General features: G+C 41.2%; 14 protein-coding genes across 23 annotated transcripts in view; 6 read left to right on the forward strand and 8 right to left on the reverse strand.

Moving 5' to 3' along the window:
- trpm4a (transient receptor potential cation channel, subfamily M, member 4a) overlaps positions 1–7,075 on the reverse strand; it is a 46,797-nt gene extending 39,722 nt beyond the window's left edge. For both annotated transcript variants that reach the window (XR_003928621.1, XM_030058284.1), the window contains exons 1-3: positions 6,942–7,075; positions 3,204–3,265; positions 2,745–2,922 (exon numbers count right to left, since the gene is read on the reverse strand). Coding sequence is in view for 1 of the 2 variants with exons in the window: in XM_030058284.1 (XP_029914144.1) it covers positions 2,745–2,922; positions 3,204–3,265; positions 6,942–7,037 (336 nt within the window). In the remaining variant the exon portion in view is untranslated. The remainder of the gene's footprint in view (positions 1–2,744; positions 2,923–3,203; positions 3,266–6,941) is intronic.
- A 13,171-nt stretch (positions 7,076–20,246) lies between these two features.
- scaf1 (SR-related CTD-associated factor 1) lies at positions 20,247–32,618 on the reverse strand. The gene is made up of 9 exons (XM_030058282.1): positions 32,450–32,618; positions 31,808–31,916; positions 31,111–31,171; positions 30,925–31,012; positions 24,196–27,879; positions 23,293–23,375; positions 21,897–22,199; positions 21,561–21,689; positions 20,247–20,834 (listed from the first exon to the last, which is right to left on the reverse strand). The coding sequence occupies exons 5-9, from the start codon at positions 27,788–27,790 to the stop codon at positions 20,676–20,678; spliced, it is 4,269 nt and encodes a 1,422-aa protein (XP_029914142.1). The 5' UTR covers positions 27,791–27,879; positions 30,925–31,012; positions 31,111–31,171; positions 31,808–31,916; positions 32,450–32,618; the 3' UTR covers positions 20,247–20,675.
- Positions 32,619–36,418: 3,800 nt separating this feature from the next.
- prrg2 (proline rich Gla (G-carboxyglutamic acid) 2) lies at positions 36,419–41,378 on the reverse strand. Of its 3 annotated transcripts, none has more exons than XM_030058326.1 (7): positions 41,204–41,378; positions 40,720–40,819; positions 40,045–40,217; positions 39,737–39,770; positions 38,484–38,616; positions 37,729–37,872; positions 36,419–36,813 (listed from the first exon to the last, which is right to left on the reverse strand). In XM_030058326.1, the coding sequence occupies exons 2-7, from the start codon at positions 40,802–40,804 to the stop codon at positions 36,771–36,773; spliced, it is 612 nt and encodes a 203-aa protein (XP_029914186.1). In that variant the 5' UTR covers positions 40,805–40,819; positions 41,204–41,378; the 3' UTR covers positions 36,419–36,770. The 3 variants fall into 3 exon arrangements, with proteins under 3 accessions (XP_029914186.1, XP_029914188.1, XP_029914189.1); XM_030058328.1 differs by lacking the exon at positions 41,204–41,378 and adding an exon at positions 41,006–41,192; XM_030058329.1 differs by lacking the exon at positions 41,204–41,378 and adding an exon at positions 40,932–40,991.
- A 6,053-nt stretch (positions 41,379–47,431) lies between these two features.
- On the reverse strand, positions 47,432–55,327 carry prmt1 (protein arginine methyltransferase 1). 2 transcript variants are annotated; one of them, XM_030058317.1, is made up of 10 exons: positions 55,199–55,327; positions 53,552–53,647; positions 53,248–53,403; positions 53,051–53,114; positions 52,802–52,944; positions 51,770–51,857; positions 50,371–50,486; positions 49,588–49,738; positions 48,875–48,996; positions 47,432–48,747 (listed from the first exon to the last, which is right to left on the reverse strand). In XM_030058317.1, exons 1-10 carry the CDS (start codon positions 55,223–55,225, stop codon positions 48,664–48,666), a joined length of 1,047 nt encoding a protein of 348 aa, XP_029914177.1. In that variant the 5' UTR covers positions 55,226–55,327; the 3' UTR covers positions 47,432–48,663. The 2 variants fall into 2 exon arrangements, with proteins under 2 accessions (XP_029914177.1, XP_029914178.1); XM_030058318.1 differs by having other exon boundaries at positions 53,552–53,638; positions 55,199–55,269.
- A 6,084-nt stretch (positions 55,328–61,411) lies between these two features.
- On the forward strand, positions 61,412–95,932 carry ap2a1 (adaptor related protein complex 2 subunit alpha 1). 2 transcript variants are annotated; one of them, XM_030058286.1, is made up of 22 exons: positions 61,412–62,288; positions 67,861–68,072; positions 71,803–71,996; positions 73,991–74,120; positions 76,803–76,904; positions 77,200–77,459; positions 78,367–78,535; positions 79,641–79,778; positions 81,364–81,546; positions 81,770–81,867; positions 81,976–82,207; positions 83,403–83,591; positions 83,835–83,989; positions 85,567–85,629; positions 87,115–87,177; positions 88,768–88,850; positions 89,782–89,871; positions 91,221–91,344; positions 91,721–91,837; positions 91,969–92,038; positions 92,824–92,958; positions 94,011–95,932. In XM_030058286.1, the coding sequence occupies exons 1-22, from the start codon at positions 62,222–62,224 to the stop codon at positions 94,086–94,088; spliced, it is 2,952 nt and encodes a 983-aa protein (XP_029914146.1). In that variant the 5' UTR covers positions 61,412–62,221; the 3' UTR covers positions 94,089–95,932. The 2 variants fall into 2 exon arrangements, with proteins under 2 accessions (XP_029914146.1, XP_029914147.1); XM_030058287.1 differs by lacking the exon at positions 85,567–85,629.
- Positions 95,933–97,470: 1,538 nt separating this feature from the next.
- LOC115363943 (dual specificity protein phosphatase 8) lies at positions 97,471–100,893 on the forward strand. The gene is made up of 5 exons (XM_030058311.1): positions 97,471–97,677; positions 97,924–98,022; positions 98,880–99,039; positions 99,315–99,438; positions 99,557–100,893. The coding sequence occupies exons 2-5, from the start codon at positions 97,930–97,932 to the stop codon at positions 100,440–100,442; spliced, it is 1,263 nt and encodes a 420-aa protein (XP_029914171.1). The 5' UTR covers positions 97,471–97,677; positions 97,924–97,929; the 3' UTR covers positions 100,443–100,893.
- A 1,097-nt stretch (positions 100,894–101,990) lies between these two features.
- On the forward strand, positions 101,991–113,810 carry snrnp70 (small nuclear ribonucleoprotein 70 (U1)). The gene is made up of 10 exons (XM_030058306.1): positions 101,991–102,193; positions 102,557–102,710; positions 102,809–102,871; positions 103,027–103,081; positions 104,023–104,087; positions 104,183–104,245; positions 104,356–104,437; positions 110,339–110,440; positions 112,121–112,220; positions 112,383–113,810. Exons 2-10 carry the CDS (start codon positions 102,564–102,566, stop codon positions 113,164–113,166), a joined length of 1,461 nt encoding a protein of 486 aa, XP_029914166.1. The 5' UTR covers positions 101,991–102,193; positions 102,557–102,563; the 3' UTR covers positions 113,167–113,810.
- Positions 113,811–113,905: 95 nt separating this feature from the next.
- On the forward strand, positions 113,906–125,107 carry lin7b (lin-7 homolog B (C. elegans)). 3 transcript variants are annotated; one of them, XR_003928622.1, is made up of 7 exons: positions 113,906–114,218; positions 116,106–116,224; positions 119,511–119,582; positions 120,140–120,349; positions 121,920–122,083; positions 124,011–124,597; positions 124,965–125,107. XR_003928622.1 is itself a non-coding variant. In XM_030058325.1 (6 exons), the coding sequence occupies exons 1-5, from the start codon at positions 114,143–114,145 to the stop codon at positions 122,085–122,087; spliced, it is 645 nt and encodes a 214-aa protein (XP_029914185.1). In that variant the 5' UTR covers positions 113,906–114,142; the 3' UTR covers positions 122,088–122,095; positions 124,011–125,107. The 3 variants fall into 3 exon arrangements, 2 of the variants coding, with proteins under 2 accessions (XP_029914185.1, XP_029914184.1); XM_030058325.1 differs by having other exon boundaries at positions 121,920–122,095; positions 124,011–125,107; XM_030058324.1 differs by having other exon boundaries at positions 124,011–125,107.
- A 742-nt stretch (positions 125,108–125,849) lies between these two features.
- hao1 (hydroxyacid oxidase (glycolate oxidase) 1) lies at positions 125,850–138,668 on the reverse strand. The gene is made up of 8 exons (XM_030058315.1): positions 138,532–138,668; positions 135,211–135,362; positions 133,503–133,773; positions 133,235–133,407; positions 132,597–132,688; positions 128,928–129,086; positions 127,165–127,234; positions 125,850–125,975 (listed from the first exon to the last, which is right to left on the reverse strand). The coding sequence occupies exons 1-8, from the start codon at positions 138,666–138,668 to the stop codon at positions 125,908–125,910; spliced, it is 1,122 nt and encodes a 373-aa protein (XP_029914175.1). The 3' UTR covers positions 125,850–125,907.
- A 3,060-nt stretch (positions 138,669–141,728) lies between these two features.
- On the forward strand, positions 141,729–174,619 carry abcc1 (ATP binding cassette subfamily C member 1 (ABCC1 blood group)). The gene is made up of 32 exons (XM_030058281.1): positions 141,729–141,845; positions 146,693–146,869; positions 147,343–147,471; positions 147,721–147,858; positions 148,419–148,544; positions 149,574–149,635; positions 149,911–150,042; positions 151,923–152,150; positions 153,057–153,234; positions 153,440–153,601; positions 154,244–154,336; positions 154,822–155,025; positions 156,363–156,509; positions 157,104–157,191; positions 157,419–157,488; positions 157,818–157,944; positions 158,359–158,535; positions 160,114–160,281; positions 160,536–160,713; positions 161,266–161,307; positions 163,188–163,239; positions 163,646–163,772; positions 164,009–164,216; positions 166,671–166,981; positions 167,502–167,701; positions 168,569–168,695; positions 169,521–169,622; positions 169,888–170,034; positions 170,920–171,078; positions 171,378–171,544; positions 171,958–172,152; positions 173,153–174,619. The coding sequence occupies exons 1-32, from the start codon at positions 141,798–141,800 to the stop codon at positions 173,259–173,261; spliced, it is 4,578 nt and encodes a 1,525-aa protein (XP_029914141.1). The 5' UTR covers positions 141,729–141,797; the 3' UTR covers positions 173,262–174,619.
- Positions 174,620–184,864: 10,245 nt separating this feature from the next.
- LOC115363932 (multidrug resistance-associated protein 1-like) lies at positions 184,865–220,974 on the forward strand. The gene is made up of 30 exons (XM_030058283.1): positions 184,865–184,906; positions 194,834–195,010; positions 195,903–196,028; positions 196,834–196,971; positions 197,552–197,677; positions 197,996–198,057; positions 198,888–199,019; positions 199,381–199,587; positions 200,674–200,851; positions 201,274–201,435; positions 201,634–201,726; positions 202,875–203,078; positions 204,581–204,727; positions 204,888–204,975; positions 205,568–205,764; positions 206,384–206,560; positions 207,049–207,216; positions 208,142–208,331; positions 209,239–209,311; positions 209,899–210,016; positions 211,306–211,513; positions 212,445–212,755; positions 213,579–213,778; positions 215,701–215,827; positions 216,300–216,401; positions 216,872–217,018; positions 217,670–217,828; positions 218,757–218,923; positions 220,539–220,733; positions 220,866–220,974. Exons 1-30 carry the CDS (start codon positions 184,865–184,867, stop codon positions 220,972–220,974), a joined length of 4,530 nt encoding a protein of 1,509 aa, XP_029914143.1.
- Positions 220,975–223,833: 2,859 nt separating this feature from the next.
- On the reverse strand, positions 223,834–231,450 carry LOC115363941 (gastrula zinc finger protein XlCGF57.1-like). Its single transcript, XM_030058307.1, has 3 exons — positions 231,151–231,450; positions 224,855–225,373; positions 223,834–224,686 (listed from the first exon to the last, which is right to left on the reverse strand). The coding sequence occupies exons 1-3, from the start codon at positions 231,341–231,343 to the stop codon at positions 223,968–223,970; spliced, it is 1,431 nt and encodes a 476-aa protein (XP_029914167.1). The 5' UTR covers positions 231,344–231,450; the 3' UTR covers positions 223,834–223,967.
- A 6,508-nt stretch (positions 231,451–237,958) lies between these two features.
- On the reverse strand, positions 237,959–256,478 carry LOC115363938 (gastrula zinc finger protein XlCGF57.1-like). Its single transcript, XM_030058301.1, has 2 exons — positions 256,158–256,478; positions 237,959–239,869 (listed from the first exon to the last, which is right to left on the reverse strand). Exons 1-2 carry the CDS (start codon positions 256,348–256,350, stop codon positions 238,539–238,541), a joined length of 1,524 nt encoding a protein of 507 aa, XP_029914161.1. The 5' UTR covers positions 256,351–256,478; the 3' UTR covers positions 237,959–238,538.
- Positions 256,479–277,367: 20,889 nt separating this feature from the next.
- LOC115363935 (oocyte zinc finger protein XlCOF6-like) overlaps positions 277,368–288,358 on the reverse strand; it is a 23,018-nt gene continuing 12,027 nt past the window's right edge. The window contains exons 1-2 of one of the 3 annotated variants that reach the window (XM_030058289.1): positions 285,166–285,496; positions 277,368–278,624 (exon numbers count right to left, since the gene is read on the reverse strand). In XM_030058289.1, the coding sequence (XP_029914149.1) occupies positions 277,387–278,624; positions 285,166–285,358 (1,431 nt within the window). In that variant the 5' untranslated portion in view covers positions 285,359–285,496 and the 3' untranslated portion in view covers positions 277,368–277,386. Of the gene's footprint in view, positions 278,625–285,165; positions 285,497–288,358 lie in introns of those variants that run through there. The other 2 variants (XM_030058290.1, XM_030058291.1) reach the window with 2 other exon arrangements.

The following is a 288,358-nucleotide window of genomic DNA, read 5'->3' on the forward strand; positions in this document are numbered from 1 at the left end:
ATGGATCTGGATTCTGTACCCAGAGTTAAGATGCTACAGAAAATCCCACACATGAATCACCCCAAAATTGTATAATAATGTAGAAGTCCTTTCATCGTACTGACTACAGTGCCATGAAAAAGTATTTTCCCCCTTCCTGATTTGCTATATTTTGCATATTTGTCAGACTGAGTGGTTTCAGATCTTTGTACAAAATGATACAAAAATCATCCAAAAATAAGACAAGGAGTACCCGAGTAAACACAAAATGCTATCTCAAATAATCATTAACATTTATTGGAGGGAAAAACCTATCAAACACTTACATCACCCCTGTGAAAAAGTAATTGCCTCCCTGAACTTATTTACCTTGTTGCTCCACTTTAGCAGCAACAACTGCAGCCAAACACTTCCTGTAAGTGGAGATCAGTCGGTCACATTGCTGTTTGGCAAGTCTGGCCCACTCGTCTTTGCAGAGTTGCTGTGATTCAGCGACACTGGAGGGTTTTCAAGAATGAACAGCTCGTTTAAGGTCCTGCCACAGCATCTCAAAGGGGTTCAAGTCAGGACTTGGACTTGGCCACTCCAAAACCTTCATTTTGTTTCTTCTGAGGCATTCTGAGGTGGACCTACTCTTGTGTTTTGGATCATTGTCCTTGTGCATCACCCAATTACGCTTCAGCTTCCGATCAGAGACGGAGGACCAGACATTCTCCTGCAGAATTTTCTGGCAGTGAGCAGAAGTCGTGGTTCCCTCAGTGATGAAGTCTTCCATGATCCGAGGCAGCCAAGCACCCCCACACCATCACACTACCACCTCCATGTTTGACTGTTGGCATGATGTTCTGCTTTACACCAAACATAACGTGACCCTTGTCTTCCAAAAAGTTCCACTTTTGACTCGTCTGTCCACAGAACATTATCCCAAAACACTTGGGGGTCATCGATATGTTTTTTTGTAAATGTGAAGTAAGTACAAGTTCCAATTGTGCTCAGTCTTTATTATTTTTGAATCATGAACACTGACTTCAGCTGAGGCTAGAGAAGCCAGCAGTTCTTCAGATGTTATGCTGGGTGTTTTTGTGACTTCCTGGATGAGGCCTGCCTCTCCTGAAGATTCCTGTTCTCTACTTGAAGATAATGGCTCTCACTGTGGTTCACTGAAGTCCCAAAGCCTTAGAACTGGTTTTATAACCCTTTCCAGACTGATATAGCTCAACAAGTTTTTTTTTTTTCTCATCTCTTCTGGAGTTTCTTTTGATCATGACGTAGTGAGCTGCGTCTTGTAGCCTCCTTCACATCGATGGTAAGGTTCTACCTGTATTTAGGTGTTAAGGTTCAACAGGGCTGGCAGCCATCACACCTGGATGTGTCTGCTCTGTCTGCTCATGGTGAGTCATTACAGGTGCAATAACTTTTTCACATAGGGCCAGGTGTTGGATAACCTTTTTCCATTAAATAAATCAAATTTAATTTTAAATTGCATTAAAATTGCATTATTTTTTTTTTTTAAAATGTGCTTACTCTGGTTGTCGTCATCTTATATTATATTTTGTTTGAATATTTGAAACAGTTAAGTGTGATAAAAATGAAAAAAAAAAAAAAAAAAAAAAAACAGAGGACATCAGAAAAGGGGCAAATACTTTTTCACTGCACTGCAAATGAGGTGCAGCCTGCAGAGGAATCTTAAGCTGAAGTAAATGAGCCACCACTGGTGTTCACTAAGAGGTTATCACACTGTCCACATCAGTAGATGGTGAAGTGATTTACAGTTCATTTAGTTATTAGTGTGGCACTGAGCAAAGAGAATGACCAATTTAATCAAGCGGCAAACACAGAAACACACCCACCCACCCACACACACACACACACACACACACACAAACACACACAGCTATTCCTATGGTCTCCTGTAATAAAGTCCTAGTTGCAAGTTGAGACAGTGTGCATGATTTCTTTTCACTGTAGTCTGATTTTTCCTTGATGCACCTGCTTCCAGATGTTTTTAGGAACACAGGCGAGTATTTTCTTAGATTTTCATTGTGTGTGAAAAATAACTTTTTTTTTTTTTTTTAAAGAGGAGCAGTAGCTACAAACCCAAGCTGCTGCAGAACGTGCAGCATTAATGACAGGCGGTTGTCCTACATTGTGTAATAAGTACATGCTCACTTAATGCCACTGTGGTTTCCTTTTAAGGCAAGAGCAGAAACACTTGGATTTTTCAAACTGTTCCAGCAGGAAACACGACCCCCAGACCATTCCCTATGGGTAATAAAAACAGCACTTGTCTATATTATTCAATTGTGTGTTTCTATTTGTGACTTTCACGACATATATTGCAACATTCCTGTTTAGTTCCACTTTACAGGCCGGCTGAAGGCACTGAAAAAGACAGTTGTAGTGGCCATGATGGGACCAATAATGTAATTTTCCCATAATTAAAGTTGTTGATTCAATAAAGCTGTTCTCACACAAAATCTTGTGAAAAAAGTATATAACCACAAAAGGATCTTGTGACAATCGCACAAATTGGTTACACAATTTTACATGCCTGTCATGTGAATACTTGAGCCAAAGGTTCAGTTTAAAGCTGCCCTGTCATTCTGCCCTTTTAGCCTTTTAGTTAAGTGACTATTAAGACAGAAAATCAGTGTTGCAGAGCAATAAAGCTAACAGCCCTGTCCACTTTAAATTGTTAAATTGTATTACTGGAGTTTTACCAGAGTGTCTACCGCTGCATGTGTGTGTATGCTGATGCCACCTACATGACTGTGCCTGCGTCCCGCACCGGCGAACTCCAGCTCTCCGAAAGCATCGGTGGGATATTCTGAGGAGTGTTGGCTGCTGTCCCACTGGCTGACAATGGCTGCTCCGAAATAGTCCCCTGTAGCCACAGAGCCATGCGTCTCCCGCACACCGCCACACTGGCATAACGCTCCATTACTAACAGAACACAGACCAACACACAAATACACATATGCAGCAATTATGTAACCCAAACTGTATGGTAAAGGCTGTAGAAATAAGGACATTTTTCATGACAGCATGGTGCAGTGACACTATAAATGTTTTCTAAAATGTCTATGCTTACAGTAGTTGATCGCTAATGGCTGCTCTTTTCTCTTTTTCCCTCAGGTTTAATCATAATGACATGTTCAGACCAAACACAAAGCACATTTTCAGGTATGCACAAAACACTCTATTTGTCTAGATGGAGAAATTACCTGAAAGAGTCTTCTACAAAGGTAGTGCACACTCGCTTCTTAATGATCTTGGGGATCCAACTCTGTGAAAAAGGATAATGACTGTTAGGCATCATGAGCAGTGCTCTTAGAAACACTTCTGTGTCCTCTGTATATAGAGAGCTAGAGGGAGGAAAAGTCTTTACTTTGCGTCTGGTGAAGCCTGGGCTCCCAAAACTCTCTGGACAGCTGTCTTTTATCAGTGTGATTCAGAGGAATCTTGATGTAGAATATGCTTGAAGTAGCAGAAGTAGGAGGTAATTCTAGATCAGCTCTATATTTATGCATTCTGTATCATTTACAAAATGCGCAGCCTCAGAGGAGCAGCAGTTTGATTTCATTCTACCATGCAGCCTCACCATCCTAGCACAATGACACTCATCATTATCAGGTCTTGTGGGGCAAAATGAGAAATACAGGGTGTCCATAAAGTCTAATCTGTGGAAATTCTTACAAAATGAGGAGTAGATATTGAAGGTTTTTTTTTTGCCTCATTTAATACTCCTCTATATGGGCACCATTAGTTGCACAAAGCACATCAAGGCGGTACATCATGCAATGTGATTTAAAAACTTTGATAACCACTGAGTACATAGAACAAATCTGATTAACATATCTCATCAATTGCTTTTGTAATAGATTTTTTTAAATTGTAAAGAGACTTTATGGACACCCTGCATAACCATCACAGAAGTCACTTTTATTACTGCCCACTGCTGGTGCTATTCAAAGTTGTTGATTCAGTGATGCTGTTGGCTCACAAAATCTTGTGAAATAATTGCACAACCCACAAGAGGACCTTGTGACAATGGCACAGATCGGTCACACAGTTTTAACATGCTTGTCACATGCTAAGCAAAAGTTTAGTGCCACCACTTTGTTTTTCACGTCCCCGAGAGTGGCACTACTTTACAACGTCTGTTGCAAGGACAATTTACCGGGCCAACCCATCCCACCTCCCTCTACAGAAGCCAAAGACAACTTCCCAACTTCTTCTCACACAGCAGACTTTGACTGTTGGGAGACGTGACCCAGCTAGACGGAACTCAAAACTGCCCACACCAATATGGAGTTTACCTGTGAAACACTGAGTGAGAACTGAGGTTTCTGAAGGTGAAAATGCTCTGTGTGTGTGCACGTCTGTGTGTTTACAGTGGACACTTCGCATTATTGCAAAGGGAGGAATGTGAGATCGCAAGATCACAAGGCAAACAGTGAAAGTGAGCGAGGATGGAGAGCCTCAGACATAGAGCAAGGGGAGATGGGCAGGGGGGGTGTGGAAAGGGATCAGGTGTGTGAGAGAAACCAACAAGGGAGGAGGGCAGACAGAAAGAACAGGAAAGAGAGAACAAGGGAGAAATGTCAGGAATGAAAGAAAACGGATTCAAGTTGAGACATGAGAGGGGTTCCAGTGCTGTTTGAGGAGAGGAAACTCCACCATCAGACAATGTAAAGTCAGCTGGGACAGACTGAGCGTGATCGAGCTGTAACTCAATCTGGAGGATGACAACACTGCGAGGCCTCTGGCTGGTTAAACCTGTCTAGCCATTGATAGCTGTAAAGTTATTTGCATTCAAATGAGAGTCCTGAACATCCTTTCTTGTTGCTGGTCTCCACCCTCTGTATCTATACTCACACACCCATAGCCGCCAGGCCCATTAGGCAAATGTTTTATTGCCTAGTGGGCCTGATTTTTTAAAGCTCAATTAACCCTTCGAATGAACTCAACTGATTTTTTTCAGAACCATGGGAAAAAAACCCTGATATGCAAGTTAAGAAAAAATGGATTACAGTATAAAAAAAACAGAAAATTAGTGAACAATTAGTGAACAAAAATAGAACAACCGAAACTGTATGTATTATTTAAATGATATGTTTAAAGGTCAGCTCGGTGATGCTGGATCAACATCAGATTTGTTGTGGTTACATCAGATGCATTTCCCAAGCATTTAACCCTTTGAAACCTGAGCAAATTCACTTAATTTCTTTCAAAAGCATGGGGAAAAGGGTGATGACCAAATGAGCAAAAAAAATGACCCCAAAATATGCAAAACATTAATTTAAACATACAAGAAAATGACATGAAATTAGCGACAAGAAAAGACCTGAGAATTTTGCACAAAAACGGTAAAAACAATTGCAAGAAAATTACCTGAATTATTTAAAAATATATATATACCTTTATCATGTATCTATATCATGCAAATACTAGATTGATCTCTTCATGGTAAAACTCAAGAGCCTCCCAGATGATGTTATGCCCAGGGCCCCCAAATGTCTAGGAACCGCCTTGTTCACACACCACAGGGAAACTGCCCCTCAGCTTCTCCCACACCACTGAATCTCCTCCATCTGTGTATACCAATTATGTAAGAGATAATCTGTTGGCAAATAGTGATCAAAGCAGAGCCGGGGAGTTCTTCACCTCCGCCTCAGTTAATATTAACCCTGTCGATTTATCCTGAGAGAGGAGACGTCATTTATGCTGGTCTGACTGACAGAAAACTTTCATAGTCACCATGTCAGACTTTTTTAGTGGATGACAGTTCAGTTTTAAGATGTGCTGTTTTATTTTTAATTTTTGGACCACAAAGGAGTGAGACCTGTCTGTGGAATGTCATAAAACCTTGCCGGAGGTATAAACTATAAAGTATAGGAGAGCCGCCATCTTTTTTATCTATATGAGAAGATGCAGCAGCTACCACAAACTAAAAGGCACAGAACACTGTTTTCTGTTCACTAATGCCACACCTCATTCGAAGTCTACTTAATCAACCAGGTAAACAGTTTTCTTTCTAAACACAATTGCGTGATAGTTGTACACATATGAAATATCTCATGAGGAAAGTCAAAATCTGAACTTCATTGCACAAGTGAACAAAACTCAGCCTTGGTAATCTGTTAGCGTGCACATTGGGTTTCATCTCCAAAATTGTTTGAAGCCAATCACATTCTCACAGTTTAACAGGTTAGGCGAGAGATGTCAATCTGAGCATCAGATCCTGGATCATACAGTCCTGCCAACAGAGGCAGCCTGAGGCATTTCACACTTACAAGTCTCAGCTGGCACGGCTCACGCAGTAGCCCAGCTTCTTGCACCAAATACAAATCAGTCTGATGTGAGGCCGGCTTACTTCATACTGTGGCTCAGTGGATGGCACTCAGAGCCTGCTGGATCTGGTCTATCAGCAGAGCCACTCAGCGTCCCAACTCAGCTCACTGTGCACTCCAAACTAAGAAATCCCATTCAAAACTGTTTGTATGTAGTAGCCACAGTTTCACTTAATTTCCACCATTAATTCCTATCACTTGTATATTAACTGATTAACAAAATGAAGCCAAAACTGCAAAAGTGAATTATCATTGCATTTAATAGGATATGAAAAATTATGTACACATAATGAAAAAGCACCATGATATAACCTGTTGCTCTGATACTCTGTGATAACCGTCCAAGCCTCAGTGCGAGTTTTAAGTCACCCTCTGGTAACCATGACTAACTGATAACGACACTGCGGGAGAGCAGCGAAGCAGAGCCATAGTTTCACTTTCAAAACAAAATGCATTACTCAACATAGTGAAGCAGAGAGAAGCAGCGGAGCAGCTGGAAACACATGAGCTTAGTGTCGGAGAGGGATCTCCCAGTCACTTCAGACAACACGGATACAGAAGGCAGCTTTGAGCAGAAGCTGCCGTCCACAGGCAGCACCGCGCACACACCTGATCTTTGTCCGACTTCTTGGATCCAGCTTTCCCAGCCGCTCCATCCTTCTCCTTCTCCTTCTCCTTCTCCTTCTCCTTCTCCACGTCCTTCATCGCTCCTCTATGGCGGAGAGCGGCCGGCTCCGGGCAGCACGTCTGTCACCGCCCCGCCCGCAGCCTGCACCACACCTCCACACACACACACACACACACACACACACACACACACACACACACACACACACACACACACACACACACACACACACACACACACACAAAGAAGTTTGAGCTGTACTTCCTTCTCCGGGGAGCAGCTCGGCTCCCACGATGGACGGGAGTCCTACGAATCCTTCTCTGGAGTGCAACTCCGTCATTCATCATCATCATCATCATCATCATCATCATCATCATCATCTCTTTGTGACATCACAGCGTCTCAAGCCATTGTTACGTCATCAACCAAACATCACATCGTCTGGCAGTTTGTAAATGAAAATTGAAATGAATTATAGTCTACGTTGTTCTCTCTGACGTCACAGGGTGACACATCATGACATTAGCAGAGGTCATAAATAGACCTTGAGTTGTGTAGAATTTTGTTCCACATTGAACCAACAAACCTGCGCGCTTGTTGGGGGCAATGTCCGGGCTCATCCGACGGGCTTCACTGTCCGGGCTGAGCCGACGGGCTCCCGCCCTCGCTGGTGTCGCAGCTTGTTGGATCAGTGCGGGACCAAATTCTCTCTTTGTGCTTTTTCTTTCAGATGGAGGATTCGTGGAGCCCCCGCCCATCGTGGAAGCCGGAGCCAGAGCCGACCCCGGAGAAGGACTCGTGGGACCCCCGCCCGTGGGGTCCGGAGTGTGTGTGTGTGTGTGTGTGTGTGTTTTATTAATTTTGTCTGGGCAACCTGTGACTGAATTAATGAAAGTCTGACAATTGGCAACTTACATCACATTGGTCATGGTATGATTTATCAAATTATTATACGCAATATTATAACAAGCATATTATAATGCAAGAGCTTACACGTCTTTAGCACTTTTATTGGGGAGGGAAAGATGAGAAAAAGAATCATAAAACACAGGACGAGATGTTAAGCAGTTCATTGTGCCAGTAGATGGTATACATGAGATAGAATATCATGAGAGACTGCCAGGCTAGATTTGAATTTTGGGACACATCATCAGTATTTCGGCCTTTAAAACTATCAGAGTAAGGATGATAGTAAGATGATAACAGCAAGAAAATAGTCATATTTAATGGGAAGGTAGAGTCAAGGAGAGGAGTCCTGTCCAGGAGTAAGCTCTCCCCCGCCCTGTCCAGGGCTGTACCCTCTACCTTCCCTCTCCCCTCCAAGGAGGGAAAGAGAGAAAGCAGAATCATGAAACACGGGACGAGATGTCAAACAGTCCATTGTGCCAGTAGATGGTAAACATGAGATAGAGATAGAGTAAACTGCCAGGCTAGATTTGAATTTTGGGACACATCATCAGTAGTATGCCTTTGATTCATAGGGTGTTTCGACCTTTACTACTATACACCCTCCTCAAAGGTGGCCAGCTGCAGGTTGATCAAGCCTGAGCTTGTGTCCCATGCCCAATCATTGTAGTGTTGTTATTATGTTGTAACTTGCTGCTATTTGTTGTCAGTTCTGTGAGCCTAGCATGGATCCTTCCGCTTCATCCATATCCACTGGCTGCTTCTTTCGTCCGCTTCGGAGATGGCTCTAATTGTCTGCCGAAGAGCCTGTCCTTTAATGTCGATGTCTCTGAGCAGCCTGATGATGGAGGACGCCACAAATCCTCGACATCCCACCTCGACAGGATAGACTTTTGAGTTCCATCCTTGTTGTTGAGCGTCCATTGCTAGCTCGGTGTAACGCAATTTCTTGCGCTCATAGGCTTCTTCGACTGCATTCTCCCAGGGAATGGTGAGTTCTATGATGTACACAGACTTCACTGATGGTGACCAAAGTACCAAATCTGGCCTTAGGGCAGTAGCTGCAATCTCAGGAGGGAATATTAGTTGCTGCCCAATGTCAACTAACATTTTCCAGTCTCGGGCCTTTGCTAGCTGTCCAGACTTGAGTGTGGTAGGAAGATGGTTAGACTTTTTCTGACCTTCTCGGATGAATGAAGCTGCCATCGTGGAGTTGGTCACTGTTTGGGGTAAGGAGTTGACTGTCTTTCTCTTGCTCTCTAGTGCTGCTGCCAGACATCTCAAGACCTGATTGTGCCTCCAGGTGTAGCGTCCTTGTGTGAGGCTAGTCTTAGAACCTGTCAGGATGTGCTTGAGAGTCGCATGGGATGGGCAAAGGGAGCAGGTTGGGTCCTCGCCATACCACTGGTGGAGATTTTTTGGCGATGGCAGTACATCATAGGTAGCCCTGATAATGAAACTCAGGTTGTTTGCTTCCATCTCCCAGAGCTCCCTCCAGCTGAGCTTTCTTCTCTGAAGACCTTCCCATTTCATCCATTGCCCCTGTTTGGCGAGAGAAACAGCCTTGGTGGTTCTATCAGCCTCCTCCTGGCGCCGGACCTCCTCGACCACCATTTTCCTCCGTTCTGCTGTGGAAGCCTTGTGCCAGGTCGGTTTACTTTCTGCCAGTCCAAATCCTCCTCTTCCTGACTGGACATGACCCATGATGTCCTTGTGCCTCAAGGCTGAAACCGCAATCTGCAGTGCGTTGGCTGTTGTCCATTTTCTTCCTGTCGCCAGAGGTGGTGCAGTAGTGCTGACAGCCGGATCTTTGGAGTCCTCTAGGGTCATCTGGAGTCTCACTTTGGCACACTTGTACTCTTCTGTGAGGCTTGTGACGGGCAGTTCCAGGACTCCTTTGCCATAGAGGCTGATGTTGATCAGACACCGTGGGAGACCAAGCCATTTCTTCAAGTACGAGGTCATGGTTCGCTTCATCTTCTCCACAGATGTTATTGGAACCTCATAGATGGTGAGTGGCCACATAACCCGAGGAAGAAGTCCATATTGCAAGCACCAGAGCTTGAGCTTTCCTGGCAGTTGGGTCTTGCTGATGTTTTCCAGCCCGCTGGTGATGTCCTGCTTTAGCTGTTGAATTTGCTCTTTGTCTCCCAGACTGGCGCTGTACCACCTACCCAAGCTTTTAACAGGTTGCTCATACAGCGTTGGTATTGGGTCATCACCAATGTAGAAGCTGATGTTTTTGAGCTCTCCCTTCACTATTGAAATGCTTCGTGATTTGCTCGGCTTGATCTTCATCCGGGCCCATGTGATGTTCTCCTGCAGTTTCGCAAGCAATCGCTTCATGCATGGTATAGTAGTGGTCAGGGTGGTCATGTCATCCATGTATGCTCGTATTGGTGGAAGGCGAATGCTGTTCTTAGTTCGCTCTCCCCCCACAACCCACCTTGAGGCCCTGATGATTACTTCCATGGCCATTGTGAAGGCAACTGGTGATATTGTACATCCTGCCATGATGCCTATCTCCACATGCTGCCATGATGTTGTATAGTCAGCTGTTGTAAGGCACAGTTGTAGGTCTTGGAAGTAGGCTTTTACGAGGGAGGTGATGAGGGGTGGAACATGGAAGAAGCCAAATGATTCCCAGAGGAGGTTATGTGGAACAGATCCAAATGCATTAGCCAAATCGAGGATGACATGGAGGTCCTTCTTTTCCTTCTTTGCCGCCTGTATCTGGTGCCAGATCATACTGGTGTGCTCTAGACATCCAGAGAATCCAGGAATTCCTGCCTTCTGTACAGATGTATCAATGTACCTCCAGCTCTTCGCCACACCTTTGGTATTATTCCTTTCTCCCACACGATCCTCATGAGCCTCCAAAGGTGTCGTAGCACATCTGGCGCATTCTTATAGAGCTTATACGGTACTCCATTTGGCCCGGGAGCCGACGCCGACCTTGCATGGCATACCGTATACTCTATTTCTTTCCATTTTGGAGGACCAGTCTCCATAAGGAATTCGGGAGGTTGGATAGGTGGCATATCATGCGGGATGACTAGCTGTTCATGTCTTTTGGTGTCCTGGTGGACTTTTTCCAGGTGTTTCTCCAACTCCTGCTTAGGGGTTTGTAATGTTCCACTTTTTTCTTGAATGAAGAGGTCTTTATCAAATTTGAAGGGGTTTTTATAAAAAATGTGTTCTTGTACGTTCCTTCTTTTTGCGAAGTTTCCTTATTCTCTCAGCTCTTCGCAAGGTTGTCAATCGACATTTGATCTCTGCCTGGAGTAGCATTAGCCTTTCTTTCTCTGCATTTGAGGCTTTCTTCCATTGCTTTCTCAGCATCCTTCTCTCTCTGACCAGCCTTTCTATCTCCTGCTGCCTCCTGGACTTGGTTGGTGCTGGTGTTGTTTTGACACCTCTCCCTTCATTCACTCCAAAGCGCTGTTCCCCAAAGTGGTAGATGATGTCTCCAATTCTTTCCAGCTTCTTCTCTGCTGTGCCCACTTGTTGTTCCAGGATCCTTGTCAGGTCCCTGTTGACAGTTCCCCATTCTCTCTTCTCAGCAGCTTTAGGCCACTTCACACGTGGTTTGTGTGCTTTGATCTTTTCCCTCGGAGGTCTGCGTGGCTGGGGCGGTTCATCCACTGGCATTGCTGTGCTTGTACCATCTTCCTCAGAGCTAAGGGTTCTGATGCCCTGCGAACTTTGGGTTTGCTCCGGCCACTGTGCTTCACTCAACTTATCTGACTGGTTGCTTCGTAGGAAGTACTGGTCAATGCGAGGCCCTTGTCTCTGCTTTCTCAAGCACCCCCTCTTTCCTTGGTGGATCTTCAATCCCCTGGTTGATGTTATTTTAGACCATCCGCAGGCACACACCTGAAATGAGTGACCTTCTGCTGCTGTGGTTGTCTCATGCGCTGCGTTCTTGCTCGTAGTCGTATTTGTTCCTAGGTCTGTAGCCATGTAGTCAATCACTGAGCCATCTTGCGCCCCCGCTCTCGCAGGCTCTAGGGGTATGTTACTATGTTGACTTTCCGTAGCACTTAAAGGGTGTACCCAATCACCTAAAAAAAAAAAGTGTCGTAGCTAGCCCATGGCAGCCCCATCGGGGTCTATTCCCTCCAGTCAGCTGTCTTTCCAAGCTGTCACACAGACTTTCCTGTGTTGTCAGCTGTCCTCTCACAGCAGTCACTGGCCAAAGCCAGATAGTCAGAATCATACAACACGGGACGAGATGTTAAGCAGTCCATTGTGCCAGTAGATGGTATACATGAGATAGAATATCATGAGAGACTGCCAGGCTAGATTTGAATTTTGGGACACATCATCAGTATTTCGGCCTTTAAAACTATCAGAGTAAGGATGATAGTAAGATGATAATAGTCATATTTAACGGGAAGGTAGAGTCAAGGAGAGGAGTCCTGTCCAGGAATAAGCTCTCCCCCGCCCTGTCCGGGGCTGTACCCTCTACCTTCCCTCTCCCCTCCGAGGAGGGAAAGAGAGAAAGAAGAATCATGAAACACGGGACGAGATGTCAAACAAAATAAAATAAAAATAGCACGTATATTATTATAATTATTTTGTATTATGATTATATTATTATTGGTATTGTTGTTATTACTATATGTTATTATCATTTTATCATTCGTTTTAAAATGTGTTTAAAAACTGGAAAATCCCCACAAAAAAATGTTTTAATTACAAGAAAAATATATTTGTGATTATATATTTAAATTTAATTGAAAGAAAATTGGCAAAATGAATAAATAAATACGTGTATAAATAAATAATAATAATAAAGAGTTACAAGATACTGTGGATAGGCATGTGGCCCGGTACACCCAAAAAAACTAGTGGCCAGGTGTTAATTCTGTCCTCTTCAAACTCACAAACTCTCCAGGCCTTGGGGACTGCAGGACCTGTCACTGACCTGTTGACAGAACCGACTCCATCAGTAATAATAATCTTTACAAAGAAGCCACCAGCAGGAACAGCTGTAGCCTCATTGTGTGAGGGTTCCCACCAAATTTAACTTTAGCCCTGTAGAGAAGGGTCACGTGTCTTTACTTTAGTTCCTTTAGATCCACTCCATAACATAACAGCCTGTTTTAAACCTTCTTTTGCCTTTGGTTTGAAGCTGTCCACGGTCATGACTGTGACAAACTGTTAAAAGTAAAGCCTGTTAGTTTTAGCCTTCCAGACTCTTACTGCATATCAAGCATCCATGCAGTTACTTAATGTCTGGAGCCGTGAGAACCATCCATATTCACCAGTGGCCTCAACACTAACAACCCATGTGTTCATAGTTAGTGTAGAGTAGTGTAGAGACCACATAATTAACCCTTTCCATAGGCAGGCTTTTAGATTGAAAGGTTTTAATTCACCCCCTGAGCAAAATTCACCTTTTTTTTAATTTAAATTTTGAAACTAATTTGTTGTATTTTATAGTAATTCTTTTACTAATGTTTGTCTAATTTTTTGGTCACTGTCTTGTATTTATTCATTTCAATACTTGCTCATTACCTTTCTTCTCGTGTTTTTGGAGTAAATCCAGTGAATTTGCGCAGGTTTCAAAGGGTTAAAAAGGAGGGCTAAGGCTCCCTCGGGGATGGTGCACTTCTGTCGTTTCCTGAACACAAGGAAGTCTCAACACAAATAAAACAGGCCCTCCCCTCTTTGCAGCCGTGGAGGTTACAGCCCTGTTTCTTCCAGGAATACTATCTTTACGGAAACAAACACAAAAACAGATTGAGACATTCTGCTTCACACACACACACACACACACACACACACACACACACACACACACACACACACAGACTTACACACACTGGTGTTCTCTCAGCATACTTTGGTGGACATTCAAACAATTTTAGTCATCTCCCCTCAGAACAGTTAAGCCCTTTATTCTCAGGCAAGGTGTGTCTCTTATAGAGCCATAACAAAGCACAACATCCTGTCACTGCAACCTCCAGAGGTAAAAGCAATAAAAATACTGAGCCCATGATGCCACATCTACTTTGGCATGGCTCTTTTTGTGTTCTTTTCTTTTGCTCTAGGGGAAGTTTTTCCACATTACTTGTAGTCTGATGAACTACTAGTCAACCCTTGATTCCCCTGCATGTCTGTCTGTGTGTGTGTGTGTGTGTGTGTGTGTGTGTGTGTGTGTGTGTGTGTGTGTGTGTGTGTGTGTGTGTGTGTGTGTGTGTGTGTGTGTAATCGTCCGAGGAGGCAGGAAGACAACACTGTGAGATTAAGGAGAAACAGGATGCAGCAGCCCAGCCTTCGGACAATTCAGGAAACCCATGTCCTGCCTGCTGTAAGCTGAAGAGAGCATGTGGTAACGGAACATGTCCGTTTCCCTGCCCAACAGTTGGAATTTCTAATCCCATTACCATGGTGAATTCCCTACCAGAAGTCAAGCATCATGGCCTTCTCAGGTGATGGTTTCTCAGGTGATAGTTTCTATTGAAAACACAAAAGACGTCTGTGAAAGAGTGAAATAAAACACTTGAAACAGGCTCATGATTACAAATAGACACCGCCTGCACCCACCTGTCTAGTTTACTGTTCATTGTTCAAAAGGTGGCTAACTATGCATTAAAGCTGCAGTTCACCTCCTAGCTGTTCTGTAGGACAGTAGTGGTGCTATCTTCCTCTCATTGTTACTGAGTGCTGGATACTGGCTGGATGCTCCAAATACTAACTGTTACCACTCCTGTCCTACATAACAGCTTTGGTGGAAGTGAGATAGTATTTTTTTTCCCAAAATGGGTGAACTACTCCTTTAAAAGTTTTTCTAGTGAGAATTCATTGGCATGTGTGCGCATGCATGCCTTTGTGCGCGTACACACCCACTGATCCATTTCACATGACTGGCAATATGACTCATGTTGCACCCTGACACTGTCCGGCCACCACAGACTGCTCAGCCACATCATGAACTGCCTTTGGAGATAATATAGTGTCGTTTCCATTTTCATTCACAGATCATTTGTGAAACTAAAGCTCCTTTCACCGCACCACAGCTCTTACAGTGAGGACTTAAGGTGGGGAGGGGGGGGCTCCACTGGGATTCTCAACAGCCTGCAGTCAGTGTGTAGACTGATTAGTGTGAAGACTTTGGACTGAAGGGACCTCTGCTGGTGACAAGATGCAGAGGCTAGTACAAACTGTACTGTGGACAAGCATTGTCAAGCTGTAGTGCATTGTCAGCTGCAATGTGCAAACAGGAGCCCTTAATTATTACACTTTACAGTACTCTTAACTGGACCCGGTGTAGCGATGATGAAATTTTGAACTTATGCAGGAATGCTTTAAAATGCACCTCAAACTTCCATTTCCATGTGTCCTTCACTTAATTGCTAAAACAGTAAATCAAGCGTTGTTAGCTGCTCCCTCATTAATATTTCATAGTTGATATTATTACTGAATTAACCCTGAAATGACACTTTAAACTACAAAGACCTGAATTTACACCTTCACTTGGGAATAATTTTTTTTTTCAGTCCATTATAGGTATTTCAAATACATTTCAGTTATCTCAGAAATGCTATATCAAAAGATATGGAGTACCCCTTAATTAAAATGATTCAAGATAGCCCTGAAAATATACCTTAATTTTGTAAAGTCATTTAGTTTTTGGTCATGTGAAATTAAAGGGGCTCAATTTAGAAATTAGCAAGTTATTAAAGCGTGTGGTGTATTTTCTTGTAAAAACCAAGAACATATCAAGGGTTTTGTGTCGGGTAGTGGTGCTAACTGTACATGGTGCATTAAATGGCTCTTTTTTTTTTTTTACTCATAGACTAGTAACAAACTATTCCTACTATACTACTACTACTATACTGCAGGGCACTGTGTCTACATGTGGGACAGAAATGCTAACCATTCCTACCAGAGGTAACACTTAGTTAAACCTATAGACACTTAATGTCTTGAGCTTGTAGGAAAATGTGTCGTGTAATTGTGTGGACATTCTTAGTTTGCCAATTTCTATTTTGCCTACAAATATTTTAACAACACTGATAATATTGCTGATTTGACCATAAGGGTTCATAAAACCACCACCAACCCGCAGATTCTGTGGTGATAATTTGCAAGTTATTTACATCTATAAGTGATAAGACAGGTGTAGTAGCATTGTCAAACAGTTTCAGTTTGCATACAGTCTGTGCTGACCTCCCTGTTTGCAGAGACTTGGTTAGTCTTGTGTACATAAGGCCGGGCTACACTATTTTCTTAAAGTGTAATTCCTCAAGTAACAATTTGTGGATTGAAAGATGGGTGGTTTGTGGACACGAGGAGGACCAGTGACCAGGAGTCACAACACAATGGAGCACTGAACAAAGAAGCAGTCCAAGAACAAATGCAACACATCCTGGTCCTGGAAATTGTTCTGTATTACAGGGAATAGCCATGGAAAAGTTACTGACTGATCCTTTGCTCTTGAGATAAACATATTCAGCTGTTTCAATTGTCATGTATGTTTAGCTGTTTTGGAAGAAGGTATATGAGCAGCCAACTTTGCTAGTTCAAACACTAATATTTTATCCTTATATGTCCTTTTGTGTTTTTAGCACACAGATAAGCCTTTTTGACCAACAAGGAACTGGTTCCATTTCGGTTCGTGGGCCTAATTTCGAACTGTTCTGAGCATTTTGACCAAAAACATATTGGAGTGGAACCTGAAAAGTTGGTTCCCAGCTGGAACCAAACAATATTACGACCTGAAGTAGAAACTGTGACAATGAGAGTGTGTATTATTCTACAGGTATCTGGACTTGACTGCTCCAAGAACGAGTCAAGTTGTCTTCATTCGTTGAAAGCATTTTCATTCTATCAACATCCAAATGATCATTGATGCAGACATGAAACTGACAAACGTTGCTCAATGGCCTGGCTCACCCCCATCATTCACTTGAAACAGAAGTGAAGGGACCTGAGGCTGGAGCTACAGTATGTAGGATGATTAGTTTCTCAGCACGTTAAGGTTTATTTCCTTCACAAACTTTTTTATATGACCCAGATGAACCTTTCAAGGTCTTCTGCAGTGTTTTTATCTACAGCAGTTGTCATCTTGTGTTTGCTACACAGCATCATTGAGGACACAGTCACTGCTTGGCACACAGGGTGGACTGGGCTCGCTGGAGACGGTACTGGGGCCTGATGCACAATTCTGAAAATCAGTATTACAAATATACAGTACAGGCCAAAAGTTTGGACACACCTTCTCATTCAATGCATTTTCTTTATTTTCATGACTATTTACATTGTAGATTCTAACTGAAGGAATCAAAACTATGAATGAACACATGTGGAGTTATGTACTTCACAAAAAAGGTGAAATAACTCAAAACATGTTTTATATTCTAGTTTCTTCAAAATAGCCACCCTTTGCTCTGATTACTGCTTTGCACACTCTTGGCATTCTCTCAATGAGCTTCAAGAGGTCGTCACCTGAAATGGTTTTCCAACAGTCTTGAAGGAGTTCCCAGAGGTGTTTAGCACTTGTTGGCCCCTTTGCCTTCACTCTGCGGTCCAGCTCACCCCAAACCATCTTGATTGGGTTCAGGTCCAGTGACTGTGGAGGCCAGGTCATCTGGCGCAGCACTCCATCACTCTCCTTCTTGGTCAAATAGCCCTTACACAGCCTGGAGGTGTGTTTGGGCTCATTGTCCTGTTGAAAAATAAATGATGGTCCAACTAAACGCAAACCAGATGGGATGGCATGTCGCTGCAGGATGCTGTGGTAGCCATGCTGGTTCAGTGTGCCTTCAATTTTGAATAAATCCCCAACAGTGTCACCAGCAAAACACCCACACACCATCACACCTCCTCCTCCATGCTTCACAGTGGGAACCAGGCATGTGGAATCCATCCGTTCACCTTTTCTGCGTCTCACAAAGACACGGCGGTTGGAACCAAAGATCTCAAATTTGGACTCATCAGACCAAAGCACAGATTTCCACTGGTCTAATGTCCATTCCTTGTGTTTCTTGGCCCAAACAAATCTCTTCTGCTTGTTGCCTCTCCTTAGCAGTGGTTTCCTAGCAGCTATTTGACCATGAAGGCCTGATTCGCACAGTCTCCTCTTAACAGTTGTTCTAGAGATGGGTCTGCTGCTAGAACTCTGTGTGGCATTTATCTGGTCTCTGCTCTGAGCTGCTGTTAACTTGCGATTTCTGAGGCTGGTGACTCGGATGAACTTGTCCTCAGAAGCAGAGGTGACTCTTGGTCTTCCTTTCCTGGGTCGGTCCTCATGTGTGCCAGTTTCATTGTAGCGCTTGATGGTTTTTGCGACTCCACTTGGGGACACATTTCCGGACTGACTGACCTTCATTTCTTAAAGTAATGATAGCCACTCGTTTTTCTTTAGTTAGCTGATTGTTTCTTGCCATAATATGAATTTTAACAGTTGTCCAATAGGGCTGTCAGCTGTGTAGTAACCTGACTTCTGCACAACACAACTGATGGTCCCAACCCCATTGATAAAGCAAGAAATTCCACTAATTAACCCTGATAAGGCACACCTGTGAAGTGAAAACCATTTCAGGTGACTACCTCTTGAAGCTCATCGAGAGAATGCCAAGAGTGTGCAAAGCAGTAATCAGCGCAAAGGGTGGCTATTTTGAACAAACTAGAATATAAAACATGTTTTGAGTTATTTCACCTTTTTTTGTTAAGTACATAACTCCACATGTGTTCATTCATAGTTTCGATTCCTTCAGTTAGAATCTACAATGTAAATAGTCATGAAAATAAAGAAAACGCATTGAATGAGAAGGTGTGTCCAAACTTTTGGCCTGTACTGTACATACATCAACTTTGCTGCTGTGTTTGATTCAAATGAAGTGAAATGCTGAGTTTTTGTTGTACCTTTCCAGAACTTCAAATAGAAAGGTCTCTAGCCTATCTCTAGTCTCTAGTGAGCTGCGGCACTCAAAATCTCCTTCCTTGCCTCGACCCCTCCCACAAGAATGTCTCATTATGTCATTTTCTCACACACAGGCAAATTAACAAGTTAACAAGAAGTGTGAGTATGAGAGTTGCCCACAAATGGAAAATTGTATGCAGGAGTGTATGCAAAGTTTTATTTCTTTGCGCATGTGCATTTCCTCTGTTGGATTTATGTAAATTTTAATGTGAAATCCATGTAGTTTTATAAATGATGCCCCAGGTGAGAAGCCAAGCTTTCATGTTGCATAACAACACACATGTGGTTCCTCCAGACTGGTATCAGCAACAGCGTCCAGCCACACCCTTGGCCTTTCTTTGCTGCATTTCTTCAGCTGTTTACCGTGGACAGTATCAAATGCCGCAATATGTTTGAACTAATACCTCAATATCAATATTGCAGGGATGACTACTGGTGTTTTCATATGACATCTAACAGAATATCTTAGAATCATCTCTTTACTGTGTTGCAGCCTTTACAAACAAGGTAAGGCAGCATGTAAGTCATGTCACGATATTACAATACCCAAATTACCAGACAATATCTGCTCGTATATCATGATATAAATATAACGTCAATATATCACCCAGCTTTACTTTGGCTTGTATAAGTACAGCTGAAGGTTTGCCAAAGCATTGCAAAATGCAACTTTGTCTATAAAATCCAAGAAAATTGGCACAATATTCTGGAATGGCATTTTCAAAGTTTGCAGCTAGTTTGCAGGTTGCTAGTTCCACTTTGAGCATGCCTTCTTGTTGGACTAAACATGTTTATAGCCTGTAGACAAGGCATGGCCCCAGACTATGGTTTTATGGTTTCAAACCCAGCTAAAGTTGGTGATAGTTCTAGGTGGCTCAGCACTGCCCCCGATGGCCGAAACATTGTACCGCACTCTGTTTTTCTGTGGCAGTAGTCAACATCTATAGTTCGGTTTTCACTCTCTACTGGTCTAAGTCTCTGGCTCTTACAACTCTGGCTGGAACATGTGGACCATGAATGGGCCAAATTACTGTTGTGCTAAGTATGTTCAATCAGCTAGAATAATTTAATCACTGTATGAGCAGCTGAAAAGTCACTGGCAACAATTGTTTTAATCTGTTTTGAGTGGACATAGTGCCACACTAAAGGAGAAAGGTTTGCACCATAACCCTCTCTCATTTGCAGGATTTTGATATGTGCTGCTGTACTGACCAGCATCCAAGGCCAGTGTCTATGTTCTATGTCTGGAACCCCAGGTACAACGCACTACATTGCAGAATGTTTAAAAAAAAAAAAAAAAAAAAATGGGAGCACATTTGAATGTGTAGCTGTTTTTTAAAGCCACTTTTATATTTAATTAATTAGGTTAGTTTGTAAAGAAAATTTGCCACCTTCTTGGCCTCTTAACCACTCACACATGCACACAAAACAGAGACCAAAGAAATGACAGAGATCAAGTGTCAAATCTCTATTTAAACCATCATTGTCATGTACTCAGCTGTCCAAATTATTGACAAGTTCAGCTTGCATACTGTCTGCAAAGAGAGAGGGGGACAGGGAGAGGGAGCCTAAGTATGGTGTAGTGTAATTACAGTATGTACAACATGTTGTGGTATTTGAAAGTCTGTATCACATCTCCCCTTGGACAGCTTAGCCTTTAATATACCTCACATGTACATGACATGATTTTTTCTACGTGAGACATATTTTACAGCAAGACCACAGAGAGGAGTGAGAGGAGGAGCTCGCATAGTATTACATGAGAGCGTAGAGAAGGTGGGATATGAAAACAATAAAAACAAAGTCTGTTGATGGCATCGCCACTCCAGATCACGTGCAGAGGGGCTTGGGAGGGGGGCTAAAAAAAAACACCTCAGGCAGAAGAATGCAGAGCTCCCAGCTCTCGATCATCCCTCTCTTCCTCGTCCATCTTGCGTCCATGTTTTCGGAAGTATTTGTAGCGCTGGACGTACAGCTTGACCAGGTTGCTGACTTTGACCGGGTTGATCTCTCCAGTTCGGCTGTGGCAGATCTAAGACATTGACACAGCAAGTTTACACAACCTTTCTCGATCAAAAGGACATTTTGTTTGTACGTGGGTTCGTATCTCAGTGTAGATATACAGACATTAGTGTTCAATCAGTTTGAAGGAAAACAATCACAAAATAAAAGTCATCACTTCGACTGCTAGGCCTGGGCTCTATGGCCAAAAACTGAAATCAAAAAAGAATTTGAAGCATGGGTGATAACAGTAGTATATATAAAATGGTACATTAGTTTTCTTAAAATCTCAATGAAAATGCTTTTGGATGTATAAAAGAATTCAATATGTCAGCTGTCCACATCTATTTGGTATATACACACAGTTTGTGGTGCATGCATATATATCCATATCTATATCAATATCTATATATATCTATATATCAGTTTTGTGCAGTAAATGACGTGTTCAGATGTGTTAGTTTATGACTGTTTGATTGTTATGATTTTTGTTTTGATTTCCGACTGAAACACGGGAGTTCTTTTGAGAATAAAATCGAAACTGTTGCCAAGGTCCAGCAGTGTGCAGAACCACCTTCTAAATTTGGGATAGACATTTGTTATTAGTTTTAACATTTTATAGACAAAATGATAAATCTATACATCAAAAATATAAAAATATAATAAAATATTCATTTGTCGCAGCCCTATAGTAATTAAAGTAATTAATCAGTGTCTGCCCTTGCAACACATCCATCGCTGGATGGGTGTGACTGACCTTATGTACGGCTTTCCTCAGGATGTCTTTGTATTCATCTTTGTTGATGTCCTTGCGCTGGTAGTAGGGCTTAATGGCCAGCTTCACCTCCTCCACTGCTCGTTCCTGGGTGTGGAGCTTCTTCAGGTACTAAACAGTACGGAGAAAACACACATTAAATGATATGAAAGTCATCTACAAGAGTAAAGACACTATGTTTGACCAACAACACAACTAGTGAAGTAAATTCCAAAACTGATTTCAAAATTTTCCGTTAAGTGAGCACCTCTACTGCCTCTTCCGGAATTTTCCTCTCAGTTGATACATTTCCTATTAAAGACGTTTCTAGGGCTTTACCTTATCAGGGTCTTTGCTCTCACTGTCCCAACCAGCTTCTGAGCTGCCAGTTGCCCCTGACAGCCCCGTGGGTAAGGGAGGTGGTGGTGTCTGTGCACACCCACCACCCATTGACGGATGCAGGTGAGAGGGTGGCGTTTTGGTACAGCCGACCAATGGGAGTGAGCCATGGAGAATAAACTGAGCAGGGCTAGGTCCAGGAGGCGGAGGCAGAGATGGAGGGGGTGGGATCTGTGAAGAGGAGGAAGACGCTGAGGAAGGAGCGTGCTGCTGGGACTGGCTCTGATTGGCTTGAGAGAGGATCTGCAAGAAAGGCAAAGAACATGACCAAGGATAAGATGTTAGCTTCTGACAACATTTCTTGAAGAATTCCTGTTTTTTTTTCTTCAGTTGACATGGCTGACACAAACTGTAGTGAGCTGATGCGTTGTTGCAGTCTTTACTGTTAACTTTACTCCTAATGCACAAACATCTATGCTATTACAGTTACCATAAAATACCTTAAAAACCACAGTAATGCTATGGTTAAGAAGGTTACCTCAAAGTACCATCATAAAGCTTTGGTTACTACTACCCCTTTTCCACCAGGGCTGGTTCGGACCCGGTGCCTGACTAAGCACCAGTTTTTTGGTTTTCCACCGCCCAAGCAGGGGCCAAACTGGTGCCAAACTGGTTCCAAACTGATGCTAGGCAAGCACCGACTCCGAGCAGGGGCTAAACAGGAGCCAGAGAAAGAACCGATGACGCGGCCCACCGCGTCATTGGTGGGCGGACTTACAGACTCAAACGGGAGCAGCGATTGCTATAAACGTAAAGCTAAACATACTCACCGTTCGTTCCGACCACGAATACGACAGGTAGCCGGCAATAATTGTGTTTTTCGCCTCTGGACCGCAATGTAGGCTTGTAAACACACAAGCAGTATTTGCATCGCTACGGTGGGTCGTCCATGTTTGTTGTTGTGATTCCAAGCGAGCGTCTTGCACACCCACCTGATCACGTTTCACGATGACATAATGACGTGGCTCTGACTTGGCTCCACTTGGCTCTTGGCCGGTGGAAAAGCAAACCGGTTCTTTGTTGGCACCAGTTAAGCACTGGCTCTAGCACCAGCTCCGAACTAGCACCAGGTGTTTTTGGTGGAAAAGGGGCATACATAAATACTATGGGATATTATAGTGAACAGTGTGCTTACTACTTTGATTCAAGATGGAATTCAGCAGCTTGATAGTTTGGCAAGTGTGAGATGTCCTGTAACATTTGGTTGTGTGCTTCTGGTCTAACTAATACAAAGACTGCCTTAATGTAGATGTACAAAAAAGAACACCAATAAACAATTATCAAGACAGACAGTGAGTCACTGAGTCAGTCTCACACTCAGAAAACTGTCTCTCACCTGGCTGGTTGCTTGGATGAATTCTTGTGCTTTGGCTCTACTGGCGATATTGGCCTCCTCCATTTTGAAAAGCAGAGCAGTCACTGTAAGTAAGAATATTTGAGACTCTTACTATAACATGAATAAGACATGTAAAACCTGCACATTGGAGATAGCACAAGCTTGTCAAAGTTCTTAGAATCAAATCCTAAGAGGAATGCTGGAGATTTCTTTCTGAGCAAACTGATTTAGCTCACTTACTGAACTTTAAACACTACAGGCTTCAATTCATCAGAAAATTTCTAAAATTCCCTGACAGTTAGTGTCTTTAATAAACCTCAAATACCACAATTTTCCTGACATTCCATAACAAGTGTGAACTTTGTGTGGTATGGTAGCAATTTTCATAGAATCAAATAAATAACAATGCTTTGTGGGTAAAATGTTCTGAGGAGCCTATGTAACCTATTCTGGGAGCCTTTGAAGTATTGTTGGACTTTGAAGTGTTAACTCCTTAAGTTCAGTTTGTTTAGCCAAGGTGTGGATATATGTCTTTTTTCTTTTTACTGTGCAACCATCCCTCATAAATGAGGCATATAATTTCTGTTGCCGTGGCATTGGAAGACCCTACTATCTAGTTTACTCTGACATAAGCTTTTAGGTCCTTCTTGTGAATCTGCATGGGACAACTTCAAAAACATCCTCCAAGGCACTCAATTTGGCCTTAAAAACCATTATTAATGTTCATTTTGAAAACAGAAAACTCCTCTCCCACCAAATCTATCCAGTATAAGAAACTTAGTGGTCGATGTGACTTGTTTACAAGTAAACTTTTTCATTATGATTCAGACCAAAGAAAATAAACTGTGGTTGTGATAATAATGACAAATTACAAACTTCTGTCCTTCTATGGAAGCAACTTACATGCAAGTACTCCTCCAGCTGTGCAGTCCACACCAGTCTGCAGACTCCAGGGGAGTGCAGGAGCTGCAGGAGGAGGTGGGGGAGGAGGCGGTGGCTTACTAGCAGATGAGGAGGACACCGAGGACGAGGAGGAGGGGGGGTCTGACGAAGATGGCGGAAGTGACAGGGAGGGAAGGCCACAGCCTGAAGAAGAGGAGGAGCAAGGAGGCGAGGCCAAGGATTTGGGTGCATCATCTGGGGGGAGGGGCTTGATGCTTGCTGTAGGCAGGGGCATGGTGAGGCCAGTCCCCTGGGGGGTTGATAAGCTGGTTGGGCTGGATGGTGGCAGCGTAGGGCTGGTCTGGGTCGGGCAGTCTTCAGCTAGGAAAGAGGGCTCTGGAGTCTTGCAGCTGCTGTCTACAGTCTGAGAGTCTGGAGAGGACTCTCTGGTGTCCCGTGAGGGAGCCATAGAGGGAGGAGGGGTGTGAGGTGGTGAGGAGGAGGGTGGCAGTGCACTGGTGGAAGAAGAGGAGGAGGCGGAAGATGAGCATGGTGCAGGACCAGCTTGACCGGTATGAGGACTGACCAACTTGCTTCCACCTCCAACCCCTGACTGAATCTCTGAGGAGACTCCACACCAGCCTTCAGAGGCGGATTTTGATTGGCTGCTATCTCCATCAATCAACCCCACAGCACTGCCTTTCTCTCTTGCCTTCTTCCCTAGCCGTCGGCGGCGCTTGGTAACTAGAGATGATGAGGGAGAAGAAGCCGAGGAAGAGGTGGATGTGGTGGAGCTGGGCTTGGCCTTCTTCGATTTCAGAGCTGCAGGACCAGTTAATGAGGATGATGGGGGTGCAGCCAGGCTGCTGCGCTTGCCCACCTTACCCATGTCCTTACTACGTCCACTCAGTGACAACGGCTCTGAACAAGGCTTGAGAAATGGAGACCTGCTTTCATTGTCCCTACGGAAGACTACCGCAATGGAGCCGCCCACCACAGAGCCCCCAGCACCCCCACTTGCACTTCCTGGCCCCAGGAGCTCCATGCCCAGCTTCCCTGAGCCAACCGAAGCCCCCGTGGTGCTGCTTACACCCTCCCGTACCAGAACTGAGACTTTGGATTGCAGCTTGCCTTTATGACTACTACCACTCTCCTTCTTGGATTTTCCAGAGCGACCGGACTCTCTTCTGCTACCCTTTTCACGGTCTTTGTCTTTTCCCAACTTCCTGGCCCGTTTGGTTGACGGGAGGGCTGATGAGATGGAGGCAGAGGCGGAAGTACCTTGTGTGGGTGACAGCGAGGAAAGGCCTTTACTTTTGGTTCGAACGGAAGAGCAGGAGGATGATTCGGACTGGCCCGTTTTCTTTACTGTATAGGATTTCTTTTTGGGGTGATGTCGTCCAGTTTTGGGAGTGGCTTTAGTCTTGGGACTGGGGACAGGAGGCTCTGGTGGCAGGGCAGCTGGTGGGGTGTCCTCCAAAGAGGGATAATCTGAGTCCAAAGCCTCACCATCCAAAGACAGCATGTCTATCTCCAGTTTGTCTGAGTAGCGATCTGACTCATAGCTATGATACCTTGGTGGGGAGAGGGACCGTGATTGGCTGCGATAACTTGCACCATCCTCTGCCTCTTCAACTGAGCGCCGTTTCCTCTTCTTCTTCCTCTTGTGTGACTTGTCAGAATGCTGTGTAGGGCTTCGAGGGGAGGCTGGGGCAAGTGTTGGAGAGCCAGGTACAGTGGTGGTGGTTGTGGTAGTGGTGACTGTAATTGTTCGCTTTATAGCGAAAAGGTCAGAACCGTTGAGGTCTTGGATAGACGGTGGAACGACAGGACGACCATCCCTTCGCAGTTCATGGTCCCTGTTGTGCTGTCTTTCTCTATTGTCTTCCCTTCTTTCCCTGCTTCTTTTAGACCTTTTTGAACTGTCTCGTTCTCTGCTGTTTGAATACTGCCTGCTCTCTCTGTCCCTCTTTCTATGGTTAGTGTCTACATCTCTGTCATCTCGCCTTCGGCTGCTGGTTCGATTTTGGTCTCTGTCTTTGTTTCTATCCCTGTCTCTGACTCTGTCTCTTTCCCTGTCCCTCTCTCTTTCCCTGTCCCTATCTCTTTCCCTGTCCCTATCTCTGTCCCTGTCTCTGTCTCTGTCCCTGTCCCTATCTCTGTCCCTATCTCGCTCTCTGTCCCTATCCCTCTTTTGTTCTCCTTCCCTTTCCCGGTGGTATTCTTCAGACAGGCTGGAGAAGGAGCGTCTAGAGTGGACACCTCTTCCTGAGGAGTTGTGGGATCGTGAGGCCTCAGGGCTGCTGTTTCGTCTTTTCTTCCTCTTTTGGCTGTTGCTTCTGCTGCTCCTCCTGCTTTTGGCCTCATTTCCAGTCTTCCGTCCTCGCTCCCGGTCTTTGCTTCTCTCGCGGCTTCCCTCCTTCTCTTTCCTTCTCTTCCTTTTTCTCTCTTCCTTTTCCCCGGGTTTGCCATCCTTATGCTTGTGTCGGTCCCGGTCCTTGGAACTCTTGGAGGACTTGTGGCTCTTGCTGCCCTGTTCTACAGGGAGCAGGACAGGGGAAGAGGGTGGAGAAGCAGGTGGGAGGGAAGGAAGTGGCGGAGGCTGAGGAGAGAGGGAGGAGGTTGGACAGGAGCGATATCTCTCCTTCCGTCTGCTGACCAGTTTCCTTCTCAGGTCGCCAACCCCAACCACCACAGGCTCATCCTCAGGCTCCACATCCGCCACCCAGTCACCCTCTGTTCGCACTGACACAAATTCATCCCCATCCAACACTCTGAGGATCCGTTCTGGCTTCGGGCCAAAGAAAGAGGCACTGGGTGTCAAAGGGAGAATTCCACCAGCGGTTCTCTTATTGCCCCCATCTCTGTCAACAGCCCCAACTATCTCTCCCTCCTCTATCTCAGAGTGGTCTGAGCCTATATTATCCCTCTGCTCTCCAATTCTGGTGGTGTCTTGGTCCACCTTTCTCCGTAGCAGGAGTTGAGTGGTAGGAGGGGGAGTTGTAGGTCCAGGAAGGGGGTCAGTGGAATCTGGGGGGGCTTCCTCTTTCTCCTCCTCATCTCTCCTCTCAGCCTCCCTTTTCAGCCCTCTGTTCTTGCCACTCCCATCTCTCTTCTCTGCCATCCCCTTTTCCTCTCCAGTGTCCGATGCTGGAGAGCCAGTGGGGTCAAATGGGTCATACTTGTCCCCATCACAGTCCTCCTCCATCCTTCTCTCCCTTTCTCCCTCAGTAGGATGGAAGGGATCATAGATTTCTTTCTCTCTAACCTCCCTTTGCGTATCCAGCTCGGCAGATCTTACAAGGAAGGTGGGATTAGAGGGTGAGGTGTTGGGCAGAGGTACAGCAATAGATGGAGCTGCTAGGGAGACAGATGTGGAGGACACCCTTGCCACCCCCACTCCATGGGCATGGCCTTTCACATCATTATGATAGCCCGTCACTGTGGCACTGGGAGAGGAGGAAGTAGACAAAGGTGAAGAGGGATCAGAAGAAGGAGAGGAGGGCGAGGAGGAGGGGGAGAAAGGAGGAGGGCTCTTGGCAATCTCTGTAACTCCATGAGGGGGAGAGGAGGCAGAAGGCCTCCTTTTGAAGCCTGGAGCTGGTGTCAAGTCCATGGACCAGGGACAGTCCAGCACTCCCTATAAACTGGAGTTGAGGGGCAAAGGGCAAAGCCACACTGGAGGAAAGGAGTCCAGGAAGAATCCTAAAAAAAAAACATAACAGGAAAAATGGTCTCTTCACCCAGTATTTACACTGAAAATACATACCTAGTGACACAGTGGACTTTGTAAGAAACTCAAGGCTGTTTTTTTGCTCTGCTGGTTAGTTGATTTTTGAGGGACTCGAAAGTCCACATCATGATACATCCTCTCACTGTCAAAAGAAACAGCTCCAGAAAGTTTATCTGCCAACATCACAGACGAGATCTTGTAAAAACTTGCAAATACTGATGGAAAACTGAATGTTAATGGCATTCATATTGAATTTTCTTTTAGGGTAGGTTCAAGAATTGACTCATCATTATATTAAAGGGTAATTGCAGACGTGGCAAAGAGAAAGCCCATTTTCCAAAGTGTCCTTGAAATTTGTCCCTGAAATTTGTGTTTTTGTGGCAACCTGTAACTAAAGGAATTTAGTTGATGTCCTGATTTTACCTACAGTTTGAAACCGGTCTTATGCAGTTAGAAACAAGCTTTTTTATTATAGCTAGGTTTTTCTGACTTGTGCATCTTGATGTCAAATACTAACATAATCGACCCACAAAAATTCCAAGATGCATGCATCATGGAGTTCAAACAGACCTGGTTTAGACCAGAGTACACAGGCTCCAACTCTGTGGACAGCTGACATCGAGCTACTGTCTGTTCTGCCCTTCCGTCCCCCATGTAAGAATGCCAAAATTCTCATTACTGTTGTTTACCCTTAGGCCAATGTAAGTCATGCAGCTGAGAAAATCAGAGGAGTTGGCAGCCAGGGATGCATATTTGACCACCTGCAATGAATCTTCAGTGAGTTTTCTTGAGAATTTTGCTTGTGGTGCACAGAGTAAATACACTTGACAAAAGTAGGCTACATTTTGGCAAGGAAAAACCAAGCAAGGCTCACCTGCAGATATCTGAATGAAAATGGCTTCAACAGTGACCCACACATCTCCCCTTTGCAGACATGCTCACCTTATGCTAATCTCATCCAGTTCAGGGCACAAACAATGCAGGGTTTTGCATTCAGTGCAAATGTGTTACTTGGGCATACTGAAAAATGGTGTACTTGTGCATACTGGGGCCTAAAGAGTCTTGGAGTTGCATAAAGTTTGACTGGAAAGCTGAGACAGATAATCACAGCTTCATGAAACTTTACGACCACAAATTAGAGACTTAGGGCATTCAGAGGATGTATGGATTTCATAAGTATATTGTCAAAAAAGGGAAGTTTCTCACCAATTTCCAGAACAGAATGCTCACAATCCAATCGCCAAAAAATGCAACTATTGCTGAAATCGGATCATGATTTTTCCTATTGTATTCCTCAAGGTCTTAGTGTTCAAATGTGGTATTTTGGAGGGATCTATGGCCATTTTTATCAATTCTAGAGTGGTCAAAATGGTTACATTTTGAACCAAATCTGTTTATAAAATGATATCAGCTCAAAAATTGCTAAAACAATTTATGAGACATAACTGAACATGGGAATGGTTATCATATACTTCCATCATAAGCCAACTTTCCACTGTCACGCCAAATGCAGGCAGGCTAGCGATTGCCAAGGCCAGCTGCATTTCCATTGTCATTTCCGGTCTTTAATGGTGCCTCAGTGCAGCTATGTGACGGCCAGTTCCCATGTGCTAATAGCCAAGCGATTACCGGTACCTATGGGGCAGACAGGGCTAACTGAGGTCTGAGCCGGAGTTACGGGCTTACTTGGCTTTGGGTGGGGAGATGGGTGCAGCTGATAAGTACAGATGTCAGCACAGCAGCTTGCAGTTGTAGCATAAAAATAACAAAGAAAAGAAAAATGGAGAACAACCGGCAGTACTGGTCAAATGAGGACATTAGGACTCTGCTCACTATCTGGACAGAGGATAATGTCGACGGTTTTTGCCAAAATGAGGACTTTATGCAATATATAGTGAGAGAGCTGGCAGAGGTGGGATATAACACCATGGGACAGGTCCACAATAAACTGAACTTAGTCTTAGTACAAGGCAGTTAAAGCACACAATGCACAAAGTGGTGTGTAAAGGAAAAAGTCCTGTGGTGCATAGTTCTGCAGCAGTAAGCTGGTGCTGGCTCTGCAGACTTTAACCACTCGCTTCCTACTTCCCACCGGCGTGCGTGGACAGGATGGGACTGCGGGGCTATCGGCACAACAATGAAAATGCGAAATGTGAAACGGCCAAGAGCCATTAACACCTTTTGGCTTGTGCGTTAGTGTGTGTAGCATGAGACCTTTGTTCATTCCTGTATAGAATTCAGACTTTCATTGGATTTATGAGTCCGTTGAAAGTATCTGTATTGATTTTTATTTTAGAGTTTTATGTGACATTGTGTTTCTTTAACTTTGTTTCTTGTTCTTTGACTTTGATTTTTGGTTTTATCATAGTGTCCAAGCTGAATTTCCCCTCATGGGACAATAAATTACTGAACTGAAAGTCTAAAACTTGCTTCCTCTAAACCATTTCAGAAGAAATAATTTCAGTTGGAAAAGCTGTTCTTCAGCAGAAAGTCTTGGGGCGGATTGTAACCTCTGAGGAAGTTTACCATTTGTACAAGACTGACAGTGTCTTACGCTTTAAACAAAAAATGTAACATTTTTGAGTGTTTTGTTTGTCACTTCCACATTTATCCCACATTACTACACTTTTTGCCATTGGTTTTGATATCACCTGGAGCTGAATGATAACTGTTTCTCTGACAATAGCAGGTAAAAACACAAAATTTTCAGAACGGAGAAATGGCACACTGGAAAATGGTCTGAACATTCGCTGTAACCATAAGCCTTAAACCGCCCATGTGAATTATAAGATATGTTTGCCAGTGTGAGTTGCGATACACTCTGGACATCCAGCCAGTACCCAGCACTCAGTAACAATGAGAGGTAGATAGCACCACTACTGTCCTACACAACAGCTGGGGGGGAAGTGAAACTGTATCACAATTATCAACATGGGTGAACTATCCCTTTACACCAAATGTTACCACCTAAACCAGACCCTGGGGGAATACAGTTGTGTGTTTATGTAGGTGTTTACCTGCTTTATTGTTATCAAACTGTGGGCCAGCAGCAGATAAAATGCTCCAGTGTAACTACAGCTGTCCGTGCCCCACTCCAAGTCAAGGCTAAAATACAAACAAACCAAATCCAAGTTTAGTGGCAGCAATTTTTTTTTACCAATAACTTACAGTCAGAGTTGATGGATTGTAGACTGGATAGTTACCTGTTTGTGAGCTGTGCAAAGAGTCTGAGGACAGTCCTGGCCTTGTGGTTAAAGAAGCTCCCTAACAAAAGACAAACAGCGATGTCAGCATACAGGTTCACATAAAAGTCTTTACAGAGAATAAACATTGTGGTGTCTGAATGTAGTATATACATAATATATAGTTATTATGCAGACATTATGCACCAACAACAACAGAATGTAGATTAGGGTGCATATGTTTGTCTGAACCCAACCTGAGCCCGTGAGCATAGTAACCGAGCCCAGCCCGAACCTGACAGGCACAGATTCTCATGTTTTCTGGTAATTTATTCCATTCATGAGATGCTGCAACAGACCATATTGTTTTGCTGAATGTGGTGCAGGGGCAGTATCTAACTTCCTGTCCAGTGTCTTTATAGTCTGTTTTTACAGTGCCTCTAAAAGCTTCAATGTGGACGAACTGGCTTGCTCCAACTGCTTAACCAATACATCATGTGGGAAAGACTCATTGCATTCATGAACATGGCTGCAGCATCAACATGAGGCTTAAATGATAGGTTTGAGTCAAGCACTATGCCAAGCTATTACCACTGTAATGTTCAGGCAAGTAAGTCTGGATCATCATGCAATTACACATTAATTAAGCATTACAGATGTGATAAATCACCCTTCCCAGTGGAGGAATATCAGTGAAAGGAGTCCACATTCAACTCACCAGCAGAATGGTATCCTCACCAAGGCCGTCTCTGTCACTTTGATGCATCAAATTACATTCTTAAATCATTCCTCTTCATCTTTTCCCTTCGCTTCACTGAGACTGCTGTCTGAGGAGGGGCATAATATCCAAAATCAGATTTGGCATGTATGGCAAAGGATGCAAGCATTGTTTCTTCATCCTGCTCAGCAACAGTGCTATGGACAAGCCTGTCACACCTTCATATGGAACTACCACACTGCTCTCCATCCCTCCCCTCCATTAAACCACATCAGCAGCCACAGGCAGACACCATGGCAGGGCAGCCTCACAGGAATGATGTGAAAGGAGCTGAGGCAGTCCTGTCTTTTGTGCTCTGTCTATCCTAACTGGTGGCAAGGAACTCCAGCAAGGGGCTGGGAGTCCAGGCAGGAACAACTTGTTTCTACTGACTCACTGCTGTCCCTGACACATTTCCCTTTACCATGCTCACTAGACGATCAGCCATCTATGTAGCTAGGAACATTAGTTACAGGCCAGCAAAACTGCATAAGGCACATGATAGTCTGAATAAAACAGTCGTGCTTCTCTTCCTCCGACAGCAGGTATTTTGCTAGCCAGCTAACGCTAGCCACAGCTAGCAAGAGAAGCTGTGTTCTTTACCTTCCGCCTGTTGGTGCGCTGTCTGCACTTAAAACCTCTGCTCCGGGCAGTGGCCTCTGTGTTTCACTCGTAAAATCAAAGTTTCTGATGCAGTATAAAGGGATTTTCTTTTTTCGTTTTAAAAGCACAAAAAGAGGCCCATCCCATCTATCGCCGCCATTTTATTTTCCCGTACACCGGCCAGCAAAGGATGACGGGAGATGTATTTTTCTCACGTTTTGCGAGAGCCCTCTTCTTCCTCTGGTGCGGATGGCGGCAGCAAACAGATTTGGCTGCACTACCGCCACCCTCTGGATCGGAGTATGGATCAGACTGGTTTTTCTGACTCAGTCGTTTTAAATTCTTTTATACTAGTTCGGTATCCCATAGACAATACTGAACAAGAAGGGACTTCTTTTTCTCTAATTTAATGGTGAAAAGCAAACCAACTTTGAAAGCTGCATGCTGCCACTCACTGTAGATAATATAGGTTTATACACACACATTTATGTACCTAGACGGAATATCTATATCTAAATCTATATTTACACACAACGCACATTTTAATGTTAACTGCCCACCCCAGGAACCATCTAGCCTACCTGTGATGCTGTCATCTGCAGGATAAGTTCCTCTGAAAGTGCATTTCTCCAAGGCATGGCAGGCTCTAGCCATGTTGGTGCGTGCGCTATATCAGTATGTATATGTATATCAATGTCATATATTGTAACTAACCATGATGTATTTTTATTTATTTTTTTTTCTGAACTTTTTCAGACCTAGTCTTGGCTGAGGCTCGGAAAGTCACCATATCTGAGAGCAGTATAGTGGAGAAGATGATCAGGAGGGGCCACCTGCTAAAACTTGCCTTTTCTCTGGCTACCAGAAGAAAAGCAACAAGAGGAACGTGGACTATCGCTCATCTGTCAAGGCTGAGCTTATGCGCTACATCGAGCTGTCCTCTGACTTTGATGAAGACAATATGGACTGCCTGGATTTCTGGAAAAGGCATGCAAAGGTCTTCCCAAGGCTCTATGTTGTTGCCATGAGAGTGCTTGCTGTTCCTGCCACCAGTGCACCAGTGGAGAGGGTATTTAGTCATGGGGGAATTATCATGTGCGCTCACAGAGCCAGGCTTAGTGCAAAGATGCTGTCAAACTTGATCTTTTTGAAATGCAACCATTCTGTTGGATAAAATATTTCTAGGTTTAAGGTTACTGGAGGACAGCTACGAGCTTGTTATCTGAAATGTTTTGTGGCCCATACAACCCAGTCTACTAAGAAAAGAAGGTCAAATGGTCTGATCTTATTGCAGACCTTATCTTTTTATTTCATTATTTTTTTATATTTGTTAATTTGTTAATTTTTTATTATTTATTTATTTATTTATTTTTCAAATTATGTCAGTTTTGTTGAACCATGGTTGGGGTCAGTTCAGTTTAGAATTTTTCATCAAAATTTAAACACTAAAAAATATTTAACCATATTAATCCAGCCAATAAGTAAACTAGTTTGATGAAGGAGAGATGATAATACAGTACAGCTTTGTACTCCTGAGATATAGCTATGCTGTGTTCAAAGCAGAACGACTGGCATGCAGCACTCATTAACCCCATTATAGACTGGAGACTTGACTTGGACTTAAGCTCAAAGACTTGTGAGCATCTCTGACACACACACACACACACACACACACACACACCGGACCCCACGGGCGGGGGTCCCACGAGTCCTTCTCCGGTGTCGGCTCTGGCTCCGGCTCCCACGATGGGCGGGGGTTCCACGAATCCTCCATCTGAAAGAGAAAGCACAAAGAGAGAATTTGGTCCCACACTGATCCAACAAGCTGCGACACCAGCGAGGGCTGGAGCCCGTCGGCTCAGCCCGGACAGTGAAGCCCGTCGGCTGAGCCCGGACATTGCCCCCAACTAGCGCGCAGGTTTGTTGGTTCAATGTGGAACAAAATTCTACACAACTCAAGGTCTATTTATGACCTCTGCTAATGTCATGATGTGTCACCCTGTGACGTCAAGGGGGGACCACGTAGCCTATAATTCATTTCAATTTTCATTTACAAACTGCCAGACGATGTGATGTTTGGTTGATGACGTAACAATGGCTTGAGACGCTGTGATGTCACAAAGAGATGATGATGATGATGATGATGATTTGTGTGTTTGTAAATGAAAATCGAAATGAATTATACGTTGTTCTCTCTGACGTCACAGGGTGACACATCATGACATTAGCAGAGGTCATAAATAGACCTTGAGTTGTGTAGAATTTTGTTCCACATTGAACCAACAAACCTGCGCGCTTGTTGGGGGCAATGTCCGGGCTCAGCCGACGGGCTTCACTGTCCGGGCTGAGCCGACGGGCTCCCGCCCTCGCTGGTGTCGCAGCTTGTTGGATCAGTGTGGGACCAAATTCTCTCTTTGTGCTTTCTCTTTCAGATGGAGGATTCGTGGAACCCCCGCCCATCGTGAGAGCCGGAGCCAGAGCCGACACCGGAGAAGGACTCGTGGGACCCCCGCCCGTGGGGTCCGGAGTGTGTGTATGTGTGTGTGTGTGTGTGTGTGTGTGTGTGTGTGTGTGTGTGTGTGTGTGTGTGTGTGTGTGTGTGTGTGTGTGTGTGTGTGTGTGATAAACCAGGCCCAAATTAAAATGACATATTCTCAACTTAACCTGACCATAACCTTGTCTTGTAATTCCCACAGAACCCTCACCACACAAACAACCCCATAGCAACTACTGACAATAGCTACATGTAGCTCATCTGACAGGACATAGGGGTCCGATTTGTTGCAACGCATAAAGACTAAGATGATGAGGTGATTCCATGGGGATGAGCCACGTCTGACAGCTCCTGCCACCTAGTCCTGGGCATCAGGGGCTGCCACATGGTGTCACGCTCACTTGTACCAGTATTGAGGCGTGTTATTTTTCATGGCTGTAGCAGATAGGTCATGGAGGTGGGCCAGTGCCCTTTCTCTTTAAACTCACCTTGCAAGCCACTCTATATTACCAAAATGAATGATGAGACACAAATAAATGTAATGTTGAATGCATGAATCAATAAAATAAGGAGGAAGAGACATCATTTAATCCTCTGTGGTTGTGTTCAAAGTTTTTGAACATACAATGTAGTCACTGGTGGAAGTTCTGGGGTGACTACGGCAGCTCAGGTTCCTCCAAAATGAATCTCATCAATAATGCTTCTGTATTCCCTTGGAATATCAAAGGATCTTCCCTATCAAAGCAGCATGGAACTGTACTATTCCCTTACATGTGAGCTAATGATGCTCTCCAAGGCATTTTCTGCATAAGACAAATAGGAAATCTGAAAACCAAAAGAAAATGAGAAAATCTTGCTTTCTTTCAAAAAGATGGGGAAACGGATGATCAGCAAACTAGGAAGAAATAATAAATAACCAAATATAGCAACACATGCACAAACATATGCAAAAATCAGAAATCCATTTAATTAATTTCAGAAAATTTTGGATAATTTCTTACCAGTGTTTGGATTTGGATAGTAATTACTAGGAACATGGCAAAAAAGAACAAGGAGTACGCAGTATGTTTAAAATTAAATGACAAGTTAATCACGACAAAATAAAAAAAAATAATAAAAAAAAAACTAGAAATAAAATCACAAAAAAAATTCAGAAGTTGCCCAAGCACAGCCTCCTGGGTTTCAAAGGGTTAATACATGCACACCAACCTGTTAATTTCTGTAAAATAAATAAATAAAAATAAATAAATAAATAAAAATAAGTCCCAAACATTCCATCTCCTTTTGACATGATGGCTGTGCTCCTGTAGTCATCAACTTAATAACTGATTTTCAGCTGTATTTTTGATGTATGTGGGATTAAGCTCACCTCCTGAGTGATTGGGTGTGAAAAAAGACATTGATTTTACAGGATCAATAAACCTGATATTTGTTCTGCTATCTGAAAAGAAGCATCACACATACACCAGTTAAAATTGAAAAAAGCAATTTAATTCAAATGTTTTAACTGCATCTTGAAAAAAGTAGCCTCTTGACATATATTAACACAGTTTATTGTGATCACTTCAATGGCTTTAACAAGGCCTATTCAGCCTTCAGATGGGGTGGTGCCACTGCCATATTAACATGCACTCCCTAATGCCCCTCCTGAGTAAAAAGCATCACATTTATAGACAAACCACCGACAAACATGCAGAACAGTTTTTGAAATTGTAAATTCTGGGATTGCATCATGGTTCCACTCATAAATATACAAAACACTATTTAAAACTAAACTCTAAACAACTACAACCAATACACAATAATTAAACTGTTCTGCTTCTCTCCTCATTCATTATCAGGTGGATCAGGAGCCTCTGATGGTGCCCCCCTGTGGAGAAAAACGGCAAAGTCTTTATGAGTGCATTTGAACATGGCAATTTCATGGTCCACAGAGGTTAAAAAGTTTGCAGGTTTTCACTGCAACCAATCACTACAACTCATTTCACAGATGAGCACAATTCAGCCAGAGGGGAAGACAGGCGCTGTGTTTCATGAGTGGCTTAACCCGTCCTCGTTGACTTCCCTGCCATCATAAATGTTGCTCCATTTGTATGAAACACTGAAGGGAATATGGTGAGGTCGACCTTTAGAGGGCTGAGGGAGTGAGTCAGCAACCATGAGGATGTCTCATTTTGTTAAATGCCTGTTTCCCTGCCTCCTCAGCTCTAATCTCTCACAGGCGGACTACCACGCGAGGAAGAGAAACAAAAAGAGGAAGTAAGGATGCAAAATAAGCCAATGGGAGCCACCCCATGGTGACTGCCGAGGTCAATTTTACAATGCATTGCAGTTCTGCATTCCTGATACAGCGCCATCATGGGGAAGGGAAAATGGAATAAGTGTAAGTAAACAAAGCCAATAACTGTATAACTGAAGTAATCCTATAGAAATTCAACTCATCTGACTTCTTTGAGTGTGGCTTCCTTGAGTCAGCACTGCCTCTACCCGTAAAAATCAACAAAATGTTGCTGACAGCATATGAGGGCGAATGTGTTGCGTTTAACCCCCCCTCTCTTCTCTCACTCATTTTCCCTTATGGTCTCCGGACGTCCTCTTTGTGAGGTATGTTTTTACTGTGTGGATTACCGATGGCTGAAGGGAAGTCAACAAGTCAGTAAAGGTTTGCTGCAAGGTTTGGTTGGAATGAAAGCTGCACACCTCCACAGACCATGGTTCACACCCCCTGGCACAAAAAGCATGTTAAGATGTATATGTAATGGCAGGTAGTACTGTGTCTTCATACCCAGAGTAAGGTGGTGGCGGGGCATCATGCTGCCCACTGTGGTTCAGGGCCTCGTTGTAGGTGGGCAGACCTGGAGCGACAACCCCAGACAGTGGCACCATCTCTGTACCTCGAGGCCCGTCACCCACTATCCTCACTGGAGCGCTGGGCCAACACACAGAAAACTGACTCAGGAAAAGAATTTCACAAGCCCACTAAAATAGCTTAAAACGATGAATTGATTCCAAACTCTAAAAATCCTCAAAGCAAAATTTAACTTTGGCAAAGTATTGGGTTGTATTAATTACCTGTACATTTTGCATTTACACATATCCTCATTAGCTGCTCCCCTGAGCTTCTGTATTTCTATCTCTGCATTCACTTGCAACCGATCCCAAAATAAGCAAGCAGAACAAAGCAGATTATGCAAATATTAAAAAAAAAAAAAAAAAAACAGTCCCAATACTCATTTTTCCACTACCTGCCAGATCTACTTTCCAATTCTGGAGTTCTTGTTTTTTGTATTGGCATAATCCACTTTGTTTGCTTTTGTTTATGTGCTGAAAGTGCTGTTTGTCAGAGCTGTTTTACTATGGAAGTGAATGGAAAGATGGAATTGTGGATTAGCAGCCCAGGGGAGCACAGGGCAACTAATGAGGAGATTGAACACCATGCGGACCCATATACTGTCAACTAATTATACAATCTAACACTCTACCACAGTTCAATTTGGCTTTAATCTAGAAGTGGTCCACTTCATATAAGAACTGACTTACTTGGCTGGGCCCCGTCCCCTCTTGTTCTGGGATTTGTAGCAGTAGATTCCAAGCACGGTAGCAATAACAGCAGTCACTAGGAGTGCCAGCAGCCCTGCCACCAGCGCTGACACATCCACTCTGGGCACCGACTCTTCAGGGGCAAACATCACAAACAATGACCAACTACTTCTCCAAAATGCTCATGCCAGTCAATCCCTAACCAGTACAATGATTCCTCCATCCACGACTACCCTGCAGTGCATAATGGATACATTTAATTACTGCAACCAACTGATGTGTAACTGCACCTAATTCTTTCTTTCAGGCCTCCTTACTTTCTGAGTGGTATGACTGCATCTGACAACTTTTACAAATACAGAATGAATGAAAGCACATGCATTTCATGTTTCGTAGGCTAAGAATATTATACTCAGTGGCCACTTTTTTAGGTCCACCTGTACAATCTAATCCAATCCAATCCAGCTGTTGTGCAATAAAGTTTCCTTTCCTGCTGCCTATAATGCTCAGCTTGTCTTGTTGTCACAGTAACAGAGGTGTTCATTCACTTCTATGTTTGGCATTGAGCTCATAGTTAGTGCTGCTGTTGGACTGGACTGCAGTTTACTGACAGCTGTTGCTAATATTCTGTCCCCCTCATGTATATAAATAGGGAGGACAAACAATTAGAAACACCTCCCAATATAATGTAGTCCAGTACAAGAGCTCTGCAAACTACAGCCTCAATTAAGTTAATAATTTAAGTTAAATTTACACATTAAATTTACAAAAGGTAGAATTTATGGCAGAGCTGCTGACCTGAACTGCATTAGAGTGTACAGGTGGACCTGATAAAGTGACACTGATACCCCTTTTCCACCAGGGCTGGTTCGGAGCCGGTGCCTGACTTAGCACCAGTTTTTTGGTTTTCCACCGCCCAAGCAGGGGCCAAACTGGTTCCAAACTGGTGCTAGGCAAGCACCGACTCCGAGCAGGGGCTAAACAGGAGCCAGAGAAAGAACCGATGACGCGGCCCACCGCTCTAGCACCAGCTCCGAACTAGCACCAGGTTCTTTCTGGTGGAAAAGGGGCATGAGTTTATGTATTTATTTTGCTAATGAACACATAAGCTTTTGCACAGCATTCTAGTACACAGTCCAACTTCACTGAATTTCATATATTCTAAATAACTGATCAGACAAGTAAGCATAATTTGTGAAACATGGGCATATGTATGACAATTATGTCATTGTTTTGTAGTGTTGTAGCATTACCGTGACTGCTGACATAAGAGGCCCAAAACGAATCCTGGAAAATTAAAGAAAAAAATTTAAACAAGTAGCTAGGTTTAACAAGAAAGGAAGGCAAACAATAATCACTTAAAGGTAGAGTTCACTCATTTTGAAAAATCTGACATGATTTCACTTCCCTCCTAGCTGTTCTCTAGGACAGTAGTGGTGCTATCTTCCTCTCATTGTTACTGAGTACTGGATACTGGCTGGATTAAGATGGTTATTTTCAAGAACGTTAGCTGGGGGGAAGTCCACCTCAATGGCAGGAGGCTAACAGTTAGCAAGGTTACCGTCAGGGATGTGTCCTCAAACACCTCCCTGGCCTCCTCATAGCTGCACATCTCCTCCTTGCATTCCCTCTCCAGGCTGTCAGGCCGCACCAGCTCAAAGTCCCAGCTGTTGTACAGCAGCGAGCGTGACAGGAAAGAGGCTGCAGTACGCCCATCCACCAACACTGGACTTTCTGCAGGACAGTAGGGATGAGGGGGGAATTGAGTTTTTAGTTTGATGGTTTTTATATCGCCATGCTGACCCTGAATCAATATGTTGTTACCTGAAATTTTAAATTATATACATTTAAATTAAATTGTAACAATTAAATAAAAATTATTAATGTAAACCCTCTCAATAAATGTCATTTTATTTCTTTTTACTTGTCTTTTTTATTTGATCCTACATAAATTCTTATTTACAGTGATGGCCTGGCAAGTGGCAGGCCACTTTTTGAATTTTTTTCTCAATAGTTTTGTGGTAATTTTCTTTTTCTCTTTCCTTCTTTCTTATTTACGAAGTTTGTGATGATTTAACTATGTAATCATAATAATTACAAAAAAGACGGTAGCATAGTTCATACAGAAATGGAAGCAGGCAAGATATAAGAGCAAAACGAGTGATACACTGAAAATCAAGTGTATTAACATTAAAAGTCGGAGTGAGCGCAGCTTGGTGGGGAGAGGTGTGGTTACCGTCAGGGTGTCTGTACAGGACTCTGGAGCAGACCAGCTGGAGCACGGACAGCAGGATGAGAGCCAGCTCCGGTAAGCCTGCCATCCTCACAAGGCAAAACTACACGGGGAAAAGAGACAGAACATGAAGTGGAGACGCATTACAACACATGACGCCAGTCCACAGTCAGCAGCTGAAGGCCTGGCCCTCACATCGTGCTGAAACCCCCTACCTGCTCTGGGAAACTTAGCTAGCACTGAACACCTGGAGCTGCTAACCTTGTCGTCTGCTACACGCCGTCCTTACCTGGCGGGAGGGGTATGTTAGCTCCGCGTTTTTCAAAACTTTCCAAAAAGATAAACTCGTATTTTTCTACACCAACTCCCGTCCAAATAGCGATGAAATAAACGCCCTTTTCGAGAGTTATCAGGTGACTTTAGTGCCGCAGCCGAGTGAACACATTATCGTTCGCTGTTTTTCCCAGAATAACGTCAGACCACAAACCTGTTGGACCGCATAGCAGCTCCGCGGGGAGGAACTCCTCCAACCAGTCTTGTCCGCCTGTCTGCCTCCCTGTCTATCTGTCTGTCTCCCTGTCTGTCTGTCTGCACACACTGTCTCTCGCCGTAGATTTGCTGGGTCATCACTTCATTTGTTGAGTTTACCGCCCACAATGTCAGTGTCAAATCTGTCAAACGCCCAACCTCCAGTTGTGCCGTCTCCTTGGCACGAGGTGTGCCGAGGTGCTCCGAGGACAGGAGGCGGGAGGGGGCAGGTGGGGACAGCCTGCTGGGGATTCCCCCCTGCGGATCCAGGTGTACCTGCACAACTGGGGCCACGGGAGCCCCAGAGCTCCTTGACAGGTTCCCAGGGGTGCTCAGCGAAAAGCACCACTTTATTTGAACACAAGATATCTGACATCAGTAAATATATCATTTAATAGTTATTAATATAGTTATTATTTGTTCATTTTTGCGAATTTTAAGGTAATTTTTTTGGGTTAATTTTCTGCTCCACACCCCAATCTTTCTTTCCTTTTTAATGTTCTGGTTAAACAAAAGACAATACGACAGACAACCTAATTATTTTGATTTCTAATTTAACTTCCACCTGCCCGACTAAAGAGCACCTATCATATGAGCCACTAGAGCCATGCAGCGGTCCCTTCTCTTTTTGGTAAAAATAAATAAATAAATAAATAAATAAATAAAATAATAAGAATAATAATAATAAACTAAATTGCTAACCACCCTCTGCTCATGTTTTCAAGAGAAATCAAGTGAAGGCTCAAAGGGTTAATTTTACCCGCCTATAAATTAAGTCATTATAGTGGTCACCATGGAACGAAGGCATATGGACGATTATTTTAACATTTCACTTTTTCACTTGTTAGACTCATCAATGTTTAAGATCTTAACAATTTAATACTTCATACAAACACAAATATCTTTCCTGATCAGAGTCCCCCCAAGGCCAACTCATTTCAGATGGGGGTCCATCCGACTCAATGTATGTCAGCGTTGGAATCCAGAGGATAAAACAGTTTGAAAATCCCTAATCTAGTAACTTTGGTCAATAATGAATTGATGAAAACCTGTTTAAGGTTTAAAAACAAGAAAAATCAGAGAAAATACAGAGATGTGTACCTGAGGCAAATATTTTGTCTATTGTTGACTTATTTATGCCATGACTAACGTGCACATTCAAGGTTTTCTCTACCCGTTGCTCGGCTTTACTCGTGGCAGTCATCAGACGTGTACCGTCTTGTGCCTCTGCTCCCCTCCGAACCGGCTGCGTCGCCTCCAGCAGGTGCACATCAGGCCTCATGCGTGACTGCCTACTTACTTTTCTTTGACACTCGTTCTTGCACAAAGCAATTAGAGGAAAATCAGCAGATCCACGGAGGATTCATGAACGTACGCACCGGCCAACTCTGTGCTTATGTTAGTGAATTGGGATGATGGTAATGGGATGATGATTTACAGCGGCTACGCTCAGTATTTTGATGGAATCGTGCACTTTACGATACAAGCATGAAATCTGGCACACTGTTAGAGGATCATTTTTGGCTATCGCAGATTTGTCCCGTGGTAACCGTGGCAACCATTTTTCAAAATGATTGCCACCTGCTGTGATTTTACCTGTAACCCAGATTCATACAGTGGTACTATTTACAACATGCTAGGAACTACCTAACTACATATTTCCGGCATTCAGTTAATTAAATAATAGTAAAAACCATCATAATATGTATTTCGGTAGAGTATACTGTACATGTTTTCTAAGATGTTGACAGATATGCCATGAAATGCATGTGTGTTATGGCAATGGCCAAAGTGGAACTATACAGCAGTGCAGAGACAGGATACCATTTAGCCTAAAGACATTTTTAATAAAGCCAAAGTGTAAAAAAAAGTGGGTTAAAATATTCATTCATTCACTTTAAACCTCTTACAGTATTCTGTTATACACTTTATGAGGACATTTACCCTAACCCCATCAGACATGAGAAACTTGGAAATTGGTGCTTGACATTATTCAGTTTTTTGTCTCAGGTGACCACAACTGAGATTCATGAGCTGGGGTCATCCCAAGAAGAGACAGACACTCGGTTAGTTCTGTACCTGCTTTATGCTGCTAAACTGGGCCACAAGACCGCTGTGGTGAGGGCACCAGACAGCGACATTTTATTCATCCTCCTGCACCATGCCCAATCCATCCCGCTGACTGTCTACATGGACATTGGGACTGGGAAGCACAGGAGAATCATAAATGTCAGCGAACTGGCCGAATCCAAGGGGGCACAGTTCTGCACAACACTACTGGGCCTGTATGTCTTCACAGGGGAAGATGTTACAAGCACCTTTAAGGGAAAAGGGAAGGTTGGGCCTCTGAAAAAACTGCAGAGCTATCCAAGTATGGAGCTTTCAGGTGTGTTTTTATTTAGATTTATAGAAGCATGTCATGCCAATAAGTAATTACTGGCCCTATGTATTGATTCAATATGACTATGATAAGATAATTATCTCCTCAGAAAACTTGGTGAGGGGTGGTCTGTGGAACCAGAGGTATTCGAGGACATCGAGGACTTCACATGTCTCATGTATGGCCATGCCCGTGAGAAATCTGTCAACAACGTAAGAAGCGCCATGCGCAGAAAGATGGTCGGAGAGGATGAGACACTCACCACAAAATCAAAGGTAGACCTCTGCCGACTGCCACCCTGCAGGGACAACCTGGTCCCACATCTTAATAGAGTCAACCACCGTCTGGCCATTTACAAAAGAGCAGCCACACCAACATTCTCCTGGCCCAAGCCCTACGATCGTGGCCAGGGCTGGGTGAAGAGTGAAGATGGTACCCTGGAGCCAGTGTGGTTGTGTGGCCCAATCCTCCCCACTACATTGGTTGACTTGCTGGAGAAAACAGTCGAGGATATGGATGAGGAAGACAATGAAGAGCAAGAGATCGATTACGAAGACCTGCTAATTGATGAATAAAGTTTTTTTTTTCTCCAAGGCCCAATTCCGCCTATTGATTTGTCTACATTTTTGCATTTATTTGGGTGATAGTGCTCCATAAATCATCCAGTCATGTCAATACTAATCTCCAAATCCAATCCAATCCAATCCAATCCAAATTTATTTATAAAGCACACTTAAAACAACCAGGTTGACCAAAGTGCTGTACATAGGGATAAAAGACATCAGAACATAGAAGAAACATAAAATCATAAAAATAAAACGTAGATACATAAAAATGTAATCTCCATCACCAAAAAATGGGTCATTTGCCCCTGAAAAATATATAGTTAAGACATTATGTTGATTTTACCTTCTCTTTCTTGCATTTGTGGATCCAGGATGGCAACCAATATACAAGAATAAACATACATGTGACAAAATTTCAAGTGGATATCATCAACTTGTGTTTACTATACATCTTGAAGATTCTAAAAAAAAATAGAGACAAAATATCAATAGGGTGCACATGGGAGAAGTTCTTGCAATTCGTTTTTTTTGTGTTTACTTGAGCTGTTATGCATCAAACACTTAGGCCTACTTCAGATTTAGAGAGTCTATACAGTTACTTGCAATGTTTATGTGAAGTTTGTGTTTTCTGTTTGGCTCCTGGTGGTCGGTCCTCGCATGCTGACCTTTACCAACCCTTGTCTCCCCCTCTCCGCTTTCTATACCCTACAGGAAGCCAGTTGATGGTACAATGGTACCACCACAGAGTACAGGAAACTTTCTTTAAGCATCTCAAACTGGACCATGATAAATGGGCAAACTGAGGAGCCTTTCACTGTGAAGTCAACAGAGAAGACAAATCTGTCTTTACTTTGTGGGTCCACTTTTTTGTAATTTCCACATTTCTAATCAAAATGAACTAGTTTTAACTTTGTACTCCTCCTTTTAGAAGTGCATCGGGAAAAATGCCTCTTAAAGTTCTTTCATTCTGATTACAATTTAAATGAGCTACTCTTTACTTTTAAGTAGTTTTTCTACACCAGTACTTCCACTTTAAGTAAAATCAGCAAAAACAGTACTTCTACTTCAGTAGCAATTTCTGCAAATAATGTCCAAAGGAAAATCAAATCAAATCAAGTAAAATTAACTTAATGCTGATTGCAAACTTTATGAAAATGGCCAAGCAACAGGCAACATCTTCTCTCAAATACAATGCATAATGATGATTGTACTATAAGTTTGCACGTGTCATCCAATGCTATTGAATTAAAATGAACATGTTTTGCTTTCTGCCAGTTCCATGAACTTACTACTGATTTAATTGAAGGGTTAACTCCTGTATCTAGCATTTTTTTCGCAATGCACTTCATGTAATAAAGAAATGTCAGTAAAATGATTTAATATGATTTTTTGTGACTGCTTTGTTAGTTAAATACCTGTGACTAGTTGAAGAAACATGTCTATCTAAACAGTATAAAATGTAATTTTGGCAAAAAAAAAAAAAAGCTGATTTTTTTTTTTTTTTTTTTTTTTTGAAGGATGCACAACAACCCATACTTGTACTAGTTTCCCTCTGAGTGCTCTTTTCAGCCAGATGGTTTCCAGAATGATTGAACTGTTTTTCTGCTGTTGCATTGCCACTGTATCGCCAGGCAGTGGTGCTCCAGTCCCATAGTCACCCTACAGGTGTGATATAAGGTGTAATATTTTCTGGTCTAACTACTTAATTCATTTTTCATGGTAAAGTTCTCATTCTCTTGATGGAGAGGGATTAAATGGACCAAACTTGGTGGATTTATTATATTCACATAGAGCAACAAATACGACCATATGGGTAAGAATCCAAAATATCACTTTAATGAATTGTACTTCAAATTAATGAATCACAGAAAAATAAACGTTTCTCATTGAAAATACAGAAACATTAATTAATAACAGAAATCTAAAACTGAAATGTTAATGAATTCTATTTTTCTTTCTTCCTATTTTTCTCCCTGTTAAAGGGTTTTTTTAGGGAGTTGTTCCTCATCCCATGTGAGGGTCTAAGGACAGAGGATGTTGTATTTCCTGTAAAACCCTTTGAGACAAATTTGTAATTTGTGATTCTGGGCTATGTAGATGAATAAAATTGAATTGAATTGAAATTGTCAGATACCCCCAGCCACTCAAACAGGTCTGTCCTCTTCGATGTCCATTGGGCCTTGATAGTTTAAGAGGCAACAGACGGCCCAGAGATGATTTACAAAACCTGTCAAAGAGAGTGGAACAAGGCCATCCCAGATTTGGATCCCCTTTATTCGCCATATTGCCCTCTCCACCATGACTCTGAGACAGGCAGTGGCCTAGGTCGTCTGTGTTTGACGTCTTGATAGGGAGGTTAATCAGTGTTGCCCCTACTACAGCCAGCATGTCTTCTGTCAAGAACCCGTTGCTGGCCCCAACGCCATCTCCAGGAAACAGAAGCTGTATGATGTTGATTTTCTTGTAGTCTGTCTATCAGAAAGACTACAAGAAAGACAGACAAAACAGACAACAAGAACTTTGTCTGCAAGCTTTGCACAGCTTGGAGACAAAGGTCACAACCCCACAAGGGGCAATTCCAATTAATCCCATCAATGTGTTTTGACATTTGTAGCTAGAGGTGGTCTCTGACTGCAGAGTGGGGGATGATGCTGTGTCACAGCGGATCTCTGTGCAATCAATGACCACTCGCACATGGGGACAGTACTGGCAGACCCTGCCTGGCATGGTGGCCTGCACATGTTGTCAAGTCATCCATGTGGACTGTTAGCCAAGGACTTGACACATGTAGCTGGCCCATGTTAAGATGATTCAACTGACTGTGGATGGACTGACCTCAAAGATGGCTGCTAGCAACTTCTCCTTCATCCCAGTTGCAACACAGCAGAAGAACAGAAATCACTCATCAGATTCCTGCAGGGGCTTTTCGCTGCACGTGCCATCTCCTCTGTCCTGGACTAGTACGCCCATGATGAAGCAGATGGAGAAATGGACTCCCAGTTGACCAAGAAAAGAAGCCCATAAATATGGTATATACACAAATTACCATGCAAAAATGATATCTGTCAGGATATCTTAGTTTAATATAGATGCAATGAAATATGTAATAGGTTCTTTATGACAAGCATTGACAAAAATTGCTATTCATGATATCAATAGAACACTGGCTAAACAGCAATTTGTGCATGATGGTCCAGCAGTTTATTTCCATTTTCTAGTCAGTGCAAGAAAGAAACACAAGGATGTTTAATTTCCAGTTTAATAGTCTTTATTTAAAAAAGCAGCAGACCAAAAAAATTAAAAAAAGACAAAATGAACAGTGTGGTCAGTCCTACCTCTCCCTTCCCTGGGCAAGCTAATGCAATTCTATTCAGAATGGCTCAACCAGTCCTGGAGAACCAAGTGACAATTTGACATCAGTGTCACCCAAACAAGCCTCCTTTTCCCCCCAGGTCTAGCAATAATGAACACTGAAGTAGTACTCTATCAACAAAACCCACTCGAATGTCTTAAAAAGGAAAACTGTGGGATCCTAGTTGTAGCTGTAACGAGTTCCTATGCGATGACGAACTAATTAAACCCATATTAACACAATAAGGGAGGACAGCCTGGGGCTCGGGAGACACAATGGACAAGCTCTCCCTATGGAAATGTCTGCCACCTGGCAATCAGTCTAGGAGATGGACAATTAAAGCACTGCTGAGGGAATAATCTGGGGACAGAATGTATTTTGTGCAGTAAATTACATACAATGATATTATATTGATCAATACAGAAGTGGAGGAGATGGGGTTTTTGAGACATACAAAAAATAGTCACTATCCATATTTCATTACAGCCACAACTTAACTGTTAAGGGCCTAAAAGATACTGTCCCCTAAACTGCTCATAACTTCAAAAACTTCAAAAACAAAAAAAACAAAACAAAACAAAACAAAAAAAAAAACAACACTGATGGCTGAGTTTCTCCATCTACAATCTTATTGTCTGATGGAGCTTCAGACAGCCACAGGAGGCTTCAACATGATCCGAATAAAAGAGGGAGGAGGTGGTAGCTGGGTCATGTCATGAAGATGCATGACTATACAGAGGGGGGGCCAAAGTGACTGAACACTTACACTATGTACAGACAAATCAGCAGGGCTATTGTGTTTGTGTGTATATGTGGATCCGGAGCATGCATAGGTCAAAACAAAATGCAATGCTGAACGCGGAAACACAATGGCGCATATTAGACAAACACTTTTTGAGTGACTATTGCACAATGAATCACAAGGCCAATTCACCGTGGCCCCAAAGATTTGAAAAACCTTTTAAATACACACATCTGAACGAGAAACATTACACAAAAGCCAGTCTTTAAAATGAAGCTTTAGAGGAGAATGAAACTACCTCCTGAAGGGAGACACTCATTCAGGCCTCGTTATCCTTCCACTAATACACATATACACACAAACACAGGGATGGAGGATCTTAGCGCATCCTGTACTCTGAGGTCTTGGATACTTCACACAGCTGACCCTTGAAGTCGATGTCTATGGTGAAGTCCAGGTCTCTCTGCAAACACAACATAAAAAAACATAAGAGAGCTGCTACACTGCAGTGGAGATGCAATATGCAAAACCAAACACAAAAAAAGCTTCCAATATTTAGTCGAAATGAGGTAGCCTGGATCTGCTCTTACGTTGTTCTTGACGTTTGGTTTCATGTTGATCGTGCCGAAGATCTCCTCACCAGTCTTGACAGTCAGGTAGTCATCCAGGTAGAAAACCGTCTGCTTCCAGTGGGTGTAGGGAGACTCGGGACCTGCAACATAACAGTTCCTCAGTGAGTCTACAATCAAAAGACCAACTCTCAAAAACAGTTTGACTCAATTCATACATGGTTTCAAAACTGCAAGCCGACGTCAAAACCTGCAAATCTCCATGATGACAAGAAAATATGCCAGGATATGAATTACTGCACAGTTTTGGCATTTAGTGGACCCACAGTGTGAAGGAACTGTTTGAATTTCAATACCCAGAAATGCTGCAACACAGTAAAACTCATTCCTGGTAGGGGAGTATTCCACAAACCAGGATTAGAAAGTTAGGCAGATAAATATGGAAAAGATTGTGATATGTACTGATGACAGTGATTTGACTTTGTAAAACAAAGTTAAACAATGTTAGGCTTAGGATAATGATCCAGTTATACCTGAAAAGGGTTAGTAATAGAACAAAATTTCAGAAGCTATTCAGTGACACTTCTTAAAAGTTATCTGGCTAAATTTCTAATCCTGCTTTGTGGAATACCCCTCAGGTCTTGCCAGTGTTATTTGACAATATTCTGTTGCAGACCCACTTCCCAATTTAGCCTATAAACAGATGTAGTCTGTGAACAAGGATGCAAACTAACTTGTTGAGAAGCCTGTCCTCTTGTGACAGCGGGTGAACTCTATGTTGAAGTAGGTGACCAGAGCGTGGATGTAGTCATTCCTCTTCACCTGCAGGCAGAAGGGTGAGGTGAAGGACAGGTCCTCGATCTTCACCGTGTATATGTCCACCTCCTAAAGAAAGAAAGCATGACGTTTGGTAAGACTTCAAACCAAGTCAGCTTAATTCCACAGTGGCAAGCAAATGATACGGCCAGAGTCTGAAATTATCACCCCATGGGCAATGGTTCTGCTTGATTTCTTTGGTCGACCAAATCCTCTATTTTCAGACTGATTTTTGTTTCATACGCACTACCATCAGAGCTCCCTGACAATTAAAGGTCTGAACTAATTGGTTTTCTTTTGAATTTACAGTCTTGGCTATGAAAGTGAAAAACAATTATACAATTAGCTCCACTAAAGATAAGGAAGAACTTTCCTCCCACAGCATGTTTTCAGTTAATTTTAGCTTGTAAAAACAAAATGAAGGCATCATAGGACACTCTGCATTTGTATGACCAACAATGGTCACTCTTTCAGAGAATCTATGCACAATAACTTCTTGGCAATGCCGTCTAGTTTTTTGGCACACCCAGTGTAAAACTATGAACTCTTACACCATAGGACACAACGTCTGTACAGCAACAGGAACACTTAGACACCAAATTATTAATTTTTCTTTAGTGTCCCAGGTGTCATTAAACTTTGACACTTGAACTTTTCGAAACTCTTCTAAGACAGCTAGTATTCCCAGACCAACCACCCACCTTGATGAGACAGGCGCTGCTGACCAGCTGCTTGGGGTCCACCACATCCACCAGGGGCTCTTTGATTGCCACCTCCTTAATGCATGACATGTCAAAGCCATACACATTCTCCCACCCTGGCATAAATGGACACAATGAGGTTATGAGCAATGTGTCGTTTTAGTCTCAGTAATGATGCACTCACGGGTATGTGCTAGGGAAGTACTATTAATCATGTAAACATGTGGAAAGGCCCAATTTAGATGCCCCTTTGTGACCATCAGATCTGTAATATAAAATAAACAACATACTATAAAAATTCAGCACTAAAAGGGATAAATAGCAACATGCGGTCACAAAGAGCCAAAGCACCATGCAGACACAATGCTTTTTATAATAATCCTACATTATATCTATAATATTCATAGGATCAGTCACTTGCATTTTAGCTCCCCCTCCCACCCCCCAGACAAAGCCTACTAGTCTGTAAGAAAACATTCTTTGGGGATGGTCTTATTTAAAGACTACTGCTATCATAATGATCTTCAGATAAGCATAATAATTATGTGGATCACAATATCAAATGAGAAAAGATGCAGCTTTCATATGTGTGTCCTCTGGAATGGGCATCAAGAACTGGTAAGAATGGTAACACGAAGAGCTTGCATTTTCAAATTTCAAACTGTCCTTAAATGATGGTGGTGGTGTCAGGTGATTACACTTGACATTTCCATTGTTTCCTTAAATTTGAAAATGAAAAGAACCGTTAGGAGTATCAGTCAAGTACTGAACCCGTGAGCAGTATCAAAATAGTAGGCGTCTCGATAAAAACCTCATTATACCCATCCCCAGTGTAAACATATAAAGCATAGCACAGGTTCTTGGCACATATTGACATTCAGTTCTCCTAAAATCTCAATGTGAAAGACAGAAAAATTTGTCTATGGACCTTTTCCCCAGCAGCCACTGTGACTTGAAATAGCATTTAAAAAGAACAGCACATGAATTAATTACTGTCATTAGTAACACCAGCATCTACCTGCTAGTTTATGTCAAAATAGCTACAGTGAAAAAGGTCTGTGGTCTCTGTGCTCTTAGAGGTTTTGAGGGTTTTCATTCCAACCCGTCACTACAGCAACTGATTTCACTGGTCAGTTCCTGTTTTGTGGTTGAAAATGTCAATCAGTAAAATTACCTGCCCAGGTGTTTGGTTGGAATGAACACCTTGAGACTCTTGCACAGCACAGATCTAAAAACCACTGGAACTACAGCAATGATAATGAAGGAAGCATCGCCATAACTCCTCTTCTCATGTGTGGCTGGAAAATCCACCAATCACACTCTGCTTGTACAGACAACAGGGTGCCCTTTCATAAACCAAAAGGACCCACAAGGGCTGGGCGGGTGAAAGACTACTCACAGTGAATTTTGTAGTCCTTGTACTGCCTATCTTCGATGGCTGTGACATAGAGAGTTGCCCTATCTGGGAAAATCAGGCCATCTGGTTTCTGTCAAAAGGCGAGAAAAGTGGGGGAAAGACAGGTTAATAGACTTAGAACAACAGATCAGCAGGCTATTCACAGCACTGACATTTGGTAGCAGCTGTGTCAAGTCATAGCAACACCTCTGCCTGCGCAACAAAACACTGCCAGCCAGGCAACAGGAGCCAAGACCAGCAAGACCATTCAGCAGTGCTCTGGTCCTCAAAGCTCACAGTAAGAGTGTCTTAGGGCAGCTCCCCTCTAGGGATGTCAAACAAAGTTGGAATAGTAATCAGTAGCTTTTTCCTCTTGACATTCAAACATAAATTTGAGAATCTCAATCTTGCTAAGGGTACCTAATGCAACACCCTCATGCTATATTAATATTATACACTATACAGGAGGCACAAAGCTAAGTTTGTCTTCACACATTGTATATCCAACTAAGTATATGTAAGCAAGCTTAATTGATTAAGAGCTACAATTGAACTTCTATTTTTAAACGCTAAGCCCAGCTGATCTAAAGATTGGATGGAAACATAATGGTGAAACCTAAAAATTGTGTTAGATGATTGCAGTGAACTCAAATAATCATGATCAGGTGATTATGTAATCACTGTCATAACCTCAGGAGTTTGACTGTAAAGAGGAGTTATTGCTACCAGCAAACTAAATGATGTTGTGGATTTGTTTTTACTATGCTACTTTGATTGCAAGGATGAAAGCTGAAGCAACAGACTGATGTAGTGCTCCACTGCACCAAACAATGAGTAAGAGGTAATCCTATGAATCAACAGTGATCAGGATGTTTATTCATTCACTATGGCACAGAACATGTTGGCTAATGATGCAGTTCATACTGTGCAAATTATGTACAAATTATTATTTTGAGAACATATGAATATCAATATAATGGTATTCAACTATTTCATGATAGTGTTCACAGCCTTTGCAACCCCACACACACTTACCAACCACTTGTCTCTGGCATAGATGACTGTATTGAGCATGGACTCGTAGAAGAGGCAGTAGCCCATCCACTCAGAGATTATGATATCTACCCCCTCCACTGGCAGATCCACCTCCTCCACCTTGCCTTTGATGATCGTCACAACTAAGAGAAGAAGAGCAAGTTGCATGTAACACGCAAAAATCCATTCAGGTACGCATGTCCTAGCTGTCGAGATGCCACCACATAACTTTATTTAAGGTGTACTCACTGTCATCAAGCTTGTTGGCCTTGACAATCTTCACAGCGTAGTCTGAGATACTGCTGCACTCGATCTGTAAACATAAATCAAGGATTTACATCAGGAAGGTTTTCACAAACATTATGTTCATCTTTCCAGGAAAAGACTGCTCCTGACCCCAACACAGCAAGAGAGCTTTCACCAAATGGGCAGGACACAACACTTACCCCTATCACTTTCTTGGCCCCGGCTTTAGCAGCAAACATGCAGAGGATGCCTGTCCCACTGCCCACATCCAGCACAACCTTGTCCTTGAACAGATGCTTGTTGTGGAACATGGAGTTCCGATAGGTAAGAGTGCGAACTTCATCTTTCAGCATCTCCTACAGTGACCAAAAAAAAAAAAACCAAAAAAAAAACAATTAAAAAAAATCCAATAGTGCATGTAAACAGTTTATAGGACTTAGAGGAATTAAATATGCAAGCTCTGAAGAACCACAGTGACACCTTTAGGGTGTTTTATCAAAGTACCTCATGGATACCGAAGTGGGCGTAGGAGTCGAAGTAGTAGTCCTTTGAGGTCATGTCCTCAGCTGCAGGCTTGGCTGAACTCTCCCCCTGAGAAATCTCATCAGAGACAGACAATGTTACAACACGAAATGGTTCTGAACTTAACTACTGTGATTCTTTTGAATGATTTTTTTTCTTAATCTTTTTTTATTATTACTCAATCAGTTTAAAGTTTAAGTAAAGATATTGGCATCTCACACACATAAATATCACTCCAAAGTTTGGCTAATTTTTGGTGAGGAAAAACGGCACGGCCATTTTCCTTGGCGGACATGCCCACCTTATGTTAATCCCATGCAGGTTTTCAGCATATAGTACACGTTTTTTCTCATCTATTCTAAAATGGTGTATTTGTGCATAGTGGGGTATAACCTGTGTTGGAGCTGAATCAAGTGGGTGTGACTAGAAAGCTGAGACTCTTGTGGATTCAATGAGCCATATGTGATTCATGTGTGATGATGTCCCCATAGGAGCCATTTCATTGTAGTGAAACCATTTTTTCGAACTTGACATCACTGTGTAAAATGACACATTGTGATTTCTTGGATAGTCAGAGCCCCATGAAATTTTACAGCCACAAGCCAGAGGAGATATATATATATATATATATATATATATATATATATATATATATATATATATATATATATCACAATATTGAATTGCAATACATATCGAATCGACACCCGAGTATCATCATAGTGTGAGCTCGGGAGATAAACTCATTGGTCCCGGCCGCTGTTGTTTGGTAATCTGGCTTCACAGCCCCGTGGAGTTTCTACCATGTGAAAGCAGCCTCTCCCCAGCACAAAGGACACAGGCACACGGATGGACGGATGGTAGCACATGTGATGATGACACTGAGCTTCTGCGGGCTTTATTCATTACCACTGGTTGTTACAGTGTTTACACTCACTTCTCAAACTCATTCAAACTGGGCTCCAGTGCGAGGCCTTTGCACTCAGCCGAGCCAAGCGGCACTGTGCGCTACAAGTTGTCGGGTTGTATCTGTGGAGTGATCCCGTTCAGCCGACCAACCAGCTCTGCTTACAGGGTCGAAAAATATACACTGTTCCCCTAAGTTAATGAGCTGGACGACACGCGAAAACTGGTTTAGGGGTGAATTTGTCCGGGGCTTTGTAAACATGAGGCTCCGTGGAGCTGGTGGCAGCATGAGGCAGCACCCACACTGGAAACCGCTTCTTAGCTAGCTAGCTAACATTAGCCCCCATGCGGTCCGAGCCCCGTCGGCTAGACACGGACTGGCGTGCCGGCGTTCCCAGCAACTTCAAAAACATTTCTGTCATTCATTTCCACTTATATCAACAACCGCCGTACATTAAACAGTGGCGGCCAGGAACATTATATAGCCGTTAAACTGTAATGCTGACTAATGTGTGACGCTCTGTGAATGAGCTGAACAAAAAATCTGACCAAATAAAATGGATGCTTCACTTTATCTTACTGCGTATATGTTCAAAGATACACGTGAGGCCACATTGGAAGTTTCAAAACAGCTTACCTGGATGAGAAAAATGTGTCTAAGAAGATTCAAGTCTTTTTTGAAAAAAGGTGAGAATGGGCTGGTGTAATTTCATAAAGACTTACCTCCATTCTCTCTGCTGGGACCGCCATTTCGTTCTACTGCGTGCATGAGCTTCAGCACAGTAAAGAGCGCCCCTCCTGGCCCCGCCCACAAGAGGAAAGCGCAGTTTCGGATTGGACCAGAATGTTGACTCCACCCATCTTGTTTGATTACAGCGTGCTCATTGGGTCTTTACTCTTTTTCCTACATCGCAGACTTTTTTCAACTTTATTTAACTTTATTTAAACAGATAAAGCATATTGCGAGACCAAGAACAAAGTAAAGGTAACAGTAGTGTTTTTTTCTTTTTCTTTATTTGATGAGATTCAGGTCAAGTACGTAAAGAATACGTGTCACATACATTTTTCATCAGAAAAAAAATCTGTAAATCTGTAAAAAAAAAAATCTGTAAAAATAAATTACAATGAACAACAAATAACTAAATGTAGGGGAATGAAAGAAACAAACAAACAAAGAAAAAAAACTCTACACAATAACCACAAAACCTCACACCAAACCAGAAAAACATTATGCATCTCTTGCAAAGGCGAACAAAACTCCTCAAACTTTCTTAAAAACTTATATTTTTGTATCAATACACAGCACACACACACACACACATCATTTGAATAAGCACAGAAAGCACCAACAACACACTGATAGCAGAAATGAGAAACACTTGTGGCTTTTACTTTTTTTCTATGCTGGGCAGCAGTTTGCATTAAAGTTTTGTGATACATCAGTGAACACACACACACACACACACACACACAATTCTTTTGTTGAAAGCCCAAGAACAAACCGGAGTCAATCTTCAGCTCTCAGATGAAATATTTATTTGGTCACATATTGAGTAAGGCAGTGCTGGGCTCAGGGTGACAGAGCTGTCGCAGGATCTCTGTCAGAATGAGCCCCGACATTAGGAAATTATGCACATCTATCCTCTTGGGCTGGGCCTGCCCCGTACAGAGGCTGGACCTAGACGCAACCGAGCACGAGGCGGACGCGGCGCACGGGTGCGAGGGCCCATCCAACGCTGCTTGCAGAACTGGCCAGTTACCCGGACATGGACAGGCCAACCACTGTCCACGCCCTGTTTCTAGAATGTGTTATGCTAGTGTGTGTGTGTGTGTTGACTGGGCATGTATCTAATGCAGCAGACCTAACTAACAAGACAGAAAAGTATATCTGGCTCCTGTTTTATCTGTTCTCTGCTAGCAGTCAAGCTGTCCTGAACTATATGATACATTGGATAATACAAGAGCCACTGAGTTATGAAATACATTGGATAATGCAAGAGACATTGAACTATAAGGCCAATTATAACAGAAGGATCTACAATATCGCTCCTTCCCACACTGTGGATGGAGCAGTCTGTTGCTGAAGGAGCTCTTCACAGTGTTGTGCATGGGGTGGCAGTTATTCTCCATCAGGGATGTCAACTTGGCCATCATTCTCCTCTGCCCCACCACCTCCACTGAGTCCAGTGGACAACCCAGGACAGAGCTTCTTAATTAGTTTGTCCAGCCTCTTTCTATCCACAGCTGAGATGCCGCTGCCCCAGCAGACAACTCCATAGAAGATGGCTGAGGCCACTGCGGTATCAAAAAATGTCTTCAGAGTGCCCCCTGCACCAGTGGCGTGCACAGGGGGGGCGCCGCGCTAAAATGCCCTCCTAGTTGAAATTGACGCACTAAAGTGTCCTCTTGGTTGAAAATGCTGCACCCCTAGTGCCCTCTTGGTTGAAAATGATGCGCTAAAGTTTCCTCTTGGTTGAAAATGTTGCGCTAAAGTGCCCTCTTGGTTAAAAATTCTGCACCCCTAGTGCCCTCTTGGTTGAAAACGCTGCAACCCTAGTGCCCTCTGGTTGAAAATGCCGCTGCTGCTGCTGCTGTGTATTTGGTCACAGTAGAGTTGTAATTCATGAGTTTTTTTTGCACCCGTATTTTCACATAGCCCTAGACCTATAGGTCGGAGCACCACTGTTATTCTATCTAGCTTGATTTTGCTTTCAAAAGGCACCACATTGATGGATTTAAATGTACAATTTTCAAAAACTTTCTCCCAGGGGAGCATGCCCCCGGCCCCTCCTAGGGAGAGTGCCCTTTTTTCATTTTCGCCCCTGCCCTTCAAAAATCTTGTGCACGCCACTGCCCTGCACTCCGAAGGCAGATAAAGCCTGCTTTGGCTTTACCTGTTAAGTGACATTGTATTGTCTGTCCAATCCAGTTTATTGTTCAGGTGAACACTCAGGTACTTGTAAAAGATGTCACCATCTCAATGTCTATTCCCTGGATGTTCACCAGTTTCGGGGGACAGTGTCTGCCCCTGCGGAATAAGAGGAATACAAATAAAGACAAAGAAATCTGTAATCTGTGGATACTGCTGAAAAACTGCGAATTTCCTGCGGGATGAATAAAGTATCTATCTATCTATCTATCTATCTATCTATCTATCTATCTATCTAAATAACAGGAAAACTTTTTTTTCTCCAAATATTCTTCTGTAACAGAAGTGTACAAGTATTCATGCTTTCAAGAGAGAGTGCTTCAAGCATCACTGTTAGAGTTTGAATATTCAGAAAATAATCAATATAAACAATAAATACAAATGGAAACATAGGTGCACAAGAGTGAATCCATAAGAATGAAACAACAAAAGGTAGCAAGGCAAAAAAAAAAAAAAAAAAAAAAAAAGGCATCACAGACTTCATGTGTGATGCTTTTGGGCTTGTGGTATTAATGGGATAATTAAGTCGTAAAATACCAGTTGCATTCATGTGCTTTGTATCTTGGGAGCTGAAAACTTGACATTAGCGTGTTAAAGGACCATACAAGTGATTTACTCACTCGTACAATTTACTCACTATTTACTGTTGCAAGTGTGTAATGTGATATCTTCAAATGAATGCTGAGATTTGCAAATGTGCAAATGAGTAGTGAGAATTGCATGTATATTGAGATCTTTGACTGAGATCTTAAAATATATAGGCCTACTGAGATTCAGAATGTTTAGTGAGACATACAAATGTCATCTGAGATCTTCAAGTGTATACTGAGATTGACAAATATGTTCAGAAAAATGCAAATGTCTCCTGACATGGGCTAATATGTCCAGAGATCTGCAAATGTGAACCAACATGTGCAAATGAGGACCAAGATTTGAAAATGTGTCTTTTTGCCAGTGCATATTCAGACTTACAAATGTGTCATGGACTTTGGAAATATGAGTGTATATAGCTTCAAATGTGTGTTTGGATAGCAAATATATCTTTGGGTTTGTAAATGTAAAATCATATTTGCACATGTGTAGTGAGATTTGTAAATACTGTATGTATTCAGACTTGGAGGTGGTGCATGTGTCACCTGCAGTTTCAGAGTGTCCTTAATGCATTTTGTCCTTCCCTTGGTGAATCCACATTTACTCAAATGTGTGTGTGGAGCCATGCAGCCTGCTCCTCACCAGGAAGGGCCACCAATGGATGGGAACAAGTATCTCCAAGCACTATGATTTTGATTTGTGTTCCTGTTTAATAATACTGATCTGATAATATTGATTGTGCATTAAGTGCCTAACCTTCCTTTAATACATCTGTTTCTGCTTTTACTGCCAGTTAAATGTATCCATAACAATGCTGGAGTGTTATGAGGTGTGAAGTTATATTGATATATTAATTTTTGATAGAGGAAAAACTTGCTGATGGATTGCTGAAGTTCAACTAGTTATGTGCCACAATCAAAATCACAAGGTAACAGAAAGTCTATACCACCCATCTTTTGAAAATCCCATGGGGCCTGGGACAATAAACCAAAAGGACTGTCTATTTCTAATGAAAAAATGTAACCATCTCAGTTTTACAACACCATTCATCATATTAAAAATTAGTCACCTTCACATATTGTGATTTATTACCTCTTTTCACCTGCAAACTATGTCGCTAAGGGAGAGTGTCTGTTTTATCTAATAAGATAAAGTTTTCATTCCATTCGTCTCACTTCAATCAATTTATATTGCAGCAAAATGGGATTGTTAAGCAGACAGACTGACCAACGCTGTCATAAAAACATGTCATAATTGTGTATCAATATTGTACATATATATATATATACTATTTACATTGTAGATTGTCACTGAAGGAATCAAAACTATGAATGAACACATGTGGAGTTATGTACTTAACAAAAAAAGGTCAAATAACTGAAACATGTTTTATATTCTAGTTTCTTCAAAATAGCCACCCTTTGCTCTGATTACTGCTTTGCACACTCTTGGCATTCTCTCGATGAGCTTCAAGAGGTAGTCACCTGAAATGGTTTTCACTTCACAGGTGTGCCTTATCAGGGTTAATTAGTGGAATTTCTTGCTTTATCAATGGGGTTGGGACCATCAGTTGTGTTGTGCAGAAGTCAGGTTACTACACAGCCGACAGCCCTATTGGACAACTGTTAAAATTCATATTCTGGCAAGAACCAATCAGCTAACTAAAGAAAAACGAGTGGCCATCATTACTTTAAGAAATGAAGGTCAGTCAGTCCGGAAAATTGCAAAAACTTTAAATGTGTCCCCAAGTGGAGTCGCAAAAACCATCAAGCGCTACAACGAAACTGGTACACATGAGGACCGACCCAGGAAAGGAAGACCAAGAGTCACCTCTGCTTCTGAGGACAAGTTCATCCGAGTCACCAGCCTCAGAAATCGCAAGTTAACAGCAGCTCAGATCAGAGACCAGATAAATGCCACACAGAGTTCTAGCAGCAGACTCATCTCTAGAACAACTGTTAAGAGGAGACTGCACGAATCAGGCCTTCATGGCCAAATAGCTGCTAGGAAACCACTGCTAAGGAGAGGCAACAAGCAGAAGAGATTTGTTTGGGCCAAGAAACACAAGGAATGGACATTAGACCAGTGGAAATCTGTGCTTTGGTCTGATGAGTCCAAATTTGAGATCTTTGGTGCCAACCGCCGTGTCTTTGTGAGACGCAGAAAAGGTGAACGGATGGATTCCACATGCCTGGTTCCCACTGTGAAGCATGGAGGAGGAGGTGTGATGGTGTGGGGGTGTTTTGCTGGTGACACTGTTGGGGATTTATTCAAAATTGAAGGCACACTGAACCAGCATGGCTACCACAGCATCCTGCAGCGACATGCCATCCCATCCGGTTTGCGTTTAGTTGGACCATCATTTATTTTTCAACAGGACAATGACCCCAAACACACCTCCAGGCTGTGTAAGGGCTATTTGACCAAGAAGGAGAGTGATGGAGTGCTGCGGCAGATGACCTGGCCTCCACAGTCACCGGACCTGAACCCAGTCAAGATGGTTTGGGGTGAGCTGGACCACAGAGTGAAGGCAAAGGGGCCAACAAGTGCTAAACACCTCTGGGAACTCCTTCAAGACTGTTGGAAAACCATTTCAGGTGACTACCTCTTGAAGCTCATCGAGAGAATGCCAAGAGTGTGCAAAGCAGTAATCAGAGCAAAGGGTGGCTATTTTGAAGAAACTAGAATATAAAACATGTTTTCAGTTATTTCACCTTTTTTTGTTAAGTACATAACTCCACATGTGTTCATTCATAGTTTTGATTCCTTCAGTTAGAATCTACAATGTAAATAGTCATGAAAATAAAGAAAACACATTGAATGAGAAGGTGTGTCCAAACTTTTGGCCTGTACTGTACATACATACACACATATATACACACATATATATATATATATATATATATATATATATATATATATATATATATATATATATTATGATTGTGATATATTGTGATACTATGCTGTATCGATTTTTTTCCTCCTAGCCCAAATATAAACACATCTTTCCTTAGGTTCTGGCATTTCATTCTCCATTGGAACTATAAAGTTAAAGTTGATATAATTTATTTTTTAAGTAGTTGGACAAGGAAAGGCAGGGTAGATGAGTCTTCAGCCCACCCAGGGAAAAAATGATGATGATGATGGCAATGATGTGAGGATAATGACCACTTAGAACTGACTTACATTTGTCTACAGTATTCTATATTACTTTATTTTTTTCATTTATACTCAGAAATGAGAGATATTTGACATCCCTCGTAACCTGTGAGGACCAATCACCACTCCGTGGAGAGAAGGTACTGGGCACCTGGACCAATCAGCGTTTTGTTTGGCCGCCGTGCTGGACCCTGGCTCTGTTTTGATGACAGGAGGCTCAAACCAGCCGGAGGAAATGAACGTGCGCGTGTCCGGACTGCGTCGCGCGGTCCCGCTGCTTGTGCTGCTGTCACGAGCCCTGTGCAGCCCTGTGCAAGTCGCGGAAAGGAGGCAGGATCATTATAGTAGACATATAAATTGTCCACAATTCCACATTTACTTAACTTAGCCAGTGTTGCATATAACTGGACTGTAATTTCATTCCGGTAGAAAGGACTTAAGACTTTTTGCTGAGAGATTTCGGTCAGCTGGTGATGTATTCCAATATTTGAATGATATTGCTAGCCAGCTAGCCAGCTAGCTTAGCTAGCTTGACCGTGCGTGACTCGAAGCTAACTTACATTCTCGGACATTATTTTCACCTCCAAATATCTGCCTGTGTTTTTCTGATAAGTAGCCCTATCGTGGCTGTCTTGAATTCCGTTACATTTCGCCGTAGATATTGTGCACTGCCACGGTCAGCAGCGCCCGTCGCTTCTAATCCGAGAGGAAAGGATTGAATGAAATAGCTGCCACAGCCAGCGGAAACGAGCCAGTTAACGGGGATACCCTGCTGCTGGTTGATCCACCGCCATCCAGCTAATCTAGCAAATGCTATCTGGGCTAACGTAGCCACCCACAAGCCTACAGCGAGACTGATAGCTAATCATAAAGTTGTAGCTAACGACTGGGACTGTTAAGTAGTTAGCTCCTGCGAGCCCGGGGTTGATTAGCTGGCCTTACTAGCCAACTGCCGTTAGTGTACATTCCTAGTTAGACACCTTCCAGGCGAGGCCAATTTGAAACGCTGACCATCAGCTAATTTTTTACTGCTAAGGCCGGAGCGAGGACAGAAACCTGCAAAAATGCCGGCTGTGTCGAAGGGAGACGGAATGCGCGGATTAGCGGTGTTCATTTCGGACATTCGGAATTGTAAGTACCGCTTTCTGTCAATCTGCATGCTTACTCATTCAGTTGCGAGCAGTGACGTTAACGTTAGTTGTCTGGTGGCAGGGTGTACTTTATGTAGCTGCTAATTGTTATCACAATTATTTGGGAGGGAAGGGGGGCATTTGCTGCATATGTTTTGCTATTTAGTGTGTAGTTGGTGTTTTCACTATCAGTGCTGGGCAACATTACAATGAAGCCAGCAGATGTCACCTGCTGGAGCACGCAAAACGGATACCCCGAGCATCATAAAACACTCTGTTGTTGTAAACTCTGGTTATTCATTCCCTTATACATTTATATCTTTTATTACGTTGGATTACACCCTTACAGGAGGTGACCTTGGTCATCTATAAGCTTGAGAGCATACCTGGCGCAAGTAAATCTCGAGTATACTATTCAGATATTTAACCAGCATCTGCTTTAGGAAGGGGGTTCACAGTTTCAAACTAAAAGGCCCCTTGTTATACTGTTCAGTTGATGCTGTTCTCATTGCCATTACAATTTGGGATGCGCAACTATCCATAGAATTGGGTTCAGAGAGGCACCACACTCACACACCCTGTGCTCTGCCGCTCACAGGGTGGATCACACTATAGGTCACAGCTAGAAATGAGACCGTTTGATCGGTGCATCAGGCTGTGGCATAAATATGACAGTTCCTTCTTAGTTAGTTTTGTGTTTTGAATCAGTTAATTGAGGCCTGGTTAATCCAATGGTCCACTTATTAGCCTGTCAGTTGCCACTTGGGTAAAACCTTGACATGCTGTTGTTTGTGACATTGATGCAGTTTTTCCTTCCTAGTATCTTTTAGGGAGTTACAATAATATTCTATGTTGTGTCTGCAGTACCAGGGATTAGTAGGGATTAGTCATTTTAATGCAGTGGTGTTTAACAATATACATGACCCCTTTTACACCTGGCATTAGCCTGTGTTTCGTGTAATTCATTGGAAATGTGTTTACATTAAAACTGAATTGACTTTTTGGCTGCAAAATTCAGATTGCAGAACACATCACTTACTCCGTTTAGAGAGATATCAGGCACTTTAGCTTGGTGCACATTTTTTCACGTATAAAAACTAGGGACAACTCCCATTACGTTGACTATACCAGGAGTAATAGTCAGCAAGCTATTACTCCTGATAACTTGTAGCCATTTTATGCAGCCTGTCATTGTTGGGAATGTAGTCTCAATTGTTCCCCATCCATCCGAAGATTGTTTTCCTTAAATTATTTAGGGATGTGTGATATTGCATTTTTTGCCTTTTAACTCTTTTGGCCGATTGCCGATACCGATATATGCACATATTGTTTTCCACCTCATAACAGAGAACATCAAGTGACCCCTGTAGCGGAATCAACATATTATTATACCCGCTTTCATCGTGATGGCCCACCGGCAGATGCAGACATAAATACAATGGCTTTTAAAATATGTTATTCACTGGGCAAATAAATAACCTACTGCAACTTAGGTTATGTAAAATATGCCATATTTATTTTTAGATAACATTTTGTTTCAAACAAAACTGTAAGATTCATCGCACTTGAACAGGCTTGGATGATGATCTCCCTTAGACAATCCTGACAGCAGCCACAACCAGGACTAATGTGACTTATTTCACATATTGGCATATCATTTCACTAGAAATTTTTATTTAGAATTGATGGCCTATACAGATAACATGCACCTGTGGTCATGCCTCTCTGAAATTACTGATTTATTTTTTCAGTTAATCATTTAGTCTGTACAATTTTAAAAAATAATGGTAAATGCCAATCAAAATTTACCAGAACCTGAAGTGATGTCTTGTAATTACATACTTAGTCTGATCAGTTGCCAAAAAAGAATCCAAAGTATAAATTTTACAGTGACATGAAGCAGTGAAAAATAAGTTAGGGTCAGCATTTGTTAGGCTCTAACAAGTACATTAAGGTTGTTTTACTAGATCAGTTAATATAATGATTATTTGTCAAAATTCTAATGGGTCAATTTTTTATCAGGTGACTGTTTGAGCTGTAATCCTGACTTCACCTTTTGATGTTGCTATTTTCAGTACATAGAGTTTTAAATACACTGCTCTCTGCATCTCTAGTTTCCATGTACATCCCTGTTGGATCTGTGCACTACCATCTCTGTTATGGTATATGTATGTAGAGCTGACACAAATTGCATTCGCTTTGTTGTTAAGTCATCTGTGATGTGGTATGAATCTTTACTTTGTCTTGGGTGTTTTAACACCTGGAGTTAGTATGCTCAGTCCCAACACCATCTGATCACCCAGGACACGTTAATCCCACAAAGAAAGGGGATCAGTGTTGTGGAGGACGGCACGGCTCTCCAAGTTGTCAGAGCCCCAAATATTCAACTTGGTAGATGAAAAGTGCCTGTGTGTGATTCTGGCAGAGTTGTTGCAGGTAGTTTTTGTATTAATAGTAATGAAAATACCAGCTAAGTCATTTTGTCTAGATGGTATGTTGATAATGCAGCCTATTTCAGAGTAAGACATATGGATATAGCTTTCTTTCATTACTGCCCATGTCCAGGCTTTTTTCTGGGTATCAGGTGTTGGTGGTGACATACGGCCAGGTGCCAATGATGGTGTTTTATTCTCTACATAGTGTTGTTAATTTGAAGAGAGAAGTTGACATTTTCCAATTTTCAATTCAAACCCCATCATGCTGTTGTGGAGGATACACAACAGCACACACACACACACACACACACACACACACACACACACACACACACACACACAACTTATCTAGAGCATGTTCCATATCTTGGGAGCTTTCTCTGGAAGCTGAGAAAAAACAGCATTTCTTCATGTGAAATCTTAAAGAAGAACTAAACCCTAAACCCAACTCTGTGTGAAGCCTGACCTCTACTGGTGAAAAGTCGGGTGCCTGGTCTTTGGTGGCAGGTGATGTCACCATCTATGGAGAACAACATGTGGTGGCATCATCTGCGCCTGAGGCATTAATCGTCTCCCAGCTTGATCTGCTCCTTTAACGACAGCCACCCATGGCATAATCACATGCTATTTTGTAACAGTGAAATAACTACCATTCAGATTATCTTAATTTCTCTAAGATGGCTAGCACTGAATATCTCTATTAATAGCGTCTCGATATTGCAGGGATGACTATTTGTGCTTTCACAAAATATTTACACAATGGCATTTTGGATAAACAGTTACTTGTGGATATGCTGACTAATCGGGTACAGGTAAATTGTAGAACAGCTGGAACAGCCTAATAAGTTGAGAAAATTGCATCCTTTTCCTGTAACACAGCCTTCAAAACCAGGAACAGCCCAGACTGATGCCACATCATGAGATTCAATATCAAAATCCCAGATGATATCTAGTCTCATATAATGATATCGATATATTGGCCAGCCCTAGGTAACAGAGAAAATTCTGAAATTGCAGAGTCCCCAATCAAGAAATTAAAAACAGATGGATTATTGTTTTTTTCACCCAGTAGATTTATCTGTAAATGTATATAAATAAATTTATTGAATGCTGACTGGCTTTCCAAACCCTGCCATCAACATGCATGACCACCTGTAAAGATGGCACACCTGATTGTTTATTAACTCTGCAAGCACAAGTGCCACATTGCTTTACAAAAAAAAAAAAAAAAAAATACATATAGGAAAATGGATATTGTACTGGATAGGTTGCCTATTAATATTGTTCAGAGGGAACCATTTAAAAACTGTTGAAGACAAACACAGTTGCCTGATCTTGTGATCTCTTGACTGTAAACAAAAAATAATTAATAATAATTGATAATTGAAATCCTGATTATTGCCAATGTTCCAGTTTGTCTTTAGGAGGATTAAGTCTGTTTTGTTTGCTGTAAAGTTGTGGCCACAGCAGTCACTTCCAACACTTTCAGTTGTATTATCCACAACACAATTGATTTTATCACTTGAGTACAAGACTGGCAAAGTATTTCACTCACTGAGCCAACAGGATATTTTGATACATTGGTTTAAAATCACTGTTTACCATCTCAAAGTGAGATAGTAAACAGTGATTTTTGTGTTTATGGTATTAAGAAGGGAAGCAACACTGGTGTGAAAAAATACAGTTGTGACCATCCCACCCATGCCCCACACCTGGTCTCTGTATCTTTTTATCACATTGTGTCTAAGTGAGACTGTAAACAGTTATTTTGGGCTGTAAATAAACCTGAACTTAAACCAATGCATCAAAATATCAAGTTGTCCAAGGGCAAGTGTGAATACTTTGATTTTCTACATGAGTACAAGGATGGCAGTTTTTTTGCGGATACAACAACAGTTTGTCGAAAGTGTCTGAAGTGACTGCTGCATATGACCATGCAACACATCAAATATGCAAGCTCACACCAGAAGACCCTGTCCCCAAACAAATGGACAAGTGTCCTATATGCTGTTTACGTGTTGAAGGTGACAGAAACTCACTGATTAGCATATATTTTCAGTGACAAGAGAATGGCTTGATATAAAAAATACAGTTACAGGTGTAAATGACTCACTAGGATGATCAAACAAAGTCTTGCAAGTCCATATTTGGTCCAAATTGACTGGAGTAAGCCGCTAGCTAACAGGTGTTTTCAAGTGAAATGCCCAGTCTTTTTCCTGCTGTAGTGAATTTGAACTCTGTGGTAAGACAGAAATTTAAGGACAGTGTCTACTTTGAGTAGCTCACCACACACTCATTTATCCACTACACCAAACAGGAGAATATCGCAATTCAGCTCAACCTGTCTGCTAGGCCATCACAACAATACATCTGCTCAGAAATAACAACAAAATAGTCTTTCTATTAACGTTATTGGGCTAACAACATTTTCGTTTTGTCAGTTGTAGAAATTCTAACATTACTATTTTGAATTTACTGTTGTATTAAGCCTGCTATTGATCCCAGAATGCAGTGCACTTGCATTTTTGATGTCAAAGTGAAATAAGGCAGTTTAGTGAATTTCAAGTCCTGGTATTTTTCCGTTTTTTCCGCATTACGTAAATCACAACGTCCTGATACAAATCAGCTGTGTGACCTGTTTGATTTACCTCTGTCACTACCAGCAATCATTTTCTTAAACCTGTTCTTATCCCCCTCTTTTCCCATTACTAAATCCATTTCATTTGGCTACATTTGCTTCACATTCACTCGGTATGCTTTTTTTTTTTTTAAACTAAAGATTTGCCCTAAATTAAAAAAAAAAAAAAATACTACTTCCTCACTCTTTTAATGTGGTGTTTTTAAAATGACCCAGATATTGTCTGCTTACACTGTTTCCTGTGCAACTATTTTGTAGCAGGAGATGATTTTTGGTGATTTTTCTGGTGCCTGTTTTTTCTTGTTGAGGTAAAGTGAGGTAGATTTTAATGTTTCATTTCCTTATGAATTGAGAAGAGAGTCTAGTGATATGCAGCTCTCGAGGCAGTGTCTTTTTAACTGTTGACCTTAAAAGTGATGAATTTATATCAGTGTATGCTTCAGATTGTGTGGCTTTGTTCACATTGTCAACTCTGGCATTGCCCTACTTCCTCCCACCAGGTAAGAGCAAGGAAGCTGAGATCAAGCGGATCAATAAAGAGCTGGCCAACATTCGCTCCAAGTTTAAGGGGGACAAGGCCCTGGATGGCTACAGCAAGAAGAAGTATGTCTGCAAGCTGCTCTTCATCTTCCTGCTCGGCCATGACATCGACTTTGGACACATGGAGGCTGTCAACCTGCTCAGCTCTAACAAGTACACAGAGAAACAGATCGTAAGTGTAAAGGCTGTGTGTTCACAACACTGATGATGGGTGAAATTTGGTCAGCTCTTTCTACATGTTTACTGCATCTATTGCTTTTGATTTTTGTAGTCGCCCCGACTGTGTGATCACAGAGCAACACAAAAGCTTTGCTCTTCCAACGTTTCACCAGACAAAACCCATGGATTTTGATAATCTCTGTTGACAGAACTGGAGATCAGTGAACTCTGTGTCATTGCCGCATGTTGGCTGGAAATCACAGGCCATCTAACCTTGATTCTAGTAACTAGACTGTGTCTGTGGGTAGGATATTTCCAAGTCTTACTCAGCATGTACATGTAAATGTGATGAAGATGAAGAATGCACTTACAGGACCCTAGGCCTTACATTTAACATGTCCACTGGTGGCACCAACATTTTGGTCCAGAGACGATAGTATTAGCACAAAACTAAAATGACTGGGAATTAATTATGCAGTTAGTTGGTGGTTTGAATCCTCTGCCAGTGAGCCTTGTCTGTAAGTTATAAAGCAAAAACTCCTGTACAAACTATACATCACATTTTCAAGCAGACCGACATCAGTTGTTTTTTCAAACAACACCTGTTGCCTTTGTAGTTGAACCATGTTGCGATGGCAGTTATTTGGTCATTGCACTGTCCTCTGTTGTGGAGGTTGAGTCTGCAAAAGAACTCAAAACTCTATGTAGTTTAATACTCCCAATTTAAAAGCAGAACAGGCACCTTAACCACCGAATATTTCTGTTGATTCTGTAGTTGGCAGCCCATTTGGACAGGAAGAGGAAGTGTTGAGAAGGCAGAATAGAGATGGCAGGATTTCCAGAGGTTGGAAGGAAGACCACTGTAGTAACCAGGGCACAGTGTATTTCACTACAGTGATCATTAACATGGCTTCAGTTACATTTTCTCATCCACTGCGTCATTGTCATGTTTGTTACATAATGTGTAGAACAGCTACTTGATGACTGACACTAAGGCAGATGATGAGCAGGAGGCCATGGGAAAGCAGCATTTAACCAAGTGTCATGATAATGGTGGGAACCGTGGAAAGTATTTAGCCTGTGGTTAAAATATTCACTTGTAAAAAAGTTTTCGCTTGTTCACTCAGAACGAGAGATTCACTGAGAGTGTACTGCTCCAAAATAAATGATGTAGAGTAATACATGCCATAAACAATGCGTTTATTAGAGGCGGCACAGAGCTGAAAGATGCACGTTTGTGGTTTCACTCGGAGCACTTTTTTTCAGCAAGCTAGTTTCCAAAATGGCTACACAGTGCCAGTGCCACGGCAGAAAATAGATCCACCATTCTGGAACCTTGCTGGCTGAGGAGAGCGCCTCAAGTGAAAGTAAAACAAACATGTATTGATGTGCATCCTTCAAAATGATTTCTTAGCTTTGTGTCGCCCCTGGCAGTCCTGGCAACCTGAAGTTATGAAAGCTATACTGTGAAGTAGGTGGTGATTTTTACAATCATTCGTCATTATGACAGAAAGCTGAGATTTGGGTTGACATGACATTTGACATTAAAACTGCCACCAGTAGACTGTGGCACTTCACTTTGTTGAGGCCCTTGGTGGCAGGGGCAAAATAACTAATTTGTTCCTGCAGAAAGAATACAAGTGTGTATAAGAAGAGATGAGAAAGTGTCAGTGTAAAGTGAATCATAGAGTTGTAGTGAACTTGAAGAAGAAAAACTTAGAAGAAGGGGAGTTATTTTTCCCTCGGGACATGAAGTGTTTATCATGAGCCTCTTCTGAGGCTCATGATAAACACTCAGTGCCACAGTCTTGCTAAGCTTTGTAAGTGCAGTGGCTAACCTGTGATTGGTGAAAAACGTTTTTAGTTCCAACCAGACTGACCTAGCAAACAAGTTTCTCGTACAGTGTGTGAAGTTTGCCTGAATTCTCAGTAAATAGTGCTGGCTGACCTTTTGTTGAGTGATGCTCACTCATCAGGTGTTAGTGTTGTGTTGTGTTTGCATCTGCACTGGCTGATTGGTGCGTTTTCTGTTTTAAATTGTAGTTACAGCAAGATAGAGCACTTGTTGTGGAAAGCAGTTTTGCATAACAGGTGTGAAATTTATTAAAGGCATGATTTGGGTTTTAACACATGTAGTCCTTTTTGCTACTCCATAGAAGTCATCCAGGTTTGACCCACTTCCTTTTTGCGAGAATGATCTCTTCACCAAGAGTGTGCAGCCTCAAAGTGAAAACAAGTTCATCTGCAACAGCAAACACGATTTTGAAGGGAAAATGCACAATAACACATGTTTGGAATACACTGTCGACACAACGCAACAGGGCTCCATATTCATTCATGTTCCAGGTGTGCACACAAACCTGCAGCACTCATTTCCAGTGACTAAGATATTAACACTTAATTGTTGTCACTATTTGCAGAATAGTTTTCTTCAAAATGGGTGAACTGTTTTCCGGAACCCAGTAACAGGGGACATTAATGGTCAAACATGTCTTCACTTTAATCCAACGACAGAGTCTGCACTGAGAAAGCTGTGCTTGGTGGCCGACATCATGAGCATTCACAGTTCATCAAACCGACCGGTTAATCTCTGGGTTTGCGCTGTGCATCTGTCATAGTACGATTGTATCAGCAAGGGACCTAAAGGACAACCGATGGAAATTAAAGATACCTTTGTTGGACCATAGAAAAATGGCTTATCCAAGGCCAGGATTCAGAATCCTTGCTGATAAAGGCAGATGCAGCTGCGTCCTATGAGAGGGAGCGATTTTAGACCTGTGGCAGAACAGATTCCCCTTAAATTGGCCGACATCAACTGGCACTTAAGACACAACACCACCACCTTTTATTTAATGTAGGACTAGCTTTTCCAGTTGCATCTGCACTCTCATCAGATAACAAGGTAAACATCATCAGGTAAACTGTAGTTTGTCTTTGTCCTCTTTCTCTGTCTGCTTTCGCTCTGATAGTTTGGCAGTTCCAGTTTAGAAAGATGTCCACCTTGCTATTTTGTGAATGGAACATCATCATCACTCTTAGCCAGACACAATAACTTAAGATAATGTTAACAGACTGTGAACACCACCAGCTGTCTGTGCCTGATTTCATTCGAAATGAGTCTCTTGTATCTGTTTACACCCGTGGTAGGAGAAACGTCAGCAAGGAAGATAGTGAGAAACAGTGTTGATAATGTATACCAGTTAAACTTGTGTTTTTGTGCATACTTCAAGACATTTTTCTTCATTTGGTTGCTGCTCAAAAGCATGTTTGCTGGCACTGATTCACATGCTTTAATTTTTGGAGTAGCACATGCCTGTGGAGCCCTCATTCTTACAGCAGGGAAGGAGTTGCCTGGTCAGAGCTGGATGATCCATTATACTTACATCGAGTAGCTAACATGACTAGACCATAACCCAAAATATTGCTTAAAGTCTGGCAAATACTGATGGTTATGTTATTCATGGAAAAATGCAATATTTGTGCATCCTTTATCCTCTATGCCCATTTTGAATGACCTGTCTTTATTTTATTTGCTGCTTCTTCCTTTCATTTTTCTATCACCGTTTGTTTCACATTTCTTTTTCTTTTCATATGGCATCCTACACTTTGCTTCATTTCATCTCATGGGATTCATGGGATTTCCCTTTTTTTCTGTCATCCATATTGTGTCATCTTCTCTCCCAATGCCCAACCTCTACTCTACACTTTGCTTTCTTTCCATTTTCCTCCCAACCTCCACCCAGGGCTACCTGTTTATCTCAGTGCTGGTGAACAGCAACAGTGAGCTGATCCGTCTGATCAACAATGCCATCAAGAATGATCTGTCCAGCCGGAACCCCACCTTCATGTGTCTGGCTCTGCACTGTATTGCCAATGTGGGCAGCAGAGAGATGGCAGAGGCGTTTGCAAGCGAGATTCCCCGCATCCTCGTTGCTGGGTGAGTGGACGGCGGGGTTTTGGGTGGATGTTTTCTGGGGAGAGGGCTGGCAGGGATCAATTAGGCCTTAGTGCTGCACTGAAATTCTTTTATGAATATCCTTGAGACCAGCAACCTGTCCCGCGACCCTTTCAAGGATAAGCAGTTTGGAGAATGAATAAATGAATGAATGAAATATCCTTGAATATGCCACAACCCCATAAGTATTTGAATATGTCCACTGTCGGAGCATTTTAAACAAGCTCATGCAAAGCAAGTGCAGTGGATAGGAAGATGTAATATAGAAGCAGAAAAATGATGTGTCAGGATGTTTCAGGTGGTAGGAATGCACATATACTAGGGCGTCCCGCCTTGGTATCATTCCAACAGCAGTCCCAAGTATAATTCAGCCCATTCAGAAGTTGCCGTCAATACATTAAACTGTAATTTCTAGCACCACAGTTTCAAATTCCATAAAACACACCCCTGACTAAGAAAGTCAACAGAGCAGACACACACAGGGAGAGACAGAAAGAAAGAGGAGGGACAAGCCGGTGTGTGTTTCGAGAGACTGAGAACTGTGGGTTTGTGTGTGTGGAAACAGAACTGAGAGGAAAAGCAAGGTGAGCTGGTTAAAATTGTTTGTTTGAGTAAAAACACTAAATAATTTGTTGCAAGTCTGTAAAAATGCGTAGATGATTTTAAATTGTTAAGCTTAACATCCTCAAATAGCATATTTAACACTAAAAATCACTGAGGGACTCTAGCCCAAGGAACAATCAGAATCGATCACCTTCAGTCAAATCTATCAGAGTAAAGGTCATTCCAATACATTATATGTGTAGGTATCAGTGGTTGGAATTACTTCTGGTATGCTATGAGGAAATTGTTATTATTATTAAAGAGTGAGAGTCAACATAGCAGAAAACTGCTGCTGCACTACCCTCTCAGGTTTGAAAGTTTGAGGCCTGTTGCACTTCTAGCCAGACCCAACCAGTGATGTGGCCACAGGTACTTTGCCAGTGACAGCTGCAAAAATACCTGCGGCTACATCACTGATTGGGTGTGGCCAGAAGTGGAACATGCCTCCAAGTAGGGTTGAGTGGTACCACGGTATCCCAGAGTAATATTAAAATAGAAAAGGTATCCATGGTTACTGTGACACCACCACTCAGACGGAGCAAGTTGGTACCTTTTTTATAAAAAAATAAAATAATAATAATAAAAAAAAAAGATTGTCTGGCAGCACTTCAGGTCTTTCAGTACAGAGGGAACCTGCAAATGTGGATGAAGCTGTTAGCAAAATTTGTAAGCAAAATTTGAAGTTGCAACCAACGATGGAAATGCATAAAATTTTACAAGCCTGTCTTTGAATGAACCACCCGCTAGCTGCTACAAGGACTGATGAGTCGTGCAGTTGGGCTGCTGCCCAAGTGCCTTTGCAAGGAAAAGTAACAATATGAGTTGCATCAGCTGTGGAAGACGAACCATTATGGCAACGGAAATATCCCTTGTAACCACCTACATGATCACAAAGTTAATCGAAGTGTACAATGTGGTTACAGTAAATTTGTAGCCTCACCAGTAGGCTATTTCCTGTAATGACACTAGCTGCTGCTGTATAATCTTGTACCAGGACGACTATTGGAGAGAGAGATAGAGAGAGAGGAAAATGGGAAGGTAATGTAGTGTTTGCTGTCACAACATGTCATTTTTCACGGATTTTGTAGACCTTCTACCCTTAAGGCTCAGTGAAATGCAGTGCAGCAACCACCTTGTGGACAGAGATGGTATATAGCAATGGACACATAAATTAAGCATTTAAATTCTCCTTCAGACTCCTTAAAATAACCCTTAGAAGACAGTGCAGCAGAAGTTTTCTGCCTTATGTAGTTTTGTGCTAAGTCCCTCTCAGCGTACATTATGAAACAAAGAATTACCTAACCTAAGGTCTAAATTGTCATGTGTCATTTTGTTGTGACTCTGCTTTCTAATATGAGTGTGATCTACCATAGTGATACCATGGACAGTGTGAAACAGTCAGCTGCCCTGTGTCTGCTGCGCCTCTATAAGACCTCTCCTGATCTGGTGCTAATGGGGGAGTGGACGTCCCGTGTGGTGCACCTCCTCAATGACCAGCACATGGTAAGACTACAGCCTGGATCTTTTGATTTGAGCTTAAAGAATAATTATGGTTCTTTTCAACTTGGACTTTCATTTTCCCAGCTTTTAGCCCCACAGTTTAGCAATATTGCCATGTGATCTGGGGCTTGCAGTTAAGTTTGACTTTTGGTTGGGAATTGTTAAGTTTTGACTTTTAGCACGGGGAAGACATCACAAGAGTAGTCAGTGTTTCTCTACTGTGGCAGCCCACAATGGTTAGGTCAGTTGCTCTGTTTTATCAAATTAAATGTAGCCTGTTTCTGTCAACATGTACCGATCAAAGTATCAGGCAGTGAGTGGTTACAGACGGCAGACTGTAAAATCGCTAGAATATTTACATAGTAAATATTCTAATTTAATAGCTTTGCTACCATTGAAAATGCTGTCACTACTCAAAGTAGTTGAAATCACTGGTGAAAACTATCTCTGTGTAAACAAGACCTGCCCGCTGGCACACAACACAAAAGCTGTTGGTGTGGCAGGTAAAAAAACCACCACAACATGGCACTCCACCCCACTTCCATGTCACGCCATGAACATTCCCAGTGGAGTTATTTGACGGGATGCCAATTTGAGTAGCTGGATGAGTTCATCTGCCAGTGTCAGTTCACTGTCAGTCAATATGGCATTGTCCTTGACAGACCTCTTCACAGCCTTGTCCAGTAAGGCAGAGTAGATGGCGGGCTGGTGCCCCACATAACAGTCCAGCCATCTCATTGATTTGAGACAACATGGATTATCTTAAATCTTTGCATGCCTTGCATCTGCTTGGTTGACAAAACTTGCTGAGCTATGGTGCTTTTGTGGAAAAAGTTAACCACTTTTGTGACCCCCAGGAGGTGGGACACTGGATTGAGTGAGACTGCCCTCTTAGCAGAATGGTTTATAGGTGTGGGAAAAACAGCCTGTCTGTGGCCCACGGCCATCAGCTTCTTCAGTAGCACTCACAATGTTTTGTACAGTGTCTGTTCTCAGTGGGATAGTGATGTTGGTCCTAGCCAGCTTCCACTCTGTCACTACAGTCATCAGCTCATCAGCTAAGTGTGTGCTTGTATGGCTTTCATACAGGGGACGTGTTTGTAACACTGCACTTTTCATATCCCAGTTCGAAAAAGATTGAACTGAACAACTCTGCGTCACCCTGGGGGTCCAACCATCACTGATAAGAGCTGGCTTTCAATTCCCTCACGTGTTTGTTCATAGAGCTCAGGGATTACTTTGTTAGTAAACTGCATGCAGGAGGGACAAGGCTCAAGCTTTTCAACCAAATGGTAAAATCATGTGTCACTAACAGCTGAAAAGGGCTGCAAATCCCTAGCTATGAACACTCCATAGCTTTGGTTATGTATTTGTATTTAACTGAATTCATACAGAAAGTCTTGTGAAAGGCAGCGGGGAGGATAGTTTGTTGTTTCTTCCCTACCAAGTCCGACTCTTTCCCTGTTCCAGCCAGGGATATGTTTGGGTGATGCTGACATAGATCCATCATGTTGGATGTTTTACCATTAGCATACCCGATATGTGTGAAGCGATGTCTCCTGACAGTCTTTTTTTATTGACTACCTTTGTTGCCTTGCTATTGTAGTCAACGCTGAATCCAGGATGCTCCCACGTCACTGATTAATAAGATAATGGTGCATCCTCTAATGGTACATCTTGTCCTCCACACTCCAACTGCGGCTCTCATGTACAAACCAGACTGTGGATTTGTACTGAATGGTTCAGATTTTCATGGTTTGTTTTGCAACCCTGTTGTGTGGACATAGATAGATAGATAGATAGATAAATACTTTATTCATCCTGAGGGAAATTCACATCTTCCAGCAGTATCCACAAATTCAAGATAAAACAAATTCAAGATAAAAGACATAAGAAAAAAGACACTTTAAAAGGCCAGCAGTAAGTACTTAACACATTAAAAGGCCTGCAGTAAGTACTACTAATAAATAAGTGGTTAATTAAATAATCTCCAAGTGTGCAAGGTGTGCGGTGTGTAGTAAAAGAGTTATCTCCTCCGGGTGGAGTTAAAAGCCGCATGGCGTGGGGGAGGAATGATTTCCTCAGTCTGTCGGTGGAGCAGGACAGTGACAGCAGCCTGTCACTGAAGCTGCTCCTCTGCCTGGTGGTGGCGCTGTGCAGTGGATGCAGTGGATTGTCCATGATTGTCAGGAGCCTGCTCAGCGCCCGTTGCTCTGCCACAGATGTCAGGCTGTCCAGTTCTGTGCCTACAACAGAGCCCGCTTTCCTCACCCGTTTGTCCAGTCGTGACAAACTGGTGAGGAAAGGAAAGGCTCTGTTGTAGGCACTGGCATTGGTTTGTATCAGAAAGCACATTTCACAATGACCAGAATTATCCTTAAAACCTCCACCTTCTGCCCTCCACCAAACAGTTACAATTACATTTTCACAGACATTGTAAACATTTTCTTGATATAGAAAGCCAGTTTTTGCTCTGGAGTTAGAGAAGGATTGCCAATGGAGGTCATGTGAATAGTAACATTAATCAAAACGAATTGTTTTTACATAAATTCTCTGAATTGATGGAATATTTATTGCAGCCTTGGTAATACCTCAGCTGCAACATTGAGACTGTACATTGATTTTGTGTGTGTGTGTGTGTGTGTGTGTGTGTGTGTGTGTGTGTGTGTGTGCTGCCATTTTCAGGGTGTTGTGACAGCAGCCATCTCTCTCATCACCTGTCTGAGCCAGAAGAACCCAGATGAGTTCAAGACTTGCGTTTCCCTGGCCGTGTCCCGACTCAGCAGGGTGTGTGGACCTTTGTATTGATAGAATAAATTCTATAGTTGCTGCACAATTCAGTCATAGATTAGTCCACCTGTTGAGTATTCTTGTTAGTCAGAGTAGATCCACACATTGCTAGTTATGAAATATATATTTTCAATAATAGAGACTGTGATTCACTTCAATGTACTCCGTATCAATTTCCAAGGGCTTGCTAGTGATTGCTAATGTCACTTGTTTATCCAAATATGGGCCAGCATGACCATAACCAGTGAAATATCCATATATGAATCCACGTGTTTGTTCATTGGTACCCCAGATTGTGTCGTCGGCTTCCACTGACCTTCAGGATTACACCTACTACTTTGTCCCGGCGCCATGGCTTTCTTGCAAGCTGCTGCGCTTGCTGCAGTGCTACCCACCACCAGAGGACGGTGCTGTCAAGGGCCGCCTGGTGGAGTGTCTGGAGACCATTCTCAACAAGGCCCAGGAACCGCCCAAATCCAAGAAGGTCCAGCATTCCAATGCCAAGAACGCCATTCTTTTTGAGGCTATCTCCCTCATCATCCACTATGACAGGTGGGACACTTAAACAACAAATTGTCTTGCATTTGTCTTACTGAAATTTGCAGATTACCTGACATTGCTGTGTAAGTAAACTGAAGTTACTTATAGAATAACATTTCTATAACCTGTAGAGATGTGTGCACATTATAAAGCCAATTATTCTGATTTTCCACTGAGGCCCAGTTCCTGTTCATGTATAAAACAAGTAAAATAGATGGGCAGTGTGGTGGAGTTAATCAGAAAAGGCAGTTGTCTCATAGATTTGAATAAAGTCAGAAAGAAGTTACTCATCACAAATACACAATATAGATGTGTTGTTGCTGGTGATTCTATGGCCATGATGCATCCAGGAGAACCTGGTCTTCTCAGGTTTCTACACCTATTGTAAAGAGGGAGGATTTCAGGACAGAAAGGCCATTGGAATTGGTCACAGTGCCGAGGAAGTGATACAGAGGGCCAATGAAAAGAGTTGGATTGCAACAGAAGAATATTCAACTTGAGACGGAAACTCAGCATGGAATCACTCAGAGTTATGTGTGAATCAAGAAACAATAGAACAAAAGGGTACAACATAAGGGTAACATGAGAAAGAGGTAGGTGATATTTAGGACAAACATATGAGAAAGTAATTTACTACCACAGCAGCTATGACATCACTATGTTGTTTTCTGCTGAAAAAGCAATACTTGGAGTTTACAGAATGAAATCAGGACAACATTGTAGTTGTAGGTGTCTTTTAAGTGTCTGAGTTGATGGCTGACCAGTGTGGTCTTAAAGTATGTTTGTGAAAATCACTGAAGACCAGACCGGTCAACTTGTATGCAGGTCTGGAAGAACAAGACTTAGTGTGGTGTGTGTCACTCTACAGTAACATAATTATTTACATGAAATGAAATTACTTTTGTTCCCTGTTCCCCAGTGAGCCCAACCTTCTGGTGCGCGCCTGTAACCAGCTGGGCCAGTTTCTGCAGCACAGGGAGACCAACCTGCGCTACCTAGCTCTGGAGAGCATGTGCACTCTGGCCAGCTCTGAGTTCTCCCATGAAGCCGTCAAGACACACATCGAGACTGTCATCAACGCTCTCAAGGTGGCACACTCTCACCTAACCATACAGCAACACAAACATTTAACAGCAGTCGGTGTTTCCCACCACAATAACCAAACAAAAAAATAACAATTTTGACAGTCTTGAACAAGGCGAGATATTTTTATGTGGCCATGTTCCTTCCTCCATTCCACAATTGGCTGTTGCCAGCACTGGAGCTTTGTTAGTCTGTCTTGGTGAAACCAGCCATTTAAAGTTCATTTCGTTTGTGGCCTGATTGGTAGTTGAGCAGTTGCAGCAGATGATGCTACAGTCAGTGGCTAGGGAAGGCAGGCAGCCAACACCAGTGCTTACTGACAGTGAGTTTAGCAGTCTCTGCAGACAATAAGAGTGATAGATTTATTTATTTAGTTTATTTAACAGGGACAGTGCACATTGTTTTTCACCAGAGCAATATCAGAGGCTAATTTTCATCTGTAATCCCAGTCCAGAGCCACCAGTACAATAAACTACAATAATACAAAATCATAATAAATACAGTAACAAATGTGCAGTAATTGTAATACATTGTTGGACTCATAGTCATTTATATGAATGTACAATTAATTTGTTAATATAGGACAGACGTTTAAAAAGAGGGATTTTTTTTTTTTTTTTTTTTTACCCCAGAATGAAAACGTGTGAAAGAACAACATCAGTTCTAGTGGTCGATATCGGTTCCTGCATAATAATTAATACCAGATAGAGGGGTTGGGTTACATGCGCCTGTCTAGACAGAGGTGGGACAGAGAGGATAGTGTGAGAGACGGATGGAGAGGAGTGTAAGAGCAGAATGTAAAATGACATAACTGGAAATTGAGCATCCTGACATGGCAGAATATAAGTCATGTTTGGTTCACAGAAGTGTGACAAAGCTTTGCTGAAAGGCCAGTGATGAAGTTTTCATAAACACATATTGTAAAATGATCTTTCACAGCGTTCTCACATAATTATTTTCTGAAACCCCTTGCAAATATCCTGACTCATACACACATGCAAAGCCCTGGTGTTTGCTTGCTAGTAATGTTGGACAGTTTCTATATAATTTCACACTCTCTGCTTCTGTCTTTCTCCACCGCTCTCTCTCTTTGTCTCTGTTTCTTTGCAGACTGAGAGGGACGTGAGTGTTCGTCAGAGGGCAGCTGATCTGCTCTATGCCATGTGTGATCGCAGCAATGCCAAGCAGATTGTAGCCGAGATGCTCAGCTACCTTGAGACAGCCGACTACTCCATCAGAGAGGAGATGGTGGGTAAAAAATACAGCATATTTTTGTGTCATACTGCGGGCTATCTTGTCTGCATGGAATGTATGCGCTGTTATGTTAGGGTTAGGATTAGGGTATATGTCATGTGAACTGTGAACAAATTTTAGAAATGTTGTATAAAATAAAATAAAAATTAGAGGCATTCTGTTGGCTTGGTTGAGGTGAATAAACGGACTCACTGAACGTCAGAAAGACATCTAACAGGAAAATGTCCTCCAAACACTGGTTAGCACTGACTGGTGATGGACAAGTTGTTATTCATGTCATCTAAAGATGAAAGCAAAGAAATACAAAATACTGTGGTGTACCATCTTAAAGTCATACAACCATGACAGAAAATAACAGATATTACAACTGAAACACGATTATGTGCAGGTTGTAGGAGACACGTTGCTATATTTACAATAAATAATTAATAAAGGTCATGACATGCAACCACCACTTGGTTGCTGAATTAAATTCAACGGTAGCAGGTCTATAGGCTTTAATGAAGGAAAATCTGCTATGAGTAAGTCTTAACAGTTTGAATTAGAGTATATTAGTGTTTTAGTGTTTATTTTTTATTTGTTGCCAAGCGTATTTAATGCAGCTGGGATTTGACTGAATAAAATGAAAACAAAACAAACTACACAGCTCATCTAAGCTAGTCCCTAAGTGTGAAGTCTACAATCAGATAATATTTTATGTCCAGCTTAGCAAACAGTTCTGTTCAACTCTCAGTTACTGAATTAGACTACAAATTATAAAGCTCACACGTTAACTCTAGGGTACCAGCAACTCATTGTCATGCCAACACTGACTCTTTAGCTGCTGCTGAGGTGTTCATGACATGTAATGTTCCATTTTACTATCTGCTGACATGAATAAACAGTGAAATATGATGCCCGGTGTTGGGTTTCAGCCTCTGAGTCCATTAATAGTGCTATCTCAGTGGACGATTGAAGATGGCTTTAGAACCTTGACATGAAGGCACAGAATTGAGTCTCAATGAATCACGAGTTGATGAGTCTTGGTCTCCAAACTAAGGATCAGCTGTTGTGGAATGGATAATTCCATAAGTGCTACATCTACCTCACTCATCTCAGGATTCATTATGTGATTTGTCTAAACCATTTCCATGGAATACCCCTCTGGTCTGCTCGCTCTGTTGGTGTAAGTCGTCTTGATGGTTTCCCCATATGTGTCCCCATAATAAAGAAATGCAAAGGGGCAGAACAGAGTCAAAATTAGTAAGCTTAGTTATATTATAAGTAGATAAGGTAAGTAAGTCTGTGGATGTGTGTGCAGAACTTAGATGATCATGTCTTGTGATGGCTGATGATAGATTTTTAGGGACTGCCTTTCATTGTGTTTTGATGTCTTCATTCAGATGTTTTTGTTAGAGCAGTAGCTGATTGGGTAGCTAATGTTGTCCCACTTCTTAAACAATGCAGTGGGTTCTTTACGTGTTAGATTTTAAATTGATCCTTTGACAGGGCTGATGAATTGTAAAATCTGTTTCCAGTAGGTTCTTCCACATGACAGTTTTCCATGTTACAAAGTGATTGTTCTGCCTTCTTCCTCCAGGTGCTGAAGGTTGCCATCCTGGCAGAGAAGTATGCTGTGGACTATTCTTGGTACGTGGACACCATCCTCAACCTCATCCGCATAGCTGGTGACTACGTCAGCGAGGAGGTATGGTATCGTGTCATCCAGATTGTCATCAACCGAGACGACGTGCAGGGCTATGCCGCAAAGACTGTTTTTGAGGTATGATCGCATGAAATTACTCATGAAATCAGTTTTAGGCATTATCAGAGGGTGAGGGAAACATCATGTAGGAAAATAGCCTTTTCTTATGTAGCATAATTTTGTTAATCATTTGTCTTCTATGACACTTCTTCTGCTGCCACCCATCCCTTCAACGCTGTAATATACATTTTCAGTGTTGATATGACTGGAAAAAGCTAAATTGAACACAAATCTTCTCCAGGCCTTGCAGGCTCCTGCCTGCCATGAGAACATGGTGAAGGTGGGAGGCTATATTCTTGGAGAGTTTGGTAACCTCATCGCTGGTGACCCACGTTCTAGGTATGTTGGATATTGGCTGCCATTTTGCCAAATTGACAGTGGAAACAACAAATAGCTAGCTGTACTCCTACTAACATTTTTGTGGCTGTTCTACCATTCTTCCTACAGTCCCTTGGTCCAGTTCAACCTCCTTCACTCCAAGTTCCACCTGTGCTCGGTGCCAACCCGGGCCCTGCTACTGTCAGCCTACATCAAGTTCATCAATCTGTTCCCAGAGACCAAAAGCACCATCCAGGAGGTGCTGCGCTCCGACAGCCAGATCCGGAACTCGGATGTGGAGCTGCAGCAGCGTGCTGTCGAGTATCTCAAGCTTTCCTCCATCGCTAGCACCGATGTCCTGGTTAGTTCTGAGCATGAGCTTAACTAAAGCTGGCTGTTGACGCAGTCCCAAGCCATCCTCCCTCCCTGCTTAGCACACTCTACACTGACACTGGGCAATAATTTAATTTCACACAGTCTTGACCCACAATGTTAACATGGATAATAGTGACAGATTGAGCTATAACAGAGACACTGTGATTATAGAAAGGGACTAGGCACTGGTGGCATCTTTGAAACCCGTCCAGGCAGATTGTGACCAACAAGACAAGAGCCCCCTCTGTTGGAGTGGGGAGTTGCGTACATCTATGGTTCTGCTGTATGTGTTGTCATTTGGCTTTCATGTTTAGGACAATGCCAAATTGCATACAACATGGAGTCAGAACCTTTGAAGGACATTAGAAGGACACACTGATGAAGGTCTCCCTGATCAAAACGTTGGTTGTTTGATTTTTATTTAAATGGGGAGCTCATATGCACTGTGCAAATTCTACTCTTTACTCCAGAGGGACAATAATGCCACAGAACAATATTTTTCTCATGTTTATACACATGCACTGTTCACAGCCCCAAGAAACTGCATTCTACTTTGCACTGCCTTTTTTCATTGCCATTTTAACTATAAACAGCCATGCCAGGCACTGGGGATTGTTTTAAACACAAGTGCATACATTTGGGTTTTACCTGGATCAGTTCTACCATGTTAAGCAGGCCAGCAGTTCTTCTGGGCTTTCTGTGTCATTGTCACTGAGCTCAAAGTTGTGTCATCACACAAAGTATGAAATTAGTTGATAGTGTGCTGGCATGGCACCACGTTTAGCATTTCAAAGTTTTACTGTCTCCTTTCATAAACAGTGTCTCTGGCTATAAGAAACTAGTGCAATAATACATGAAAAATAGCTTAATATTAGATTCATGTTCACCAGCCATAAGCATCTTGGCTAAGGTAATAAAATGAATTCACCAATGACTGATTGCCACGAGCACATAATAGCTGTTGGCGCTAATATATACTCAGCAAAGCCTGCTATGCAAATTATTCATCCCAAAATATTAAGCCCACTTACAAGAAAGAAGGAGCAAATGATATGCAAACATTTTCTGTACAGATGCTATCTAAATGTCATGGATGTTGCAAGACTAGAATGTGATATGTGATGCCTTTGCAGCCCCCTCGGCCATAGCCCACTTTATGGTGCTTTTCTGTTCTATCCCAGGCCACTGTACTGGAGGAGATGCCTCCCTTCCCAGAGAGAGAGTCATCCATTTTGGCCAAGCTGAAAAAGAAGAAGGGTCCTGGCGCTGTGTCAGTGTCAGAGCTAGAGGAAGGCAAGAGGGAGGGTGGGGAGCTGAACGGAGGAAGCGACAGGGGGGCAGACACAGCAGCCATGGCTGCCTCCAATGCTGTAAGTAGGAGATGTGTTACTTTGTCTTAACACGTTTTGGATGTGTTGAGATAGAGCGATTGGAAACATTGGTCATAGGATTAAACTACACTTATCCTTGAAATATCAGCATCTGTATCATCAGTAACATGTTGCTCTGGGTGAGGTCGACGCTGACATGTGGTATTATAGCCAGTAGGCTAGCTGTTCAGGGATTGCTGACTTTTGTGGCTCTGTCTTGTGATTTCCCTCTGCTTTTTCCAGTCCACCCCATCCCCGCAAGCAGATCTACTTGGGCTTCGATCTACAGCTCCAGTTGGTTCTGCTGCACCCAGCGCTGGCAGTCTACTGGTGGATGTGTTCAGCGAGGCTGGGCCTGCCACCCCCTCTGCTGCTGTGAATGATGATGGCTTTCTAAGGTGAATGATCTTCTCTTGTTGGGTAGATGTAGGATCAACCTGAAGCCACAGTCCAGTATGAAGGGCTACAACAAAGCTACTTGTTAATGTTGTAGAGGTACCAGATGAAATTCTGCTGAAGCCTTGGTCAGACTATATGATATCAATTCATTTATTTCTTTGCAAATTCAGTTTTATGAATTATTATTCAGTTAATCAGTTTGAATGCATAAGCTTTTAACCTTACCTTTACGGTACCATAATACATTTTACTCTACACAACTTATCTCCCCTCTATTATCACTTTAGAAAACAGCTTAGGGCAAGCTTTGAGTCTGAGCTGTGCTAGTCAGACTTGACAAGGCGAGACATGAGCAGTCCTATAGTCTGTCTCAGGCTTTACTGTTCAGACAGTGTCTCATACTGGACTGGAACTTCTCGACAGAGAATGCCTAACAGGGTTAGAGCCTAAATGGGAAAGATTAGCCCCCTCTCTTTGACACATACTGTTGTTTCCTCAGTTTAACTACTATGTAATTAGTTACGGTGGTTGTGGTGTGTTTGTGCTGTTAAACTACTATGTAACTAGTTGGGATTTGTCTGTTGTCTCTATCTGTTGGCTCTTTCTTCTTTTGCTCTCTGTGTTTGTCTAATATAGACCTGCCAACCTGGATAAAGTTTTACATCAAAATATGCTGGAATCTGCCAAGAAAAGATTTGTAAAAGACTGGAGCTCACATTTTCGAGCTAGCATGATTGATAATCACATAATTCCATCATTCCAGCCAATCAGTGCTCTCGACTGTGATATGTCCCTCCTCCTCCATCCACCACTCTCCCTGTATTGGTTTTCCACCACTAGATTGCGCTGAGTTTGAAATGCTATATAAAAGTGAAATACATTTTGACTTCAGAGCTGAGTCATCATATGAAATAAAACATAACAAGGTTTTATTACTTTTTTATCAAGGATGACAAGCAGTTCAGATCACATGTGATGCAGCTCCACTGGCACTAGGCAGGTTGACATAAGTTGCTGATTTTGTGACAGTCTGATTCTAGCGCACTCTCCTAGTGTGATTTCAGTATTACAGTAGATACAATAGGGGAACAGTTATTTAATAATACAGATAATGGTGTTTGCATTGATAGTTAGCACTTTTGTAAGTTTTTAGTTCATTGCCTGTGACACAGGTCATGCACAAATTGGAGGCAGTGCATGGTAGATAATAACATCTGTTGTGTACTTGAAATAAGTGTTGAAACAATATTTTTTAGAGTCAGCGATCTATAAATGGGTTCTTCATCAAAAAGTTACTGAATGTCTTCAGTGTTTTTGCGGCAGTGCCTACTTTCGGTGAAACTATAACTAGGCTACCCATGGTTGGCAGGTCTGCTTAACTTGTCTGTTCTCTTGATCTTGCTGTGTATGTGACTGTCTTTCTCTTTCGCCTTTTTCTCTCCTTCCCTTCTTTCCACGTGCGCACGTGCGTGTGTGTATGGGTGCGTGGGTGTGTGCGCGCATGCATTCGGTTTGTGCATTTGGTTTGAATGTGCGTGTCTGTCTCCTGTCCTCTGTTGTGACTGGATGTTGACAGAGATCTGGAACAGCCCACTGAGACCTCTGACTCCCTATTGGTGGAGGGTCCTGGTGACTCAGAGTAAGGGGCCAGTAGTGAACTACGTCACCTAGACAACTACAAATATGGCATCTCCACATTGTTTTCTTAGGCCATTTAACAGGCTTTCTTCCATGCTCTAACCATGTCATTAGTAAAATACAGTATCTTGAATGGGCAGCCTGTTGGTATTGTACTTTACTTTAGTCCAGGACAAATGGACATGAATCAGTTTGGCATGAAAGCAACAAAACTGGTCTACATAAGTAGTTTGAAACCATTTCAGAATTTAATTTTCAGGATTGTAGCAGTTTTGGCAGACATTTTTCTTTCCTCCAGTGGCAGTAAATGGACTTGAATATGGAAGTGTAAAAGAAAACATCATAAACTGCCCCAATCATCACACACTGGCAAATTTAGAGAGACCGAAAAATTAATGAATGATTTTTTTTTTTTTTTTTTTTTTTTTTTTTTTTATGAGTGCCGTTAAATGGCTTATGCCATATGGGATTACAAGTAGGGTTGCAAAATTCCTGGAATTTTTCAAAGTGGGAAACTTTCCACGGGAATGAATGGGAATATATGGGAATTAACAGGAATTTACAGGAATAATCTGGAGATTTGCAAAATTGCATGTTAGCCTGTAAGCGAGAACTTAATGTAGTTGAAGAAAAACCATCTTGCAGCATAATCCTGGTTAAAACAACCAGATTTAATGCAAATTCAGTTGAATTTCTGCCCTGCACTGTGCGTTCCTCAAACCCATGCACAGATCATTTCTAGAGTCCTGCACACTGCAGCAGGACGACTGAGGCCACACAACTAGGCCTACATTTTAGCCCATGGACTACATCCAGTCAAGAAGGTTTTGATGATATGATTGGGGTAAATATATTTGATCTATGGTATTAAAATTTAACTAGAAAAAATAATCTCCCATAGATCAATCATACATTGAACAAATTAAAGTTTTTCTATGCCTAATTGTTAGACATAATCCTTTCCTCAGAACAGTTTTATTCCTTGATCATCTAGATTAACAGATTTAATTGTGTTTTCCGTTCAGTAGACAAGAGGGGTAAAAGACATCTACTGGTAATGGATGCAAGAAAAAAATGTCTTCTCTGATGGTTTCCGTGGATCCAACTCTGAAAAAGTTCATAGCATCAAACTCTTCATATAAAGCAGTTTTGGTGCTTTCATAGAAATCTAAATGATGTCTGATTTTTGTCCTTTTGGACCTGGACTATAAGTAATCAGCACTTTAGTACTTTAGCTAGCCAGCAGACATTTGTTGTTGTTGAATGATATATTTTTTGTACAAAATTGAATTGAATGCTTTCACTAACCAACTCTGCATTTTATCCTTTTTATCCCTCTTTCTGTCTCACTCACTAAAACTCTCCATCACGCTGCCTGTATCCCCAATGTTGGATGGCTCGCTTCATCATCCCCCTCTTCTCCTCTGTCCATCCATCCTGCTCTGTCCTGTGGTTTTTATCCGCTCCTCCCCTGTTCTGGTCTCAGCTCTGCTCCTCCCTCTGAGGATCCTGCCCCTCCTCTGTCTGAGGCAGATGAGCTTCTTAACAAGTAAGGTGTCTCTCTTTCTCTCTCTTTCTTGCTCCCTCGTTCTCGCTCTATTGGTGTGCAAGCGTTGTTGAGTGTTTATTTAACTGCATTCATATATGCAGGATGTAGACGGGGTTTTTCCTGCTGTCAAAGTTAGAAATCCAACAAAATAAGGAATAAACGTCATGTTTATTATAGGTTTATTATAGGTACTATAGGTTTTGAAAAGCGTTAGATTTACACTAATGAACCTTCTTCATCCTGAAATTTGTATCGTTGATGTTACATACACAAATTAACATTTCGACAGTACAGTGTCTTCAGCAGGTTATCTGCCAGCGAACAGTAGGTGTTTTCACAGCAGCCATTTGTCATGAACTAGCAAGGTAAAATTAGGTGTTGCTAATGACATGAATTAAGGTTCGATTCCATTAAAGTGTAGCAGAGCCTTTCCACTGAGCCAGCGAACAATATCGGCACCTTGGCTCTGTCAGACTTAACTGGAACAGAGCCTTGACATCATTTTTAACACCTTTGTTTACCCTGCTATTCATGTCAAAATGGCTGCTGCAAAAGTTTCTGTTGTACTGGTGTTAAAGGGATTTTCATTACATGGTAGGTTTGCCATATGCTCATCACAGTCTAAGGATAAGAGTTAGCAGATTGCAACACAGGAGTGTCAGTGACAGGCGATAAAGGTATACATAATATTTTAATGAAAATATAATATTTTAACTCTGTATTTAGACCATGAGAAGGCAATAAGTCCTGCAATGATGCAGGACTTATTGGATCTGGAACTTGCACCTCATTCAGATCATGGTGTACCTTTACTAAAATAATTTTTATTTCATGGACCTTCCTGAAATTAACACCACCTGCCCTCACAACAGAGGCTTCAAAGACTGATTAGAAGTACACCAGGAAAAACCCTGTGTAAGCTGTCATGACAGTTGATTAAAGGATAATGCCAGTGTCATTTCTTTCCTGTCAGTAATGCTTGTTAAAGGTCCAAACCCACCAGTTGTATTTGCCACAGTCAGAAGCTACTCCAATCTGTCATCTGCAACTTTGCTTGACCTATCAGAAGTTGTCAGCCCCCACTGTAAAAAAAAAAAATGCATTAAAGGAACAGTTCACACAAAATGCAAAAAAATGAAATGGGCAGATGGGTGTTTGTAGAGACCAAACTGTGAAAAATGTACATGTGAAAAAGTGAACAGCTCTCTCCAAAATCAATGACTTGGATAACCAGCATAATCCACGGCCATCTTTTCTTTGTGTTTTTGGTGAAGTGTTCCTTTAAAGCAGCTTAAATGCATCATTGAATTTATTAATAACATGATTGCACTTTGCATCACAGGTAATGATTGCAGTTAACGCATTTTTTCTGTTTTTTATTAGTCTGCAGTAGAAGTTTCAAATACATTGACAGGGGTAGGCTCTTCATTTTCATTCATGGTGATGGGGGAAAAAACTGAAATTACACCTGAGCTACACTTCAATGTTTCTTTCTTTCCTTGTGCCTCTTAAATCTTGATTACTTTTCTGGATATAATGGCATGCTTGTCAATGTTGATAAGTCACGTGTTCATTACCTCCGTACTTCAGGTTTGTGTGCAAGAACAACGGCGTTCTATTTGAGAATCAGCTGTTGCAGATTGGCATCAAGTCAGAGTACCGCCAGAACCTGGGTGAGTTTTCCCAAATACAGGGATGAACGTTTTTTGCCACTCCAGCAGATTTCCATCACTTTCATCATTTCCTCATTCAGTAACAGTAACAGTAAAATTAGGCCAGCAGGAGATCATTGACCACTTTGGTGAAAGCAGAATGAAAGCACCTCTTTAACCAGACTGAAGTGCAAAAAGATTATTGGACAAATGGTGTAAGAGCTAGATGTCTGCAGTTTCTGTAGAAGTGATTTAGAAAACAGGGGGAGATTAGAGTTTGGTATGTTATTCATAAACTCATCAACAAGATTAGTCTTTTTTTTTAAGAAGTGGTTTGAAAAGCTGATCCAAAATGCATCAAAAATCGCTGGACCAACAACTGAGAAAATTTCAAGGTAAACTTTTGTGTGGAACGGGTCAAACAGACAGGAAGATGGCTTTGCAGAGTCCAGTTTGAATAGTGTGTCCCATGAGACTGTTTGACATCGTGAAGCATGGATCCATCAGCAGCCTGGCTACTGGCTATGTTTAGATCTTGCGAAATTCAGCATTTGTATTTGAGGTATGTTACTTGATGTGTGCAGCAATACATCAATACATCGCCAGTATTCAAAATACCAGAGAAAATAGGCATCCAGCAGAAGATTGGATGAAGCTGTTCAAATCCAGACTGTCTGCCACTCTGACATCAACCCAGTTGCTGTAGTTTTTGATTTTGACCGTATCCAGTTGTTAATCTCTCAACCATACTGAAGCATAACTTTGGAGTAAATGTGTAGTTCTTGTTAACATCTTTGCTTTCATCAAGTGTGGCATAAATCAACTGTGGCTGCCATATAATTAAAAGTGAATGACATCAGAACCTGTGTGTCTGTCTGTCTATCTGTCTGTCTGTCTATCTGTCTGTCTGTCTGTCTGTCTGTCTGTCTGTCTGTCTGTGTTTCTCTCTCAGGGAGAATGTACCTATTCTATGGTAACAAGACGTCAGTGCAGTTTGCCAGCTTCACCACCACAGTCAGCTGTCCTGGGGACCTACAGTCTCATATCCTTTATATGCAGGAACATTTTGGCACACATTAATATTGATATAAGGCCTTGTTTACACTACCAGCTAAAATCCATTTTTCGGCATGTACAGATTGTATCGATTGGAACTGCATCTCAGTCTGAATGCTTGGGCCACTTAGATTGGATTTCAAAGTGTCTTTTGCCTCTCTTGCAATGCAATACAACAACCATGTCAAATCCACAGTGACAAAGTGCATCAGAGGGGCTGAGCAGAATCCATGCTGCTGCCAACACAACACAGCGAACAAGACAGTGAAATAAATCGTTTGCTGGCACTTTTGGGGGGAGACTTCTGTACATTTTCCAGCTTCCACCTTGGAAAGTTGTGTCATCAGCGTATGTAGTTACTGAGCACGTTTACATGCACACCTTATTCCTGTATTAACCGGAATATTCGCAATATTCCGGTTGCGCACGTGTCATGTAAACACGCACCGAACCCGATTAAGGTCATATTCTGGTTGGAGAGAATTCCGAATAAGACCCCTGGAATATTCCTGTTCCAACCGGAATATTGGGGCATGTAACCACCTTAGTCGGAAAACTCCCCGAACCGGAATATTCAGTCACAACTGCGCATGCTCGACCTGCAAGGAATTCTGTGGCGTCTTTGTTGCTATGGTTACCTGCAAGCGGGGAAAACGCCTTTCATTAGCCTTCAGCTAATGAAAGACTTAAATATCATCGAGGATATCAATGGGAGAAAACATAGAACTAGCGACAGAAGAAAAACAAGAAGACTTCTTCGTCTGTTTTTCCGGCGGACCAGACGCCTATACGCGTACTGCTGCCTCCCGCGGCTGAGTGTCGCATTACATAAGAGAGTGGAATACGCCGAAACACGGGGACATGCCAAGTAACATGTAAACGGAATATTCCAGTTGCCGTGGCGCAGTTACCTTAACCGGAATATTGACACGAAGCGAAATATGGTGTGCATGTAAACGTACTCATTGACACCAGCGTCGTCACCACAGCAACCTGTGAAGATGGGTTGGTGATGTCAGGACACACAGATCAATCTGATCACTTGCAAACAACAGAGCAGTCTGTCTGTCTTAAAGATGTGATTTGAGGAACAAATGTGATTTGGTTGTCACAAAAGCAAAACAGTGTTACATAATCCCATTTAGTGTGGTGTTTACTTTGACAGCACCACACCAAAAAGAACAAAATAAACAGCTGATGATTGTTGTCTCATGCAAATGTAGTTGCTTGAAACTGTATTTTAAAGTACGTAACCATGTCAGCGAGTGCAGCCCCGTTCAGCAGAGTTATTAGCAGGTGTGTGTTTTGTGTTTGCGGTCCTTAATGGCTGGCCACAGCTCAACGTTCAGACCAAGCCAGTGGAGCCCCTGGTAGAGGGAGGAGCCCAAGTCCAGCAGGTTCTCAACATCGAGTGTCTGACCGATTTCTGTGACGCCCCGCTACTTAACATCAAGTTCAGGTAGGCTTAAACAAATACTGTTGGTCTTAATCATGACCAGTGATTTGTAAAATGTCCTGATCCGGCCTGTGTTCAGACAGGAAGCTTTTCTTGCATGAGATTTATGGCTTGATGTGAAAATTGAGCAATTAAATTGACATCAGGTAAGCACGTTTGATGCACCCACTTGACCCAGCAGAGAGCACCAGGGTGACAGAGTAGCTGTGACTAGTGCTTTTGGTTGACATGATTATATAGTCTATAATTAGAAGTATTGATTTCAGCCATTAAGATTAGAGTTCCATTCCATTACAGTTCCATCCCTTTTGAATACACACACTCAATGCACAAAGTGGTGTGGAGTTTTATTGTGTGGTGTTTTTTTTTCCCCCCCCAGATATGGAGGTGCTCTACAGAACCTAACCTTGAAGCTGCCAGTCACCATCAACAAGTTTTTCCAGCCCACTGAAATGGCCTCACATGACTTCTTTCAGCGCTGGAAACAGCTCAGCCAGTAAGAGAGAGAGAGTGTGTGTGTGTGTGGGTCCATATGCCCATGTGCTTGTGACTGTGCCATACGCTCTATGCTTATGACGTAGTTTTTATTCCCTACTAAAACTAAAATGTGCTGCTGTCTCTCTTCAGGCCCCAGCAAGAAGCACAAAAGATATTCAAGGCCAACCACAGCATGGATACTGAAGTACTTAAGGCCAAGGTACACATGCATTTTACAAGTTATTCATGTGTGTGCTGCTCTTACAACTCTTTCTTATAAGTAAACACAGTTAAACCACAACTCTATCAACCACCTCTAGCTCTATCATGGAGGTCCATTGGATGGCGCACTGTGTACAGATAATGGTGAAATATATAACAAGCCTAGAGAAAAGAGATACCTGAAAAAGTTGTTGTGAGATTGCGTGACAACAGAGCCCTTCAGTAATGCTCCAGGTAAATGTGAACAGTTTGATAAGATCTGTTTGCAAATGTAGGTTACTGTGGCACAGTAAAGTCTTTTGTCTTTAGAACTAAGCCGTCTTTACACGGCTGATCCAGCTAAAGACGCCGTAGCCTGGCCATGATCGAATTAATCTTTTTCAGTTTCCAGAAGTTCTCTTCATCTAACTTGACACTGTCAGGGATGTTATATATTTCTGTATTCAACGCATCCGCCTCTGCAGATCTCGGCTACAAATGTGAACCTGAATCGTATATATTCAAATTTCTTCAAATCCAGTAGCTGAATTTTTTCATTTTTCATTAAAAACGCACTTTATTAGCCTTGGCCACAGAGATGCATCAGTGATGGAATTATCAGCTGAAATGACGAGTCAGAAACATCAGATATGAATATGAAATGAAGCACCTGACATGACCACCAGAGGGAGTTACACCACCAGAAAGCCATCTGTTGTTGCCATGGTTTTTAAAGCTGTGTGTGTGTGTGTGTGTGTGCGTGCGTGTGTGTGTTTGTGCGTGTGCGTGCGTGCGTGTGTGCAGCTGTTGGGCCTTGGCACAGCCCTGCTAGACAATGTGGATCCAAACCCAGAGAACTACGTCTGTGCTGGAGTAATCCAGACCAAGAACCAGCAGGTCGGCTGTCTGCTGAGGCTGGAGCCCAACGCCCAAGCACAGGTACTCTCTCACACACACACACACACACACACACACACACACACAAACTTGTACTCATGCTTGTAGCACTGAATAATGCTTAGTAGTATTCCTGTCAATTTTCATCTGAAAAACATATATAAATATAAATAAAAAATATTCATCTGATTCTTCTAAGATACCGAAGAGCAAGCATAACAACAGCTGTTTTGTTAATAAAAGACACAAGATTCCTCGTATGGTGGAGGGTAAGGGACAAAATTAAGACCACTGAAAAGTTGGAGCTGCCCCTAGCAAACAAATAGCTCCTCAGACTTCTCAATAGTCTTAATTTTGTCCTTAACCCTGTGCCATGTCCTTGACGCTTCCATGACCAAGACCTACCCTGAGTCCAGCTTTTCTTGACCTTGTCAGCATCCATTTCACCTTGAAACTCCTACACATTAGGCCACCCTCTGGAGGCACAAGACCCCAAAAGCAGTTGTCCATGATGCCTAACTAGAATAAGGCTCTGTTCCATTGAGCTCTAACAGCCAGAGTCCTGCTGGCTTCATGCTCATTCACTCCTGTTCATACTGGCTCACTGGAAACACTTGACCTGATATTTCATGCCCACATAGCCTCTGTGAAACAAATATTATAGATCTGAAAAAATGTGTCTACAGCAGTTTACATGTTCAGGGAATACGGTAATGCTGCGGAAAAAATGAAGCTGTTAATATTACCATGCCGATTAAAAGATATTTGCTAAAAACATAACTTAAAGAGAAGGAAGAACGTTGCCATATCTGACTGTATGGGGAAAGTTGAAGTCAACTGCTGTTTCAACTTTGCAGTTTGACCATGTTTCTCCACATATTATCACAGTTAAACAATTAATGCTGTGCTCAGAACCGTTTGATTTCATTACGGTGGATCTGTAACATTTTTGCAATGGTTCCAATTCTGAAAACATTCAGGCCATCACACTGTACATATAGTAGAATTTTGGTACTTTGAACTAATTTTGATACTACATGTGTTTGATACTAACCTGTGTGTGTGTGTGTGTGTGTGTGTGTGTGTGTGCGCAGATGTACCGTCTGACCCTGCGCTGCAGTAAAGACTCGGTGTCCAGACGTCTCTGTGAGCTGTTGGCCGAACAGTTCTAGAGTCCGGGACCTCCCATCATGACCAATACTCCCAGTACCCCTCCCAACCGACCAAACCACCAAGACCAGCGACCCTTCATCTGACCCCCCCCCCACCCACCCACCCTTCCCCGCCCCCCGCCCCCCCTCCACCCCCCCATTATCTCCTTTTCCATAAAATAAAGAATCTATGAGTATAAAAAGGTGTAACCTACATAAGGGAAAAAGCAGCTGTCGCTAGCAGCGGCAGCTATATTATTGTCATTATTCTTGTTCCTGATTCTGATTCCATTTCTTCCTGTTTCTTATCATGATGCTACATACTTGTTTTTTTGGTGTTTACCTGTGTAGCTGCTGTGTATGGCCTGGAGTGTGTGTGTCCCACAGTTGTGCTGGTGTCCCATTCCGCTCCGTCCTGACTGCTCAGTAGTACTGAGAGAGAGAGAGAGAGAGAGTGAGAGAGAGAGATAAGGTGGTATATAAGCAGGGAGATTTTGTCAGTTTTACATCTTTTCAAATGGGAGAAATTGCTCTTCAAACATACACTCCCCCACCCACCCACATACACACACACATGCGCACACACGTCTTAGGCATGTATATTTCCACGCTGGACTATGGTGGGTCACACTAAGCATTACGCCCTGCCTACCAGCTCTTCCCAGTGAGTTCTTCGCAGCATTCCCAGTACGGCCAGTGCACTTTAGGCTTGGAGAGCCTTGTGTGACCATCCAGAGCGAGCCCTCCGCCCCACACACAGATCCAGTACTTTACTTTCTTTTGAAAAAGGACTGATTTGTCTTCTGAAATCGCGATAAAGTAGCCTTCTTATGTTTTGATGAGCTAGTGAAGTAGTTTGTGTAATTGATGTGTCGGTTATGTGTCTCTGCCAGGGGGTCTTGCTTTCCGGGACGTTCCCATCAAGCTTGTCCGGAGTTATTTGTCCATACATCCCAACCCCGACAGCCCCCCTTTTTTCTTTTTTTTCTTCCTTTCTCTCTCTTTTTAAGGAAAACTGGAGAAGCGGGGAGGTTTACAGTGTTAAAACAAAGAGATGGAAGCCGGGCTCTTCCTTTGAAAGCTCATCGACACATCTTAAATCCGTCCAAAAGTGGACAGGAAGACCAGACCAGGTTTCACTGATTTGGTCAAGACAGGAGATTTAGCCAGGCTTACATTTATATTATTATCTTCGCTCCTACTCATCGTTCAGGGAGGAGCACTTGACTGAAAGATTAGTGCCACCAAATCTGAGCTACGCACAGGCACAAAACAGATATTTGAAGTAGACACTGATTTAAAGCAAAATGAATCCTGAGACCCATATAGCTTATTATTATTATGTGTATAATCATACATAGAGTACTTATTTTAGACCGCTTTGAGTCATGTCAGCTGGGTTTCCATTCACACATAAGCACTGACATCGTTGGAGAGACCAGGATGACCAACATGACACCCATTCTGTGTTTGTGTGTGTGTGTGTGTGTGTGTGTATGTGTGTGTGTGAGAGAGAGAGATGGCGCGGTTGTAAGCAAGTTTGGGGGTTTAAAAAAAAAAAAAAGAAGCCTGATGACATTTCTGATACATGGTCATATTAGTTCAACAGGCATTGCGTCCTGTCATTGTGCAGCAATCACAGGACATTGAACTTTGTAGTGGAAAATGTAGTCATTTTCTTGTTCTGCGTGCGAGTGTGTGTGTGTATGTGTGTGTGTTTGAGAGCGTATGAGCGTGCGTCTGCAGCATCCACTAGCTAATGCAGCCCCATGTATCGGTGTTAAAAATCTGTCAAATACCTGTGTTAGATTTAAGATTTACTCTGTACTGAATAATGTGAAAGTAAAACTATGCCGTATACTCAACCTGATGCCTCCTGTCTTCACTCTAGTGATGGATGGATGGATGGATGGATGCAGGTTCTTCTAAACCAGCACATGAAGCAACGGGGTATCAGAATCTGAGGTCTTAAACTATATACATATATTTATGTATGTGTGTGAGTGTGTATAAATATATGAGTATATTAGATATATGTCTATATACATGTACACATGATATATGCATACATGTGTGTATATATGAGTATATTATATACATGTATATATACACACATTTATATGTATATGTGTGTACATATATATGTTATATATAGATGTGTATTGTACATGCATTTTGGTTCCTGTGGCAACACACACAGACATGCACAGACAGGCAGAAACATATTATTATCCTGAATATCAGCTCCTCAGGCCCTTTGCACAGTTCTCTTAAACACCTCCCTCCTCACCTGCAATATAAATATATATACACACATACACACACACACACACACACATATATATATATATATATATATATATATATGTGTGTGTGTGTGTGTGTGTGTGTGTGTGTATGTGTATATATGTATATATGTGTATATATATATATATATATATATATATATATATGTGTGTGTGTATATACATATATATGTATATATGTGTGTGTGTGTGTATTTATATAATATATATGTATACACACGCACAGACGTGTATATACACACATGCATATATGTACATATACACACATCTATATATATAGATGTGTAGATGTATAGATATATATATCTATATATATACATGATATATAGATATAGATATACACACACACACATTATATATGTGTGTGTATGTGTGTGTGTGTGTAATATGGCCTGTAATATATATATATATATATATATATATATATATATATATATATATATATATATATAATTTATTTGTTTGTTTGTTTATTTATTTAGTGCAAATTTTCTAGTCATTGTATTTTTTTTTTTTTTACTAACATTGGCTACGTTTCTGGTCATTTTCTAGTTTTTATGGCAATTATTTTATTTATTTATTTTCAAGCTTAATTGTGTCTTGCTTATTTTCGGATCATTTCTTGCTAACTTGCGCATCACCTTTTCGCCCGTGTGTTTGGAGGTTGCAAAGGGTTAAAAAATGCAGGACATGCTATGAACAGCTGAGTGGGGGTGGGGGGGGCTGCTCATGGGACTTTGCTGATATTTTTAAAAATATTAATGTATTCTTATATTCTTTACCAAATGAGATCTTAGCACAGCTCTCCTCCTATACATACATATTACACCCGCCTCATATAGTGACGAATGCCCGCTGCTGTAGGGCATATCTACGTTTGGCTACATTTACAGAGCCAGCAGTGTTGTACTGAGGAGATATTGTTGATCACAGTAAAATACTCTCACCCCCACCTCCACTGAGGAGGATGCTCATGCAGCGGAGACGCGCCTGCGTGTGTCCGAGTCCGGCAGGGCGCCGATTGGCTGCAGATGACATCATTGAGTACAGATCTATTGTTAGAAAGAGGATGAGCTCATCTTCTCCATCAGTCTGATCGCGGTGTGACAGAGGACGGAGCGGAGTGAGGAGAGCAGCGCGGAGGACAGAGCAGGACATCCCAGAGCAGGACATCCCAGAGCAGGCTGCCTTCGGACTCAAAGCATCTCCAAAGCCTTGTCCTGCGTCTGCACTCCCCCAACAGGTTCCAGCTCCAAGACCTTTCACGGGGCAGATTTGCAGCTCAGAGAGAAAAAACTCTCACTGTGAGTATCCAAGTCAAAATAATGTGCTTCATTATCACTGAGTTGGTTCTTTATCTGTATCCGCTGCCATCTGCAAAGCATTTTGATCAAAGATGCATGACAGTGCAAAAGCGCCGCACTGATGTGTCCATGCATCACTTCTCATATCAGCATTTCGGGATGATAAAAGGTGACGGAGTGAAAATCTGATTGAACCTGGAATAAAAGTGGACCTAAATGTTTTCTTTTGCGACTGCTGTGCTGCAGGCGGAGATGGTTTTGTCCAGGGAGAGAGAGGCTGAGCGGCCGCCGCTGTCGGTCATCCTGCCGCGGCTCTACCTGGGAGCGGAGAGCGACGTGACGCAGGTAGGAGCCGCACCGGGCACACACTGACAGCCAGGGGGAACAATATGTGAAATAAGAGCGCACAGTCAGAATTGGTCCAGCATCGCCTAGACAGTCTCACTGTTGCTGAGATAAGTTTAAAAACTGGAAAAATAAATAAATAAAATTAAAATTAAAATGAGGCTCGTTGAAACCCAGGAACTTTTATTTTGAAACGTGCTATTTCGTTCTCTGAACAAACTTTATTTCTTTTACTTTTGATTTCTTTTTATTTTGGGGGGGTATTTTCTTTTTTGTAAGGTGATTCTGTGGTGCTTTGGCGGTAATTCTTGCAAATTAATTTTCTTTTTGTTGTTATTTATTTACTGATTTGTTCATTTATTCATTTGTTTATTTGCTTTCTGATCATATTCTTGTTTTTGCTAATAACCAGTAATTATTATAAATATATTTTTATTAATTTGTCGCTGATTTTCAGGTCATTTTCTTGTAGTTCTTCAGTAGTTTTTTTTTGTTTTGTTTTGTTTTGTTTTTAGTAATTTTTGGATTACCTCTTGCTAATTTGCTCATCAGCAATGACTTAATATAAAATATTCATAATAGAAAAAAGCAAAGGGAGGGAGGGAGAGAGAGAGAGAGAGAGCATGTCCTCACATAAAGCGCAAAGATAAAGTATAAGCGGGCCATAGTAATGAGTTAACTCAAACCAAACCAACACAGCCTGTAGTCTATGATGTTCTGGCCCTTGTGAATGAAGGGATGGTGTGTGTGTGTGTGTGTGTGTGTGTGTGTGTGTGTGTGTGTGTGTGTGTGTGTGTGTGCGCGCACTCACATCCAGCATGCAGCCTGAGGGCCTGACTTTCTGTTTGCCTGTGCAGGATCGGCTCTCTGCTTTAGGCATCTCCTATGTGCTGAGTGTGAGCCGCTGCAGCCCCCAGCCCTCCTTCCTGCCCCGCTCCAGATACCTCCGCATCCCCATCGACGACTCCTTGCGGGACGACCTGCTGCCCTGGATCCCACAGGCACTGCGCTTCATTGGTGAGGACAACGCAACACACAGCTCTCACATTGTCTTTCTGCCTTGCTGCTATATTAATACCCCTCAAATCCATAGTTTTTACTCATTTTCATGTATATATTAATTTATTTGACCCCCCCTTTAAAAAGACTTTTTTTTCGAAATGGGTGAACTTTCCCTTTAATTGACTGTAATATATTATTGATATTAGTGGCATCAGCAGTTGACTCCTGTAACAGGAGAGTCAGCAAGCTGGTGATGTGCAGTTTGACTGAGCGCAGAGATGTCATTTCAGATGGAGCCATGTCCTCTGGTGCCTCCGTGCTCGTTCACTGTGCTGCGGGAATCTCTCGATCTCCGGCGCTGGCAGTGGCCTACATCATGTACAGCCTGGGGATGGACCTGGACCACGCCTACAGGTCTGTATGAGCATGATAAACCCTCGCCGTCGTTAGATCAATGGAGAATATCAACCATGACCAGCAGGGTGCAGTTGAAAAGCGCTCTAACCCCAAATTCCGTCTCTTCTCTTGGAAGGTTTGTGAAAGAGCGCCGCCCCTCTATTTCCCCAAACTTCAACTTCTTGGGTCAGCTGCAGCACTTCCAGGGCACGCTGAGTCAGAAAGCCACCAACGGCAGCCTCACCATCCAGCCGCTCCCGTCTCCGGACGCTGGCCTGCGGTCTACCACTGAAAGCATCAGCCACACCTCCCCTGGCAAACTGGTTGCCAATCAGAGCACGGATTATCAGGCCATTAATGACTCCAGAGAGGCTGATTCACCACGCAGAGAGAATTTATACAACACAAACAAAGCGGAGCACAGGCACTCTCACTCAGGTGACAGTGGAAACCCGCGGCCTCTGACGCTTTCTCTGTCAGGAAAACTCCGGACTCTCAATCTTACTGTCAACCACAACAATCAGGAAGTCCAGACACCATGCGAGGCTCCGGCCCTCAGCCACTGTGAGCCAGTTAAACCAGCACCAAAGCCCACCAAACTACAACTCCCAGTAGGCTCTCCCTCTCTGCTGGAGAAACGGAAGAGCCTCACCCTCTCGTTGTCCCCCTTGGGAGGCTGCCCCCTGGCCCACGAGCAGACCACACTGAGAGCGAACAGCGGCCAGCCAAGCGGGAGCACTTCAAAAACTGTCCGCAAGAGCGAGATCGGAGCCAGGCACGAGGCAAAAAGGCAAAGTGTCAGGTCTCCAGCAGGGGGCGCTCCGCCCAGCCAGCCGGCGGAGCCCCAGAGAGAGTGGAGCTCCAGAGCGCCACAGAGCAGGCTGGAGGGCGAGCAGCAGGGCCTGCTGTCGCCGCTCAGCCTCACGCTCAACAAGCTGCTGGGCTGGGGGGAGAGGATGCTGCTGGGCACCCTGCTGGCCGCCCCTGTCAGGATGGGACAGGCCGCGCTGCCCTACAGGTGATGGGACGGGAACGGAACGCCGACAGGGACTGTGGCTGCTGGGAGAGGTGTTTAAGAGAACTGTGCAAAGGACCTGAGGAGCTGATATTCAGGATAATAATGCGAGTGTGTGTGTGTGTGTGTGTGTGTGTGTGTGTGTGTGTGTGTTTCTGCCTGTCTGTGCATGTGTGTGTGTGTCCTGTCACAGGAACCAAAATGCATGTACAATACACATCTATATATAACATTAGTTTTTTGGCTCATCAGGAACTCTGAAAGAATTCTTTGTCTTCTATCTATTTATTTCTTGTCGAGCTGTAGAAGTCTGTATACATGAAAATCTACTAGAATAAACCTCCAAACCAAATACAGCGTTTTGATTTCCAGTTGACTGATATTTATAAGATTGGGGATATATTGAAGGTTGGATTTTGGCAAAATGTATTAATAAAGGCGACATTTCAATCAGCCCATACCTTTTCTTGTCCCATTTGTCTCTCCAGCTTATTTATGATGTGTGTGTGTGTGTGTGTGTGTGTGTGTCTGAGACTTGTTTACTACACTGCCATCAGCTCCCACTGTGGACGATGGTTAGTTCTCAGTCACCCCAGAAAGATGAAGACAGTAATAAGTATATTTTTTGTTCGATTGCATTTAATGTTTTACCCACCATCAAGCCTTTGTGAATGCCAGCACAAACCAAATAATCGATAGACCCTGCTATTTCATGTCAAAATGGCTACTTCTGGTTCACACCACCCTCTGATTAGCTGTAGTTCACCATACAGCTAGGATATGTCCACATTCCTATTACAGTTGTAGATATCTAAATCGCTCAGATGACTATTTCCTTCAGGCGATGCATTATCCAGACTGGATACATGTTGGCTCCCTCATTATTAATGTTTGGGCCCTAACTTCAGGTCTAATCAAAGGAACAACACTAACCATTCTCTGTCCTGCAGCAGACTTATGGTGCTGCAAGCCTGGCTGTGGGACAAAGTGTTATAAAATTAGTAACATAAAGGAACAGATCTCCTATTTCAAAAAAAAAAAAAAATTATTTCACTGGATACTGGCTGACACTGACTGGATGCTCCAAATGATAAGTGTAAGCGTCCTGCCACTGAGATGGACTGTCCCCCGGCTAACATTCTGAAAAATAAATGCCTACATACCAGCTGAGGAGAAGTGAAATGATAACAAAGCTTTCACAATGGGTGAACTATCTGTTTAAAACTTCTCCAGCACAGTATTGAACTTGGAGAGCCAAACAGTTGGCAACACTATGTGCATAAACACATACACCATGTGCATATAGCCTACATACACACAATGTGCATATTGATAGATATAGACATACAGATATATAGATGGATAGATATTCAAATTTGATTGTAACGGCACAATGCATACAGGATCAATGGCACTTTGATGTAAATTAAAAACCGTCCGACCGCCAGTCCAGTAGGTGGCAGTAATGATTTTTACAGTTGGTTACCAGCCGTCGTTGCTGCCCACAGCCAATGAACAAGAAGAGGACTCTGGTGTTTACGTTGATTATTGACGATTTACGGCTGGCGTGCCGCCATTTTAATGTAGGAGAACACAAGAGCTTGCCTGCCACGGTACACTGTACCGCCTCGCTTTGTATTTACAGCTAAAACTCTCTCAACTGTGAACTAGTGTGAACGAGCAGGACAGGCCGTGCGTGCTCGGCGTCGTCCGCTTCAAACTGGAAGTTTTGTGAAGACACGGGTCGATTTAACAGCGGTAAGAGCTCGGTTGTACCTCGAGGCCTAATGTTAGCTCAGTTAGCCCAGTAGCTAGCGTGGCGCATTCAAGCCATTGTGATATGAAACAACTCAAGCTAGCCTGCGGTGTTACTCATTTAAGCTGGAGTGTATAAAACAGTTTGACAGGACGTGGTTGAGCGCTGCAGCAGTGTGTAAAGACCTGCCTGACTAAATGTGTTAAAGTAGGGAGCAGGGAGCGCTAACAGCCCGTCTCGCCTGGTTACCGCTCAGCGCATTGTGTCGCGTGAGGGGGAGTAATATCTGGCGTGCGGTAGTACCATGCCCTAATGTTTGAGTTGTCTGCTCAGTACTAAATTTGCTTGGCTCTGTGTGTTTTTAGGGTCGAGATGACTCAGTTTTTACCGCCCAATCTGCTGGCCCTGTTCGCCCCGCGCGACCCCATACCGTTTCTCCCGCAGCTCGAGAAGCTGCCGCACGAGAAGCACCACAACCAGCCCTACTGCGGCATCGCCCCCTTCATCAGGCACTTCGAGGTGACCGCTCAAACCCCGCACCAGCAATACGGTTTGGTGTCTGTTCACTGCCTCCTTTAAAACCGTGTTTCTCTTCTTCTTATCCTCTCTCCGAGCAGGATCCTCGAGATGCCCCTCCGCCCACACGGGCAGAGACCCGGGAGGAGCGGCTGGAGAGAAAGGTGAGGCACACTCACATTTGATGGTGCTCTTATCTCAAAAGGGAAGTTGCAGTCTGTGTGGCAGTGGACCCAGGGCCCGGTCACATGTGTGCACTAGGAAGTGAATAAGTGTGCTGTCAGCTCACCATTTCCTGCAAAATGTGTTTGTGTTGCAGAGACGAGAGAAGATTGAGAGGAGACAAGCCGTCGTGGAGACAGAACTCAAGCAGTGTAAGTGTACAATGCGAAATGTACACACACATGCACACACACAGTTAAGTAGGGGTGACCAGCATTGATTTTTCAGGGCCAATAGTGATTAATAATCAAGGACACTGAAACAGTATTTTGGACCGGTGTTCTTTTGTAATAAATTATAAAATTGCAGTCTCAAAATATGCAGTTTTATAAACACCAGCACAAACCTTGTGTTTAATTAAAAATGATTATATTATTTAAAAAAAATAAAACACTAGAAAATTGGCAAAAAAAACAAAACCCCTAGAATTTGAAGAAGACAAGAAAATTATTTATAATGATTTAAAATGGTATTTTCACAGGTTTGATCAGTGATCAAATGCAGAGCGTTAAATGCAAATCCAGTGAGAAGGGAAGTGAAACTTGTAACTATTATCAGAAACATTGTCCTGCTCGCATGCTTTTTTTTGCGCTGTCCTTCAGAGGGAGAGGCGAAGTCTGAATCTTTTTTATATTGTTCATGTAATTCAACATTGTGATGCACTTTATTGAAAAAATCCGAAAATCGGCCTTGAAAACCAGCCAGGGTCATTTTGATGATCGATTCGTTCTCCTAAAGACCCCATGAAATAGACTCTTACTTTCTTGATTCCGTGTATTTCCTGTTGTGTGGGCAGGATATAGTGCGGGGAAGGATCATTCACAAGTGCAAACCAATGGGATCTCAGTTTGGGACAGAAACAGTTTTGTTTGTAGGCATAGGTGGATGACAGTAAGATGTTTAAAGTTTCATTAAGGTTTCATTGGTTGAAATTTGAGTTATACCCATTAGTGCATGATGATAAGTAACCATTTAAGTCACCATTTAAGATACTCTTTTTCCAGTAAGTATAGTCATGTGAGGTCATTTCATGGGGACTTAAATAGTGCCTGTGGTCTTAAATAAGTCATTGTTTGTGTTTGTATCATTTCAGGGGATCCCCATAATGACCCAAATGCACAAGGGGATGCTTTCAAGACATTATTTGTTGCGCGAGTGGTAAGCATTTTCAGTATTATTTGACTTTAAAGTGTCCTTGCTGGTGTCTGATGTGTGGACATTTCTCTATAATTGTTATTTTATCATTGTTTTAGAACTATGATACAACAGAGTCCAAGCTTCGCCGAGAGTTTGAGGTCTATGGCCCCATCAAACGGGTATGTGTCTCCATGCTGCTACTAGACTAATGTTTCTGGTGTCGTTGCATTGATATCACTGATAAATCCCATAGCCAAACTGATTCACTGTGTCTCTTTCTTTCTTCCAGATCTACATAGTGTACAACAAGAGGACTGGAAAGCCAAGGGGCTATGCGTTTATCGAATATGAGCACGAGCGAGACATGCACTGTGAGTACCAGCTGACAGCACTGACACAAAACCCACAAACTCTCACATACTTTCAATTATGGTAGGGACATTTTATCTTACATGCAGTATTGGCTGCTTACTATTGTCTTCATGTTAAGACTCACCCCTTTGTCATAGAGACAGATTATCAGTTTCTCCGAGTTTCTAGTTGGTAGATGGGGTGACAGCTTTCAAAAATATTTTTTCATATGCCTATGGAAGGTGCTAACAAGGATGTAGTTAGGGGGCAGTAAGGAAAATCAACAACATATCTTGGTGCCAGTGTCATCCACGGTTTGCACGTCTAAAATCTGACAAGTCTGGTGGTTGTGTGTGTTTGTTTGGTGTGTGTCATCAGCTGACTGATAGTGTGGTTGCGGAGGGGGTTCACACCATTCAGCGGGGCATCAAGGGGAGGCGGGAGGACTGAAAAAGAAATGTCTCAGACTTTTCCTCTGTAAACCTGAACATGTTTGCCTGTCATATGATAGGCGTTCTAGCTCTGTGGAAGAGCAGTTCTCCTGGTTGGACTGTGATGGTAAGCACAAGGTCACATTGGTCCGCAAGCACTGAATGGGGTTTTTGTCAGGAAATGTGTAAGGATAGTATGGAAACCCGACATTTGTGTGATTTGATATTCAAGCCTTTTTCTCAAAGTGCTTGTTGGTGGTCTTCAATTCTGGTCATGCTGAGCTTAGTTCTACTTGACACTGGTGAGAGAACCTCGTGTGCAGTACCACTGTGACACCAGTTTGACTGCTTTCAGGTAGAGTAGCTGGGCTCTTCAGGACCAGAGTTGTTGTATCGCTGCACTATTGTCACAGCAAGGGATTGACTTGGAGGGGGAATGTGGGACGCTTCAGCATATTAACTGTGTGTTGTTCTCATTGCCACTGCAGCCGCCAATCTGTGATGGCTATTGGCCAGAGCTGGCTTGCAGATGATGATGGTTATGATACATCTACACCCTACTACCACAGCTCAGTATATGGTTGGTATAATGGGTTTGTATGATGGGTAAGATTTCTTTCCACCCTCCATCTCCTACGTAGGGAAGAGGAGCTACGTTCAGTGGGAAAATCACCTTCTTTGCAAGCCCTAAAGAGATTTGAGTGCAATTGATAAAACCTGGAGCTTTGGGACTTTGACCACTGAACGCACCCCAGGCCATTAGTGTTTTGATGGGTGCCCAATGAATCTGCCCATTGTGTTAAAGCCACCTCCGGTTAAAGAACGCTGTTGCTTAGCATTTGCAGTGTAGTTTTCATTTTGTGTTGGCTTTGTGGAGAGCACAGTGTCAGTGAGTGTAACAGTGAAGGAGTAATAGAAGCTCTGCAATACAGAGCCTATCCAAAGTGCTTCACCACTTGGATCAAAATTAACTGTGCACAGGGCTCAAGACTAACACGCTCCGGGGATGACGAAAAATGTGTTTGAAATGCTCAGAAATCCTTTTTGGGACGCTTTCAAGAAGATGTAAGGAAAACTTTTCAGCATGAGATATGATCTTATGTTTGAGGTACACATCCTGATTTGTGTCTTGCTCACTCTGTGGCCTTGCTGCTGAAGTTTTATCTACATCTCATCCTAGTTTCAGCTGTTGGCCTTATTAAGTCTGGCTTTTTCAGAAGACATATGCATGAAGCATTAGGTAATATAATTAGGTATTTTCAGGCTGGGGGTCATAGTGTCACTGGCCAACTGCTCCATACAGGTCTTTGTGGCAGCAGATCATAAGTTCATCAACATCATGACTCCCATCTTTGTCTCCTCAGCTGTACTTAATGAATTGGTATTGGTACACTCGGTTTTTCATTCACCGTTTTTGACATGAATTTGCGACACTTGATCCAACAAATAGATTGTGCTGACCTCAGGTGCTTATCAGTTATCAGTTAGTAATAGTTATTACTTAGTGCCCGTCAATAATAAATACAAGGGGGTAAAAATGACAGCAAATGTTAGGATTTTTTAAGAGGCATGGTCTATGTTTGAGAGGAGCAATGACTTGCCTGCAGTTGGTCTCATAAAGAAAAATAAAACAATCAGTGTTTTTATGTTACTGGCCAGTAATAACTAAATTGGGTTAGTAAAAGTTTACCATAATTGGTTTTTCAGCTTTGGGTGTATGTCTTTGTCTTTAAGACAGTTGCATTTGTATTTCCGACAGGGTTGGAGTAGCCTTGTCAAGAGTTAGTCTGGAGCCCTGCTCTTTCCGCAGAGTCACAGGAAAAACCATATTGATAGTCAAATCTTGAGTGATGATTAGGCTACAGCAGTACGCAAACTGCCAGAAGTTTATCAACTTTTTATAACCCAGTTTATATAATAATGCTTGAATCTCAATTAAGATATTGACAGTATAATTATCATGTATAGCTAATGAGCTGGCTTTAATAGAATTGGCTTATGAGGGGACTCTTGATAGTACAACTACTTAGGCTACTCATACACCGTTGCATTCACTCTTACTAAAAGCAGGTAGCATTCAAGGCAAGATTAAAAACTCATACAGTTAACAGAATAGTTAGATTTTCATAAAATGGATCCCACTCAGCTTTTGCAATGTCAGTAAATACGTGTAGACATTGGAATTCCTATCAGTTTGAGATGTCAAGCTTATTTCAAAATGTGGAAAACTAGATCGACTACCCTTTGAAGTCCAGGTTTTGAGCTTCCAAGTAAACATAGCTTAGTATGTTCTGGCCTTGTTAGTTGGTTGGGGGTTGTGGTAAGGCAACTCCTGGAAGGAAGTGGTTTCCAGTTAGGTTAGAGTTCATGTTTCTCATAGATGGAAATTAGCTTTGGCAGGCCTTGTAGGGGTTTGGTAAGGCCCTACTATTGAGTGGGATGTTGTCATACTTGGTTAATTATGGAGGGGTTATGGTAAGGCCCCATGTTACCATGCTCTGAGGTGTTGTGACAGTATGTGCATTCTGGTAATGAGGGATTTTGGTAAGGCCCTCAGTTTGGGTCAGGAGCTCTCATAGTGTCTATGACTGAGGGGTTTTGGTAAGGCCCTCAAACTGTGTACTGTGATGGAGGGGTATGGGGAAAGTCCCACTTCTTGGATGTAAAGGCCCTGACCTCAGGGATCGTCGCCACATCAGACCAGTGTAGCAGCCAGGATGGGCCTGTGGATCTCGCCGAGTTCGTCTGTCGTAATAGATGCAACCCAGGACTGTTGTGTGGGATAACGGGGTGTATGTAAGTGTGCTGAAAAAGTCAGAAAGTAGTGAATGTCATAAATATGCCCAAGGCTGAAGAGACCCTCATTGATTGGCAACTGGAACCTCTGTACTCTTGGTGGATCCTTCCAGCATGTTTAAACATGCACACAGATGGTGGTAAGATAGTTGATGGTTAAGTATTTTCAACTTACCAAAGTTACACTAAAAGGACATATAGTCAGTCTGCCACAATATGACTGAAACAAGGCTGGTATAAATTGCCCTTGAAAACCGTATGCCGTCAGTTACATCTTACTTCGTAGAACAAAGGGGTCAAAGGGCAAAGAAAACATTTGTCTGGGGACCATTCATTGTCTGTTTTTTGGAAAAGACATCTGGCAATATGCAGCTCAAATGACCCTGGAAAATGTAAATGGTCAGCCTCCACATTGATCTTAAGTCATGTAATTTGCAGGTCACAGTGAAACTGTTATGACTGCACAGGTACCGTTTCTATCAAGTAATTGTAAATAAATATAGGTTCAGGTTAAACCCATTAATTTTCAGAGGACTATTCATGCACAGTCAAATATTTTCTAGTAGTATATGCAGATTTGTATGGTAATATGTTGTGTTTTGTTGCAATAATGGAAACTTGCTTGTTTGCAGATAAACACGTTTGCAGTTATCTGTAAGCAAAGTGGATATTATGATAATTACGTAAGCAGTGAATACAAACTGTTAGACATCAACAGCAGGGGTTTGTCTTAAACATAATAACCCAGCAGGTTGGTATATTGGTTTAGGTTTAGCAAATACATTGTAAATGTCATGATTATAAAGCAAATGTTTGGATTAAAGATGATGTATTACTCAAAACTGTGTGGTTGAAACTTGTACTTGGCAGGTTTAACTACATCGTCAACATTTCAGTGTAATATTTTGTGAGGACAGTAAACAATCTAGTGGTTGTAAAAGAAGTGGAACGGGAGTGAATTGGATATGTAATGTGAACTGAGGCAGCTGTCAATTTTCCACAGGCACCTCAAGTGTTATTTGCTGTTTTCACAAGCCTTCAGGCAACTGTTCAGCAACTGACCACACTTACAAAGTAAGGCATTACAGTTCCTGATCGCCCTGGCAATACTGCTACACCAGTATTTTAGTTGAACATTCCTCCTTTCATTGAGAAATCAAGAGATGATATGAAAGCTGTAGTAGTCATTACCAAGTGACCAAAATGTCTAAGCACATCTATTTAATATTTTAAATTTTCATGTATCTTAAAGCAGTATTTGAGTGGCTTCATAGGTGCTTGCTGGTTTATTGCCATTTCTGAAATCCAAGAAGTTCTCTCATAAGAAACAAATACTTTGTCAAACAATGAATTCAGCCATCAACTATTCCCCCTCATGACAGCCAAGGCAGCAGGGAACACTGTAAGTGTAGAGTCTCAGGAGCGGATGTGTTGTTAAAACAGTTACAGCTATAGGGGCCCTGGAAAGAACACAAATATCGAGAAGACTTGGATAAATACCTCAATATGTTGTAGTTGGACCATAAAATTTCAAGTTGAGGCATTGGTGGTTAAAGGCCTGTGAGAGCGATAAATGACTACACCAACACATATGGGCCTTGACTAGACGACATCATGGTGTCAATCCTTTTACCTTTTATCCATGAATGACTTTACTTGGATTTTTGTGTTCTGACTACACTGAGGTATTTTTTTTTTCTTTTTTCCTTTCCTCAATGTTCACAAAGTTTGCAGATTCAGTGTTTTTGTACTCCTCTAATACAGCATTAGTGGCTGAGACTTATGAGAAGCCACTTTAACATTTAAAAACCGTTTCACCAGACAGAATGACAATAAAAATGATTTTCAAAGTGAGATGTCTAATAAAATTATTTTGAATGACAAACTGAATCGTCAATACTGTTAATTAGATGTTCCAAACAACTTACAGACAAAAGTAATTTCATTCTTAATAGTCAAAATCTAATGATAGATATTTTGAAAAAGTGTTTTAGCTAGCCATGAATGAACTACAGCTGTCTGTAATATGAAAACATTAGTGTGAGTAAATGAGGCTCTGCATAGAGACTTGCTTTTTAAGCTTTTCAAAAAGGGCAAAAATCATAATACAGTTACTCAGGCCAAACAGACTTGTGTCCACAAGTCCAATATTAACTTAATCTCCCAGATTTGAAGTAACGTAAAGGGTTAGTTTGTGTCCTTTTGCGACCTGTCAGGACCTAGACACCTAAAAAAAAAAATGCTGGCGCAGATCAGCACCAGCCTAGTTACTGTATGTTATGCAGACATCCAAACTTTGCTCGTGTTTTATAAATACAGTGATGAGTAGATAATGCCCTTTTTTAATTTTGGCGGGTAAATAATTACTTGAAGCTTTAGGTGAACCATTTAAAAGAGTTGAGTTAAATTTCACAGTGTAACTAGTTTTATCTAAAGACTGAAAGAACAGAAGCCTAGGTGAAAGTTGGACATCTAAGAGATGCAGGTAAAAGTGTAATGTATCGACCACTCCTGGGGTGTGGTGGAAGGAGGTCAACTCCCAATATCCTTCGGCTTTTTCCCAGAGAGCAGCCCTCTCGGCCTCACCTGCTCCTGGTCAGTATAATCATGCACTCTTTGTTTCCTTGGCCACTGATGCAGCTATACTCCCAGCTCACCACTTCTGTGTTCCCTCTCCCCATTGCATCTTTCTAGCTGCCTACAAGCATGCTGATGGTAAGAAGATTGATGGGAGGAGGGTGCTGGTGGACGTGGAACGAGGACGTACCGTCAAAGGATGGCATCCCCGCAGACTAGGTCAGTTTGTTCTTCATTATTTTGCTTCTTTATAACATTCTGTATGTTCAGCATTTTATTCCAGTATATAATTCTACTGATTAACACACCCTCAGCCACATAGGAAACAAACGCACCAAAGAAATTTAGTTTATACAAGTCACATTTATGTGCCATTTATCTGGGTGTGGGCCCAATTCCCAGCTCAGGCCAAAAGTTTTCTGCTGTCAAAGCTTCCGGTTTTAGGCAAAGGTTCTCTTATTCAACCATGGCCAGACATTACTCTGACCCAAACCAAAACTGGTTTGAATGAATGAAAGGTTTATTGTCCCAAAGGGAATTTGACTTGCACACAAAAAGCATTATTAAAACACAGTGTGACACATTACAAACATTAAAACAACAGTAACCAATGAACACATAGTCACTGCAATAGCCAGCATGTTATTTTGAAAACAGATGTCCTGTTGGGCCTGTTCGTGGCACTAGAGGAAAGGTCATGAGCTCACCCCAGGGTTCAGCACGCATGTTGTCTCCACATTTTGTGGTGATTCACCAAACAGATTAGGAGATATGCCCCTCTGGGCCTCATGCTGACTGACAGACCCAGTGCCATATAGGCTTCCAAGCGGGCCAAAAAAAAAAATCACTGTCAAGACATCTCATAGCAATAAGTAAACAAATCAGCACATAAGCACATGACTAGTGTGGAATATAGGAATGTAAAGTGCAAGTTCTGGAAAAAATTCAATGCTAATGTCAGTTTTTCTTTAAATGTTGTTCTCCTTGGAATAAAAGAGGTGATAGCTTTTTTTTGTTTTAATCCTGGGCATTAGGAACCTGTGACATGCTGGGAGTAGCTGATGGGAGAAGTCATGCAATGTCCTTAGAGCAAGGATGCACATATACTGCTCTGAGAGTTGGGAGATGCCCTTAAGATAAGATAAGCCTTTATTGTGCCCAAAAGAGAAATTTGCCTCAGACATTGTTTTGTTTGAGTTCCTGTTATTTTCCAACAAGTTCATATCACTTTATCCAGTTTGCTCTTTTGCATAAAAATTCAGCATTGAAAGAGCAGAGAAGTAGTAAAATGCCTTCATTGGTTACTAGGGTATATCAAGATAAAAATCAAAGTAAAAGGGTGCCAGAAAAACTAACCAGTTTCGACCAACACTGGGCCTTTCTCAGGGCAAGGCTGGAAAAAGCTGTAAGGTTGTTTTAAAAGTTACCTTTACACTTGACAGTATATGTAGCACTTACTTTTATACTTACGTCCAGCGATGATATTGATTTGTCTTAGAAGCATTGAATTTAACTGTGATACCTGCACACATCTTGGTCTATCTGAAAGCTGGCTCCTTTCTGTCATTCTTTGTCACTTAGCTACGCTGAAGTACAATACCTGTGGTAGGCTAGGCAAAGTTTGTTTGGGGAGGAGAGGTGAGCATGCAGAACAGCGGTACATGAAATGTGCGCACAAGATGTAATTGAATTTGGACAACCATGCTTCTGTGAGGTGACTTGTTGGTTTGATTTGCACCAAACAGATTTTAACAAATGAGATTACAGCCCCAGGAGCAGCCAGCAAGACTAGATTTCCTCATTTAGTTTTGATCAGACCATCTGTGGATAATGGTGGTTTATCAAAAGTGGGAATGAAAAAAGTTGCTTACACAAATGCTAATTGTTTTTTCCAACTAGGTGGTGGACTGGGTGGCACAAGGAGAGGTGGCGCTGATGTCAACATCAAGCACTCTGGCCGAGATGATGCATCTCGTTATGATGACCGCTCTCTGGGAGGGTTAGTAACTTCCTTGAATTCTACAGAGCTTTGTGTGGCAAATTAAGCACAGTGATTGTGTCAAAACAGATGTTGCTCCTAGTATCAGGAAAGCCATGTCATTTGGTGTGAAATGTTGTGTTGCTGTGTTTTTAGTCTTTACACTCTCCTTTCTACCCATAGTGACCGGGATCGTGGAGACCGGCGGGAGCGCAGCCGGGACCGTGACCGGGATAAGGACAGAGACCGCCGGAGGTCTCGGTCCCGTGATCGGCGTCGTCGGTCCCGCTCCCGCGAGAGAGAAAGAGAGAGAGACAGGTCAGCCATTGTGGCATCGGGAGCGGATGAAGGCAGCGGAAGCAGCCGCCGTAGAGATCGAGAAAGGGAACGTGGGGGCGCTGCAGGAGGAGACAGCAGGAGCAGGGAGAGGAGTCGGGACAGAGACAGGAAGAGACGGAGCAGGAGCCGAGACCGAAAGAGAGACAGGGAGAGAGGCAAAGGGCTGGATGGGGAGGAGGCTGCCCAGGGAGACGCCACCATGGAGGGGGTGGACCGGATGCCTGAGGAGCATGAAGGAGAGGAAGTGGGTGAGGGCATGGAGGAGCGCAGCAGAGATAGAGACAGGGACAGGGACAGAGACAGAGAGCGCAGGCGCAGCCACAGGGACAGGGACAGAGACAGAGACAGGCGTAGGGGAGACAGAGAGAGAGACAGGGAGCATAAGAGAGAGCGTGGAGACAGGGAGAGGGGAGGAGGGGAGCGCAGAGAAGAGCGCCACACTTCTCTACGAGATGACATGGGCCCGCAGGATGACATGGGCAATGGGGATGATGGAGATACAGGACCACCCATGGACGAGTACAGCCAGGACGGGATGATGATGGACCAGGAGTCAGTACAGTCTGGAGAGGGATACGGCTCCAATGAGAACGGCTACAAGATAGAGGCACAGGGAGATGAATACTGAGCCGGCTGCCTCTCTTTTATTAAACAGACTCTACTCTCATACATAAAATGTATGATGCTGTATTGATTTATTTGCCCCCTTACTCTGATTGCCACTGGGTCATTCAGGCATAGCAACTGCAAGTCATTTCAGGGCCTCATCAGTACCAGTACTGCGGCTGTACATCCATCCTTCACTATCTTCCATCATGAGCCATTATCTCAAGACAGGCAGGGCTTTGCCACTTTGCCTAACTAATCTGTGCCACCAAAAGTTCCGAGTGTGTTGTAGAGATTTAAGCTTGGCTGTTGTAATTTTATTGGGGGGCAGGGGTGAATAAGAAGGAACTGTTAGGCATCAGTGAGTAGTCTTTATATAAGTGCATAATCTTGTGAGGCTTTAGCCCTGTATGTTTTGTTTCATTTTTGGAGATTTTTGTGCGATTTGTCTATTTTTTTTTTTTCTTTACTGAAACGATAGATTGCTTTCTTATTTGAATCCCTATAGTCATTCATTGCTGCTCAGTGTATATGAAACTGAAGGAGATGTAGCGTTGCATGAGCAGGAGTGGACTGGTTAACAGTTTTCACACTGTAAAACAAAATTGACAATTTCTCTGTTCAGCATCTGTATTCTGTTCCAATAAAAACGTTTTTTTTTATGTATGACTGTCGTATTACTCCACGCGGTTTTGCTTCGTCGTACGTCATGACGGATGTGGCACTTAATGGGGCCAGTATTGAGTGTTAACTGGGGGATGTGGAGGGGATGGCACACTGACGTGCAGTCACTACTGTCAGTACGGTGCAGCTGCGACGGGCTACTGCGTCAACCTGCTCCGCCGCTGCCTCCAGCCTCTCCGCCTCAGCCAGCGGGATCTGAGCTCGTTGTCGCTCAGGGGAGCTCGCCGCTGTGACCTGGACCACGCATCGCGCTTGAGGTTTTCTGCTCTTCTTGCGCCGTGCTTGAGGAAAGCCTCAAATCTGTGGAGCTCAGCATGATGTCGTCCTACTACCACCCTGCCAAGGAAACAGACATGGCGGCTATGACGGAGCCGCTCTGCCTAGAAAGAGGTAACTTCAGCAATGTGGCTCATATACGATCAGTAGTCCGATAAATGTCACCAATGCAGCGGTAACAGATCAAATGTGTGTAAAGGCTTTGCGTGCAGAGCGCGTCTCCTTGTTAGCACAGATGGAGACGGGACGCTGTTCTGGGACGGCAGTATTTGCCTTTGTGTGATAAAACATTGAACTGTGCAGCCTGCCCTGTTCTGGTCCAGCTGGTCATGTTTGGGCCCTGGCAGTCACCAGTATCGATTAGTTGTATGGGAAGAGCGCCGCTTAATATCAAAAGTGTGAATGTAACGGGCCGCTCCTCTCGTACACCCAGCATACAGCTCACAAAACAGGAATCAACACACATCTTGTGAACTGCAGCCTGTACACACTACATTCCCTTTATATCTGTGTGGTGTGTTGGTCACATGCTGTCTCCACCATTCATACAAAGTCTTAGGTCATGTTTTATCATGCGTGCACGTAACAGAAACATTCACTCGCCTGCGGTTTGTGAATACAGTCAAAGAGGCTTTAGCTGCACAAAGGCTGTTAAGCCCCCCGGCGTTAGGGGCGGCACCGCGGCTCACCACTTAACACCTCCCCTGAAACGGGACGCTCCTGTCCCAAAGCAGAGCTTCCCTAACTGGGCGGCCCGCTCCCGAGGCGCTGCGAAATCAACCGCTTGATATTAAAGGCTTTTGTAATTAATTTTATTTTATTTTTGGCCTATCTTTATTTCCACCCATATTGTATCGTTTGTGTTTGAGGCCTCTTAACAGAATCAGAAAGAGGCTACGTCATCACTGCGTGCCGGCCTCCCCCTAAAGTACTGGGTTTCAGTGAGAAAATCCCAGTGGGCTGCAGCTTCATCTAACATGATGCAGTGTCGGCTGCAAGAACCCCATCAGTCCTGGAGCAGCCGGTGTGATGTGAGGATAAGGCTGGACTCAGTCATGCGCCAGTGGGTTAGAAACTGTCGTGTTTTTATCAGTGAAAAGCGGATAGACTCTTGGAGTATTCATTGTCCCTTATACTGCCTTGAAGATCAATCATCAGACCCAACGACGCCCAGCAGATGGCGCTGTACCGTTACAACTGCACAGTCACCTTAACAAATTGCCACCTAACACAGCCGGTTGATTTGCATGTACCAGCGTTTTCTGTGTGATTTGCACTTCACAAAGCAAGCAGTTGTATTTAATCTTTTCATCCAGCCATTGGTTTCCATTCATTCATTCATTCATTCATTCATTCATTCCATTCATTCCACTACGGTATGAAAATGAACTTTCAGAGACTTCAAACTTTCTTCACATCAGTATTCCATCACTGAAATAAAGTCCTCCACATCAGTTTTCCTGAAAGCAGCAGCACTGCTGTGTTTTGATTACTTGAAATTGGGTGTGCTGAGTGAAACAATCCTTCCGCCAGGGAAATTAGTCCCCTGGGAAATGATTGCTTTCCACAGCCAATAATAAGTTCTTTGGTTTATGAATTTTGATGACTTTGTTAGCCATAGAAACAGAAGATCATAAGGTGACTGGTTCACTTAAATGTTGAAATTTGAAGGGGTTTGTATTATATGTTGTGTAATCTTTAGTACCTCCGCACTATTTACAAAATAGTCTAAATGGTAGTAAATGGGCCAAACATTAAAAATCAGTTATTACCCTTTAAGTCTATTGTGCTGCCATTTGTCTTTATATCCACAGTAACTCCTCATGTCTTAAGCCAATTAGAGTTCATTATAATATGTATGGATGCTCAGTAGGTAAAAGGCTAAAACCCCCTATGTGAGTTTGGTGTGAAGGTCTATTTAATTGTATGAGTGATAGAGGAGCTGTGAGACAGACAAGAGCTGAGCTTGTATAAGGACACGTTCTGTCTTGTGTTTGTTAGATGTGTGCAGAGTGATCGAGCTGCTGGACCGGCTGCAGCGCAGCGGTGAGCTGCCGCCTCCCAAACTGCAGGCCTTACAGAGAGTGCTACAGAGTAAATTCTGTGCCGCCATCAGAGAGGTAGGAACCTCACTTATCTCAATGGATGTTACTACGAACTGTTTTCTGTTTCTACAGCACTTAAAGCATGAAGTTCTCAGCTAAATTCATTAAGCAAGATACTTTTCATTAAATTCATAACAATGTGATATGCTAGTTTGAACAAATATGAATTCTTTCCCATTAATGTGATACATCAAGGATAATTCTTTTCTACTGTCCACAAAGATATGAACGTGAGCAAAGATATCAATTAAATTCCAAATGTGAGTTAGTGTCCAATCATTTTTGAGACAGACGTTGTCCTGAAAATGATTGTAATGTGTTTCTGTGCTGGTATAACAACATATGAACTGTTTCCAGTGGTTCCAACCAGTAAACCCAGTGTGTGTAGGTAGGTTACCCACCAGTAAATAACACTGTTAACATGCACATCGCATGCCTGACTCCATTCCAGCAGGGCTTGGAATCCGCTGGTTTTCAAAAAGTGTAGAGGTAGACCAATGGCAACTGGTTATTTGTATTTTGATGCATTTTCATTCAAAGCTTGTGAAAATAACGGTGTTGATCCAAACCCTGCTCTGGACTAAAGTGGCACTGATCTACTTCTGATGTGTACACATACAGCTGCACTGTGTGTCTGTACCAGTATTCCTTAACAAATACACCCCCCCCCCCACCAAGTCACCTGTCCACTAATTGATCACTAACTCAAAGATTTCCCCACATGTTCACACTGTGAACAGTTCAATCAGCCAATCAGCAGAGGTCCATTCACTTCCTATGGAGCTGAGCTACCAGGGCAACCTAGCCAATGTGCAGACAGTATTTTCACCAACAGGATAATGCACAATTTGAGTCCACCAAAAACTGTGTCCTTGTTTTGTCCTTGGTGTGTGGTGATTTGCTACTTCACAAGGAAATAATTTTGGGGGAAATGTGCTTAATAATGACAGGTGGGCTAATGTGTGGCCTGACGGCTTGCTTAGCCAATGGATGCTTATGTTTTGTGATAGTAAGAGCACAGACAACGCCGATCTCATTCATTCTCCTTCATTCCTAGCCAACTAGCAAGGTTATTTTTCATTCTTTGTTATATTGTGGAAAACTGTGTCACAGTTGGAAAAGCCAGTGATGGGACAGTGTCCACACAATTTGAACTGATTGATGTATTTCTTCCCCAGCAGGAAACTGATACAAAGACTCATGTCTACACTAAAGTACTCATTAAAAGCTTAAAAGTGTCTGCTCTCAGTTGTACTCAGCTGCATGTGTTGATAACTCATGAATGGGAAATGCATTCCTGGGCCCTTATTTATCATGAAACGGCACTGCCCCAGAAATGCCATATTAGTAAAGGAGAAAACCTACCAACATAATGGACCAAAGCGGCATTTTAAAAAACAGAGGGAAAAAACAGCACCACAAAAAAAAGGAGATCACAGAGCAGATAAATGCTGGTATATCCTTGCAAGGGAGCCTTGCAGTAAGTTGAAAGAAAGTGGCTTGATTTAAAAAGGTTCACATTTGATGGATCCCGTTCCACCTGCTTTTCCCATTGATGTGAACAGGTTATTAATATCTTTAGGCACATCAAAGTTAGAACTAGCCCATGCCCATATAATATTGGTAGTCAGTCGGCTGGTATTTTTTCCATTTTCCTTTTGTCTCCTTGCCAACTGGAGGATTCCAGTCTGTGGAAAATGTCTACAATTGTCCCTGTGGGTAACCTAATCATCCAAAGGGCCTGAATTACTTTTGACCAGCAGCACTGACATGTTTAGTCATTAAGGTCTTTGAGAGGCCCGGTGGAGAAAAGAGAACAGGTCTTGTATTAAGATGACAATGAGCTCCAAACTGCTCATCTCTATCGACTGGACTGCCTCACTTGTAGGGATGTACATGGGACTGCTCTTTTGTAGGTTGGATTTACTGACTTTAATAAGAAATATTGGAAAGTTCTAGATGTACATTTTCGAGTCTTAAATTGTGTCAATCCAGTATCCATCCTGTTACCCCAGTGTCAGTGTTGGATAAAACTGAGTGTAGGTTCACAATGATGCTGAGAAGCCTGAGCAGAGATTCAGCAGGAACGTGTGTTGGCTTCGCTCTGGTGAACTTTTCCAAACCCACTTGGACCCAATGCACAAACACTGCGGCTTGCAGATAAATAAATAGTCAGCGGTCAGGATCTTCTACTCAGTCCTCTTGTACTGAGAGATTACTTACCTGTTTGGTTGTATGTGATGATAATGTATCTATATATCCATCAATCTATATGTCACACTAACACAATACCAGCATGACATCAGCTGCAGAACTATGATAGCAATAGCAAATGGTGAGGGGAAGAACCTCAAGGTTGTCCTGCAAGAGGACAGCTGTCTATTGTCTATCCGAGCCATTACTGTGGCACAGATGATCCAATCATAACTATCAATCCGTGGTTTCTTTAAATCTAGCATCAAGGATTTATTTACCTTGTGTTGGCATTGAAGCCACATTCTCTTCTGCCCCCTTTCTGCCATCTCTTTCAAAATGGTTTCAAGGACAGGTTTTGTTTGACTGTCCTTGACCCACTCTTTCTAACGAGCAAATACTTGAGGTTTGGACTTACGTTAAGAGATTTGTTTGCATCTTTGCTAGATATCAAGAGAGGTAGTTTTATCCTGTGAAGTGGTAAACACCCAAATAAATTTCATACCGGACAACAAGAATGTTCATCCCTTTACTACGGCTGACTTAAAGCCTTAAACCTGAACAAAGATTTGAACCACCATGCTCAGCTGTTATTATTAATCCAACGAATGGGCTGAAACTGGGAGCCCCCGGGCTTATTCATGCAGCATGTCAGTGTTGGCATGCCCAGCCTCCCAGATGGAGATACATAGAGCTGCAGGTACAGAGAACCACTACCGTTTCAGACCAGTAGTTTTAGACGGAACTGCAAATGGCCCTGAAGCAGATAAATTATTTACAAGAGACCTTGCCTTACCTTTATCCTTACCTTAACCGTAACCTGAGAAAACCCATGCCTACAGTAATGTGTCTAAACAGGTAATAATTAGTCTAAAGCTGTGGATGTGGTGGTCTGTGTGTCTGCAGCTCCATGATATTACCCAGATGCACTGTGTTAATTAACAGAGTTAATTCTTATCCAAACTCCAACTGATCTAACGTTCTGTGGTGTCCCTTGTCAAGTGTTTTGTTCACCTCTGGTTTTGGTTATCCTAAATTATTAATAATTTATTTGGAAAATGAAGATTTTTTTTCTGATTGATCTGTGGTCTTCCATGTCATTTCTCAGGTATACGAGCAGCTGTATGACACTCTAGACATTGTGGGAGGACCAGAGGTGCGAGCGCAGGCTACTGCCAAGGTATTTCACGTCCCAACAAAGAAGACAGTCCAGCATTTCTAAAGAATAAGAATTGTTTTGGGGTTCCAAGAAACAAACCATTTACAACTCCACATGTATAACTTTTATCTAAAAACTACATTATGTTTTGACAACTTTTAAGTGTTCTCATGGTTAATTTTGTTTGAATTAGAGTGTGGATCCATGACTTGAGCCTGCCGAGACCTTTCGAGACCCAATGGGTAGGGCTAGGTTGGGACAAAAACTTAGAAGTTATGTTCATGTTCTCTATTCAGGTGGTAAATGTAAACTAGCAATAGAGGACCAGCAAAATTGGGCTTGGCTCTGGTTTGGACACAAAAAAGAAAGACTGTTTGGTTTGGTTCAGGCTTGGTTACTCTGCTCCTGTCTCGAATCGGGTTTGGACAAAAGTATGCAGCCTGATCTGCACTCGATTTGAATCCCCAGATTCAGATTTTATTTTTTTAATTTAAAAACAGCCATAATCCTACATGATATTAGTTAATCTTCTGTTTATGTACCCTTACGTGACTGGATATGCTTTCTTCACTTGTCAGGCCACAGTGGCTGCCTTTGCAGCCAGCGAAGGCCATGCTCACCCACGGGTGGTGGAGCTGCCCAAGACAGAGGAGGGGCTGGGCTTCAACATCATGGGGGGCAAGGAGCAGAACTCCCCCATCTACATCTCCAGGGTTATCCCTGGGGGAGTGGCTGACCGCCAGGGGGGGCTAAAGAGAGGAGACCAACTGCTGTCTGTCAATGGCGTGGTAAGGAAGCTCCAGCTGGCTGCAGGGAAAGTGTAAGGGTGAGTGTGTGCGCTTGTGTGCGTGCGCAACACCTTGTCAGTCAGCTCCAGGGTGGGCATAGTGTTAGGACTTAAGCTTTCAATTATGTCCAAAATGACCACATTCTCTTGGTCTGGTTGCTATCTCAAGCACAGGATTGGCAGAGTTCCACAACATCACAGGCTTTAGCAGTATGTCATTGTGAGGAAGACAGCAATTTGAGTTGGTGAATCAGTAATTTTAAGTCAAAGTAATTTGATGTTCTAAAGTTGACCTTGAATAGAGAAATCATATTTTATAATAGTCTAACAGAAAGAGTGACATAGGAAGCAAAGTGGGTGGAACAACTGAAAGGAGAGGGTGTAGGGTCTTTTTTTGCAGAAGTTTTTGTCAGTTTTGTTCATCCGTTTTCCTGCATTCAGATACATTGAATACAACACTCAAATATGAGTATGAATGGGTGTGAATGGATGAATATGAGGGACACATTGTAAAGCACTTTGACAGGTTGGGAGACTAGAAAAGTGTTATAAAAATGCAATCCATTCATCATTTGCCATTCAAATATTGAAGTCATGAAAGCGCTCTGTCTTCGTCAGAGAAGGTCTTGGAAAGTTCACGGAGATTTACATCAGGGCCATGGAGAGAACCGTCATATATCAGTGCAAAGCCAAGTGCCATCTAAATCTGTAGAATGAATCAGAGCAGGTGGTTTTTGTTCCAAGCAGTTATATAAAGCTTGTGTAGGTGACTCTCTTCCCCTCGCAATTTTGACAAATCACCACTGTAATATGCAAGGATACAAGGAAGTTTAATATAAGTTTAATATACAGAGGATCCAATCTAAACTAAATGTGCTGAGAAAAAAATCCAGTCTTCTGAGCTGCTGGGCTGCAAAATCATTTGTTAAAATCTGTTTGGTACAAGGCAAACAGCCTGTCATTGTACTGAAGAGTCGCAGTCTCAGTCCAATCACGTCTTGTGCACATGCAAGATACACAGTTGCTGTGCACGCTTGCTTCCCCTCCCCCCCAAAAAACTTGGCTTAGCCTACTGTAACTACTGTATTCAAAATGTGCAAAAATAGCACTTTTTTGACATGGAAACAAACATTGAAATGTTGCTAATTTTTTTTGAAGGCACCGGGAAAACCGCATTCATTTCTCAGGTAGGTGATCAATTTTATGGTCCGGATGTCTGAAAAATGCCAACAAATCAGAGACAGATGATGACAGGCCTTTTCAGATTCCTCCACTGCATTGGAGACAGACACACAAGTGTGCACGTGGGTGGGAGGGACCTGGACCAGCTACTGAATCTCTGATGGGTGCTGTTTCAGCTGTTGAAGTTCAAATTTTCAGGCTACTCAGCAAAAGTTACCTACATAAACTTAAAGCAGCTGATTTGATTGTCTTCCTCTCTGAATGAAGGTGTGTTTATTAATGAAATGAGCTGCAGTAACTGGTTGGAATAGTAACCTGCAGACTGTTGGCCCTCCACAACACATGGTTTGAGACTGCTATTGCTGTGTGCTTTGTTTCCACCCCTGCAGAGCGTGGAGGGGGAGCACCACGAGAAGGCCGTCGAGCTGCTGAAGGCTGCCCAGGGCTCTGTCAAGCTGGTGGTCCGGTACACCCCTAAGGTCCTGGAGGAGATGGAGGCTCGCTTCGAGAAGATGAGGAGTGCCAGGAGACGCCAGCAGCACACAAGCTACTCGTGAGATTTCTCGTTAGTCTGAGTCCGTTCAAGACTGTTTTTCCCTCTGATAGTACATGCATTGGTACATGCAGTGTCTACAATTAACACCTGCCAAGCATCGAAATCTGTCAAAATTTGTTTTTGACGGATTAATAAATGAAGGTAGGGACAATTTGAGGGAGGATATGGGGGGATACCATTCCCCGTAAAGTTGTCATCCCCTGCATATTTTTGGTTGCGTGCTGCTAGCAAATGTAAGAAGGGTCTGGGGCTGTGAAGTAGGGTTGTTGTGGTGGGATTATTTTAATTCCAGCCGTGACTCATAAAATTCCTTCCATACCAGGGGCCGGATTCTCCAAAGGTTCTTAAGATTAAATTTCTTCTTAAGTTCCACTTTTTTTCTTAAGTTTGGGTTTAAGAAGAATCTTAAGATATTTTCGAATTCACAAACAAAATATCTTAAGAATCCAAACAAAAGATCTTAAGAATGTTCTCAACTTTATTCTTAAGATTTTTCTTAAGAATAAATGGGATTCTTGAAAGAAATTATCTTACTATTTTTCTTAAATAGTATCGTAACTTTAAGACAGGTAAAGGTTGTCTTAAGTAACCACATGCTGTGAAGGTAAGCTATTTTTCAAACATCTTTGATTAATTTAGAGCCGAATTTGATTATATAACATAGATTAATGTAGTAGGCTAATACCTTAATAATTTTACATTGTATATGTTAACATAGTGATAATCGTTATCGAAACTGTAATTCAGCCTAATATCTAAACCAATATTTAGACACATGTAGGCTATTGTTTCTGAGTCTATGAGGACATTTTGTCAAGTGTCAGTTATATTTAGATTCCATTAACTAATAGGTTAGTAATATCGTCGCTGTCCAATACAAAGTATGTATCTCAATTTTTGAGAAAACACTTTTATAACATCAAATCAAAGTTGAGACTATAATGGATATTGTTTTGTTGTATTTTAGATGGAACTGCTGTGGGTTGCAGCTCGAGGCTGTTTGTTTACATAAAGGTAGATAGTTGAGAAGTTCGTAAGTGGAAAAAATTAAGAAGTTCTTAAGATAATGTGCAGTTCTTAAGAAAATAATGGGGAATAGCACTTGAGAACATTCTTATGAACTTCTCATTTTTCCTCTTAAGAAACGTCTTAAGATTATTAGTAAGAACTTTTTGGAGAATCCGGCCCCTGTAATGCAGAGTTTGGCCACAAGAGGGAACTGCCTTCCATAACATTACTTTTACCTCAGCGTTTCTGTCAACTTTCTGTAATGGTAACAAAGGTGCATCATAATAAATGCTAAGCAAAATAACTAATATCAGGTATATATGCAGCGGGGGAGCTTGTTTTCATTTACTCATTTATTTACTCATAGAAAAATGTTTTTACACTTTGTGTGCATAGATCAAGACTATGCTTGTATTTGCAATGGGGATATCCTTAATCCACGGGTATGTAGGAATTCAGTCCCTGTCCAGTTACTAATGGACCTAACTGCATATTGTTACCAGACAGACCCACCAACTCTGTCATAGAAATTGCATCAATACTTGGCAATACACTATCGATACTTGGTGTCAGTGCCCCCCGTACTGATTAATGTTCTTCATAAGGACATAAGTATGAAGTCATTAAACTTGAATTTAGTAATCACCTACACGGTCTCTGGTCTTTGTGTACAGTTTTTCTGTATTGGGGCAAACAGGCTGAAAACAGGCTGAAAGTCTAAATTTCTCTCACCTTACTGAATGGGCGGGAAAACTTATATTAATTATTTTTTGACTGATAAAATGATTTTTGTCAGGTGATTTATTTTTAAGTTTTCCAGCACTTGGCAGAAAAATGAAAAAACTAATTTAAGGAACTGGGAACATTTGTAAAAACTCAATTCTCTGTCTCTCTCTCTCTCTCTTTCTACATACAGATCTCTGGAGTCAAGGGGCTAGTTATTCCCATACCTCATCCACGTCATTGGCCCACCCACCTTACTACTCTTCTCCATTGGGAGGCAAGACCTTAGACAAGAAGGAAAAAACCAAAGTAGCCAAAAAGACCTGTCACCTGTATGTTTATGAAGATGCTGCCAGTTAGGAATTTCTCCCTTCCCTCTCCCTGTCTGTCTTAGGGAAATACTGAGCAAACTCGTTGTCAAACCCTGCCTGTAATTTCCTCTTCCCAGTGTGAACTTTTAATCCTAGTGCGTAAGGGCAACAGATGTGTTTAGTATGTGGCTGAATTAGCATATGTGTTCATGTTTCTAAGCCTGTTTACTTTTGTATTCTCGTGGAGTTACTGTGTGCTGAACTCCCGAGGAGCATGCTCTGTCTGTAGAGCTAGCAGAGTATAACGGTAAGTTCTGCTGTCAAATGGAGGAAGCCTGGCATCTGTGACTTAGTTTCTCCTGCGCCACCCTCCATCAGATCTCCCCAACCAGAGGGCTAACCCAAAGCATCACGGGCTGAACAGAAGACCTGTTCTGGAATCAGTGGCTAACAAGTGGTCAAGAGGAGCGTATTTATGTTCTCAGGGTCCTATGTTCACAGGGTCCTGTGATTCTGAGGTCCTATGTTCCCAGGGCCCTGGTAGCTTTTATTCATTATTATCTCCCAGGGTCATATGTTCCCAGGATCCTGGGAACATATGACCCTGAGAATGCCCCAAGAATATAGAGCTGGGGAACATCTTTTTCAGGTTCCCATTATGTGCTATATAGAGCTTGCGAACATGGGACCCTGGGAACATTGTACCTTGGGAATGTTGTACCCTGGGAACGTAGTACCCTGGGAACATGGAACCTTGGGAACAAAGGACGTTCGGAACATAGGACCATGGGAACACAAGAACTTAGGAACATAGGAATGACTTCCTTACCAAGGAGGGTAACAAGACTTTGTCTGAAATCAGCATTCCAGAAGAGTCATTTCCATTTTATTTATTTATTTATTTAATTAATTATTATTTATTTGTTTGTTTGTTTGTTTGCTTGATTTATTCATGAAATAAAGCCTGAAGTGGTTGAAATTCTGGTGTCATTCCAGCTGTGTATGATTGTTCCAAAATCCACTTCCGGTCTCCACCACGATAAGAATCATTAGTCATCAGCTATCACTGATTAATTAAATCTAGTATCAAGTAGACTATAAACACCACAAAGTTATAATACTAGCCATCATATTGGTAAAGCATTCATTCATTGTTATCTCCCAGAGGTCTTCTTTTAATGTAGCCGGGGTACACTAGACATTGACGCTGTTTTGTGACATTTGAATGCTCATTTGGCTTCATCACATTACTCAGGCTGCAGCAAGTGCACATAGCTGACACTGAGTTAGTTAGGCAAAAATCCAGGAAAGTTACTCATTAGTTTCTATAAATTGTAATCACATGACTTTACTAACTTCTCACTGACACTGACCTTTGACCCAGACACTCCAAAAATTTAATCTACACATCCTTGACTCATTACCAGTCCCTTTATGAAGTTTCATCCAGATCCCTCCATTAATTTTTGAGTTATCTTGAGAACAAACAGACAATTGGAATGGTGTGAAAACCTTCCATTCAGCTCTTTTGGCAAAGATAATGAAAGGTATGGTATTGCCAGTGTCATAGTTAACTTTGTATCAACAAGTTTGAGTCAGTAAACTCAAGAGATTGTTTTTAATACAGTCAGCTCTAGCACGTAACTGTCACTAAGAAATAAATAACTCCAATGTTCAATCCCAGAGTTTTTCAGTTGCACAGTTTATTTGTGATTTCTGCAGCCAAACAGAAGACAGTGAACTCCACCAGACTACAAGGGGTTTCAGCTGATTCCTTTGTCACATTCTGCTGGTTTCGTTCACTCTCCTCACTAAAGACCTGCTGATTTCTGATAGAGAGCGACAACCTGTAGATACACAGTCACACACACACACACACACACACACACACACACACACACACACACACACAAATAAATAGTCAAAATATGTCTGATACGTATGGGACGCCAAATGTTACCTTGTGAATGGCATGCACACAACTGATTTCATGATGTTCATGATGGTTGTTATTTGTAAATCCATTCGTTTTGGTACAAGTGATGAAGGACAAGGTCAAACAGACTGAATATTAAATATAGCTGGCAGCTTTCATTGCCTTTTCTACCTTGTACTTGGCCATAGAGTGCTGTTTTTGTTTGCAAATGTCATCTGGGTGTCGAACCAAATTAGCACACCCAAGATTGGTATGAATGCGACAGTTTCATGGGTCATTGTATGCAATTATCATGCAAACTGGCCATCTTTGTCAACACATGGCTGGTGTTTCAAATTTGTTTGGGCCGCATGGTTCAATGATGTCTGATGATACATGTCTGATGATGATTCATTAAAATCATCCAGCCAGCCTATGACCTTTATGCTTTAGGTCCATTTGTGTGCCAAAGCATAAAACAGCCTTAGAAATATTTGCAGTAACATTGGCTTGTGGTGACCATGTGGTTTGGGTTTGCAACATATCATTGACTGAGCATTGAGGAACTGTTAAGCTGAGCTGTGAGGATGCTATGTTCAAAGTTTCACTGAAACTGAAGCTTTTGCTACAAAGTTCTTAATGTTTAAAGCCACTTTCTGGTATAGCACCAACATATGGAAACTGAAAGTTTGACCAGGTGAAGGCACAAGAGGCGTGCGTCTGTCAACACAAAATTTGCCTCTACCAGCCTGCAAAGTTCAGTGTCTTTTGGGAAGTGAGTGAACCCTTAAAACAAGAGCAGGACAGGAAGAAGAATACATACAAAAGCAGTAGGATGCCAGCACCCTTGGCACTTGGATCACTAATACAATTAAAATGTTACCTTTATAAACCGCAAAGGAATACATTTTCATCTACAAAATGTATGCCACATTTTTCAAAACTGATTTTGTGACACATATTACACAAGATAACATTTGGTGCCCAATTCCAGGTGATTCAGTACTTATAGCCAATCCACGGAATGGAAACAGTTGATGATTTATTGAGCATTAACTTTGAAATGTATCTGTTTTGTGTGTGTGTGTGTGTGTGTGTGTGTGTGTGTGTGTGCGTGTTACCAGCCAGGGCCATGGCCAGTCGCAGCTCTTCTCTCAGAAGCTCCAGAACCTCAGAGACTCCCTTGTCCCCCTGAAGAGATGGATAAAAATAACATACGGTTTTCATGTGGTCTACAGAATATATAATTAAAATATATGGTAGTAAATGGGCATATGAGATGGACACTTTAACAAATCTGCCATACATGATTTTTTTTAAAAGACAAGTATATATTTGTTGAGAAAGCAAGAGGAACATGTACGGTGGTCTTATTAAATGTTTACTAATTTGTGTAGAAGACACAACACAGCGTGAAAGTGAAAGTTTGACCAGGTGGAGGCGCAAGAGACGTGGGTCTATCAACACAAAATTTTCCCTTACCAGCCTGCAAAGTTTAAAGTCTTTTGGGAAGTGAGTGAACCCATCAAATGCAGAAGAAGGAGAGGAAGAAGAACACATACAAAAGCAGTAGAATGCCAGCACCTTTGGCAATAGGATCACTAATAAAATGACTACAATAATTACTGTCAAATAATCTAAAAAATAAGTGAGAACTCGGGTATAGAAGGAGTTCAGTTAGGACTTTTGGTTTGCCTAAAAGAGGCTCTGCCAAACAGATGATTCATGTGGGGTAAGTACAACCTAGCCCAGGATGCTCCCAGTGGGGATGGGAAGATGCTGGCCTCAAATATGGATCTAGATGGACAATGGAAGGAACACTGGAGTTCCTAAAGCTGACACCCATGCCTCTGTGGTTGAGGCAGGACTGGAGGAGTTGTGAGGATTGTCAGCCATATCCCTGGTGGAAGTCACTGAGGTAGTTGTGAACTTCTTGGTCAGTCAGTGGTTGCCTGCTGGCTGTCATGGCTGACACGTCTCTTCAGCGGCGCATGGATGTTGGGTACAGTGCCAGACAGGGTGGCTGTTTCCATTTTTGAAAAGGGGGACCAGAGAGTGTGCTCCAACTAACAGGGTTTAACACTGCTCAGCCCTCCTGGGAGAGCTTCTACCAAGGTGCTGGAAAGGAGATTGGCCGGTCCTCTGAACTTTCGATCATATCATTCTCTCATAGGTCCTGTGTCTACCCAACATCAAACTGAGGAATGCTTAGATGGTATTTATGTCGCCCCCATGTAGCTTTGCTACCTCATATGTGTTCCTGTTGTCAAGTCAAGTCAAGTCGATTTTTATTTGTATAACCCATTATCACAAATTACAAATTTGCCTCAAGGGGCTTTGCAGCAATACAGCGTCCTCTGTCCTTAGACCATGTTGTCTTTCCTATGTAGACCCAATGTACTGTGATCTGAAGATTGTTTTAAAGTAAAGTCTCTGTGGTAAAACTGATGGAATACCTAGATTGAACCTGTGTAAGCAAGATGCTTTTGCAATTTTAGACTTAAAGTCTATGTCGGGCTGGAATCTAATGTATGCTACCTGGGGAGTAACAATGCAGATTCCATCCTGGCCACGGAACAGTCGACAATAGAGAGGTCATGTGATTTTACCCATCCAGTCTACATGTGCTTTGTGGACTCAGAAAAGGCTTATGACCACTTATGACAGTGATTACATTATCTTTGAGGTGATGAAAACACAAACAGCTTGCTCTAAATGTGGATATTCATTGAATTGCAAAAATAAACTCATCACATAATGTTATAAATATGGATTAATAATGATTGTCATCATGATAAATGTTGAAATTCTGAGGTTAATCACGATTAAAAGAATTAATTGTTTGACAGCCCTAATAAAAACAAGTATTACTACAGAACATTACCTGACAGGCCAGGCCCCATAACACGGGTCGTCCTATGAAGACAGCCTTGGCTCCCAGGGCTAAAGCCTTCAGGACGTCTGTTCCGCGCCTCACTCCTCCATCCATATAGACCTCACAGCGACCCTGGACGGCATTCACCACCTCCTCCAACACATCCAGCTACACACACACACACACACACACACACACACACACACACACACACACACACACACACACACACACACACATACATACACATACTCTTCAGACCAGGTTTTATTGAGACTGATAAAATAGCTTTAGTGCAGCTATACAAAGAGATTAGGACTATTGCTAGTATTAGGTCTTTGCAAACATAGTCTTAGTGTGTCTCCACAGTGTAAGCAACACAATCGACAAATCACCCAAAGTGACTGGGTCTGCTGATTAGATTTCAACGCTTTCTTGTTCCCTCATCAATATGATTGTGTTTTTGTAAAAATAGTTCTGTCTGGCAAAGGCACAATGGATAAGATTTTGATTTTGGTATTAAAGGACCATACCAGGGATTTTGAACATTTTGCCTGTTTACTACAATTTAGCCACATTTCACATCACAGCAAACTATTTTGTAAATCATGTGGGGTACTAAAGATTTAACAACATATAATCAAAATCAATCCATTTTCAAATTAGAAGTTTTGGTGGAAACAGGCACCCCATGATCTTATGCTTCTGCAGCTAACTAAGTCATGAACATTCACAAATCACAGAAGTGATAACTGGCTTTATGAAGTAAACCTTTCCCGAGGGACTATTTTCTGGTGGAGAGTCTGCATCACTTCACCATATTTCAAGTCATCAAAACACAACAGTGCTGGTGGTGATGGAATACTGGTGTGAAGAAAGTTTGAAGTCTCTGAAAGTTCATTTTCATATCGTAGTGGAATTAATTAAAATCAATGACTGGAGAAAAAAATGATATCTAAAATAATGAGTTCTAAAATATCACTGCTTGCTTTGGCAAAGGATGAGCACAAACATGAAGTATATACACTTTGCAGGTTGATGTCCATAATTGTATATTGTATATAGTGTATATATATACTTTCTACTTTATTTTTATTTTTATCTATTTTTTTTTCTTGCACAGTGCTGGAGTTGTTGCCATTACATTTCACTGCTGCTGTACTTGTACATACATGCATGTGACAAATAAAAATCTTGAATCTTGAATCTTAAGACCCACTGACCCAAGTGATTCTTTTAACAAGAAATTAATTCTACCTATATAAGGTAAGTAATGTCAGCGAATATTATATTCTTTTAACAGACCTTTCATTTTGTCTAGTCTGGTGATTTCTCTCTTCCAGCTCTCTTCCATTATCATAGGAGTCATAAGATGCCTGTAAAATATTGATTCTTCTAAATCAGAAGGTTTGATGGCCATGGATTCTTGTCTTCCTTACACTGCAGCTAAAATTATGAACACATGGTATGTCGATGTGCAATTTGAACAGTGTTTGTCCTGTCCGCAAGAGTGAGATCCCTTATACATTTCATTAAAAATATTCATTCAGATATATAAGACGATTTCAGGAGTGATGCCCTAGCATTTGACTTCAAACTACACATATTTTAAAATCCATCATCCATTAAAATCCTTAACTGGTGAAAGAGCTTGAAACTATACTGCCATAGCAACTTGGAAGATAAAAATCAAGCTCTCTAGTTAAAAACAACAACAACAAACAAACAAACAAACAAAAAACACTTGGAGAAAAATGCTTGTAAACTGGTGGAACTACTTTGTTTCTGCATTACCTTGGCAGGTTTCACATACCAGGAATGTAAATATACAGCATTGAAGAGGTCTGTTGTGTAGTGATACAGAAACAAAATAGTTCCACCACTTAGTGAGCAAGAAAAGCTAGAAAAGATCATTGATAATGAGTCTCAAACAAAGTGTCTTTTTGTACATCCATCAAGACTTTTTTTCATCAAAATCAAGTAGTGTGGCCAGATCCTTTTCATATACTTTGGACAAGAAGTGCTCATTTTGTGACAGAAGGAGGTAGTGGGTCAAAGTTGGAGGACCTATACTCTTGTATGGTGGAGAAAACAAGCCCTATCACTTTAAAGCTGCACTAAGGGATTTCTGATCACTAGAGGGTGTTGAGCACTCAAACTCTCAAGCAAACAAACAAGGTTCACAGCAGATTGCTTGTACACAACTGAATATTATGGTGAAAAAAAAAATGTTTTGGGGGGGATGGAAATGAGGGATACATGTCACCCTCACAAGGCTCTTGGCTTACTTGGATTATTTTGTCTCTGTCTCTAAAAAAAATAAAGTGAAGCTACAGACTTTCAGCTACAAGGTAAGCTGCTTTGAGTGAACCTTTTCTGTGGCTGCAGTGCTGATTGCAGCAACAAGGGCAATTATGTGGGTGATCTGAAATCTGAATCTGCTTATTTGCAGGATGTTGGTTTCAGAAAAGTTTTAAATGAAGCTGAGGCAGCGAGAGGTTGAGGTAGAGGGCAGAGAAGGAGTTTATTCGAACTGATACAAAATTTAGAAAGCTCAAACCACTGGCTGTAAATTGTATGGCGGAACACAGACCCAAATGTGATGAAAAAGGCTTTCTACTACAGTTTTTTTCAATCGCTTTACCTCCTCTGTCAACTCAGAAACCATGTTATCAAAACAGTTAATCCATAGGCCTAATGAGAGACGCTCTTCCCAGAATAACACATTTTGTTTGCAAAATGCTCTTACCATGACAAAACATTTCAAACATGCAGCAAAAGCAGATTTTGTCACCGCCCAATACAACTTGCAGTCACGCGAGTTAATCCAGCCACTCACTCACTTCATGCTCAACACCAAAATGCAACATACCCTTTTCAGTCTGAGCAGGGTCAACCTTACTTTTTCCTGTGTGTATTGCAGTCATATTTTTTTGGACAATTTAAGTAGTTACATATTGTAAAGCAAGTAACAAAAGCCAATATTTCCCTCAAACAACTGCCCAAATGAGTAGATTCCTTCAATCAGCTCTACTGTACTGTAACACAGCTGACAGCAGAATACAAAATACAGCTATCAGTTTGTGTGCTAAACATTCAAATGTCAACTTACAGTAAAGAACTGCATCCAAACTCAGAAAGACTTTGAAGTGAAATTTTACTGTATTGATGGCAAAAACTGAAATACTGTAATTCACATACAGTATTACACAGAAAAACTCAAAGCAGTTGAAAAAAAATACAGAATACAATTTATAGGCCCCTTTTTTGTAGGTGCATACTGATTGATTGGTGAATGGCGATTTATGGAAAGGGTAGTGATGCAGGTGATGCAAAAGCGATTGAAAAAAACTGTAATTGTGCACGGTGGTGGCTGATCTGCAGACAGATATATATTTTTTATTAACATATGTATCACTATGATTCTCTGTTCTATCTCTATGAACAGTAATTGTCCCAGTGTTTTAATGGGGAAAAAAGTTTCATTTAAGGCTTTCCACAGCATTCTTCTGTGGCTGTAGTCAAGGAGGAAGCTCCATCATATTCATATAGAGGTGGAAACCACTACCAGGTTATAATCTGATATTTTTTTAAAGGAGACCATCAGATGTGTATTAGTGAGGCTTTCAAAAAACCAGCACACACACACACACACACACACACACACACAACACCTACTGTGGCAGGAACCCCGTCCAGCTGTCGAGCTCCATGATTGGACACCAGGATGCCATCAACTCCATAGTTCACGGCTTGGATGGCATCCTCACCTAAAGAAACACACATGCACACACAGGTTATGTGCACCCAACTTAATTATAACAGAATCCCTAAGATCCCAATATTTGTTGGAAAACAACAACAACAACAACAACATTTTTTAGGCTTAATGAACAAACTATGACAAAACTACAGAAAAAAAATTTTTGTTTTGAATAAAACCTTTATATTAACAGCCTGCTGAAGGGCACCTGGGATTCAAAGGGTTAAAACTTTTGTCTCTACTATAAAGATCTAATACCCAGAAAAACAATTTGCTATGTGTGGCTGACAGTATGACACTAATCACAAATGTTAATAAAAATCTACTGTTATATTCGTCCAGTATCTCATACTCATATATCTCACACGTTCTTAGCAATAAGGTTATTTACCCCGCCCGATCTTATTCACAAAATAATTCGATTAGTATCTGTCAAATGACATCACATAAAGTAAAAACTGGAGACAAGACGCACCTCTGCCTCCTAGAAGGTCTTTATGTCAGACACCCAATATACTGGTGTGTGAGTGTGTGTGTGTGTGTGTGTGTTTACCGGTCAGTATTCCTTTGACAATCAATGGTAGTTTAGTGTGTTTCTTCAGCCACGTGATGTCATCCCAGGACAGGCTGGGGTCTATTGCCTTGGCAACATAAACTGCCAGTCCACTGTCATTGCCATAGTCGCCCTCAGAGAAAGCCAGTGTGGCTGTTGAGAAGTTAGACATACTAGACACACACACATACACAATTAATTCTTGGCATTGGCGATAGGGTGTACAATATGTGTTTTCTTCTATTGCCAGTGTTATTTTGGTTCCTACCTCAGGTGTGAGGGAAGTTTAAAGCAGTTGCGCATGTCATTCCACCTCCTCCCCAGGTACGGTGTATCCACGGTGACAAAGATAGCCTTATAGCCCGCCTTTTCTGCCCGGCGGACCAATGACAGCGTAAGCTCTCTGTCTTTATAGATGTATAGCTGCAGCCACATGATACCTGCGCTGCCCTGTGATGATGTGGTGGCTGACATCACTTCCTCTATGGTAGAGGTGGCCCAGGAGCTCAGCATCATGCCTGTCCCCGCTGCCTGACATGCTGGACACAAACACATTTAGACTTGATGCTTTTATCCAAAGTGGGTTGACTTTGGTCTTTTCTACATCATAACTTCCACTAAAGCTGGATGGGGTTTATGTTTTTGCCCTCTTCCATCTGTTTGTCTGTTTGTCTGTCAGTTCATGGGCAGGACATCTCCAAAAGTTATCTATGGCTTTGCATGAAACCTGATGGACAGGTTGATTGTGAGCCAAGGAAGAATTGATTAATTTTTCACACACTGACTGGCCAAAGAGAGGTGTGGCCGTGGGCATGTCTTCACAAAAAATGATATCATGTTCTAACAGATTTGCGCAACATCATGGGACTTTGTTGAAAGCTTGGTTATGTGGCAGAAACCACAGATTAGAGGGATGTGGCAGTGGGTATGACTAACTTTTGGTGAATATCCAACATGTGGAACAGGCATCTTGATTTTTTTTTCTCTTGAATCTTTCTGCTAAGCATTTGTGAACACAGTGCTGGAGGTTTTGTCACAAATGCCCTAAGTATCCTTTAAATTGGCCAGTTAATTAAGTTAACAAGGATAGTTTAACTTGGTCAGTTTAAAAGATTCTAACTTGTGCGGCCCCACTGGCTCACCTAGTAGAGTGCGTACCATGTATCAAAGCTGAATCCTTACTGCAGTGGCCGGCGCCCAGGGCCTTTGTTTTATGTCATCCCCTCTTTCTCCCCTGGCTCTCTGTCTCTTTCTACTGTCACTATCAAATAAAGCAGAAATGACTAAAACAAGAATGTTGAAACGATTCTAAATTGCTGCATGAGGAGGTGAGTGGGGGCTGAGTAGAGCGCAGTAGCCATAAATTCATGGACTAGTGGGTGACAATGTTCTTCCAAAGAACAAAGATTAAAGGCCTGCACCAATGGAGCCAGACAGGGGTTATGTTTTCATCCCTCTCAGTTTGTCTGTTTGTTTGTTAGCATGATATCACAAAACGTTTTGTAGGCCTACAGATTTGCATGAAACTTGGTGGAACGGTTGATCATGGGCTAAGGAAGAACTGATCAGCTTTTCACACAGAGCATTTTCATTTTGGTCTTTTTGAACTGCCATGTCTAAAATACCTAAGGCAGTACCCCTTTATAAACAAGCTGATGACATTTAAGTTACTGCTCCTGCTGACCCTAGCTGTCGCTGCTCTTGCATTAGAGTACTTGAAACATACCTAGTGATGGGTACAATTCAAGTTTACTAATTTCCTGATAAAGTAGGTCGTGTCTTCTTTTGTTTTTTCATTGCACAGGGCTAACTTCTGCATTTCAGTTGGTGGTAACTATTAACACTCATTTACTACTCTCAGTAAGCAACTACAGCACATTTTATTCTGTGCCAGCCAAATGACCACAGCAAACCGTCCCATGACTGTTCTACTCTATTCAAGTTCTAGGGGGCGCTCTGTGTGCCTGTCTGCCTACCTCTGGCCGTAGCTGTCTCTCCCTCCGGGTGAGCCATCCTCTGCATGGCTGTCGCTCCGACACAGACTGGCATGCTTAGCTTCTGGCCCAGCAGAGAGGCAGACAGGTCCACCTTTGACACATTCCTCAGCATCCGAGGAAGAAAACGCCACCTACACACACACACACACACACACACACACACACACACACACATATTCACACACTAACTTATTCACACACTTTAATATAACTACATTAATGTATCGCAACTTGACTTAGTGCTGATTAGGAATCGGGATTTCAGGATTTCAGAAATCAGCAATTTTTTATTTTAAATCGAACTGAATACATGTTCCAAGGTCCAGGTCCTTCATGAGGAATGAATATATTGACTCCTAAAATAAAAATCCTGCTCAAAAGATATTTTCATCTGTTTGCTATCTGCTCTGTCAGGTGAACTTTTTGTATTTTTAATGTGTGACATGTCTCAACTTACTGCCCTCATCAGCATTAAAAAACAGTAGACTTTGCATTGCCCTGCACCCATATCTTTTACAGTTTATACTTTGAGTAGAGCTGGCCTTTGTTTCCTCCTCTAGCTGCAGGTCAAAGTATAGCCATGACGGTTTATGCTTTCTAAGTAACATTACCTTTGTCACAGCCTGTTGTGGATGATTTATTAATGCCTACTCCTTACCTAAAGTGAGAGTGATGCATCTAGTGGAAACAAATTGGTGAACAGAGGTGATCTACAAACCCCTGAACTGCACTCCAGTCAGTCTTCTGAGTGCTGGACAGTTTTACACATCTCTGATTAAAACTGCCACCCTTTATGAAGCAGGGAATTCCATATCAATTATAATAAAGGAGCTGAACAAGTACAGTGACAAGTACAAGTGTAGTGATACAAGTCTCAAAGGAAATCACTATAGCCCATGTAAGAGGGTTAGAGCTGAGTAAATTTGAAGAAATAGTAGGACAAAAAAGATGTGACATTGTGCAGTGTGGAAATTTTAATGCCTATAGCACATTGTGGGGGAGTGACAGAGCAGGTGATAGAGGAAATATTTGGATAGGAAAGACTAGTGTGTTTATATAATGGCTGTAATGTTAGAATTAAAGAGGAGTATCTACCCCAGGTTTTACCTTGGTGTCAAATGATATTGCAGAATTATGGTGTTAGAGAGTTTATGAGAAAGGAATGATAAGAAGTGATTATGGTCCATTCATTTGTGAAACATGTTTAAACAAACCTTCAGCAACAGAATAAAGGGAGAGGAAATGAATATTTGAGAAGGGAAGAAGATGGAAAAAAATCAGCATGAGAGCGCTTAGTGTACGACACACATTGAATATGAGCAGGAAGCCATAAAACAATAACATAATAAAATAATACGTATAAGAAAGGCATCCTTACTGTCCATGCTCAAAAGCAAAGGTGTAATGAAGAAGGGGTATATTCACCATGAACAGAAATAGGAAAAGAATAGAGCCTTCAAATTACTTAGAATTTCCCTATAATTTCCTCAATTCACTCAGAAATGAAAGAGAGGAAGACAACACCACTAGGGGGGATGTGAAATAATATTAAAGAGTAGGGAATAGTCTGAAGAAAGCTTATTGAAACGTGGCAGCAATACTGGGGAAAGTTACAAGGAAATCCAAGGAAAGGTTAGTACTGTGAGGCAGGGGAGCGTACAGGATAGAGCATGTTATAATGACAAGATTATGAATAGGTCATAGTCACTTATATAACACCATATACATCATATGGAAACATCCATTAGGTATATATAAAAATGTCAAAAGTCAGAGACAGATGGACAAGAATTGCTAGAATGTAAGATCTATGGATCTGACACAGAAGATATGATTAAGGAAATCAAATTAAGAGAGAGGACAATAAAAAGCATATTGGATTATGAAGACAGATCAACAGAAAGAAGATACTAATTTTATTGAGTGAGAACAGAAGAATTAATAGACCTTTTTCACAGCAGCCATGTTGACATGCCAGTGGGGTAAACACAGGTGTTTCCAGTTATATTAATAAGCTTAACAAGGATAGTAATTCAGGTTTTGTTCATAAATGTCAGTGTGACAGTTGTGTTTGAGCTGCCATTCATGCTGGGAGAAAGGCTTGTTGAGGAAGCAGGCAATAAAGCAAGGCAAGCTGTCATAGTTGTTCCATATCAGTATAGTCAAATATTCATTAAATGGAATTAGAGGTTATACAATTTCAAACATAAGCCTACTAACAATAAACTCAAACTCAAACATGAACTCGAACTCAAACATGCAGTGTCTTTGCAAACCTGCAATATTACAAGTTATATGCTTGTTTTTATGAAGCAGCAACCAGCCTCATTCTTCAGTGTGACATTCTAGTTTGTTTACTTCTTTACACTGTGTTAACAGTGATTGTTGCAGTAGCCTTTTTTTGGCCATAGTTCGATGAAATACCTTTGATGTAGCGAGCTGCATTTTCTTAGAAATATTGTATTGTATTGTATTGTATTGCAGCTAGCTACTTTTGTCAAAGGGTAGCTTAGTTGTAGCTTAGCTTCTTTAATTCAAGAGTAGCTGGTAAGTTGTCAAGCCACAATAAGACTCCATGTGATCATAACCAATCACTACACTTAGAAAATATAGGAAAATGAGGCCCAGGTTGATTTTGAGCAGAACTGCCCTTTAAGCAATAGGATTCTGTCAGGTCAAATCAACAGTGCAATACTGCTGTGCATAAAGTCTGTTTATAAGTATACTTTTTACATATGCTCAATTTTCTTATTCTGCATTTATGTGTGTAATATTTTTGTAGGATTAATGCACATATTTATACATTATGCAAAAAATGCACATTTTTTCTATTCAACTTGGTTTAATGCACAAGTAGGATTGATGCACATATAATGCACATTTTTAAACAAATTTCTGATGCACAAATTTTTATATTTCTTATTTCTTTTTTCTATTTCTCATAAACTCATTTATGCTGATAATATATTCTTTTTTTCTTGGGAATTTGACTGCAACTGCAGCTGACCCAATTTCTCTTTGGGGATCAATAAAGTATTTGTGATTCTGATCCTGAAATAGCCATTTTTGGGGAATCCTTTGGATTTCAGAGAGCTGAGGTGACTATCCTGAGATAGTAGAGACTTAGAGAATGAAACTCTCAAAACAGTGCTGACACCAACAGAAATCTATGGCTTCTGGATACAATTCAAAGTGACAGCACTAACAACGCTGTATTTCACCAGGGCTGCCATGCAAACCGAGCACATTAATTGTCATGTGTAAGAGTGTGTGTTGTGTGTGAGTGTGTGTATTTTATACCTGTTGAAGGCAGCCGTGTTGTCAGCCAGTGTTTTTTGCTCGTCAGCCCCAGAGGAGTAGTAGTCATAAATGGCTTTAGGAAGAACTCTCCTGGCTTCCTCCTCAAAGTCACCTACACACACACGGTGCCCTGACATCTCTCACTGTAAAACACCACCAAACACCAAAACATAAAACCTGCCTGGTTTGACTCCGGCTCGCTGTCTGTGATTCTGACATGGAGGGAGAGAGACAGCTGTCATCAGCATACATAACCGCTTTAATCATTAACCTGCTTGTGGATTCATTGACCTTACTCTCTTGCTCTCTCTCTTTTTTAAAGATTATTTTTTGGGGGGGATACCTAATTCTCACTGGACAGTTTACAGTAGATAAAGCCAGAGATGTTACAGAGTCCAAGGTAGAATTCAGATCTGGGGTATCGGAGGTACATGGTATGATCCTAAACTAATCAACCCACGATACAGTAACAATGATGCCTGTCTGACCTTCTTCACTTCTCCTCAACCACCCTCCGACCCCACCCCACCCACACTGGCCCTGACCTGTTCTGTACCATGTCAGAGGCTGCTGCATCTGCTGGTAAGACATCCAGCACACAGACATCCACTGTGTGTCTAGGTAGAGTTACTGAGTAATCATATATCTCCAGCTGGCTGCAAACTTTGAACCCAGAGAACTTAATGTTAGTGGTGTGTGTGTGTGTGTGTGTGTGTGTTGTTTGCTGGACAGTGGGTCAGTGCTGATGATAAAATTGTTGATGTGGTTCTAAAAGACAATACTGGTCAAAAACAAAAACAACAAAAAAGGTCAAAAACAATATTACATTCTCCACACCACAAATATCATTAATGCATGTGTCATTTATGCATAAGTATGTGCGTTTATCTTTCAAAAAATTTTACAACAATAAATGCAGACATTAGAAATTGAGAATATGTAAAAAGTATACCAATATGCACCATATATACAGGGGTACTGCACTGTTGAATTGCTGTCACATCCTACAGGAATAAAATTATCGCAAAGTTTAATAGTTAATACTAATGATTATGATAAAGAATTAAGGACACCTCCCTGAGCTAACTATTCATAATTTTTATTTTAAAGTACAAACTTCTTATGAACTAATACTGTTAACTAATATCATGAACTAATATATTAATCACCATTAATACATCAGTCATCAAGCATGTGCTTGAGCTGCTAGCCATCTGAAATTGGGCACTGTACATTTACCTGATGAATAACAGGGATGTGCTCCACCAAGTAGAGTCATGACATGATTATAGGTGTAAAAAGTGTTTGGTAATGCATAATTATGTAAAAACATTACAAATGCACAGCAACAGACTCAGGTTGGGTGCACCACAAAGGTGAGACCACAAAATAGCTTTTTAAGTGCAGTATTTTATCATTTAAGGGTGCATTGGTGAATTGAGACACAAATTGAACACATCCTCATCTGACCACCAAACAAAGGAGGAATGTTAAATATTAGATACCGTATATACATTAGGGTTCATTTAGCTCTGCATTCTAGGCACCTAAGCTGTTTTAGTGCCACCAACACCCTTCGCTGGCTCTGGTAGGAGCTCTGGACAAGTTGCTCTGTCTCACTGAGGTGTCTGTGGTGGACTGCTCACTGCTCACTGTGGCTGGTCTTTTAGGAAAGGCAACCTCTTCCTCTTCTTTTTATGTCATGTCATATCCCAATTCACATTACCCTTCTTTCCCTCAGGAATCAATAAAGTATTTCTGATTCTGATGGTTTTTTGTTTTGTTTTTTTTTACTCCATTTGAGAGTTTTCTGTGAGATAGATGTTTTAGCTGTAGGTGCTCCTCCAAAATATCACAGTCCAGTGCCACTTTATTAACTAATGATTTAACTTCAGTATCACCCCAGCCTGCAGACAGGAAGCTGAACCACGGCCACTGACTGCTGTGGAGTGCAGTACAGTTCTTTGGCCATCAGAGGCAGTGTCAAACACATGATACACACTAGAATATTTGGCTAGATATTATGAAATGATCACTATATTTGATTCCAAATATTTATCAGTAACTAAACAACTGTCACTGTTACACAGCCCAGTATTTATAATGAAGACATTAATAAGCTGATGTGAAATCCATGGTTGTAAAATTAGTCCTTTTCAGAAGATTTCCATCAGCATTGAAGTTATGTCGTGTTGACTGATTGCATAACCAGAAAAAAAAAACAGAAATAAAATAAATGGAAACAAATGGTTCCAGGTTTCATTCACCTGAACACATAGATATGTGTATCTTCTTAACCAGTGTCTGCTAAATTTGATCAATGCACAGTAACAGTTGTTTGTGGTTCCTCTGGTTATGTCTGTCTATGTATGTATGTATGTATGTATGTATCTATCTAAACACACTTGATGTCTTAAAGGTCATCATTCACAACTCAAAATTGCCATTTATCGTTTAAGAAAGTGGCCTCAAGAGTGGGATTAACAAAAAGTTATTGAAAAAAAAAGTGATAAAAATGCTTCTGAAAAAATAATGCCAGTGATGAAACGTACATCAGTTGAAAAATAGTGAAACTGTCAGCTGATTTGATCAACTTGATTGACAGTTTATTTGAAACAGTGTTGCTTCATCATTCACAATTCCCAGCTGACATTTAACCAAATCTGAATCAGAAATACTTTATTGATCTCTGAGGGGAATCTGGGTCAGCTGCACTTGCCCAAATTCTCAAGAGGAGACATATATAATACATACATATATAATAAGGAATAGAAAAAGAAATAATGAATATAAAAATATGTGCATTATATATAAAATATGCATTAATCCTACTTGTGCATATGTCCATTAATCCGACAAAAATATTACATCAATAAATACAGAAATAGAAACTGAGCATATGTAAAAAGTACACATATATACACACCATTTATACACATGGATATTGCACAGTTGAATTGCTGTCAAATCGTACAGGTATAAATTATTGCAGAGTGAAATAGTTAAGATTTCGTTTACATCGTTTACAACAAATTTTTGTTTGTTTGTTTGTTTTTACTTCTACCCAAAATGTCAATTCATCAAATCAGTTTATATTTATTACAGTAACATAGCAGAGCCAGAGCAACGCATGTCTCTCTGTGACAGCGCCCTCTACCGGTAACCTTCTTCCGTGCGCCTGCGGACTGAGAGGGGTTATGAAACCTAAACGGAGCTCCGGCTCTAGCGCTCCAGGACGACTTTAACTTTCACCTGTGTCGCGGCGAATGGGGTTAGACAATTTCTGCAGTCTGGACGGTTCCGATCCGTTCTGGGTGAGTTTTTTCGCGACCTTTCTTCCTCTTCCGTTCTCCTCAGCCTGTGCTGTTGTTGTTGTTGTTATCGGCTGAAAAGCTAACGCTACCCCGGCTAACCGGCCGGTTCAGGTTGCAGCACATTGATGGGCTGATAGCTACTGGTTACACAAAGTGTACAGCCGCTGGCTCGTGCATTTTAACGTTATCACATCATTCTCATCATTCAGTCAAGAACAGCAACCAAGTAGCTGTCACTTCTGTGAGTCGCTATCAAAAGTGCAGATTTTTAACCTTGTTAGCTAGCTTGTTAAGCTAACCCCACTTTGTTGTGATTGAAAATTAATCTCCTTTTGCTGAAAATGTTTGTCACGATGTCTCACGTGGCTACGGAACGAACCGTCAGCTCAAGTGTGTGGAAGGGAGCCTAATTTCACAGTGACATTAATATCGTACTCAACTGCGTAACGCTGCATGAACCGCCAGTACCAATTAATATAAGCTGTGTTAAGTTCAATGACAAATAGAAACGTATTGTTTACCCAACATCTCAGCTATTTTGAGAGAATATATAATGTCATGCACTCAACTTTACGCCTAAGACGTGCTCTACTAAACAAGAAATATTGGAGCATTAGGAGCTCACATGGTACCGGCGTTATGCCACAGTTTTCATCCGTGAAAAACAAGCCAACCACTGAGAAAACTGGTGCACAGTAGCCTTAGTTATTCCCACCCGCATTCCGCGAAGGCCCGCCCCTGCCCTGCATCTGATTGGTTTACTGTAACCCTAACCAACCACGGTAATGAGTAGTAACCAATGAAAGGCAGAGTAGGGCGGGTCTTCGCGAAATGCGGGTGGGGAGAAAATGACGCTGGGCTTGTACCGTGAGAGTAGGTTATTACATCTCTCTGTATCTTTATATCCGTTTAGTTTCGCTCTAGGTTGATACAAGGTACAACAATGCAAATTTTAAGGTTAGTCACTAAAAAAATAAATGAATGAATAAGTGACCAACACGCACACGTGCCCCGGGAAGTCCATTCAGATCCCACTTTGAAAACCACTGGCAGCCATTGCGATGTAGTGTCTGATTTTTTAGATTAAATTTGACTCACCAGAGTCAACTGTAAAATGTTCATAATGCACTGAAATCGCATTGAACAAACAATGGTCACTACATACATACTTACATATTCTACAATTCAATGCGGTTGTATCTTATTGAAGAATATGGGACAATGATATGCTTGCTAGTTTAAAAAAACAAAAACAAAAAAAAAAAAAACACTAATATTTGTCATTCGGAATTCAAATGGCAGCTTTTCTTGGTGCCTTGGTATTATTTTAGGAGAAACCTGACCTCATAAGAGTAATACAGAGTAAAAAATAATGCCAGGCTCATACAAATAATGATGAAATGCATGTCAGTGGCCTAGTGGTTTCATTGGTTACTACTACGCAAGAAAACAGTTCTCATATATATCTATATATATATATATATATATATTTCTATCTATCTATCTATCTATCTATCTATATATCTATCTATATCTATCTATATATATATATATATATATATATATATATATATATATATATATATATATATATATATATTTAAACTGAAATATACCTTTTTCTCAGCAGTCATTTTGATATGACATGGGAGGCAAACACATGTGTTATTAATGACATTAATTAAGGCTCTGTTCATTGAAGTGTAGCAGACTGTTTGCAGTGAACCAGCATGAACCCTGGCTCTGTTAGACCTACATGGAACATAACATTATCACACATGAATCAAATGTGGCTTATTGAATCCACATGAGTCTCAACTTTCCTGTCATATTGGGTCCTGTTTAGGCCCCAGTCTGCACAAATTCAACATTTTACAATAGGTCAAAAGAACACATTTGTCCTGCATGCAGAAAAAAAACTGCATGGTTTCTGGCCCAAACTGTGTGGGATTAGTGGGCATGTCTGCAAAGGGGAGACCTGTGGGTGCCCATAGAACCCATTTTCATTTAGATATCTGGAGGTCAGAGGTCAATGGACGCCCTAGGAAATGCCAGTTTTTCCCACGGCAAAACAGATTCCTTATTTCATCAAATTTCATATGATTCCAATATCTTTACTTCAAATCGATTCAGTAAAAATCACATTACAAAATCATAAAAAAGAAGAATCTCTTAAGGTTCTGGTGTGTTTATGAGATGTAGGGCATATCTAGGTGTGTCACAAGACTACACCACATTTTTTTGAAGCAATAATTTTTCATATTGTATCTTTATTTGGTTTTTGCTTCTATAGTTTACAATATCACACACATTATACAACCTCAGTGTAGGTCTCTCAAACAGAGTTACAGGGGTGTTGCTAGGTGGTTCCTAGAGTGTACAAGGCGGTCAGTAGGATGTTTCTAAGCTGTTCTAATTTTAGTCAAAATGAATTCGCCTAACTTGACCAGGCCCACTTAAGGTGGACCGACCAGTTATTCTCAATCTCAGCTGTGCCTAAACAGAGAATGAAGAAATGTTGGGCTACTGAGTCACTCACGAGTTTCTAAAATCCCAAATATTATTGCAATCGCTCTATTGCTTTTTTCCCCCCATACTGTGCAGCCCTAGTTGCTGACGTGTTTCTAGGTAATTGCTATGTTGTACAACATGGTTACTAGGAATGTTTTTATGGTGTACATGGATGATATTAGGGCTGCACAATATGGACAAAATTGTGTACCTTTAGTTATACCAAATATCTTGACAGCAGTGCCATATATGATATGACTATGGGTTCACACTTACTTGAAATTTTAAGTGTAAATGTGAAAATTAATCATTTTTCAAAAAAACAGCATAATATCAAATGGAATTAGAAAATGCAGTTACTTCACAAAGTATTTTATTGGTCAGAACACACCAGTCACTGTCTTAGGCTGCATTAAAATAAATTTAAAATTTTTAAAATCAAACATTTGGCTGAAACCTCTGCTTTGATACAACGCTTCAACAATATTTTAAGTGTTGCAACAGTGAAAATTGAACATTATTCAAAAAACAACATAATAATAGCTACTGGATGTAGAAGATGCAGTTCCTTAATATGTTTTTTGGATCAGAACAGTACATCGTTCAGCCCTAGTTGATATGGTGATACCACACATGGTGATGTGGTGTTACTACACTTTGTACAGTTTATCTATCTTCCTTCCATCCAACAATAGCCCTCTTCATGCTACCTGTTACTTCTTGAGGGTTAGGGTAACCATCAAAGCTAATCTGCTTTTTTCTCCTGGAACATAACAAAGATTAATAGGCCACTGTTTCCACCAAGCCCGTCTCGCTAATTATTTTGTATGCAGCTGCAACATTCAATGAGTGTTAACAGCTCACACACTTAGAGAGAACCATTACCTTTACTTTATTACACACTATATGAACTTGTAGCTATTTCTAAGCATTATAGACTAAAGTTAAATAGGATAGAGTGGTCATAAATGGCTAAAGATTAAAAGTAGTCAAACATCTCACATGATTATATATTACAGCACATTTTTATTAGAGCACACAGATCACATAATGAAATTTCCTTTGCAGAGAGACATGGAGCTGTGTGTTCTTGCTGCTACAATGAGAAATGAGCCCCATAATGACATCACCCGTCTCCCATGGCTGAACAGTCCACTGTTATATTTAATAGGATCAAAAAACATTTAAACTTAAATTGCCGTAAAAACTAAAAAATCACATTAAAAATCTTTGAAGCTACTTATGAGGAAATTTTCCATCTGACATGAGTATCCATAAAAAAGTGCAGATAAAATCAATTGAAACAAGTTTATAAAGAGTTTTTTGTTTTTGGTTAGATAGAATTTTGGATTTCCATTTGGACAAGTTCTAGCAGCCCTTACAGCAAAGGCCATATCTTTTCTGTTTGGACACTAGAGCAGCCAGCAGAGCTATGGAGTTATGTTATCTTTGTCAAACACACACACACACATACACACACACACACACACACACACACACACACACACACACACACACACACACACACACACACACACACACACACACACACACACACACACACACACGCACACACCTGTTGGACTCATGTTTGCCATCAAAAAGAACTGATCTTTGTTAGGTATGTCCCATACCAAACTATTTTAATCCCAACCAGCAGTGAAATGCGTGTGGATGTCATGGCTCTTGTGCACTTCAAAGCCATTCTTGGTGTGTGGAGATGGAGAATCAGTTCAGTCTTTGTTCGGTCATCATACATTAGTGTCGGTAGCATAGTGATGGGCAGATCGGTGGGAAAATGAAAGACTTCATGGCAGCTGGCACGAAGCAGATAGATTGACATCTACCTCAGTTGGGTTATCAGTTCTTCATTATGTTTTTTCACTTAATCTAATTCAGAAACATACTATCTCCTAACAAAAGATGGCAGGATGGTGGACTAACAGTTAGTTAATTTGCCATAGTTTAATACTTAATGGGAAACTCTGAAATCTCTCAGTGTGTGTCTTGCTTTCACCAGATATTCTCTCCATGTTCTTGGAAGCAAACAGTTGTGTATGTATTCTGGTCTTATGTAAATACTAATAAGGTGCTGAAACCCTAACCCTAACACTAACATGTATGCCAGAATGAAATTTGCTAAAGATTAACCATCAGCCAAAAATCCAACCATTCATCACTTTAGGTGCTTAAGAATTGAGAAGAGTAAGCTTGTACGGAATTCTTTGAGCCGACAAATTACATGGAAATTGTGAATAACAAACTTTATCAAGGCAATTTCTTCTAACATCTGTCACTTGCCTCTATCTTTGGCCGTGTCTCTTTGACCTTTCCAGGATTGGAACCGGACATGGTACACAGCCAACCCAGACCTAACCCAGTGCTTCCAGAACACTGTCCTGGTGTGGTTGCCCTGCCTCTACCTCTGGCTGTGTGCCCCCATCTACTTCATCTACCTCCGCAGCCACAGTCGTGGCTACATTTGCATGAGCCACCTTAACAAAGCCAAAACTGTGAGTAGTATCACCTTTTGCACCTTTTGCTGCATTTTTGACGTTAGCCTAATTACAGGCAAGAATGCAGTCTTGTTTTGTTGTCTGTGTCTACGTCCCGTCTATTTCATCATCCTGTCAGTCTGCCCTCCAGCTGATGTGCTGAATTGTTTGACCATACCTATGCTGAGGTGTCCCTTTTTACAAGTTAGAGGTACTTGTTCTGACGTCAGTGCTGTAATTGGCTATGTTTTGATAAACCTTTGTTATTGCTATCAGAAACCATGGCTTCTACACTACCTATTTCTCTGTATCTGGAAAGGAGCATTCATTTTAAACATTGTACACAGTGTTTGAATGTCATTTATTTTCACATCAGCACGTATTTCATTCAGTATGAAAGTCTTAACCTATATTGTTGTAGAGCCTTTGCATCAAACAAAACTCCCTCAGCCTATTATTTGAAAGATGTGAACTTTTCTTCTCCCCCACAGACTGTTGGCTTTCTCCTGTGGATCATTTGCTGGGCAGATGTTTTCTATTCTTTCTGGGAAAGAACCCAGGGCAGCGGTGCCCTTGCGCCAGTCTACCTGATCAGTCCAACCTTGCTCGGCATCACCATGGTGAGTTTTTACTCTTGCACTTCTATGGGGTGTCTTACAGAGAAACATAACTGAGGGAGTGAAATTAGAAAAGGCTGTACATGCAGCATAAAAGGCACTGGACATGTATCATTGTGTCATTGTGAGAAACCTTGCTGCCAAAATGTATATTAAGAGTTTCGAGGATAAAAAAATTCTCTTGACAAGTATTTTTATGTTTACCAGCACATGGCATTAAATACATACTTTGCATATTTGTGTTTCTCCCAGTTGCTGGCGACTCTGCTGATCCAGTATGAGCGTATGAAGGGGGTGCAGTCGTCTGGGGTGATGCTGAACTTCTGGCTGCTGGCTGTGCTGTGTGCCACAGTCACTTTCAGGTCCAAAATCATCCAGGCCCTCGAACAGGTCAGTCTGAGGCGTGTCGTCTGAGATTTTATGATAAAAATAATCTCCTTCACTTGCATGTCTCAATGGTATGACCCTAAGTAAGGATCACAGAACAGGTTGATGGCACACAAACACAAGGGCATAAAAGCACAAGCGGCATTAAAGCAAATTGTTGCAGGACATAGCATGCCTACCTGTCCTACATAGTGTGGGCATAATGCATAATGAAAACTTCACGAAAATTTGCATCTGGTTGGATATACCAAGTTTCAAATTGGTATATCCAACCAGCATCTGAGTCACAGTCCCCACATTATCTGTGTAATAACCTGACAAGAGCAAAAGACCATTTCCAGACTCTAGAAAGAGTCTCTGTGTTCTGGTGTCAGGCAGGATCAAGTTTCCCTTTGGTATCCCTTGGTACCCTTGGAAGCCATCACTTTTTTGTATTTGTACAAAAAAGAAAAATCCCTCAGTTACCGTAGGAAGGGACAAGATGACAACAAATGTACATGTAGCAGTGTAATGCCCTATTCCGAACATTGAAGCGAGTGGAAGCTTGGTCTGTGTGTTTTCAGGCAACGCCGGTGTGTGTGTGGAGGTACACGACCTTCTACATCTACTACACCCTGCTGCTTGTGGCCCTGTTCCTGTCCTGCCTTTCAGACCAGATGCCACTCTTCTCCCAGTCCATCAAAGACACGGTGAGACTTCCCTTCACACTGTAACGCTGTCTCTTGCCCTCCCTCTTTCTCTCTGTAGACTGAATCTTTCTTTTAACTCTCTTGCTCAGTCACTCAGGAGGCTTTCACTCCTACCCTGTTGGGTCTGTTTTAATTGGGCCGTGGTACATTTGTGCTGATCGTTCAGCCAGTTTGGCGAGATCACTCACACATTCGAACTTTGGTTGGGACCAAACAAGCAAACCATGGTCTGCACACGATCTGACCTAAATTATAGGAAGTGAGCCAAAAGCTTGTGTGTCCACAGCCAAAAAATGCAGGCATATAGATGCTAAACTGCATTGTTCACATGCTATCTTGACAGGAGCTCATATCCTTCATACTGAGCACTTCTTATCTCATAAAAGCATTAAAATAAAAAACAGGTTACCCTCTTGTTGCAATACACAATGTTGTTTCCGTAGTGTGTACCTGTAAAAATGCTGTCCAGTACAAAGGACCTGCACTACCACATGTCAAATGTTGGCGTGTTTAACATAAAGTAATGTGAGTGTGAATAAAAATGCAAAGTCACAAATTCATTCCTCAACTGAACCAAGGAAGCAGACTAACATGGTGCCTGGTCTTTGGTGGCAGATGATGTCATCACCCACTGAGTTCCCAGTTTCACCATTAGAGTCCGGTTCACATAAATTTAGATTTGGAGTTTAGTTACTCTTTAATTTGATTCATTTTGGTTCATTTTCATCAACTCTCTACTTGTAAAAGCTTGTCCAGTAGTGTTGGATTTGTGATGTAGTGCATCCTTAAGTTCTAGTTCATTTCATTTTGCGATGTCAGTATACATGAAATCGCAAAAAGAATACTTGTCATGAAATTTTTTTCAGTAATTTGGTTTTACAAATGATTGTTTGTAAACTTGAAGCAGAGGCTCTCTGTCAGAGGAACCTGACAGAAGTAATTAACCAAAATCAAATTGTTTGGCAAATGAATCCTGACCAGTATGTTTTTCTTTGGGTCTAATGGAATGTACTTGTGTCAACTCTCCAGAATCCCTGTCCAGAGGCCGGAGCTTCTTTCCTCTCCAGAATAAGCTTTTGGTGGATCACCAGGTAGGCAGAGAATTAACTGGCCTTTTTCTCACCATGTTTCAGTGAGATACTAAAATGTAATACAAATTTATGCAAATATTGATAGTCCTTATTATCTGACAGTAGAGTACTCTGTCTGGATTTTCTCTTGCTTTGTCATGTACTTTTATCACCTCCAGGCCGTTCATATAAACTTTCTCAGATTCTGCCTCCTCCCTCTGTTTCTCTGAGTTACTCAGTTTTCTTGCTCTCCCCTTCTTCCACCATCTCCTCTCTTGTCTCTCTGTCTGTGCCAGTATGATGGTGACGGGCTACAAGCGCCCACTGGAGGAAAAGGACCTTTGGTCGCTGAACCCTGAGGATTGCTCCAAGAAGGTGGTTCCTCATCTTGTGCATCGCTGGAACACAGAGTGCCAAAAGGTCAAAAGGTCAGGAGCCAAGTATGGGAGTGAAGGGCTGCTACACAAAAATAGGAGTGTGCAGCTTCCTGAGTATTCAGTCAGTGGTGAGCCAGTGCATCAAGAGAGACACCACCCCATAGACTTGTGTAAATGATATCCTTTCCTTCAGTACAGTCTAACAAAACTAAAAACAGTCTGTTACAAGAATGCTGACTTTTGTATGTATGAGCCAACTTGCATGTATTCTGAAAACTGATACATACTACAGGGTTTCCTCCAGGAGTTTTTGAAACTGTGGGGGACGATAACATTAGGGTCGTTTTCACAGGCTTGAACAACAAAATGGATTAAATTTAATCTTGCCTAGGTACCTTTCTCTTGCCCCTTTCTCTCCCTCTGCGAGCGCGCAGCAGTAGAATCAAACAGGCAGGTGATGACTCCAGTATTCATTTTTCAAAATAAAGTTAATTGCAGTGTAGTGTAACATTTCATGATATTTAAATGACCATTTCAAACTCTGATTATAGTAAGTATATGTGCGCAAATATAGGCTATATATATGTGTATATATATATCCATTCATGCAATATACTTTAAATTGTTTTAACATCTCAAAAAAAAAAAAAAAAAAAATCATCATTCCAAGGCGTGGCGGATTTTATTTTGCCGTGGCGGTGCACAACGATCAAATGCATGTAGCGGAAACCCTGTACTATGTATAAAAACTAGAGCTAAGCTCCTGTTCCAATTAGATAGATCAGCCAGATTCGGAAGAGAAGGAACCTAAGAACTCCAAAAATTTGAGATCCATATCTTTGGCTACAAATGAGACAAATTCAATATTAGAACAAGACCATGCCTTTTTGTTTTTATCACCCAATGCTGGTCAAAAGCTGATAACGGATACTAAAACTATTCCAGTGCACATGCAATGCCAGTAATCCACTGATGGATCAGTCCTCGTGGATCAAGTTCAACCATTTTAAGCAGTATTTGTTGACACACATCACTAAAGAACATTGTTGTACCTAATGTTCGGCATAATAATGGCAACATAACTAACTAAGGTATAAAAGTCCATTTAAAGCAGGTGCTTTCAACGTGGTACTCAAGATACAGTTAACTATGTCGATGGTGATTTATCACATCAGCAAGGAAACAAGCAAGCCCAGAAATCCGATTGATGGCCTGTCCCAGGATTGTAGTGAACATCTGTCTTGGGATATTTATCACCAAACAGGCATTCACCACCCTCTGACTCTTTAGTCTAAGGGATCATAGTTGATTAAGAAATTTAACAATTTCTCTTATGCAAAATATATTTATTATACATTTTAAATTTGACAGGATTTGTTTTTAAGATGATCACGCCATAAATACATATCTATTTTGCCTTTTTGTGCTCTAGATGAAGCATTGCTTTCAATCAGTGAACATGTAGGAAGACCTTCAAGTAACTATTAAGACCAAAACCTCATGGGGAAAATATATATTGGGGTAATAAATTAAGAGAATAAGAGTATTTTTTATCATCTCCCTAAATTCTTGTTTTTTTTTCTTTTCTTTTTTGTGGTCTGCTGCTTGTTGAAATAGAAGGCATGGGGCTTTGAATTAGAGTCAATCTGTTCGCCTGTCCATGCATCCAACCGTTCATTTTTCACACAGTGGCATAACTTCCAAACAGATGCTCAGATTTGCATCAAATTTGGTATGCATATTTAAGAGCACACAAACTGAAATAACTGAAATGCCCTAATGCTGTCTTAAATTTCTGGCTTCAATACTCAGCCCTGGTGGTTGCCTCCTGCATTATAGCTTAGTGTTTCTTGTATTTGGGCTGTGTGTAGAATAATTTTTAAAATTTCTGATTCACACCAACTACCGTTCCCTTAATTCCCTTGTCACAGGCCAGAGGAGAAGACCTTGTACTCCCCTAAGCGGGCATCGCGTACCGAGGGTAAAGAGAGCCGAGTCGTGGAGGAGTCAGAGATCTTAATAGTAAAAAACCATCAGAAGACCAGGGAGCCTTCCCTGTTCTGGGCACTGTGCCTGACCTTCGGGCCCTACTATCTCATCTCCTGTCTGTACAAGTTCATCCAGGACATCCTTATGTTTGTTGGTCCTGAGATCCTCAGGTGAGTCCCACCATGTATTTCCGTGGTCATTGTAGTCTTTGCTCTAGCATTAGGGTGCCCTTCTCTGTTTGTGATGACAACCAGAGTAGCAGATGGGGAGGAAGGAGGACATTAAAGTTGAAGATTAGTAAAGGAAAATGCAGGTGCAAGTTCACACTTCCACAAGAACTAGCTCATAGTGCAGTTCACACACACGAATTTTGAACTAAGTTCACTATCGTAAAAAATAACTAGTGTTTTTTTGTTTGTTCTTTTTTTAACTATTATTTTTCTGCAGAACCTCCTCCTACCATCCATCTCTAGCCCCTTATCATAGCCACTGCCCACTCCCCAAACTAAATGAATTACACCAGTATAGAATCTGAGACAGAGATTAGCCAAGATAAAAACAACAGGAGTATATGTTTCATGGGAATGGTTTTGTAAATTCTATGGAGAATGGTAAGATGGGGATGTGCTTGATTTATGTCTTTGGCAATGAGGAATGGTAGGACTGCATCGGTGTTAAGATCGATGGCTAACTCAGAATAGAGAGCTGGTTGTTTGCTTTGGGCTCTGGCCTCTGAGCAGCGTTGACTCTCACATTCACCACTGGCAAAAGAGCCGTTCAGTTTATTCTTCATCAAACGTATGAGCACTTTCAATCAATGCTGTTTTGGAACTCATTCATGCACAGAATGCATCAGGAAATAGGCAACAGATTATGTGAACAGTCATTTTAGACATTGTATAATTAATGTGACTGCAGGTGAGGTGAACAAGTCGTGATGATGTTTGATACTTTGATGCTCCTTAACCACCGCAAGACTTTGGAATCCGTTTGAGAGAGTAATGGTTTGCTTGTTCTTATCACTCCGTCTCAGCATTATCATTACGTTGACCGCTTTTTGTCTTGGTCCCCTCCAGGCTGCTGATCCACTTTATCAACAACTCCGGTGCCCCCTCTTGGCAGGGCTACTTCTACACAGCCCTGCTCTTCATATGCACATGTCTACAGACGCTCATCCTGCAGAAGTACTTCCATGTCTGCTTTGTCACTGGCATGCGCCTGCGTACTGCCGTCATTGGAGCAGTGTACAGGAAGGTACAAGGATCCAGATGAGAGAGAGAGAGAGAGAGAGAGAGAGAGAGATTAAATGTCAAGAGATGAAGTGTAACAGTCTCATTCATATCCAGAATTTTGAGAGTGTGCACCATAGGCTAATCTAGCAATTCACAACAGAACGTCAAACCCTCTTCCTTTCATTTCACTGACCTCTTGGTTACATCTACCTGCTCTCCATTTTCAGGCACTGGTAATCAGCAGTGCTGCACGGCGCACCTCCACAGTTGGCGAGATTGTCAACCTGATGTCAGTGGATGCCCAGCGCTTCATGGACCTTATCACTTACCTCAACATGATATGGTCTGCCCCTCTGCAGGTGGTGCTGGCCCTCTATTTTCTCTGGCAGGTAGGTGTCTAGTTTCAGTCAAAATCATGAACAACCAACACTGAGGACTGCAGAGGCCAGTGATATAGAGCAAATTCAACATTCCTCATGTCAGAGAAAGAATAGGAAATCAGTAGTAACGAGAGATCATTTGGTAAGTGGTTAGAGGGAGAACTTACGTGGGAGGGGATATGATTCATTGGGAAGAACGAGTTGTGATGAAATGAGTTCTCAGCCTCTATAGAAAATTGCAGACAGTCCTGTTTGGGCCGAAGTCAGATGTTTCACTTGCTTTTTTTTTTTTCAAACAAGTGGTCAGCGTCTTGCAAGTGATGTTTGCAAGTAAAATGGACGATGTGCGGATGCTTCTTCATTTGTGTGTAGTGGCCTTGTTTCAAAAAGCAGCACCACTTCCACACCCACAACCACCACCATCTGTAACCATCCTCTCATCCTTTCGTTTACTCAATTGTGGAAAAAAAATGTTTTTCTGCGATTGTTAAATGAATGAAGCAATATAGTTTCTTTAATATGAAATGTATGTACAGTTTCTTTTTACCACTGCACATGCCTTCAAGTATTTGCTCAAATGGAGTTGCGCATAGTGTCTTAATATTTTTTTTGTGTGTGTGTGTGTGTGTGTGTGTGTGTGTGTGTGTGTAGAATCTGGGTCCATCTGTGTTGGCTGGAGTGGCTGTGATGATTCTGATGGTACCAGTCAACGCTGTCATTGCCATGAAAACCAAAACCTACCAGGTGGGACAACTGTACAGAAAAACAATCACAGAAACTTTTGATCCTTCTCTTAAAGGCTTGAAACACTTAAAAATATTATTTTTAAAAATATTGTTTTCATTTATCACAATTGGTGCATTGTCAATCATCCAAGGCTTAAATGATGAATTATAAAAACAGCATTTGCTGTAGTTGAACAGTTTCTTTTCAAAGACAAGCGACTGCAAAAACTAACCCTAAGTGGGTAATCCAGCCAATGCAAAATCAAAATTATGCCCATAGATACTTCAATGCGTACCTCAACAGTGTTCATAGATTCTGTGATAGCCTTTGCATCATCTGCAGTCAGAGTAGAGCAACCTATGAATTAAGTTGTTGTCAGTAAATAAGTGCATGCTCAGTCAGTGCTTAGCCAGTTCTTAACCTTTGTGTGGATTGGTTTTGTGTGTGTGTGTGTGTGTGTGTGTGTGTGTGTGTGTGTGTGTGTGTGTGTGTGTGTGGAACAGGTGGCTCAGATGAAGAGTAAGGATAACCGCATCAAGCTGATGAATGAGGTGCTGAATGGCATCAAGGTGCTGAAGCTGTATGCGTGGGAGCTGGCCTTCAAGGACAAAGTGTCAGCCATCCGTGAAAGTGAGCTGCGGGTCCTGAAGAAGACAGCCTACCTCGGTGCTGTGTCCACCTTCACCTGGGTCTGTGCCCCTTTCCTGGTGAGTCCAGCAGAAGAGGAGGGACATTAACAAACTAAACACTACTGAAAGCACTGTGTCTCAATTATTAGACATTTATGAGACAGCCACCGTTGTTCAGGTGCTTTCATACATTTGAAAGCACCTTGTTTATAGCAGTGGTTCCCAAACCAGTCTTCAAGCCCCCCTGTCCTGCAGGTTTTTGTTCTAGCTCTACTCTTGCACACTTGACCCAATTAAGGCCCATGCACCTTCATGCAAGCCCTCTTCAGGTAGATCTGTTTCAGCCAATCAGCATGCAGCCCTTAAATGGATCAGGTGTGAAAGAGTAGAGCTGAAACAAAAACCTGCAGGACAGGGGGGCCTTGAGGACTGGGTTGGGGAACACTGGTTAATAGGTCTCTCTTTGTGCACTGGGGTCAACAGATATCAGCAGTTTCTTTGTTTGTAATAGTTGTTAACTTACTTATTTACAAATTTAATATCAAAAGTAGATCAGCCAGGGCTGTGCTTTTCTGACCCGTCCCATCTCATTTTTAATTTTTCCACTAGGAAGCTCCAGTAGGTTAATTTAACACTATCCTGAGCAATGTTTAACGTTGCCACTTTGAGGCTCATCTTGTTTCTTGAAAAAGTCAGTTAGTGACTTAGCAATTTCTAGGCCTTTCAGTTTGTATTATAACATTATTGAATCTCATTTTTGTGGACTTTTGAAATTAAAAAATGAATTTATTTTTAATTTTTTAATTTTTTTAAATTTAATAAAATATACCAATTTAAAATGTGTATATTTTTTAGATGTTTTGTTATTACAAATGTAAAAACTGTGCCATTTCTAGTCTAGACTGAGACTAGACATTTCTAGACTATTCCAAGGGGATGTTTGTTTTTGACGCAATTTAACAGACTGGATCAGTGGTTCTCAGCTGGGAGTGGGGAAAACCTTTTTTGGGGGGTCACAAGATGATTAAGACATAAGCAAAAGAGCAAACCTTTTTTAATATGCAAAACTACCATGATTATTTTTGCATATGTTACTCTTCTTGTCTGTTTCCTTGTGAAATACTGAGTAGTTTTAAAATGTGAGGCCTCCTCTAATAATCAAGTAAATTAAATAACCTGAACAGGTGGTCATTCCTTAGATGGACTGTTCACCAGTCTGCAGCCTCTGAGAGGGGGTTGTGAGTACGCGTTGATTTGTTTCAAGGGGTCACAGTCCAAAAAAGGTTGAGAACCACCAGACTAGATAACACTTACTTTATGCACAAATCATACAAATGATATGGTTCAGTAAATAAATTAACCTTTACCATTTCAAATACCACTCTCTCTCTCCCTCCTGCATGGTGGCACTGTAGGTTGCTCTGTCCACATTCGCCGTCTACGTGCTGATTGACGAAAACAACGTCTTGGACGCCCAGAAGGCTTTTGTGTCCCTAGCCCTTTTCAATATCCTGCGTTTTCCTCTCAACATGCTGCCCATGGTCATCAGCAGCATCGTGCAGGTTGGTGCGCCAGGCCTCTGCTCACATGCTCACAACACTCAATCAGTAATGGGAAGAAGGAAAAAGTATGGCATAAAACACAATAACACTGTTTAGTGATTGTAATTGGTGATTAACTTTGTGTTTCTAGCAACATTTTAAGGTTATAAGTCCAATTTTCTGTTGGTAAACCTGCCAAATGCAATGCACAAAGAGAGCAACTGCAGCTGCAATGAAGCTCCTCTTTTGTTTTTCACTTGTTTTGCGAATAGCAGTATGAGTTAACCGGTAACAATAAATGCTACAGAAATTCATTAGTCATGTTTGTCATTCTTACTGGTGTTTGATCACTTGACACCAAGGGATTCCAAAGGTGTAACAGAGGCAGATCTCACTTTGGTGAGTCCAGCTTTCTCTAGACAAGGCTTGCTTGCTGGTGTTATGGAGGCTGTGAGATTTCACTCATGTCTAGATTGGCCACGTCCTTTTTGCATAAAAGTTAACATACCCAGCAGGTGAATGCATTGTGGATCAGGTTGGCGGTGAATGGACTTTCTTCTCTGTTCCAGCCGCATTTTGTGGTTTGATTCCAGCCCGTTGTGTGTTTGTCTGTAGGCCAGCGTGTCCATGAAGCGTCTGAGAGTATTTCTGTCACATGAAGAGCTGCAGGAGGACAGCGTGGAGCGCAAGGCAGTATCAGGCTGTGAGTCTCTTTGTCTTCTTTGCTTTTCTTCTCTCGTTCTGTTTATCTTTTCTCCTCATCCCTCTTTTCAGTGCACTGTACCTGCAGGAACACACAAGGTCATATCCCACCAGGCACTGTTTGATAGCTGTTATCCAGTGTACATATCCAGTGTTAATGTTATTCTCATCTCCATCTATTTTTTTTTTCTCCTGCCGCTCATTCCCCTTCTCTGTTTTTCCTCCCAGCGCCGTACAGTATCTCCATTGTGGAGGGAGCTTTCAGCTGGTCTAGAACAGAATCCCCAACACTGAGGAGGTGTGTATGCTGTATGGGTATGCCATGTTTTCCCCTGATGGTTAAAATCCTTAACTTCCACAGGCATACTCAGAGTCTGGGTTTAAACCTTTAAAAAATGAGTGACTGTAATGGTTTTGCAGGATACACATTCAGTTACTTTTTTAAGCTATTCATGTTAATGGTTTAAAGTAAGTCAATGTTCTGACAAATATAGTAACTGTCTGTGCATGTGTGTATACGTATGCATGCAAGCATGTCTCCATTGCCTGTCAGTGTTATACCAGTTGATGCTGTCACATAAGTACAATTGAAATTAAAGGATGCCAAAACACCTTTTCTTTCTGCAGCCTGAATGTTTGCATTCCAGAGGGCTCTCTGGTGGCTGTGGTTGGACATGTTGGTTCAGGAAAATCCTCACTGCTGTCTGCCCTGCTCGGAGAAATGGAGAAACTGGAAGGAACTGTGGCTGTCAAGGTTTGTACTTCCTCTCATGCACAGACACATTTACACAGTGCCAGAATGAGCCACAAATTCACATTTTAAGCATATACAATCAAATAGGTTGCTACATACTTGCCATGAGTCCAAGTATTTTTTTTCTTGACCTTATGATCATCCCCCAAATGAAACCAGTAGGCTCCAATAGCTACAAAGTAATGATCAAGGTTGCAAGTAGCAATTTCCAGTAATACCAGTTGTAAATGTTAAAATGCTGGTTTTCATTTAATGAAATGTGCGAAAAGCAAAATGTATTCCCATATTGTGCCTAGTGAAGAGAAAAGCAAAAGCTGAAAATATTAAGAAAGAAAATGATGTAGTTTTAAGATGTGATCCATTAAAATGAAGTTAGTTGTTCATTGTGTGTGTTTGGCTGTGCTGCCCCTGCAGGGTTCGGTGGCTTATGTTCCTCAGCAGGCCTGGATCCAGAATGCCACCCTGAAAGACAACATTGTGTTTGGCCAGGAGAGGAAGGAGAGCTGGTACCTGCGTGTGGTGGAGGCCTGTGCCCTCCTGCCAGACCTGGAGGTGCTGCCTGCTGGAGACAGCACAGAGATTGGGGAGAAGGTACAGGCATTGTTTGTAATAATGATTATTGTAGCGAATATGAATCTGAGGATTACTATTACCAAATAGCCTAGGACTCTTTGAATACACAGGGACCATAGTATAAAAATATGTAATACACACAGATGACCATTATACATTTAAAATCCTTTTTCTGAATAAGGTGTTAATGGCAAGGTCCTAACTGTGATGTCACATCTCAGTATTATTGATGTTAGTTGCAGTCACAGCAGTCAAAGTTCTGCTGTGAAAATCTACTGCAGTGAAAGGAAACAGTGTCTCATTTCAAATGTACTGGGAGTAAAGTGACTGAGTTCCTTTTTCAAAACAGTAACTGTGTCAGCTGTGATCTTTCCCATGCAGTTATTGAAGGAGGAGAGAACATGCTTCAAACTGCATTCTTTTAAAGGGGCATTGCACAAAATTGCTGCTGGTTAACTGAAGTGAGGACCTTCTAGACTCACCTGATAAATGGGGGAAAAAAGGACATAATTTTCCATTCTTGCCAGTTGAGTCTAAGTGGTCCTCGCCTCATCTGCAGTTTTTCAAAGTGCCCTTTCTGTTGGAAATTTTGAAATGACAAAAAGTAGAACCAACAAAGTAGAGGCAGGTTCCTCTTCTAATCTTTGCTGACTGAGTGTTCATTGTGCAAAGTGCCACAATCTGTCATTGACTATGTTTACATGCACACCATATTCCGGTTCGGGTCAATATTCCGGCTAAGGTAACTGCGCCGCGGCAACTGGAATATTCCGTTTACATGTTACTTGGCATGCCCCCGTGTTTCGGCGTATTCCACTCTCTTACGTAATGCGACACTCAGCCGCGGAGGGCAGCAGTACGCGTATAGGCGTCTGGTCTGCCGGAAAAACAGACAAAGAAGTCTTCTTCAACATCTTCTTCTTCTTCTTCTGTCACTAGTTCTATGTTTTCTCCCATCGATATCCTCCATGATATTTAAGTCTTTCATTAGCTGAAGGCAGACTGCAGTCTCCTGGCTCTTGCTGCTGTTTGCCATGCCGTTTTCCCCGCTTGCAGTAACCATAGCAACAAAGACGCCACAGAATTCCTTGCGAGTCGAGCATGCGCAGTTGTGACTGAATATTCCGCTTCGGGGCATTTTCCGACTAAGGTGTTTACATGCCTCAATATTCCGGTTGGAACAGGCATATGCCAGGGGTCTTATTCAGAATTCTCTCCAACCGGAATATGACCTTAATCAGGTTTGGTGCGTGTTTACATGACACGTGAATATTGCGAATATTCCAGTTAATACAGGAATAAGGTCATTGATCATTTGCACTCTGTAGTGCATGTGATTTACAAAAAGTACACTTACACAAAAAGCTACTTAATGACAGTACTGTGAGTAAATATAATTAGTTACTTTCACCTCTACCTGTAATTAGATAACGGGAAACGTAGTCTAATTATATTAATTTGTTTCTTCCAAACCTGCTTATGACATAAAGCACAGTGACAATAAGCAGGGGCACAGGAGTTAATATATTCTGAAGTATCTGTACCTTATCTGTATCTCTCTGACTTTGTCTACCTCCCTTTTCTCTCTCTGTGAAGGGAGTTAATCTGTCTGGAGGTCAGAAGCAGAGGGTGAGCCTGGCCAGGGCCGTCTATTGTAACTGTGCTGTCTACTTGCTGGATGACCCGCTGTCTGCAGTCGACGCCCATGTGGGAAAACACATCTTTGACAAGGTCATCGGCCCGCAAGGCCTGCTCAAGGACAGGGTATGTGCTCATGGACACTTTCCCAATCACCGTTTTGGAGCAGCATGCTGTTGTGTGGATATTCTAAACTTAAAAGATGATCTTAAGATGTAGGAATGTGGATGCACAGAGAGGACAAAGGCTGTTGAAATGTTGAGTTTTTTTGCACTGTTGCTGATGTTAAAATGCTACACGTTACACCTTTGATACATGAGTGTTTTTTTCATGCCTTCTAAGCACTGAATATTAGCGTGTGTTTATGTGTGTGTATCCAGACTCGTGTGCTGGTGACTCATGGGCTGAGCTACCTGCCCCAGGCTGACCTGATCCTGGTCATGGTAGATGGAAAGATCACGGAAATGGGCTCCTACCTGGAGCTGATGGCCAGAGAGGGAGCCTTCGCTGAGTTCCTTCGCACCTACGCCACTGCTGACCAGGCTGACAACAACACAAGTAAGACAAACACACACACACGCTGTCCTTTAGCCCAGTGGATGGATTGTCACTGTCATCGTTATCTTTGTTTCCATTTCATTTGTGCTCCATTACCATTTTTCACAGCTTTTTTTTTATATGATCCTGAACAACAGAATAGACATCATCATCTTGGCTTTATCAAAATGTGCAGCTATAACAGAAACATTTGACATTACAGCTGGTAGTATTAATGTGGCTTACAGGGCAAGCCTTGCTGTTTAGTTATGAGGGAAAATGGGGATAAACAGTAGGACACATGATTGGCAGTATGAATTATGCTTGGCAGTTTTACATTGATATATCTGGTTTGTTTTAACACAAAAATAGCCAAGTTTTATTTTTTAGTGTGCTAACCCTTGTTGCTGACAGAAGAAAACAGACATTTGAAACCTTGTCATTTTGTCTCCCCTGCCCTCACCATTCTGTTATCATTTCTTAAGTGTCACGTTGTAAATGTCACTCCACTTGTCTCTATCTTTTGTCTGCTCCTTTTTGTAAAATTTCACTTGTCTGCCCTTCGTTTTGAAGAGGGGAGGGATGAGGAGGACGAAGAGAAGCAAAAATCTGAAGGTTTGAGTCGTAGTTGTGTGGAAGATTTAAAGTAGCATGAAATAAGTGGCAACACCTCATTCCTCTTAATGAAAGAAGCCTTTCCTTGTCTTGTTCCCCGCTGTGTGACGTACCATTCCTGAAATCCCATTCAAAGAGAGACATCTAACCTGTGAGGGAAGACAAAAGTGCTCATGGCTGTGGTTACACTTGTCTTTTGTCTGCCTGATTGGATATATTCCCGCGTGGATACATTCCACCATATGTACTGATGAATTGTCTGGATTGTGCCCACATGCACATCCATACCTCACTGAGAGCAAAACTCAATGTGAGCCAGGCCTCAGCATGTGGTCTGGCTGATTGGAGCGTACAGACTTGACATTAAATCCATCCTGGCATGATCGGATGGGAAAGATCGCATTAAAAAGAGCAATGTAACCACTGCCTATGTTTGATAATCTAAAGCATAATTAGTTTATATTTTGCCAGTGGAAGAACACACCACAGTCATTTGGTGTGCAGTTTTCTCCCATATCAACATTGTATACCTTTTTTTTCATGTATGGTTCCAGTAGGAATCAAAATACCACAGAGAAGTATTTGTGCCACAGGGCCAATACAATGGCTTGCACTTAATAATTTCAATCATTCCACCATTATTAAAGAGCGATAAGACAAGGAAATGGAGAAGTTATCTCAAGTTATCTTAACTGAGAAGTTACAGCCTTGACGAGCATGTCTTTGCATGTCCATTTTACTAAAAGGGATGGTAAACCCAGTTAAAAACAGGGATTTTCTTATTTATTATTATTCTTGAGCACTATCTTCATCATCCACCAAGATTTAAGAGTTCCTAAAAGACAACAATTGTAATAAAATGGAGTTTGGGGCTGCATTAACTCCAGTAATTCATTCCAGCAGGCTGTGTGGGCTTTCCCCTTGTTGGGGAATAATATTGTAGCAACCCTGGTAAGACCAAACAACTGTCCAGCAAAGCAGAAAATATCCCTCTTGTTGCAACTGAAATAGCAACTGGTCTTACTGGCGCTGCAACAATATGTTAGGTAATGTTTTCCTTGCTCACATTACTGTAGAGCCCACTCGCTGATAGAGGCTTGTAGTAATAGAGTTGATGGGATGAAGTCCCCATCTGATGCCATTACTAGCAAAGGCTCTATATTTGACTGAAGCACTTTGCTAGCCCTTGCCTCTCCTGATATGGAGTTAGCTTGGTACAGTAATCCTCTTTAAATTGGTGAATCTTCAGCCTGGAGCAGCACACAATTGGCATGCTGTGCAAACGAGCTAGCAGTTACTTTTACTAACATTTGTTGAGTCAAGTAGAACATAATAGGTGCAGCTGAAAAGTCAATCCAATGGGGGCAGGAGGAATAAAAACTGAGGCATTTTCTGATTGGATATTTTTTAATCTCCAGCAAAGCCGATTGTTTGACTCAAAGGCCTGTCTGCAGTTTCATGATGTTTTCTATATCCGGTGATAACAACAAAAACATTTAATGAGAAATTACATATTTTAGTTTACCATCCCTGACCCACTGCTCTCTCTCCTCATGGCTAAGGTGGACGGTCATCATGGTGCTACTGCTTGAAGTTTCATTGCACTTTGTTGTAGCCCAGTCAATCTCATGACTGTCTACCAAACTGTTGGCTACCTCAAAGTAGTTTTATGGACTCTGGCTGGGACTGAGCTACCATTGCTGTGGTTTATATATTTCAATATGATGTTAGGCTGGTGGTTAGTGGAAATGGGCAGAAAACACTAACCCAACAGTCTCTTAGTGTCTGGAGAGTCATGGTGGGGTAGGTCATGGGATAGCGGTACATGTATTGTCTAGTCAGTCGCGGTCTGACTTCTTTTTCTCTCCATGCACACTTAGATTCTCTGCCAAAAAAAGGAATCGAGAATGGCAGTCCAGCTGCTCTTATTGGGTAAGTGAGATTGTGCCTGTGATTCTCTACGATGTGTGCATGACTCAGTTCCAGGTCAGTTTCTGCATTCTTTTGTCTAGTGTAGATCCCAAACTTTTATCAACACATTTTCACTCCAGTTACATGTAATGTTATTAGACCACCTGTTTTTAGATAGATAGATAGATAGATAGATAGAAAGATAGATAGATAGATAGATATATAACTAACTAACTAATTTTACAGATCGACCTATAGGGGGCGCTTATAGTAAGCTTTCACAGTATATGAGTCCTTTTGCCATGGAGTTGTGAGGTGGGCGGGTTATACTGGGCACCCAGGCCTCAAGAAGTAAAAATTCCATTCATTTTCTACAAATGCAATGTTATGTGATATGTGTTATCTTGTTATATTTCTACATGACAAGCAGTCAGGGTGTTCAGAGCAGCAGCAGCATGGCTCAGAGGGGCAAGGAGGGAGAGGTGCTGGGAAAAAAAGCCAAAAATGCTGAGGTCGGCAAGCTTACAGAGGCAGACAAGGCCAACACTGGACAGGTAGGTAAAAGCTTTACAAGTGAATAATTTGCTAAAGCAATTTATTTCAGGTTTTTATTTAATTGTGTTTGCATGAATTTGTGGACTAGGTAAACATAGTTTTGTTCTGTTCTTTTTTGTCTTTTCAACTGTTTTTATACATTTTTTTTCTGGACAGTGTAGATCTATATGTTTGCAAGTTGATGGTCACGAGCTCCCAGTCACATCCCAGCACCTTCTCTTCTCTGCTTCACCAGGTAAAGCTGTCAGTTTTCTGGGAGTACATGAAGGCCATCGGATTGCTTCTGTCCTTCATCAGTCTGCTGTTCTTCTTCACCCATCACCTGGCCTCCCTCTTCTCCAACTACTGGCTGAGTTTGTGGACTGATGACCCTGTGATAAACGGCACTCAGCCTAACAGGCAGATGAGGCTTGGGGTGTACGGTGCTCTCGGCCTGTCACAGGGTGAGTATCAGGATCAGTGGGTGATGTTAGCTATGTTTGAAACTCTAGACGCATCACTTTGTTAAAGTGATAGTTTAGATTTTTACCTGTATAGTGGTATTTCCTTCTCCAGGCGAGTGTGATACATCCACCAAGTTTGGTCTGTTAACTCCTTCCCTGACATGAGAACGAGAGCTTCACTGGGAGTGTGCTCTCTTTCACTTTCAGCGCTTCTTCAGTCAGCTGGTTTCCAAAATGGCAGAACTATTTCTGCTGTATTACTGCCACCGTATCACCCTGCAGGTTGACTAAGGGTCCACGGCCCCGGTGATACAGTGGCAGTTAGGGATGGGATTTGATAAGATTTTAGCAATTCCGATTCCATGATCGAATCTGCTTATCGGTTCGATTCTTTAACGATTCTCTTATCGAATCTCACTGGGCAAGGGGAAGAAAAAAAAAGTACAAATGGGTTTATTTGTATTAACTTTCTTTTATATCATTGTGTTGTTAAAATGCCACCACTCCTGTCCATCCAAATGACTTTTACACAACTAAATTTGAGTGTTCAAATTGTTGAAATATTTATTAAATAACTGGACAAAACTGTAAAAAACAAATAGTCCTTTTTTTCTCAATCTGAATCTGAAATTCTAATGTTGAAATTAAAATCCAATAACACTTGAAGATGTTACTAGACAATGCTCCTTCCTTTTTAAAAGGGGGTATGAGCTGAGCTGCCAGAAATAAACCAGTCCAGCAGTGACAAATGCAATCAAGTCAAGTGACAAATCGAGAACTGTAATGTAGAAAAATAACTGTTTAACATGTTACCACACAATGCTAGCTTTAGCCGCGCTAGCTTCGGCCGCGCTAGCTTCGGCCGCGCTAGCTTCGGCCGCGCTAGCTTCGGCCACTTTAGCTTTAGCCGCGCTAGCTTTAGCTGCGCTCCTGCTGCTGCTTGGTTGAGATTCATTAACGTTAGTGCATCAAAAATGTGACATTCCTGCAAAGTAACTGCCTGCTGTGTGGACAAATGTTTCTGCGTGCTGCTAGCACTTCCTCCCTTTGTCAAAATAGAAGTTTTGCAAGTGGCTCTGTTGTCGTCTTTCCACGTGAAGTATAACCAAACTTTTGAACGCCTCTGCTTCGACGCCATACTGTCTCTATAGCAACACAGTGTGCATATGACGTCATAGCGCATGTGCAGCAGACTCAATGGCGGAATCATTAAGCACTTCGGCAAGCGAGTCCGAGGATTCGGACAACTGAGAACCAGTTAACAAGAACCAGTTCTTGAATCCCGTCCCTAGTGGTGGTGCTACTGTAGAAAACAGTTTTGCCATGTTGGAAAACCAGTTGGCTGAAGTGTTGCAGCTGTCCCGGGGCAGCGAGCAGAATGTGATGGGACTTGTCTACTCGTTGTAAAAAGTGTCAGAGGCTGATATAATCTGTCAACAAACGGGGGTTAAAATAGGCTAGTTAAATAACCTGACACATAATTGTTCTGATGTGACTGAGTGGGTTTTTAATTTAAGATATAAAGGATTTAGCGGGATCTTGAACTATTAGAAACACTGATCTATAATAAAAAGCATTATAGATCTATAATAAAAAAAAGATCATATCAGTGGTTAGAAATGGAAAGTAGTGATTTTGGACTGTTTGTTTGACTTAGGATATCACTTGTTAAAAATTTAGATTGCTTTAAAACTTCTGCAGCAAGTTTTGTTACAGTATTATACCTCTTTTCAAGTTTTCAGTGCATTACAGCAGGAATCTAAAGATTTGCTTACATTTGTTTAAAATGTTATGAGAAGAGACACAGTATTTTGCATTGATTATGCCTCAGAAACAAAAAAAGAACCATTTTTCATATTTATTCTTAATTCAAATTTTGTTCAAAATATTGAGAGAATATCAAGTCATGAACTCTGTATTGTATGAACTGGGTGACTCGTTAAACCCATATTGGCTGTTCTGTGGTTTCTAACACAGGTATTTAAGGTATGGCAGTTCAACACAGACCTGTAAAAATACTTGGCCCTTATGGAAAGCATGAAAGCTGGTGTCATAGCTTAAGAGTTCTCAATTGATCTGTTTCAAATTGTTTACAAAGAAGGAATCACTCCATGGGATAGGGGGATAGCGGGATAGGTGAAAGTTCATTTGAAGACGTCTTGCATAATATAATTCTTTGGGTGATACAGACAACCATGGATTCAGGTTCAGACGCTGAAGAAGACTGAGAGTTAATATGTGTCGATCTGTGATGTTATCTTGCTGAAATAATAAATTATATTGCTTCCTTCAAAGACGGACTGCCTTGTTTTTTTGTTTTTTTTCCAGAACATCGGAAATTAAGTTTCACTCACCTAGCTCTGCCTTTCAGAAAGGATAAGGGGCATATTATTTGAGATTTGATGGCATCTATCCCTTCAAAATAATACTTCACTACTGTTTCTCTTCTTCCAGGCATAGCAGTCTTGTGCTATTCCCTCTCAGTGTCCATTGGGGGCATCCTGGCCTCACGCTACCTCCATCAGACCATGCTGTATGACGTCTTGCGCTCACCCATGTCTTTCTTTGAGCGCACACCCAGCGGAAATCTGGTCAATCGTTTTGCCAAGGAGACAGACACCATCGACTCAGTCATCCCCAGCATTATTAAGATGTTCATGGGCTCCATGTTCAATGTGTTGGGTGCTTGTGTCATCATCTTGATTGCCACACCATTGGTGGCCATCATCATCCCTCCACTTGGCCTTCTCTACTTCTTTGTACAGGTTGGTTGGCAGTTTTTAACTAACAAAGCTCTCAGCTTCCTAAGTGTCTTTCTTTCATGAGATAGAAGACAATTCCTCTCCTGCTTGTTGTTTGTTCAGGTCCTTAGGAAAGTCAGGATCTGAACAAGTTATTTAGAACCTGTTTCACACATTAGATGATGTCTTTCATTAGAGTTAGAGGGGAAGCCAATCTATTCATCTGTTTGGAACTTTACAACAAGGCTGAGCTGAGAGCGCTGTGTTGAAAACAACTCTTTTAGAAGGGCCCTAAGCAAGGAAAATCATTAAATACCTTTTTGAAAAGAAAACATATAAAAACAGAAATTGGATGACATTTTCTTTACATTTCAAAACATTTACAGAGGTTTGGAGATGTAGATATTCTTTGATAGGATTTGGCTTTCGCATTGAGTCCTGAAATCAGAGGAGAGAGTTTGATGCAGATAGATGAATCAATCAGACTGTTGGAAGTGTTCTCATGAAATCATCAGACTTTTCTCTTCTTCCTCCCTCTGTCCAGAGGTTTTATGTGTCATCGTCTCGCCAACTGAAGCGTCTTGAGTCGGTGAGTCGTTCACCTGTCTACACTCACTTCAACGAAACCCTGCTGGGCACCACTGTCATCCGAGCCTTTGGTGAACAGCATCGTTTCATCTCTGAGAGTGACCGGCGTGTGGACCACAACCAGAAAGCCTATTACCCCAGCATTGTAGCTAACAGGTGATTAAAAAGTGTTGCCTCACATGCTAACTGTCAGCTTCCACTTCCTTTCACATATTCTTACTACCGCCAGTGCTAATAGGACATTGACATTTTAACTGAAAGCAATACCTTTCAGTGACAAGTGCACAGTAATTCCTGTATAAAAGCTTTAATGCAGAAATATTTTTGCCTTGCTAGTCAGTGGGGCCTAAAGATGGCCATGTCTGTTGGGTAATCCATGTGTCTGGCAACATATCTCAAAATCTATTAGGGGATTACCATGAGATTTGATGAGCATGTTCATACTCCTCAGGGGATTAACCCTGTCAGTTTTGGTATCATGACCTCATAAGTCATCAGTCAAATGTTGGATTTGCTTGAAAATTTGCATGTTATTTGTGCTTGAGGGCTCAATGCTCACTCACTCATTTTGGAGCCTTCATTTAATCCACATTGCATATAAAGCATTAAAAATTCTCTCTTACAAATAAAATGCAGAGTGTTTGTGCTAACAATGAAAATTGGCATTTAACAAATACCTGGTCTCCATTGGTGAAAATCAGGGTGCCTGGCCACAACCTGTTGTTCTCTATAGGTGGTGATATTAGCTGCCACCAAACACCTGGCACCCTCAAAACATGGCATTAACACTCTCTGAAAGTGAACTTCATGGAAGACACAGAATGTGTCAAATCTGTCGTCCAATGACACACCACAGACCCCAGTGTCTGATCTCCTCAGCTTTGCAGTATCGTGTCAGACCCTCAGAAATATTATTTTCTGATCTCTTACAACAAGCTTGCTTTTTAGAAACATTTAATGCACCCCTTGGTTAATGAAAACAAAATAATGTGCATTACTGACTCACTGTGTTTCTTTGTCCAGGTGGTTGGCGATCCGTCTGGAGTTTGTAGGAAACTGTATTGTGACATTTGCTGCTCTGTTTGCTGTCATGGCCAGAGAGAGTCTCAGTCCAGGCATCATGGGACTCTCTATCTCCTATGCCCTACAGGTAGAGACACACTTGGACAGTGAACACAGTTTTATCTTAGTTTTGGTACTGAGCAGCAGAGCACATGTATGTGGACCAAGGTAGTGATGGGTCTTTGAAGTGATTGGTTGTTTGACTTGTACCAAGATGGATTTTAACAAATGAAATTACAGTCCAGGAGCAGCCTGGAAGACCAGATTTTTTTCAGACCCTCTGTGTATAATGGTGCTTTGTCAAAATAATCAAGATAAAAAGCCTACACAAGCTTTAGTTAAGGGTTTTTGAAATTTGACCCCATTGATTTCCATTATTTACTGACATACTGACATAAGATGCTAGGAAACCAAGATGCAAGTGAACCAGGATGCTCGCAATATCCTCTGATATTTCTCCCTCTTTTGTAAAGATGTGTTCCTTTGCTGTCCATCTTGAGAGTCCTGATGAAGGCCTTTGGCCAAAATATTTGGCTGTTTTTAATGATTTTAAGAATGCTTTTAAGAATGATGTAGCCAGTTTAATGAAGGCTTTTAAATTATTTATCTCAGATGTGTGCATTTAAAAAAACTGTATTGCTACAGCTACTTTGAGAAATACTGCAGTGAAAAAACACATACAAAAATTATATTTTATGTACTGTGTACATACACACACATACACATTATATATACTCTATACATATTTACGCTACATATATACTGTAATCACAAAATGATGCAAAATATGTAGGATTATCAGATTTGCTATAATCACGCAATTCCAGTACAAATTATTGTCAATGTCCATTCGTTCTGCTTATCTAGATAATAATGGTGTGTCTGCCCTTGCTTTTATCTGTCCACTCACTAGCTGACAGCTTCTTTGACCTGGCTGGTGAGGATGTCCTCTGATATAGAGACCAACATAGTCGCAGTGGAGAAAGTCAAAGAGTACAGCGACACAGAAAAAGAGGTACGAAGGGAAGAAGCAAAGAAATCAAACCCCAAAAAGGAATCTGATGTTTGTGTGGTGTCTATCTGTGTCTGCACTAATCCTTACTTCTTCAAAGGTTTAATTTAGCATAAGGATTTGACTGTATGATTGAGATTGATGTGATTGATGTGATGTTCAGGGGATAGGTTTGTGGATGTGATGGTCACAGTTACGGATATGCATTTAAGGTGAATCTAGTCAATGGGTCATGTGCTTATGTACAAATGTGTCCTCTGACCACCAGGCGGAGTGGAGACACGAGCCGTCCAGCCTTCCCCCAGGCTGGCCGACTGGCGGTGATATAGAGATCAGAGGCCTGGGCCTGCGCTACCGAGCGGACCAGGACCTGGCCATCCGCAACATTACTGTCTCCATCCAGGCGGGAGAGAAGGTCTGAACTTGTACTACTACACTACACTACTTATACTGCTGTACTACTATAATTTCTACTGTGAAACAATACTACCAACAAATTTGTGTTCTCAGAGTGGGAGCCACTCATGGGGCTTGGAGAGTATATGTGAACATCTATGTATCTTTTCCTCTCAAAAATAATCTATTTAAAGAAAGGTTTTGCTCATACCAGAATAACCAAATGACTCCAGTAGATTTTTCCAGAGAAGTCATTCATGTAGGTAGAGCTAAAACCTTTAAACGCTGCTCTTCAGTGGTTTCTTTGGCAACGTGTCCATTATGTGTTTTAGGCTATTTAGATAAACAAGCTAATCTGCTCTTTCTGTCTCCTCTGTCTGTCATGGAAAAGTGCTGGTCAGTGCATTGGAAGGAGTGCTTGCTTTTATCCCCACCTTGTCATGGGTGGGTGGTGTGTTTATGGCTGCTTCATGATCATAACACAATAACACAGCCTGTCCGAGATCAGGCAGAGGAGAAAATGAGTGAGAAGAGTTTGTAAAGTTGAATGTGTGATAGGGAATCAGACTGGAGCATATTAACACATGAGACTGTGTAAAAGCTCTAGGTGATGTGTAAAATGATTTTATGTTTCAGGTGGTTGAATGGCATTCATGTGTTTGCTCTCCTTTGTACACCTGGTTTCATCTCAATAAATACACTCCACATCCTGTTAGATAGCTATTATTGGAAGAGTAATACATCAAATTCAACTGTGATATTGAAGATGATGGAGCTCCCTTCCGGTGGGCTCCGTCCCAATTTAATCCCTGTGTATGACTTTGTTTGCATACATGCATCTGTATGTACATGTATGTATGCATTTGTAAGTCCCATTTCCTGTGCTAATACATCTGGCCCATAGGTGGGTATTGTGGGGCGCACTGGAGCCGGGAAGTCGTCCCTGACGCTTGGGCTTTTCCGAATCATTGAAGCAGCTGAAGGCCAGATCTTCATTGATGGAGTAGACATCGCTAAGCTGGGCCTGCATGAACTCCGCTCCAGAATCACCATCATACCACAGGTCAGTACAGAGAGGATGTAAAGGGATATCTAAACAAGCATACATGTGGCTTATAACAGGGCTTATAATGAATACAAGCAGTCAACTAAACCGTAAACTGACTATGGCTAGTAGCCACTTTCCTAGTCGGTCCGCCTGTTTTCAGTGTTTCCCATGGTAAAGAAACACTTTGTCCTACTGAAGCCGATGAACATCCTCTAGTCACTGTGTCCAGCTTACTAAAAACTAGGTTTCAAGATGTATAAAGGCATATCACACACGCAGACTGCAAGTATCTAAGTGATCCCTCCCTTCCCCAGGACCCAGTGGTGTTTTCAGGCTCTCTGAGGATGAACTTGGATCCCTTCGACAGCTACTCTGATGAGGAGGTTTGGAGGGCTCTGGAACTGGCCCACCTCAAGAGCTTTGTGTCCGGCCTGCCAGACAAGCTCAATCATGAATGTTGTGAAGGAGGAGAGAACCTCAGGTACCTTGGCCTGCAGCACACCAGCACAAGCTAAGACAAGCCACGGCAGTATATGCAGATACACAAACTATATTTAACCACAGAAAAAGACAGACCTCAGAGGTTACATTTTGGAGAAGCATGGGTATGACAATAAAAAAAACAAGCACACGGAGTATGCTTCGCCATATATACAGCTACATAAACTGTATCGAACTGTGCATAAGACTTCCATACACGTTCATACAACCTGCAATTAACTGTACACACAGTAGACCTAGAAAAAAATCAACATGCATCTACATGGTTCATACTGCTTACACACATACACACTACATAATGCTTGTCATAATGCCAGGACATAATGCAAACGTCCACCAAGGTGTAACAATGTGCCAGTAGATTCCAGTGAATGTGTCTCTGTGTGTTTCCAGTCTGGGTCAGCGCCAGCTGCTGTGCCTGGCCAGAGCTCTGCTGAGGAAGACAAAGATCCTGGTTCTGGATGAAGCCACAGCAGCTGTGGACCTGGAGACAGACAACCTGATTCAGTCCACCATCCGTACTCAGTTTGAGGACTGCACCGTCCTGACTATTGCTCATCGCCTTAACACCATCATGGACTACACAAGGTAGAACATACAGCAAGCCCTCACAACTGTGCTTTGATGCAAATGTATTTGTTTTAGCCACACACTAGGGGTAAAACATTTAACACAAAACAGGTGAAAGATGACAACGTCAGACATTTCACAACAGTAGCATGGAACTTGTTGCACTGAACATTATATTTTATAGTGAATGTTATGTTCATATATCTTGTGTATTGTGTTGATATTTGATTGAACAATTAATGCAAATAATGAAAACAAAGTAAAAGTTCAATGCATGAATGAATTATTATTATTATTATTATTATTTTTAACCATCTAAATGCCCCATCCCTTGTCTCCACAGTAAATCATCAGTTGATTTTTTGGTGGTTATTTGTGCTGTAGAATGTAACCACCATCAAACCACCACCAAAAAATGTTTTTTTTTTCTCTGACTGGCTTTCTCATGCACAGCACCATTGCACTGTTCCTCTTTAGCTCGCTTGCTCATGTTTTTAGCTGGATCATACTACCTATCTCTCTTTTTCTCTCGTTTTTTTTTTTTTTTTTTTTTTTTTAAATGAGTCTGGAAGCCGATAGCAAAAACTCACTTTACTTTAAATGTTATCAAAGAGACATGTCTTTCCCTCATCCTGAATTGGTCCTAAATTGATAGTTCCTTGTTTGATGGAAAAGGTGGCTGCGCTGTGTTTGACCAATCAGTGACAGTCATCCCTGCAAGCCCCACCCACAAAGCTCCTGGTCCATGTGAAAGTACTACCATTTTGTTGGGTAAAGATGTCTGGCAGAGCTAAATTTTCACCCTGGTCCCTGCTGTCCAAATACAGACAGTTCTTGTGGTTAAACTGGACCTTAAGTGTTTTGAAGATTTTCATTGTCTTAATCTTTGACCCACTAGTAGTGAGTGACTTCTGAATCAGTACACTGTATGATATGTGATGAAATGTTACAGTGCTTTCATATTTTCACTCTACTTTTAGTACTTCACACATTTGATCAGTGCTCCCTCCCCCTCCAGGGTCCTGGTGCTGGACAAGGGAGAGGTGGCAGAGTTTGACTCCCCTTCCGCCCTCATTGCTAATAGAGGGATCTTCTACAAGATGGCCAAAGACTCTGGGTTGGTCTGAAGCAGTGCCTCCCTCCACTGCTCCTCTGCGTTCTTCTAGGCCCATGTCATGGAGGCCCCGTGTTGAAGAGCAACAGAGAGAAAAGCAGGGGAAATCCTGCATTTTGGAGTGTTTGACAGTTTTTAAATGAAGTGAGTGTGCTGTTTAAAAGAAATGGTTTAGAGTGACATGCTCCACCCAACACTTCAGTCCTCTGTCTTTTCCTACTGCGTCAGAAGACATTTAACAACACTGAATATACTGTTACTGCTCTTGGAAGAAAACAGCAGGCGACATCACTTCCTGATCCTGCTCTCAACTTCCTGTCTTGGTTTGTTTGGAGCTGTCCCTTTCACCTTGTTTTACTGCCAAAGGTGCCATGGAAGAGTTGGAGACAAGCTCTCACCATATGACAGAAATCAGAGCAAGGGACCAACGGTGATTTGTTCTGACAAGTGCGATGGTGTCCACTCCATTGAGCAACGAAGAGGAGTTTCATATTTTCAGTGAGACCCTCTGGTTTTGCCAGCAGGGGCAGACAAGTATGTCCCATAAAGCCTCTGGATTATTTCCAGGCAATGGACCCTCAACATTGAATGTGGAAACCTGACTAGGTCTTTAGATCAAATGTTCATCATGCTGGGTGTGTTGCTAAGCCAACCATCACCCTGTTATCGACCTAACCTTACTTTCACACTCCATGTGGAGAGTCGTCAGCGGTGTCTGTGGGGTAATTCTCAGACTAAGCCAAAGTTTGTTGTGTTTGTAGTCTGTTCATTTTCAGATGTCTTACAGGAGTTTCTACACAAGTCTGGAATGTCAAGAAAAGTATGGAAATTACTTTGTTAAGTCCAAAATTGGTAATTTGCATTGTTAACATTGATACTGATATGGTCTCATTGATACTGTTAAGCCACTATCGATGTACATCATATGGACGATTGGTAAAGAAAGTACAGGTTGTAAAAAAAAGAAAAAAAAAGACATTTTGAAAATGTAGGAACGTAATACCGGGGGATTCCCCAAGGTCCTACTTACCAAAACACTCCCATCCATAATGTGATTCCCCAATTTTGTACCACTGATTGGACCGAAATGGGTAAATGATACCAAATTCTGTACTTACTGGGCATATTTATCTGCACGCAATACTCTGGTTGCTGTAAACTTTAACACTGAGGTGACTGCTTTTAACAGTAACACAGTTTAGTCTAATAACCCGAGTTTACATTGCCGAGCCAATGAGATTCAGACCACAGCCACCAAAAATGCCAGAACATGTTACAATGTCAGATTTCAGGGATTTCGATATTCTTTATGGTTTGTATTGATGCTCTTACATTGATGTAGTGGTATTATTATTGCTGAAAGCAGGTGACGCAGGATCTTCGACACAAACAAAAAATCTCACTGAAATCAAAGTAAAATTCACAGAACTTGAACGGAGAACTTTTATTCTACTGTTTGCTGTTGTCTTTCGGCTGGCACTGAATAACATGGCGTTTATCGCTCTTTGACACGGTGTCATGTCAGTCGGGCCTTAAAGACTGTCACTGTTGCCTGAGCACCGTGCAGACGTGCTGTAGCTTAAAAGAAGAAACTATTAAAAGAATTATTAACATGTGAACCTGTGTGCTCTGTTGTGTTACACAGGTAGACAGTAGTGTGCAGCTTGACGAGGTTAGTGTAAGATTATTAAAGACTGGGTCTCTCCTGTTAACCTACCCCTTTAACACCTTCAGCACCTTCAAACCAGCAAAACTGGCTGGTTAGCATCATCAAACAGACTTCTTACTTCATGTAACTCCTTAAACGCTACAAGCTGGGCTGGTTTAGGTGAATGCCACTGAAAAGTGTTTGTTAATTTTAGAAGGCTACCAGACACTGACTGAAACACAAGGCTCTCGCTGAAAAGAGTCGGCAGCTTGCCCAAAGTCAGTTCACATCAGAGCCGACCCAGTAACCTGGCAACGGTACACATAAAAATGGCTGACGCTCTGATCATCCTGCTATGCTGATTTGAATGGGAATGACCATTCTTCTCCATTCAAGTTCTGTGGTAAAGTATTAAAATGGCCAAATAAATGTAAGGACTGAGCGGTAATGAAGTTAAGATCAGGTTATGGGGTTATTGTTGTGCATGTGAATGTACTCACTCTCATCACAAGTGAAACCAAGGAACAAAACATCACATCTGAGCTCATATAGTCCAGTAATTCTAGGCCAAAATTGGGGTCAACCTAGGACAAATTGCAAGAGAAGCAAACTCAACTGATTTTGTGTCCACAGTTTGTCCTGAGTGAGGGAAAAAAAGTCCCAAGGAATCCCATTGGTGGAAAGTTTTGAAAATCACCTATTTATGACCACATATTACCAAAAAACACCCTTTTTAACACACAGGGGAAAGGGGTTCAAAATTTTACTTTCAGATATCACTATAAAAATTCACAAGTTGATTACACACACAAAGACAAGAAAAAAAGTCAATTACAAGTTCTTTGAATTATTCTGTTTACACTTGCATATCACACATTCTCTGATTTGATATGCGCTAATTGGAATAAATGCCAGAACAGATATTTAAACAATGAATTAAAAGGTTACTATATAACAGTGAATTAAAAGGTTACTATATATATAGTAACCTTTTAATGTATGCTTAATTAGTGCATATCAAATCAGATAATGTGTGATATGCACATGTAAACAGAATAATTCAAAGAACTTGTAACTGACTTTTTTTCTTGTCTTTGTGTGTGTAATCAACTTGTGAATTTTTATAGTGATATCTGAAAGTAAAATTTTGAACCCCTTTCCCCTGTGTGTTAAAAACAGTGTTTTTTGGTATTATATGGTCATATACAGGTGATTTTCAAAACTTTCCACCAATGGGATTCCTTGGGACTTTTGTTCCCTCACTCAGGACAAACTGAGGATACAAAAATCAGTTGAGTTTGCTTCTCTTGCAATTTGTCCTAGGTTTTTTCATAAAATGACTGGACTAATATGGACGCGCATTGTTTTAACCCAGCAGCTAGCTAGTTTCTCACATTGGGCAGCAAAGCTTTAAACTTGTGTTATGTTGCTGAATGTATTAGCTTGATACTTGCCACTTTTGTAATATTGTGTGTTTTGTTTGGCTCAGCATTGTTTTTTTTGTTGTTGTTGTTGTTGTTTTTTTTTTTTTTTTTTTTTTTTTTTGCACATTAAGCAAAAGGTGAGTGCAGCAAAATGTACATCAGCCAGGCTAATTTCATGATGGCTTCTTATTAATGCGCACAGTTGAAAATATCAGAAAATATCAGTCTGTTGGAGAGACACCATCCACTTGGTTTTTAAGTTTACAGCAATGAACAAGTGTAGCTTATACCTAGCGGTGTTTTTTTTAATGGCACTTTATTGATGAGTTGATACTTGTTACTGTTTTGGGTGGAGAATCCTTAGCTTTGGAGCTATTGTATTTTGACTATGCAAAATATTTGTACTTTCTCTTATGTATCTGTTCATAAGCTGGATTTTACTACGTTTCAGTTATGTTATAATCGTGTTTAGCCCTATCTAGACACTGACAGATTTACGCATGTGACTGATTCACGTCTGTACAATGGTTGGAAGTGAAACCTGGTTGTAGGGGGAAACCACTGCTGTGTCCCAAAAGCATACTACATACTCATTCTACCTGTGGTTTGAGTATGGAGTGTGTTCACGCTGTCAAAGTCTGAAAATGCAGTTTACTCAAGAATGTCAACATACATACTCATCTGGCTGAGTTTTGATTGTGCAGTTTTTCTACACTGCTGTCCCACAATGCAATGTGTTGTGGAAAGGAGGAGTTACTCAAGAGGCAACAGTCAATGAAACGATCATGGAAACCAAAAATAAATGATTCATGTTTTGTATTTGAGCACTAGCTGTTTTAACTGCCAAAACAATACACCATGGAAATGCGTCTACAGTAGCCACTGCTGTGTAGAATGCTGCTGGGACACAGCATGTACAGTCAGTTGCTCTCTCAGACACCAGCACACTCCTCACAATGGCGCCACAAGTGGCAACAAGAGAATAAAACACATCCTGAGGCCACAATGGGCTTTACTGAGGGCACCAGATGGTACTATGTGCAGACGATACAGACCTTGTTCCCTTGTTTTGCTTCTCGTTTTGCGCGCACAATTTCATACAATCATAATTTACACATCCATGCAAATCAGAATGTGCCAATAAGTCAGTGAAATGTGTACATGTTTAGTGTGTGCCTGTCTGAGTGCTCAGTAAGCTGCAAACTCTTTTCAAATGAGTCTGATTTCTCCTCATTGAGCCGATGCGCATTTATTACCCTGATAATTTGTGGAATAAAGACATTTAGCTAATGAAGGTTTTGATAGGATGTAATGGATAATTTGTTAACTAAATTGTATTTAACATTTAAAAAAAAAAAAAAGCAGCTGAGTGATCAAGGCATTTCCTGCTGGTAATACTTGCCATGTAAGATGTTGTCAGGAGCAGCTTGCAGGATATTTGGAGCTGTGGGTCTGGACCATCACCGGTGTGCAGGCTGGACAGACGTCAGCCAGCGCTCCAGCTCCAAGTCTGAGATAAGGAGTCACAGTTACTCTAGTTCCATATATTGACTTGTACTTTCTATTTATTTGCAAGGTCATGTGTGGAGAAAGTTCTACAGTCCTCGGTCTTACAAAACAATGTTTAAAATCCCCTGGATAAACTGAAAAATATGTAGTGGTCAGGGTAAAGATAAGTTTTTGTTTCTAAGTTCATCAAAAGTTCACATTTGGAGATGCAGGGCAGTAGATTGGCGTTTGAACAGGACAACCACTCTGTGCTGAGATGTTAGTGTGACATTACCAGAAGGATCTGTGTGAGGAAGCCGCCATGTTGGCTCCAAGCTGTTAATATGTTAATAAAACACATGTAGGTGTTGTTTTTGGATATAAATAAAAGTGTCTTTTTTTCTGTTTGAAATCAAATAGCTGACCCAAAAGCTGTGAGTGCTTTGACTCCAATCTTCCACTCTGCATCATCATCATCATCATATCTCTCTCTCTCTCTCTCTCTCTCTCTCTCTCTCTCTCTCTCTCTCTCTCTCTCTCTCTCTCTCTCTATAGCTTGCCAATTAAAAAGTCAGTCCATTTTTTGGGCATAAAGACAAATTATGAGGGAGTTCCTGATACGGCACTACCCAGTTAAAGTTCACCATCATTCCAGTCTAAGACATAAGCCAGCCTCTCTTGCCTTCTGGGTTAGAAATACATGGAAAAAAAAAAACTGGCATGCTGTAGACAGATCTTTTGGGGTTCCCACGCGTCCTAGAAATCCTGGAAAGGCTGTATTTTCCAGCCTTCTCTGGGGCACCAAAGCGGAAAGTATCTCTGAGGAATGTTACTTTTAGCTGTGCAAGGTGGGGGTTTGGTCCTCAACCTGTCAGCTGGGGTTTTGGTTAATGTTACCAGTTCTAGAGAGAGTGGAGAATCCCCCCCTCTGCCATTGACTTGCAGAAAATATCAGAGGCCTTTGCTCACCAAGTCCATATTTTTTTTTTGTCCACAATTGTCGCACGTTTAAAAATAAATACATTACACATTGACTCCAACACTAAAGTTCGTCATCAAAGTTTTCAGAAGAGGTTAATAAGTTGACAGCCCAATTTAATGGACAATTGGTGTGCAAAAGCTTTTACTTTGAAATCAGTTTTCTCCGACTCATTCTCAGTTGCCTCTGTCAGCTTCAGTGGATGAAGGTGACCATCTTCTTTTTTTTAAGTTACTATTTTTCACTTAGTTTGATCCTCCTACCCTTCATTCAGTCTTAGTCTTTTTATACATATCATTCACTTCTGCCTCGAATGCAGTCACAAGAGCTGTTAATCCTGTCTTCTCTTTGCTTTTCTACATTCATACCTCTCATTACATCACCATCTGAACTGTCAAACAAGATTGCCACATTTGTTTGCTTAATCTGTCAAATCAGCTGGAATAAAAAAGTGCTGCTCGGTGACTCACAACCAACAATCAGCTTTCCACTGAGCATGTTGTCTGCGTACAACAGCTGACCTTTCAGTTGATTTAAAAAAAAGTCTCTTCTGTGTCTTGGCAACACCTCAAAGAACGCCGTCGTGTGAAGCGGAACTGTAACCCCTGGAGTTTAGTGAGCTTTTTCATATGACAGGCCAATATGGGATATTATTCAAACTTGCTTCTTGTTTGTACCAGTGAAATCCTCCCACATATATCACTGAGAATGAAACATACTCCAGGGAAAACCTCTCATGCAGTCAAGAGAACTGATCAGCCAGATTCTTCTTCATTTGTAAACAGAGTCAGGCCTACTTCCGGGTTCATGGTAGATTGCTTCGTCAAAACCTAAAGTTCATTGAAAAATTGCATCTTTAGGATGGAAATAAGGGATACATTTCACTCTCACAAGGATGTTGGATTACTGTCATTATTTCGTCTCTGACCTCTCATTCAAAAATGGGCTGATGCTGCAAACTTTCATCTACAAAATAAGCTGCTTTGAATGACCTTTTTCTGTGGCTGCAGTGCTGATTGCAGCAGCAGAGATATTTGAGCCACTGAAATTTGGATCCATTTATTTGCAGAATGGTGGTTTCAGAAAAGCTGTGAATTAAGTTGAAGAGGCAAGGGCTTGGAGTTTATCTGGGCGACACAGAAATATAGAAAGCTTAAACCAGGAAACAGAGACAGGCTGGCAGTAAATTGTATGGTGTGAAGAAGACCCATAGTGATGCCGTGACAGGACCAGAGGGATACCAGGGGTGCCAGTGGGGTCAGGGGACACACGCCCTCCCCCTTGCACAGTTTGAATAGTTTCCATTTCTGATGGCTAGATGGAAGCATTCTGTGATTAAAGCGCAGAGGGAAAAAAAAAAAAAAAAAACATTTAAAGTGCCTGTGACCCCTAAAGCTCAAGCTGGCACACCCACATATTTACAGTAAAATTATGGGCTATCTGCAAATGAAAAAATGTTAATACTATTTCTTCTTATTATTATTAGCTATTTAAATTACTGCATACAAAAGGAGTATATAGGTAACTGGGCAGACACGGCGCCCCGCACACGCACTGCGCGTAGGGCACCAAGTGCCTGGGGGGGCACCAAAAAAAAAAAAACAAGCTCGTGAAAAATCATCATAATAATAGTAATCATAATAATGATATATTTAAAATTGTGTAAAGTGTGTAAAACATGTTAATAGATACAAGCAATACAAAAATAACATAGGCTTATTTGCTCGAGAAAAACATGAATCTCCTGTGCGGCCCTCTCCCCAGTCTACCTTTGGTGCCCCCCTCCCCCATCCCCTAGTGGTTTGCTCCATTACGCTTCAATCGCAAGTTTGGCAGACCTTTAATTTTGGACATGTCATCGAAAAGGCAGCAAGAGTCGGGGGCGGAAAAGAGGAAAAGAAAGAAACAATGAGATGATGCTCGCGCGTCACTTGCAGGTAAGACAATAACAAATGTTAATTTTGTTACTTTCAGCCCTAGTATGCATGTCTATGCTCGTGCCAGATAATACTACCGTCAACAACCTTTGTAACGTTAGCTCCCACTAGCCATGTTCAGATGTAAGTGTTACGTTTCAAATAATTGATGCTGGGCTAGCTAGTTATTTTTAGTTGTGTATATGGATATGGATCTGGAGTTGAGATGTCTGTATTAAGCGTTTGTTATGTTCTATGAACCAACGAGTATGTGATTGTGTAGTGAAAAACAAAAATAATGAGTTGATGAATGGAAAACGGGTCTTGGTAACCTGAACTTTGATGTGATATGCCAAATTAGACAGGTGATTGATTATCAGCCCTCTTACACCGGCGATGTCTGCGCCGACAGGATTCGGCATGCCTACGTTACATAACGGTGTCTCCGTGACCGTTTAAGATATTCAGAAACTTTAAAAAACATCTGAAACCGGAGATTTGCGCCTATATAGAGTGCCATTACGGTAGCATGTAGGACTACTGACACTTCGACCGTCCAATCACAGAAGATTCCCAGTTTGTAATGTGAGCTTGGCACTACCGTAAATCCTGAACCAATTGTGCTATCGAAAAAATTACGACGGTTTCCAAAAGCAGAGAGACGGAGCTTTCCGATGGAGTGCGGATACACCAGTCATTACGGTGACCGACTGGCCGGCAGCTCACACAACATTTTCGTGAGGTTCATAGGCCAAGAGCGACATCTGCTGGTGAAACTGTAATTTGAAAAAATCAATATTAAAGTTGTGTAGATTTCCCCTCTTCATATTCATAGTTTTCAAACTATGTACAGAATTTTTATATTGTGCCCCATTAATCCTTGTCTATAAAGGTAAAATAATAAATTTTTCATGTACCAGTGTTTTAAATATAGGCCTACATAGTACTATAATTAATTTTGAAATATTTTTGTACCATGGTTCAAAACTGTATTTCACTGTAGAATCCCTGAGTATTTTGTCTTGTATTTGTGATTACAGGCTCAATGCTTCGATATGTGCAAGGAGGAACACAAAGCCAAGTGGAAGATCCAGATGATCAACCATCTACAAGCAGACATCAACCATCCACAAGCAGACGTCAATCACCAACCAGTTCCTTATTCAAGGATACTTAGTACTGTTTTTACAGTTTTGACAGATCTTTATTTAATAGTGGTGTCATTTATTTTTTATTTTAAATTATTTTATTTTATTTATTTATTCAAGTGTTTGGTGCCATATTTAGTTAGTGTTTAGTCAGTGTGTTATAAAAAAATATTATTATTATTTATCTCTTATTTTTTCCAACAGTTTTTGAAACATAAATGTTGAAAAGTTATTTTGTAAAATAAAGAGAAACGCAATGACAAATACTGAATTATTGTTCATTTCTGGTGGCGGTGGCGGTGGCGGCGGCGGCGTGGGGGGGGCACCACAAAGCATTTGTGCTTAGGGCACCCAAATGGCTAGCGCCGGCCCTGTAACTGGGAGACTGTCTTAAAAATCATCTGTATTAAAAGGTCAAAATTTAAAAAAAAGAACTGCTTACGTTCGGCACTCATTCTGTGTTTTCTTTCGCTATTTTATATTATTGTTAATGAAATAAACCGATTCATCATGAATCAACCCTAATGACATGCAGATAGCTTAATCTGATGTTAATCTGATTAATATGGCTGTTAAACAGGAATCTTAACTTGGTTATTCTAACCCAGTTATTGTGTTTTCATTTGACAAATTATTTGCCAATGAAAATCCAATCCAAATGACCAAACTGCTTTTTGCTAATTTACTAATTGTCTTTTTCCTGTGTTTCTGGAAGAAATCAAGTGGATTTGCTTAGGCTTCAAAGGGTTAATGCTACATGTGAAGGCAGCTCTCTACTCTCACGCTGTAGGTGGATGTAGAGATGTTTATTTTCCTCTTCTGCCCCTCTCCTCTCTCTCTCTCTCTCTCTCTCTCTCTCTCTCTCTCTCTCTCTCTCTGTCTCTCTCTGTCTCTGTCTACCTTCTCTCTGCTCCAGCTTCCTTGTTTCTCTTCCCTCTCCTCTTATCTGTGTCTGCCATGGTCACGGTGCATGTGATGAAATGCCACTCGCGTCAAGTGAAGTCACCAAATCAATTCTGCTGGCGCAATTTTCTCATATTTCTTAAAGGGCCATATCGGTGATTTTAAATGTTTGGTAAGTTTACCACAATCCCCTCACAATTCCCACACATTGCAACAAGCTATTTTTCAATTGATGTGGATGCACTAAAGATTCCACAACATGTATTCAAAATCTCCCTCAATTTTCACGTTTGAGTTTTTGATTAAATGTCCACCTTATAATGTACTGCATGTTTAGCATAACATCTACAAAATGTATAAGCTTCACATTTGTGCTAATCTCTTCCCAGACCAAGCAGTCTTTTTTAAAACCCTGATATCATTTCTCCTCCCTTTTCTCCAGCTGTTGTTTTCCATTCCTTCCACTACGATATGAAAATGAACTTTCAGAGAATTCAAACTTTCTTCACACCAGTATTCCATGACTGTAATAAAGTCATCCACGTCAGTTTTCCTAAAAGCAGCAGCACTGTTGTGTTTTCATGGCTTGAAATCAAGTGGAGTGATACAGTCCCTCAGCAGAAAATAGTCCCTGAAGAAACATTTGCTTTACACAACCAACTATCAGTTCTCTGGTTATGAATGGTGACAATTGTGCTAGCCACAGAAGCAGAACATTATAACGTGGCTGTTTCAACCAAATATTCAAATTACACAAGTACAAGTAGCAGTAGAAGTAGAAGACGTATATGATGTGAAATCTTTAGTAGCCCTGCATGATTAGCAAAATGATTTGTTACAATGTAAAATGTGGGGGAAATTATAAGAACCAAAGATTCAAAAATCACCTGTATGGTCCCCTAAGTAAAAGTAAAAATTGCAACACAGTACCAACGATGCTCATCTACTTTTGATTTCCAGAAGGATTGTAGATTTAGTGCCTGTAAGCCTGTTGCAGAAATTATTACTTTAAATGGGTGGAAAAAGTAAAAAAAACGGGCAACAAACTCCCAGCCCAGTGTTAATATTCAACTCAAGTTTCACAACGCAGTCGATGTAGATATTTAACTTTATTATCTTCTTATCAAGCCGTCCAATGTAAATACTCAATTTAGAATCAGTTGACATGAGCGCAGCAGTTGCATATTGACACTGAATACTAACATGGAACAATCCCAAATTAAAGTGATACCACAGTTAGGCTGATCCTAAGTGGATACAAGTTGAATATATGAGTAGAATATTAACGCTGACACTTGAGCCGTGTCCACACTAATCATACTGTAATTACCCTTTAGGTCATGGCTCATAAGACTTCTATTTTTATTCCCTGTGTGGTATTTGCTGTGCCAATGTGTTGTCAGTATGACTGTACTGCATGTTCTGTGTGTGAGTGTGTGTTTCTGGGTAGTTGGGGTTTAGTCAGCATGTAAATTGCACAACTGCTCTTTAACACTGCTGTGATAAATAAGGACAGCACACATGTCTAGGTATGTGTGAATGTTGTCCTGTGCCAGAAAGCAGCTCTCTAATTACAGTCCCTCACACATTATTGATTGCTAAAATTATAATTTAAATAACTAAAAATTATAGGCCTCTGTTATAAAGTGTTTCAATTTATGTATTGATCACCAAAAAGTGTGACTCAGCCAAGAGCGTCAATCATTGCGTGTGTGTTTGCGTACAGTGTGCGTGTGTGTGTATAACCAAGAATTTGATTCAGCAACTGGACCTTCCAAAGCCTCTGAAAGCCTCGCTCTAGCTGCCAAAATAAACCAATGAAAGCAAAGCTGGACTTGAAAAACCGATGTTGGCAAATCATATTATCATTAGCTTTGTATGAAGTCTGTGCATTCCTTCACATAGACTGGGAAAGAGAGAGCAAAGAGAGACTGACAGAGAGAGAGGGAGGGTGGGAGGGAGAGGAGAGGTAGGAGAATAAAACGTGTTATCCAAACAGGCCAGTGTTTCAATGGGAGAGACAGTCTGAGGAGGGGAAGTGCTTTCTGGAAAATCCAGGATATACCCAAGACCAGATATTTTTGTGAAGAGGAGAGGACCGAAGAGGAGGATGGATGATCTGTGCAGCCTGAGTGGCCTGGACCCACTCTGGGTGAGTCACGCTGAGTGAGTGTGTGTGTCTGTGCATGTTTCAGCCAGTCCATATTTGCATAAAACCTTAGTTTACGATTAGGATCTTATAAATAAGTCAAGGTTATGGTAAGAGTTTCTTTTTAGAGTCAAGACTTTGGTTTAGGATTAAAGTTAGAATCAAATTATGTTTATATTAGGATAGGAGTTACAGGATCATACCAGTAATTTTGCATGTTCAGTTTAGTATCTACTAAATGGATATACCTTATGTTTCTGCTAATCTTTTCCCAAAGCATGTGGTTGTATTTTAAAACTCTGATATCATGTTTCCTCCCTTTTCTCCAGCCATTGGTTTCCATTCATTCCACTACGATATGAAAATGAACTTTCAGAGACTTTCTTCACACCAGTATTCCATCACTGTAATAAAGTCTTCCATATGAGTTTTCCTAAAAGCAGCAGCACTGTTGTGTTTTGATGACTTGAAATTGGGTGAAGGGAAATGGTACCTCTGCCTCGGAAAATAGTCCACCCAGGAAACATTCATAGTGAATGGGCCAAACATTCAAAATCACTGGTATGATCCTTTATGGTTAAGCTTCAAAGAAATTAGAATTTTTGGAATGCTTTGGAAGCGACAGTAAATAAGATTTCACAGACAATAATACATGTTTGAAGGCTGTTTGTTGATCAGCATGAGGTGGTGTCATTTACTTCATAAAGCTATTTCAACTCATGTATGTGTATGGATGATTGACTGATTGATTGACTGATGGATTGATTGATTGACCCTGGGAAGTGCTATTTGTTTTGACTTTAAAAGTGCTCATGTATCTGAGCCACCAACAGATTGCCTCATGATTTATAATGTCCATGACTGTCCCAGCCAAAAAAAACGTCCCTGCTGGACATTTGCACAGCTGCTTATTACGACCTTTAGTTATGTTTGAAAGTCAAGCGACCTCTAGTGGTCCTGTAAATAACAACACTTTGGTGTAGTATTAAGGGAGCAGCAAAGTCCACATAGGGAAGATGGTGGGTGGTGGATCAATCTACACAAGTTCAAATCTTGTGTCAAGCGAGAACAAGGATTTTTTAGTACTAGGTTGCTGGCTCTGGAAATGCTCCTTTGGGTCGTTTTAGATATGCTCCTGTGAGTCGTTTGCGTGGCTTCTTTAGGGAACGCTCATGTTGGTCATATTGTTGTGTTGGTACAAACAACCCATGTGGCCATATGACTCATTTCCATCAATGGCCACTTTGCTTTTCTTCATTGGTTAGCCTACATTTCTCTTGAAAGGCTGTTGAATGTTGGTTGCTTTATTTAGTTTATCTTGTGCTGCTATCTTTTCCTTTTCTGTCTCATTCATCGCAAATGGGAGTCAGCGAGCCATGTGGATGATGTCAACACATTTGCATTGATTTGCTGTTGCTTTGATTTGTTCAGAATTAAGGTTTATGATATGGGCATTTGAAGCATCAACTCCAAAGATCAATAAAAATATGACTTTAATGATGCCACTGATTTTGTCACTTTCATAAGCCAAACACATAGAATCCAAGGATCATTATTTATTTGATGCGGGTAACTCTTCTGCTGGGTTCAGACTGGACGTGGAAGTGCTGTTCAGATTAGCCGTGCAGCAGTCGGAGCTCCTCATACAGCTTGTGATCTGGATATTTCCTGTGGCTGGCGTATATTGTGGAATTTTTTTTTGTAGTCACACACATAAAAACACTAAATACACTGTAGCTGGTCAGATATGCATTGCCAACCCTGCAGATGTTCTTGGGAGGCGTCTGATTTTCCTGCCCCTCTCTCTTTCATTTCTCCTGAATGTGTCCCATAGTTCATCAAATTTCAAAATTTGCCTAGCCTCTAGCCACTGTATTTTCTAGGGATGGTTACACAAAAAATCTAAGGCACATCACTACTGTTTCTGAATGTTCAACCGAAAACATTAGAAAACACAGAAAATACCACCGAGATCAACACTGTTTAATGTCAGAAGCAAAACAGCAGCATGTTCAGGGCTGCAATAATTGAAACAGTGAAAACAAGAAGTGTCTAGCCCTCCTGTTATGTTCACATTTTTGAACATCTTTTATGTTTGGAGTCAATTTGACCCCTGCAGTTTAAACTTCCACAAAATTATTATAACTAAAATTGTTATCAAAGTTTATGTGTCAAGTACTTTGTTTCTTTTTTTGATTACCTAAATAGCCCTTTAAATAAAACATAACTCCTTCCCACCCCTACTTATACATCCAGTATTCCTATTAGGCGATAATGGAAAAATATGCAAATCACCATAAAATCTCACTGATTGATCTAAAATTGGAAAGAAATATTAATTTTTGGTGTTTTAATGGCTTTATATTATTTCTAAGTACAGATTTTTGTTATTTATAACCAATGCGAAAGTGTGTACAGGACATTGAAAACATATCATCATGTCAATTTCATCTTTACCCGGTAGTGCCCATGACATTAGGAACACTCATTAAATATGAAGCAAAAAAAAATGATGTTAATCATTTATTTAGAGATGTTAAACATTGGCTGGGGTCAAATTGACCCCAAACATAATAGGAGGGTTAAACTCAACTGAGCAAAATAAAAACTTAATTTATGATTCAGTTTGACCATGAGGACAATATAAACACGATCATTAACTTACATGCTTATTCTTTACAGTTTGTCAGCAGGGAGAAAGAGAGAGGGGGTGTTTGCAGAGTTCTGCATATCAGTACTCTGGGTACACAGGAATGTCCTGAACTCTGTATGAGCAAAATTAGGTCAAAAAAAAAAAAAAAAAAAAAAAAAAAAACAGTAACCCCCCGATCTTATCATTATGAGGCCCTTCAGTGCCAGGAGCTGAACAATAGTCCCTTCTGGGGGTCACATCAGTGACATGTGTGCCAAGATATGGCATGGCTGAACATGTCTGGGCCAAACACACACCTTTTATGCTTATCCATGCCTTCACAATTGGAATTTGTTTCTCTGTTGGATGACTAGTGCCACTCAGGTATATGGCCCAGAAAAGTGGAGGACATTTTTTTCCTTTTAGAAATATAGATGTGATCCAGCCACACGCCATAATCAGGCCACATATATGTGGAATGTCCATGGCACACCATGGAACTGGAATCAAGTGTTACCATGGTAACACATGACACATGACACATGCACAACATGCTGTGGGTACCATTTTCCCACCAAAAAGTGAAATAAACTTTCACCCAAAATGTGTACCTCCAGTTGTGCTCATTTCTCCAAACTACATTTTATTTTGCAGATAATATCAATAAAAAAATAATAATATGAGGAGACAAATGCTTGTGGAATATTGGCTTTTGAAACAAAATTTTTGGACTAAATTTGTGAAACAAGAAGTCTTTTATCTGCATTTTGCAGATAAATGTAACACATTTTCTCATACCATATGATCAAAATAATAAAATGTATTATTATTTGTTGGACATGTCATCTAAATTTGTTTTACTGAAAAGCATTGGCATCCAAATATCTGTCACAAAACCATAATGACAATTTACAGAAGCAAAAATATGATATAGAACAACAGCTGAATGAGACAACAAGGGTACAAGGTACAATAATTTTTTTAGGGTTGAGAACAAGCTTCTACAAGAGTGGAAAAAGCCAGAGTTGTTGGCAAGACAGCTGGAATGAAACAAAACCACAAACTTGATTCCAGCTTTTAAAGATGATAGAGGTGAGCTTTTGATTTAAAAAATGTGGATAATTTCATGTTTTTTTAAAAGATAGATATGAGCGCATATCAGGATTGTTTGGGCTTCATACACTGGCCGCACCTCAAATGGCAATGTTGAACGCAGCAGCTGAGAAGTCTGAGGTTAGGTAAGGTTATTTTATTGATGTCTGGTATACTGTCAGGTCGAGATGGTTTTCCCACCATGTTTCATAAGAAGAATGTTGACATTATTATTCTGGCAGTTTTTAAAATGTGGACTCTATGATATTGTCTAAAATCTTAACAATAGGACTGGAGAAGACCCTACCCTCTGTAATTAAGGCTGATCAGGTTGGTGTTATTAAAGGTAGCTCACTGTCAGGAAACCTTAGATGTCTGGCTCTCTTATATGATTGATTTGCATGGAAGGTGTGCCAGTGTTGGCTCTCTAACGTGATGCAATGAAAGCATTTGATAGACTGTGGTCATTAAGAGACCTACAAATCAGAGAAGAAAATTTGCTAAATGCAAATTTTGTCAGCCTCGTTTAGTTTCCCAGCATCCTCAGCATCCCACCCCTCTCTGCTTGCAATGTAGAATAGCAAAAGAGACATTTGTTTATATGAGAAGGTTGCGGATTGTAACCTTAATAAGATAAATTGATTGCCTGTAGACTGGTTCATTTGTAGATATACCATCAGTACTTTCTCGTAGATCTCACCTTCCATTAAAAGCAAGCATCAAGGGGAGTACTACTGCCTGTTGTGCCAACTGTTCCAAGTACTTGTTCCGGCAATATCTAGCGAGTCGGTGACACTGTTTGTTTCATTATAGACTGTGCATCACTTAGCATTACCATCTGACACCATGGTGCTGGAATGCTGGACACTTTGCTGTGTAAATCGAGCATGCTGAAATTGTCTTCTGCCAGCTGCCAATGTTCTCTGCTGAAGAGGTGAAGTATTGGAAGGCATTCCAGATGCTGTTGTCAGAGGGTCGATAATATTATGTACATTCAAAAAGATTACACTTTCCATACATTGTAAGTACTAGACTCACTGCTGCTGCCAACCTCCTCATCATTAATGTGGCCGGACTTCAAATGGGACTGTGGATCAGAGAGGGGAACCCATTTCACAAAGGGAAAACAGTCTATAAAGACTGACATCGAGGCTGTACAGTGGCATTACATGTCTTCTATCCACTGGGTCCGGCTTCAACATGGATTTAAATGGAGAACAGAGTGATAGTTCAAAATGCCTGAATATTGGGCTCCCCGGTAGCTCACCGGATAAGAGTGTTCACCAAGTGTTAAGGCTGAGTCCTGATCACAGTGTCCTGGGATCAAATCCGACCCCAAGCCATTTGCTGCATGTCATCCCCTGCCTTTCCTGTCTCTCTCCACTGTGACTGTCAAATAAAGCAGAAATGCCAAAAAAATAATCTTAAAAAAAAAAAGCAAAAGGTTTTGCAGTTGAGGACCAAAGCAGCAGAAAGGCACCTTGTGTTTTAACCAGTGCCCATTAATTGCATTAACGTTAAGAAAAACTTTTATGGTCATGTAAACTACAACAGTCTGTAGCGTTTAAGGAGTTTTATTAAGTAAAAGGTCTGTGTAATGATGCTGCCCAGCTGGGTTTGCTAGTTTGCAGATGTTGACTCGAGGAGCTAACAAGAAGCTACAAGAGGACATATGCTGAAATGTTCATATGTTCAGGCCATAAAGTAACACATTTGAAGATCCTACTGACTTGCCAGCACAGCAAAGAACTATAATTGCCATTTTGTTCTGTACCAGCCGAAAGGCCACAGCACAATATAATCACCCTTCTACTCTACAAATTCTGTTGCATTATCTGATAGCTCTAAGTGAAGGCACTAAATACAATCATTAGCCATTGCTGTTGTTCCTTGACTATGATCCTAAAATGCTAAAATATTATCCTTATTTGAATCAAACTTAAATGGCAACTGTTTTGTTATAGGCTTGTTTTTACTTTTCCATGTATTTTCCCATACAAACACACACACTTGGAAAAAAATATCTTGTGCCAAATAATTCACTTTCTCTGCCTAAACATGTTGGATGCACTCTCTACCTCTCTCTCTCACACGCATATGACATACTGTATAGTTGTTGAACCAACACCTACACAAAACTCAAAATAGTAGCAATTTAGGATACTCATACCCGTCCCTAATACTGTACCACAACTGTATGACCTCTTAACACCAGCTTTGAGGAGCTACAGTCCTCCAGTATTTCTCAACATGTAAGATGAGATAATTTTACAACCCCAGGACATAAGAACCCCTCTCAAAATGCATGATAATGAAGCTAAAAAAAAATATGTGTTTGTCTTAGTGCTTGAAAAGTTGACATTTCACCTAATGTTAGTCTGTAGTCCAATACAGTCTGGGTGAAAGTTGAACATTCTTATCAGTCTTTGCTGTTTGAAGTAGGGCAAATCAAGTCTCATACCATGATTAGATTAGATTAAATGACACTTTATCAATCCCCTGGCAGAAATTGGCCTGTTACACTTGGAATTAGGGGTTATCCCTGTAAAAATAAATACAGCTGACAATTTAAACTCTGAGATGTAAGAATTGTACAATATTGCGATTATGCATACTACTACTACTATTACTACTACTACTAACAACAACAACAACAATGATGATGATGATATTATTATTATTATTAGAAATAATAATAATAACTGTTATTATTATTAGAAATAATAATAATAAGTATTATTATTATTATTACTAGTAGTAGTATTAGTAGTACTATTATTGTTGACATTATTATTATTATTATTGTTGTTGTTGTTGTTGTTGTTGAACCGTAAAACAAGCAGGTGTAAATAAGCAGTGTTCAGTAGTATCCCCCCCAATGGGTGCCACCAGTTGACCCACCAGGCTTGTCTGGGTGATCCTGATGTAAGCCCTGGATCAGAGGACAGCACAAGATGAGAAGTGTGAGAGGCCCAGCAGTGCTTCCTGGATCCACATCAGTCCCAGTCCAGTATGTACTGGTGGCTCCCTCCTCAGTGGCATACGTCCAACAACCGCCAAACGTGAGGCGGGATGCCCTTCGATGATATGGGGGCTGGGGTATCCCCAGCTGGAGGAGACAGGGAGCTGGTGGAAACATGTTTAAGCTGGGCCACATGAAAAGTCAGACGAACCCTGATAGGCCATGGCATATTGAGTTTGACAACAGCAGAATTAATAAGAGAGTCAGTTTGATAAGGTCCAATATCCTGGGGTGTGAGCTTCCTTGGGCTAGTTTGCAAAGAAAAGTCTTTCGAAGAAAGCCACACCTTCTGACCTCGTCAGCAGACTGGAGCAAGGCGCCCTAGGCATTCTTCCAAACCTTGTGGCATTGACAAAGGTGGGCCTAGAAATAGGGGACGAAGACCTCCTCTTCTTGGTCTGGGTACAGAGGTGGTTGTAAACCCATTGCACACTCAGAAGGAGACATACCTGAAGCAGCGCTGGATAGGAAGTTGTATGCATATTCTATCCAGGTAAGCCCCACAATGTAGAGCAACTCCCAGGTCCTGACTGGGTCACTCCCTCTGACATGTTTTACCAAGAGGTCAGTTGTGGGAAGTTTAGGGAGAGCAACAAAATGAACAGCCTTGGAAAATCTGTCCACAATGGCAAGTATGACTGTATTACCTTGAGAAGGTGGGAATCCAGTAACAATGTCATCACAGGTGACCAGGGGCTGGCAAAGGACGGGGCAGACCAGTGGGCGGTTGGTGGAAGGCCTTTCCACAGGCACGTATGAAGCATGCACTGGTGTCAGCAGTCATTGTGGGCCACTAAAACTGCTATTTCAGGAGAGACAGGATATGGTTAACTCCTGAATGGCAGGAGAACTGGGAGGAATGAGCCCACCAGAGATACGTTTGGCCTCCCGAACTACTGAATCCCGGGTAACAGCAGCTACCACATATGAAGATGGCAGTAAAGTGTCAGAATTGAAAGGCTTTCCTGGCTAACTGAATGTAGACTGCTAGCCAGTGCATCAAAGCACTCTGTAATAATCCCACTGTTTGCACCCTTGGGCAATTTATTCATGATCCGTGGTGGGAAAGTCGCAGAAATATGCATGTATAACAGTTGTTATTTATTTTGTTCAGCTCTCTCTGAATTTACTGCTTTGGCCAACACACCACAAAATGCATAATAACTTTGAAGGCAAGCTTGACTTCCTCGTGTAATTTTCATTGTACAAGCTGGATAATGGAACAAGCTGAGGTTTTGGCATGTTGAATTCCATTGCACATCTTCATTCAATGTTACATAAACACAGGCAAAGCATTTAGGCAACACAAGTCAACATGCCTTTGCATTAGTACAAGTGGGTCAATGAAATACAGAAACTACCCCCTAAACTGGCATTTTTCATTACACAACATGAACAACTGTACAACTTTTACATGGATCGATGACAATAATTAAAGACTGTCAAGGATTGGCTGTAGAGCAGCGGATGAAATGATTGAGTTCTGAAATTACTGAGATGCACTTTTGTTAATGATACAGCAGCAGCACCCATTCTAATGCCAGAGGTATGGCCAGGTGAACTCATGTGCCACTGCTGGACTTATTTTAGAAACGATAAACACTGCCACGTGTTTGTGAGTTTGGTGTGGCTCTGGCACAGCATCTGAACTAGACCCTAGTCTTGTTCTGTCCTTCAGGCTGTTAATCATCAACCCAGTCAGAGTTAGTTTACACAAGCCAGCACAGTACGCACAACGAGTTCATCTGCAAAAACAGATACTCCATTTGTATTATGTCTATAAACCATATTTTTCCAGGTAAAAAATCACTGGCAGGCTAATGCAAGGCAATGAAGCTTTTGTAACAAAATTTTGGATTTGGATTCAGACAGTATGTTATGTGAAGTAGTGAGTCAGTTCTTTTTCTTTTTTTTTTTTTTTTTTTTCCCCAAATCATCTCCTTATTATTAAGTCAATAACTGTTAGTGCTGCTGACTCAGAAGGTCCACCTCACCATCACTCTAGACGTTTTCTTACAAAATGGTGTTTATGTTCACATTACAAGGGGGCGAGACACAGAATTTCAACACATGTAAATACTGTGTTCACCGTTGTGGGTGTTGGGGATGAAAGAAACAGTTGTACAAAGGGATAAAGTAATTATTGGTTAGGTTAAACAGTAACAGTATTTTTTAACTACTTAACCACAAGCAACTTTTACCAAATGAAATAGGATTTTTTTAAAAGTGAACTGTAGCAAAATAACACAAAGATTGGGTTCAGTCTGCTGTCTTTATGTCGTGTATGAATAGCTCCCACAGATCCTCAAAAATGACCATGGCAAACCAAGACATGGCTAGAGTTAGTATGTATGCTAAGAGATCACTGACTTTGTCATTATTTTTAAAAAAAAAAATCTATAAGCATCTATATTTTTAATTCTCTGCTAGTTGTATCTCTTGCACACATGTATTTTCATGATCTTACAGTGGTACTCCACCACAGAATAGGCTACTAGAATATAAAGACTAATAATTCTATGCCACCTAATGCCTGGACATACATACACACACACATAGCAAGTGAGCTCTTAAGTTTACTGGCCCGACATGACTTTCTACTGGCCCTAGGCCATCGGTCGCTGTTACTGATGAACCCATTTGCTGTTCAAAGACATGTGTTTAAACACTCGTGTGTGGTGTCTGGTTAGTCTTTCCCAGTAAAAATACTCTGCATCAAAAATTATGTTTTGTTTCCTTTGTGTGTGTGTGTGTGTGTGTGTGTGTGTGTGTGTGTGTGTGTGTGTGTGTGTGTGTGTGAAACAAAAAGAAGATCTGGCTCCATGATTGCCACCATGGCTGAGCAAGGAGAAGAACAACACTTGCAGACAGTCAAATTACATTAACAGAAAATCTAAAGGACAAGAAGTCACAGTACACAGTTTGATGGGCAGGTTTAGGAAGAAACGTTTTTAATACCAAAAGTGGAAATAAAATAAAACAAAAAACAAACAAACAAACAAACAAACAAACAAACAAAAAAAAAACAGGTGTGTCAACGATTACCACTGTAACTGAGAAACTTTACTTTGCTTGAGCACATTTGATAGGAAATCCATTGTTGATTTTACAGTTTTGTACTACTGGATTTCTATTTTAACTTGAATCCTTTAGTTTGAATCCTTCATCCATCACTGTGTTTTAGGACTGGAACCTAACCTGGTACACTCCACACCCGGACCTGACCCAGTGTTTCCAGCACACAGTACTAGTGTGGTTCCCATGTATCTACCTCTGGGCTTGTGCTCCTCTCTACCTGCTCTACCTGTGGTTCAGAGACCATGGATGCATCTCACTATCAAGCCTCTGCTGTGTGAAGACAGTAAGTATGCATATGTGTGGTTGTGTGGCTGTGTGTGTTTGCATGTTTTCTTGTACTTCCAGTTTGATTTTTGCATCTGTAGAGTAAGAAAATCCTAAGGGAAGGATCCCCATTTCTTCAAGAGGGTGGTTAAGGATTAGCTCTTGGGTATAAGAAATATTACCTATGAAGTATCAGACAAGTTTTTTAGGAACCTAAATAATTCACCAACTCTAATTCAACCCTAGTCAGATGATGCATTTTTGACTGACTACTCCTATTAAACTTACAAAGGTAACCATTGATTTATTCTGCTGTGATCGGCTGTTGAGTGAAAGATACCACCTGAGTGGTATGTGGCTGCATTTTGAAAAGCAAGAAGACAAAAAAAGGCAAAAAAAAAAAAAAAAAAAGTCACTTAGCTGCAACAAATAAAAGTAAACTGCCATATTCAGTTAACACCACCAACCTGCATGATCATATGAAAAGATGGCCCCCTTTGTCATCAAGTAACTTTGCAAGCATGACACAAAACCCACACTGACCAAATGAAATCACAAATAAAACTGTGAATTGAAAGATTTCATTTGTGCCAGAACATTATCAGGAAATATGGGATTCATTTTCGTTGTTATGCTGATGATACACATCTGTACATAACTGTGTCACTTAATGACCTCAGCCCCACTGAGATCATCAGTCTGGTCAACATGCTGGTTGCCAGCATCAATTCCTGAATGTCACATAATGTGCTAATAAGGATAACACCAGGTTTTTAGTTCTTGAAGCAAAAGCCCAGAGAAAGTGCCAAGAGAAAGTGAACATCCTTGGAGTGAAAGCCATAAGCTGTTTATGTGTGTGTCTTTGTGTATGCAACAGAGATTATGATCTGCTCTGTCATCTCTGTTCACAGCTCCTTGGTCTGTGTCTTGCATCCTTTAGTATGCTGGAGATTTTCTACCTCCTGGTTAAAAAGAATGAGGAGATCCAGAAGCACATGGTCTTCCTGCTCAGCCCTGTCATACGAAGCCTCTCCATGGTAATCAGTTAACCACTGGTCCCTCACAACTATCAGTAGAAAACATGTGGTAGTTTACTTTCTCTGATGTGCAAATACCATAACACAGCAGTGGCGGTTCACAAGTGCTGTTGATCAGTATCAGTCAATCCACCTTTACCTTGATAATCAATAATCATAGATCTAGACATCCTAGAAAAATTATGTCCATTGGAGGGGACGGCAGATCTGAATAGGAGTTCATGGAAACCTGGGATTTTTGGAGTGAATTTTAGGTCTGTCACTATGGTAAGTTACACTCTGAAGCTAAGCTGTTTGGTAACAGGTTTACTTGAACTAACCTCAGGTTTTTAGTCAGAAAATCTGTCATACCTGCTGTCTTTTACCTGGGAGATAGATGTTGGGAATTGTACACCTTTTCTTAGCAATCCTGTCCACATTGAGGCCAATATTATCCAATGAACTCAGTATCTTAGTTGAACATTTTTGTAAGGTCTGACTCTTTGGCTTGGCCAGCAAGTTAGAAAATAAATTTAGATTTGCTTCATTGTTAAAACAACTAATATTTTGATACTTTTGTAAATGTAGTTAAAAGGAGGAGAGTTGTGACAATCCTCATCTTATAGCAAATCTGTTAAGGGAGGCTAACTCTTTTACACTGAATAACCACCTGCCTTTAGTGACCACCACACAATCGATGAATTAGATATAATCAAAATGATGCTTTCCTTCTTTGTCCTGTTGTTGTCGCTTCCAATCTCCTCTCCTCTTCCCCTGTTCTTCACCCTCTCGTCCTGTACTCCTTTTCTTCCTGTCCTCTGTTCAGGTCCTGGCAGTCTGTATTATCCAGTTGGAAAGGATGAAGGGATGTCGTTCATCTGTCCTGCTCTTCATCTTCTGGACTCTAGCTGTGGTCTGCTCCATTGTTCCTTTCAGGGCTAACGTCCAAGAGATTATTGCTGAGGTATAGCCGCTGCTGCAGTTAAAGGAATACATCAAGCAATTTGCAGATTGTGTATTTGGTAGACTTAACCAGAAAGTGTTGTGAGCATAGGCACCAAAAATATCCATGTGTCCGTCCCTCTGCAGGATACACTTAGACATATTTTATTCATATTATATACTTCTGTTTAAATTGTTCATATTTCTATTTTTTTTAATAATCCTTGTTTATAGTGTTTATATTGCTTACTGCTTTTTATCATGTGTATACTGTATATTTCTTCTAAATTTGCACATTGACCTACCTCTATGCATATTTTATACACCCATGCACACGTTTTTTTTCTGTTTTTTTTTTGTTGCACATTGCTTCTTGCACACTGGGTTGTACTTAGATCTTATTCTGTGTTACTCAGATCTTATTCTGTTGTACATAGATCTTATTCTTTATTTTTTTTAATCTTTTTTTTATTGATTTATTTAATCTGTAATCTGTGGATACTGCTGAAAAACTACGAATTTCCTGCGGGATGAATAAAGTATCTATCTATCTATCTATCTATCTATCTATCATATATCCCTAACTTCTTGCTGCGTTTCAGGGGTTTACAGCAGACGCTATGCGTTTTGTTGCTTTCTTCATCTACTTTTCGATGCTGCTGACCCAACTCATCCTCAGCTGCTTCTCTGACCGCCGACCAATCACTGCCAAGCACACCTATGTCCAGGTAGGACATACCTCACTAATGACAGAACTGCTCCATGAGTCCAACTTTTATTTTGTGGCTCAACCCAAGATAAAGTATCAGCACTACTTTGAAATTAAGCACATTTAAATGTAAAAGCTCAGACAGACATTCTGTCCTTGCCAATGTGTGTGCACAAACACGAAAATAGTCCAAAATCTTAAATTTACACCATTTCAAAACCCTTTGATCACCCTGGATTAAGTGATATATATGATATTGTATGTATGTATGATAATCAGAACACTGTGCAGATTGTGAGTTACTGTGAACAAAGAGTGATATGTTGTCTTTCATCAGAACTCCTGTCCCGAAGAGGATGCCTCTTTTCTCTCCAAGTTTTTCTTCTGGTGGTTCAGCGGGTATGACTGTCCTCTACTGGCAGTTAGTCCTGTTTCACACTGACTCATTAAGCATAATGAGTGAATAATGCAATAATAATCATAATCACAATCATAATTATAATCATAACCATAATCATTATTATTATTATTATTATTATTATTATTATTATTATTATTATTATTGTGGGTGGCCTTAAAAGTATACAGAAGGATTTTGAAGTTGCTTCTGAATTTGACCGGGAGCCAGTGAAGCTGTTGGAGGACGGGGGTGATGTGGTGAAAGGAGGGGGTTCTAGAGATGATATGGGCTGCAGAGTTCTGGATCAGTTGAAGCTTATGGAGGGATTTGTGAGGGGCACCAAAGAGGAGTGAGTTACAATAATCAATACGGGAGGTGACGAGGCTGTGTGTGAACCAGGATGGCAGTGGAGTGAGGGGTGAGAAATGGGCGGAGACGATTAATGTTTCGTAGGTGAAAATATGCAGAGCGGGTTATGTTATTGAGCTGTCGAGGATGACACCCAGACTCTTAACCTGAGGGGAGGGGGACACTGTGGAGCTGTCAATAGTGAGGGAGAAACTGTCGGCTTTGGATAAGGTGGATTTGGTACTGACAAGGAGGAGTTCTGTTTTATCACACGCAAGTTTATAAAATATGTTAATCAGTAAAAGGCTACAACATAATTGGAAATATGGTGTGACTTTTAAATCTATTTGATCTGTACTTAATTTCTCTTTAGACTGATAGAATTTCCAATTTCTTTAAATTGATGGCAAGCACTCCTCTTAAAGGGAATGCAGCTGGCCTTTTGAGAAGGCACTTTCCTTAACTTATTTTCATCTGTCAGCTTGGTGATGCAGGGCTACAGATGCCCCCTGCAAGTGGCGGACTTATGGACTCTGAGGGAAAAAGACTCCTCACACCAGATCATCTCAGATTTAGAGAAGGAATGGGCTCAGCAGTGTGCAAAACTACAACAGTAAGACCATACATATGATTAAACACAGACAAACACACATTGTTTTTCCATCTTTATGAGGACATCATATCGACTTCCATTCACTCCCAACAGCCTTCTATAGCCTTTCCTTATTCTTAACAATAACCAACACATGCCTCAGGTTTAGTCAGAGTTAAATGGATTGTGACCATTTAAGCCTCTCCTATTCATGAACTCATTTCAGAGAGGAGCAAGTAGTTGGATTTATATGATGCATAGTTTTTGTTTTTATTGTGTTTTGACTTTTTTGTGTCTCTCTGTCAAAGCACCATGATTAGATAAATTTCCCTACTCATGAGATGATAAAGTTTACCCTCATTATGACCTTGGTATTCTCCAGGAAGGAGGATGGGGATATGTCTTGGTCTAGCAGGCCAACCAGGCTGACGGAGCAGACACACCTGCTGAGGAAGCTGAAGAGGGAACAGAGCTCTAGCTTCTACCTCCTCCGTACCCTTTGGCGAAGCTTCGGACTTTATTTTCTCTGTGGCACGTTCTACCTGCTCATCCATGATGCCTTTATGTTTGCCATACCACAGGTGCTTAGGTGAGCATCTGCAAAGTCCAAACTGTGTGTGTGTGTCTGCTAATCTTTTCCCAAAGCAAGCAGTTGTATTTTAGAACTCCATTATCATTTTTCCTACTTTTTATTTCCATTCATTCCTCTTCAATATGAAAATGAACTTTCAGAGACTTGCAACTTTCTTCACACCAGTATTCCATCACCGTAATGAAGTCCTCCACATTAGTTTCCCTAAAGGCAGCAGCACTGTTGAGTTTTGATGACTTGGAAATTGAAATTGGGTGGAGAGATACAGTCTGTCCACGGGAAAGTAGTCCTTGGAGAAATGTTTGCTTTACACAACCAATTATCAGTTCTGTGTTTTTTTAACGTTTACCAATTTGTTATCTGCACAAACAGAAGATTTTAAACGCCTGGGGTCTGCACCCATTTTGCGTATTAAACGCCCACCCGAATAACCGCCAGGGCGATTATTTGCATTATATTGAGGTAACCCAAAATAAGGCTATTCACCTTATTTTTGCAGAAGTAAACAGTTAGCCGCACAATAACTGTGTGGCACTTCCATTTTCTGTCAAAATAAGAGAGCTAGCTAACATTAGAAAAAAGGGTGTACCGTAATCTTAAATCGACCGACTGTAAATATGTTGGACAGTAACTGTCATCACAATAATGGCCTGGTGCAGGTCTGTGCAAAAATAAATAAAGGCCTGCAGCAAATAGCCGCCTGGTTCTTTTAAACGCCTGGGGTCCAAGTTGATTTTGCATATTAAACGCCCGGGCGATTAATTGGTGAAATACGGTATATCCTGTCAAATCTTTAGGACCCTTAGTACCCTTGTAGTACCCTCCTAATACCCTGAATTGAAAACTGGTTTGTTGCAATCTAAACTGTGACTCATTTGCATTAAACATTCAAAATCAGTGGTATGGTCCAGAAAGCACCCAAAACATTATACAACTAATGGCACTGCTTTGCATGTTTTTTTTTTTTTTTTCAGAGACTGCAGAAAAAAAAAGGAACCAGAATGTGTGTTCCTTTCCTATTCAGTGGCACATCTGCATCTAATGTCCTTCCTAACATAACATGTTCTATCTTCCCTGTACCAGTCTGCTGCTGGGCTTCATGCGAGACAAGGACGCTGATTTGTGGAAGGGTTACTTCTATGCATTACTCATGTTTCTGCTGGCCAGCCTTCAGTCCCTTTTCAACCACCAGTACATGTACTGCTGCTTCACTGTGGGCATGAGGGTCAAAAGCGCTGTCATGGGCCTGGTCTACAGGAAGGTAGGAGGAATGGAACACAGGAATTAGGGAAAAGCGGTATGACAGTAAGAATGAAAGAAGAATGTAAGAAGGAAAGAGAAAAAGAAAGAAAGAAAGAACTCAAATGCATGAGGGAAGAAGGAAAATGAGGGAAAGATTAAGAACAAAGCAAAAGTTCATTATGTGTTCATCCATATTTCCCGATAAAATGTTTCCATCATGCATACCAAGTTAGTATTGTTTCCTCAACAACAAAAAAAAAAAAAAAAAAAAAAAAAAATTACAAGTGAAAATGTAGTTTAAGCTTCTGAAAAAATAAATATAATCACATGGCTTATGTTATCATAAGTTCAAGGAGAAACCAGGGAGCTTGAATCTTCTATTTGCTAGACAAAGGTTTCCTGCTCAGAGATACATTAATCAACGTGTCTGTGTCTGTCTAGTGCCTTGTGATCAGCAGTGCAGCACGACGCCAGTGCACAGTGGGAGAAATCGTCAACCTGGTGTCGGCCGACACCCAGAAACTCATGGACTCTGTGGTTTACATCAACGCTGTGTGGGTGGCACCAATAGAGATCTCCCTCTGTCTTTACTTCCTCTGGCAGGTAGAAAAATACCAAAGAAATACTAGACTGCACACCCAATGATGTGAACTGCTGGACAACTGGCAAGGATAAATTATAGAGAAAGAAGAAACACACACTCCTTAATTTTTGTAGCTCCTTAGTGATCCCTCAAATTTCCTTCCTACCTTCTGTCCTCTGTCTGTTCTTTATCTTTTTCTTTACTCCTCTACTTGACAGCGTCTTGGCCCATCTGCTTTGCCTGGCATTGCTACCGTCATCCTCATCTTCCCTCTCAATGGCTTCATTGCTAAAATGAGGAGCAAACTGCAGGTGAGCGAATACACACACACAAATATACACACATGCACAATTTTTTTTTCTTTGCCAGCAGATGCAGTGTCAATACTGCCCACCACTTTCTCAGTTCAGGTCTCTATTCTTTACTTGAACCTATGGCTGTAAATCAATCAAATTAATTCTGATTTATGTTTTATGTTTTATCAATGCAAAAAAAAAAAAAAATTGCAATTTTGACGATGTATGATATGTTAGAAAAGTAAATTGATAATTCATTCCCTAAGGTGAAGAATACAATTAATTCTTAAAAATGAAATAGTATATTCTCCAAAAGAAAGCACAATAAATTACCAAGCAATTAAAATAATAATAATAATAAAGAAAAAACTCAAACAAATAGCCATGAAAAGCCATACACATTTCTATCTAATGTTTGTGAGAAGTGTATTCCAGGCAGCAGAAGCTCAATACAGAACCCATTTTGGCACACAAATCATTTTTGGGCATCATAAAACCAGTTGATGTGTTTCATGCCACAGCCATTCTGTATCCCACTTGGTTTAAATAGAGAGCAAGCATGGCATTGATGCTATACCATGTTGCACATCTGGAGAACAACCATTGACAATAACCCTGGCAAAACCAGATGTGCTAAAATGCGACTGTGGTATCCTTCAGATGAAGTCTGAGGGATACGCAGATTTGCGATCGTCACATGTCTGTCATGTCTGCCGTGTCTAATGAGATTTTCATGTGAATGTTCCTGGGGCTACAGTTATTGAGCCTTTTGTATTTGGTATGGACATTGGTTATGGTTAAACCAAAACACCTATCGATTTTCCTTGCTATGGTAATAGTATTACCATGAAATGTCTTTCTTCTCACCTTTGATGAAGACTAATTATCAAAATATAAGTCATTTATTCTAAGGCCGACATTGTTTCATGACTCATTGTCTCATCTCTCATCTTTGTTAAATTGTGTTTCAAATTACATTTTGGTCATCTTCAAAACTTTAAGTTTGTTTTAAAATACACACTTCAGTATGATTGATCCGTAGATTGGCTCTGGTTATATACTAAGTGCAGCAAAATATAACCACATGTGCCTGGTCCCATATTTTCCTCAGAATCCCCTGATTCTTATATCTAACTCTATCTTCTATTCCTAAAAATACCCAGGAGGTCCAATTGAAGTTAATGGATGGTCGGATCAAGCTTATGAATGAGATTCTGAATGGTATCAAGATCCTCAAGTTCTATGCCTGGGAGGTGGCCTTCCTGAATCGGGTAGAGGACCTGAGAGGGAGAGAGCTGAATGCACTGAAGAAATCCCAGATCCTCTACTCCATATCCCTGGCATCTTTCAACTCTTCCTCCTTCCTGGTGAGAAGTGTTGGCATGCTGATATAAATGTGAAAATGCTTTGTTAGATTGATTACTGGTGTTATTGTTTTTGCCCTGCTGGGAGGTGGTCAGGCAGCCTTTCCATCCTTTCACCACTTGACTCCAATCTTGAAATCTACAGGAAGGATTTTCATGTAATTTGGTGAACATTTTCATGCTACACTATGAACAAACTTTATGAAATTTCCCTGTAGTGCCCCCATCAGGCAAAATGTGGCTTGTACACAATCTCTCAGAATCTGTTGGCCACATTTCCATGAAATTTAATGAGCACTATGTTCATTTTGGTGACCTCATATCCTTTCCTTTAACACCACCCTCAAGCCAAAATGTCAACATTGCACACTCTCAGGCCAAACATTTCACTTGTACACAACATATTGGGAATGAACCTTATCCGTTATGATGACCTCTTGACCTCTCCTTTAGAATCATACATCTGAGAGCACTTTAAAACCAATCAAATCTCTCTTCAAGAGAACACTTAAAACTCAAGACAAAAAAACTATATATTACCATTATTGTAAAATTATTAATAAGTACAAAATCTTGGACTTTGATAGCTACCAGTTGTTTTTTGGATGCTTGTCTCGTCTTTAAGGTTTTGAATGGTCTAGCCCCTCCACCATTACAGGACCTCATAAAGAAAAAATCTTCCAGAGTAAACACCAGAACACTGACTAGAGGAGACTGTGATGAACAACGGCGCAGGACTAAATTTGGCCAAATGGTGGTGTCCATCAGAGGAACACAGTCATGGAACACACTGCCAGCTCATATTAGAAACTGTGACAATTGCACCACCCTTAAAAAGACCCTTAATCAGTGGTTAATAACAAGCCAGACCTGCTCTCATGGGTAACCTTTTTGTCTTTTCTATTTTGTATATGGACTTTTAATGTGAATCGGGACATACTTTTTGTGTAAGATTTCTACATGTTTTATCTATTTGTCATGGTGTATTGGTGTATTGTCTGTATGTTGTCCTGCCTTAGGACAACGGATGAAATTTAGCAACTGTGCTAACTCCGGCATATTTATATTGATGCTTTTTACTGATATGTTGATTAATGTGCATTGTCCTAAACAAATAATCCACCTCACGCCAGAGTGTAAATTTGTTATCTCAGAATCTATTGGGTGGATTGCTGTGAAGTTTGATGAGCACATTCATGCTCCCAGGATGGTGGACCTTCTCACTCTCTTAGTACACAGTTAAATTATGAAGTAGCTTCCCTATATCATATGTTCAATGTAAAGTAATGAGAAGCATAGAATTTGCATTGTTTAGCTTTTATAGGAAAAAATGACTTTCCTGTGAACATCTTCCCACTGCTATAAACTTAGTCTTTAGCCTCATTACCAACAATTGGCATGGCTCTAACTTATTTGCTCAGACATTTCATACGACAAATTTGGTTTCTTATACAGGCCGGTCTGTTAGACTCATATAGTCTTGTACTTTGTTATGCTCCCTACAGATTGCTTTTGCCATGTTTGGTGTCTATGTGCTGATTGATGACAAGAACATTCTGGATGCTCAGAAAGTCTTTGTCTCGATGGCCCTAATCAACATATTGAAGACGCCACTGAGTCAGCTTCCTTTTGCCATGAGCACCACCATGCAGGTGAGGAAAAATGATTATGCTGATGGCTGATAAGGAAACTGACCACTGACCATTGTTCCGTCCAAATTCATAAACTCTTGTAATATGCTGGCATGCCTCCAATGTGGGGAATTGTCAAATGAGTAATGGGTTTTTTGGTGGTTGGCTTTTCTTGGCCCAGGCCATGGTGTCCCTCAAACGTCTTGGAAAGTTCCTCTGCCAGGATGAACTCAAGCCAGAGAACGTGGAGCGAATCCCTTACAGCACTGGTAGGGAGAAAACACACAGGCACACATGCACACACACACACAGTTAATTTTAATCTGTAACATGGCTGCTGTATTGACAATATTACATTTTGAAACATCATCCTTCTATGGCATTCAGCAAAAATGAGCTTCCTTTCCTCAAATGAATATGCTTAGAGATGTGCTACCTTTTGAATCATACTCTAGCCTCTGATCAGACTCAGTTTGGACTCTTGGGGCTTGGCTACATTTGGTTTAGATTTAAATTTCACAGGATGTTTACAGCATCAGATAAGTCCTTGCATCATGAGTTTTTTTCTCTTGATTTAAGTGAGGCCCCTTTAGACTCAACTGTTCAAAAATGTGGAATAAGCATGTCATTTGATGGCTGAATCTACATGGGTCTACATCATCAACCCAACTCACTGTATTCACGTAAACCAACCCTCAGCAATTTGGCATTGTGCACCCTGTGTATGTCTATCTATCTATTTATGGATAGACAGAGTATATTTATCCATCTATCGATCAATCAATACATAGATAGATCGATATTCCAATTTTATCAGCACCCCAATGAGCAACCTAACAACATAAACCACTTCTGTCCTAGATGGGGATGCGGTTGTGATAGAGGGGGGAACGTTTTCCTGGTCCAAGGACGGGCCACCATGCTTGCGAAGGATCAATGTGACGGTGAAGAAGGGTTCCTTGGTGGCTGTGGTTGGCCATGTTGGCTCAGGGAAGTCTTCTCTACTGTCTGCCATGTTGGGAGAAACAGAGAGGAAGAATGGCCACATAACAATCGAGGTAAAATCAATAAAATCAAATCAGTCAGTCAAAAATCCACCTATAGAAATTGCTGACCAGCCAGCACAGCTATAAATGCTGACACTACAGCAACATATCTGTGCAGACCCATAAATTCAAATTTACTTTCCACAGTCTTTTGTCCATTGTCATGAGAAAACTGCTCAAATTACCTGCACTTATGATAAAAACCCTTAGGATCATCCATGCTGTAACTAAAGCTAACTATTTTGCCCAAATCATTGTTTTTGCTCTGAACTCTCATTACAGACTTCTTGCTACAAATTGGAGGCATTAAGCAACTGCACTGAATGTCACAAGTTTATTATTTTGATTGCAATGATCATGTATTATGATGTGTAATGGCTTATTGGTGCTCAGGCAAATTAAAGGCACTCTGGACTGGCACACAGCTGTCCTCCTCAGCCACATTTTCATACACCAAATCAGAAAATGAATTGATGGAAAGCACACAAGTGGATAGGACACACACACACACACGCACAAACACTTGTTGCCCAGCCTTGCCATCCGTTAGGGTACTGATCAAGCACAAGACAACAAGGAAAAATCATGAAGTTAGAAATCTTAGTTTATGTTTGACTGTGTTGCCCTGCAGGGTTCGGTGGCTTATGTTCCGCAGCAGGCCTGGATTCAGAATGCCACCCTGAAAGACAACATTGTGTTTGGCCAGGAGAGGAAGGAGAGCTGGTACATGCGTGTGGTGGAGGCCTGTGCCCTCCTGCCAGACCTGGAAATCCTTCCTGCGGGAGACAGCACAGAGATTGGGGAGAAGGTATCAACATAGACACTTCTTTGGCCTTGTAGGCTGTAAAAGTTTAAAACTTGGCAAAGGACATTTACACATTCACCCAATTCACCCAACACCCAATATGACTTAATTAGTTATTATAAGGAGGAATTTTAATTGTAAATATCTTTTGTAAATCCCTTTTTATTTGATTAGAAAAGGTTAATGGGAACCAAATATTTATTTCCTCACTAAAATGTCTTTTCTTCAGTAAATAAGTAAAGTGAATAAGTAAAGCACAGTGACAATCTAGTGAGCACATTAAAATAACATATCATATAGTTTCTGAAATGTAAATCTCTGCTATTGCTGTGTGATGATTAGTTGATACATTAGTGTTATATCTTGTAGGTGAGGAATTGTAGCTTCTTCTTGATCTTTTTGGCTTCCTCTGTCACTATTTTACTGTGTATTGTCCAAGGAAGATGCTACGCTATAAGCATCGAAGCGTTATGGTTGCTATTTTTGTACAGGGTTTGAACTTGTCTGGTGGGCAAAAGCAAAGGGTGAGCCTGGCCAGGGCAGTCTATAGGAATGCTGATGTCTACCTGCTGGATGACCCACTATCTGCTGTTGATGCTCATGTGGGACAGCATATATTTGACAGGGTCATTGGACCCAAAGGGCTTCTCAAAGACAAGGTGGGAACACACGTGTGTATTGTATCATTGTCTGTATGTGTGTATATATTTGCGATGATTGGCCCACACTATAGCAATTTAGACACAGAAGTGAAATAGGAGGTGATTGGGAGCAAATAGAGCTGCAGGTTGTTCACTCCTTCTTGATTTTTCTTCTTTCAATTAAGTTGCATTCTATTAACAAATCGAATCAGCTCACTCACTTCAAAGAGTAGTCCTTTTTGAATGCTTGTTTGCAAATTGATCTTCACTTGCGATAATCAAAATGACACTGTGATATAAGCCAGATCCCAAGAGCACTTCCGTCATGGAACACAGCTTCTCGAGCAAAGAGGTTACTCTAGCATTTGCTTTTCACATATATTTAAATGTATCCTGGCCTCCCCAGGATCACTACTTAGTTTAAAGCTTAGATAGTTGATTGATGCTTTGGCTTTGATATCCTCATTGATACACTTTATCTTTGAATTCAGATTTATATTCAGTTTTTCCCATGTGAAAGAGGTGCTCTTTATGACAAACTGGCTTTCATGTAGTGTAAAGAATAGAGTAAAAAAATAAGTGGTCTCAACACAATATCTTGTGGGATCCCATTGCACAATGGTGTGGCATAACATTAGTAACCATTTTTCAGGGATGCTGCTAATTCAGTTTAGTTAGGAACAGCCCATGGTTCCTAGAGTTTACTTATAATTGATCAGATGAGGTGGACTCTACTGTATTGTAATGCTACTCTAGAATTTCAGTATCCTAGGTTTCAGAGGAGAATTTTATTGTTCTTTCATGGTCCTCATTCTGAAATTTAAGAAACAATGAATATTCAGGTGTTTAGCATAGAAATGGAAAAATGTGAAGCTATTGACTGTGAGTCCAAAATATATCATCACCTTCAGTATAAACATAATGGCATCCTGTGTGTGTCTAGACTCGTGTGTTGGTGACTCACGGGCTGAGCTATCTGCCTCAAGCTGACCTGATCCTAGTGATGGTGGAGGGTGAGATCACAGAGATGGGCTCATACCTGGAACTGATGAAAAGGAAAGGAACGTTTGCTGACTTCATTAACATCTTTGCTGGCACCAAGCGTGAAGAGAGCTCAACTCACAGGGATAAGAGTAAGACCTTTACAGATTTTGGGGGCAGCTGTGGCCAAAAGATTGGCTGTGAAGCTGTGGTGAGCAGAATGTTTTTATTGTCAGAACACATATTATATTATCCCTCCCTTCTTTCTATCTATTTATATAAAGGTTTTACTGTATTACAAGTCAACAATCACTGAGTGCTGAAATACTTGTAAAATCATCATGAATCCTTAATGCAATTTGTTAATACATAATGTTAATGTGGGCATTTCTGGCACACCACAAGCTTGGTATGTCATGACCTTTCAAGTTCAAGTTTATTTAGAGCCTAAAAGCACTGTTTCCAGACTTTGTGGGATTTACAGTGCCACAAGTTTACAACAGACAAAACAGGATGACACCCCTGACTAAGCCCTTAAAGCAGGAAAGAGAAACCTCCCGAACCTCTCCAAGTCTGCAGCTGGATGACAGAAATTGACAGGGTTCACCTTCTGGGTAGGATAAATGTGCTTACCATATTTCATGGTAGTCCTCCCAGTAGTTGAAGGGATATTATGTACAAGCCAAATTTTGACATGATGTCACCCAAAAATGACAAGATCCATCCTCTGACAAGCATAATGGTGTGCACCAAATTCCATGGCAATATGGCCAACAGATTTCAAGAAACAGATAGAGGTACAAGATGCTGCCTTAGAATAAAGTGTTGTATGGACAACTTTAGGCCCCATGTGCCAGTGGAGGGGAAAACGAACCAGCACACCAGCACTTAAAATATGATCTCATCAGTAACTGTAGAGCTGATTTTTTTTTTTTTTAAAAAAACCCTATTTATGGAAAATGACAACTCATTTGACACAGAGATAATGCTGTCCTATAGTACATATATGCATTGTGGCTTCAGCAGCCTGATTTTTTTTTTTTTTTTTTTTTTTTGCAGGCACAAGGAAGTCTGCATCTCGTCTCAGTATGACTGATTTCTCCATTGACCTTTCACAGGAACAACTGATCAGGTTTGAAAATGAACAACACTGTATTCAACAGATGAGCTGTTTTTTAATCATTTTAATTTTAATTTAATTTATTCAAAATTAAAGACTAATTCTAGATAACATGAGCACAATCATACCAGTCAGAAGTGACCATAACATTCCCCATGATTGGTGCAGGTTGCTCTGGGTATCATGTCTCCCCTAAAATATTTTCTGAGGTGTATGTCTGAGGTGTATTTTCAGTAGCACAGCCACTACTGAATGATCATATAATTACTAAAGGAATATTATAGGAATACTACAGGCAGCACAGTGTGTCTCTATGATCCTCGTCCATGATTACACTTTGCCACTCGTCACTTTGATCGTGAAAGCGACATTTATGATACTATAGAACTATAGTTTTTATAGTATACAGTTTAGAGAATTTAATAGATCTAAAACAAAACAGATGGAAGGACACAACTGAGAGAACAAGTCACAATTACAAATCTGTCCTCAACTTCAGCACCACGGACAACATCATTTTTTTTTAAAACATTTATTTATGTTTATGTATTTATTTATTTTTGGACCACTGACTATGCATGTTTCTATGTATATCCCAGTTGTGACATGAGCAGTGCCAGTGTCCAGACTATGGAAGCCATCTCAGGCTGCAGTCAGGAGTCAGCAGCTGAGGATGTTGGGAAACTGACTGAGGCTGACAAGGCTCACACAGGGAGGGTGAGTGCTGCATGTTTCTACTCCTGTGCCAGATGGGATAGGTGAAGACTTACTAGAATTATGGAAACAATCCTTTGATTCTAAAGGTCTGACATGGGAAAATTACCATGATCTTTTTCTTTAATTTATTTTCAGCAATACAAGTTGATCACATCATATGGTTGCATTTTCATTGACCTTTCAGTATTAATTCCTCAATAAAATATTGTAATTTTTAGGTTACTGTAAAATCGGGCATCATGCATTTTCATAGCAATATATGTCAATTTCCCACAGAAACTCGTTAACTTGCAGAGTGATAACCAACATGGTGAACAGAAAACAAAAAGTGGCACCAGCAGGAATAGATATATCCTCAATTCAAGCAAAAAGACGTCAGGGTACTGGCCATATTGTTAGATTGAGGACGAAGGTACTTTGCAAAGACACCACAGCAATATTGCTCAGCAGCCTTTGCAAGAGCAGTACACAAGACTCAGCCCATCAAGGTCTAGAAAGGTGTTTTTTCTGCATGTGTGAAAGTTTTTATTTATATTATATTTGAGATAGCAATACAAAATTGACAAATATTCTTTCAGAGGCAAAAGCCTACTTCGACTATTGAAAAACACATAAAAATACTTTCAGTACGTTCATTAATTAGATGGCTCTCATACTGTGGATCTACTGCCACACTCCAATTTGTAACCTGTTTTGTGGATTGAGTGGTTTGTTTGTTTTTTCATAAGTTAATACATTGGTTAACATACTGGAATAAGGTACAGTGAAGTGTTATAGTGAATGTTGCATAGATCAAAGTGTGTGGAAATTTGTTCTGTCAGTTTGGACTCTGATGCTTCCAGCACCTAAACAAAGAATTAGCCAGGTGGAGTGGTGGTCACCCTGCATTATCAAATACTCTGGATAGGAAGGTGTGCCTGTGGTTTTAAGGCACACCACAGTGGAGACACCACCTGGCATGTGAATGTATAATGCACCATCCTCCAGTTGGTTCATGCTTGTGTGTATTAGTGAACACTGTATTTGCCTTGTTAAGGGCTCTGTGGGCTCTGTGTCACCTAAACAATGCATGCCATAACTCATAACAACAACTGTGCATTTTGGGAAATGTTAAATATAAATAAACAAACTAATGCACACACAGATTGCATCCATGGTACCACTCACAGGCCCGCCAAGTATCCACATTCGAACTCAACAATTTACCCTTTAGTTAGGCAGCAGTGATATCATATGAATGACCTGGATATGAAACATATGTGTGAAAGCATGTCCTCAATTTTTCTCAGGTTAAGTTGGAGATATACAAGGAATATTTCAAGACTGTTGGCCTGGCTCTCATCATCCCTATAGTCCTCCTCTATGCCTTCCAGCAGTCTGCCTCCCTGGCCTACAACTACTGGCTGAGCCTCTGGGCTGACGAGCCTGTGGTGAACGGCACCCAGATGAACACTGACCTAAAACTGGGGGTATTTGGAGCACTGGGATTTGCTCAAGGTGGGTTGAGGATGGCTCAAGGGGCATGTTTAAAGAGATAGTTCACCCATTTTGAAAAAATGTGATATTATTTCAGCTCCCCCCTACCTGGTATGTAGGACAGTAGTGGTGCTATCTCCTTTCAGCATTACTGAGTAATGGATACCGGTTGGATGATTCAAATGCTAACTGTTAGCCTCCTGCCACTGAGGGTGTCTTCCCCCCGGCTAACATTTTAAAGTGACAATTTACGCCAAAACAACATTTGACTCCTAAATCATCTTGATCTTAAGACTGTAACCACCGAGGGCCATGTAAAAAGTAATAATAATTGGAATTTTCAGCAATATCAGAAAGTCTTTCAGTGTCTTGTGCACTTTCTGGCAGAACGCATCCCCAATCACTGGCTGGCCTTCAGAGGGTTCGAGGGTCAGACAGGACAGAGAGGAGTGGAGGTGACCGCCGTGTGTAGCACAAAGCATTATGGGTATTTGAGTGTATATGATTCTGCGACCCTGAACCCCAGAAGTATGGCCAAAATCTTACAAACAAATAAGATACAATGTTTTCCCTGATCTGAAGTATTTCCTGTTGAAACAAGATCTTTGACAGGGACAAAGTGCAAGGAAGGACCATTCACAAGTGCAAACCAACAGGATATCAGTTTGGAAGAGAAACATAATTTTATTTGATGGGATGGCTGGATGAGAGAGGATGTTTAGAGATTTGTTAAAGTTGTACCGGTTGAAATTTTAAATTTTACAACCACTAGTGCAGGAGGATGCCACTATTTCAGATACTCTGTTTTACAAGAAGTAGAGGTCATGCGAGGTCATTTCATGGGGACTTTAAATAAGCCAAGTTTGAGAGTGATGCAGAATCTGTACAGAGAAAAATGGTATATAAAAAAAAAAAAGATCAAGGTTAGAACTATTCTTGTTGTGGTCCTCAGGTTTTGCTATGTTTGGTACAACACTGGCCATCTCCCTGGGGGGTATCATAGCCTCCCGCCACCTCCATGAGGATCTGATCAACAATGTCCTTCACTCAACCATGTCCTTCTTTGAGTGCACGCCCAGCGGAAACCTCCTGAACCGCTTCTCCAAGGAGATTGATGCCATCGACTGCATGATCCCTGATGGTATAAAGATGATGCTGGGCTACCTGTTTAAACTGCTGGAGGTCTGCATCATCGTCCTCATGGCCACGCCATTTGCAGGGGTGGTGTTGCTACCGCTTACCTGTCTATATGCTTTCATACAGGTAGAGTCTGTTTACGCTTTCTCCTGCACATTGACTGAAAAGCTCTGAGATTATGGCTTTGCTAGACACGTTAGGCTCTATTTTCATGTTGGTGCAGAGCAGTGTGGGTACACATCAGGTGGCACAGTGCAATTTTGTTGTCTGAAAATATTTTTAGGCTTCCACATACCCAGACCACCTCTTAGCCGAGATGGAGGCATTCTGTGCTCCTGTCATGACTTTAAGGCCTGGGTGTTTGGCACCTGCTGTTTGATACAGCACACAACAGACTAGAAGTTGGGATCAGGCTGATGAGGAGTGAGTTTCCATTAAAATGCGTGAAGTAGTCTGGATCATTAAAGCTCCTCTAAAAAGACCCTAAAAATGAACAGACACAAGTCAGTATGGTCAAGGTCACACATTTTAAGGGACAGAAATGGAAGAAAAACAGATTTTTGAGTTGAGGGGGGCTTTAAGCAGAGTGCTTTGCAAAGGTGATACTATAGGCTACAAAAATAATACAATGCCAATGGTTACAGATTCCACAGCCAAAATTATGCCATGAGATTGTACCACTGTCTGTATCTTCATTCACAAAAACAGAGATGTGCAGAATCTAACACAGCTGTTGTATAAATAATTGTTTCATGAGAAAATGTGAAAATTATGGCATTACTATTTTGGACACCTACAGATACCAAATGATTGTTGGCATGGAAGTAAAACTATGGAATTACACAACTAAAATACATTTGCTGAGCAAATAATATGAAATAACATACAGAGTAAAACAACTTTTATTCGGTTATTTTAAAGCAGAGCTCCTCATTCCTTGTCTCTGTAGAGTTTCTACGTGGCCACATCGTGTCAGCTCCGTCGCCTGGAGGCGGTGAGCCGCTCGCCCATATACAGTCATTTGAACGAGACAGTGCAGGGGGCCAGCGTCATCCGCGCCTTCAGAGAGCAGAATCGCTTCATACTGCAGGCTAACAGACGCATCGACGACAACCAGACTGCCTACTTCCCACGCTTCGTAGCCACCAGGTTCACGCACAATACACACATACTTTTTTGTCTGATGCAAGACTCCTGTTATTTGGTCACAGTAATAAATATAAGATGATTATTATATATATATATATATATTTTTTTTTTTTTTTCAGTTTGTGAGGCTCCAAGCAGGATATGTTCACTGTAACCATCCACAAAAGCACTTTGAGTTCCACAGCTAGAGGGGTGCCACCACTAAGAAAAGTTTATATCTTGTATGGAATTTGGGTTGAATGGTCTAGGGACATATCCACGTCGACTCACAGAATTTGGTCATGTTCAACTGATGTGGGTGTCAAGAAAAAAAATAACTTTCCCCAGATATAAAACTTATAAAGAAATTAATATTCATAAAAGATCCAGAACCAGATGTCTTAAAGAGCTGATATTTTCATAACACCTCCACCCATATGTGACGAAACTTTGTCTTACTGCAACCTGTTGTCACATGCAAAGGCCATCACTCTACATTTTTCATTACAGGGAAAATCAGTCCTATTACTTTTCATTTTACACAGCAGTTTTATCAAATTTTATACACAAAATCTTTACGTTCATCATGTGAAACATTGTCAAGGGTTGTTAAAAATGTTAAAATAATAAGTAATAATAAGTGATAATAAATATGTTAATAAATGTGTTACTGTAAATTATACACTAAATATTTGATGACTTAGCAAATGCATGCTGATTGTCAAATTTTTAACTTTTTACTACATAAAATGGGTTTTTACTGACATTGTCGCAGAATACAACCACTGTTGGTAAGATGAGCTTAATTTGATTAATATTTCATGTGGTCTGTCCAGTTAATGCCAAATTGTTAGAACTGCCAAAGTTTTATCAAATGTTTTTTGCATGGCTCATTTTACAAAATCTGCCATGACTCATGAACAAATTTTAAAATCTCAACCAAGCACATTTGGTGGCAAGTCACGAATAGCTGGGATCGTAGCAGCATTATAAATTTCAGCACTATTTGTAACATGTTGTTTTGAGAAGCACCAGTTCTTCTGGTGCTTCTAGGCTTCCTTAGCTGCAGCGTCAGTCTTCAGTCCCTTTGTTCAAGAAGTGGCAGGGAGGGGCGTGAAATAAAAAGGTTTGCCTACTTGCCGGCTATACAAGGGCCCAGTAAGATTTCTTTTCATGGGGCCCAAAATCCCTGGTGGCGCCCCTGGTGGCAGGTAATAAAAGACATGAACTGATAGCATGTGCTATGCGTACTTTACATTACTCACCGGTAAAACTCTGTGGCCATTCTCTTCAAACATCGCAGACATCGTTACTTCAAAATGTCTGGAAAGGACAGCATTCAGCCGGGGAGGAAAAGACACACCTCAGCCTCAAACAACTTGTGCTGCTGCTGGCAGGCTAAATTGAAAATGTAATGTGTGCAGACATGTGGCAGAGGACTGCACACACACGTCTTTTCCTTCACTCTCTATTTTCTCTTCTATTTGCAAAGACATGCCTGATGTTTTGGGCTCAGAGTTTTCACCAGGGGCGAGAACAGGGAATATATTTCTAAAATCATTTATATATGACATTTCAAGGCATCTCATTGGATAATTACAATAATTACACCTGTATAGTACACTGATCACAATGATTACACCAAAAATAGGTTAATTTGATAATACAAAATAACAACAACAACAACAATGATAATAATAAAAAGAACAAACACATCAAATTTATAATAAATATCTAAATTATGGAGAAAACATCTTAAATCGGTCTTAGTTGTTGCTTGCAGCTGCTGTATGTTCTGATTTGTTTTAGTTTGAGTGGAAAATTATTTTTATTCGCATGGGTGAAGTTTTGAGAAGAGCCCTGTTGTTGCTTTGGGTCACCACCAGCTTCACAGAACCTTTTTTTGATGTGTGTTTCTGTCGGCGTGTCCTGACTGAACTCAGATGGCTGGCGGTGAATCTTGAGTTCCTGGGGAACCTCCTGGTCCTGGCAGCAGCCATCCTGTCGGTGAAAGGCCGGGACTACCTTAGCCCAGGCATCGTGGGGCTTGCAGTGTCCCACTCCCTCCAGGTACAACCACGTGCTTAGGATACTTTTCAAAATAATGTAGATGCATTTTTTTCACACATTTGCTGTTTTTTGTGTTGAATCAAGTTAAAATGATTAAAAATTTGCTCATTTAAAAGTATGCTCCCCAACACATATACACACACACACACACTCAAGTACACACACAAAACCAAAATCCAAGCAGAGTATTTGCACCCAGGTTGTGAATCATTCCCTCAACACATAGCAAAATATATGAGGCATTTGTCATGTATATTAATGTACTGTTATGAGGGTTGCACTGCCTGGTTTAAATATTTATGACTTTTTAGCGTTGTCTGGTTTGAAACATTTGTTAGAGGAGTAATCACAAAGCAGTCAAAGGTAAAGGTACCGTACTTTAACTAATCACAATAGTTACATTACGTATTGGAATTTGACCAGGTTCCATTTCGAAAGTTATGTCAATCCTGTCATTACTGTTTCTGCATAGGTGACAGGCATACTGAGCTGGATTGTTCGTGCCTGGACTGACGTGGAAAACAACATTGTGTCGGTGGAGAGAGTCAAAGAGTATGCCAACACACCCAAAGAGGTCAGGTGTCGTCAACAGATCTACATGTGTACAATATTCTGCAATGTATCTCTCTCTCATTTTAAAAAAACTTGATTAAGATTAATGTAAAATATATTGCTAAAACACAGAAGAAAAAATTCAAGAAATGACTAAGACTAAAGCTAAAATTCATACACCTGTCTGTTTTGCCCTGGTATATCCTGTTTTTCCACATTTTATGCTACTCCTGATTTGAACCTTTGCTAGAAGTGTATCCACAATGTGGATTCCACATTACATTAGGTAGAGCTAGACGGTCTGTACTTAACACTACAGCAGCTGGAAATTTGTTGTAGTTTTATAAAATTCATTTCATAAAATCTCCAAGAATAATTGTGTCTTATTTTAGCTTTTAGTACATGGACTCTTTGACACCATTATGTTACTGAGCTGTTTGTCTTAATCAGAGGAGTACAGGCCTACTAAGCTGGTTGTGTTTGGTTGTGTAGGCACCCTGGACTGCTGAGGGCAGTTTGCTGCCCGCGGCCTGGCCCACAACAGGCACCATAGAAACCGAGGACTATGGTCTTCAGTATCGTAAGGGTCTGGACTGGGCTTTAAAAGACATCTCCATCAGCATCAAGGAGAGAGAAAAGGTCAGCACTGGAATGATCAAATTAAAGGCTCAGTCAGTCTTGACTCAGATTTGGTCTACAAAGCCTAGTTTGACAGTTTGACCAGATTTTTGTGAGCCAAGCATTTTTTGTTTGACACACTTCATTTGCTTAAATTTGCCCAGTCCTTCTTGAGAGCCAGACAAGCGTCTTTGTGTCAACAGCCTCAATGGACATTTTCATTCGACAAGCTACACCTTGAATGACGTGTCTAGGACCAGTGTTGTTCCAGAAAAATGTAGCAGTGTCTGGCAGTGAACATAAAGACCTTTGAGAATGCCCACCCCCGACCATGCCCCCCTCTGGGAACACCCACAGTTTAATGTGGTTAAAGTTAGGGTTAGGATGATGTGTTGTTACTGGAGGTGAGTGTTCCTGGAAGATTGCAGGTCTTGATGTCTGCCCCCAGACTCCTCTTGAAAATTGTAAAAAGTTGGATCTCTCATCTTATAACCTTTTGACATTTTCAGTGGTCATCAGGCTCAAATTTATAATGCGATTCCATAAGTAATGTCAGAAATTACCAATCAATCAGTTACTTAACCATTGTATCATAACTGATAGATGTTAAATAACGATCAGTTGACCATTTATTGATATTGAGTGTTGCCCTTCTTAATGGCTAACTGGTAGGTGGGCATAGTTGGAAGGACAGGAGCCGGGAAATCGTCCCTGACGCTTGGGCTTTTCCGAATCATTGAAGCAGCTGAAGGCCGCATCCTCATTGATGGAGTAGACATCGCTAAGTTGGGCCTGCATGAACTCCGCTCCAGAATCACCATCATACCACAGGTCAGTACAGAGAGAATTTAAAGGGATATCTAAACAAGCCCTGTGAATACCAGGTCTTGTGAATAATTAAACATTTGTAGAATCAGAGTATGTCTACTAGCCACTTTGTTTGTTAGTCAGCCCATGTTCAGTATTTTTAATGGCCAAGAAACCCCTTGTTAAAGATAAATTCTATAACCACTATCCAGGGTAGAGTTGCACCAGCTGTTAATGTGTAACGTCCATACTAAGTTCTTTGTAACAACCTTGGCGTGTGTAGCTATGTTGTTGTTCTGATTATCCTTGTATACTGCTTTATCTGTTTTGTTATTGTGTTGTATTTTTAATGTGAGCTGCCAAGGGACTGCAGACGCAAATTAGCTTGAAGCTATAATCTGGTACAGTGCATCAAATGGCAACATTTATGTTTGAACTGTACACTGTCCCTTTTAAATAAAATAAAATTGAATTGAATTGAATTGAATTGTAAAGTAAGACTAGCCTGATCTTGATCGAAAGGAAAGTCATTTGTCAAATTACACCATTCGACAGGAGAAGCTAGTAGAGACACAAAATAGCTGCTATTGTGGCTACATTGAAGCTAGATAATTGAACAAACTGATACTATACTTATATTACTCTAATGTGTACCCTAACAGCGACACCCGGAGGGTATTCCACAAACCAGCCAGATAACTGTGGAAAATGTTATGCTATATCCTGGTGATAGTGGTTTGAATCTGTAAAACAAAGGTTTAATGTTAGGGTTAGAATACTGATCCAATCATTCCAGATGTTAGTTGTGTTGTGTTATATTCATTCAGCTTATGTTATAACTTGCTGGTGCAACTGGTCACAGTTGGCAAAAAGACTTGATTTCATCTTGTGATGCCTAAAGATACACCATACTGTCAGACAGACTGTAAACATCTAAGTGATCCCTCCCCAGGACCCAGTGGTGTTTTCAGGCTCTCTGAGGATGAACTTGGATCCCTTCGACAGCTACTCTGATGAGGAGGTTTGGAGGGCTCTGGAACTGGCCCACCTCAAGAGCTTTGTGTCCGGCCTGCCAGACAAGCTCAACCACAGATGTTGTGAAGAAGGAGAGAACCTCAGGTACATCAGCGGAGCTGAATCAGTGTTGGCGTGTGCCTGTGTGCTGATTTTTGAAGGCACCTAGAGTAGATAGAAAAATGTTGGAGGGGTACAGGGACTAATCAATCCTCTTCTTATCCTGATGGCCAGATATCTTTGACTTTTACAAGCAGAATCTGGATGTAACTGAGTTTTCTATACTCATCAACTACACAAATGTGTGCTGATCCTGTCAATGGCCAATGGAAATTGAGAAAAGAAAAATAAAGGAAATAGGGAAAGGAAAATGGTGTATTGAGAGGTGAGCATTCCACTGCTCAGGCAGAGAAGTTAGTGTGTTATCTTATTTTTTTCTGTTGTCATAAAAAATCTACACAAAACAGTCAGTTAGTGTAACATTTGGATTTTACAAGTTGTTTGGGGTATACACCAGGGTATCCCCTCACCTGGCTGTTCTCTGCGGCTGTTTGTCCTGTTAATCGTCTGTGCTGCTTGTGTGTGGTGACATGTTGTTAATGGCCTGTCTCTAGGGTTGGGAGCTGATTATGTTCCTTATTAGAAACTGGGTCATTTTAGGCCTTCACTCTGTGGTCCATCTCACCCCAAACCATCTGGATTGGGTTCAGGTCCGGTGACTGTGGAGGCCAGGTCATCTGCCGCAGCACTCCATCACTCTCCTTCTTGGTCAAATAGCCCTTACACAGCCTGGAGGTGTGTTTGGGCTCATTGTCCTGTTGAAAAATAAATGATGGTCCAACTAAACGCAAACTGGATAGGATGACATGGTGCTACAGGATGCTGTGGTAGCCATGCTGGTTCAGTGTGCCTTCAATTTTGAATAAATCCCCAACAGTGTCACCAGCAAAACACCCCCAGACCATCGCACCTCCTCCTCCATGCTTCACAGTGGGAACCATGCATGTAGAGACCATCCGTTCACTTTTTCTGCGTCGCACAAAGACACGATGAGTGGAACCAAAGATCTCAAATTTGGACTCATCAGACCAAAGCACAGATTTCCACTGGTCTAATGTCCATTCCTTGTGTTTCTTGGCCCAAACAAATCTCTTCTGCTTGTTGCTTTTCCTTAGTAGTGGTTTCTTAGCAACTATTTGACCATAAAGGCCTGATTGGCCTATCTGGGCTCTAATCTGAGGTGCTGTTAACTTGCGATTTCTGAGGCTGGTGACTCGGATGAACTTGTCCTCAGAAGCAGAGGTGACTCTTGGTCTTCCTTTCCTGGGTCGGTCCTCACGTGAGCCAGTTTCGTCATAGCGCTTGATGTCTTTTGAGACTGCACTTGGGCGGGCTGTGGGCGGAGTCACTGTCCTCATGACATCATCAATTAATGGAAGTGTAATCCGCTCGTTTTACAGGGAAAGTTTCAAAAAACAGGCTGTGTGCACTTCTCCATTTATCACAGGTTTAATGCATGGGACAGTATTTATGTGGCCCCAAGACCTTCACTATCACACAAAAACAACAAAAATTGCATTTTTCAGACCATGGGGCCTTTAAAATCAAGTAGATGGAGTAGAGTGCACCCTGGACACAATGAACTCTTATCATCAGTGATTGTTCTCCAAGGGCTCTAAAAATGCAAGTACAGGCTAAATGTGTCTCTGTGTATTTCCAGTCTGGGTCAGCGCCAGCTGCTGTGCCTGGCCAGAGCTCTGCTGAGGAAGACAAAGATCCTGGTTCTGGATGAAGCCACAGCAGCTGTGGACCTGGAGACAGACAACCTGATTCAGTCCACCATCCGCACTCAGTTTGAGGACTGCACCGTCCTGACTATTGCTCATCGCCTTAACACCATCATGGACTACACAAGGTAAGGCCTATAGTAGTGGTAGTACTAGTAACAGTGTGGTAGTAGGTAGTTAGTTGCTGTAATAGCTATGCACACAGCATAGATATATACACATATTAAGCCATACATTCTTTATCTTATCTACCTCTTTAGGGTGATTGTGATGGACAGAGGTAATATAACAGAGATGGACTCACCCTCCAACCTCATTTCCCAGCGAGGTCAGTTCTTTCGAATGTGCCAGGAGGCGGGGCTGGCCTGAAACTCCCAACCCAACCCAGCCCTTCCCCTCCCTGCCCTCAGGCAGGAAACTGGTCAAATCTGGCTGATGCCACTCCACTCTTTGTCTACCAACCTTCACTTCCTGAGGACCAATAAGGACCAGAATGCTACAAATCAAAGTTTTACAAGAAGGTTAAGTACTCCAAGACAACAGATGGGCTCTTGTAAAACCGTGCAAGTCAAACTGCAAGTGGTAATTATTAAGTAGGATATGTAGGTAATTTTGGTAAGTTGTGATATTGTCCATCTGGCATCACAAATAGGCTTCAGAAGTCTACCATAAGACAGAGCACAAACCTTTGCCCAAAAATGAAACTCCAGATCAAGTGCATTTTCTCTCTGAGATTAATTATGCGAAAATCCCATTATCACATCCGTCAGTCTTTGAATCAGGCTGGCATTTAAAACTCAGACATGTTTATTTCACATGTGACTGGATCCACTGAATTCTGCTGCCACTTTCCAATCCAAATAATGTTTTTGTGATCTGTAATAAAACTGGATTGTTGATGATGTAATATTAAGTGAGGCTCTCAGTGCACCCCTAGTGGTACACCCAACTATATAACACTGTACAACAGAGGTGTCGTAATCACTGAAATTACACATTTCTAGCTCTATCAACTTCAGTTAAACTTTTCACTGCAATTTATATCCCATCCATGATACAATTTGTCAGCTATGAGCATTATTGAAGGATTTTGATTATCAGTGGTAATGATTGGTAATGGTAATGGAAATGATCGAGTGTGACTGTATTTTACACCAGGATGCACACTTCTTTTACACATTGTTTGTCACATTTATAAGTTGGAGGGTAAATTGGAAGACTTCAATAACAGAGGTCTGTTACCTTTCAGCTGTACTGCACTGTTTTGCATGGCACACACTTTGTTTACATCAGTCACAGATTTGTGGCTGGAGCAATAAATTCCAATATTTGTGGGATATTTTTTTCAGTTCCTTAGATGTCATATGTAACATTTATCCATTGGAATTAAGACTTTAATAAAAGTAATACAGATGAAAAATAAGCTTTTGGCCTCTTCCCATTGCTCCTTTGTGCCATACAGTAGCCCCTGCTGGCATGAGAGCACTCTTGATTTACTAACACATAAAAGAATGAATGGTGTTTTGAAAACATCTTTCAACTGATCAGTGGCATCATAATTTCACAAGCCACAAAGTTCATCAGTCATGAATAGTCAAGCTTGTTCTAGTCCAGTGGTTTTCAAAGTTGGGTCTGGGGACCCCACAGGAGTCCTTGAGGGTGTTACAGGGCATTCATCAACAAAATGAGGACCAGATTATGCTCACTGTGGTATAATTTATTAGAATTTGTTTGAATGCATAAAATGTATGAGTGATCATTCTAACATTTTCTTCTTTCTGGTTTAATCTCGCCTTAGGGTAAAAGCCATTCATATGGGGGACAGTGGCTTATTGAAAGTCAATTTGGGGGTCCAGAACATGAAGAAGTTTGAAAAGCCTTGTCCTAGGCTAGCTTTGTACAAGAAAAAAGACATTGCAGGTGTGCAACTGCTATCAACGTAGACAGGTGATATGAACTAACTTTGTGTCATGATGAGAATAAATTATTTTGTTATCAGTACATTAAAGAGTCCATCACAGGTTATCGTGACTTAACTGAAAACAACAAACCTACAAGCCACTGAGGGGCTGCTTACCGGCAGATGCCTAGTTGACGCGCCTCCTCTGTCTAGCATGTCAGTAAAAAGGTTCCAAAACTCCAGTGCAGCCGTACTTAAATGCATTTATTTAAGTATGAATAGTTACATGAATAGTTCACACCTGCTTATATCGAAACAATAATTTACAGACAAACAAATTAATGGCTTCATTGTACACTAAATGTGACAGTCAAAAAATTGTGCCCCAGAAAACACACCTGCTCTGTGATTACAACTTTGCCTATTAATGCAATCCCTTTCCTTCTGATACCACCTACTGTAAAAAAAGAAAAAAAAAAGAAAAAAGAAAAAGTACAATGAACAGATATGACATCATATACACATAATGAAAACAATACAAAAATCAACATGGGTGGAAGGTTCATGAGAAGACTGTCCACAACAAGACACAGGAAGAAACAATCTCCGCACTTCAAACTATATATTTGTAAAAAGGCAACATGCTTACATCTGCAACATCACCTCATCAATAACCAAACTGATGTTCACCACACAGAAACATGTTACAATGTGAAGTACGATACCACATATTGTGAAAATTGACATTCCTTTGTTCATCTGTCAACTTTCCATCTGTCCATCTGTCATATTGCTTTGAAATTTGGAGAAATTGTGACACCTCCTGAACAGTTCCTTGTTATTAATGCAGAAAACAAACTGTGTACTACAATAAACTACATTGATGTCTAACAATATAATTCCAGTAAAGAATGACAAATGTTGAGTTGCTGGCCAGAACATTAACTTACATGTATCAGATGATCAAAGTGACAAGCATAAACATAAAACATAAACCTGAATTTGAGGCAAACAGGAGCAACAAGAATTTCTCTCTTCAATGAGCCTGCATTAACACAAGATGTGTGTGAGCAGTGTTCACATGTGGCTGCATCTCCAACAACAACACTGACTGAGAAGAGTTTGAGTTTCCTCGTCCTGAGTGATGGACAGTCATCATGTTTTCTAGTTTGTTGTCCTGTTGAATAATTCAGTTCAAGCAGCAGATCTGCAGCTTCAGCTGCTGCTGCTCTCACCAACACACTTGAGACTTTTAACACGGTCATGCCTGCACAAACTTCTCCCACACACACTGCTGCTGCCCAGTTTCTCTCCTGAGTGGATTCTCAGGTGTCTGTTTGTGACTTTTACATGTACAATTTTGATTACAAACTGAGCAGCTAAAAGGTTTCTCTCCTGAGTGACAATCATGTGCTCATTTGTATGACCTTTATCTGAAACATGTTTACCACAAATTAAGCAGCTACGTTTTCTCTCCTGTGTGGATTTTCATGTGCGTATTTAAGGTGCATTTCCTTGTAAAATGTTTACCACAAACTGAGCAGCTAAAAGGTTTCTCTCCTGTGTGGACTCTCATGTGTGTGTTTAGGTCAATTTTATGTGTATATCCCTTACCACAGACTGAACAGCTAAAAGGTCTCTCTCCCGTGTGGACTATCAAATGAATTTTTAATTCACTTCTCCATGCAAATCTCTTACCACAGACTGAGCAGCTGAAAGGTTTCTCTCCTGTGTGGACTCTCATGTGTTTCTTTAAGTTATTTCTTTGAGTGAAACTTTTACCACAAACTGAGCAGCTAAAAGGTTCCTCTCCTGTGTGGACTCTCATATGTGTAATTAAGCTACACTTTTGTGTAAATTGTTTACCACAAATTGTGCAGGTGAAAGGTTTCTCTCCTGTGTGGACACTCATGTGTGTATTTAAGCAAGATTTCTGTGTAAACTGTTTACCACAAATTGAGCAGGTGAAAGGTCTCTCTCCCCTGTGGACACTCATGTGTGTATTTAAGGTACATTTCCTTGTAAAATGTTTACCACAAATGGAGCAGCTAAAAGGTTTCTCTCCTGTGTGGCCTACCATATGAGTGTTTAATTGAGTTTTCCATGTAAATCTCTTAGCACAGACTGAGCAGCTAAAAGGTTTCTCTCCTGTGTGGGTTCTCATGTGTGTGTTTAAGTTAACTCTAAGTGTAAATCTTTTACTGCAAACTGAGCAGCGAAATGGTTTCTCTCCTGTGTGGACTCTCATATGTATGCTTAATTCACTTTTCCATGTAAATTTCTTAGCACAGACTGAGCAGCTGAAAGGTTTCTCTACTGTGTGGACTCTCATGTGTGTGCTTAATTCACTTTTCCCAGTAAATCTCTTAGCACAGACTGAGCAGCTGAATAGTTTCTCTCTCTTCACAGAGCAGGAAGATGGCTTCTCTCCAGCCTCAGATCTGTCATGGCTGAAAAGGACTTCACTCACTGAGGCTAAACCTGACTGAGGCTCTCCAGTCTCCTCCAAGTCATCTTCACTGTCTTCAGTCTCAGCTTCAGAGGAGTGTGAAGAGAGCAGCTGGCCATCACTACTTGCTTGGAAATCCTCTTCATCAGCTTCTGTTTCAGTGGAGCTGCTGGCCGGAGGCTCTGCCTCTGTGTTCTCCTCAGTTTGGCTTTGATGAAGCTGTGAGGACTGAGCTCTCTCTTCATCATCTTCACTCTTCACAGGGGCAGGAGTGAATGGGATATCCTTGGTGATATTGAGCTCCTCCTGTTCCTCTTTAATGTGGGGGGGCTCTGGCTCCTCCTGCTTCACACTGGGGCTGCACTCCTGCTGCTCAGGGGGAACCTCTTCTTTACTCACCAGCAGCTGCTGAGGCAACACTGAAACACACACACACACACACACACACACACACACATATACACAGACATTAAGGAAAACCACGCTTGGAAGTTTACCTTATCCTGTTACCATTTCTTTATCATGTAAACAAGATCCATGATGCTCCTTTGCTGGATGATCTCAGCCACAAAAACAGAGAAGTCATTTTGTCTCCACATAAAATTGGTATGAAAGTGACAATGAAGAGAAGCTTATTACTACAGGCCTGAGATCCATGGAAATCACTGTACAATCATACTGAAAATACTGTGGATGAAGTGTGAAAACTGGCCATTTAGGTTCACTGTTTCCATGAATGTTTATGACTTTCCTGCATTTGTCCAGTGTTAGCCTCGACTGAATAAACACCAGTTCTCTCCTGGTGTTTTGCTGGGTCATGAGATGGGTTAATGCTGGGAATAATGTCTTTTTTCCACTGAAGAGGGAGCTAGTTTAGAGATGGATACTGAGGGCTGCAGTGACTTTAACATGTAATGTTAACTGGAATGAAATTTAGTGCTGGGCGGTATACCGGTTCATACCGAATACCGGTGTTATTTTTTTTTATGATATGAATTTTTCAGATACCCCAATACCAGTGTGTGTGTGTGTGTGTGTGTGTGTGTAGGGCACATAACGTTGGGAACAGCACGCGGAACGTAGCGCCACAGGACAACGTTGGAGGGGGAACTGTTTTTGCAGTTGCACTCACTAAGCAGTGGGGATTCAGAAAATGAAGCTGAAGAACTTTTACCAAAAAGAGGAGCTGTGTCGGCTGTTTGGAAGTTCTTCGGCTTCAAAAAATCAGTCTGGCAAAGGCAAAGAAACTTTCCAGGCTACAGCAGCACACTGACATAGATAATGTAACAAAGTGAAGAGTTGCCATTCCTCTCTATTTTCACTGGCTAACAGCAGCACACTGGCTTAGCTTGTCTATTCAGAGAGGAGGTATCACTTTGGCTTATTTTTCAATCTATGTTATCACACGCATACTACTGCTGATTCATTGGTAGCTGAATTGTTAGGTCTATATGATAAGTAATTCCCATTTTTAAAATGATAATAATAATTACTGACCATCACTCAGGCCTGAGTGATGGGAGGAGAGTCAGGGACAAAAGGTAGTTCAGTGCCACCAAGCACCCCCACCTTGTTCAACAAAAATAAAATTGGCATCCTCGCAGCCAGGCCCAGAGCCAAGGACGAGATGCAGTCCCCCACACAAAAACAAAACAAAAATAAAAAACTGCCATGCACCCCTAATTCCAGCACAGGTAGCTCACGCTCCTCTGATGGAAGACAGATCCCTCCTACCCTGGGGGGTAACGTCATTTCAGTGCGTCTACAGGAGTATTTTCATATCACCATTTATCCCACGCACAGGAAATTTCTCAGGTTTGCTTATCAGGGCTGAGCCTACGGATATCAAGCCACCCGTTCGAGCTGTCATTAGCTCCCAGGGTGTTAAGCAAATGTGTGGAGGCATCAGAATATTTTCGTACGTGACAACTGACCCTTTATCTAAGCCCCGCCCCAGATAGATCTCCAACCGCTGCATGGTGCTACAGGTGCATTAAAGCCCCAAACAAAGCCCAAACAAACAGATTCAAGAACAGTTTCTTTCCCAGAGCCATAACCACTCTGTACTCAAACTTGAACTAACCCCCCACCCCACCCGTACCGCCCAACACACTCCTCCTCCCACAGAAATGTTTACTTTTTATCCAGTGCAATATTGCAAACCAGTGCAATATTTCATATCAGTGCAATATTCATTTATCCAGTGCAATATTTCATATCTCAGGGACTACTGATATTTATACTGTGTGTTGTTCTTTTGTTGCTGCTGTTGTGTATTTTTCTACAATACCAGTCAAAAGTTTGGACACACCTTCTCATTTAATGTTTTTTCTTTATTTTCATGACTACTTACATTGTAGATTCTCACTGAAGGCATCAAAACTATGAATGAACACATGGAATTATGTAGTAAACAAAAAGTGTGAAATAACTCAAAAAATGTTTTATATTTTAGATTCTTCAAAATAGCCACCCTTTGCTTTGATTACTGCTTTGCACACTCTTGGCATTCTCTCGATGAGCTTCATGAGGTAGTCACCTGAAATGGTGGAAATCTGTGCTTTGGTCTAATGAGTCCAAATTTGAGATCTTTGGTTCCAACCGCCGTGTCTTTGTGAGACGCAGAAAAGGTGAACGGATGGATTCCACATGCCTGGTTCCCACTGTGAAGCATGGAGGAGGAGGTGTGATGGTGTGGGGGTGTTTTGCTGGTGACACTGTTGGGGATTTATTCAAAATTGAAGGCACACTGAACCAGCATGGCTACCACAGCATCCTGGAGCGACATGCCATCCCATCCGGTTTGCATTTAGTTGAACGATCATTTATTTTTCAACAGGACAATGACCCCAAACACACCTCCAGGCTGTGTAAGGGCTATTTGACCAAGAAGGAGAGTGATGGAGTGCTGCGGCAGATGACCTGGCCTCCACAGTCACCGGACCTGAACCCAATCCAGATGGTTTGGGGTGAGCTGGACCGCAGAGTGAAGGCAAAGGGGCCAACAAGTGCTAAACACCTCTGGGAACTCCTTCAAGACTGTTGGAAAACCATTTCAGGTGACTACCTCTTGAAGCTCATGGAGAGAATGCCAAGAGTGTGCAAAGCAGTAATCAGAGCAAAGGGTGGCTATTTTGAAGAAACTAGAATATAAAACATGTTTTCAGTTATTTCACCTTTTTTTGTTAAGTACATAACTCCACGTGTTCATTCATAGTTTTGATTCCTTCAGTGAGAATCTACAATGTAAATAGTCATGAAAATAAAGAAAACACATTGAATGAGAAGGTGTGTCCAAACTTTTGGCCTGTACTGTATCTATAATGTAGAAAGTAGTAAAAATAAAGAAAAAGCATTGTGTGTTTAAGAGATTGCTTACTATTTCATTGTGTCTTGTATGCAATGACAAAAAAGGAATTCTATTCTATTCCATTCTAAGATTACACTATTATTCTCTAGATGTTCCTTTTCACTATGACAAAGTTTAAAATAATCATTGAATGAATTAAATATCGATACCAGGCAACTGAAAAATACACTTATTCCATTGTAATGAATGGAGTCAGATGCTCTATTGTCCGGCTCCTCAGATAGGGGGAGTGGCTACGCAGGAGAAAAATCGCTGATTGGTCAGTCAGGGACCATTCAGGAGCCAGATAAAGGGTCAATTATTTGATCAGGTTTTTGAGACTTGATGCGGCTCGAAGCACATCATCCCTTTTCAGTGCTTGGTTTGACAGGTCTAAGTGTAGTGGGTTTATTTAACCCTCTTGCTGCGTTTGTCCCACTTCTTCTACGTCTGAAACGCTTGGACCTGGAGCCTCTGCCATGTTTTTCCACTTCTGTTCATGAACGGCAACATCTGCTGTACGCTGTTTGTGTAAATTGCGTAATCGACAACAACTTGTCGATGCATTTACATCACCGATGTAATCGATTAAGTCAATTAATCAGGACAGCCCTAATTAGGGTCAGTGTGACCCGGAGCAAAAAGGGAGTGGGTCAGTGGGACCCACAGACGAAGGCAGCACAAGGGTTAACAACCTGGTCTGTACTGAGAATGTGACAGAGACTAGAACTGTTAAAGTGTTCCCCAAACAGAAACCGTGGCTAAACGTGACATTGCTTTTAGATCCGGGGATCCACAAAGCACGGAAGAATCTGCGGAGGGGAATTAAGAAGGCCAAGTGCTGTTACCAGCAGCGCATAGAGGCCCACTTCAGCAGCAACAACTCCAGAGGCATGTGGCAGGGGATTAAGACACTGACTGGCTACAATAACAACACCTCATACAACAATCTCATCAGACAGCACCCTCCCAGACACACTGAATCAGTTCGACCGTTACAGGAAGAACCCAGACAACCTTCCTGCTCCACCAGCGAATAATGACCTGCTACAGCTGCAGCCACACCAGGTCAGAGCCACCCTGCACAGAGTCGCCACGAGGAAAGCACCTGGCCCAGACGGCATCCCCAGTCTGCCATCCCTGCTGACCTTGACCAACATCAGTTTGCATACCGAGTAAACAGGTTGACAGAGGATGCTGTCATAACGGCGCTCCACACAGCCCTCACTCACTTGAACCAGAGTAACACCTACGTGAGGATGCTGTTTGTGGACTTGAGCTCAGCATTTAATACAGTCATCCCGCAAAAACTGGTAACGAAACTGAGCAACTTGGGGTTAGGCAGTTCACTGTGCACATGGATATTGGACTTCCTCAGGAACAGATCTCAGCGCGTCAGGATGGGAGATCGCACCTCCTCCACAATCATCCTGAACACTGGAACTCCACAGGGGTGTGTCCTCAGCCCCCTCCTCTTCTCCCTCTTCAACCACAACTGCTCCCCCATCCACCCCACAAACACCATCGTCAAGTTCACTGACGACAGCACCATTGTAGGACTGACTAAGGATAACAATGAGTCAGCCTACAGGGAGGAGGTCAATCACTTGACTGACTGGTGCCTCCATAACAACCTGGACCTCAACACAGCCAAAACCAAGGAAATTATATTGGATTTTAGGAAATCCAAAAAGGCTGTGCTCCCCATCCTCTCTATTAATGGAGAAGAGGTTGAGAGGGTGGAGAGCTTCAAGTTCCTTGGAGTCCACATATCAGCCAACCTCACCTGGCTGTCCACACCTCGTATCAGGTGAGAAAGGCCCACCAGTGTCTTTACTTCCTCAGGAAGCTGAAGCAGGCTTCAGCTTCCTGAGGAACTTCTACAGGGCACTTCTACAGGGCATCCACTGAGTCCATCCTGACCTACTGGTTCACCAGCTGCACCGACAAGGACAGGAAGGACCTTTAGCGGGTGGTGAGGGCAGCAGAGCGAATCACTGGGACCAGACTGCCCCCCCTCAGAGACATCTACACTGGCCGTCTCCAGAAGAAGGCCAGAAACATCAGCAAAGACCGCACACACTCTGGACATGCCCTGTTCTTCCCCCTCCCCTATGGAAAGAGGTATTGCTCTCTCAAATCCAGAACCACAAGACTGATCAACAGCTTTCTCCCCCAGGCCGTCAAAGCCATCACTCCACCCCCACACACACCACCCACAGACAAACACTTAAATAACACACACAAGTGCAATACCCCCCCCCCCCAACTACTGTAAATATTGTTTATTACTGTATATATTGTTATTACACTGTTTTTATTTATATAATGTCTGCTTTCGCTGACAGTAGAGCTGCTAAACCAATTTTCACAGTAATGCTGGTGACAATGTTAACAGTGATAATAAAGGATTCTTATTCTTACTCGGGTCTGATGTAATTGGGATGGGAAAAAGCAGTAAAATTGAAGTTTTCACACATAGAATAAAGGTATCACAAATCTGAGGCTGTGTTTGAAAGACTCTTTAGTTTCTCTGGAACAATCTAGTCCAGATTTGAAAAATCTATGTATGGTAATTTTTGACAAATGATCAAAATCTAGGACTGTGAGTCAATTAAAGACCATTTCATTTCATGATATATTGTCATTTCATCTCCCATCTATGAGAAAACGACTCCACAGCGCCACCTGCAAGTTTTAGGCCGTTTTTAAGGTGGACCGGTAAATCCTAAACACAAGCAAAAAGCAGGAGCGGCTGGAGGGTTTGGGGCTTGAAGCAGCTCTGCTGGCGTCCTGTGCTCAACACGGACATCAGCAGTGAGACAACAACATTTGAAGCGGACAAACCTGCTCTTTCTAGTCGAACTTGAGGCTGTAAAAGAGCGTCCAGCCGCTTTCTCTGCCGCTCGTTCTCCTCTCTTAACTGCCGCAGCTGCTCCTCGTGCGCCGTTAACGTCCTTTCAAACAGTTCCAATATGTCTCGACCCGCCGCAGCCTCTTGCTGCTGGACCAGACACGTGAGCTCCTGCACGTCACACATTCTCACACAGTTACAACTACACTTTTTGGCCCTTCTGCTGTTTTCGACAGCAACTGACTCATAAAGTCTCCAGCGTTGTTTTCTCTTTTACTCCTCCTTTAGCTTCCTCTTCTTCGTCTTCTTCTCTCTCTCTCTCTCTCTCTGTGTGTGCGTGTTGTTGTTTTTTCTGGTCGATCGCAAAGCAACCTTTAAAAATGCATACCGCCACCTACTGTATGGGAGTAAGTACATTCATGGAAGTACTGAAATATAATATGTACCAGGCAGTCATCTGTCTAATAGAATAAAGATCAGAAATTGTGTTTTAATGAGTCTCTCTCTGGAGTTTCCTTAATAATGTAGTCCAGATTTGACAAGTCTTAGTGTAGTGGGTTTTGTTAAGGACTTGGGGCCTCATTTATAAACATTGCGTACGCACAAAACAGGGCCTGAAATTGGCGTACGCCACTTTCCACGCAAAGGTTGTGATTTATAAAAAAAAAACTTGACGGAAAAATGTGCGGTCCTCCACGTAAATTCTGAACCATCCGTAAGCCTAAGCACATCTTGGAGACAAGGGGAATTTGGCGACACAGATGGTGAATTGAATCCAAACTGCATCATGATTCGTCTCACACATTTATTTACACTCCATATCAAACGTTAATTCTAAATCCACTTCATCACAAACATTCCAAACAGCAGTGTTATTTGTGCTGGCGCTACTGAGCCATAACTATTACATAAGGAACTCGCAATTTAAAAAAAATATTGTAACGAGTGTTGTATTGTAACGAGTGTAACTGATGAAATTATTATCATTAGTTGGAGACAAATTACACAAATGACATTAAACAATTGCAGCACAGTGCGTTCCCCTGTCACACTTCTGTCACTTCAAATCATGCCAGGGTGGTGGATATCACAGATTGAAATGTAAATTGTGAGAAGTTTTGAGGCAAGCAGTCTAATTGCTGTAAACATATAAATACCGTGGTGACATTCGTGCGTAATTGCTGGCGTCTTAATAATAATAATAATAATAATAATAATAATAATAAAAACTTATTGTAGAAATTCTAACCATTCAAGCCTGACGTACTGATGCACTTTTCCGCTATAACCTGCAGCCTGCCAGTAGCGACTGTCACCTGCAGGCTGCAGGTGACAGTCGCTACTGGCTCTTAACCCCAGTCCTCCATGCTGTAGTCCCCCCTCTCTGCACCCAGTGTTAACACTCAGCTCACAGCCACCCCCCACTGCCACCTCATCAGCCCAACCCCCCCACCCCCACCCTCCAGCACACAGCCCCCCTGCTCCAACTTGTCTCTCACAACAACCCAGGTGAGAAACCAGCTTCGGCGGATCAAGGCAAGGAAAGCTGCAGGTCCAGATGGCATCAGCTCCAGACTCCTCAAGTCCTGCGCAGATCAGCTGTGCGGGATTGTTGAGCACATGTTCAACCTGAGCCTGAAGCTGAGGAGAGTGCCACAGCTGTGGAAAACATCCTGCGTGGTACCTGTGCCCAAGACTCCGCACCCCAAGGATCTCAACAGCTACAGGCCGGTGGCACTAACATCCCACCTGATGAAGACCTTGGAGCGGCTGGTCCTTGTTCATCTCCGCCCCCTGATGGGACCATCACTAGATCCACTTCAGTTTGCCTACCAGCCTGGCATTGGGGTGGATGACGCTGTGATCTTCCTCCAACTCCGAGCTCTCTCTCACCTGGAGAAACCTGAGAGTACTGTGAGAATCATGTTTTTTGACTTCTCCAGTGCTTTTAATACCATACAGCCTGTACTTCTGAAAGACAAGCTGGAGCACACCGGGGTGGACCACCACCTCACAGACTGGATTCTGGACTATCTCACCAACCGTCCACAGTATGTGAGGACCACGGACTGTGTGTCTGACACCGTAGTCTGCAGCATGGGGCCCCACAGGGAACGGTCCTGGCTCCGTTTCTCTTCACCTTCTATTGACCCTTTGCAGACACGTCACAATTATCACGTGACATGGGAGGCGGCGCCATGATGGACGGCAGAAGAACAGTGGACGTCAATTTAAGACAAGGAGGCGCATTGTAGTTCGTGCCATTCCATGGTTGTAGATAGTTTTTAGTTTACTTTTATGGTGGTAAGATGGTGATTTCCTGCTGTGCCGTGCAGTGCCGTTAGTTGCCGTCTTCTGTCCGCATCAAAAGGTATCCTGTAAAAGGCTAGATTAGGCTTACAGCCTTGCCTGTTGGCACACTGCACGGAAATCACCATCTCACCACCATAAAAGTAAATTAAAAAACTATATACAACTACGAAATGTCACTAAGTTTAACGCGCCTCCTTGTCTTACATTGACGTCCACTGCTCTTTTGCCGTCCATCATGGCGTTCATATTTCGCGCGACTGGATCGTGACGTCACGTGCAAAGGGTCAATACTGCAGACTTCTCATACAAACATGACAACATGTCACCTGCAGAAGTTCTCTGATGACTCTGCAATCGTCGGCCTCATCACAGATGGGGATGACAAATAGTATAGAGAACTAACGCAGCATTTTGTGGACAGGTGCCAATGGAACTGCCTCCAGATCAATGCGGGGAAAACCAAAGAACTGGTGGTGGATTTCCGCAGATGAACACTCTGCCCCCCGACACCGGTGAACATCCAGGGAAGGGATATCGAGATGGTGACATCTTATAAGTACCTGGGAGTTCACTTGAATAATAAACTGGACTGGACCCACAACACAATTGCACTTTACAAGAAAGGCCAGAGCAGACTCTATCTGCTCAGGAGACTGAGGTCTTTTGGAGTGCAGGGGACACTCCTGAAGACCTTTTATGACACCGTGGTGGCATCAGCCATCTTTAATGGAGTGGTCTGCTGGGGGAGCAGCATCTCGACAGCTGATAGGAAGAGACTTGAGAGACTGATCAGGAAGGCCAGCTCTGTCCTGGGATACCCCCTCGACTCAGCAGAGGTGGTAGGTGAGAGGAGGATGATGGCTAAGCTGTCATCCATGATTGAGAACGACTCCCATCCCCTGCAGGACATTTTAACTGCACTGGAGAGCTCCTTCAGCGACAGACTGCTTCACCCAAAGTGTGTGAAGGAACGCTATCGCAGGTCCTTCCTTCTTGCAGCTGTCAGACTCTACAACAAGCAGTGCTCCCAGTAGACCACACACTCTCCAAGACTGCACTGACTGCACTATAATGCACATTCTCCTCTTCTCAGCACCTTAACCCCCCCCTCCACCCCCCCCACCCCACCCCACCCACCCATACACACACACACACACACACACACACACACACACACACTGCACTACTGGTAGATAACACGCAAAGACTGGAGGAGAAGGGGTGATTCCATTAGGCTGGATCAAGTCTGACAGTTCCTGAATCCCAGTACCGGGGGTCAGGTTCTGCCACTTGGTCTCATGGTTTCACACTAACCCTGAACCTCTGTCGGAGCGTGTTGTTCCCCAGATTTAGGTTTTTTCTTCTGTTGTTTAAATTGTTCATATTTCTATTTTGTTTTTCTATATTCCTTTTTTTTTATAATGTTTATATTGCTTTTTGCTATTTATTATCTGTTTATACTGTTTATAATGTAAATTATGCTTCATATCTTGCTATCCACTTTGCTGCTGTAATGCGTGAAATTTCCCCACCGTGGCACTAATAAAGGAATATCTTATCTTATCTTATCTTATCTTATTTTTGAAGGGCAGGGGCGAAAATGAAAAAAGGGCACTCTCCCTAGTGGGGTCTGGGGGCATGGTCCCCTGGGAGAAAATTTTTGAAAATTGTACATTTTTCAGTACAGTTGTGTACAGTTTTCAACCAAGAGGGCACTTTAGCGCAGCCTTTTCAACCAAGAGGGCAATTTAGTGCGTCAGTTTCAACTAGGAGGGCATTTTAGCGCGGCGTTTTCAACCAACAAAAAAAAGGGCACTTTAACGCGCGATTTTCAACCAGGAGGGCAACAGGTGGAGTCGCATGTGCCAGTCCACATGTGTCCAAGTGGACGTGCATTGAAGCCGCCTGGGCGCGCTCTTGTAAAAGCCCAAATGGGATAGCGGGTGGTTCTGAGGACCCGCTATACGCTTTCCCTAACGTGTGTGGTCCAGATAGCAATTGTAGGGAAAGCGCATAAACACGCCCACAGGCACACCTCCAGGTGCAAATAAAGGAGTCGGCATAATATATAGCGGGTAGTGTGGGCACAAGATACCGTTTAGGGATAGTGGAAGCTGCTAAATGCGTAATTCACAGGTAGCGGGTAGTGGCAACGGGTAGCGCAGTGTGAAAGATAGAGCCCTTTGTCTTTACCAGGGGCGGACTGGCCATCTGGACGTTCTGGAGAATACCAGAACGGCCGGTGCTGCCAGTTGACTGGCGGCCAGCCAGCCGGTCTTTTTTTTTTTTTTTCCCTCCCCTTTTTTGCTTGTAATCTACTGTTGTTCCATGTCCAGACTGATAGGTGGCAACAATGCGCCGGTAGGCACTTAGATGCGCAGGCTTACTCGCCACTCAGCCGTGTCAAAGATACTCGTGGTAGTGTGTGCAAGTTGAGATGACTAGAGAGAGACCATGGACACCACTCGTGTTGCTAATCCTAAAAAAAGGAAAGAAAAGGGTGAGGCTGAGAAGGTAAGAGAGAAAGGCAGTTAGAGAGCGAAGCATCCAAATGCAGGGATGCAAACAGAGCGCTGAAAAGCGCAACTCACTTTTTTCGTGGCCTTTTGGGTGACTTGTGTGAATGATAACAACTGCACCAGCACCGCACAAGCCAAAAGGCAGAGAAACTCTCCAGCTACAGCAGCACACTGACATAGATTGTGTAACAAAGCGAAGAGTTGCCACTCCGCTCCGACGAGGGGGGCCAACATGCTCTCCACAACCTGGGACAGCGTACTCAAGCGGCAGAGTGACGGCAAGAGGCGTGGTCGACCTGTCAAATTTGACAGGTCGGCTACGCCTCTACTCTACGTGTAACATCAGCTGATTAAGACACGTCACACACCACCTAGTGACACCTCTGATGAAGGTGGAAGCTTACCGCCGAAACATGTAATGAAACTTTATGATCTATATAAAGGATAGACACTATGAATCTTCATGGACTGGTTTTCCATTACAATTGAGTACCACCTCGCTGTCGGTGGAGTCGTCATAGCAAGGCGGCCACACCGCCAAGAAAAGAAGTCTCCATTTGACCTCATTTGACCACGGTACCGGTTTGCTTGCCATTTTCCAACATTGTCAACTTCAGTGATGATCAATACACACGGTCGCTGTTGCCATTTTCTTTTAAAAATGCCGGGTTTGGTTTTCGTGAAGGAGTTGCTCTCATGTGTCGTCACTCCCTGTCCAATCAGTTGCCTGCACGACATTTATGTCACAATTGGCTCGACTCAGCTCGTTTGGAACCCCGGCCAAGTTGGTACTAAAATGGGACTTGGTACCAGGTACTACCACATAATGGAAAAGCTCTAAAACCGTGTAGAGTCAAGCTGAGTCGAGCCAAGTAGGTACTAGTGGAAAAATGCCATTAGGTACACATGGATTACCACTGGGACCGCACCAAATCCCATCCCTGGAAACTGAACCAGTTCTCTTCCAAATGCATCTCTCATCAGCTCTGGCATGAGACTGCAGGTCCAGTACATTGGTTTATCCATTCACCACCACACCAGCTTCTTCATGTGGGGGTTTTCACTTACTTAATATGACACTGCAGTGTTGCGCCTGACACAACCACTAGAGGCTGTTTAATTTTTGACACAACTACAGCTTGTAATAACCTTTTGTAAATACACTTCAGATAACATCTGATGCTGAAAGATTTTGTTGCTATTATTAATTGATGTCCTAATATATTCTTTATTTCTGATATTTTGTCATCAGTACATTAAAGAGTCCATCACAGGTTATAGTGACTTAACTAAAAACAACAAACATACAAGCCACTAAGGGGCTGCTTACTAGCAGATACCTAGTTGAGGCATCTCCTCTGTCAGTAAAAAGGTTCCAAAACTCCAGTGCAGCTGTAATCAAATGCATTTATTCAAGTATGAATAGTAATATGAATAGTTCACACCTGCTTATATCCAAACAAAAATTTACAGACAATCTAATGGCTTCATCGTATGGTAAATGTGAAACTAAAAAAAATGTGTTTCAGTAAACACACTTGCTCCGTGATTGCGACTTTGCCTATTAATACGTTCCCTTTCCTCCTGATACCGCCTACTGTGCAAAAAAAAAGAAAGTACAATGAACAGATTTTACCTCATACATAAAAACAATACAAAAATCAACATGGGTGAAAGGTTCATGAGAAGACTGTCCACAACAAGACAGAGGAAGAAACACTCTCCACACTTCAGACTAAATATTTGTAAACAGGCAACATGCTTACATCTGCAACATCACCTCATCAATAACCAAACTGATGTTCACCACACAGAAACATGTTACAATGTGAAGTACGATACCACATATTGTGAAAATTGACATTCCTTTGTCCATCTGTCATATTGCTTTGAAATTTGGAGAAATTATGACACCTCTTGAACAGTTCCTTGTTATTAATGCAGAAAACAAAGTGTGTACTACAATAAACTACACTGATGTCTAACAATATAATTCCAGTAAAGAATGACAAATGTTGAGTTGCTGGCCAGAACATTAACTTACATGTATCAGATGATCAAAGTGACAAGGGAACATAAACCTGAATTTGAGGCAAACAGGAGCAACAAGAATTTCTCTCTTCAATGAGCCTGCATTAACACAAGATGTGTGTGAGCAGTGTTCACATGTGGCTGCATCTCCAACAACAACACTGACTGAGAAGAGTTTGAGTTTCCTCGTCCTGAGTGATGGACAGTCATCATGTTTTCTAGTTTGTTGTCCTGTTGAACAATTCAGTTCAAGCAGCAGATCTGCAGCTTCAGCTGCTGCTGCTCTCACCAACACACTTGAGACTTTTAACACGGTCATGCCTGCACAAACTTCTCCCACACACACTGCTGCTGCCCAGTTTCTCTCCTGAGTGGATTCTCATTTGTCTGTTTATGTGACTTTTACATGTAAAAGTTTGATAACAGACTGAGCAGCTAAAAGGTTTCTCTCCTGAGTGACAATCATGTGCGCATTTGTATGACCTTTATCTGAAACATGTTTACCACAAATTAAGAAGCTATGTTTTCTCTCCTGTGTGGACAATCATGTGTGTATTTAGGCTAGATTTCACTGTAAAATGTTTACCACAAATTGAGCAGCTGAAAGGTTTCTCTCCTGTGTGGACTCTTGTGTGTGCATTTAAGCCAGATTTTGTTGTAAAATGTTTACCACAAAATGGGCAGCTGTATGGTTTCTCTCCTGTGTGGTATCTCATGTGTATTCTTAAACCACTTTTATGTATAAATCTCTTACCACAGATTGAACAGCAAAATGGTTTCTCTCCTGTGTGGACTATCACATGATAGTTTAATTCACTTTTCCATGCAAATCTCTTAGCACAGAATGAGCAGCTGAAAGGTTTCTCTCCTGTGTGGATTCTCATGTGTTTGTTTAAGCTACACCTCTGTGTAAAATCGTTACCACAAATTGAGCAGCTAAAAGGTCTCTCTCCTGTGTGGACTACCATATGAACGTCTAATTGACCTTTCCATTTAAATTTCTTAGCGCAGACTGAGCAGCTAAAGGGTTTCTCTCCTGTGTGGACTACTATATGAGCGTTTAATTGACTTTTCCATTTAAATTTCTTAGCGCAGACTGAGCAACTGAAAGTTTTCTCTCCTTTGTGGAGTCTCATGTGTCTGTTTAAGCAAATTTCATCTGTATATGTCTTACCACAGACTGAACAGCGAAATTGTTTCTCTCTTGCATGAACTACCACATGAGTGTTTAATTCACTTTTCCCTGGAAATCTCTTGGCACAGAATGGGCAGCTGAATTTTGTCTCTCTCTTGTGCGTCAACATGTGTCTTTTTAAGAGCCATCTTTGTTTAAAGTTTCTACCACAAACAAAGCAGCTCCACTGTTTCTTTCCTGTGGTTTTGTTGACAGAGCAGGAAGATGGCTTCTCTCCAGCCTCAGACCTGTCATGGCTGAAAAGGACTTCACTCACTGAGGCTAAATCTGACTGAGGCTCTCCAGTCTCCTCCAAGTCATCTTCACTGTCTTCAGTCTCAGATTCAGAGGAGTGTGAAGAGAGCAGCTGGCCATCACTACTTGCTTGGAAATCCTCTTCATCAGCTTCTGTTTCAGTGGAGCTGCTGGCCGGAGGCTCTGCCTCTCTGTTCTCCTCAGTTTGGCTTTGATGAAGCTGTGAGGACTGAGCTCTCTCTTCATCATCTTCACTCTTCACAGGGGCAGGAGTGAATGGGTTATCCTTGGTGATATTGAGCTCCTCCTGTTCCTCTTTAATGTGGGGGGGCTCTGGCTCCTCCTGCTTCACACTGGGGCTGCACTCCTGCTGCTCAGGGGGAACCTCTTCTTTACTCACCAGCAGCTGCTGAGGCAACACTGAAACACACACACACACACACACACACACACACACACACACACACACACACACACACACAAATTAAGGAAAACCATGCTTGGAAGTGTACCTTATCCTGTTACCATTTCTTCATCATGTAAACAAGATCCATGATGCTCCTTTGCTGGATGATCGCAGCCACAAAAACAGAGAAGTCATTTTGTCTCCACATAAAATTGGTATGAAAGTGACAATGAAGAGAAGCTTATTACTACAGGCCTGAGATCCATGGAAATCACTGTACAATCATACTGAAAATACTGTGGATGAAGTGTGAAAACTGACCATTTAGGTTCACTGTTTCCATGAATGTTTATGACTTTCCTGCATTCGTCCAGCGTTAGCCTCGACTGAATAAACACCAGTTCTCTCCTGGTGTTTTGCTGGGTCATGAGATGGTTAATGCAATAATGTTTTTTTTTTCCAACTTTAGAGGGAGCTAGTTTAGAGATGGATACTGAGGGCTGCAGTGACTTTAACATTTAATGTTAAGTGGAATGAAATTCATGCCCAACACACACACATGCATGACGTGAGGAGGGTGGTCCTGGCAGTCTGTCGGGCCGGCCACGCCCCCCTCTCCCTAGCACATACACCCTCTCGCACACCTGGGATTCCCTACGGAATCCCAGGTGTGCGAGAGGGTGTATGCCCCCTCGTCCCACTTGATGGTGCCGTTTGCCCGCTTCCTGATCTCTATAGCCTCTTTTATCCAATGTTTGAATTTGTTGGCCCGACAGACCAGAGTCTGTCGGGCCGATCAGCTGATAAATGACACGTCAGCAATACGTTGGATGATGCTTCTGAGGAAGACTGGACACACAGTCGAAACTGTCAAGCAGGTATGAAACAGCTCACTCTCTTCATTTGTCTGAATAGAAGAAAACACTTGTACATCGCAATAGAAAACAAAATGAACTTAATCAGTTGGATGTCAAATCTATGGTCAAGAATTAGACCATTTGAGTAGTTCTTGCTGCCTTGATCAGCGGTAGGCAGACCTGTAGGCCTACCACTGGATGATGATATATATTGATAGGAATTATACATCTTTTATGATTAGATGAAAGTTTTAAAACCTTGTGCTTAGGGCGGTGTGAGGTCACAGTTTTTATGACATTAGGAATTTGGTTTTGTACTTTAGAAGGCGCTTCGTTACAAAATTCTACTGTAACAGTAGAATGAATGATTTGTAGATTCCTATGATTCACAGATTTGGGGAACAAGAGATTATGAGCAGGACGGTGGGGTAGGGAGACTGTCTCAATGTTATAAACCCAGCCAGCAGTCTGATTGTCTATGTTGTGAGAAATACCCTGACCAATCACATTAGCTACACTTGATGACTGCACACCCACACTTGTTTTACATCTAGCAGGCTCTAATCACCTGCAACCTGCCGAGTATTAAGTCCCCAGTGTCAAACAGAAACTAAAGTTCTATCTATATTTCTAGACAAAAGAGCAGCACCTTCCCTAGTAGGAAAAAGGCCGTCCGCTTTCAGCAGGTGGGGGCAGCCCCAGAAGGAAGGCCAGCCAGCCAGTGGTTGAGTTTAACCTACTCTACATCTCATCATTACCCCTCACTGGTAATGGACCAGCTTAGCTTAGTTAGCGTCCTAACTAAGCTAAGCTAGCTTTTGTGATTTCTTACTGCTTCATCCTTGCATTGTTGGTGCCGACATGAATAGCAATGTCCCTATTTGTATTAATGCAGTGTGCCTGGGTTCCCTGATCCTTCCTCGGTGCTGCCATCACCCTAAGATTATCCTCTATGTCGGAGACTCTGGCCCCAGGTAAGCACTAACCCACGGCTGGCGAAGCTAGTCTAACATTGCGGGTAATGGAGTTTCCTATCACTAGTGTGTGTTGCTCCACTCTGTCAACAGGGAGAGGCCCGCGGGATTACCAACGGGGCTAGAGAGGGGCGAGAACCGGTTTGGTCAGAAGGGGCAACTGCAAACCAGGCCACACAACAGGTGGCTTGCTCTTGCGAGCCTTCCCACAAGACTCTCTGGAGTGCCTGTGATGTAGAGCTGAAACGATTACTCGAAGTAATCGTGTACCTCGATTCTTTTTTTGCCTCGGGTAATTTTTCCTGCCTCGAAGAATCGCTTAATAAATATAGAAATAAAAATATAAATCCGCGGTGCTTCGCACGGACTATTTTTAATGTGGCACAACCGCGCGTTAGTTTTCTCCTCCTGCGCTGCTGTGTGTTCATGCCGAGGTGTGTGTGTGTGTGTGTGTGACTGAGGAGCACACACCCACCGGCGCTGTCTGAAGCGTAGCGCGGTGAGAAGAAAGTTAAAACAGCAGCGCTCTGACATAGATTGTGTAAAAAAGTGAAGAGTCGCCACTCCGGTATATCTTCATTGGCTAACAGCAGCACACTGGCTTAGCTTGTCTATTCAGAGAAGAGGTATCACTTCGGCTTATTTTTCAATCTATGTTATCACATGCATACTACTGCTCATTCATTGGTAGCTGAATTGATAGGTCTTTGATAAGCAATTTACATTTTTAAAATAATAATAATTTAATATATTGTTAAATTAAAAAAAAAAAAAAAAAAAAGCCAACATGATGCAGGTCAAAGAATAAAAAAAGACTATTGACTAAAACTAGACTAAAATACTTTGTAATTTAGTCAACTAAAACTAAAATACTTTGGATTTTCTTCGACTAAAACTCGACTAAAATGCCAAGACTTTTCGTCCACTAAAATGTGACTAAACAAAAAAGAATACAAGTTGACTAAATATGACTAAAACTAATAAGGGCATTTGACACAAGACTAAGACTAAAACTGTCCTTTAATGTAATACATTTGTAATGTTATAATACCGTACATATATATATATATATATCTATCTATATATATATATGTATATATATCTATATCTCTCTCTCTCTCTCTCTCTATATATATATATAGAGAGATATATAGATAGATAGATATATAGATAGATATATATACACAATTGCTCTTTATCTTGGCAAAAACACATTTTATCCGATTACTCGATTACTCGGCAGAATTTTTGGTCAAATACTCGATTACTAAAATATTCGATAGCTGCAGCTCTACTGTGATGTCTTACGTATTCCTAGCTTAAATAGTTGTTCTAAGTCACGGACACGTCCCTCTAGCAGAGACAGCAGGTCTGCAAAAGCGGGGCAGTCACAGCACACCATCGTTATTACGAGCTGGATTTACTGCAGAGACATGGAGCTAACTGATAGCTAGGCTGAAGCTAGAGCGAGTAGATAAACCAAAAAACAAACAGCTAAATGCTCCGCTGGACTATCGATTATCAGAGAAGTAGCAAAATTAGCAAATTTGCCAAAAAGATACAGATGAGAGGTAGTTACTGTGATAAAATAAGACTAGAGCAGGAAAAATAGAGACAGGGGCTCTGTCCCAATTCAAAGGCTGTACGCTACTCAGGTCGTATTTGTAGGCTGCTTACGTCACGGTGGCGCAACAAGTGCTGTCCCAATTCAATTTTACAGCGCGGGGTCCTGCAAATGCAGCCCACAGATCCAGCCTATTTTTGACTAATTTGCAGGATACACCTCCACGATGCTTTGCGGCCGACATTACAGCCTACTTCCCAGGGTACCTTTCGGTCCAGTTGAATTTCTGGATCAGCCACCATTGCTGGAATTATTAAGCATGTTTTAGACCATCTTAATGTTTACATCATGACATTTTGATAAGTTTTTATGCCTATAGTTACCACCATAGATTCGGTTTAGCTGTTAACTGTATCCAAACAACGCCTGTAAATGCAAGTTTAGTTAGATGAGTCAGATAGGCATTTTGCATGATGTTTCCATAGCAACCATCAGCGCATCAGGTACGTTACAATGTAGCCATGTGTACAGTTACTTTAATTGGGACAGTCTGTTGCAGTTTGTGAGGTGTAAAAATTATCTTAATTTTCTGCATCTTCACGAAGACAAAATAAAATAAAATACATAAAACTACAGAATCAATGTTGTCCATCTTGAGAGCGTTGAAGCTGCTTATCGTTTTGTTTCATGCACAGGTGTTCACTGACACACCTCCGAAACCAACTTTGGCATTTTACGCTGCATCACTCGAATGCACTTCGGGAAGCCTTGATAATAATGACGTAGGAATCCTCCGCAGGCTACACCGTCCCAATTCACTAAACTTTTAGTTCTGGTAAACTTGATATCGGTACCTACGTCGGACGCCTCCTGCGTGGGCACTGTAGGCTGCGACCTAGTAGTCATATAGCCCTTCGATTGAGACAGACCCACCCTGCGTTCCAAATCGCATACTTATACTTTTTACTTTTAGTATGTACTGCAGCTGCCCTTACAAAGTATGTAGTTTGGTATGAAATATGCATGCGTATGCATACTATTGGGACACACTATATACATCATCCCTGAAGTCCGCCCCTCTTGCTCACTTCTGCCGCCGTCCGTAGCGCCACATTTGAATGTTGCTGTCAAAATGCCGGTGCTGTTTCATACTGCGCTGTCGTCTGTTATTTCTTATCTTCTGTCTTCCTGGCACTTCTGCTGTCACTGAGCGAGTTTTGTGCGATATGTGTGTTTTGTTGTCGTCTGTATGTGGGCGTGGCTTGTACATGCAACTCAGTGAGAGCGACGTAACGTCCACTGTGCAAAGGATTGTGGGTCAGAATGGCCAGAGCAGCATGCTGAAATCCATACTGCGAAATCTGACTGAATGTAGTAGGACATCCTGGTACTCTTGGCATACTGCATCTGATATACTATGTATTGGAACATACTAAATAGGGGTGTGCCAAAAAAAAAAAAAAAAAATCGATTCACATAAGAATCACGATTCTCATTTACTACGATTCAGAATAGATATAAAATGTCCCAAAATCGATTTTAAAAATTAAATAAATAAAACAAATCCACTGCCTGTCAGCTTCCATTTAACTACGCGGGACGTGTGCAACGTCCTGACATCACCACGCAGCCGGTTCTGGAACTCACGCTTGCGCGGGACACACAAAAAACAAAAACAGAGGAAATTCAACCAGCCGGTGTTACGGATTAACTGTTTTCCGTGTTAACTGGTGACCTTTGTTTGTAAACGTCGGGCGTTTCTCGTGGCAACAGCAGATGTTCTAATCACAGCGAGGGGACGCAGCTGACCTCGCGAACACCTGAATGACTATTATTAAATCTCTCATAATTTTCTAGACTTGGCTAACTATCTGCTCAACTTAGCTTGTTGGTGGTTCATGTGGTTTAGTGAAACGGTGGGATCAGAAATCTACTCCATATTTTGCTTTATTTTCTTCAAAATAAAAAATTATCCACCTGGGGTTCGATACTGGGTGTGAAACTTAAAAGAAATGTTGCAAGTCATTTAATTAGACCACTAAGCTAGCGTACCTGTTGTGGGGTGTGTCTGACAATAAAATACATGTCAGGCAATAACAACCACACAGCCTCCTCCAGGTCTTGTAATCTTCTGCCAGATTAACTTGTGACCGATGTTATTGCGATGATAACAGCCACACACTCACACACAGCCACACAGCCACACACACAGCCACACAGCCACACACACACAGCCACACAGCCACACAGCCACACACACACACACACGTTGTAGTGCCTCTCAAGCTCAGCGCTTGTCGAGCATCGGAGATTTTGTCTGCTTGGAGGATATTTGGGGGAAATAGACTAAAGCGACTACAATGAATTTGACACAGAGCAACATGCATACAGCTGGCCCTGCAGTTTACAATACAAATCGATTCCCCAGTGGATGCAACAACTGTATCCAACAACTGTACGCTATTATAAAAAGGACAGAATCAAATTTTATCATGAAGGCTAAGTAATCCCATAAAACCATATGAAACAACTGTTTGCAGTTGTTGCATCCACTGGGGAATCGATTTGTATTGTAAACTGCAGGGCCAGCTGTATGCATGTTGCGATGTAACGAATTCATTGTAGTCACTATAGTTTATTAACAGCGGTCACAAGTTAATCTGGCAAACAGCAAGAGGCTGTGTGGTTGTTTTTGCCTGACATTAAATACTTTTGCGTGTGTGTGTTATTTATTTTTTTTTTTTACAAAATAAATATCTGCAATGTTTTCAGAGTAAACGATGAATTTATGTGCAAACCGTTATTTACTTGTTTACTGTTAGGTCCACAAGTATTTGGACAGATAAACAATATTCATGATGTTGCCCCTGCACACCACAACAGTGGATTTGAAACGGAGTAATCAAGACGTGATTGAAGTGTAGACTTTAAGCTTTTTTTTTTTTTCTTCATCTTTTTATTTCACAATGATTCCGCAACAAAAAATGTCCGCTCTGATACAACATCAGTAACAGTAATTTGTACAATTTCTTTCTTTTTTTTTTTTTTACCCACATTATTTCCTACCCTTCCCATTACTCCCTAGGGATACCAAACAGAAGAGGAAAATAAGTAAATAAATAAATAACAAATACAAAATCAAACAAACACATTGATGGAGAACAAAAGTAATAATAATAATAATAATAATTAAAAAAATATATATATACATATATACATATACACACACATACAGATACATATGCATACATATATACATACACATATACATATATACACACATATCCATATACGTACACACATATGCATACATATAAAATAAAATAAAAATAACTAAATAGATAAGCAAAAAATGGCAGCAACAGTAATATCCATAAACTCTCTCCAAAAAAAAAGAAAAAAAAAAAAAAAATTATATATATACATATACAGTACAGGCCAAAAGTTTGGACACACCTTCTCATTCAATGTGTTTTCTTTATTTTCATGAGTATTTACATTGTAGATTCTAACTGAAGGAATCAAAACTATAAATGAACACATGTGGAGTTATGTACTTAACAAAAAAAGGTGAAATAACTGAAAACATGTTTTATATTGTAGTTTCTTCAAAATAGCCACCCGTTGCTCTGATTACTGCTTTGCACACTCTTGGCATTCTCTGGATGAGCTTCAAAAGGCAGTCACCTGAAATGGTTTTCCAACAGTCTTGAAGGAGTTCCCAGAGGTGTTTAGCACTTGTTGGCCCCTTTGCCTTCACTCTGCGGTCCAGCTCACACCAAACCATCTGGATTGGGTTCAGGTCCGGTGACTGTGAAGGCCAGGTCATCTGCCACAGCACTCCATCACTCTCCTTCTTGGTCAAATAGCCCTTACACAGCCTGGAGGTGTGTTTAGGGTCATTGTCCTGTTGAAAAATAAATGATGGTCCAACTAAACGCAAACCGGATGGGATGGCATGTCGCTGCAGGATGCTGTGGTAGCCATGCTGGTTCAGTGTGCCTTCAATTTTGAATAAATCCCCAACAGTGTCACCAGCAAAACACCCACACACCATCACACCTCCTCCTCCATGCTTCACAGTGGGAACCAGGCATGTGGAATCTATCCGTTCACCTTTTCTGCGTCTCACAAAGACACGGCGGTTGGAACCAAAGATCTCAAATTTGAACTCATCAGACCAAAGCACAGATATCCACTGGTCTTATGTCCATTCCTTGTGTTTCTTGGCCCAAACAAATCTCTTCTGCTTGTTGCCTCTCCTTAGCAGTGGTTTCCTAGCAGCTATTTGACCATGAAGGCCTGATTCGTGCAGTCTCCTCTTAACAGTTGTTCTAGAGATGGGTCTGCTGCAAGAACTCTGTGTGGCATTTATCTGGTCTCTGATCTGAGCTGCTGTTAACTTGCGATTTCTGAGGCTGGTGACTCGGATGAACTTGTCCTCAGAAGCAGAGGTGACTCTTGGTCTTCCTTTCCTGGGTCGGTCCTCATGTGTGCCAGTTTCGTTGTAGCGCTTGATGGTTTTTGCGACTCCACTTGGGGACACATTTAAAGTTTTTGCAATTTTCCGGACTGACTAACCTTCATTTCTTAAAGTAATGATGGCCACTCGTTTTCTTTAGTTAGCTGATTGGTTGTTGCCATAATATGAATTTTAACAGTTGTCCAATAGGGCTGTCGGCTGTGTAGTAACCTGACTTCTGCACAACACGACTGATGGTCCCAACCCCATTGATAAAGCAAGAAATTCCACTAATCAACCCTGATAAGGCACACCTGTGAAGTGAAAACCATTTCAGGTGACTACCTCTTGAAGCTCATCAAGAGAATTCCAAGAGTGTGCAAAGCAGTAATCAGAGCAAAGGGTGGCTATTTTGAAGAAACTAGAATATAAAACATGTTTTCAGTTATTTCACCTTTTTTTGTTAAGTACATAACTCCACATGTGTTCATTCATAGTTTTGATGCCTTCAGTGAGAATCTACAATGTAAATAGTCATGAAAATAAAGAAAACGTATTGAATGAGAAGGTGTGTCCAAACTTTTGGCCTGTACTGTATATATATACACATACACGCATACACATACACATACATATACATATACATACACATACATACGTATATACATACATACATACATACATACATATACATATATACATACATATACATCTCCATACATACATACACACAGCACATACTTATTTTCCCCTACAGTTCATACACGTAGTGTATATTTTATGTTAAGGTCAATTCACCTGAGTAAGGTGCAAGCTCTAAATTAGAGATAATGATTGCTCCTCCTTGGACAAGTTCTCCAATTTTGAAAATAATGGAGACCAAAATTCTTGAAAAATATGACCACAATTGTATTTTTCCAAAGTTAATTTTTCCAGTGGTAAAAACACTGACATTTGATCCAAAAAGAACTTAAAAGTTGGAGGGGAATCATCTTTCCAAAGCAAAAGTATACATTTCTTAGCAAAGTATGTGATCATGATTAATATCCTGCATTTTTTTCGGTCTAGGTGAAGAGCCAGTGTATCGTTTAATAAATACAAACTGGGGCTGAAATCAAATTTAATTTCTAAGACTGATTGTGTAAAGGAATGGATTGATTTCCAAAAACTTATTAAAAGATCACATTCCCAAAACATATGCACAAATGTTCCATCGGACCTTTTACATCTTGGACATTTTGAAGAGATATCCTTTGAAATTTTGTGCATTTTTATTGGAGTTAAATACAGTTTGTGAATGAATTTGAAATTAGCTTCTTTAATTTTATTACTAGTGAATGGAAAATGTATTTTTTCGCATATATTTAACCAAGTGTTTTCTTCAAAAACCATCCCTAGTTCCTTCTCCCATATCTTCACTAAAGTTTGGAAAGATGACAAACCTCCTTGTGACAAATTATAAAATTCACTGATCTTCCCCTTAATTGTATCTGAGGTTATGACTGTGTCCTCTATTTCAGATAACCCAAGTCACAGTTTATTTCTTTAATAAGTGATTGAACAAAGCTCCGTATCTGTAAATATTTTAAAAAGTCTCTGTCAGAAATATTGTATTCTGATTTTAAGTCAATAAATGATTTTAATTGCATGTTCAAATTAAAAAAAAAAATCTTTAAACTGTTTTAAACCAGAGTTTGTCCAATCACCTATGTTGATTTGCTTTATGTTCAAGTCTGGATTTTGACAGATAGTAGAATGAATTGAAGTACAAGTGGTGATACCATTTTTTTTCCTGCAATCTCTCCATGCTAACAGCGTATTGAAAACAGAGAAACATTTGTCTATATTTTTTATTTTTTCAAACTTATTTATAAATATAAGGGAGACCAGGGGCAGGGGTTCAAAAAACTTTGCCTCCATTTGGACCCACAGAGACTCCCGTCTACCCAATACCCAAGTTACCAAATTCCTTAGCTGAGCTGCCCAGTAGTAATATTGAAAATTGGGAAGACCAAGACCTCGCATGGATTCCGGTTTCATTAGGGTCATTAGACTGATCCTAGGTTTTTTATTGCTCCAGATGAATTTTGAGATGCCACTATTTAGTGATTTAAAGAAATCCGTAGATAAGAAACATGGTAACATCTGGAAAAGAAAATTAAATCTTGGTAGAACATTCATTCTAATAACGTTTATCCGTCCTAATAATGATAGTGGTAGAGAAGACCATGTTAACAAATCTGATTTAATCTTTTGTCTAACGGGTGTGTAATTTTCTTCGAACAGATTATCTAAGTTAGGAGTAATATATCTGTCTGTGATATATAAAAGAATATCATCTGCATATAAGGAGATTTTATGTTCATTATTATCGATCGTTAAACCTTGAATACTTATGTTGTCTCTTACACTTGATGCCAAAGGTTCGATCACCAATGCAAAAAGTAATGGTGACAAAGGACAGCCCTGCCTTGTCCCTCTAGTTAAAGAAAAAAAATTAGAACTCCTACAGTTAGTTATTACTGCAGCTTTTGGACAGTTGTAAATTGTTTTAATCCATTCAATAAAATTAACACCCAAATTAAATTTATATAAAACAGAAAAAAGAAAATTCCACTCAACCCTATCGAAAGCCTTCTCTGCATCTAAGGATAGAAGAAGAGAAGGCTCCTGGCGGTTGTTGAGCGAGTTAATTATATTCAAAACTCTCCTTATATTGTCGGCAGCGTATCTCCCCTTTATGAAACCTGATTGGTCTGGATTAATCAACTTAGGCAGGACAGAATCCAGTCTTCTTGCTAATAATTTAGTAATGATCTTATAATCATGATCCAAAAGACTTATAGGTCTATATGACGAACACTGTAGAGGATCTTTACCGCTTTTGTGTAAAACACTAATGTGTGCTAAATTCATTGATTGAGGAAGTAATCTTTTATAACAGAAATTATTCAACATTGACAAGAAAATAGGCTGAATCTCTGGCCAGAATTCCTTGTAAAATTCAACTGAGAAACCATCTGGTCCTGGGCTTTTATTTATAGGCATTGAATTAAATGTAGCCAGAATTTCTGTTTCTGTAAATGGGGAATTCAAAAGGAGTCGTTACTTCCGGTAAATTGACATGTTTAAGATAATCATCTAATTCGTCTTGTGAATATCCGCCGTGTGATTGATAAAGATTTTTATAGAATTCCAAAAACGTTTGGTTTATCTCTTTTGGGTGATAGGTTACCTTATTTTCCTTAACATATATAGCTTTAATGACCTTTTCTGCTTGCTCCTTCCTTAATTGGTGAGCTAATAATCTACCTGGTTTGTTTCCGAATTCGTATTCCTTTTGTCTGATATAGTTCATTTTGTGTATTATATCATCTGAGATCTTAAGATTTAATTTTGCTCTAGCAACAGTTAATTGTCTCCAATTATCCTCTGTGGATGCACTCTTATGAAGTTTTTCACATCGTGCTACTTCATTCTCCAGTTCTTTTCTTTGAGTTAGTTTCTCATGTTTTTTAAATGAAGCATATGAGATAATAAGTCCTCTTAGCGTGGCTTTTGCTGCTTCCCAAATAATGTTGGGATCTAAGGAAGGATCATTATTTTCGTTAATATAATTTGTTATCCACGTTCGCATTTTTGATTTAAATTCATCATCTTTCAGGAGAGAGGAGCTAAATTTCCATTGCTTGGAGATAAAGTGTTCATGATCAAAATGAATTTTTAGATGGATTCTGGAGTGATCTGAGAGGATAATTGGATTTATTATACACTTGCTTATCATATGAATGTATTTTGACGGTACAAAAAAATAATCTAGTCTGGAGTAAGAGTTATGGACATTTGAAAAAAAGGTATAATCTCTAACACCTGGATTTAGCTCCCGCCAGACATCAATCAAACCACAGTCAGAACATACCCCATGAAGAACTTTGGAGGATTTAGGATTGGAGCTCTTTACTTGATTAATCTCTTGAACACATTGTTAAATTAAAGTCTCCCCCTAAGACTCCCAGCCCTTTACAGTTTTCATGGAACAATAGTACCATCTTTGATATGAATGATGGTTCATCTACATTAGGAGCATAAACATTTAAAAAAGTAACTGGAGTGCTGTTGATAGTGCCTGAAATCAAGATGAATCTACCGTTTGGGTCTGTGACAGTTTTTTGTAATATGAATGGTACATTTCTATTTAATAAAATACTTGTCCCTCTACTGTGTGATTTGTATGAGGAAAAATAAACTTGACCTACCCAGTCCATTTTTAGCTTTACATGTTCACTGTCAGAAAGATAGGTTTCTTGTAGGAAGACAACATCTGCCTTATCTTCTCTTAAAACGGATAATATTTTCTTCCTTTTAATGGAGTTACCTAAACCTTTAACATTCCATGAGATAATATTCAAATCACCCATGATGAGTACTGTTTGACATAAGCGTACCTTTTAATGTATACCACTGAGCAAAAAAAAAAAAAGTAAATAAATAAAAAATAACCATGTTACTGCTTTTATTAGGGAATGTTACCCTAGAAAAAGAACCATAAAATAAACAAGGGGAAAAGAAAACATATATATAAAGTATCCCAACCCACCCAAGTTGTGAGAACCACAACACCTCTTTCATAATAGGCCAGAGGAGGCAAAGATCACAAAAAAACATACCCATAGATACTAAACAAGGGAAAAAAAAAAATCTACTTAAGTACTCCTTATAGTTCTGGCAGCTTGGAGCACCCTTCCTCAGTGCCACCTAATAAAATAGGTCAAAACAACAATCTTTAATAAGCTACTTCAGATATAATGCTGAGAGGGGATGATCAAAATTAATTAAATTATTTTAATGACCAAAGAAAATAATAATCATAATCCTGGAGAGAAGATTTGAAATACATATTTAAAAAATAAATAAATAAATAAATAAAATAAGTAAATAATAATCATTTCTTTTTCCCCTCCATTGCACCTCCCCTCACAATTATTCATGGTATGATCCATATGTTTTTCACCCATTCAGGCAGAGAGTATCTTGCGTGGTGAAGAAGACAGACAGACAATATTCCTCATACCTCTTAACTGTTCTAACTTTTATATCATGATCGATCTTATTATCAATGGACCGAAGAGGAGTCAAATGAGTTTTATCTTATGCATCCCAGTCAATCTGTCATATCGCTGCCCTGGTAAGCACCTTTCTTTTTAACACAAATAGTATCGTCCGCCGTGACGTCACACTTTGTTTCCGGAAATACCCAGGTAGCCGGCAAGGTGGGCGTCAACTCCAAAACTTTCATTATACTTTTATACAGTTGTCAACAAAAAATAGGTGGTTTACCAGTCAATATGACTAGAAGAACGATCGATTACAGTCATTGTAAGATGGGAAGAACGCGTCATCTTACCTCCGTTCAGTTCGTGAACTTTTAATGAGCAGTTTCTGCAGAGTCTACATCAGCCTATCGTCTCTCCAACTTATTGATGAGAGCCTTCGCATCGGCGGGACTATCAAAAAGTTTGATAGCCCCCTGATGAAGGACCCGGAGTCGGTACGGGTATGCGAAGCCTCTGAACATGCCTTTTCCGAGGAAATATTCAATCACTCCAGCAAATTCCCTGCGTTTGCGGCGAACCTCTGCAGAAAGATCTTGGCGTAAAGTAAGTTTTACCTCACCCTCGCATATTGGAGTTGTCTTCTTTTTAGCAGCTTGGAGTATCATCTCTCTGTCTCGGAACCATAGAAAGCAGATCAGAATAGGTCTTGGAGGTCTGCCTGGGTCCGGAGTAGGATGCAGAGTGCGGTGAGCTCGCTCCACCTCAAGTGGTGAATCCATGGTTAAGTTGAGCCACTCCAGTAGTTTCTGTTGGATGTACTTGAGTAAATCTCGACCCTCAGATTTTTCGGGGAGACCCATCAGAACTAAGTTCTTCCTTCTTCCTCTGTTTTCGAAGTCATCTGTCTTAGCCTCGAGGGTTTTTATCAGCTGTTGAGATCGGTGTAGGTCCCGTTTGGTGGAATGCAGCGTGTGCTCTAGATCTGAGATCCTTTGTTCTGCTGCGGCCACACGCTGCTGTTGTTTGACGAGTGCTTCGTTTGTCTTAGTCAGTGCTCCTTGGTTCCGTCTTTTCTGCCTCTTGGCATGATTCTTGTCACTAGAACCCACTAGATCAGGCAAGATGAGCTCTATAAATTACTTGGTGAAGGTGGAAACTTCAGATTAAGCACTGAGGAAATGTGGAGCTCTCAGCTCAAGCGGCCATCTTTTCCTCCTCTTACCTCCAAGTGCCACCTTTAAGCTTTTATTAGACTTTAAGCTTTTATTAAAGGTTTTTCAAAAGGTGGAGACAGATTTGTGTGCGTCGCCGTAACAGCGGTCACAAGTATACAAGGCCTGGAGGAAGCAGTGTGGTTGTTATTGCCTGACATATGTTATATTGTCAGACATAGCCCGCAACAGGTACACTAGCCTAGTGGTCTAATTAAATGACTTGCAACATTTCTTTTAAGTTTCACACCCGTAATCGAACCCCGGGTGGATAATTTTTTTTATTTTGAAGAAAATAAAGCAAAATATGGAGTAGATTTCTGATCCCACCGTTTCACTAAACCCATGAACCACCAACAAGCTAAGTTGAGCAGATAGTTAGCCAAGTCTAGAAAATTATAAACGAGATTTAATAATAGTCATTCAGGCGTTCGCGAGGTCAGCTGCGCCCCCCTCGCAGTGATTAGAACATCTGCTGTTGCCACGAGAAACGCCCGATGTTTACAAACAAAGGTCACCAGTTAACACGGAAACCAGTTAATCCGTAACACCGGCTGGTTGAATTTCCTCCATTTCCACCGGCCAGGGTTTCCGCTACATGTAATTGATCGTGGCGCACCGCCACGGCAAAATAAAAGCCGCCAAGCCTTCGGAATGATTTTTTTTTTTCTTTTTCCAGATGTTAAAGCAATTTAAAGTATATTGTATGAATGGATATACATACACACATATATAGCCTATATTTGCGCACATATACTTACTATAATCAGAGTTTGAAATGATAATTTAAATATCATGAAATGTTACACTATGCTGCAATGAACTTTATTTGAAAAATGAAAACCGGAGTCACCGACTGTTTGATTCTGCTGCTGTGCTCGTAGAGGGAGAGAAAAGAGCAAGAGAAAGATACCTAGGCAAGATTAAATTTGACCTTTTTTTTTTTTTTTGGTTCAAGCCGGTGAAAACCCTAATGTTATCGTTAATGTTAACATTGTAGGGCCCTATAATTTCAGCGATCACGGAATCGCGGACAGAATCACGGAATTAGCCAAATAAAACGGAATCTATTTTTAACACGAAATATTGTGGAATTTGACATAATTTGAATGAAATGCTGTTTTTGTGTGGAATATGAGTGTATGTCTGAGGAAAATTACATGGAGGGAAGCAAATCTGGGTGGCACAACCCCTCCAGTCGTTTCACCTGCACCTGCATCACCAAGAAAAACATTACAGCACCTGCACCGGCACCACACGAGTCCAAAAGGCAAGGAAACTTTCCAGGCTACAGCAGCGCACTGACATAGATTGTGTAACAAAGCGAAGAGTTGCCACTCCGCTCTATTTTCACTGGCTAACAGCAGCACACTGGCTTAGCTTGTCTATTAAGAGAAGAGGTATCACTTCGGCTTATTTTTCAATCTATGTTATCACACTCCGTAAGTTTTTCACTGAGACAGCTTTACCAAAAAAAAAAAAAAAAAAAAAAAAAAGACACTTTAATGTCTCCATTTGTCATTCTGTCTTACAAAGCAGACTGGAGTAGATCATGACAATCCTTTGCACACCTATAGATTGAAGCAGAAATCATTATCAATCAAATCGTTTTGAATCGAAAATAGTTTTGAATCAAAAATCAATTTTGAATCGAATCGTAGACCCAAAAATCAGAATCAAATCCAACCTACTAAATAGTATGGTAGTATGGGTATTGGAACGCAGGGCCAGAGAGAAACGAGTAGTAGCGACCCCATGAAGCAGGAAATGCGTCACAGCTAGATCCGGATGTTCGGACATACAGCCACACAGATTTGAGAATTAGAATTTTCTGAAGAATGAACCAGGGGTGTAAAAACTGGTGCCATGGAGGGCTGAGAGGCTGCAGGTTTTCATTCCAACCAAAAACTCCACTAGGTGAATTCACAGATCGGTTCCTCCTCTCTGCTTGAAGGTGAGGTAATCAGTGAAATCACCTGGTGGAGTTTTCGGTTGGAATGAAAACCTGCAGCCTCCCGGCCCTTCATGGCTCCAGTTTGACACCCCTGGACTAAACCCTAAAAAGCAACAGGCAGAAAGCAGGAGCGGCTGGAGGGTTTGGGGCTTGAAGCAGCTCTGCTAGCGTCCTGTGCTCAACACGGACATCAGCAGTGAGACAACAACATTTGAAGTGGACAAACCTGCTCTTTCTAGTCGAACTTGAGGCTGTAAAAGAGCGTCCAGCCGCTTTCTCTGCCGCTCGTTCTCCTCTCTTAACTGCCGCAGCTGCTCCTCGTGCGCCGCTAACGTCCTTTTAAACACTTCCAGTATTTCTCGAGCCGCCGTAGCCTGATGCTGCTGGATCAGACACATGAGCTCCTGCACGTCACACATTCTCACACATTTACAAGAACACTTCTTGGTCCTTCTGCTGTTTTCGACAGCAACTGACTCACAAAGTCTCCTGCATTGTTTTCTCTTTTACTCCTCCTTTAGCTTCCGCTTCCGCTGCTGCTTCTTCTTCTTCTTCTTCTTCTTCTTCTTCTTCTTCTTCTTCTGTGTGTTTTTCTTTTTAGCGGTTCGTAAAGCAACCTTTAAAGATGCATACCGCCACCTACTGTATCAGAGAAGGTACATTCGTGATAGTATTGAAATACAGTTGTCCCTCGCTATAACGCGGTTCACCTTTCGCGGCCTCGCAGTTTCGCGGATTTTTTTTTAGTGCAATTTTGCATGTTTTTTTTTTTTTTTTTTACTGGACTTATTTTTCTACGAAGGTTTGAACTTTGAGAATGTTTAAACAAGAGAGAAAAGTGAGAAAATGTTAATGCCTGTCTGAGAAAAAGTGTTTAAGTGTGTAGTGAGGGGTTTTACAGCCTTAAAACATCCATAATAATTGTAAAAAATAAAGCTGACTACTTCGCAGATTTTGCCTATTGCGGGTTATTTTTAGAACGTAACTCCCGCGATTAACGAGGGACCACTGTATACATACATTTATTAATGTGCTTATTAAAAAAATAAAATTAAATAAAATTTAAAAAAAAAAAAAAAAAAAAAAAAAAAAAACACATAAAAGGAAACTGACAGCCTATTTCCTGCCTCTGGTATGTAACTTATCAGCCTCCTTCTATTTCCCCTGAAGTCCTGTCCTGTGCTCAGGATGATTTTATTCTCCATTCCAAAAAAAGACGTTCTCACAACTTTATGTCACAAAAAGTGCATCTGTTGCTTCTAGTTTGGAAGATTTTAAAAATATTTGCTTTACAAATACATAAAATACATACAATACAAACATAAAATACAATTAGAGATTGATATCAATTAGAGATTGATAAGGTAACAGAAGGTAACAGAAACATAGTTTCCCATTGTTTTCTATTTGAATATACCCACTTATATTTACATATGGCAGTTGTGATATGCTCAAGATGATTTCTAACAAAATCATAAGTGCACTTTCTAGCCAATACAGAAACTCCATTAATAGTTTAAAGATGGTCAAGGTGTATGTTTTGTGCTCGAGACATTATGCTGTTAGGTATTGATTTGACAACCACATTAAACTCCCAACAAGAAATTTGAACATGATATTTGTCCATAAAAACCTCATAACTATAAAATTCATCCTTTACATTTCAAAGCTGATTCTGGGAACACTGAACAAACGTCTCCCAGATGACCTGAGGGCTCTGGATGCCTTAGTACAAGTAATTCAGAGATGTATGTGGGCCCAAGACCATTTAGCACTTTTTAGACAAGTAAAAAGATTTTAAAGTTTATTCTTTGACACACAGATAGCCAGTGCAGTTTTGAGAAGTGGTGTAATGTGCTCCACTTTGTTGGTGTTTGTGGAAAGGAAAGTTTTTCTGCATCATTTTGAGACAGAAATCCTATGATTCTTGCTATGTTTTGAGGTGGTAGGCTGACTTTGTAATTGCCTTTTTGTGGCTGTTGAAGTTTAGGTGTGAGTCCATAACAACACCAAGATTTCTGGCATGATTTGTTGTCATGTATTCAAGGTGACCACTGATTTTTAATCTTTCTTATTCGGGGCAAAATAAATAAATGAATAAATAAATAAATAAATCTGTTTTTTCTGTGCTTAGTTGTAGAAATGGCACATCCACTAATTAATTTGTTCAGTGCATTTGTTGGATGAATACAAGGGACCGTAATCACCAGATGACACCATTATGTACAGCTGTGTGACCTGCATAATTATGGTAAGATATTTTATAATAATAAATAATCAAAGTGTGGTGAGCATGTAGATGCTGAATATAAGAGGCCCGAATATGGACCCTTGAGGAATGTGGAAGGAAAATACACATTTTGGGCGGTTCAGACTTTCTGATTGATTCAGACTTTCTAATTGATGGGCCCATCCTGTCTTCTGGGCCTGGCCTTTAATCCTGTGGGCGTGAACACGAACACTTTTCACATCTTTTGTTCCTATTCGGAACCGCACCCTACCTGATCACTGCCTTACAATACCTTGATCACTGTCTTACAATACCTTCCCTCACCTTTTGTTCTCTGCCTATTTACATACCGTCTGTAGTCACTGTATAAAGGTCTTCTCCTGACATTGCTCTTGGTCAGCTCACCGAACCAGATACTCTCTGTGTCGATCAGTTCACCAGTGTGCCGGTATACTTCAGTAAACTCACACCACTACAGCAAACTACTAAACTGGACTACAATGGTTTTTCCACATGAGATTTTTTTTTGCTCAGATTTATTTTTACCAGTTGACACAAAGTAGTTTCTGTTTTGCAGGTATGATTAGAACCAGTCTAACACAGTACCACAAAGTCCCACCCACTTTCCCAGTCTGCTGAGCAGTATATCTTATGATCAGCCATGTCAAATACAGCACTGAGATCCAGGAATGTTAAGACTGATATTTTTGATGTGTCACTGCTCAGATGATGCCATTCAGTATTTAGCAGGTGCAGTTTCAGTGCTGTGATGTGGTCTGAGACCAGACTGAAAAATACTGAATATGTTGCTTTGCAGTAAGAAAGAATTAAGTTCTTGAAAATCAGCCTTTTCAGTGACCTTTCCTTAAAAAAGGTAGGCTTAATATGGGCCTATAGTAATTTATTACTGAGGCATTCAGATTAGTTTTTTGTAATGGTTTGTTGACAGAAGTCATCAAAACCCTTGGAAAAAGGCCTGACTTGAAGAGAACTATTGGCTATCTGTAGTACAGCTGATGATGTCGTTTACACCTGACCTAGGGGGTAACTGGGGGTAACTACGTACCAGATTTACATGAGTGGTCTTGAGGAGAGGAACTGACAACATTGCCATTTTGCCTGAGATGGAGTTAGAATCTTTCTGTGGCAGCTACAGCGATGCAATGCACATTTAATTCAGAATGATCAGATGATCTCAAAAGTTGCCAGACAACGCCACCCTGGGAATTTCACCCAGAGAATTATTTCATTCATATGCTGAGGACACAGGTTCGTCACTCAAAGGGCAGGAGAAATGTACGAAATATTTTATTGAAACAGTTTTTAAAATGTAGATTCTTTTTTAAAAAGAAACAAACACCATTCACACAGGGGAGGGAAAAAGGAACCTAATCAGGTGCTGAGGCTTACCGGTTGGACAGGGGCTAGTGAAAGGGATAGGGATCCACCAAAACGAATCAAAATCACCCACGCACACGTGACACACACTCGGTTGTGAAGTGAACCAATATATATATATATATATATATATATATATATATATATATATATATATATATATATATATATATATATACAGTACAGCCACCCTTTGCTCTGATTACTGCTTTGCACACTCTTGGCATTCTCTCGATGAGCTTCAAGAGGTAGTCACCTGAAATGGTTTTCACTTCACAGGTGTGCCTTATCAGGGTTAATTAGTGGAATTTCTTGCTTTATCAATGGGGTTGGGACCATCAGTTGTGTTGTGCAGAAGTCAGGTTACTACACAGCCGACAGCCCTATTGGACAACTGTTAAAATTCATATTATGGCAACAACCAATCAGCTAACTAAAGAAAAACGAGTGGCCATCATTACTTTAAGAAATGAAGGTCAGTCAGTCCGGAAAATTGCAAAAACTTTAAATGTGTCCCCAAGTGGAGTCGCAAAAACCATCAAGCGCTACAACGAAACTGGCACACATGAGGACCGACCCAGGAAAGGAAGACCAAGAGTCACCTCTGCTTCTGAGGACAAGTTCATCCGAGTCACCAGCCTCAGAAATCTCAAGTTAACAGCAGCTCAGATCAGAGACCAGATAAATGCCACAGAGTTCTAGCAGCAGACCCATCTCTAGAACAACTGTTAAGAGGAGACTGCACGAATCAGGCCTTCATGGTCAAATAGCTGCTAGGAAACCACTGCTAAGGAGAGGCAACAAGCAGAAGAGATTTGTTTGGGCCAAGAAACACAAGGAATGGACATTAGACCAGTGGATATCTGTGCTTTGGTCTGATGAGTCCAAATTTGAGATCTTTGGTTCCAACCGCCGTGTCTTTGTGAGACGCAGAAAAGGTGAATGGATGGATTCCACATGCCTGGTTCCCACTGTGAAGCATGGAGGAGGAGGTGTGATGGTGTGGGGGTGTTTTGCTGGTGACGCTGTTGGGGATTTATTCAAAATTGAAGGCACACTGAACCAGCATGGCTACCACAGCATCCTGCAGCGACATGCCATCCCATCCGGTTTGCGTTTAGTTGGACCATCATTTATTTTTCAACAGGACAATGAGCCCAAACACACCTCCAGGCTGTGTAAGGACTATTTGACCAAGAAGGAGAGTGATGGAGTGCTGCGGCAGATGACCTGGCCTCCACAGTCACCGGACCTGAACCCAATCGAGATGGTTTGGGGTGAGCTGGACCGCAGAGTGAAGGCAAAGGGGCCAACAAGTGCTAAACACCTCTGGAAACTCCTTCAAGACTGTTGGAAAACCATTTCAGGTGACTACCTCTTGAAGCTCATGGAGAGAATGCCAAGAGTGTGCAAAGCAGTAATCAGAGCAAAGGGTGGCTATTTTGAAGCAACTAGAATATAAAACATGTTTTCAGTTATTTCACCTTTTTTTGTTAAGTACATAACTCCACATGTGTTCATTCATAGTTTTGATTCCTTCAGTTAGAATCTACAATGTAAATAGTCATGAAAATAAAGAAAACGCATTGAATGAGAAGGTGTGTCCAAACTTTTGGCCTGTACTGTATGTATATATATATATATGCCCATTGATGCCCATTTGATTTAACTTAACCAGCCTTAATAAGCCTTCCCTCCAATTGAATTATAGGCTTTTACTATGTCAAAAAATACAATGCCATTGTCTCTTTCATCTTTAATGCTTTCTCAATATCATTACTAACCCTAACTAGTGCGTCCACAGTGGATCTGCTCTTTCTAAACCCATACTGATATTCATTGAATACCGTATTTCACCAATTAATCGCCTGGCCGCAAATAGCCGCCGGGTTCTTATAAACGCCTGGGGTCTGCATGCATTTTGCGTATTAAACGCCCACCCGAATAACCGCCGGGGCGATTATTTGCATCATAATGAGGTAACCCAAAATAAGGCTACTCACCTTATTTTTGCAGAAGTAAACAGTTAGCCGCACAGTAACAGTGCGGCACTTCTGTTTTCTGTCAAAATAAGAGAGCTAGCTAACGTTAGAACAAAAGGCTGTACCGTAATATTAAATTGACCGATTGAAAATATGTTGGACAGTAGCTGTCATCACGATAATGACCTGGTGCAAAAATAAATAAAGGCCTGCAGCGAATAGCCGCCTGGTTCTTTTAAACGCCCGGGGTCCAAGTCGATTTTGCATATTAAACGCCCGGGCGATTAATTGGTGAAATACGGTAATTCTCTCTGTATGTTCATATGTTTGAATACATATGAAAGTCTGAGGACTAGAATCTTCTCCATCCATTTACACATGTGAGATGTGAGAGCTATTGGTCTATAGTTACTAGGATTAGTGTGGTCTTTCCCTGGCTTGTGAAATGGCAGTATAAGGGCCTGCTCACATTAGGGCCATTTGCTCTGTATCGTGCTAAAGCAAAAATCCCCCTCCCCCCAGGCTGGCCTGCACTCACATTGAGTATGTTTACATGCACACCATATTCCGGTTCGGGTCAATATTCCGGCTAAGGTAACTGCGCCGCGGCAACTAGAATATTCCGTTTACATGTTACTTGGCATGCCCCCGTGTTTCGGCGTATTCCACTCTCTGACGTAATGCGACACTCAGCCGCGGGGGGCAGCAGTACGCGTATAGGCGTCTGGTCCGCCGGAAAAACAGACGAAGAAGTCTTCTTCCTCATCTTCTTCTTCTTTTTCTTCTTCTTCTGTCGCTATTTCTATGTTTTCTCCAATCGATATACTCCGTGATATTTAAGTCTTTCATTAGCTGAAGATGGACTGCAGTCTCCTGGCTGTTGCTGTTGTTCGCCCTGCCGTTTTCCCCGCTTGCAGGTAACCATAGCAACAAAGACGCCACAGAATTCCTTGTGAGTCGAGCATGCGCAGTCGTGACTGAATATTCCGGTTCGGGGAGTTTTCCGACTAAGGTGTTTACAAGCCCCAATATTCCGGTTGGAACAGGCATATGCCAGGGGTCTTATTCAGAATTCTCTCCAACCGGAATATGACCTTAATCGGGTTCGGTGCGTGTTTACATGACACGTGCGCAATATCACGGAGTATATCGATTGGAGAAAACATAGAAATCTGGTTAATACAGGAATAAGGTGTGCATGTAAACGTGCTCATTATCTAAAGCCCAAATGTGCCCAAGTGCGATTGCCCCCGGTATGCACATCATCACGTTGAAATACAACAACAGGCATGATCCGATGACATCATAAATCAATATAGTTCAAATACATTCATCATGTCTTCCTTTTAACTAAAATACTTTTTTGTTTCTTTTAATCAGACACAGGTTCGGAGGTAACTTCAGAAAGCGTCCAACTGACAGACGGAGCGGCATGTCAGCTGGCTGCTACATTCAACCGGGTGGCCGCGCACACCGTGTGGTGCTGTGGCCGGCCCACCGCGCCCACCCGGTCAGGTCTACCGGATCTGACAGGTGCGCGGCGCACACAGACTGCCATATATACCTTTCATCATAAATCAACTTTTGTTTGTAGGAGGTTGCAGCAGCACCATGGACAGCGACACAGACAACATGGTTGATTATTGATTGCACAACGCGGCCATTCGCTGGTAATCGCACTGCACGCATTAAACGATTTTGCAGAGGCAGGAGGAAAGTTGCATGATTTACGTTGAATCCACGTTAACGCGCTGTGTGAGTGACCGTGCATGTGCTTGTGCATGAATGCCCGTACCGTGCTGGAGCACACCCCCTCCAACCGTGCCAGAGCAGGGGAAGTGTACTGTATTCAAGCACGGAATGGAGCGATCACACTGGTCAAGTAATCCGGATTTTAGGGGCAAACATGCTTGGGTGCGGTACAAACTTGGTAATGTGAGTAGCCTCTAATTGCCCTTTTCCAGCGACTCGGAAACACCCCATCTCTCCAGATTTTATTAAAGAATTTCAGGATTTTCCCTGGCCAATTTTAGGTCTTAGGTGGTGGGGGGTACGAGGGGTGCCCCCCCGCGCGGTTCGGGGGGTCCTGGGGGTCTTTCCCCCCAGCCAAAAATTTTGAATATATGGAATTGAAATGCATCAATCTGGCGCACTCTTTGAGACAAATCAAGAAGCTAGTATAACAATTTCAGAGTGTTTAACAAACTGAATTTTGATTCCTAAAGGAGCCTCAGATTGAATATGTCGATGTGCGTTTTTTTCCCCCTTTCCTCGTTCATTTGATCTAGGTGGTCAGTGAAAACATCTAGGCGGTGTGCCTAAGAAATTATAAGGCAGGGAAAACCGTGAATTTCAATATTACATTGATTGACACCTCAGGGGGCTGCCGGAGCAAAGTCAACTGGACTTGATAGTAGGTTTCACTGAAACCTACTATCAAGTACTCTCTCCTTCTGTTGCCTATGCATAGCTCCCAGGTGTTCACCACTATGCACAGCAGCAAATGCCTCACCTAACACATCTGCCTTTTCTTTGTTTGTCACAACTAGCCTCTGACCTCTGACCAGCGCTGGGACTTTAATTGAACTTCTTTTCCCACTCATTTTCTTAAACATTGCTCATACATTGTAATTGTAATTTTATTTCTCTTCCAATAGATGAACAATAGTTTCTCCACATTTTCTTTTTTGCTTCCTTTATTATCCTACGGGCCACCGCCCCTTTCCTTTTGTAATCTAAAAGGTTCTTTTGTGATATGGTCTTTCTTAACACTCTGTGAGCCTTGTTTCTGTCTTTAACCGTGCTGCTACATTCGTCATCCCAACACTGTACTACTCTTACCTTGCCTTTTGTTGTTCTTTTTGGAATACAGAGATTTGCAGCATTTGCAGCACATTCCTCTATGTTTCCTTCAAGTGTTACCAAATGTCCATCTCCTTACAGTATAACCTGAATTGTTCCCAGTTAGCTTCACTAAAACACCATCTTGTGACTGCATATCCCTCTTGCTTACATACATTATCATTTATTGTGGTAATGACTGGAAAGTGATCACTCCCTAGTGTAGTATCATCCTTAACACAACATTCACAATTATTCACTATTTTATCTGACACCAAAGTAAGATCTAGTCTTGATACTGTACCTCTATTCACATTTATTCTGGTTCCTTTTCCATCATTTATACTCTCTCATCCATCATTTCCTCAAATATACTCCATTATTGTCTGTAGGATCACTGCCCCATAAACTGTTATGCACATGTAAATCACCACACCATATTCCTCTTCTTCTGCCTGCTATTTCCTTAAAGATGTCACTGGATAAGTTTCTACATGGATTATAGAAGTTTATTATCCCCATATGTCCATCTTTACATATTTCCATCTTTTTTCTACAAACTTGGTAATGTGAGTAGCCTCAGAATCTTTTATAATATCGTCCCTTTTGCTGTTAATTCTGGTAGCATCAATCACTTTCCCTCCATTGATTTCTTTTTTAATGTCATCCATAGACACGCTCAGTGGCATTCCTGAGATTATTCCTCTCAGCCTTGCAAGTGCTCCGGGTATATATGCCTTCATCTTTTCCCCTATGAGCAATGTCATTTTAATGATCTTTTCCTGCTGTTGTTTGCCCACTGCATGAATTAGCACTCTTTTGTTGTTCATCAGCTTTGCAAACTTGATCCTCCCTATTTCTTGCTCGATTGCTCGTGTTAGTTTGATCGGGTTGAAGTGACCCCCCCTCCCGATCAAATTCGATCATTACTTTCATCTCATCTGCTTGAATTTGCTCCACTTGCATTTGCTTGTTTGTAGTCTTTGTCTTCTTGCAACCACTTTGCAGAGATTCACTTTCTTCTGACCAACTCCTTGCTCTTTCCTGCCTATCTCTAAGCGCTCTTTTCATTCTTGTATATCTAGACATCATCCACTCCATTTCATTCTCACTATTTCCCCCTGAGTATGAAGACATGACGCTACAGTCAAAGTACAGTTTATGCAATATGCAAAAACAAAACAAAAAAACCAAACAATTTTTTCAATCCTACCGCTCTCCTATACTCCGTCCAACCATGCCTCCCTCCTTCCTTCCTCTTCTTCTTCTTCTGTGTTTCTTTTCTTTTCTTTTTTTTTGGCAGATCGTAAAGCAACCTTTAAAGGCGCATACCACCACCTACTGTATCGGAGTAGGTACATTCAAAGCAGTACTGAAATACACATACACTTATTAATGTGCTTATTATTTATTTATTTATTTAAAAAAACCTACAGAAAAAGAAACTGACAGCCTATTTCCTGCCTCTGGTATGTAACTTATCAGCCTCCTTCCATTTCCCCTGAAGTCCTGTCCTGTGCTCAGGATGATTTTTCTCTCCATTCCAACAAAGACGTCTTCACGCAACAGATGCACAAAAAGTGCATCTATTGCTTCTAGTTTGTTAGATTTTACAAATATTTGCTTAACAGGACAGCAAAGGTGTTCAACGTGAATCATAAACTTTATTTTATTTGGAATTATATATTGATAAGGTAACAAAAACAGTTTCCCATTGTTTTTTGTCTGAATATACCCACTTATATTTACATATGGCAGTTGTGATATGCTCAAGATGATTTCTAACAAAATCATAAGTGCACTTTCTAGTCATTAAATTGATTAATCACATTTAACTTCCAACAAGAAATTTGAACATACAGTGGTGGACAAACGTTTTCGGACACCCTAAAATTTTACACAATCTCAAATATTATCATGAAATATTTGTGGAAAAATCTTTTTTGTGTTTCACAAGGTGTGGTTGCATTAGACAGATACAAACAAATAGAAATTATATATTTTTGTTTATTGTTTACAAGAAAAACTAACAAAACTAAATTCTTGACAGTTTAAATATGTCAGAATCTTCTTCCAATTCCTGGCTGTCCAGTTCTTGTGTGCCTGGGCCCAATGACGCTGGGTTAACCTCTGTCTCTCATTGATCAGGGGCTTCTTGATAGCCTTGTAGGACCTTAAGCCATGATCTAAAAGTCGGCCACGTGCAGTGGACACCAGTTTGGTTTGACCTCTGCTGCTGAAGCTCCTGTGATGTCATTTGGTAGTTTTACCTGCACATGCGGATCAGGATGCGGTCATTTCTTGCTGAAGAAACCCTTGGACGCACAGATCTTGGTTTGTCTTCCAAGCTGTTGGTTCGTCTGTATTTCTGCAGAGTGTATCCAACTGCTGAAGGACTGCATCTGCACTTCCTGGCTATCTAGCGGCAGCTGTACCCTTCCTGGCTGAGAATCTTTATAGTAAGGGAAACATATAAAAATCTGCCAACTAAATCGTTACCAAGAAATTTCTTTATCAGTGTGTTCATAAAGTTGTGTAATAACATGTATTAAAAGGTTGAAATTCAACTCCTGGGGGAAACCCCGAAAAAACCTGATCAAAGTCGGGGTACCGATAACCGATTTTTCAAAAATTCTAAAGTGCTTAAATTGGACTTAAGTAACTTTTGAGGGGACAAAATAGGGGTTTTTCATGATTCTGAGTTGATTGCTAGCATTTATTTTTCACTACAACCACTTTTTAGTGGAAAAACTGCCACGCCCACTTTTGCATTTAGCCTACATATAAAGTTGCATTTATTTCAATTAGTTGCATAATACTCAGAGCAAATACTGATCCACCATGTCAAATGCTTCAGGAGTCAATGTCTGAGTCTTCTTCAACACCATCATGAATAACATTCTTGCATGTAATGCCTTTACAAACTCCACATGCTGAGATGCACTTGACACTATTCTTCTTATTTATTTATTTATTGGTTTGTTTGTTTGTTTGTTTGTTTGTTTGTTTGTTTGTTTGTTTGTTTGTTTGACAGGGATAGTGCACATTAATTAACATTACTGTAAATGCGCCAGAGTTAGCCAAGAAGCTATTTTTCATCTGTAGTCTCTGGACAGATGTTACAGAGTCACCCTAAAAACAGAATAAAATGAGATTGACATTACTTGCAGCTGCATCACCGGTTGCTGCAATCTCCATTACAATTGCAGCTTGTGAACTGGAGTAGCTCCTCAGGAGCCATGGGCTCTAGTGTTGGAACTGGCTCATAACCATGAACACCTAGGGCTCTAGTTTCGCAGACCTGGCGAGGCGGGGGCACAGCGCACCTGCGCTTCGCCAACTGGGTGTGGCCAGGTGGCTTTTGCAAGTTTGGCATGCCGTGCGCCGTGGCGCAAGTACTCTGCCGTCCCTCCTACCGGCGGAAGGGAGGAGAGAAGGCGTGGAGTGGGGTTGACACAGCCGATTCACTTTAAACCAATCAAATGAGCCCCTGTCCTCGCCTTTAAAATGCGCTGCGCAAAGACATAATGAACGTTTACACAATTGACATGGAGGAAGAGAGCAGCTGCAACACACACTCAGGACAGTGAGGCCAGTCTTGGCTGCTGGAATGATGCTGGAGCTGCCATCCATCTATCCATCCATCCATCCATCCATCTATCCTTACATTCGTCTTCTTCATTCCCGTCTTTCCATTACCTAGCTGCCTCGCATCTCTCTTTTTCCAGCTCTGTCACCGTCTGTTAAAGTTATTGATTTTTACAAGCAAATATAAATTTAACTGTGAAGCCCCCATTTTTAATGAATGTTTTTACCTCAAAGGATAATCCTCGCCACCTTCATTTAAATACATGTTTGTTTTGCAACTTTCGTCTCCATCACATACTGATGCAACAACACACTAGAGATTAAAACAAAATCCGGTTCATGAAAACTTTTACATTTGCTGTTCTAAACGCCCAGCATCTGGCAAGGAACTGATGCCTTTTACATTTTTGATTTGTGAGGAATATTTATATATGTGGAAGAGGAACTGGGTAGTTAACATTAGCAGCTCCAGACACCATGACTGGAAAAAAGACATCACCGTACTGGACACATTGTTTGACTGACAGGTGATCAGGTTGGGTTTCCATTACGCATGCCAAAAGGTGTCAATCTCCTTTGATCTGACATCAGTTGTGACGGGACTAGGGTTGGGTATCGGTTGGGTTATATCTGATACCGGTGTCTACTCTGTATTTTTTAAACGGTTCCGGTGCTTAAACGATTCTTGAACCGGTACTTAAAAAAAAACAAAAACGCGCACACTTTGTCAAAAAACAATACCCTTTTATTTCCAGGGCCAAATTGAACACAATATTAACTTAAATATTTAAACAATATAAATACAAGTAACATATGGTAATAATAAACTCATGCCATTTGTGCGCATCCGCAGGGTGGGGGGTTTACAGTCAGGCTGCACGGCCCGGTCGGGAATGTCTTGTGGCCCGGTACTGGTCCGCGGACTGGTGGTTGGGGACCGCTGATGTAGATGATCAAACACGGTGCACTGTTCGGCTTTTAATAAACTCCATGTGTCGCCAGATGTTTCATTAAATTCGACGTGTTACCTCCCTTGCATGACGTTGCTTTAAGGCATCTGTTGCATGCAGAGTCTGCATCCTCCTTAGACGTGAAATGTAGCCAAACCTTGGAGCGTTTTGCCTTCAGCATCTTTATTGATCCTCTCACTATCAGTTCTGATCAACAAGTGTGCTGAGTAGCGGCGCTGACGTCACGTTCAACAACCGCAAGTTCATGCCAGAACACCAGAGGGCGGCACTGAAATGAGGCACCAAAATTTTTGTTCTTATTCGGTCTCATTACTACCATTTACGTCAGAACCAGTGCCCTATTGGCACCGTGTTTCGGTACTCAACCCTAGACGGGACAGTCGATATGGAAATAAATGTATGTGCTAATTGAGACAGTAGCATTGAATAGTGGATTTCGACGGTATTTATTGCATTGTTAATGTGCCTGACATTCTGGACACCTGCCTGTAAGGTTTTGGTGACATGTGCACACTGTGCGCTGGTCTGCAAAAGTTCCATTACACCGGCTGCGCTGAAAGTAGACCTGGTTTCAGATTGTGAGCTTTGAGCGCACCTTGACAAAGAATCTGTCAACACCTCCCGCTGCTGCAACACTACTCTCATCTCAGCACACCTCGGACTGCCAAACTACCAAACTGAGCGTTCCTCGGGTTGCGCTGCTTGAAACTAGCTCTGCTGGGGGTTCACCTCACTGCGCCACCCTGTGCCGCACCGGGAAACTAGGGGCCCTATCTTGCGCCAGAGTCCCTGAACCCATTATTTGGGGATTTAGCATTGCGTAAGAGGTGTTCCCCCTCAAAAGTTGCTATCTTGCGCACCTGCCGTTATCCGTAAAACACCTGCGCTACCCACTATATTATGCATAGGCGTGGTTTGGGCGTTACGCCAGTTAAACCAATCAGTGTGCCAGGTGCCATTGCCTTTAAGAGAAGGCTGCGCTATCCTAAATCCTAAATCCTAAACCCGCGATGGAGAGAGGCAGGTCGCGATTTAGTACTATCTCTGCCATTTTCTTAGGGGTTCAACTGAGGCTAAAGCAAGGTGGCTTTTTATTCGGGAGGTGGAGCCGCATGTGCATGTCCACATGTGTCCAAGTGGACGCGTATTGAAGCCGCCTGGGCACGCTCCTGTAAAAGCCCAAATGGGATAGCGGGTGGTTTCGAAGACCCGCTGTCCGCTTTCCCTGAAGTGTACGCTCAAGATAGCAATTGTAGGGAAAGCGTATAAAACACGCCCACGGGCACAGCTCCAGGTGCAAATAACGGGGTTGGCATAATGTATAGCGGGTAGCAAGATACCGTTTAGGGATAGTGGAAGCTGTTAAATGTGCAATTCACGGATAGCGGGTAGTGGCAACGGGTAGAGGGTGGCGCAAGATAGGGCCCTAGAGCCCCTAATGTTCATCCATAGTCACTGGGGTCCAGGGACATGCTCTGTAGAAGGATCCAGTCCTGGGTTTGTAGGTAGAGAATGCTGTGCAGCTGCACCCTCTGTTGGAGGTAGAGTCTCTGCTTTGATCAGCCCAGCCGCTGCCTTTCATGAGAACATGTTGTATCAAATTGCACCCAGAGTAGTACCTGAGCCCGTCTACGACGAGCCTTGCCACTCTCCATTAATCCCCATTGTATCGAACTTGGTTGCAGTTCCACTGTAATTCCACTGGGGGTGATCGCGGGCGAGTGCAGAATGAATGGGGCTCTATGGAGCTAAACCGGTAAATTTGTCTCTTACACCTGTTTATGTTTGAAAAATCTCAAATACTGTTGTAGTTTCTGAAAGTTCAATATGGATTATATGTTAAAAGTGAAATTAGCAAAAACTTATAGCCTTTTGATTTCCTACAGGTTGGGCTGTTGTTGGCCATAACACGCGGGGGGGGGGGGGGGGGCGGTAGAGCGGGAAAAGTGGGTGGGGCCGGTTTTCCACCAGGGAGTGGTCTTGGTGAAAAATAAATGCTAGCAATCAACTCAGCATCATCATGAAAAACCCCTAGTTTGACCCCTGAAAAGTTACTTATGTCCAATTTAAGCACTTTAGAATTTTTGAAAAATCGGTTATCGGTACCCCAACTTTAAGCAGTTTTTTATGAGGTTTCCCCCAGGAGTTGAATTTCAACCTTTTAGTACATGTTATTACACACCTTTAGAAACACATTGGTGAAGAAATTTCTTGGTAACGATTTAGTTGGCAGATTGGTCACATATCTGATAAAATACCCTTACTATTATCTTCAGGCATGTTTCCTGTGTTAGGTTCCTTGTTTTAGCCATTTTTGTGTCTGAAGAACTTCCAAATGTGCTGGCTTTATATAGACACAAAGCTTGGCAACAAAAATTGTGTCTTTTAATAAAAAGAACGACCTTCATCACTGATACCAAAATGACCCAATACGCTAAATTTCTTATGTATTTTTATGGAACCAATCAATTTTAAGTTTTTAGTGGCTTTTTTAGGATTTGTTTAGAATTTTGGCTGTGACTTTTCTAAAAGAAATTGCACTTGAAGACCTAAGAGTGATTCTTATCTGTAGTTGTCCGTAAAAACCCCATAACTATAAAATTCATCCTTTACATTTCAATGCTGATTGAGTTTTTCTGTTCTTCTCAAAGCAGTTCTGGAAGTGAAATGTTTGGTTTCTGTCAGAAATGGAGCTGCTGCTCCACAGGATACCACTGTGAGGAGAGAAGCTGTGTTTGAAACAAAGAGGAATGAGGCTCTGCTCCACTGAAGGAAGGACAGAGGAGTGGAGGAGATCTCAGGAGACTGGCAGCTCTTCCACACAGGATGTTTGTGGATGCTCAGCTGACCAGAGCAGAGTATCACCACTACAAGTGTGAACGCTGTGTAGCAGCACAGCAGTTCTGGGGCCTGTACCATAAAGCTGGATTAACATACCCAGGGACATCTGCAATCCTGATTTTCGGTACCATGAAGCTGGTTATCAACTCGCTAATTGAACCCAGGGTTTTCCCAATCGAGATCTGTGCACGCTCACATAAAAAGAGCGGTGTTTGCTTCTTATGACCAATCGCAGACAAGGAAAAATCCACCCGAGCTGCATACTTTACGACGGAGGAGCAGACAATAATGTGAAATAAATACGAGGCATATAAATCCATCATCCAGGCAAAAAGCAACACAGTTGCAGCTGCCAAGAGTCGCAAGGAATGCTGGCAAAAAATCGCCGACTGTGTCAATGTGTAAGTCAGTGGGATTTAAATATTACTTCCCCACCATGAAGGCACGAGTAGGTCTGACTATAGTAACATTTGTGTGTTCAATAAATGTATGTGTTTATGAAATTTGTTGTTATGGCATGTGATTTTAGCCTTATTATTTCAGATGCAACCGCAGTGGAGCAAAAAGAATGTGGGAGCAAATAAAAAATAAGTCTAAAAACATACTTCAAAGTGGTCAGTACGCTTACTATATCTTATACATGTAGCATATGTATACACTACCAGTCAAAAGTTTGGACACACCTTCTCATTCAATGTTTTTTCTTTATTTTTACTACTTTCTACATTGTAGACACATACTGAAGACATCAAATATATGAAGCAAGATATATGGAATTATGTAGCAAAGAAAAAATTGTTAAATAACTCTAAATATGTTTTATATTTTAGATTCTTAAAAGTAGCCAGCCATTGCTTTGCTGACAGAGCTGCAAACCCTTGGCCTTCTCTCAATGAGCTTCATGATGTAGTCACCTGAAATCGTTTTCACTTCAAAGGTGATCATTTGTGGAATTTCTTGCCTTCTTAATGGTGTTGGGATCATCAGTTGTGTTGTGCAGAAGTCAGGTTGGTACACAGCCCTGGCAGCCCTTTTTGGTAACTGTTAGAATTCATATTATGGCAAGAACCAAACAGCTAAGTAAAGAGAAATGACAGTCCATCATTACTTTAAGAACTGAAGGTCAGTCAGGCCACAAAATTGCAAAAACTTTGAATGTGTCCCCAAGCGCAGTTGAAAAAACCATCAAACGCTACGATGAAACTGGCTCACATGAGGACCGCCCCAGGAAAGGAAGACCAAGAGTCACCTCTGCTGCTGAGGATAAGTTCATCCGAGTCACCACAGTTGACAAATATGTCAACTGTGGTAGACAATGTGCTTGAATGTATAACAATAGAAATAAGTAGAGCAAAAAAGAAAAACATCATTGTAAGTTGTATATATAGAACACCAGGTTCAAATACAGACACATTTAAAAACTGGATGGAGGAACACTTTATAATTACAAAATAATAAAGTCATGTTTATTGGCGGGGATAATCAATATAGATTTGTTAAATCCAAATAAACATAAGATGACTGATGAATTTATCAGTACTCTATACAGTATTGGCCTATATCCCCAAATTACCAGACCCAGCCGAATCACATCTCATTGTGCAACTTTAATTGATAACATAGGCTATTTACAAATGAAATGGATAAAAATACAGTAAGTGGATTATTAGTAAATGATATCATTGACCACCTTCCAGTTTTTACAGTCTATAATGATAACCACATAAAAAACAAACAGGACAAGATACCATTGTACTGAAGGGTTAGGACAGAGGAATCCATGGATGCACTGAAAAATGAGTTACTGCAACAAAATTGGGATTTGATATATAAAGAAAATGATACTGATAAAGCATATGATGAATTTCTATGGGTAGCTATTTAAAATAATGTATGATAATTGTCCAATTAAACAATGCTGTAGAAAACAAAAGTATAAAGATAATCAATGGATGTCAAAGGGGCTGCAGAATGCTTGTAAAAAGAAAAACACGCTATATAGAGAATTCATAAAACACAGAATTAAGGAAGCAGGAGATGAATACAAGTATAAAAAAATATCATGAGAAATTGTAAGAAAGATTATTATATTAAATTACTACAGAACAATAAACATAATATAAAAGGCATATGGAATATATTAAACAGTATAATTAGAAATAAATTTAGACATTAATTATCCACAGTATTTTATAGAAAATGATAAAATTATAAATAACATGGGTGATGTAGTTAATAAATTTAATGATTTTTTTGTAAATGTTGGACCAAACCTAGCGGCAGAAATTCAAGACCCAGGGACATTCGATGATAATTTAATAAATAGAAATCCAATGACAATGTTTCTTAAGCTTGTAGAAGAAAAGGAGATTGTAGATATTGTTAATGAGCAAAAACAAGACATCCACTGATTACAATGAAATAGATATGAAAGAAGTAAAAAAGGGTAATTCATGGGATTTCCAAACCATTAACACACATCTTTAATTTATCATTACAAACTGAACTGGTCAATTTCCTAATAATATGAAAATAGCTTAAGTTGTTCCTCTGTACAAAACTGGAGACAAACACTATTTCACAAATTACAGGCCTGTTTCTCTACTCCCACAGTTATCAAAAATTCTGGAAAAAGTTTTCAATAATAGGTTAGACAATTTCATAGAGAAGCATAGCTTACTCAGTGATAATCAATATGGATTCAGAAGTAACCGGTCAACATCACAAGCTTTAATTGAACTAATAGAAGAAACCACTAATGCCATAGATAAAAAGAAGTATGCTGTCGGGGTATTCATTGATCTAAAACAAGCATTTGATACAATAAATCATGAAATATTAATAAATAAATTAGAACAATATGGGATCAGGGGACTGGCACTAGAATGGGTGAGAAGCTATCTAAAAAACAGGAGGCAATTTGTGAAAATGGAAGAATACCAGTCAAGATGCTTGGACATTGTGTGCGGTGTTCCACAGGGATCGGTGTTGGGCCCTAAACTATTCATCATCTACGTCAATGACATATGTAATATGTTACATATTACATATGCATATGTCACATATAATATATCACAATGCAATATATCACATTTGGTTGGTGAGAATTTACAGCAACTTTTGGACATTATCACCTCAGAATTCATCAAAATAATGTCTTGGTTTGTCAAAAATGAGCTATCATTAAATCTGAGCAAGACAAAAATTATGATATTTGGTAACAGAAAAATAATCAAGCACAGGTACAGATAGACGGGGGTGATATAGAAAGAGTACACAAAATCAAATTTCTGGGGGTGACAGTAAATGACAAAATTTGCTGGAAATCTCAAATTTAATACATCTGCACTAAAATATCTTGAAGCATTTCTGTAATGGCTAAAGCAAGGCACTTCTTAGATACCAATTCACTCCACACTCTGTTCTGTTCACTGGTCTTACCTTACTTAAATTACTGCACAGAGGTGTGGGGCAATACATATAAAAGTTCATTAGAACCACTATTCATATTGCAAAAAAGAGCCATCAGAATCATTCATAATGCCGGTCATCTTGAACACACCAATCCATTATTCATCAAGTCTAAAATAACAAAATGGTATGACATTGTAGAATTACAAACAGCACAACTTCTGTACAAAACCAGGAACAATTTATTACCAAGTCACTTACAGAAACTGTTTCATGAAAGAGAGGGAAGGTATGATTTAAGGGAGCCATTAAATTTTAAAATTGTCGAACTACAATGAAAAAATTCTGAATAACAAATAATGGAGTAAGGCTATGGAAAAGAGTGTGGATCTGAAGCAATGTCCAACCATCAAGCAGTTTAAAAACAAACAAAGGATTTTTGCAAGATACAGGGAAGAAGAGACATGAGGTTGTGTGTGCATGTGTTTGTGTGTATGTACATGTGGTGTTACTTGTGTGTATGTATATACACTACTCACAAAAAGTTAGGGATATTTGGCTTTTGGGTGAAATTTATGGAAAATATAAAAAGTTCACACTACAGTGATATTATATCATGAAAGTAGGGCATTTAAGTAGAAGCATACACTGGTGATTTCCTCATCTCAAACAATTTATTGAAACAAAAGCCAACAACGGTGGTGGATATACCACAACAAAAAATGTCAGTGTCAATAACTTGTGTGCCCTTGAGCATCAATTACAGCTTGACAGCGACGTCTCATGCTGTTCACAAGTCGAGTTATTGTCTGCTGAGGCATGGCATCCCACTCTTCTTGAAGGGCGGCCCTCAGGACATTGAGGTTCTGGGGTACAGAGCTCCGAGCCTCTACACGGCGACTCAGCTGATCCCATAGGTTTTCTATGGGATTCAGGTCTGAGAAAGTGCAGGCCACTCCATTTGAGGTACCCCAGTCTCCAGCAGCCATTCCCTAATGATACGACCTCGATGAGCTGGAGCATCAAACACCTGATGTGAATTTTGCCGTTAAACTCCTTGTTAGAGAACAGCAACTTGTGCAAAAAGTACTGAAACATTGAACAGTTGGACATGTGCATTCAAAAGTTTACAGAAGGTCACATTAAGTTCACCTGTAAAGGTTATAATGCATTTTAGGTTTATCCTGAAATTTCACCCAAAATCCAAATATCCCTAACTTTTTGTTAGTAGTGTATATACATGTATATATATATGTATGTATGTATATATATGTGTGTATGTATATGTATACAGTATATATTTTTATTTTATTTTTTTATTTAATACATTTTGTTTTGTACAGAAATTACAGATGAACGAATTATTTTCTGACTGATTATAATGAAATAGACATTAGAATGAAATAGAGATTAGGGGGTAGGATTAAATAAGTTTTTACTTCTTCCTACTCCTTTTCTAGCATGTTAATGATGATAGATGCATTTTATTTTAGTTTTCTTTATTTTACTTTATTTTTGGACCTTTGTTTTCTTATTTACCTTTATGTAGTATTGATTATTATTTTGTTTTGTTTTTTTGACTTACTGCTGTTCATGTTCGAAATAAAGATCTCAATCTCAATCAATGATCAAAGTGACAAGGAAACATAAACCTGAATTTGAGCCAAACAGAAGCAACAAGAATTTCTCTCTTCAATGAGCCTGCATTAACACAAGATGTGTGAGCAGTGTTCACATGTGGCTGCATCTCCAACAACAACACTGACTGAGAAGAGTTTGAGTTTCCTCGTCCTGAGTGATGGACAGTCATCATGTTTTCTAGTTTGTTGTCCTGTTGAACAATTCAGTTCAAGCAGCAGATCTGCAGCTTCAGCTGCTGCTGCTCTCACCAACACACTTGAGACTTTTAACACGGTCATGCCTGCACAAACTTCTCCCACACACACTGCTGCTGCAGTTTCTCTCCTGAGTGGATTCTCAGGTGTCTGTTTATGACTTTTACATGTACAATTTTGATTACAGACTGAGCAGCTAAAGGGTTTCTCTCCTGTGTGGACTCTCATATGTTTTTATGATACTTTTGTATTTTTAAATGTTTACCACAAACTGAGCAGCTCTTTCTCTCCTGAGTGGATAATCATGTGTGCGTTTGTGTGACCTTTATCTGAAACATGTTTACCACAAATTAAGAAGCTATGTTTTCTCTCCTGAATGGACACTCATGTGTGTATTTAAGTGACCTTTCTTTCTAAAACTTTTACCACAAATTGAGCAGCTGAAAGGTTTCTCTCCTGTGTGGACCCTCTTGTGTATATTTAAGTCAGATGTCTGTGTAAAATGTTTACCACAAATCGAGCAGCTGAAAGGTTTCTCTCCTGTGTGGACCCTCTTGTGTGCATTTAAGTTAGATTTCTGGGAAAAATATTTACCACAAATTGAGCAGCTGAAAGGTTTCTCTCCTGTGTGGACTCTCATGTGTTTGTTTATGTGACCTTTTGTTCTAAAACTTATACCACAAATCGAGCAGCTAAAAGGTTTCTCTCCTGTGTGGACCCTCTTATGTGTATTTAAGCCAAATTTCGTTGTAAAATGTTTACCACAAATTGAGCAGCCGAAAGGTCTCTCTCCCGTGTGGACCCTCTTGTGTGTATTTAAGCCAAATTTCGTTGTAAAATGTTTACCACAAAGTGAGCAGCTAAAAGGTTTCTCTCCTGTGTGGACTACCATATGAGTGTTAAACTGACTTTCCCATGTAAATTTCTTAGCACAGACTGAGCAGCTGAAAGGTTTCTCTCCTGTGTGGGTTCTCATGTGTCTGTTTAAGGAAATTTTATGTGTATATCTCTTAGCACAGACTGAGCAGCTGAAAGGTTTCTCTCCTGTGTGGATTCTCATGTGTCTTTTTAAGGAAATTTTATGTGTAAATCTCTTAGAACAAACTGAACAGCTGAATAGTTTCTCTCTCTTCACAGAGCAGGAAGATGGCTTCTCTCCAGCCTCAGATCTGTCATGGCTGAAAAGGACTTCACTCACTGAGGCTAAACCTGACTGAGGCTCTCCAGTCTCCTCCAAGTCATCTTCACTGTCTTCAGTCTCAGATTCAGAGGAGTGTGAAGAGAGCAGCTGGCCATCACTACTTGCTTGTAAATCCTCTTCATCAGCTTCTGTTTCAGTGGAGCTGCTGGCCGGAGGCTCTGCCTCTCTGTTCTCCTCAGTTTGGCTTTGATGAAGTTGTGAGGACTGAGCTCTCTCTTCATCATCTTCACTCTTCACAGGGGCAGGAGTGAATGGGATATCCTTGGTGATGTTGAGCTCCTCCTCTTCCTCTTTAATGTGGGAGGGCTCTGGTTCCTCCTGCTTCACACTGGGGCTGCACTCCTGCTGCTCAGGGGGAACCTCTTCTTTAATCACCAGCAGCTGCTGAGGCAACACTGAAACACACACACACACACACACACACACACACACACACACACACACACACACACACACACACACACACACACACACACACACACACACACACACACACACACACACACACATTAAGGAAAACCATGCTTGGTAGTTTACCTTATCCTGTTACCATTTCTTCATCATGTAAACAAGATCCATGATGCTCCTTTGCTGGATGATCTCAGCCACAAAAACAGAGAAGTCATTTTGTCTCCACATAAAATTGGTATGAAAGGGACAATGAAGAGAAGCTTATTACTACAGGCCTGAGATCCATGGAAATCACTGTACAATCATACTGAAAATACTGTGGATGAAGTGTGAAAACTGGCCATTTAGGTTCACTGTTTCCATGAATATTTATGACTTTCCTGCATTTGTCCAGTGTTAGCCTCGAATAAATAAACACCAGTTCTCTCCTGGTGTTTTGCTGGGTCATGAGATGGTTAATGCTGGGAATAACGTCTTTTTTCCACTGAAGAGGGAGCTAGTTTAGAGATGGCAACTGAAGGCTGCAGTGACTTTAACATTTAATGTTAAGCGGAATAAAAAAAAAAGAAAGCTGAAATGTTGGTCTCTTGTCTCATATTCATCTTCTAATTCCAGATGCAAATGTGTTCAGTCTATAGCAAAAATAAAGAAATTGGCCTCACTGTTCCAATACTTTTTTGGAAGGGAGTGTACATAAGGGGGTCATGCAAAACTGTTCCAGTTTTGAAATGAAGACGCTGCTCTTTGGAGTAGGAGAGGTATGCTAATATGTTGAGCTGACTGTGCTTTTATTGTGAAGAGCACAAGCAGACGCTGTTAATGTTGTCTGGTCATCTCTACATTATTTTATTTTATAGATTCACTAAGTGTAGGCGCTTACAAACAAGAAACAAGAGCTATGATTGGTCTGCTGAACTACATCATGTCCAGCATTTCGCCCCTCCATTGACATGTCCTGTTGTTGTGCCGGCAGCGCCATTTTTAAAAGAACTACTGTTGTGATCACATCTAGGCTCGTCTGTTGTTTTTAAATAGTTGTAAATTGCAAAGAAAAATGTCGCTGCTGGCACAATAGGAAGAGCGGAGACCACACGTCACAGGGTCTACGTAGGTCTGCAGAAAAAAAAAAAAGTGCCCCCTAGCGTTTTGGCGGGGTATTGCTTAGCGTGTTACGCAGAGGTATACAGGGCACATACACCCTGCGTGGCAACTATGTGCGCGTTGCGGCGAGTGTACACAGTACCATAATCCGGCCTTAAGCAATCTAACAAACAGGGGCCTATTTCACGAAGGGTGAATTAAATAAGCCAGGATATAAGCCAAATCTAGGCTTGCTAAAGCCTGCCCCGCACAGCCTGGTTTATTCTGTTCCACTAAAGCCAAGTCAGGCTGAGAAGGAGCGACTTTAGCGAGTCTGGATTTGGGATTCTGCACTAACATTGATTTTATATTTCCTTGCCTTTTTTCCCTATATCTTTGATTTATGTACGATGGAAAAATGCCACAGTTGTTTATCTTATACCTTCTTAATAAATAAAAAAAAAAAAAAAAAAAAAAAACTACAACATAATCTTTATGCATAAACTTTTATTTTTTTAAAAAAAGATTTAAATCACATTTAACTACTGTTTAAAACTCAGAAATCACAAATCAGAAATTACTTAGACGTCTCACATTTACAGACCCTAAAGTTTTTTGTTTCTTTCGTTCCTTTCTCCACATTGTTATTTGCTGTTCACTGTAAATCATTGTAATTTCTTTTTTTGTTATTTTTATACTGAAGTGTATTTACAGCAACATCGCTACTGAAAAAATGTGTGTTGCCTTTATAATTCATGTACTTGAATTTGATCTAATAAAAGCGAAAAAAAAAAAAAAAAGTAAAGGCAACTAAAGCAAGGGAGAAAGCGTGGCAAAGTGTTGCCGACAAACTTAATGCATAAGTTGTCCAAAAATATATACACTACTCACAAAAAGTTAGGGATATTCGGCTTTCGGGTGAAATTTCAGGATGAACCTAAAATGCATTATAACCTTTACAGGTGAACTTAATGTGACCTTCTGTAAACTTTTGAATGCACATGTCCAACTGTTCAATGTTTCAGTACTTTTTGCACAAGCTGCTGTTCTCTAACAAGGAGTTTAACGGCAAAATTCACATCAGGTGTTTGATGCTCCAGCTCATCGAGGTCGTATCATTAGGGAATGGCTGCTGGAGACTGGGGTACCTCAAATGGAGTGGCCTGCACTTTCTCAGACCTGAATCCCATAGAAAACCTATGGGATTCAGGAGTTTAACGGCAAAATTCACAACAGGTGTTTGATCCATGAATCGACCAATAAATGTCCTGGTTCAATTAGAATTTGTATTGAAACAGTCCTCCTCATCATGCTGTTCACATTTTGACATCATGAGACCAAGACGACACCTAACAATTGATCAGCAGCACCTCGCCATTGCGAGGCTTCAAACAGGATGTTCTCAGACGGAAGTGGCCACTGAGCTTAGAGTGTCACAGAGTGTCATCAGCAGGTTGCAACAGAGATACAGAGAGACTGGAAGAGTCACAGAAAGGCATAGAAGTGGACGTCCTTTGGCCACATCCCACACTGATGACCGCTTCATTGTGAACAGTGCCCTGTGGAACTGGATGATGAATGCCACTCAACTCCAGGCACATTTAAGGGAGGTGAGAGGCACCCAAGTGTCACGTCAGACCATTCGAAACCGTTTACATCAGCATGGTCTGCGTGCTAGACGACCTGCAAGGGTACCTGACCACACCACCAGGAACAGGTGTCATCGTCTTGCATGGGCCAGGCAGCATTTACACTGGACGAGGGACCAGTGGGCCTCAGTGCTGTTCTCTGATGAAAGCCGATTCATGTTGAGCAGAAATGATGGCCGCCAACGATGTTGGAGACGTCAAGGAGAGCGCTATGCATCAGCCACTGTTGTCACCAGATGAGCCTTTGGTGGTGGTGGTGTTACTGTGTGGGCAGGTGTGTCTAGTCAGTACAGAACTGCCCTACACTTTGTGAATGGTACAGTGACAAGTCCATGCTACCTGAATAACATCATTAATCCAGTCATTGTGCCCCTGCATGAACAACACAGGCCTAATTTCATCTTCATGGACGACAATGCTCCAGCTCATCGAGGTCGTATCATTAGGGAACGGCTGCTGGAGACTGGGGTACCTCAGATGGAGTGGCCTGCACTTTCTCAGACCTGAATCCCATAGAAAACCTATGGGATCAGCTGAGTCGCCGTGTAGAGGCTCGGAGCTCTGTACCCCAGAACCTCAATGTCCTGAGGGCCGCCCTTCAAGAAGAGTGGGATGCCATGCCTCAGCAGACAATAAGTCGACTTGTGAACAGCATGAGACGTCGCTGTCAAGCTGTAATTGATGCTCAAGGGCACATGACAAGTTATTGAGACGTTGACATTTTTTGTTGTGGTATATCCACCACTGTTGTTGGCTTTTGTTTCAAGAAATTGTTTGAGATGAGGAAATCACCAGTGTATGCTTCTACTTAAATGCCCTACTTTCATGATATAATATCACTGTAGCGTGAACTTTTTACATTTTCCGTAAATTTCACCCGAAAGCCAAATATCCCTAACTTTTTGTGAGTAGTGTATGATTTATATTATTATTATTTAGTCCATAAAAATATAGGCTAAGCAGTTGTCAACCTACTAATCTCCAATGCTATAGGCCTATTATATCACGCTCTATCACTCTATCTATCTGCAGTGCTGTGCAATGTCACGATTGCACGGCAATACCAATTAAATGTGTTCTTCCAAAATTATGAGAGACTGAGAGTGACAATGATTATATCACATGTAGAGCTGCAGCTATCGAATATTTTAGTAATCGAGTATTTGACCAAAAATTCTGCCGAGTAATCGAGTAATCGGATAAAATGTGTTTTTGCCAAGATAAAGAGCAATTGTGTATATATATATATATATATATATATATATATATATACACATGTACGGTATTATAACATTACAAATGTATTACATTAAAGGACAGTTTTAGTCTTAGTCTTGTGTCAAATGCCCTTATTAGTTTTAGTCATATTTAGTCAACTTGTATTCTTTTTTGTTTAGTCACATTTTAGTGGACGAAAAGTCTTGGCATTTTAGTCGAGTTTTAGTCGAAGAAAATCCAAAGTATTTTAGTTTTAGTTGACTAAACTACAAAGTATTTTAGTCTAGTTTTAGTCGAAAGTCTGTTTTTAGTCTTTGACCTGCATCATGTTGGCTTTTTTTTTTTTTTTTTTAATTTAATATATTAAATTATTATTATTTTAAAATTTTAAATTGCTTATCAAACAGACCTAACAATTCAGCTACCAATGAATGAGCAGTAGTATGCATGTGATAACATAGATTGAAAAATAAGCCGAAGTGATACCTCTTCTCTGAATAGACAAGCTAAGCCAGTGTGCTGCTGTTAGCCAATGAAAATATAGCGGAGTGGCGACTCTTCACTTTTTTACACAATCTATGTCAGAGAGCTGCTGTTTTAACTTTGTTCTCACCGCGCTACGCTTCAGACTGCGCCGGTGGGTGTGTGCTCCTCAGTCACACACACACACACACACACACACACACACACACAGACACACACACACACCTCGGCATGAACACACAGCAGTGCAGGAGGAGAAAAACTAACACGCGGTTGTGCCACATTAAAAATAGTCCGTGCGAAACACCGCGGATTTATATTTTTATTTCTTTATTTATTAAGCGATTCTTCGAGGCAGGAAAAATTACCCGAGGCAAAAAAAAAAGAATCAAGGTACTCGATTACTTCGAGTAATCGTTTCAGCTCTAATCACATGAGCCATTGTGAAACAACTATGATTCATGGTCACACACTATTAGAGTAATATAATTAAATTGATTATATCTTAATGCATTTATTTTCATTTTATTTGAATGTAGCATAATTTGAAATTAGTCCATAACAGGTGTTGAATTAACAAAGTCTTTGGTTTACGATTGGAGTCATTGACTAATAGTAATTTCACAAAGTTGAACAACAGGGCACTGGATTAATTTAAACTTGACTTCTAGCCTGGTCCGGAGCAGGCTAAGGCTTAGGCTAAGTTTCCATGGTAATTAAAGTGGGATTATTTTCATGAAACCGAGTTCAGGCTAATTATAGCCAGGTTTACTGGCCAGGTTAATCTCGCGAGATGATCCACCTTTCATGAAACCCATTAATCCCTAATTCTGGCTAGATTAAACCAGGATAGCTGCTAAATCCAGGTTTAAAGCCTAATCTAGGTTTCGTGAAATAGGCCCCAGGTTTGCTAACAGTAAACTGGTTGAGCTACTGCTTTCAGATATTTGAGACACTTACTTACAAACTGTATCATGTATCAATATTTACATCATAAGATATCTGATAAATGCTGCAGATTGTTGGCTGAATCCTGCCATTGCGCAGGATTAACTTTTTGAGGCTGAGCTAACACCCAATGAGCTGAACCAGACAAGTGAAGGATCAATAAAGCAGAACAGGAACCACCACCAGCCTCAGCCAACAGTCCAGCCCTACTGCTACTACCTGTCCAACTTCCCAAGTTCAACAAACAACCATGGCTGTGTCCGAAATCACTCACTCACTCACTACTCACTACTCCCTACTCACTATATAGGGAATTCAATGTAGTGGACTATATAGTGAACTCAATAGTGGACCGTTTCGGACACGACTTCGCCCGTTGTTCGGCGCCGTTCCGCAATGCATGACGGGATATATTGCCTGGTTAGTGACCATCGGATGTCCACTACATTTTGCGGTGGATTGTGGGATACATCTAGTGGACTATATAGTGAACATAAATAATCACTAGACATTCGGACACCCCTACAAAATGGCATAATCACTATATAGTGCACTATATAGTGGTTAGGGAGTGATTTCGGACACAGCCCATGTCTGCTTTTTCAGCCATTAGCCCATACCAAAAGAAATCAGAGCCTCTATTCTTATTGTAGCACTGAATGCCGCATCTTGTGTGGTTGTACCAGACTGTCTATCTAATAGAATAAAGATCAGAAATTGTGTTTTAATGTCTCTCTCTGGAGTTTCCTTATTAATCTAGTCTGATGTGATTTGGATGGAGAAATATCAGTGAAATCTCCTTTTATTGCTGAGCCAACAGGACAACAACAAACAGGAAGAAACAGCAGTAAGGGCAATAAGAAACAAATGATCAAAATCTAGGACTGTGAGTCAATTAAAAACCATTTCATTTCATGATACATTCTCATTTCATCTCCCCTCAGTCATCAGAAAATGACTCCACAGCGCCAGCTGCAGGACTTAGGCCATTTTTAAGGTGGACCGGTAAATCCCTGCAACAGGCTACTTCAGAGAGAGGCAGAAAGCAGGAGCGGCTGGAGGGTTTGGGGCTTGAAGCAGCTCTGCTGGCGTCCTGTGCTCAACACGGACATCAGCAGTGAGACAACAACATTTGAAGTGGACAAACCTGCTCTTTCTAGTCGAACTTGAGGCTGTAAAAGAGCGTCCAGCCGCTTTCTCTGCCGCTCGTTCTCCTCTCTTAACTGCCGCAGCTGCTCCTCGTGCGCCGCTAACGTCCTTTCAAACAGTTCCAATATGTCTCGAGCCGCAGCAGCCTCTTGCTGCTGGACCAGACACGTGAGCTCCTGCACGTCACACATTCTCACACATTTACAACTACACTTCTTGATCCTTCTGCTGTTTTCGACAGCAATTGACTAACAAAGTCTCCGGCGTTGTTCTCTCTTTTTTTACTCCTCCTTTAGCTTCCGCTTCCGCTTCCGCTTCCTCTTCTTCTTCTTCTTCTTCTTCTGTGTGTTGTTCTTTTTAGCGGTTCGTAAAGCAACCTTTAAAGATGCATACCGCCACCTACTGTATCGGAGTAGATACATTCGTGGTAGTATTGAAATATACATAGACTTATTAATGTGCTTATTTTTTATTTTTTATTTATTTATTTTTTTAAACCTACATAAAAAGAAACTGACAGCCTATTTCTTGCCTCTGGTATGTAACTTATCAGCCTCCTTCTATTTCCCCTGAAGTCCTGTCCTGTGCTCAGGATGATTTTACTCTCCAAACAAAGACATCTTCACAACTTTATATCACATGCATCTGTTGCTTCTAGATTTTACAAATATTTGCTTTAACAGAACCGCACTTGTGTACAATGTGAAACATAAACTTTATTTTATTTGGAATTAGAGATTGATAAGGTAACAGAAACACAGTTTCCCATTATTTTCTATTTGAAGCTGTGATATGCTCAAGATGATTTCTAACAAAATCATGAGCACACTTTCTAGCCAATACAGAGACATCATTAATAGTTTAAAGATGGTCAAGGTGTATGTTTTGTGCTTTAGACATTATGCTGTTAGGTATTGATTTGACAACCACAAAACTCCCAACAAGAAATCTGAACATGATATTTGTCCATAAAAACCTCATAACTATAAAATTCATCCTTTACATTTCAAAGCTGGTTGATAGTTTTTCTGTTCTTCTCAAAGCTGTTCTGGAAGTGAAGGGTTTGGTTTCTGTCAGAGATGGAGCTGCTGCTCCACAGGATACCACTGTGAGGAGAGAAGCTGTGTTTGAAACAAGATGCTTTACCTTGTCTAGTTTTGATTCTCGGAACACTGAACAAACGTCTCCCAGATGATCTGAGGGCTCTGGATGTCTTATAAGGTACAAGGTACGTAATTCAGAGATGTATGTGGGCCCAAGACCGTTTAGTGCTTTGTAGACAAGTAAAACATTTTTAAAGTCTATTATTTGTCACACAGATGCCACTGATTCTTGAGATTAGGGACAAAACTACTTTTTAAATCTAAAAACCAAAAAAAATTGAGTAGCACATTATTTTGAAATGTTTTTACTTATAAACACAGGTCTGACCTATCATACCATGTAAAGTAACACGTTTTTTATGAAATCATTTTTTAAAATTTAGATTTATCCGATTTGTCTTTTGTCATATGTCAACTCCGTCAAACACATTCAAAATAGTTTTATTTTAATTTGAATGATTCAATAAACCTTTAAAGGCTTTTAATATGTACTATTAATGTACCTATTCAAAGTTACGTTATAAAATTACATTTTGTACAGTTTTGTCAATATTTTACACTGTTTTGGAAAATGCTATTTCAAAAAACCTTCATTTTGTATATTAATTTTTAATATTAAGCATATTTAATCTGCCATCTTATGCATTTATGACACCATTGCATGTAGTTCAAATAATGTTTTAATGAATAAACTCAGTAGATTGTACCGAAATTGAATGCATTATTTAAAAAAAAAAAAAAAAAAAAAAAGAAGGTGAGACAAAACTGACTGAGTTGACGAACTGATGTAGGAGCAGAGTAAATAAAGCCTGTAAAGCACACATGGAAAGATTAAAGTAAATGACAACTTTGGAGGTCCTCCATTCTTGGATAATTACTGAATTGAACTGTTTGAGGACACAAAAACTTATTTGAGAGACAACGGGCTACAAGATAGCAACATTAGTGAACTGTTTGGGGTCCAGAATCCTCCCCGAGTGCATCCTGTCTCCTTTCAAGGGCTCACTGTAAAACAAAGTTAGCGATGAGAATCAAAATGTCAATATGTCTCAGTAAAGTATATATTGTATGCAATGTCTGTTATTATTCAGTTATCACAGTATGCCGTTTTACAGCTGCTGTATGTTCTATCAGTTAGGTAACACTTTTTTTTCTACAGGGCCTTTCCAAAATGTCCAATGTTCCAATTGTACCTAGCTCAATTATTCAATAGTTTATCTAACCTGTATGACTTAGGCATCAGGCAACAAGCGGTGAACATGTATGTGCTCTGTGAAGTCCATTATATCAGGAGTTATGCTGTAGATCATTTCTTTTATAAAGGTCAGTCAGTTTTATGTAAGTATTATGTCAGTATTTGATCATAAACACATTCTACGTTTGTTATGAATTACATAATGAATTTTTGGAGAATTTTTCAACTTCGTCAGCTTAAACGTCAACACCATCAGTTGACCTAAAAATGACTCAAACCCTTAATGTGATCATGTGCTGTAACTGCTGCATCCATCAAAAGAGGGAGCATGAAAAGGGGGTCCTCAGGGTTATAGCTGACCAATACATGCCTGATTTTTTTAGAAATTTTAAAAAACCTGACGGAGTTGACTTGAAGTGAGGATGCTACTTTGAGAGGCAATTTTTATTTATTTATTTATTTATTTTTATAGAAAACATGATGTTTATTGAACTTTATGTATTCTGTTACCTTTTATAAAACCATCAAAGTAATTTCATTATCATTTTATGTATTAACCATATTTTTAATCCCTTTTTCTTTCAGGTAGAATCTATGACCTCTTTTAGAGGACATGTTAATTTGCATGTACTTTTTAGGATTGTGCTCATACTTTATCAAATTGCTATGAAAATATATACATATACACAAAACTAAGTTCATGAGTATGTTTAAGTCTTCCATATTAAACTTTTAACATCTCTTTAAATGAATAGATGTTTTGATTTTTTAAGCCAAGCTTTGCTTTTCAGTGGAGGACATGTTTTATCCCTAATCTCGAGAATCAGTGATGCACTGTTTTGAGAACTGGTGTAATGTGCCCCACTTTCTTGGTGTTTGTGGACTCTGGCACC

The sequence above is a fragment of the Myripristis murdjan genome, chromosome 8 (genome assembly GCF_902150065.1).
Source record: "Myripristis murdjan chromosome 8, fMyrMur1.1, whole genome shotgun sequence".
Taxonomy (NCBI): Eukaryota; Metazoa; Chordata; class Actinopteri; order Holocentriformes; family Holocentridae; genus Myripristis; species Myripristis murdjan.

Excerpts from the sequence above, each read along its gene's own strand:
- prmt1 (XM_030058317.1), bottom strand. The coding sequence starts at position 55,225 with ATGGCGGTCCCAGCAGAGAGAATGGAG. Across the intron at positions 52,945-53,050 it reads GGCCAACAAGCTTGATGACA|TTGTGACGATCATCAAAGGC; the intron begins GTGAGTACACCT and ends TTCTTCTCTTAG. Across the intron at positions 48,997-49,587 it reads GAGGACAGGCTTCTCAACAA|GTCCCGAGTCTCCCTACACC; the intron begins GTTAGTTTGCAT and ends GTTATGTTGCAG.
- scaf1 (XM_030058282.1), bottom strand. The coding sequence starts at position 27,790 with ATGGACTTGACACCAGCTCCAGGCTTCAAAAGGAGGCCTTCTGCCTCC. Across the intron at positions 22,200-23,292 it reads TCATCCAAGCAACCAGCCAG|ATCCTCTCTCAAGCCAATCA; the intron begins GTGAGAGACAGT and ends CCTTTCTTGCAG. Across the intron at positions 20,835-21,560 it reads TGAGGAAAGCCGTACATAAG|ATCTGCCACAGCCGAACTGG; the intron begins GTCAGTCACACC and ends TCAATGTCTTAG.
- LOC115363932 (XM_030058283.1), top strand. The coding sequence starts at position 184,865 with ATGGATGATCTGTGCAGCCTGAGTGGCCTGGACCCACTCTGG. Across the intron at positions 208,332-209,238 it reads CTCAACTCACAGGGATAAGA|GCACAAGGAAGTCTGCATCT; the intron begins GTAAGACCTTTA and ends TTTTTTTTGCAG. Across the intron at positions 220,734-220,865 it reads ACCATCATGGACTACACAAG|GGTGATTGTGATGGACAGAG; the intron begins GTAAGGCCTATA and ends CTACCTCTTTAG.
- hao1 (XM_030058315.1), bottom strand. The coding sequence starts at position 138,668 with ATGTCAGGGCACCGTGTGTGTGTAGGTGACTTTGAGGAGGAAGCCAGG. Across the intron at positions 133,408-133,502 it reads AAACTTCCCTCACACCTGAG|TATGTCTAACTTCTCAACAG; the intron begins GTAGGAACCAAA and ends GTGTGTGTCTAG. Across the intron at positions 125,976-127,164 it reads ACTGGCCATGGCCCTGGCTG|GTTGTCGCTCTCTATCAGAA; the intron begins GTAACACGCACA and ends GTGTATCTACAG.
- LOC115363938 (XM_030058301.1), bottom strand. The coding sequence starts at position 256,350 with ATGTGTGACGTGCAGGAGCTCATGTGTCTGATCCAGCAGCATCAGGCT. Across the intron at positions 239,870-256,157 it reads AGTTCGACTAGAAAGAGCAG|TGTTGCCTCAGCAGCTGCTG; the intron begins GTTTGTCCACTT and ends TGTGTGTTTCAG.
- lin7b (XM_030058324.1), top strand. The coding sequence starts at position 114,143 with ATGATGTCGTCCTACTACCACCCTGCCAAGGAAACAGACATGGCGGCT. Across the intron at positions 114,219-116,105 it reads GCCGCTCTGCCTAGAAAGAG|ATGTGTGCAGAGTGATCGAG; the intron begins GTAACTTCAGCA and ends TGTGTTTGTTAG. Across the intron at positions 122,084-124,010 it reads CAGCAGCACACAAGCTACTC|ATCTCTGGAGTCAAGGGGCT; the intron begins GTGAGATTTCTC and ends TTCTACATACAG.
- LOC115363941 (XM_030058307.1), bottom strand. The coding sequence starts at position 231,343 with ATGTGTGACGTGCAGGAGCTCACGTGTCTGGTCCAGCAGCAAGAGGCT. Across the intron at positions 225,374-231,150 it reads AGTTCGACTAGAAAGAGCAG|TGTTGCCTCAGCAGCTGCTG; the intron begins GTTTGTCCGCTT and ends TGTGTGTTTCAG. Across the intron at positions 224,687-224,854 it reads TAAGAGATTTACTGGGAAAA|TTAACTTAAACACACACATG; the intron begins GTGAATTAAGCA and ends TTACACTTAGAG.
- LOC115363943 (XM_030058311.1), top strand. The coding sequence starts at position 97,930 with ATGGTTTTGTCCAGGGAGAGAGAGGCTGAGCGGCCGCCGCTGTCGGTC. Across the intron at positions 99,040-99,314 it reads ACAGGCACTGCGCTTCATTG|ATGGAGCCATGTCCTCTGGT; the intron begins GTGAGGACAACG and ends ATGTCATTTCAG. Across the intron at positions 99,439-99,556 it reads GACCTGGACCACGCCTACAG|GTTTGTGAAAGAGCGCCGCC; the intron begins GTCTGTATGAGC and ends TTCTCTTGGAAG.
- prrg2 (XM_030058326.1), bottom strand. The coding sequence starts at position 40,804 with ATGGCAGGCTTACCGGAGCTGGCTCTCATCCTGCTGTCCGTGCTCCAG. Across the intron at positions 40,218-40,719 it reads CCTGTACAGACACCCTGACG|AAAGTCCAGTGTTGGTGGAT; the intron begins GTAACCACACCT and ends ACTGTCCTGCAG. Across the intron at positions 38,617-39,736 it reads CTCTTATGTCAGCAGTCACG|AGTCGGTGCCCAGAGTGGAT; the intron begins GTAATGCTACAA and ends TTGCCCCTGAAG.
- ap2a1 (XM_030058286.1), top strand. The coding sequence starts at position 62,222 with ATGCCGGCTGTGTCGAAGGGAGACGGAATGCGCGGATTAGCGGTGTTC. Across the intron at positions 77,460-78,366 it reads CTCATCATCCACTATGACAG|TGAGCCCAACCTTCTGGTGC; the intron begins GTGGGACACTTA and ends CCTGTTCCCCAG. Across the intron at positions 81,547-81,769 it reads CCGCAAAGACTGTTTTTGAG|GCCTTGCAGGCTCCTGCCTG; the intron begins GTATGATCGCAT and ends AATCTTCTCCAG.
- abcc1 (XM_030058281.1), top strand. The coding sequence starts at position 141,798 with ATGGGGTTAGACAATTTCTGCAGTCTGGACGGTTCCGATCCGTTCTGG. Across the intron at positions 154,337-154,821 it reads TGAAAACCAAAACCTACCAG|GTGGCTCAGATGAAGAGTAA; the intron begins GTGGGACAACTG and ends TGTGTGGAACAG. Across the intron at positions 157,489-157,817 it reads GAATCCCCAACACTGAGGAG|CCTGAATGTTTGCATTCCAG; the intron begins GTGTGTATGCTG and ends TTCTTTCTGCAG.
- snrnp70 (XM_030058306.1), top strand. The coding sequence starts at position 102,564 with ATGACTCAGTTTTTACCGCCCAATCTGCTGGCCCTGTTCGCCCCGCGC. Across the intron at positions 102,711-102,808 it reads CCTTCATCAGGCACTTCGAG|GATCCTCGAGATGCCCCTCC; the intron begins GTGACCGCTCAA and ends CTCTCCGAGCAG. Across the intron at positions 104,246-104,355 it reads TCTATGGCCCCATCAAACGG|ATCTACATAGTGTACAACAA; the intron begins GTATGTGTCTCC and ends TCTTTCTTCCAG.